Raw genomic sequence first — 288,358 nt, forward strand, 5'->3', positions numbered from 1 at the left:
GGAGGTGAATCACTACTTCATGTGGGAACACTCTTTGGCTCGCTTGGATGGTGGGGACCAACCTACTCCCCATAACGTCGTTGGCGTTTAGGGCAGCCATGAATGTCCTTCGTCTCTGGCAGTGTTCAGAGCTTCCCCCGCCATGCCAGTTGCTCAGTTTCACTGCTGTCAGTCATGCAAGTCCCAGGACGAGACTCAGGAATACCATCACACTCAGATCTGGAAGGATTCTTCATTGCTGTTTCTGTTAGAGCACATTCTAGACCTAGAGTGTGTAGCAAAGCAATAGCTCCAGCAACTAACTTCAGCCACTAATCCTTTGATTTGAATATGGACTGTAGATGACCCCATGAATGCATGTTCTGTTGGATTAGAAATTAAAACCATGGAGACAGGGAGAATGAAAATTTCAAGTGGTGATGAGATACTAATCTGGCAAATGGTGAGAAACTGTGGTGATTGGCTCAAAGTTCAAAGTAAACTTTATTATCAGGTTGCATGTCACCGCATACAACCCTGAGATTTGTTTTCCTGTGGGAATACTTGGCAAGTCTATAGAATAGTAACTATAACAGGATCGATGAAAGATCAACCAGAGAGCAGAAGACAACAAATTGTGCGACTGCAAATATAAATAAATAGCAATAAACGATGAAAGCATCAAATAGCGCGACAAAGAGTCCTTAAAGTGAGACCAGTGGTTATGGAAACATCTCAATGGACGGGAGTTGTTACTGAGGGGTAGTAACTGTTCTCAAACCCGGTGGTGAGAGTCTTGTACCTGCTACCGGATGGCAGCAGCAAGAAGAGAGGATGGCCCGGGTGGTGAGGATCACACCATGATGGATGCAGTTGCTCACCCGACCTCTGAAAGCCTTTCTATTCCTCTACTATCTTAGAAGTTTGCACAGATCATGCACGCAATATAAAACTCTGATAAACTTCTATAGATGCATGGTGTGGAAACACTAATGCCCTGGAAAGGAAAAGCCCAAAAGAAGTAGAGGATGCAGCCAGTCAGTCAATCATGGGAAACCCTCCCTCTCAAGATTGAGCACATTGACAAGGAGTACTGATACAAGAAAGCAGCATCTATTATCAAAGACTCCTGCCATCTGGAAAGGAAGTACAGGAGCTTTACAATCCACACCACCAGGTTCTGGAACAGTCATTATCCCTAAACCATCAGGCTCCTGAACCAGCATTATATTCAATTAAGAGCCTTGTATACAATTAACAGTATTTTTAAAATAATCCTAAAGGACACAGGCAGGTCAGTGTAAAGATGCCAAAATTGGTGAAATGTGCTCAGATTTTCTTTTTTTTTTGGTCAAGATTCTTGCCGATGTATTTTGAGCAATTCATATCCATATCCACGAGGGGTGACTGATAAGTTCGTGGCCTAAAGTAGAAGAAGTCAATTTTAGAAAACCTAGCACATTTATTTTTCAACATAGTCCCCCAGCGGTTGTGGAGAATATGAATCTTGGACCTCCAGAAACTGTCCAAGATGCGTGGTTGATAAGTTTGTGGCCAAAGGTAGAAGGAGATGAGTTATACAGCTCTCATTACATGCACATGCAGTTCAACTCTTTGAGTGATTATGCAGAAAGTTTGAAGTTAATAACTCATCTCCTTCTAGCTTAGGCCACAAACTTATCAATCACCCACTGAGTTATTAACTGATCAGTTATTAACTTCAAACTGTCCCGGCTGTGGACAGTCACCCCTCGTATCTTAGGCAGCAGATTCATATCTTCCTTAGTCCTGAAAAGAGTGCGTTACGGCAGTTGAATTGGTTAAAAACAAAAGTGTGTATCAATTCTTTTTCTTCATTTTGAGTTGTTATAAGAAATCAAACCCTTGAAATGTTCCTTAAGTGAAAATAACTTAGTCTTAGTAATATGGTTAGTATGTGATTTGGAACTCAACTCAGAGTCAGTAATAACTCATAAATTTCTTACCTCTGGCTTGATTTGTAAGGCCAGATGATCAAGTTCCGTTCTGAGATTCACACTTCTTTATTGCTATCAATAAGCAAAAATTCAGTTTGCTCCTTATTTAGTTTAGGGAAATTCAAGCCCATCTATTCTGTAATGCTAGTAAGACACCAGACCAGAGGGCTTTGAGCCTCAGAAACATCAGGGATAATAGACAAGTACAGATGTGTGTCGTCCGCGTAGCTGCGGCAATTCACCTTGTGATTTGCAACAAATTGACTTAATGGGAGCACACGCAGAGTGAGAACAACAACTGGCCAGGAATTGATCCTTGCGGCACTCCAAACACAAGGTCATAGATTTGGGACGCACAATCACCACAGCTAACGAAGAACTTTCCTCCTGTTATATAAGATTGAAACAAGCTTAAGATAGTACCAGAAGGATTCACCTATTGACTACGACAGTTTATGAGAATGCTGTAATCTAATGTTTCACTCAAATCTAAGAGAACGAGAACTGATATGTTACCTGTGACAGCATTAAGCCGCAAGTAATTAACTACTTTAAGCAATGCAGTTTCTGTACTACAAATTGATCTAAAACCTGATGGATAATTGTCAAGGATAGAATTTTTATTCAGATAATTACTTAGTTGTCAAAAAACTAATTTGGTTATTATATGCTGTGTCGTATGATGATGGTGATCACGGTTTTCCATCACCATGGCTGTTTTTGGCAAAGTTTTCTACAGAAGTGGTTTGCCATTGCCTTCTTCAGGGCAGTGTCTTTACAAGACGGGTAACCCCAGCCATTATCTCTTCAGAGATTGTCTGTGCTGCACCATCAATAACTCTCGGAGACGGGAGGCGAACAATAGGCTTTTATTAGCTGCAAGAGACCACCACACAACATCCTGGAGACTGAGGGAGGAGCAGTGCCTCCAATCGCCTTTATACCAGGGTCTGTGGGAGGAGCCACAGGAGCAGTCAGCAGGGGGGAGCGTGTCCAGACGGGTATATGTAGTTCACCACAGTCTGCCTGATGTTAGTGGTCGAAAAACTACTTTTTCTAAAATTTTACATAGAGGAGGCAATTTGAAAATAGGTCTAAGCTTGTCTAGAAAAGAGCAGTCTAAATTATTTTTCTAAAACAGGGGTTAACTACGGCAGTTTTTAAGTTTTCACAGATAAAAGTTCACAAATAAAAATTCTCAGTTAAATTGATCAAAATCACTTAGATAGATAGATAGATAGATAGATACTTTATTCATCCCCATGGGGAAATTCAACTTTTTTCCAATGTCCCATACACTTGTTGTAGCAAAACTAATTACATACAATACTTAACTCAGTAAAAAAAATATGATATGCATCTAAATCACTATCTCAAAAAGCATTAATAATAGCTTTTAAAAAGTTCTTAAGTCCTGGCGGTAGAATTGTAAAGCCTAATGGCATTGGGGAGTATTGACCTCTTCATTCTTCATTCTTGTTGTAATGCTCAACTATGTGAACAAAGGGTTGGGGACGAATACTTTTACAAGGCACTCTAAGTCTAAAATTGTCCAAAACAGAGCAGTCTCCATTATTTTTTCAAAAGCAGGGGTTTAACTACTGCACTTTTTAAGGAATCTGGAAAAATGCTAGAAACTAGTGAGCAATTAATTACGTTGAGCATACTGTCGATTAGTGCATTAGAAGTTTCTTTAAAAATGCTGGTGTGAATCGGATCAAAGATACAAATGGATGTTTTAGCTGAGTAACTACGGGGGGGTGATTGATAAATTCATGGCCTAAGGTAGAAGGAGTCAATATTTAGGAGATCTAGGCCTCATATGGAGCCAGTGATCATTAATGGAGAATGTGTGGAGCAGGTTAAGACCTACAAGTATCTGGGAGTACAGTTGGACGAGAAGCTAGACTGGACTGCCAACACAGATGCCTTGTGCAGGAAGGCACAGAGTCGACTGTACTTCCTTAGAAGGTTGGCGTCATTCAATGTCTGCAGTGAGATGCTGAAGATGTTCTATAGGTCAGTTGTTGAGAGCGCCCTCTTCTTTGTGGTGGCGTGTTGGGGAGGAAGCATTAAGAAGAAGGACGCCTCACGTCTTAATAAGCTGATAAGGAAGGCGGGCTCTGTCGTGGGCAAAGTACTGGAGAGTTTAACATCGGTAGCTGAGCGAAGGGCGCTGAGTAGGCTACGGTCAATTATGGAAAACCCTGAACATCCTCTACATAGCACCATCCAGAGACAGAGAAGCAGTTTCAGCGACAGGTTACTGTCGATACAATGCTCCTCAGACAGGATGAAGAGGTCAATACTCCCCAATGCCATTAGGCTTTACAATTCAACTGCCAGGACTTAAGAACTTTTTTTTTTAAAGCTATTATTAATGCTTTTTGAGTTAGTGATTTAGATGCATATCATATTATTACTGAGTTAAGTATTGTATGTAATGAGTTTTTGCTACAACAAGTGTATGGGACATTGGAAAAAATGTTGAATTTCCCCATGGGGATGAATAAAGTATCTATCTATCTATCTATCTATCGATTAGAAAACCTAGCACATTTATTTTTCAACATAATCCCCTCCTACATTTACACACTTAGTTCAGCTGTCATGGAGCATATGGATCTTGGACCTCCAGAAAGTGTCCACAGAAGGAGATGAGTTATTAACTTCAAACTTTCTGCATAATCACTCAAAGAGTTGACCTGCATGTGCATGTAATGAGAGCTGTATAACTCATCTCCTTCTACCTTAGGCCACGAACTTATCAATCACCCCGTGCTGTGGACACTTTCTGGAGGTCCAAGATCCATATGCCCCATGACCGCTGGATTAAGTGTGTAAATGTAGGAGGGGACTATGTTGAAAAATAAATGTGCTGGGTTTTCTAAAATTGACTCCTTCTACCTTAGGCCACAAACTTATCAATCACCCCTCGTATTTCTCAAAGTTCAGATAAACTTATTTTAGTAAAGGAGTTTATTTCAGTGTTGAACTCATTGAGGTTTATTCTTGAGGTCGGTTTTATATTACAACTTATAGTAACTCCACACATCTCAACTCTGACCAGATTCCACAAACTACAGACTCACTTTCAAGGACTCTACAACTCATGTTCTCATTATTTATTTAGTTATTTATTTTTAATTGCTCAGTTTGATTTCGTTTGCACATTGGTCATTTGTCAACCTTTGTGTGTGGCTTTCCATTAATTCTATTGTATTTCTTTGTTTAGAGTTTAGAAGAAAGAGGAGAGATCTGATTGAAACCTATCGAATATTGAAAGGACTGGATAAAGTGGATGTGGTGAGAATGTTTCCTATAGTGGGGAGTCTAGGTCCAGATGTTAGCCATGGTGGATTTAAAATATGGAAGAAAACATTGAACTCGAATGGGTCAAGGACAGTAGAAACAGACAGATCAATTGTCTTTGTTCCTGCCATGTGTTTGGGGAGGGAGGCTACCATTTCATGGATGGTTTTACATCCTTCATTTTGTGAGACGAAGCTGCTGGCTTTCAATGTTTTAAAGAAGACTCAATGATACTTCAGCTAATCTGCTGGGCTAGAGATCATTTTGAATTAAGAAGTTATTTGTAAGATGTTCTTTGGTTGGCCATAATGTGCAGGCTTGTCAATGTTGGAGTTGGTGCCTTCCTGGAGTGATTTGAGCTGATTACTGAAGAGAACAATGAGTCATAAATTACTGATTGTCACTTCCTGGGAAGGTGGCAATAAATGGATGCTGGCCTGGAGCAGAGCCAATAAAAAGGCATTAAGGGTCAGTCAGATGCCCTACAGCCAATGACGTTGGAATACATTTGAATTGGTAAGGAATAAAAGTGGACACTTTGAGTGTGCTATCAGTGATAACCCTCTCAAGAGATCCGCCATTGCAAGGAAGAACCCTCATGCCAGGGGCTGGGTGAAGGGAGGATTGACCATCTGGCCAATGGAGATCCCCTATTTTGGCATTATAAATTGGACAAGCTGTCTGAGTGAGTATTGGTTCAGAGGGAACAGTAGAATTCATGTTCTAGGTCAGTGGTTCCCAACCTTTTCTATGCCCCACACCCCTAGGAAATGTTTGATTAATGTTCGCACCCCCTACAAAAGAAATATCACATTTGAAGATGAAGAAGTCTAATTTCTAATTTTTGAACCACAGATTGAACCACATACAATACTGCGGGTGAACAAATTGAACTTAAAAAATAAGCTTTTAATTCAGTGCATAAAATGCAAATATAAACTGAGCAATTAGATTCTAATTTATTCAGAAAAAATTGTAAACAGTAAAATCAATCCCAATTGTGAACATAAAATTCAATGACTTCTTTGCTCCTGCTTCTCATTCATGATTTTGTCAAAACGTGTAACTTTCTTGCTGACTGCGATCCGCAGGTCTGCCTGTGGATTCAGGCGATTCCTAGATTTTGTCTTGATTGACAAAAGAGAACTGAATCCAGATTCACACAAGTATGTTGTTGAAAATGGAATGAGGACACGGAGTGCTTTTCCAACAAGTCTTGGGAACATATCCAGTGCTGCACACCAAAACTCCTTCAAAGTCTTGCTTTCAAATTGTATTTCAAGAGCTCGATTTGTCCACAAATCAATAAGATCTTCCTTCAGCTCTTCATCATCTGACATTTTCTCCAAATTGTAGGAATATGGATTCATGATCCATTCTTCTGAAATCTTCAGGTCTCCAGCAGCAAAATATCCATCAAACGATTCTGACAGCATTTCCAAATGAGCCACAATTTCTTCACGCACAGTCGGAGTTATGGATCCAGCATCATCAACCATCTCTTCTAGTGAAGGAAAATTTGAGAGACTGCCTCTTTCCATCCTTCGATGCCAAAGGGGTAACTTTTCTTTGAAGGCATTCAACTTTTCACAAGCCTTCAATATGTTTATCCCTTTTCCTTGAAAAGAAACACTCAGGTCATTCATACGAGTGAAAATGTCAGCTAAGTAAGCCAGCATTTGGGCGAATTCCTGTGATTCCATTGCCCCAACCAGATCACATTCACGCTCCTCCAGAAAAACTTTGGTTTCTTCCCGCAGTTCAAAGAAGCGGGTTAAAGCTTGTCCTCGTGACAACCAATGGACAAAGTGTGGAAAAGCAAAACTGAATACTCACTTCTCAGATCCTCACAAAATGATCTGAAGATGCGATGGTTCAAAGCACGCCCCCTGATCCAGTTGATGATCTTCACACAAGTATCAACGACTTTCTTCAAATTTGGAGGCAATGTTTTTGATGCCAAAGCATGCCGATGAAGAAAACAATGGGTAACTTGCAAGTCTGGAATCTCCTTTTTCATCAATGAAGAAAAGCCAGATTTATTTCCAAGCATTGCAGGTGCCCCATCAGTGCACACAGAACCAATGTTTTGGGCCGAAACGTCGTTATTACTTCCTCCCACAGATGCTGTCTGGCCTGCTGAGTTCTGCCAGCATTTTGTGTTTTTTATTTATTTCCAGCATCTGCAGATTCACTTGTGTTGACTTTGATCTCTAAATCATGTTTGGCAAAGACGTCTTTCACCAGCTGCATCACATCCTTTGTAGTTGTGTTTGTTTTCAGATTTTTACAAAACAGGAAATCTTCCTTCACAGCACCATCATTGACATATCTCACTAATGTGATGAGTTGACTACAACTGGAGACATCAGTTGACTCATCCAACTGAATAGAGATTTTAAGAGGACTAGCTCTGACATCTGAGATGACTTAGTCCAAAATACCTTCATTCAAATCACCGATTCGGTTGTGAATGACATTATTTGATAGGGGCAACTGTTCAAATTTTTTTCTTGCTTCTTTGCCCAGGATAATTGTTGCCATTTCCAGTGCACATGGCTTGATATCTTCCACAATTGTATGGGGCTTCTTGGATTTGGCCACTTTATATGCCACTTGGTATGAAGCAAGTAGTAGTGGTTTTCCAACAGAAACAAAACTTAATTTTGGAAGAGTTCCTTGTGAATCAAAATGAGCTCTTTTGATTTTCAGTGACCCAACATCATGTCCTTCAACATTAGCTTCGCCATGCTTGTTCTTGAAGTGCTCTTGAAGCTTGGATGACTTCAGATTTGAGTTGGAAAACACAATGCTACAAAGAATGCACTGGGTTTTTGCAAGCCATTATTTCCTGTTGTGCAAGTGAAACCAAAGCACACATAGTCATCATTCCATTTCCTTCTTTTTGACATGATGAAGGGTTAATGAAGGGAAAAGTATGAGCTAATATGAGGAAAACTATCTGACTAAGTCAGGGATGACCGCTTTACTCAACCAGACACGCCTATAGCAAAGTATCACGAGAAATATGCTTTTGAATATTATATTACGATATTATCTGCGGTTAAGCCAAGATAAATCGTCAGGTGGAAATGCTATGGGGATGCAACGTGAATTATTAGGCTACTCTCTATTGAATTTACACACCTATTTCCAATGATTACTGGAGATATGCACTCCCACCACATGATTCAAAATCCTCGGTGCTAACCATGATACCTCCTCAACTAACATAATTCAAAATTATCAATGATTCAAGAAAAAAACCTTTTAAGAGAAAAAAACCTTTGAAATTCAAAAACTTCTTTAATGCATTGAGACAAATACGAATGAATGACTTCAGCTGCTTTTTATTAAAATGTGGCTTTTAAAAATTTTATAATTGAATAATTTACCTCCTGTCTGCGGGTTTGGTTTTAATGCGAAGTCGTTACTTGATGGTTGATTCGGGATATATAAAGATTTTGGCATTATGAGATGATTTTTAACTCTGAGATGTAACGTTCTAGCTAACAATGATGAGACTCCTCGACTCTGAGGTGTAACTTCCCAGGTAACACTGATGAGAATCCTCAACACTGACTCGGGCAGCGGGAGACTGGAGTGAGTTTACATCTCTCTCGACTCGGGCAGTGGGAGATTGGAGCGTGCGTGGGACAAACGTTACTACCACTTCTCAAGGCACACTGGCAGCTGGCTGAGTGATGACTCGCGACTCGTCACTCAAGGACACAAGCCACTCTTTGTCGCACCCCCTGAAATTCCATCTCGCCAAGGTGGAAGGTTGTTGTTCATACCAAGGTTGTTGGCCCAGGGTCAACACAGTTACATTGTTGTTTGTACAGAGACAATAAAGTACGAGCTTCAATTAATTATGAGTTACATAGTGAATTCCCTAACCTTGTTCTGTTGACAAACGGTCAACACAGAGGTCACAGTTCAGACTAGAGGAATGCCCATTTATAACAGAGATGAGGATGAATTTCCATAGCCAGAGGGTAGTGAATCTGTGGAATTCATTGCCACAAACGGCTGTGGATGATAAGTCATTGAGTATATTTAAAGTGGAGGATGATAGCTTCTTGATCAGTCAGGGTGTCAAAGTTTTTGGGGAGAAGGCAGAAGAATGGGATTGTGATGGACAATGAGTCAGCCATGATGGCCTAATTCTTCTCCTAGGTCTTATGGTCTAATTTCACTTGCAAATATTTCCTTGTTCTTTCCTGGTCACCAGGACAATGGAAACGTTTCAGGTTGATATCCTTCTACAGGACTGGAAAGGAAGGGGGAAGATGCCAGAATAAAAAGGTGGGGTAGGGGAAGGAGGTTAGCTAGATAGCTATAATACTGGGCCTTTATAAAACACTAGTCAGGCCACACTTGGAGTATTGTCAACAGTTTTGGGCCCATATCTCAGAAAGGATGTTTCCATTGGGGAGAGTCGAGAGGATGATTCCAGGAATGAAGGGGTTAACATATGAGGAGCGTTTGGCAGCCTTGGGCCTGTACTCACTGGAATTTAGAAGAGTGCAGGGAGATTGCAATGAAACCTACCGAATGTTGAAAGTTCTAGATAGGGTGGATGTAGAGAGGATGTTTCCTGTGGTGGGGGTCTTCAGAACTAGAGGGAACAGCCTCAGAATTGAAGGGAGACCCTTTAGAACGGACGTAAGGTGGACATTTTTTAGCTAGAGGGTAGTAAATAGACTGCAGTGGAGGTCAAGTCTGTGGGTATGTTTAAGGTGGAAGTTGATAGTGTCCTGATCGGCGTCAAAGGATATGACAAGAAGGCAGGTGTATGGGGTTGAGTGGGATCTGGGATCAGCCATGATAGAATGGCAGAGCAGACTTGATGGACTGAATGGCCTAATTCTGCTCCTATGTCTTATGGTCTAGGGTGATTGGTGAAGCTAGGTGGGTGGGAATGGTAAGGGGCCAGAGAGGAAGGAATCTTTTAGGAGAAGAGAATGGACCATGGGAGAAAGGGAAAGAGGAGGGGACCCAGGGAGAAGCGATAAGCAGGTGAGAAGATGCAAGAGGTCAGAGTGGGGAATAGAGGAAGGGCGGGGGGGTATTTTTTTTTTGGAAAGGAGAGATGGGCATTCATGCCATCAGGTTGGAGATAATACTCCTGAGGGTGGCAAGAGTAGGCTGTAGTCTGGACAGAGACCATAGACTACAGACTGTAGAGCAGTTTACAGGGAATGAGAATTGGAATTAAAATACTTTGCCCACTGGGAAGCTCCACTTGTTGTGGATGGAGTGGAGGTATTCGATGAAGTGGTCCCTAGTTTGTGACGGGTCTCACCAATGTAGCAGAGGCTACCTTGGGTGCAGGGGACACAATAGACAACCCCGGCAGATTTGCAGGTGAAGTGTTGCCTGCAAGGACTGTTTGGGGGCCCTGTCGTAGGACCGAAATCTCTCTTCTTTAAGGAGGTGTGAAATTGGCACAACACAAGTACCTTGTTTAGGACCAGTAAGGAGAAACTGGTAGGAGACCTGAGAAGTAAATGGCCAAAGTTTCGGTGGTAACTAATTGATTTACCAAGAACGTTGTTAGCTGGGAAGAACTGCTTGAAAACACACAGACTCAGATTCAGTAAAAGATTTTAAAAAAGATTCGAAGTACACCTATCATCGAAGAGTGTATACAGAATACAACTCTGAGATTCATCCTCCCACAGGCAGCCACGGGACAAAGAAACACCATAGAACACTTTCAAAGAAAACATCAAACACCCAAAGTGCAAAAAACAGTGAACAAATTACGTAAATGCAAAAGGTGGGCAAACAACACGGAGGATATCAAGCGGGTAGTGTTCAGTTTAGTTCAGCTCGGTTTAGGGCTGTGTTGTCACCTGACTGCAGGTCGTGAGCCAGTCTTCACCAAAGCTTGTCCCGATCAAACCGAGTAACCAGAATTCAGAAACACATAGAACATAGAATAGTACAGCACAGTACAGGCCCTTCGGCCCACAATATTGTGCTGACCCTTAAACCCTGCCTCCCATATATACCCGACCTTAACTTCCTCCATATACCTGTCTAGTAGTCTCTTAAACTTCACTGGTGTATCTGCCTCCACCACTGACTCAGGCAGTGCATTCCACGTACCAACCACTCTCTGAGTGAAAAACCTTCCTCTAATATCCCCCTTGAACTTCCCACCCCTTACCTTAAAGCCATGTCCTCTTGTATTGAGCAGTGGTGCCCTGGGGAAGAGGCGCTGACTGTCCACTCTATCTATTCCTTTTAATATCTTGATAACCTCTATCATATCTCCTCTCATCCTCCTTCTCTCCAGAGAGTAAAGCCCTAGCTCCCTTTAATCTCTGATCATAATGTATACTCTCTAAACCAGGCAGCATCTTGGTAAATCTCCTCTGTACCCTTGCATGTGCAATACAAACTTCAAAGTCTGCTGAAGGAGTCGACTGCCACGTGCCACATTGATCAATCCTTGCAACGTGGAACCCAGGACTTCTGCACTTTCCTCCGAGAGCAAGCAGAGGAAGACCGTCGAAACGCAGGCTGATGGTGCGGAACCCCCTACCCGCCCTCCGCCCTGGCAACTTCGTCCTTGCTCAATGCCTCAATCGGAGGGAAGCAATCTCCCCGAACTCTCTCGGAGACGGCAAAGCACCAGGTCGCTCAGTCGGTCCAAAAACACACCGTCGAAAGGATAATCACGAGCTCCAGTTGCATGCTGCTTAGTAGTAGAATCATATTTGAAAGATTGAGAAGTACAAGTACCGGTAGTAGTTTTGTAGGTCGTCTGCAGGACGTCGCCATGTCATGTTGGTGGCTGGTGCCATCTTCTCATATTCAATAATCTACAGAATTTATAGAATATGCAAATAAATAGGGGTTCTGGGTTATGGAAATAAATGGGGTGGAATAAGATCTCTCAAAGCACTGGTACAGGGCTGAATGTCCACTTCCCGTTTTTTTATGACTATCCAAGCGATTGCACTTCAGCCTACTTGTACTATAAACTAGCTGTCACCCACTGATGTAGAGTTGTTCTTAGAAAGAAGACCATTCATAGTGTATTGTCAGCTTATCCCAGTTCTCAGAAGTGATTATGATCTTCAGGGAATCTAATCTCCACTCACATCAGTGGCTGAAACCAAGTGACACAGCAAAAATGCTTCACAAATTTTCCACACTTGATCATTCATCGAGAGAAGGTCAGCTGTACTTTTTTTAGGCAGAGTTCCAGCAGTCGTAGGTGCAGACGAGAAGTGTGTGTGTGTGTGTGTGTGTGTGTGTGTGTGTGTGTGTGTGTGTGTGTGTGTGTGTGTGTGTGTGTGTGTGTGTGTGTGTGTGTGTGTGTGTGTGTGTGTGTGTGTGCGTGTGCGTGTGCATGTGTGTGAGCTCACCATGGCTAAGAGAATACTTCTATAACTATCTAATGCACCTCCTCCCCTCCTCCTGTCCGAAGTAAAAGGTTAGCGAGTAGCTGGAACAAGCCACCAGAGGAAGTGGTGGAGGTGGGTATAATTGCCTTGCTTAAAGATATACATGGTACAAGCCCAGCATGTAAAAACAATTATGAAGAAAGCATGGCAGCACCTCTACTTCCTTAAGGACTTGCGAAGACTCGACATGACATCTAAAACTTTGACAAACTCCTATGGATGTGTGCTGGAGAGTGCATTGGCTGGCTGCATCTCCACCCGGTATGGAAACACCAACGTCCTTGAGCGAAAAACTCTACTGAAAGCAGTGGATATGGCCCAGTCCATTGTGGGTAAATCCCTCCCCACCATTGAACACATCTACATGAAATGCCATGTAGGAAAGCAGCATCCATCATCACTGACCCCACCCCCCCCACCACCACCCAGAACATGCTCTCTCTCCTCACTGCTGACATCAAGAATAAGATACAGGAATTTTAGGACCCACACTGCCAGTAGATTATTCATAGCCACTCAAAGGATTTGAGTATTGTACCTAAACTGGGGGTTTTTGACCTGGGGCCCTTGGGCCCTTCGGGAGGTCTCTGAATAGGTTCCAGGGTGTCCACGAACTTGGATGGGAAGAAATACACATCTTGATTTTCATTAATCTCGAACTGAAAGTTAGCATTTCCTTCAATTGTGAACATAGGCAACAATTCACAGTAGTATTAGCAGTAGCTGTGACTTTGTCACCGAAAGCAATCACAGATATTTTTGTATCACATTACAGTTGTTACAAATACCTCAAAATATTGTTTACAACACGTTCATCTGGACTTCGAAATTACAGTAATTATTAATGTTCTTGTTCAAGCTAAGCAATGACAGCCTGCACACAGATATGTTCTTACAAATAAAATTTAATTTTAACTTGCCCGTATTTTCAATGCATAATCTTGTTACTTAACGGTTTAATAAAGCACATACATCGCTAAATCACAATTATTTTAATAATTAGATAACTATATTTCAATATAATTGATTTCTTTTGTAAACCTGTGTATTTTAATTTATGTATTTAAATACGGTTATTCTGAGAAGGGCTTCACCGGACTGCTAAAGGGGTCTATGTCATTAAAAGAAAAGGTTCACAACCCTTTATCTGAACTGATACTGAGGACTTTAATGGGACATTGTAGAACAAAGCTTCAATCAAGTCCAAACTGTTGAGTGTGTAATTTTTCAGCTATATTGGAGTAATCTTGCATATGCATTGGTTGATTAAGTTTTCCTGTTTGTTTAAATAAGTAATTACCTGTATGTATATAAATACGTGATTGCATACGTCATCACGCTACCGTGTGATAGGGGCGCGCCTTGCTTAAAAGACGAGGATACACCTGCGTTCTCGGACTCCCGTGTCTCTCATTTGAATTAATCTCATGCTTTGGAGTTACAGAAGGTAACATTGACGACGACGTATTTTTAACACAAACCCGACGTGGCTTGCTGAAGCGGGACGGTTGAAATAAAATAAAACGCTGCGAAGAATGGCGGAACAGAGTAGCACATGCAGAGACATCGAGTAACAAGGCTGTAAACGGGAATTCAGGGTTCAGCCTTTCAACCAGCGCTAGAAAGGATATTGCAGCCTGTGAAAGCTTTTGTATGCAGACTGGCTGGAGGTCTACTCTGTTGTGTTATAGACTATATTTCAAATTAGACATGACGCAATTCAGGATGGAAGATACCTCGGTGGCCACTTTATTAGGTCGACCTGTACATCTGGTCATTAATGCAAATAGCTAATCACACGGCAGCAACTCGATGCATAAAAGCAGACAAGAGGTTCAGTTGTTGTTCAGACCAAATGTCAGGATGGAGAAGAAATGTGATTTAAATCTCTTTGAAGGTGAAATGATTGCCGGTGCCAGATGGGGTGGTTTGAGTATCTCAGAAACGGCTGATCTCCAGGGAATTTCACGCACAGCAGTCTCTAGAGTTTGCGGAGAACAGTGCAAGAACAAAAAAAAAACAAGTGAACATCCAGTTCTGTGGGCAAAAACACCTTGTTAAAGAGAGAGGTCAGAGGAGAATGGCCAGACTGATTCAAGCTGACAGGAAAAAATAAACACAAGTTACAACAGTGGGGTGTGGAGGAACATCTCTGAAGGCACAACACGTCAAATCTTGAGGTCGATAGGCAGAAGAGCACAAGCCTACACTGAGTGGCCACTTCATTAGGTACAGGAGGTTCCTAATATAGTGGACACTGAGTGTAGACAGTGGCTGTTTGCCCTGTGACGGCACTGCTGTGCTTTTAGGTAGGGCTTTACCCTCTGGTGATAGAAAATTATATCTACTTTGTATGCTTTGGTACAGATATTACAATTTGGGAGAACACATACCAGGCCTCATCACGGGGTAGGTAGTAAACAGGGGGAGCAGCTTTAAGTTCCGAGGAGTCAGCATCTCCAATCTCTCCTGGGCACATTTTGATGTAATTACCAAAACGGGACACCAGCAGCTGTGGCTCTTTAGGGGTTTCAGGAGATTTGGTATCACCTAAAGCTCTCGAATGTTTCTATAAAAATATACCAGAGAGGGCATTCTGACTCCTTGCATCACTGTCTGAGATGGGGGCACCAATGCACAGGGTGAGGAAAAACCTCCAGAGGACTGTGAACTCAGCCAGCTCCATCATGGGCACTAGCCACCCCACTCTATCGAGGACATCTTCAAAAGGCGATGCCTCAAGAAGGAGGCATCCATCATAAAGGATCCTCACCATCCAGGACATGCCCTCTTCAATTCAATTCAAGTTTAATTGCCAGTCAACCATACATGAATACAGCGAAACAACATCAAGGGACAAAACATGGCACCAACAGTCACAAGGCACAGGTTGCACATGGATGATAGAGAGATGCAGCCGCTCAATAAAGGAGCACAAACTTGAGCCATCCAGCGCTGCAGAGATCTGTAGATGACTGCGGCAGAGTTTGTCTTCTGCCGAGCAAACACTGGAGGGCAGCACCGACTTCAGCCTGGACACCGCACCACACTGCCCCCTATTGGAGCGCAGTGGCTCCAACACCTCTCCCTGGCAGCTGTAAACAGGTGACACTGCGGCTTGAGGCCTAATCCTCACACACACACAAGATAGCAAGCACCAATAGGATGTCAGTAAAATATTTATATATTTAGTCCAGACCCTGAGTTCATTATTCTGCTGTGAACTTTTCATTGCTACCATCAAGGAGGAAGTATAGGAGTCTGAAGACACACACTCAAAGTTTTAGGAATAACATCTTCCCCTCTGCCATTAGATTTCTGAATAGTCCATGAACCCATGAACACTACCTCACTATTTTGCTCACTTTTTGAACTAATTATTTATTTAGGACATAGAACATAGAAATCTACAGCACATCACAAGCCCTTCAGCCCATAATGTTGTGCCGACCATGTAATCTAGTCTAGAAACTGCCTAGAATTTCTAAGGTCCATGTACCTATTTAAGAGGCTCTTAAAAGACCCTATTGAATCCGCCTCCCACCACCACCACCAGCAGTGCATTTCACGCACCCATCACTTTCTGTGTGAAAAACTTACCCCTGACATCCCCTTGGTACCTATTTCCAAGCACCTTAAAACTATGCCCCCTCATGTTAGCCATTCTAGCCCTGGGAAAAAGCCTCTGGCTATCCACACGATCAATGCCCCTCATCATCTTATACACCTCTATCAGGCCACCTCTCATTCTCCGTCGCTCCAAGGAGAAAAGGCCAAGTTCACTCAACCTATTGTCATTAGGCACGCCCTCCAATCAAGGCAACATCCTTGTAAATCTCCTCTGCACTGTCTCTATTGTATCCATATCTTTCCTGTAGTGAGGTGACCAGAACTGAACACAGTACTCCAAGTGAGGTCTGACTAAGGTCTTACATAGCTGTAACATGACCGCACGGGTCTTGAACTCAATCCCACAGTTGATGAATAGCAACACACCAAATGCCTTCTTAACAACACTGTCAACCTGCACAGCAGCTTTGAGTGGCCTTTGGACATGGACCCCAAGATCTCTCAGATCCTCCATGCTGCCAAGAGTCTTACTATTAATGTTATATTCAGTCTTCATGAAGACAGAATACACGAGGGGGTATAATTTTAAGGTGCTTGGAAGTAGGTACATGGGGAATGTCAGAGGTAAGCATTTCACACAGAGAGTGGTGGGTGTGTGACAACGGACAATAGGTGCAGGAGTAGGCCATTCGGCCCTTTGAGCCAGCACCACCATTCAATGTGATCATGGCTGATCACCCACAATCAGTACCCCATTCCTGCCTTCTCCCCATATCCCTTGACTCCGCTATTTTTAAGAGCTCTATCTAATTCTTTCTTGAAAGCATCCAGAGAATTGGCCTCCACTGCCTTCTGAGGCAGAGCATACCATAGATCCACAACTCTGGTGTGGAATGCACTGCCAGTGACGGTGTTAGAGGCGAATACTTTAGGGTCTTTTAAGAGATGCTTAGATAGGTACATGGAGCTTAGAAACATAGAGGGTTAGGCAGTAGGGAAATTCTAGGCAGTTTCTGGAGTAGGTTACATGGTTGGCACAACATTGTGGGCCAAAGGGCTTGTGATGTGCTGTAGATTTCTATGTTCAACGTTCTATAATGGATATATTCTTGTAACTCTGCAATTTTAATGTCTCGTACTGTACTACTGCCACAAAACAACAGATGTTATAACACATATCAGTGATAATAAACCTGATTTTGATTCTGATTTAATCCCTCAGCAAACCTATCTGTCTATATCTGTACTCAACACTGTAAATCTCAACAAGAGGGTTTAGAGATGGAATTTCCTATTAAGATTCACGAGGTATTAAAACAGGCAATCAAGAGCTTGGCCGGACAAGTGATCTCACCACAAGCTTTAAAGGAGGCAGTGAACCAAAAGGGAGGGAATGCGAGATCTAAGGGTATTGACGGCTGGAAGAATCCCAGAGTAATTAAAACCAAGCCAGAGTTGAGGGAAGGCAGAGGTCATGTTGGTTTGGAGGGCTGGTGGGGAGCACACAGGCACGACTGCCAGATATTTCTGGACAGAGAGTGGATGTCTGATGTTTCCCCTGCCCCGTCATTTCACCAGCTGCCAATACTCTTAGATCTTAAATTCCCGTCCTAAATGTTTCTGCTTCACTGCCTCCTTGAAAACATCTCTTGAAATCGCTTATTCCTGTTTCTCCTCAGGAACTCAATTTCCATGTGCATTAAGTCTGATCGACAGCATCTGTTCCCACTTCGGTAAAATGCTTCAGAGCAGTTTACGATGTTAAAAGCTCAAGATAAATCCAGTTAAGAAGCATATGACAGAGGAACAGTTTCCGCTTGACTGTCACTGAAGTCAATGACATCCATCATTAAGGACCCATATCACCCAGGACATCCCTTCTTCTCTTTGAATCCATTAAAGAAGAGTCATGTTCCCCGCAGGCCTCTGCAGCCTGGGCTTCTGAGTTTCTCCGGAGCCTGTGCTAGAGCCGTTAAGCCCAGATGCTTTCGTATTTTTCTTGTTGGGTTGATTGTGACCTGCGCTTGTTTCCCGCGCTCTATGATTACTTAAAGCGGACTCCCGTTGTGCTCTGTAAGCCGAGTCCAGCAGTGCGTTGGAGAATGATTAGCCTTGCCGTGTCGCTCGGTAGGGCCTCCGGTGCTCTGTCGGTCTTCCTTCTGTCTCTTCACGGGAGTCTGTCGGCCGCCACTCCTGAATCGAGTTGCCAGTGCTTACCGTGACAGAGTCTGCCAAGTCAAGTCAAGTCACTTTTATTGTCATTTTGACCATAACTGCTATGTACAGTACATAGTAAAAATGAGACAACGTTTTTCAGGACCATGGTGTTGCATGACACAGTACAAAAACTAGACTGAACCACATAAAAAAACAACACAGAGGAAAAAACTAGACTAGACTACAGACCTACCCAGAGTCATCCTCAGATTTCGGAAGACACGGGGAGAGGGACACACACACACACACACACACACACACACACACACACACACACACGGGGAGAGAGAAATACACACACTGGGATATATATACACACACATACACGGGGAAAGGGACACACACACACACACACACACACACCTGGGGAGAGAGAAATACACACACTGGGATATATATACACACACATACACGGGGAGAGGGACACACACACACACACACACACCCGGGGAGAGAGAAATACACACACTGGGATATATATACACACACATACATGGGGAGAGGGACCCACACACACACACACACACACCCGGGGAGAGAGAAATACACACACTGGGATATATATACACACACATACACGGGGAGAGGGACACACACACACACACGCACACCCGGGGAGAGAGAAACAGACACACACACACACACACCCCCCGGGGAGAGAGAAATACACACACTGGGATATATACACACACACATACACGGGGAGAGGGACACACACACACACACACACACACACACACACACACACACACACACACACACACACACACACACACACACACACCCGGGGAGAGAGAAATACACACACTGGGATATATATACACACACATACACGGGGAGACAGACAGACAGACACAGGGGAGGACACATAAACACACGGGGCCGAGAAGAGAGACAAGAGAGAGATAAAGAGAGAGACACACACTCAGGGAGGGAGAGAGAGACAGAGAAAGAGGAAGACAGGGTAAGAGACACCCAGGGGGAGAGACATGAACAGACATTGTAGTTCATAGTTTTTTTTATGTACCGCTGTCATAACAACTTTCACAACCTATGCCAAAGATATACTTGATTCTGATACTAAGTTACAAACTACCAACCTGTACTAAAGGAGGCTTTTAAAATATATAAGTGCACATTTTATCAGCGCTGTAGCCCCATCGCAGTGGAAGGATAATCCGTAATTAAGTCTGGGGACAGGACGTGGGTCTGACCACGTAAATAACAGGGAGAGAGGCATACACTGAGGCGGAGAGAGAGAGACAGGTTCGTGGAGCCTATGGGTTAATAGCTTTGTACACTGACACTTCTAATGATGGAGGGACTCAGCAGGTCTTTCAGCATCTATGGAAAAGGGTGATCAATCGACGTTTTGGGCCGAGACCCGAAGTCAAAACTGCAGCGTTTCGCGTGCGTTGCTTTGGATTTCCAGCATCTGCAGATTTTCTTGTGTTTGGGTCTCTGTACACTTCAGTCCTTTATTGCTCCTGGGACCCATAAGGGCGTTATTGTTTTCTAAAAAAGAGAGAAAAAAAACTTGCCTCCCTCTTAAGGTTAAAAAAATATAAGCCGATTAAGCACGCACTTGGAATAGAATGATATATGCGGCAGTTCTTGTTCCTGTATACCTTGCTGATAGCTCCATCGGACACGTCGTGATTTACGTAATGTGCCTCTATTAGAAAAGTTGCTGGCTCTACTTAAAGCAAAAACTTGCTTAATCTTATCTTGCAATGAGGCAGCTTCAGCCTTGTGATGAATACTGCAATTCCTCCTTTTCCCCAGTTTGACAAAATTATTCTCTGTGTCAGCCCGATGTCCGCCGGTAGGTCGACGGCCTTCTTACCACCCCCGCGCCCCATTTGAGCTTTAACTTCCCAAGTTTCTCTGCAGCTACTTAGTGACTCTACGTCTTGTCACGACAAATTACCTGCTTCAGTGTGCACACTGCCTGAGTTTAGAAATGCCATATATCAAGAGCCGTGCTATGATTATTATTTTCCAGGCTGCGCTGTGAGGGCTGCAGGGGGCAGTGCAATTGTTTCATTGCCGTCTGTAATAATCCCCAGCAACTCAATTTGGGCAATTCTTCATGGTCTTTGCACTCACTGAGGTGGATTGTTTTAACAGGTTATTCAGCTGGGGGCCAGTTTTTAAACTTTGCATCTTGCATTTGCTCTGTGTGCTTTCCAACTTTTTAAACTTCTAGCGCAATTAACCGAGTGCTCGCTGCTGTGGCGGATCTCCTGCTGCCGCCCGCGGAAGGAGTCAGTGCGGCGGCCGAGCGCTCGCTGTTGCGGGAGGGAAGGCTTGCACGTTCGATCTCTCTCTGTCTCCCTGTCTGTCTGTCTCACTCCCCCTCTCTCTCTGTCTGTCTCTCCCTCCCTCTCTGTCTGTCTATTTGTCACTCTCTCTGTGTCTGTCTGTCTCTCCCTCTCTCTCTGTCTGTCTGTCTCACTCCCTCTCTGTCTATTTGTCACCCTCTCTCTGTTTCTGCCTGACTCCCTCCCTCTCTGTCTGTCTATTTGTCACCCTCTCTGTGTCTGTCTGTCTGTCTGTCTCTGTATCTCTGTCTGTCTATTTATTACCATCTCTGTCTGTCTCTCTCTCTCTCTGTCTATTTGTCACCCTCTCTGTGTCTGTCTGTCTCTCCCTCTCTCTCTGTCTGTCTGTCTCCTTCCCTCTCTGTCTGTCTGTCTCTCTCTGTATCTCTGTCTCGTTGTTGTTGGAAGATGCTACCAAACTACTACAATTTATGGATTAGGTTGTAGACTGCGGGCCCTTTTAGTATATTCTATTCTGTGTTTATGCCTGTTTTTTTCTGGTTGCTGTTAAGTTTGTTAGTTTTTATGTGTGAAGGAGGGAGTTGGAGGGGTTCTTGTTGCAGTTTGGTGCATTTTGTTCATTTTCTTGGTGCTGGGAGGGGAGAGTTTAGGGGTTGCTTTCTCTTTTGTGTGGGAGTGTGGGTTTAATGTTGTTCTTGAATGACTTCCATGTTTTTTTTCAGTTTCGTGGCTATCTGGAGAAGATGAATCTCAGAGTTGTATACTGTATATGTATTTTGATAAGAAATGAACCTTTAAATGCTCTAGGTGTGCAGTGCACAGTCTCCTGACGTGCTTCGGCTGTAGAATTTTAAGTTGCTGCACAGTTCAGATGTGCAAGATGGGTGTTGGGCTTTGCAGATAATTGAGTGTGTGGGGAAAACATTACTGTGTTTTATGTAAGGAATAAGTTTTTGATTTTGCTAATGGCCCTTCTCCTTTGGTCTCTCCCTTCTTTCGCTCTTTCCCTCCTGTTCCTTTCTCTCTTCTTCAAGATTCACTCTTCTATTAGTTTAAAGATCCAAGTACATTTATTGTCAAAGCATGCATACATTATACAACTTTGAGATTCGGCTCCAAACAGGGAGTCACAAAGCAACCTTTTTTTAAAAAAAAAAGGCCATCAAACACCCAGCGCACAGTGAGAAAATAAAAACCGTGGAAGCAATGCAAGTTAGCAAATAGTGCTCAGAACTGAAGTTTTACGAAAGATGTGAAGGTGGCCATCACAGCAGCCGGAGCAGGCCACAGCCTCAGTTCATCGCAAAACTGAGCAAACGTCGCAGGACCCTAAACACTAAGCCAGACATCACTGCAGGTGGAGCAGGCCACAGCCTCAGTTCATCACAGAGCTGAGTGAACGTCACAGAGCAGCGAGCAGAACCGACTTGTGCCTCGCCTCTGGTCCCGACACCCTGACCTTTTCAATCTGGCCTGGCACTTAAATCGACCAAACACAGCTTGTTCCTCGCTCTCAGGCTGTTCTGGGGCCTGAATCCCGTTACCACGATTTGGCCTGTACCCGACCTTTCCAACTTGGCCTGACACCGAAATCGATCAGACTTCGGGACTTTCCTCCTCCTGCCTCTGCCGTGCCTGGCCTGCACCACCCTCCCTCCACCTAGTCTCACCTTCACCACCCTCTCTCCGCCTAGTCTCACCTTCACCACCCTCCCTCCACCTAGTCTCACCTTCACCACCCTCTCTCCGCCGTGCCTCACCTTCACCACCCTCTCTCCGCCGTGCCTCACCTTCACCACCCTCCCTCCACTGTGCCTCAACTTCACCACCCTCTCTCCGCCGTGCCTCACCTTCACCACCCTCCCTCCACTGTGCCTCACCTTCGCCACCCTCTCTCTGCCTAGCCTCACCTTCACCACCCTTCCTCCGCCTAGCCTCACCTTCACCACCCTCCCTCCACTGTGCCTCACCTTCACCACCCTTCCTCCGCCTAGCCTCACCTTCACCACCCTCTCTCCGCCGTGCCTGGCCTGCACCACCCTCTCTCCGCCGTGCCTCACCTTCACCACCCTCCCTCCACTGTGCCTCAACTTCACCACCCTCTCTCCGCCGTGCCTCACCTTCACCACCCTCCCTCCACTGTGCCTCACCTTCGCCACCCTCTCTCTGCCTAGCCTCACCTTCACCACCCTTCCTCCGCCTAGCCTCACCTTCACCACCCTCCCTCCACTGTGCCTCACCTTCACCACCCTTCCTCCGCCTAGCCTCACCTTCACCACCCTCTCTCCGCCGTGCCTCGCCTTCACCACCCTCACTCTGCCTAGCCTCACCTTCACCACCCTCCCTCCACTGTGCCTCACCTTCACCACCCTCTCTCTGCCTAGACTCACCTTCACCACCCTCTCTCCGCCGTGCCTCACCTTCACCACCCTCCCTCCGCTGTGCCTCACCTTCACCACCCTCTCTCCGCCGTGCCTCACCTTCACCACCCTCCCTCCACTGTGCCTCACCTTCAGCACCCTCCCTCCGCTGTGCCTCACCTTCACCACCCTCCCTCCGCCTAGCCTCACCTTCAGCACCCTCCCTCTGCTGTGCCTCACCTTCACCACCCTCGCTCTGCCTAGCCTCGCCTTCACCACCCTCCCTCCGCCGTGCCTCACCTTCACCACCCTCGATCTGCCTAGCCTCGCCTCTCCTTTGCGAGCGGTGATTGTTTATGAACAAAGCGTTATTAATAAAGTGTTCAGTAGTTTTCTTCAGTTTGTATTTTGCCGTTGGGCAGTACCAGGTCAGAACTTTACGTTGAGAATAGGGCCCTTGTTTGATGCTGCTTGTCTCCTGTGCTGTTCAGGATTCAAGATTCGAGTTGTTTATCGTGGGTACATTGAAAGATCCTGTGAAATGTGTCATTTGCATTAACCATCAGAGGGGGTGCTGGGGGCAGTTGTCAAATGTTGCCACACATTCCTGCGCCAACATAGAACCCCCACACCACAGAACACAGCAAGCAACCGAACAACGGGAAAAGCAACCCTGTTCCTGCCTCCCGCCCACACACATGCACATTCCTCTAACCCCAGGGCAGGCCATCTTCTTCGGTCCCAAACCCCCAGCTGGACTTGGGGTCGCAGACTTAAGAACACAAGATATAGGAGCCCGAACTAGGCCATTTGGCCCATTGAGTCTGCTCTGCTATTTCATCATGGCTGATCCATTTTCCCTCAGCCCCAGTCTCTTGCCTTCTCCTTGTATCCCTTCATGCCCTGACTAATCAAATATCTATCAACCTCCACCTTAAGTACACTCAATGACTTGGCCTCCACAGGTGCCTGTGGCAACGAATTCCAAAGATTCACCACTCTCTGGTTAAAGAAATTCCTCCTCATCTCCATCCTAAAAGGATGCCCCTCTATTCTGAGGCTGTGTCCTCTGGTTTTAGACTCCACCACCGTAGGAAACATCCTCTCCACACCCACTCTATTAAGGCCTTTCCGCATTCGATAGGTTTCAATGAGATCTCCCCCTCATCCTTCTGAATTCCAGTGAGCAGAAGCCCATAGCTATCAAATGCACCTTATATTACAAACCTTTCAATCCTGGAATCATTTTTGTGAAATTCCTTTCAACCCTCTACAAGGTTAAGCATATCCTTTCTTAGCTAAGGGGACCAAAACTGCTCACGATACTCCAAGTGAGGCCTCACCAGTGCCTTACAAAGCCTCAACGTTACATCTTTCCCAGACTCAGAGATCCGCAGACATATGAGATTGACGGCAATCCCGGGAAGAAGGGGCAATGCCTGAAGGCCAAGAATGCAAATGAGGCGATCTCAGTTAGACGGCTTGGTCAGCATTGAGAAGTTGGGCTGAAGGGCCTAATTTTCATTTTGTATAGATCTCTGACACAAATTGAGCTGCTCTAGGTCAGGCCATGGCATTAAATGAAGTTCTACACCAGAGACTGAAGCCCAAAATCTAGGGTAAAAGTGAGTGAGGTAAAAGAGCTGTAAGCGCTGATTAGTGTGAGGTAAGCGGTAAGCCTTTCATCTCGAGATTTCTCTCATGGTAGATCCTGGCTAACTTCACCATGGACAGTCCCAAACTCGGCTGTGAAAGGAGGAGAGTTGGGCATGGGGCTAGCAACCCCCATCCCATAAAAACCAGAGCTTCAGAAATGCCAACAGAAGTTCCTCCCTGGATGAGGAAGGGTTCTTGCACGAGGATGGTCTATACGTGGGGACAACTTGAAAGACTGGCACGGGACCGAGGGCTCAGGAGAGTTGCTGTTGGCAGCCTATGCCCCAGTTTGGAAGCAGAATTTCCTGGCGGCCAACCATTTCAATTCCCATTCCAACATTTTGCTCCATGGCCTCCTCTTCTGCTATGATGAGGCCACTCTCAGGGTGGAGGAGCAACACCTCATATTCCATCTAGGTAGCTTCCAACCTGATGGTATGAACATTGATTTTACCTTCAGGCCATTTTCTTCATTTTTCCTCCCTCCCTCTTTTTCTATTCCCCACTCTGGCCTCTTACCTCTGCTCCTCACCTGCCTATCACTTCCCCCTGGTGCCCTTCCTCCTTCTCTTTCTCCTATGGTCCACTCTCCCCTCCTTTCAGATTCTTTCCTCTCTAGCCCTTTACCTTTTCCACCCAATCTGCTTTACCTACCACCTTTTAACCCATCCTCTTCCACTCCCCACCTCATCCTATTTATTTTGGCATCTTTCCTCTTCATTTCCAGTCCAGATGAAGGGTCTTGGTCCAGTTTATTAATTAAAGCTAGCAGTTTATTAATTTTCACAGATGCTGCCTGACCTACTAAGTTCCCCCAGCTTTTTATCTATGTTGCTTTGTATTTCCAGCATCTGCAGAAACTCTTGTGCTTATGATATCTTCTTTCTTATCCTCTTCTAGGTTGCTTGTTATAGCCATGGGTGGTAATAGGGAGGAGCTCTCACCAACTATTAAATGCTCCCAATGGTGGGCTTTTGAAATAGCCTCTGACGACTAAATCCAGCTGCTGGCCTTCATGTGTGGCCTAGCTACTAAGCCTGGAGGAACCATTTCTACTGACAAGAGAAGGGGCAAAGGAGGGTTACTGGTGCCTTAAAACCAGTCACTTTGGGCAGAAGGTGTTCATCAGCCGTGGTTGGCAGCTAATCTAGCAGAAGGAAAACTCTGACCTCAAACCTCCACTGCCTCATGAGGAAGGCTTTGGGAGTAAACCCTGAGGAAAAATCTGGAGCTGGAGTCCCTAAGGCAGTCCTATGTTGAGTTCAATACTGACTGGCAACTCCTGCAGTGCCGCTGGTGCCAAATTGCATCGGTCTTGGCCGTTCCTTTGGGTTCATCAGCTGCGTGGAGAGGGGGAGCTTGCTACACGGGCAATGGCTTGTTCTCCATATCGTACTGCCCTGGCTTGCATATCACGTAGGCAGCTAGGACACAAAATCCATGACCTACCCTGAGTGGCAGAGGGCCTCATTTCTTTCTGTCCTCCCCATTCACTCCCTCACCTGAAAGCAATATGGTGCCTGGGCAACCTTGGGCACCTGGCATCTCCTTTCTCTCTTCACCTTTCCCCTTCTCAGCAGTTAAAAATACATGTACATATTTCTTCAATCCTGATGAAGGGCCATTGAACTGAAACCAGTTCAGTGCCTCTCCCCACAGACTCTCCAGTATTTACTGTTTCTGGATCAGAAATTGAGTCGCTGTGTTATTTTATTTTATTTTTCACCCCGGTGCAGTCCTGTTTTATGTTTGAAGTATTTTATTGTCCTTTCTTTGTTTGCTGAGCACCCACGCACTGGAAAAATGCCGTTTCCATTCTGTCACCTGTTTATGCAGCTGGACTTCCAGCCCGGAGCCGACGGCCGACTCCTTTTTCTCGCCGACCCTGCCGAGGAACGTTGAAATCAGCGAGGAAAGGCCGGTAGGTTTTCAGCGCCGCCTTCCTGCGTGTGAACGGTCTCGCTCTCCGCTGACGGTGGAAGGTGCCTGCGTGTGACAGTCTGTCTCTCCCTCTTGGCCACTGCTTCTGGAGGAAAGTGCCAGCGTCCATGGGTCTTGGGCAAAGTTTAATCAACACGGTTGTGGTTTGGGCTCTGTAATTCACGTTATGATGTGCTTTTGATTTCTGGTTGTTCCTCTTTCTGTTGCTATTTTTGCGCACTTTTGATGAAGGCAGATTGGCCCCTGCAGCCTGCAGACTATGAAGACAAAGTATTGGGTTAGATGAAAACTGAGCTGGACTGAATATGCCCAGACTCTTTTGATAACTCTGTGGTTTGATGCTTTCTGTGTTTTTTTTGTCCATTTTATTTGCCATATATGCATTTTTTCCTTTGTTTTGCGTGTTGGGGTTTGATGTTTTACTTTGAACGGGTTTTCTTTGTTTCGTGGCTGTCTGCGGTGAAGACGAATCTCAGGGTTGTGTACTGCATACATATTCTGATAATAAATGTGCTTGAATCTCTGAATCACTGCTCCGTCTGTCATCTTTAACCACCCAGCTGCTCTTACGTTCCACCTCCCTCACATTAAGCCCACGGAGTGATATGAATGGGCATCCAGGACTAATGACTAACTATGCTTTGGGATATCGACCATCTTTGGGAAGGGTTCAATAAGAATAAGCGCAAGGGATTCTGCAGATGCTGGAAATCCAGAGAAACTGAATGCTGGAGGATCTCAGCAGGTCAGGCCGCGTCGATGGAGAGGAATAAACAGTCCATGTTATGGGCCGAGACCCTTCATCAGGACTGGAAAGAGAGAGGGAAGAATCCTAAATAAGAAGGTCTGGGAGGCTGGGAGGGATAAAGTAAGAAGTTGGGAGGTGATAGGTGGAAAAGGTAAAAGGCTGAAGAAGAAGGAATCTGATAGGAGATGAGAATTTTTATTTCTTTATCTCCTTTTAAGACACCCCCTGAATTCAATGAGGTGCGTTATGTAATGTGAAAAACTGTGTTGCTTACTCTGAGCAGAGCAGCTTCAATAAACATAGACCCAGAACATAGAACAGTACAGCACAGGAACAAGCCATTCAGCCCACAACGTTGTGGTAAACCAATTAAAAAGCAAATCAAAATTACCCAAACCTACACCACATCCATATCCCTCCATCTTCCTTACACCCGTGCGCCTATCCAAGCGTCGCTTAAGAGCCTCTAATGCATTTGCCTCTACCACCATACCAGGCAAACACATTCTAGACCTCCACCACTCTCTAAGTAAAAGACTTACTCCTTGTATCCCCTCTCACCTTCAATGTATGCCCTCTGGTATTAGACATTACAACCCTAGGTAAAAGATACTCCCTGTCCACTCTATCTCTGCCTCTCGTAATCTTATAAACCTCTATCAGATCTCCCCTCAACCTCTGATGCTCCAGAGGAAATAATCCAAGTTTATCCAGCCTCTTATGGTAGCACAAGCCCTCTAAACCAGGCAGCATCCTGGTAAACCTCTTTTGCACCCTCTCCATAGCCTTAACATCCTTCCTATAGTAGGGCAACCAGAACTGTATACAATAATGCAGATGTGCCCTAGCCAGAGTTTTATAAAGTTGCAACATGACCTCTTGACTTTTGAACTCAATGCCTTGCCTAATAAAAGCAAGCATTCCATAGGCCTTCCTAACCACCTTATCGACCTGTGTAGCCACTTTCATGGAACCACGAACTTGGATCCCCAAATCTTGGCTCAGCAACACTGTTAAGGATCTTGTACTGTCTTCTTGCCCAACTAAGATGCGAAGCCTCACCTTTATCTGGTTAACCTCCAACTGCCATTATCTGCCCATATCTGTAATGATCTATATTGCACTGTGTTCTTTGCCAGTCTTCTACACCATCCACAACTCCACTAATCTTGATATTATCTGCAAACTTAACAACCCACCCATCGACATTTTCATCTAGGTTATTTATATACATCACAAATGGCAGAGGACCCAGCGCCCATTATCTGTCAATCTGGAAGAGCTATTTCCCTTCAACAATTTGGTTCTTGAAACAACTAGCAAAAACTGCAGTTTAGCAACACTATGAGCACATTGATCAGTTCAAAATAAAACTTTTTTTTTACCCTAATTGTGTTCTTTCTAGTGAACATTGTGCATAATTTCAGCTTGTGATTTGCTTGCGAACGCTGCCCATCTGATGATCTGCACCTGTGATGCTCCTGTAAGTTTTTCATTGCACCTGTGCGGACATAGACTTGTGCAGATGACAATAAACTTGACCCTGACTTTGACTTTCATGGTATATTCTGGACAGAACACTGGGGATAACACCTCTGCTCTTCGGATTGGTGAGTAGGATCTTTCCCATCCACTTGAAGGGCCTTGTAGAGGGCGATGCCCTCTCAGTATTGTACTGAAAACGTTGCAGGGTGTGTTTCACAGGTTCATTACTGTGAAAATAACTGCCTCTTAATCTGCCACAGGATCTTGCAGTTTTGATAAATATAACCTCCCATCCTTCAGTAATTAATAAATACAGACACAATCTGCTCCACCTTTCCTCTGAGAATCTGTCCCAGAAATCTTCCCCATCTTGCTTTTACCTCCTTAATTGGGCCTTAATCCCCTCGTCTGATTTCCAATCATTCCCAGTTCCACTAATTACAGTACACCTGGTTCCCATTAGCGAACATAGGATAAAACTCGGGCGTCACAGCCATGCTTTGCTAGTTCTTTGGTTGATTCTAGTGTGAGTAAACTGTGTTTTTTGATTCCTTAGGACTGTCAGGTCTCTCTGCATCATTTCCTGGATATTCTATGTAAATCTTGTCTCCATGTAAAGACTCTCCTGAATACTGGTTCTCTGTTTGCAATGGTGCTAATGCCTCATGACTATGCCTCTGTACTTGGGTTTGTCCTCAGTGTTGTCTTTGCAACAAAAGATCCACAACCATGTTGTGGTTTGGAGGCCAAACAAGTCAGAGGGTAGAGGCCAGACTAAGAGTTGTCCACCAGGTTTGGGGGTTCTTTGATAACAAATGTACTTTGAGCTTTTGAATCTTTGAAAAAGGTACCAACTAGAGAAGGGGCAGTGTTGGATCTCCTGTTAGGGAATGAGATAGGTCAGGTGATGGAGGTATGTGATGGGGAGCACTTTGGGTCTAGTGATCACAATGCCATTAGTTTCAATATAATTATGGAGGAGGATAGGACTGGGCCTAGGGTTGAGATTTTTGATTGGAGAAAGGCTAACTTTGAGGAGATGTGAAAGGATTTAGAAGGAGTGGATTGGGACAATTTGTTTTATGGGAAGGATGTAATAGAGAAATGGAGGTCATTTAAAGGTGAAATTTTGAGGGTACAGAATCTTTATGTTCCTGTTAGGTTGAAAGGAAAGGTTAAGAGTTTGAGACAGCTGTGGTTTTCAAGGGCTTTGGAAACTTGGTTTGGAAAAAGAGAGATATCTATAATAAATCTAGGCAGCATGGAGTAAATGAGGTGCTTGAGGAATATAAAGAATGTAAAAAGAACCTTAAAGAAATTAGAAAAGCTAAAAGATGAGGTTGCTTTGGCAAGTAAGGTGAAAATAAATCCAAAGGGTTTCTACAGTTATATTAATAGCAAAAGGATAGTGAGGGATAAAATTGGTCCCTTGGAGAATCAGACTGGACAACTATGTGTGGAGCCAAAAGAGATGGGGGAGATTTTGAACAATTTCTTTTCTTCGGTATTCACTAAGGAGAAGGATATTGAATTATGTAAGGTAAGGGAAACAAGTAGGGAAGTTATGGAAACTATGATGATTAAAGAGGAGGAAGTACTGGTGTTTTTAAGGAATATAAAAGTGAATAAATCACTGGATCCTGACAGGATATTCCCTAGGACCTTGAGGGAAGTTAGTGTAGAAATAGCAGGGGCTCTGACAAATATTTCAAATCTCATTAGAAACGGGGATGGTGCCGGAGGATTGGTGTGTTGCTCATGTTGTTCCATTGTTTAAAAAGGGTTCTAAGAGTAAATCTAGCAACTATAGGCCTGTAATTTTCATGTCAGTGATGCATAAATTAATGGAAAGTATTCTTAGAGATTGTATATATAACTATCTGGATAGACAGGGTCTGATTAGAAACAGTCAATGTGGATTTGTGCGTGGAAGGTCATGTTTGACAAATCTTATTGAATTTTTTGAAGAGGTTACTAGGAAAGTTGAGAGTAAATCAATGGATGTCTATATGGACTTCAGTAAGCCTTTTGACAAGGTTCCATATGGAAGGTTAGTTAGGAAGGTTCAATCGTTGGGTATTAATATTGAAGTAGTAAAATGGATTCAACAGTGGCTGGATGGGAGATGCCAGAGAGTAGTGGTGGATAACTGTTTATCAAGTTGGAGGTCAGTAACTAGTGGTGTGCCTTGGGGATCTGTACTGGGTCCAGTGTTATTTGTCATATACATTAATGACCTGGATGATGGGGTGGTTAATTGGATTAGTAAGTATGCAGATGATACTAAGATAGGTGGCATTGTGGATAATGAAGTAGGTTTTCAAAGCTTGCAGAGAGATTTAGGCCAGTTAGAAGAGTGGGCTGAAAGATGGCAGATGGAGTTTAATGAGTGTGAGGTGCTACATTTTGGTAGGACTAATCAAAATAGGACATACATGGCAAATGGTAGGGCATTAAAGAATGCAGTAGAACAGAGTTATCTAGGAATAATGGTGTATAGTTCCCTGAAGGTGGAATCTCATGTGGATAGGGTGGTGAAGAAAGCTTTTGGTATGCTGGCCTTTATAAATCAGAGCATTGAGTATAGGAGTTGGGATGTAATGTTAAAATTGTACAAGGCATTGGAAAGGCCGAATTTGGAGTATTGTGTACAGTCCTGGTCATCGAATTACAGGAAAGATGTCAACAAAATAGAGAGTACAGAGGAGATTTACTAGAATGTTACCTGGGTTTCAGCATCTAAGTTACAGAGAAAGGTTGAACAAGTTAGATCTTTATTCTTTGGAGCATAGAAGGTTGAGGGGGGGACTTGATAGAGGTGTTTAAAATTGAGGGGGGTAGATAGAGATGATGTGGATAGGCTTTTTCCATTGAAAGCAGGGGAGATTCAAACAAGAGTATACGAATTGAGAGGGGCAAAAGTTTAGGGGTAACATGAGGGGGATCTTCTTTACTCAGAGTGGTAGCTGTGTGGAATGAGCTTCCAGTAGAAGTGGTAGAGGCATGTTCAATATTGTCATTTAAAGTAAAATTGGATAGTTATATGGACAGGAAAGGAATGGAGGGTTATGGACTGAGTGCAGGTCGGTGGGACTAGGTGAGAGTAAGTGTTCAGCATGGACTAGAAGGGCCGAGATGGCCTATTTCTGTGCTGTAATTGTTATATGGTTAAATATGAGAGCTACAATAGAATCAATGAAAGGCTGCACCCTACAGGATGGGCAATCAATGTTCAAAAGACAACAGATCACAAATAGAAAAAAGAAAAAAAAATTAATACAATAATAATAATCAAACTGATGGCCTACACAGGCACATTTAAGTGGCAAACATCATTCACCGAAATCTTGCTTTTAAACTAATAAAAGACACCATATGTTACTATAAATACAATCCTGAACCAGTTTTGGAGCTAGAGTCCCAAGTTTGAAGTTAATAACTCATCTCCTTCTACCTTAGGCCATAGACTTATCAATCACCCTTGCTGTGGACATGTTCTGGAGGTCCAAGATCTGTATACTCCATGACCGTTGGACTGAGTGTGTAAATGTAGGAGGGGACTATGTTGAAGAATAAATGTGCTAGGTTTTCTAAAATTGACTCCTTCTACCTTGGGCCTGAATTTATCAATCACCTCTTGTAAAAGTCTTTTTTTTTTTTGTCCTAATTGTGTTCTTTCTAGTGAACATTGTGTATAATTTTGGCTTGTGTTTCTCTTGCGAATGCAGCCCATTTGATGATCTGAGCCTCTGATGCTGCTGTAAGTTTTTCATTGCACCTGTGCAGACGACAATAAACTTGACCCTGGCTTTGACTTTCATGGTATATTCTGGACAGGTGCTGGGGATAATATCTCTGCTCTTCGGAATGGTGAATAGGATCTTTCCTATCCACTTGAAGGGCCTCGTCGTAGAGGGTGGTGCTCTCTAAGTATTGTACTGAAAATGTTGCAGGGTGTTATCACTGTGTGAAAACAGCTACCCCTTAATCTGCAACAGCATCTTGCGGTTTTGATAAATATTGCCTCTCATCCTTCGGTAAGGAATAAATGTAGACACAATCTGCTCAATCTTTCCTCCTGAGAATCTCTCTCAGAAATCTTGCCTGAATCCCTCCAAGAGAACCACAACTATGTCGTGGTTTGGAGACTTGCGTGCCTCAATGACCCAGAGAGCTATTCCTGCTGGAGTCAGGATCTTCTGCTTTGGGTCTTGGTAGCGTCACCCATGCCGAACAGGTCAAAGGGTAGAGGCCAGGCTAAGAGTGGTCCACCGGTCCTTCAGGTTTGTGGGTTCAGCTCAGGGCTAACAACCCCGATTGGTCAAACAAAACTGTTACGGAGACAGCAGTGAAGAATCCTTCTGCGTCCGAGTGTGACGGTATTCCTTCATTTTCAATCTTTTTTTATTAATTTTCCAACAGAGAACAAAAAATACAAATCAGAGGAGAAGTTTTAGCAAACACATTATACAAAAAAATGTCGAAACAAAAAAAATATATACTATCAAGGTCAATTAAATATAATGTTGAGCTGTTGTATATAGCATATAAACAAGAAACCACAACTCCTCTGACAACTCATCAAGAAAAAAAAAGATTGGAAATTTTATTAATAAAGAGAAAAAAATCCCGCTAAACTAACCTAAAACAAAAAAAAAAGGTTGGGCAGTCCATTTGAGGATAAAATTAGAAAAAAAAGAAAGAAAACATCCTTCCAGTCACCTCCGAACCTTCACGGACAAGGAAAATTTTTCCTTAGAAAAATAAAAAAAGAGAGAAAAAAAATTAAATCATGTGAAAATATTGAATAAAGGGTCGCCAGACTTGCTTAAAGTTAAAAGATGTGTCAAACGTCCAGCTTCTGATTTTCTCCAAACTTAAACAGGACATAATGGAGGAGATCCAGGTGACGGTATTCCTGAGCCTCCACCCGGGACTTGCATGACTGACAGTAGTGAAAACTGAGAGGAAGCTACTAACACGATGAAGGAAGCCCCGAACACCGTCAGAGATGGAGGACCGTCATTGCTGCCCTAAACACCAATATGGTAATGAGCAAAAGGAGAATTGCCTGAATTAGCTTCAATACCATTTTAATAAGAAGATAAAATGTAAGGAGTACTCCAGCTATGATCTCACAAACCCTCCTTACTTTTAAAATCCTCCTTGCAATAAAGGCAAACTTTCCATTTATCTCTTCATTGGCTGTACTTCCATGTGAAACTTTTGTGTCCCATGTTTGAGGTTATCGAGACTTCCACGACCTGCACTGTAACGTTGAACAGTACAGCACAGGAACAGGCCCTCATCTTATGATGTCAAATTAAACTAATCCATTGTCGAAGTTCAAAGTAAGTTTGTCATCAAAGTACCTGTGGTTAGTTGGCATCCATTTGTCTCGAAAGGCAATTGGTGATGATGACCATCATCACAAGCCTGGGCGGAAGGGATGGAGATCCTGAGATGCCCAGTTGTCAAGATCCCCCTCTCGGCCTCACCAGTGTAGTCCAAAGGAAAGCTTATGAAGCAATGCGTTTGGCACCAGCTTGGATGCAGGAGCTGCCAGCAGGATGTTCAATGATATCCAGCTGCCTTAGGGGCTCCATCCAGATTTGCTGTCTGGATTTACTCCCATAGCCTTTGTCTCTCCCGAGGCTGCCCACATTGCAATGGGGCTATTTACCCATAGCTGGGGATCTGGTTCCCGAGGACCAGGGCGTGTCCACACACTGATGGACGAGGCAGGGGCCAGACCTCCTCCCCGTCCTCAGTAGTTCATCCTGAGTCCGAAAGGAGTTCAGTTTCTGTGTGTCACCAGCGAGGAGGCACTACATGAGGCTTGCTGCTGGAGAGGCTGTGTACTGGCAGGGAGGGACTTACGCATTCAGCTCTCCTTCTTGCGAGACTGCTAGCCGGCGGTGGGAGCTGAAAGTGAGAGTGACAAGCGCTACCCACTACAATACCACACCGGACATATGTACTAAAAGTAATCAAATACAACCCTGAGATTCATACTCACAGTAAATACAAGGTACACAATAGGATCAATGAAAGGCCACACCCAACAGAATGAATAGTCAATGTGCAAAAGAAAACAGATTGGAAATGCAAAAAGAAGAAAATACAATAATAATAAACAGTTTGATGTCTTACACAGGCGTTATCAAGTGGGAAACGTCATTCAAAATCTTGTTTTAAAATTATAAGAGTCACCATACCTAATAATAAATGCAAGCCTGAACCAGCTTTGGAGTCAGAGTCTTACAAATTATATTACGACCAATCTGTTATAGGACAGTCTATAATAATCGTCCATATATAATATTACAGGATAAACACGCAAGAACAGTATATTAAGTACCTATTAAGAGACTTAATAGATTTAGGCATTCCAAACAGACATAACATACAGAAATCAGTAAGTGTAAAACACCAGAAATCTGCTGAAATAGGAGAGGAAATTGAAAGACTATGGAAGATGAACAGGGTATACATTGAATAAACTCTTCTCCGGCTTCCAACTGGGTACAGGAATCGGATCAGAGATGAAGGTGGCAGAGTTTGTCATCTAAATGTTGGTTGCAATCGATACCTGTACCCAGCTGGATGCCCGAAAAGAGTTTATTCATCTTACGTGCCGGGAAAGCACTAGATCCTTTTTTCAGAGTATACATCGCCTCAATATTAATATCTACAACTGGTATCATCCCAAAGTCACTACACAATAGCATTAAGCAATTCGGCCTACTGGCAATAGTTATGTAAATCTCCAGAAAGCCACAATATTAAACACCGTGAGAATAGTCTGAAAGTTGCAATTGAGAAATGAGTGTGCTTGGTTATGCCCGTACCTCAGGTTAAGATGAGAATAATTAACAATAATAAATAAATGAGATGAAGAGTCATTGAAACTGAGTCCATTGGTTCTGGGAACAGTTCAATGATGGGGTGAGGGAAGTTGAGTGGTTTATCTCTTCTGGTTCAAGAGCCTGGTGGCTGAGAGGTAATAAGTCAAGTCAACCTTAATTGTCATTTTGACCATAACTGCTGGTACAGTACATAGTAAAAATGAGACAACGTTTTTCAGGACCATGGTTTACATGACACAGTAAGAAAAACTAGACTGAACTACATAATAAAAAAAGACACAGAGAAAGCTATCCTAGACTACAGACCTACACTGGACTGCATAAAGTGCACAAAAACAGTACCGGCATTACAATAAATAATAAACAGGACAGGACAGTAGGGCAAGGTGTCAGTCCAGGTTTCGGATATTGAGGAGTCTGATAGCTTGGAGGAAGAAACTGTTATATAGTCTGGTCGTAAGAGCCCAAATGCTTCGGAGCCTTCTCCCAGACGGCAGGAGGGAGAAGAGTTTGTATGAGGGGTGCATGGGGTCCTTCATAATGCTGTTTGCTTTGCGGATGCAGCGTGTAGTGTAAATGTCCGTGATGGCAGGAAGAGAGACCCCGATAATGTTCTCAGCTGACCTCACTATCCGCTGCAGGGTCTTGCGATCCGAGATGGTGCAATTTCCGAACCCGTCAGTGATGCAGTTGCTCAGGACGCTCTCAATACAACCCCCGTAGAATGTGATGAGGATGGGGGGTGGGAGATGGACTTTCCTCAGCCTTCACAAAAAGTAGAGACGCTGCTGGGCTTTCTTTGCTATGGAGCTGGTGTTGAGGGACCAGGTGAGATTCTCCGTCAGGTGAACACCAAGAAATTTGGTGCTCTTAACGATCTCTACCGAGGAGCCGTCGATGTTCAGCGGGGAGTGGTTGCCACATGCCCTCCTGAAGTCAACACCATTTCTTTTGTTTTGTTCACATAAGAGACAGGTTGTTGGCTCTGCACCAGTCCGTTAGCCGCTGCACCTCCTCTCTGTATGTTGACTCGTTGTTCTTGCTGATGAGACCCACCATGGTGGTGTCATTGGTGAACTTGATGATATGGTTCGAGCTGTGTGTTGCAGCACAGTCGTGGGTCAGCAGAGTGAACAGCTGTGGACTGAGCACGCAACCCTGGGAAGCCCCTGTGCTCAGTGTGATGGTGTTGGAGATGCTGCTCCCAATCCAGACTGACTGAGGTCTCCCAGTCAGGAAGTCTAGGATCCAGTTGCAGAGGGAGGTGTTCAGGCCCAATAGGGTCAGCTTTCCAATCAGTTTCTGAGGGATGATTGTGTTGAATGCTGAACTAAAGTCTATGAACAGCATCCAAACATATGTGTCTTTTTTGTCCAGGTGGGTTAGGGCCAGGTGGAGGGTGGTGGCAATGGCGTCATCTGTTGAGCGGTTGGGATGGTATGCAAACTGCAGGGGGTCCATTGAGGGGGGGCAGCAGGGTCTTGATATGCCTCATGACAAGCCTCTCGAAACACTTCATGATGATGGATGTAAGTGCAACGGGACGGTAGTCATTTAGGCAGGACACTGAAGATGGCACGGGGACGATGGTGGCGGCCTTGAAGCACATTGGAATGGTGGCGCTGCTCAGGGAGATGTTGAAGATGTCAGTGAGAACATCTGCTAGCTGGTCTGCACATCCTCTGAGCACTCTACCAGGGATGTTGTCTGGTCCAACAGCCTTCCGTGGGTTGACCCTGCACAGGGTTCTTCTCACGTCGGCCATGGAGAGACACAGCACCTGGTCATTCGCAGGAGGGGTGGACTTCCTCGCCGTCACGTCATTTTCCGCCTCAAACCGGGCATAGAAGTTATTCAGCGCATTTGGGAGGGAAGCATCACCTGCACAGTCAGGTGATGTTGTCTTGTAATTGGTGATGTCCTGGATGCCCTTCCACATGCGCTGCGTATCACCGCTGTCCTGGAAGTAACTGTGGATTAGCTGGGCATGTGCATGCTTTGCCCCTCTGATGGCTTGGGACAGTTCTGAAGGCGGAGTCGCGGGACATCAGCAGCGCACGCACCTCTGTGGTCATCCACGGCTTCTGGTTGGCACGTATAGTGATGGTCTTGGACAGAGTAACATCATCAATGCACTTGCTGATGTAGCTGGTCACTGATGCCGTGTACTCCTCTAAGTTGGTAGAGTCGCCATCGGTTGCAGCCTCCCTGAACATGTGCCAGTCAGTGTTCTCAAAGCAGTCTTGAAGAGCAGAGATGGCTCCAACTGGCCAGGTTTTCACCTGCTTCTGAACTGGTCTGGAGCACCTGACGAGCGGTCTGTATGCTGGGATTAGCATAACAGAGATGTGGTCTGAGTATCCGAGGTGGGGGCAGGGGCTCTGCACAGTACGCGTAGGGGATGTTCGTGTAAACAAGGTCCAACGCGTTCTCCCCCCTCGATGCAAAGTCCACATACTGATGGAATTTGGGGAGCACTGACTTAAACTTTGCGCGGTTAAAATCACCGGCGACAATAAACAGACCAGTTCGCTAACAGCCCCGTACAGTTCACAGAGCGCCTCCTTAGCATTAGCGCTGGGGGGAATGTAGACACCGAGTATAAGGACCGAGGTGAATTCCCGTGGCAAATAAAATGGTCTGCATCTAACTGCCACAAACTCCACTTGCGATGAGCGGTGTCTGGAAACCAGCACAGAGTTCTTACACCATTCCGTGTCGAGGTAACCACAGACACCGCCACCGCGGACCTTACCGGAGACAGCTGCATCTCTGTCCGAACGAAACAAAGCTAGCCCGTCTAGCTGGATGGCAGCGTCCGAAATCCCATCAGTGAGCCAACGCGGAGCAAACTCTTGTACTCCCGCCGAGTATTACGTTGGAGTCGGATGTAGTCCATTTTATTGTCCAGGGAGCGGACATTGGAGAGCAGAATGGACGGGAGAGCCGGCCGGCTAGGGTTTGCTTTTAGCCTGGCACGGACCCCTGCCCGTTTGCCTCGCTTCTGCTTCCTCGCACATCGCTTTCGACGTCTCCATCTCCGGCTCCCAGCATCAGGCAAGTCCGAGGATTGTAGGCCCGTTCCCCCTCAGCAAGCCGACGTCGCGTAATTCAGCCAGCAGATCTTTGTGGAGGTTTGTTTTTGGGCGATCTCTGTATTGCAGTAGTATCTGGCGATGGTAGATAGCTGCTCTGTTATCCATGTGCCCTAATCGAAAATTGTGTATCTAACTTAAAATAGAAAATTAAATTAAAGTAACACCAGGTCTGAAAGGCTGCTGCTGCCGTGCCGCGCCGCCTCATGGAAAGATCCTAAACCTGGTTGTGTGGGTCCTGAAGCTCCTGTACCTTTGGCCTGATGACAGCAGTGAAAAGAGAGCATGCTTTCTTTCTGCAACAGTGTAGATGTGATTAATGGTGGAGAGAGCTTTACCCGCGATGGACTTGGCCCTACTTTTTGAGGCATTTCTGTTGAAAGGCGTTGGTATTTCCATACCAGGCTGTGATGCAACCATCTGTAGAAGTTTGTCAAAGTTTTAGGTGACACACCAAGTCTGTGTCTGTACTCACTTGAGTTTAGAAGAATGAAGAGGATCTCATTGAAACTTACTGAATACCTCGAGGCCGAGGTAGAGAGGAAAGGATGTGTCCAATAGTGGGAGAGTCTAGGAGCAGAGGGCACAGCCTCAGAATAGATGGACTTCCCTTTAAAACAAAGATGAGGAGGAATTTCTTTAGCCAGTGGGTGGTGAATCTGTGGAACTCATTGCTACAGATGGCTGTGGAGACCATGGTCTTTGGATATATTTGCAGTGGAGGTTGATCAGTTTGTGGTTGGTAAGGGCATGGAAGGTTATGGAAGGAGGCAGGAGAAAGGGTTGAGAGGGAAAATAAATCAGCTATTTATGGAGGATTTGTTGGGATAAATGGTGCTGACATGCTGGACCCTGGCCAGACGCTCTAAAGTGATAACAACAAGGAATTTAAATTTGCTGAACCTCGCAACCTCTGATGTCTCGATGAGGTCAGGCTCATGCCACCAGGTCCAGGAACAATTACTATCCCTCAACCATCAGCTCGTGAACCAGAGTGGATAACTTCACTTGCCCCGTGGATCGCCGGTATTCTGTATACGTACTTTGACAATGAATGTACTTTGAAACTTTGTATCATTCTGTAAGGGACCAACGTTTGGTTTATATAGAGTTAATGCTGACAAAACACTGAAGGAGCTCAGCAGGTCAGGCAACATCTATGGAGAGGAATAAAGAGTTAACATTACAGCCTGAGACCCTTCATTGGTTTATTTTCCCACTTCCTTTACCCTTACTCATAGAGGCTCTGATAGGGTTCTCTTAAAATATATCTCACTGCCTTACACTAATCTATTACCTCCTTTACTAGTCATCCTTTGTTTGCACAAGTTCCCCGATCTGATTTACTACCCCAGTCTTCTCCACATTATACACATCTTCCTTCATTTTGACAGTCAAACTGCCTTTTCTCTCTTCTGCCACACATCTGATACTTCTATTCTCACTAAATAAAACCATTTAATTTTTATTGAAATAATAAATGCTATGTTGAAGTTGTATACGATGTTGGCTGAAAGTACAAAGTTTAAGAATAAATTTTATTATCAGAGTACATTTATGTCACCTCATACAACCCTGAGATTCATTTTCCTGCGGGAATACTCGGCAAACCTATAGAATAGTCACTATAACAGAATCAATGAAAGATCAACCAGAGAGCAGAAGACAACAAACTGTGCAAATGCAAATTTAAGCAACCAGTATATTAGATAACAAGATGACGAGGCCTTAAAGTGCAATCATTGGTTGTGGAAACAATTCAACAGGTGGGCAAGTGAGTGTGGTTATCCCTTTTGTTCAAGACCCTACTGGTTGTGGGGTAGTAATTGTTCCTGACCCTGGTGGCGCTTGTCCTGAGGCTCTTGTACCTTCTTCTTGATGGCAGCAGTGAGGAAGGAACATGGTGATGATCTCTGATGATGGATGCTGCTTTCCTATGGCAGCATTTCATGTAGGTATGCTCAATGTCTGGGAGGGCTTTACCCGTGATAGACTGGGCTGAATCCACTACCTTCTGTAGGATTTTCTGTTCAAAGGCATTGGTGTTTCCATTCCAGGCCGGCCATTCGATACACCCTCCAATTAGAGAGTGCAGTTTTGCACACCTCCCTACAGGAAAGGTGTAAATAAGATTGAAAGAGTACGTAGAAAATTTACAAGGATGTTGCCAGGACTGGAGGACCTGAGTTATAAGGAAATATTGAATAGATTAAGCGTTTATTCCTTGCGATGTAGAAAGTTGAGGGAAGATTTGATAGAAGCTTGCAAAATTATGAGGGGTATAGTACTGTGTGTAGTGTAGGCCTCCGTTAGTCTCGATAGATCATGAATTTGTACCTTGGAAATTTTCCAGGGCACAAGCCTGGGCAGGGTTTTTTTTATGGAAGACCGGCAGTTGCCCAAGCTGCAAGTCTCCCCTCTCCACGCCACTAATGTTGTCCAAGGGAAGGACATTAGGACTCATACAGCTTGGCACCGGTGTTGTCGCAGAGCAATGTGTGGTTAAGTGCCTTGCTCGAGGACACACCCGCAGCCTCAGCCAAGGCTCGAACTAGCGACCTTCAGATAACTAGATGAATGCCTTAACCATTTGGCCACACGCCCACACATGAGGGGTATAGATAAGGTAAATGTAAGCAGGCATTTTCCACAGGTTGGGTGGGACTACAACCAGAGGTCATGGGTTAAGGGTGAAAGGAGAAAAGTTTAAGGGGAACGTGAGGGGAGATATCTTCACTCAGAGGGTTGTGAGAGTGTGGAATGTGCTGCCATTTCAAATTTGATTTGAATGTTTAAGAAAATTATGGATAGGTACATGGATGGTAGGGGTATGGAAGGCTATGGTCCCAGTGCAGATTGATGGGAGTAGGCAGTTTAAATAGTTCAGCATGGACTGGATGGGCAGAAGGGTTTGTTCCTGTGCTGTACTTTTCTATGAGTATGACTCTAAAGGCACTTGATGATTTTTTTTCCACAGATAAATCTGTCATATTGATTAAGTTGGAGTTGTTGGAGATGCCAGAGGAGGTTAGAACGTACACCCTGCCCACCTTTACCCCTCACACTCACAGTCCCACATTCATTCAGCCACGACTCCCATTCAAACCGTGTTCTGCAGTGGATCAAAAAAAAAAAGTAAGGACAGAGACATGTGGCAAAGTGTGTTAAGTCTTGGAGGTGACTGCATCTGTGAGCACCCGAGCCATTAAAGGAAGCAGTTTGGCTCTCTTTAATGTCCTGGGCTGGCCCAAATGCTCAGCATTAAGGCCTTAGTAACTTCTCTAGCAAATCTGTATTCACTGTAAACAAATCTTCATGATTGTTTATACTCCATGTAATCTGTACCACATCATCTCTAAGGATTTAATGTACACTTATTATTTTTACAATGAAGTATTGCCCGGGAGTAAATAACTTCTTCTTCAGCCTCTTGCCTCTTTTCACCTGTCACTTCCCCGCTTCTTACTTCATCACCTCTTTCCCCCACCTGCCCAAGTTCCCCCTCATCTAGTTACACCTACCATCGGCCAGGTTGTAATCCTTTCCCTACCTCCCCCCCCACCCACCTTTCTGTTCTGGCTTCTTCCCCCTTCTCTTCTAGCCCCAGTGAAGGGCAAATGTTCATTCCTCTTCATAGATGCTGCCTGACCTGCAGATTTCCTCCAATGGCAGATGGTGTTCAACCCAGATAAATGTGAAGTGGTTCATTTTGGTAGGTCAGATTTGAAGACAGAATATAATACTAATGGTAAGACTCTTGGCGGTGTGGAGGATCAGCGAGATCTTGGGGTCCATGTCCACAGGACACTCAGGTTGACAGTGCTGTTAAGAAGGCATATAGCGTGTTGGCATTCATCGACTGTAGGATTGAATTCAGGAGCCATGAGGTAATGTTACTGCTATAGTTAGACCTTAGTTAGACCCCACGTGGAGTACTGTGTTCAGTTCTGGTCACCTCACAGGAAGAATGTGGATACTATAGAGAGAGTGCAGAGGAGATTTACAAGGATATTGTCTGGATTGGAGAGCATGCCTTATGAGAATAGGTTGACTGAATTTGGTCTTTTCTCAATGCGTGGAATGCATTGCCAGTGACGGTGGTGGATGTGGATATAACAGGGTCTTTTTAGAGACTCTTAGATGGGTACGTGGAGTTTAGAAACATAGAGGGCTGTGTGGTAGGGAAACTAGGCAGTTTCTAGAGTAGGTTACATGTTTGGCACAACATTGTGGGCCGAAGGGCCTGTAATGTGCTGTAGATTTCTATGTTCTAATTTGTCTGTGTTACTCTGGATTTCCAGCATCTGCAGAATCTCTTGTGTTTATGATTTGCTGGGTATAAATCAGGAGCTCATTGAGTAGAAGCGTGTTATTGAGACTTAAATCATGCCAGCTTTAGATGAACGTGCTCAAGTTAAAGTTGGCGCCAGCAAACAACGTGACCAATGGCAATGCCCGGCTGACGGTTCTCAAAACTATTTCTTTTACTTCTTTCAAATGTGATTCTGCTCCGAAGCTGTGTGCGACTGGAACCTGTGATACATTTCGATGTTGTGTTCTGGGGCCGATTGAATGATCCGGCACTTTGCTGTTTCTGAGGGAGTTCGATTAGGTTTTGTGCGGAGTGCGTGGCCTAGGTGGCCTGGAAACCTGGAGACGTAGAGGACACGAGCCTATGACTGGCTCCATTGCTTCTCTCCAAGTGAGGCGTTGAGCAAGGTTGAAGTCGACGAGAAGGAGAGCAGAGGATGGGTGGTCTGCCTGCTTCTAATCTCTCCCTCTGCATCTTCCTCTCCCTCTCGCTAACTGCTGTTGGAGAAAAGTTCAAGATGCTGGGGACCACTTTAACAGGATCGATTGGTAATGTTGTGAACTCGTTCTTGGGGACTTTGAAGTTCATGGTGCATATGATCCTAGATTCTGGGATTTTTTTTTTGCTGGTTTTGAATGGTTTGACCAATGTGAACTCTGGTGCTTTTGCAAGGAGTGGCCCTGCATTGGCTAGTAGCTGAACTGAGCGGGTTGTATGTTTTGATATTTGATTTGCTGTTCGCTTGCTTTTTGCTGTTTGCACAATTTGTTCTTCTTTTCACGCATTGAGTGTTTGATGTTTTCTTGAACGGGTTCCATGATGTTTCTATTGTGCTGGGGTTGCCTGCAGGAGGGCGAATCTCAGAGTTGTATTCTGCATACATACTTCGAATCTTTGAATGAAGACCCCAGTTTTGGAACACTAATATTTATCTTAGCAACCATTTGTTTATAGGTAGAGTTATTTATTTAGTGATCTAGCACGGGATAGACCAAACCAACGAGGCACACCGCCCAGCAACCCACCGATTTAACCCTAGCCTAACCACGGGACAATTTACAATGACCAATTAACCTACCAACTGGCACACCTTTGGACTTTGGGACACCTGGAGGACCCATGCACTCATGGGAAGGACGAACAAACAGAGGAAGCTGGAATTGAACTCCGAACTCCGACGCCCTGAACTGTGGTAGTGCAGTGCCAACCTCTACACGACAGCGGCGCCCGAGGAAAAGCCCTTGAAACGGGTGACTAACTTGACCATCTTAGTGTTTAGCTAAGAGCAAGTTACATCGCTTGCAGCCAGAATCAGGCTTGACGAGGTGAGGTGATCAGAACCTAGATGGGCTTTAATGATATTTCATTGGTCTCAAGGCTAGCCTTAGTGACAACAGCCTTTCGTTTCGATTTTTAAAATTACCGCATTTGCACTCCCCAAATATCATCCAGTTATGTTATGACAGACAGACAGACATACTTTATTGATCCCGAGGGAAACTAGGTTTCATTACAGTCGCACCAACCAAGAATAGTGTAGAAATATTGCAATATAAAATCATAAATAATTAAATAATAAGTAAATTATGCCAAGTGGAAATAAGTCCAGGACCAGCCTGTTGGCTCAGGGTGTCTGACACTCCTAGGGAGGAGTTGTAAAGTTTGATGGCCACAGGCTGGAATGACTTCCTATGACGCTCAGTGTTACATCTCGGTGGAATGAGTCTCTGGCTGAACGTACCCCTGTGCCTAACCAGTACATTATGGACTGGATGGGAGTCATTGTCCAAGATGGCATGCAACTTGGACAGCATCCTCTTTTCAGACACCACCGTCAGAGAGTCCAGTTCCACCCCCACAACATCACTGGCCTTACGGATGAGTTTATTGGTGTCTGCCACCCTCAGCCTGCTGCCCCAGCACACAACAGCAAACATGATAGCACTGGCCACCACAGCCTCGGAGAACATCCTCAGCATCGTCCGGCAGATGTTCAGTTTAGCTTCTCCGAGGATGGTCACCTTGTTGTGGTGGGGGGGGGGGGGCTTCAGAGTTCCTGAGATTCTGAGAGTGACGCAGTTTGGAGTTTAGCCACTTGGGATTTAGATCTTGGTAGGGCCACCCATCACGGTAAGACAAAGACCAATCCAACCAAGACCTCAATAGTGGATCTGGCTGAAGATCTTGACTCGTCACAATGGTAGTGACGGCAGAGGAAGGCTGCAGCAGTATAGAGTCCCCAGACATCTTGCTCTCCATACCCTGGGCCCTGGCCCCAATTTGTCAAGGATCATACGGTGGCTGCTTGTGCATTAGCCTCCCCACACTAACCGAAGTCACGTACAGTCGTCCTCCCTGAAGGGAATTCAACCTAACATCCCAGTTTATGTGGATCCTGGATCAGCCTAAAAAAGCCACTTGCAGACCCACCGGTAGACAACCCCTCAGGAGACCATCATACTCAACTGGAGCAAACTCACTACTACTGCTGTGTTCAGTTTGGAGAGGTGAAAATGGGGGTAGCGCTGGGTGACTATAAGCTAGACCTCAACATCTTTGGCCAATAACACACGGGCAGCATGTAAGTGTGGAAAATGTTCCTGTCAACCTTCTCTGATGGGAGAAGCTTGTGAATAATGATTCAACTACCTCCAAAAAAAATCTAACTCTGCACACAGTGCACTCAGTGGCCACTTTATTCGGAGCCTCTTGCACCTAATATCCTTTGCCATGTCCATGGTCTGCCGCTGCTGTAGCTCATCCACTTCGTCCCTTCGGAGATGCTCTTCTGCACAGCACTGTTGTGACGTGTGGTTACTTGAGTTACTGTCACCTTCCTGTCAGCTTGAACCAGTCTGGCAATTCCCCTCGTGAACAAGGCATTTTCTCCCACAGAACTGCTGCTCGCTGGATGTTCTTTTTGGGTTCTTTGCGCAGCTCTCTGTGAACTCTAGAGACTGTCGTGCATGAAAATCCCAGGAGATCAGCGGCTTCTGAGATACTCAAACTACCCTGTCTGGCACCAACAATCATTCCACGATCAGAGTCACTTAGATCACATTTCTTCCCCATTCTGACGCTTGGTCTTTTTTCTTTCTCTTTTTTTTTGTTTCAGTTTAGTTAGTGGGGGTTTTTATTTCCCTTTATCAAATAAAATTTCCAATTTTTTTTAATGATTGCTATGTTGTTTTTTTTGACTATTGTATATATAACAGCATAACATTTTACCTATCTGATTTTGACATTATATACTTTCCGTTTGTTAAACTCCTCCTCTGATTTGTATATTCTTTATTTGAAAATCAATAAAAAGATTGAAAATGAAATGGATGAACAGCAACTGAACCTCTTGACCACGCCTGCATGCTTTTATATGTGTGGAGTTGCTGCCCCATAATTGGTCGAGTAGATATTTGCATTAACAATCAGTTAAAGTAGCAGAAAAGTCAGCCTGAACAAAATTCTGCTCCTATATCTTATAGTCTAAACTGCATCTCTCTTTCCTTGTCTAGCTAATAGAATGGCCCACTGAGTGTAAAGAGTAAAACTAACGGTCCTGCTCATAGTTTGAAATAACTGTGAGAAACATGATGAAACTGGTTGGGCCAAGTTGTTCTCTGACCCTGGAGATCCATTTGCAAACGTTTCGTCACTGTATAAGGAGACATGGTCAGTGCACTGTTCAGTTGTAGTGTGCCCTCCGAATTGGAGCGACTGGGCTTGTACACAGTGGAATTTAGAAGGATGAGAGGGGATCTGATTGAAACATATAAGATTATTAAGGGATTGGAAGGGGCAGGAAACATGTTCCCGATGTTGGGGGAGTCCAGTACCAGAGGCCACAGTTTAAGAATAAGGGGTAGACCATTTAGAACAGAGTTGAGGAAAAACTTTTTCACCCGGAGAGTTGTGGATCTATGGAATGCTCTGTCTCAGAAGGCAGTGTAGGCCAGTTCTCTGGATACTTTCAAGAAAGAGGTAGATAGAACTCTTAAAGATAGCAGAGTCAAGGGATATGGGGAGAAGGCAGGAATGGAGTACCGATTGTGGATGATCAGCCATGATCACATCAAATGGCGGTGCTGGCTCGAAGGGCCGAATGGTCCACTCTTGCACATATTGTCTATTGCTTGGCCTTTATATACTGATCAATCAGCTGATTGACCATCACGGAGACTCAATTGTGATGTAGGGGGGGCTTCTTGTTGTCGTGTGCTGTGGTCTGGAATTTTGCCCACATCGGCTTATAAATAGCATCAAAGTCTACGCGTCTGTTTACAGAATTGTTTATGGAAAACCATGCTTGCTTGCTCCATGAGTTTCACTGAAGCCCAGTTGAATTTGTGCCCCTCTCGATCTTCATGGTTAGAGAGTAGGGAGACTTGGTCGTGTGTACTGCTGATTGTCTCCTCGTACGGTGACGAAACATTTACAAACAGATTTCCAAGGTTCGGAGAACAACTCTACCCCAGCCATCAGCCACCTGAGCTGCACATTTTTCCGAGTTACTCCCACGTGACAAGTTATTGAAACCAGACCAAATCATGACTGTTCAGCGTGGGTTTGGAGTATAGCACTTTCAACTCGAGTCAGAAAAGAAACCTCTGTATTCAAAAATAAACACAGGAGAGCTGGCCCCCTCAGCCCGTCAGACACCATCTGTGGAAGGAGAGGCCAGATAATGACTCAGTGCACTTCCCTCAAAACTTGTGGGAAGAATGAACGACTTACAGTTTCAAAAGCAGAACTAGGATGGGGAAGTGAGGTGTGGGACGAGAAAGATAACAGAGGTACCTACAGAGTATACTGCATATGTGCCTAAGACCTTTGCACGGTACTGTAGTAATTTTATAGATTGTACTCTACTGCTGTCACAGAAGAAAACTAATTTCATGTCATAAGTGAGTGATGATAAATCTGATTCTGATATGGGTCTCCATTGTGGGCAAATTATTTTGATCAGTTTGGACAATAAAGTTTAATAAAGAATTGAGGGCTGAAAAATGGAGCAGGGAGTGGCAATAAATCTGGATCTAGGAGGTCGTGGTGAGATGGAAACAATGGTTGTTTCCACGTTGCTACCTGTTACAGGCGCCCAGGGGAGGAGGCACCTGTGGGAGAGAACAGAGGCACGTGGGGGGGGGGGGGAATGTGCTAGAATCTGTGCTGGCTTGGGGGAATCATGGCTGGGAAAAGGGGACGGGAGAGGGAAGGGAGCGGGAAGCACCAGAGAGACATTCTGTGATGATCAATAAACCAATTGTTTGGAATCCAATGGCCTTGCCTGGCATCTCAGGGCTGGGTGTGTTTGCACCCGCCGTACTACCCACTCCCCTCCTGGCCCTTGGCACCCCATCTCTGCCACCTGCCCAACACCCCTCCCTCACACCCCACCCTCGCCATTCCTAACATCCTTTACTTCCGCCAGATTTACAAACTCGCTCTCCGCTCCACCTTCACGAATGCAGTACAGTGCAAAATTCTCAGGTAATCTAGCTATATACAGCGGCATGCAAAAGTTTGTGCACCCGGGTCAAAATTTCTGTTACTGTGAATAGTTAAGTGCGTAGAAGATGAACTGATCTCCAAAAGTCATAAAGTTAAAGATGAAACATTCTTTTCAACCTTTTAAGCAAGATTAGTGTATTATTTTTGTTTTGTACACTTTTAGAGTGAAAAAAAGGAAAGGAGCACCATGCAAAAGTTTGGGCACCCCAAGTGATTTGAGCTCTCAGATAACTTTTACCAAGGTCTCAGACCTTAATTAGTTTGTTAGGGTTATGGCTTGTTCACAATCATCATTAGAAAAGGCCAGGAGATGCAAATTTCAAAGCTTTATAAATACCCTGACTCCTCAAACCTTGTCCCAACAATCAGCAGCCATGGGCTCCTCTAAGCAGCTGCCTAGCACTCTGAAATTAAAATAAATGATGCCCACAAGCAGGAGGAGGCTATAAGAAGATAGCAAAGCATTTTCAGGTAGCCGTTTCCTCAGTTCGTAATGTAATTAAGAAATGGCAGTTAACAGGAACAGAGGAGGTCAAGTTGCTGTCTGGAAGACCAAGAAAACTTTCTGAGAACAGAAAGGCAAACCAAAAGCCCCGGATGACTGTAAAAGACCTTCAGGAAGATTTAGCAGACTCAGGAGTGGTGGTGCACTGTTCTACTGTGCAGCGACACCTGCACAAATATGACCTTCATGGAAGAGTCATCAGAAGAAAACCTTTCCTGCATCCCCACCACAAAATTCAGCACCAGAAGTTTGCAAAGGAACACCTCAACAAGTCTGATGCATTTTGGAAATAAGTCCTGTGGACTGATGAAGTTATAATAGAACTTGTTGGCTGCAATGAGCAAAGGTATGTTTGGAGAAAAAAGGGTGCAGAATTTCATGAATAGAATACCCCACCAACCGTTAAGCACGGGGGTGGATCGATCATGCATTGGGTTTGTGTTGCAGCCAGTGGCACAGGGAATATTTCACTGGTAGAGGGAAAAATGAATTCAATTAAATACCAGCAAATTGTGGGAGCAAACATCACACCATCTGTAAAAAAGCTGAAGATGAAAAGACAACAGGATAATGATCCTAAGCACACCTCAAAATCCACAATGGACTACCTCAAGAGGCGCAACCTGAATGTTTTGTCGTGACCCTCACATTCCCCAGACCTAAACATCATTCTTTGCAAGGAAGAATGGGCGAAAATCCCCCAACCAAGAATTGAAAGACTCTTAGCTGGCTACAGAAAGAGTTTACAAGCTGTGATACTTGCCAAAGTGGGTGTTACTAAGTACTGACCATTCAGGATGCCCAAACTTTTGCTTTGGGCCCTTTTTCTTTTTTGTTATTTTGAAACTGTAAAAGATGGAAATAAAAAAAGTAATCTTGCTTAAAATGTTAAGGAAATGTGTCATCTTTAACTTTATGCCTTTTGGAAATCAGGTCATCTTTTACCCGCTTAGCTATTCACAGTAACAGAAATTTTGACCAGGTGCGCCCAAACTTTTGCATGCCAATGTATGTGTGCCTAAGACTTCTGCATGGTACTGTTGGTTTATAAGACAGCAGTTTGGGAGGGTGATCCATAACATTGCGTTACAGAAGCTGAAGAGATGGTATCAAATTGTAAAGCAATAAATTTCAGGTTTACTCAGGAATGTGGAATTGAAGGTTGAAGAGGATATGAACTTTAAAAACAAGGTGAAACTGTGAGCCAGTGAGGATTATTGAACAAGGCATACCATGCATTAAAGGATAATAAGTTTTTCATTAGCTTGAGGCCACAAAGAGTGGAAGACAGGAATATGCAGAAGTAGTCTGGAATGCAAGATTCAAGATTAAACGATTCAAGGATTTACTATCAAAGAATATATAAATGACACAACCTTGAGATTTGTTTGCTAACAGGTAGTCCCAAAGCAAGAAACCCATAGAACCCAATTTAAAAAAAATTAAAAGACCAACACCCGATGCGCAAGAGAAAGACAAAAAAAAATCACGCAAACAATTGAAGCGAACAACGACATTCCGAGCCAAAATTGCGTCCTCAGATCCGAACCGCAGAGTGACCCAGAGTAGGCCCAAAGCCTTGCTTATCAGTTTATCACAGCACGGAGCACAGCAGCCGGGGCAGTCTACGGAGCCTCAGCGCCATGGAGAGAGGAGTGACCGTCGTGGAGAGAGAGTGAGATCGGCTCTCGCCCTGGATCCCAACACCCTGGCTTTTTGGTCTGTCTGGGCCGGCATTTAAATTGACATTGACCAAACAACAGATCGTACCTCAGATTGTACCCAGGAACCACTGCAATGAAAGGCGCCCTGGAGCGAGGAGTGAACATTGCAGAGAGCGAGCGAAGTCGGCTATCACCTCCGATCTGGGCCGCTGTTTGAACTGTCTGAACAGTGGATCATTCCTCGCACTAGGACCTGGCCGCAGTGTAGGACTCAGGGCCTGGACCATGCCACCCAGCGATTCGCTCCGGGTCCAGATTTTTCCACCCAGCTGGAAGCCACTCTGAAGCTCTTCAAATCAGCTCTGCACCCAGAACGACCCAACCTTGCAACCGGGCCATTTGTATGGGTGTCAAATTTTCTTGGCCACATTATCCAAACTAAAAGTGTATTTAGTATTAAAGTATGTATGCAGTATACAGCCCTGAAATTCATCTTCTCACAGACAGCCACAAAACAAAGAAACACTATGGAACCTGTTCAAAGAAAACATCAAACACCCAATGTTCAAAAGAAGAAAAAGTTGCACAAATGGCAAAAAAAGAGCGAAAAACACAGAAAATAAAATATCAAACCACGGGGTCCTTGAAACGGCCTAGGAATGGTCAGCTTAGTTCAGTTCAGTTCAATTTAGGACTGAATGCAGGCTCTGAGCTAGTCCACCCTGATCAAAATCGCATAAAAATATCAATAAATCAATATTTATCAAAGTAGCAATAAAAAATGAGTAGCCGGAAACCAGAAATACACCGTAACGAACCGCAGAGTTCTCTAAAAACAAGTCCAATCCACAAACTGCACAGATCAGACTTTGCCCAAGTCCCGAGACTCCTGCAACTTCCCCCAGCAGCGGCGAGCGAGGGGGAGAGGGAGACTGGTCGAGCACAGGCAGATGGCACTGAACACCCGCTCGCCTTCCACTCTCGTCATCGCTGATTTCAATCTTGCTCGATGCTTTAATCGGCGAGTTGGTCACGAATTGGGAGAAAAATGAAGAGGTGAAAAAATATGTGTGGAGGGTGGACTATTTGAGAGTGCTTGTGCAGGATTCCCTAAAGGTTAACTTGCAGGCTGAGTTGGTGGTGAGGAAGGCAAATGCAATTTTAGCATTAATTTCGAGAGGATTCGAATATAAATGCAAGGACATAATGCTGAGGCTTTAAAAGGCATTGGTCAGACTGCATTTGGAATATTGTGAGCAGTTTTGGTCTACATATTTAAGAAAGGATGTATTACAATTGGAGAGGGTCTTGAGGAGGTTTACAAGAATGAAGAGTTAACGTATGAGAAGAGTTTGATGGCTCTGGGTCTGTCCTCACCAGAGTTTAGAAGCATTCCACTGAATATTGAAAGGCCTGGACAGAACGGATGAAGACAGGATGTTTCCCCTGGTCAGGCAATCTAGAACCAGAGGGCACTGCCTCAGAATAGAAGGAAGTCCATTTAGAACAGAGATGAGGAGGCATTTCTTAGCCAGAGGGTGGTGAAACTGTGGAATTCATTGCCACGGATGGCTGTGGGTACATTTGTAGTGGACGTTGATAGTCTCTTAATTAGTAAGGGTCTCAAAGGTTATGGGGAGAAGGCAGGAGAATGGTGTTGAGAGGGAAAATAAATCAGGCATCATCAAATGGTAGAGGAGACTCGATGGGCCAAATGGCCTAATTCTGCTCCTATGACTTTTGGCTTATGGGTGGGGTGAGGATTTCAATTTGGGAATTAAATAATCCAACTGGTAATTCTTCTTAGACCCATTGTAAATTGCAGGACCACTTCGTTGAGCACCTCTGCTCCATTCGCCACAAGCGGGACCTCCCGGTAGCCAAATTTTTTTATTCTGATTCCCATTCCCTTTCCGACATGTTGGTCCATGGCCTCCTCTTGTGCCATGATGAGGCCACTCTCAGGGTGGAGGAGCAACACCTGATATTCTGTCTGAGTAGCCTCTAACACGATGGCATGAATATCGATTTCTCCTTCCAGTAAACAAATCACGCCCCCCTGCCCTTTATTCCCCACTCTAACCTTTAACCTCTTCTCACATGCCTATTACTTCCCCTTGGGTCTGCATCTTTTCCTTTTCTCCTACGGTCCACTCTCCTCTCCTGTCAGATTCCTCCTTCTCCAGCCCTTGACCTTTCCCTCCCACAATGCTTCGCTGACCACCTTCCAACTCGCCTCCTTCCCTCACCCTTTCCTTCTGGTATCTTCCCTCCTTCCTTCTCAGTCCTGAAGAAGGATCTCAGCCCCAAACATTGAATGTTTATTAATTTCTGTAGATGCTGCCTGACCTGCAGAGTTCCTCCAGCATTTTGTGTGTGGTTTTTAGCATGGAGACTGTCACAGAAGACGATCTGTATCAGCAGGGAGAGCGATAGAGTCGGTATAACTTACAACACAGAAGCAGGTCTTTGAGCCCACTAGGAGGACTTCATAGAATGCATCTGTGATAGCTTTCTTGAACAGCATATTACTGAACCTACAAGGGACTGTGCTTTCTTAGATCTGGTCCTGTGCAATCGGACAGGTAAAATTAGTGATCTTATAGTTAGGGATCCTTTTGGAAAGAGAGATCTCTGTATGATTGAGTTTCTCATACAAATGGAGGGTGCAACAGTTTGATCAAAATCCAGTGTATTATGCCTAAACATTGGAGACTACAATGAAACTACGCATGACCAAGTGGTTAAGGCGTTCGTCTAGTTATCTGAAGGTCGCTAGTTCGAGCCATGGCTGAGGTTTGCGAGTGTGTCCTTGAGCAAGGCACTTAACCACACATTTATTCTGATTCCCATTCCCATTCTGCAACGACACCGGTGCCAAGCTGCCAAGTCCTAATGCCCTTCCCTTGGACAACATCAGTGGCGTGGAGAGGGGAGACTTGCAGCTTGGGCAACTGCCGGTTTTCCATTAAAAAAAAACCCTGCCCAGGCTTGCGCCCTGGAAACTTTCCAAGGTGCAAATCCATGGTCTATTGAGACTAACGGAGGCCTAATGAGGTGAGGGAGGATTTGGCTAGTGTAAACTGGGAACACAGGCTTATATGTTGGGATGGTTCAAGAACAGTGGATAACTTCCAAAGTGGTTTTTCACCATGCTCAACAAAGGTATATTCCAGTTAAAAGCAAGGGCAGTAAGGTAAGCAGAGCCATGCTTGGATAACTAAGGAAATAAAAGAGGGTATCAAACTAAAAGCTCGTGCATATGAAGTCGCCAAGAGTAGTGGGAAACTGGAAGTTTGGATAAACTTTAAAAAGCAATAAAGTACCACTAAGAGAGCAATAAAGAAAGGGAGGCTAGATTATGAAAATAAACTAGCACAAAATATAAAAATGAATAGTAGAAGTTTTTATAACGATATAAACCGGAAAACGGTGGCTGAAGTAAAGTTCCCTAGGAGGATGAGAAGGGGGAATTAATACTGGGTAATGAGAAAATTGCAGAGGCTTTGAATAACTGTTTTGTGTTGGACCTTATGGTGGAGGATACGTCTAACATGCTACGGGAGAGATGTTACGGATGCGATGGGAGGTGAAGACCTCGATTCAATAGCTATCACTAAAGAAATAGTGCTGAACAAACTTGTGGGGCTGAAGATAGATACGTCCCTTGGTTCTGATGGAATGTATCCCAGGGTACTGAAAGAATTGGCAGAAGTTATAGTAGATGCTTTGGTGATGATTTACCAAAATTCTCTGGACTCTGGGTAGGTCCTGGCGGATTGGAAGACGGTGAATTGTTCAAAAAAGGATGTAGGCAAAAGGCAGGTAACTATAGTCCAGTTAGTTTATCATCTGTAATTGGGAAAACGCTTGAAGCTATCAATAAAGAAGAAATAGCAAGGCATTTGGAAAGAAATGGATCCATCAGGCAGACGTAGCATAGATTCAGCAAAGGCAGGTCCTGTTTGACAAACTTACTGGAGTTCTTTGAGGATATAATGAGTGCAGTGGATGGAGGGGAACAGGTGGATGTCATATACTTGGATTTCCAGAAGGCGTTCGATAAGGTGTTGCATAAAAGATTTATCCATAAGATAAGGATGCATTGAGTTGGGGTTGGTGTATTAGCATGGGTTGAGGATTATAAAAAGCAGAGAGTGGGGATACATGGGTGTTACTCTGGTTGGCAATCTGTGGTGATTGTTCATGATATACATGAACAATCTGGAAGAGGGGACCGAGTGTAGTGTATCTAAGTTTGCTGAGGGTATTAAATTGAGTGGAAAAGCAAATTGTGCAGAAGATACGGAGAGTCTGCAGAGAGATATAGATAGGTTAAGTGAGTGGGCAAGGGTCTGGCAGCTGGAGTAGATGCTGGTAAATGCGAGGTCATCCACTTTGGAAGGAAAAATGAAAGAGCAAACTATTATTTAACTGGTAAAAAAATTTGCTACATGCTGCTGGGCAGAGGGACCTGGGAGTGCTTGTGCATGAATCACAAAAGGTTGGTTTGCAGGTGCAAGAGGCTATCAAGAAGGCAAATGGCCTTCATTGCTAGAGGGGTTGAATTTAAAAGTAGGGGTGTTATGCTGCATCTGTACAGGGTACTAATCAGGCCACACCTGGAGTACTGCGTACAGTTCTGGTCTCCTTACTTGAGGAAGGATATACTGGCTTCGGAGACAGTGGAGAGGAGATTCATGAGGTTGATTCCAGAGATGAGGGGTTTAGACTATGAAGAGAGATTGAGTCATCCAGGACTGAACTCACTGGAATTCAGAAGAATGAGAGGAGATCTTATAGAAACATAAAATAATGAAAGGAATAGATAAGATAGGGGCAGGAAAGTCATTTCCACTGGTAGGTGAGACTAGAACTAAGGGACATAACCTCAAGGTTCGGGGGAGTAGATTTATGACCGAGATGAGGAGGAACAGCTTTTCCCAGAGAGTGGTGAATCTGTGGATTTCTGTCTAATAAAGCAGTGGAGGCTACCTCAGTAAATATATTTAAGACAAGATTAAAAAGATTTTTGCATAGTAGGGGTATTAAGGCTTATGGGGGAAAGGAAGGTAGGTAGATAGATAGATAGATACTTTATTCATCCCCATGGGGAAATTCAACATTTTTTCCAATGTCCCATACACTTGTTGTAGCAAAAACTCATTACATACAATACTTAACTCAGTAATAATATGATATGCATCTAAATCACTAACTCAAAAAAAGCATTAATAATAGCTTTAAAAAAGTTCTTAAGTCCTGGCAGTTGAATTGTAAAGCCTAATGGCATTGGGGAGTATTGACCTCTTCATCCTGTCTGAGGAGCATTGCATCGACAGTAACCTGTCACTGAAACTGCTTCTCTGTCTCTGGATGGTGCTATGTAGAGGATGTTCAGGGTTTTCCATAATTGACCGTAGCCTACTCAGCGCCCTTCGCTCAGCTACCGATGTTAAACTCTCCAGTACTTTGCCCACGACAGAGCCCGCCCTCCTTACCAGCTTATTAAGACGTGAGGCGTCCTTCTTCTTAATGCTTCCTCCCCAACACGCCACCACAAAGAAGAGGGCGCTCTCAACAACTGACCTATAGAACATCTTCAGCACCTCACTGCAGACATTGAATGACGCAATGGTAGATGAGTCCATGGTAGATCAGCCATGATCTTATTGAATGGCACAGCGGGCTTGACGGGACAAATGGCCGACTCCTGCTCTTATTTCTTATGCTCTTATGATTCCTAGTGGTGTTTAAACTTCACACATTGCTTCTCCTCACCTTTCCTAGCCCCATTAACAAATCCCTCCACAATTCGCTCCCTTGTGTTTATCCTGCCTCACTTTATTTGAGCAGCCTGTTTATTACATGTCAGAGAGAGGAAGAAAGAGAGAATCATGGGCTTAGAGAAAGGAAGGAGAAAGATTTAGATGAGAAACAAGGAGAAGCAGAGACACAAAGGGCAACACAGTCCAACTGTACAGAGCAATTGCTTCGTACATTATGTACAAATCCTGTCTATATTAAGGAATTCCCATACACGGCTGAAAGATTCCTGTAAATGATAGAAACCTCCGGCATTTATTATGACAGGGCACAGACTGTCCTTCATGTGATATAAAGCACTCCTCCGTAAATTATACATTACTGAGGGTACTGGGAATTTCTACATCTATCATATGCAATACTTGTGCACTTATCATAGAACACTGCTTTACAGGGTAGAAACTCTCCTTTGTAATATATTCTGATGCAAGGTAATGAAGTATTGTTTAACAAGTCTCTGACAGCTGTATGAGTGGTGTTGGAATCTGGCCGCGCCAGAATATTTCCTTCTGGTGCATTTTCCGTTGTCAACAATTCGGCACAAAATACTCAGGCTTTTAAAGTTGTTTGAAGATGCTTGTTTGATGGCAGGATACTTGGCAGTGTGGAGGAGCAGAGGGATCTGGGGGTACGTGTCCACAGATCCCTGAAAGTTGCCTCACAGGTAGATAGGGTAGTTAAGAAAGCTTATGGGGTGTTAGCTTTCATAGGTTGAGGGATAGAGTTTAAGAGTCGTGATGTAATGACGCAGCTCTATAAAACTCTGGTTAGGCCACACTTGGAGTACTGTGTCCAGTTCTGGTTGCCTCACTATAGGAAGGATGTGGAAGCATTGGAAAGGGTACAGAGGAGATTTACCAGGATGCTGCCTGGTTTAGAGAGTATGGATTATAATCAGAGATTAAGGAAGCTAGGGCTTTACTCTTTGGAGAGAAGGAGGATGAGTGGAGACATGGTAGAGGTGTACAAGATATTAAGAGGAATAGACAGAGTGGACAGCCAGCGCCTCTTCCCCAGGGCACCGCTGCTCAGTACAAGAGGACATGGCTTTAAGGTAAGGGGAGGGAAGTTCAAGGGGGATATTAGAGGAAGATTTTTCACTCAGAGAGTGGTTGGTGCATGGAATGCACTGCCTGAGTCAGTGGTGGAGGCAGATACACTAGTGAAATTTAAGAGACTACTAGACAGGTAAATGGAGGAATTTAAGGTGGGGGGTATATGGGAGGCAGGGTTTGAGGGTCGGCATATCATTGTGGGCCGAAGGGCCTGTAATGTGCTGTACTATTCTATGTTATATGTTCTATATTCTGGACTTAGGGTGTATAGTAAAATGTTAACTTCAGCCACCAATCTTTAGAACTGAACATGGGCTGTAGATTAAACTTAAAATGCAGTTTGGGACAATAGGTTCCTGGAGTTTCAAAATGCAAATTAATGTTCATTTTGGTTGTCTGGAGTCTGGGTGTGAAGATGGAGGTGTGAAAATTATATGTAATTCAAAGGAAGCATTGTAGATTCATTGTAAATACAGAATTGTCCTTTGACTTTCAGCATATAAGATGTCATGTAATGTTGGGCCGTGCATGTCTCTTCCTCAGAAAAGGTCTCAATATGAGGCCTGCTGTGTCTCATTTTATTGAATAGAAGACTACTTTGTATCTACCATCTAATGTCTCTCCGTTGACGTTGTTCACATTGCAACAAAGTTAGCCTTGACAAGAATCCTCCAAGAGGATTGCAGCCTTGTCGTAGGGTTTGGAGGCTTGTGTGTGCCTCAGTGACCTGGAGAGATATGTTGGCTGGAGTCAGGGCCTTGTGCTTTGGCTCTTGGTAGGGTCACCCATGCCAAAGAGGTCAAAGGGTAGAGGGCAGACTAAGAGTGGTCCACTGGTTCTCGATGTTCGTGGGTTCAGCTCAGGGCTAACAGCCCTGACTGGTCAAAAAAGCAATTGTTACAGAAACAGCAAAGAAAAATCCTCCTATACAAGCAGAGATGGAGCACCTTCATTGCTGCTCTAAACGCTAGTAGCGTAATGGACAGTTGGAAAATAAGTCAACAAGAAAGGTTGTGCGTTTGGTGATGATTAACCAGAGGAGCAGCTAGAAGACGGCAGCATCCATCACAATGGGCCTTCAGCATCCAGACCAGGCTCTCTTCTCACTACTACCATTGGGTGGTGGGGTGGAGATGCATCCTTACCAAAGGAGGTGTAAGACACTCCTTCCCTCTGCTAGCCTGCAGGTCACCCTTGGGCAAGGTGTAGCAGCTGCTTAGCCCCTGATCAGGGTCACGTGAAGCCATGGGAACAGGTGGTGGATGGTCGTATGAGCAGCCGGTGCAGATCACAAGTCCTGGTTATGAGACCACTGACGCCAGGCGGACAATCTCTGAAGAGTATTGATAATGGCTGGGGTCACCTGTCTTGTAAAGACACTGCCCAGAAGAAGGTCTCCCCCTTCCCTTTCTCCTATTTGCATGCGACGACAGCTACGCCCCCGTACACACCGCCTCGACAGGCGGGCTCAACCAGCTGAGGGTACCTCCCTGAAACAGGGACATGCCTGTCCCAGCACGTGGAGTCAGCTCCGGCGGATTGGGCGGTTGAGATCTGCAGTGAGATCCAATGGCCAGGAGTGTGGTTCTGCAACGCTCTGTGTAGAGTGACAGACATGACAAGGCACAGAAGACGTCACGGTCATCCATCGCAACCAAGGGAGACCCCAGTCTGTGACGCTCGCACGAACCACTGGGCCCGGACTTCTGAAGAGTGGATCTGCCCTAGTTTTCCACTGCAGAAACTCTCCTGCATGCGTTTCCTGTTAATGTTGGACACGATGGACAATCACCAATGTATACTATATGAAACCTTGAGGTTCGTCTCCTTACAGGCAGCCAGAAAACAAAGGAAGCCAATGTAGCCCATTAGAAGAAGAAGAAGACCATCCAAGAAGAGCACCCAATGTACAGGAAAAAAATTGTACAAAAACTAAAAGTAGTCAGATGACACTCAGAACTGAAGTTGATGAAAGTGAGTCCACAGCCACAAAGCCAGTCGTCATTACAACTGATTTAGGAGACTATTAGTTGCAGGCCACAGCCTCGGTTCAACACAGAGATGAGTAAACCTCACGGAGCGGTGAAATGAACACCAGCCCACCCCTTGGCTCGGCATTATGTATTACTTTGACATGCCTTTTCTATCCCCCACTGTAATTTGTAGCCCACATCCTGGCTACTATTCGGAGGCCTGTACGTAACTCCCATCAGATTCTTTAAGTTTCACTTATAGTTTCTCAACTCTAACCTCAAGGATTCTACATCTTCTGATCCTACGTCAGCTCTTTCTAAGGATTTGATTTCATTTTTTTTAACCAACAGAGCTTATCCAGCCACTCTGCCTACCTGCCCATCCTTTCCATATAATGTTATGCTCCCCACTATGATTTTATTTCAGCTGCGACTCAGGGACGCCTACATCGCTGCACCTGTCAATCTCTAACTGCGCTACAAGATTATCTACCTTATTTCATACCCAGCGTGCATTCAAATATAACAGCTTCAGTCCTGGATTCCTCACCATTTTTGGCTACATTTGAAGTCATCCAACCACCTGCGATTTTGCCCCATTATCTGCCTGTGCTTCCTCACAGTCTCACGACAATCTTCACGTCTTAATAAGCTGATAAGGAAGGCGGGCTCTGTCGTGGGCAAAGTACTGGAGAGTTTAACATCGGTAGCTGAGCGAAGGGCGCTGAGTAGGCTACGGTCAATTATGGAAAACCCTGAACATCCTCTACATAGCACCATCCAGAGACAGAGAAGCAGTTTCAGCGACAGGTTACTGTCGATGCAATGCTCCTCAGACAGGATGAAGAGGTCAATACTCCCCAATGCCATTAGGCTTTACAATTCAACTGCCAGGACTTAAGAACTTTTTTTAAAGCTATTATTAATGCTTTTTGAGTTAGTGATTTAGATGCATATCATATTATTACTGAGTTAAGTATTGTATGTAATGAGTTTTTGCTACAACAAGTGTATGGGACATTGGAAAAAATGTTGAATTTCCCCATGGGGATGAATAAAGTATCTATCTATCTATCTATCTATCTATCTATCTACAGTATTGTGTGACAGTCTGAGATATATAGGGTTAGGGTATATAAAAGGTACATGTTTGCCACAGGCCTAAAGAGTGCAGGTGGAGCGGAGAGCGAGTTTGTAAATCAGGTGGGAGCAAACGATGTTGGGAATGGCGAGGATAGAAAACCGAGGGAGGACTGGTGGCAGAGAAGGGGTGGGGGTTGGCGTAGGTGTAGACACACCCAGCCCTGAGACACCAGGCAAGGTCATTTGATTCCAAACAATCGATTTATTGATCATTACAGAATGTCTCTCTGGTGCTTCCCCTCCCTCCCCTCTCCCTTCCCCTTTTCTCCACCGTGATTCCCCTCTCCCTGCCCCCTTCCCACTCTCAGTCCACAATAGAGACCCAGATCAGAATCAGGTTTATCATCTCTCACATGTCATGAAATTTGTTTTTTTTAACGGCTTCCGCACAGAGCAGTACGTAAAATTACTACAGTACTGTGCAAGAGTCTTAGGCACTCTGACTATATATATATATATATATATATATATGCCTAAAACTTCTGCACAGTACTGTTACTCAGACACAGCACAAAAAGTGATTTATCACAAATAAATTAACAAATAATAAAACATATTCCAGACGATTAACACTTAGCACAAAGTGCATTTACGACACAAGTTGAAAAGTAAACAGTGTAATGCTACTGGTGTTTCATACGTGGCGAGGCCTGGGGGTGGCAGGGAGTTCGGTCGTCTCATGGCCTGGGGGTGGGGGAATGAGAAGTGGTTTCTCATTCCAATGGCTCTTGTCCTAATGGTACGGTACTTCCTGCCAGGTGGAAGGGAGTCAAAGAGATTGTTGGACAGATGGTGGGGGGGGGGGTGGGGGTAGTGGTCTTTGACAATGCTAAGGATGGTGCTTACATAGCGCTCCTGATAAGTATCTCAGATGGGTACGGGAGATGCCCCAGTGATCCTCTCAGTAGCCCCCACAGTCCGTTGTAAGGTCTTTTGCGGTCAGAGGCCTTGCAATTTCCACACCACAGGTTGATCTGCTGACCAGGACGCTCCCAGTGGTGCTCATTTAAAAAATGTTCAGAGTAGGGTGGTGAGGAGAGGGGTGTGGGGAGCCATTACTGTCTCATTACAATCTGTGGAGAAATATATCACCGGCAACCCAAAGACCTGATGGCTGGGGTTCATCTCGTCGTCAAAGTGGAGAAGCAGACTTCCAGGGAGTCTGATGGCGGATGGCCTGTCAATCAGATCCTGAATTAGCTTGGCGTTAGTTGATACATCTATCTCACCGAAATATAAAGTAATTGTTGGGAGGGATCGACTGAGTAAATATTGGGGAGAATATTTCCCCTGTATGAGAAGTTGTGAATTTAGATACACAGATATACATAAATACACAGAAAACCTACAGCACAATACAGGCCCTTCGGTCCACAATGCTGTGCCGAACATGTACTTAGAAATTACCTAAGGTAATAGCCCTCTATTTCTCTAAGCTCTGTGTACCTATTTAGGAGTCTCTTAAAAGACCCAATCTTCTCTGCCTCCACCACCATCGCCAGCAGCCCATTCCATGCACTCACCACTCTCTGCGTAAAAAACTTACCCCTGACATCAAGTCAAGTCAAGTCAAGCCACTTTTATTGTCATTTTGACCATAACTGCTGGTACAGTACACTGTAAAAATGAGACAACGTTTTTCGGGACCATGGTGTTACATGACACAGTACAAAAACTAGACTGAACTACGTAAAAAAGCAACACAGACTACAGACCTACACAGGACTGCGTAAAGTGCACAAAAACAGTGCAGGCATTACAGTAAATAATAAACAGGACAATAGGGCAAGGTGTTCAGTCCAGGCTCTGGGTATTGAGGAGTCTGATAGCTTGGGACATCTCCTCTACTTCCAGGCACCTTATAACTGTGCCCTCTCGTGTTAGCCATTATAATCTCAAAACGAAGCACAGATCCTTTAGGACTGAAGTAGGGGAGAGTATAATTACTCAAAGAGATGTGAATCTTTCGAACAAGAGTTGTTGAACCTTAAACACTGAGGTGCATCCAATAGAATTCTGGATGTCAGTGGAAATCGAGAGAAATGCATTGTGCAGAAACAGGTTAAGATGGTGCAACAGCTTTGACGTGTTGAGTGATAGAAATGGCTTGAGATGTTGAGAGTACTTTGAAGGTTGGTCATGGATAGAATCTTTTCCTGCCTAAGCTGGAACCACTGCAATTTGCCCATCACTACAATGGGTCTATACTGAATGCAGTCTCACTGGCTGATACAGAAGAGCATACCAGAAGTTATATAAAGAGTAAAAGAGAGATGAGAGTGGATATTGGACCCGCTGAAAACTGATGTTGGTGCAGTAGTAACGGGGGACAAAGAAATGACAGATGAACTTAATAAGTAGTTTTATTCAGTTTTCACTGTAGAAGGTACCAGCAGCGTCAGAAATGTGAGAGTATCAGGGGGCAGAAGTGAGCGTCATTGCTATTATGAAGCAGAAGGTGCTTGGGAAGCTGGAAAGACTGAAGGTAGATAAGTGAATTTAGAATATATTTAAATCTTACATCCATCCCACAACGTGAGAGTAAAAATCTTTGTGTTTGACTCCGTTGCAATGTTACAGACATGTGAATTTAAAAGTCTAGTGGCTTGTAGAAGGAAGCTGTCCTGTAGCCTGTTGGTCCCGGCTTTAATGCTGCGGTACCGTTTGCCAGAGGGAAGCAGCTGTAACAGTTTCTGGTTGGGGTGATCTTCCAGGCCTTCTCTCTGCCCCTGCTGCTGTAAATGTCCTCAGCGGAGGGAAGTTCACATCCACAGGTGCGCTGGGCTGTCCGTACCTCTCTCCGCAGTGCCCAGCCAGTCACCTGGACCAGGTGGACTACACGCCAGTGTTCTGGAAGAGGTGGCGGAAGAGATTGTGGAGGCATTACTAAAGATCTTGCAAGAATCACTATATTCTGGAATTGTTCCAGAGGACTGGAAAATTGTAAATCCAATTCCACTCTTAAGGAGGGCGGGAGGCAGAAGAAAGGAAATTATAGGCCAGTTAGCCTGACTTCAGTGGTTGGAAAGATGCTGGAGTCCATTACAAAGGATGAGGTTTTGGTGTACTTGGAGGCATATGATACAATAGGCGAAAGTCAGCATGGTTTTCTAAAGGAAACATCTTGCCTGACAAATCTCTGGGAATTCTTTGAGGAAATAACAGGCAGGAGAGACAAAGGAGGGTCAGTGAATGTGACTTACTTGGATTTTCAGAAGGCCTTTAACAAGGTGCCACACATGAGGCTGCTTAACAAGATAAGAGGCCATGGTAAGACTGGAAAGGATTGGCTCACTGGCAGGAGGCAAAGAGAGGGATTAAAGGGGACCTTTTCTGGCTGGCTGACGGTGACTAGTGGTGTTCCACAGGGGTCGGTGTTGTGACCGCTTTTTCTCACGTTATACATATGTCAGCGATGTGGAGGAAGAAATTAATGGCTTTGTGGCCAAGACTGTGGATGATACGAAGATAGGTGGAGGGGCAGATAGTGCTGAGGAAGCAGGGTATCGGCAGAAGGAGTTAGAAGTTTTGGGGGAATGGGCGAAGAAGAGGCAGATGGAAAATAGTGTAGGGAAGTGTACTTTGGCGGAAGGAATAATGGTGTAGACTATTTTCTAAATCAGAGGTGCAAAGGGACTTGGGAGTCCTTGTGCAGGATTCCCTGAAGGTTAACCTGCAGATTGAGTCAGTGGTAAGGAAAGCAACAGCAACGTTAGCTTTCATTTCGCGAGGAGTAGAATATAAGAATAAAGATCTAATGGGGAGGCTTTATAAAGCTTTGGCCAGTCTGAACTTGGAGTACTGTGAGCAGTTTTGGGCCCCTCATCCAAGAAAAAACGTGCTAACATTCGAGACGATCCAGAGGAGGTGCATGGGAATGATCCCAGGAATGAAAGGGTTTTCACGTGAGGAGTGTTTGATGGCTCTGGGTCTGTACTCACTGCAGTTTAGAAGAATGAGAGGGGATCTCAATTGAAAGCAATCGAAATATTGTAAGGCCTAGGTAGAATGGACGTGGAGAAGAAATTTCCTATAGTGGGGGAGACTAGAGCCAGAGGCCACAGTGTCAGAATTGAGGGACGCCCATTTGGAACAGCGATGAGGAAAATTTCTTTACCCAGAGGGTGGTGAATCTGTGGTATTTGTTGCTACAGACTGCTGTGCAGGCCAAATCATTGGGTATATTGAAGGCGGAGGCTGCCATGTTCTTGAATAATCAGAGTGTCAAAAGTTACAGGGAGAAGGCAAGAGAATACGGTTGAGAGTGATAATAAATCTTTGCCGTAATTGATTTACTTATTCTGTAAGTTATTTATTTATTTACTTTTTCTTCTTCTATATTATGTATGGTATTGAACTGCTGTTGCTAAGTTAACACATTTCATGACACACGCCGTTGATAATAAACCTGATTCTGAAATCTGTCATGACGGAATGGCGGAACAGGCTCGATGGGCCGAATGGCCTAATTCTGTTCTTATGTGTTATGATCTAACAGAGAAGATCCTTCACTGAGCCTCATGCTCCAGACCTATCGGCGTACTATATCTTTAAATATTGATAGTAAGGCATTGATCGTGTGGATAGTCAGAGGCTTTTTCTCAGGGCTGAAATGGTTGCCACAAGAGGACACAGGTTTAAGGTGCCGGGGAGTAGATACAGAGGAAAATGTCCGGGGTAAGTTTTTTACTCAGAGAGTGGTGAGTGCGTGGAATGGGCTGCCGTCAACGGTGGTGGAGGCGGATACGATAGGGTCTTTTAAGAGACTTTTGGATAGGTACGTGGAGCTCAGAAAAATAGAGGGCTACAGGTAAGCCTAGTAAATGCTAAGGTATGGACATGTTTGGCACAAATTTGTGGGCTGAAGGGCCTGTATTGTGCTGTAGGTTTTCTATGTTTCTATATACGAGGGGTGATTGATAAGTTTGTGGCCTAAGGTAGAAGGAGTCAATTTTAGAAAACCTAGCACATTTATTTTTCAACATAGTTCCCTCCTACATTTACACACTTAGTCCAGCGGTCGTGGAGCATACGGATCTTGGACCTCCAGAAAGAGTCCACAGTAGGGGTGATTGATAAGTTCGTGGCCTAAGGTAGAAGGAGATGAGTTATACAGCTCTCGTTACATGCACATGTAGTTCAGCTCTTTGAGTGATTATGCAGAAAGTTTGAAGTTAATAACTCATCAGGATGATTGATAAGTTTGTGACCTAAGGTAGAAGGAGATGAGTTATTAACTTCAAACTTTGCCACAAAGCCATCAATACTATTATCCAAATCATTGACAAACAATGTGAAAAGTAGCCGTCCCAATACTGACCCCTGAGAAACACCACTGGTCACTGGCAGCCAACCAGAAAAGGTCCCTTTTATTCCCAGTCATTGCCTCCTGCCTGCCAGCTATTCCTCTATCCATGGCCGAATTTTTCCTGTAACTCCAGAGGATTTTATCTTGTTCAGCAGCCTCATGTGTGGCATCATATCAAACGGCTTCTGAAAATCCAAGTAAATGCCTCTCCTTTGACCACCCTGTGTGTTACTTCCTCAAAGAACAGGTTTGTCAGGCGAGCTTTCCCATTACAGAAACCATGCTGCCTTTGTCCTACTTTATCATCAGTCTCCAAGTACCTCGAAGGTAGAGAAAGTGGAAGGTGGAGAAGGTGAAGGAGTTCTTCCTCATCTCAGTTCTGAAAGGACGCCCTTCTATTCTGAGGCTCTGTCCTCTGGTCTTTAGACTCTTCCCACCACAGACTCCTGTAAGCTCCTCTGAAGCACCACACCAACATCATTTCTGATCTCTAGCTCAAAGTGTAACAATGATCAAACCTGACAAGCAAGATCCTATCTCATCCATCTAACAAGCTGCACCCAACAAAAACGGTTGGCCACGGTGCAATATTTCAGCTCCTAATTCTGTCTTTCTGATTGCACTGAACTGAACTGAAATAATGCAAAATCAATTTATTCTTACATGCTTAACATTGCACATATTTTCTCGATTATTTAAGAACTTAGATTTTTTTTTAAAGGCACTTGAAGGCAATGGAAAACAAATAGCTCTTGAACTTGAGTTGTGTTCCAGATTCGCTGGGTTTTATAATGAAAAATAATTACCGGTTTGGGATTTAATTTTCCAATGGAAAGAGACAGTGCAATAAAGAAACGTTTTTCAGTTGTTCCGTTGTAGGTTTGGCGTGGGAATGTTTTGAGTAGGTCTTTATTTAAAGGTGCATCAATTATTCCAATACAACAGAATTCTTTTACAAACATACTTTCTAAGATCTGACTCAGTAATTACAAAGGAGCTGTAGCCAAATATAGGATATTTTATTAGAAGCGCTTATATTCAAAGTCAAATTCAAGTTTATTATCATTCAACCGGTCTAACGAAATAGAGTTCCTCTGGAGCCAAGCTGCAAAACGCACACAGCACATTCAAAATAGGGAGCAAAAAAATATAGTCACGCAAAAAAAAACACACACACAGACACGCACAGACACACACACCCACACACACCCACACACACACACACGCTTACACAGGGAGGAAAATCTCACGCCTTGTGCAGGAAATTGATCTATTTCTGAAGGACTGGGTCTGAATCATCACAGACTGTCTTAGGTCAATCATCAGATTGTGTTTATTAACCTCCGGACAAATAGAAAGCTGTAGCAGTTAAGCAGAATGAAGATGGCAGGTCACAGGTCATTGAAATCTCTAGCACGTTCAAAGACAAATGCCTGAAGTCTCTCTCTCTTCGCCTCTCTCTCATTATCTCTTTTTCATTCTCTCTCTCTCCCATTTCCTCTCTTTCTCCCCCTCTCCCTCTCTTCCTCTCCCTCTCTCCCACTCTCTCTTCCCTCTCTCTTTCTCCCCCTCCCCTCTCTCTTTCTCCCCCTCCCCCTCACCTCTCCCTCTCCCTCACCCTTAACCCCTCCCTTTCTTCTCTCCCCCTCTCTCTCTCCTCTCTTTAAACCCTTCCCCACACCTCTTGTAAACCAGCCAGAAGAGATCCCAAGGCTCCAGAAATCTGAAACCCTGCCTCCTGCACCAATTCCTCAGCCATGTATTTACCTGCCAAATCATCCTATTCTTACCCCCAGTGCCACGGGTCACGGGCAGAAATCTAGAGAATATTACCCCGGAGCACCTGCTCTCAACTTTCTCCTGACTCCATATATTTCTTCTACCTTTTCCTACCTTTGTCGTTGGTACCAATATGTACCATGACTTCCGGCTGTTCGTCCCTTCTCCCTTTAGAATGTCATGATGCCTTGCATGAAACCACTTCCATTTTGAGCTGCTGTTGGGAGAATAAGCCAAACTGTGTTGCAGCAGAAAAAAATGGGGTATATGTAAAACTTTGTTAGGAACACCAGTTCTGTGAGCAAAAACATCTTGTTAATGAGAGACGTCAGAGGAGAATGGGCATAAGAACATAAGAAACAGAAGCAGGAGTCGGCCATCTGGCCTGTCGAGCCTGCTCCGCCATTCAATAAGATCATGGCCGATCTCCACCTACCTGCCTTTTCCCCATAACCCTTAAATCCCCTGGACAAACTGGTTTCTGACAGGAAGGTGGCAGTAACCCAAATAATCAATCATTAGAACAGTGGTTTGTAGAAGCGCATCTCTGAATGCACAACATGTCGAGCAGAATCAGAATCTGGTTTAAGATCACCGGTATATATCAATGGAGTTTGATTTTTTTTTTGCGACAGCAGTATACAACGTAATACATAATTTCTAATTCACAGCATTAATTTTGAGATGACTAGAATATAAAAACAAGGATAGTTAGAAACATAGAAAACCTACAGCACAATAGATGCCCTTTGGCCCTCAAAATTGTGCTGAACATGTCCATACCTTAGAAATTACTAGGCTTACCTATAGCCCTCTATTTTACTAAGCTCCATGTACCTATCTAAACACCTCTTAAAAGACCCTATCGTATCTGCCTCCACTACCGTTGCCGGCAGCACATTCCATGCACACACCACTCTCTGAGTAAAAAACTTACCCCTGACATCTTCTCTGTACATCTCACTTATGTTGAGGCTTTATAAAGCACTGGTGAGGCCTCACGCAGAATTGTGAGCAGTTTTGGTCTCCTTCTCTAAGAAAGGATGTGCTGACATTGGACAGGGTTCAAAAGAGGCTCACGAAAATGATTCCGGGTTTGCATTATGAAGAGCCATTTGATGACGCTGGACTTCTACTCTCTGGAATTCAGAAGAATGAGGAGTGACCTCATCGATAGTTATCGAATGTTGAAAGGCCTTGTTAGAGTGGATATGGAGAGGATGTTTCCTATGGTGGGAGAGTCTAAGACCAGAGGACACAGCCTCAGAATAGAGGGACACCCTTTATGAATGGAGATGAGGAGGAATTTCATTGGCCTGAGAGTGGTGAATTTGTGGAATTCATTGCCACAGGTGGCTGTGGGAGGAGAAGTCATTTGGGTATATTTAAGGCAGAGGTTGATAGATTCTTGATTGGTCAGGGCCTGAAGGAATACAGAGAGAAGGCAGGAGGTTGGGGCCGAGAGGGAAATTGATCAGCCATTTGATGAAATGGTGGAGTAGACTTGATGGGCCAAATGGCCTAATTATGTTCCTATATCCTATGGTCTTGTGGTCTTATAATAATTAAGAAAAAACTTTGAAGTGGATGGGCTACAGCAGTAAAAGGCCATGAACATACACTGAATGGCCAGTTTATTAGGTACAGGATGTACCTAATAAAGTGGCCAGTGAGTGCAGAGGAGGAAAAGGCACAGCTGGCAGAGGAGTTAACATCCAGATAAATGGAATGGGTAACATACCATTTCAGCATTATGCCCATGAGTCAATGGAAAGAAACAGGAAGGCTGAATGCCAATAAATGAATCATTGAAATAAAAAGAATTATAATGTTGTACACACCCTATGGAGTGTAGACAAAGCCAACTAAAGTCATGGGAGTACCAAAACTCAAGAAAGCTAAGAATCTTTTCTGGAAGTATACTCGAAACTTTGAGATATTTTATGTATTTAATCTCGCAATGTGACAAAATGGAACCTGTATAATCCCAGGGTGCTTTGCTATAAGCTAAGTGTGTCCGTGGCAGGAGGCCTGCAATGGCCTGATCATTATTCATTGCGTAACTAAGGAAAGCTTGATGCACTGTCTGGCCTTGAGCACTGCAGCTGCTAAGTGGAGGTCAACGAACAGCCGAAGAATAGGCTGAAAACTTCTGTAAAAAAAAAAATTACTTTATAAGCTGTAAATCAGGAGCCACCTGCTATCCACTGAGGAGTAGAGGTGCTTCTCCTTTCAAGCAATAAACATGTTTTTAAACAGATCCACCCTGTGCTTTTTTTTTTCTTTTTCTTTGTTGTAAGACCCAAGGAAAGGAACATGACACTTTATAGGGTCAATACATTAGTTTGCCGAGGATCATCACCTTTTTCATGGAGGAGAGGTTTTTGAGATATTTTATGATTTTTGAGTGCCTGAGATCCCAAGAGAGATGTCACCTAGAGTTTAGCCATCTGGTGCTTATCTCCTTGTGGTGTCACTCATGGTGGTAATGTCAAGGGGGAGATTGCAGGCAAAGAGTGATCCAACCAAAAGCTCAACCTCAATGGAGGAGCTGCTGGAAGATGATGACACATCACAACGGCTATGAAGGCATAGAATGACCCCAAGTCACCTTGCATTCCGTGCCACTGGACTCCGGTCCCAATTTGTCAAGGACGATGAGATGGCTGCCCATGTATCAGCTTCCCCACATTAAATAAAATCACACATGGGCATTCTCCATTGAGGTAATCCTCCCTACCAGAATATGTAGATCTCAGAATCGTCCCCTCAGCCACTTGAGGACCCACCAAGAGCCAACCTCTTAGGAGAACATCACACTTGACTCGAGTGAGCATACTACTACAACAGTTACTTCTTGGTTCATATGTTCAAACTTTGGTGAAACTTTGAAAGAAGCTGAATTGCAATAGCCACAAATCCAGAAAACAATCTTCAACGAATGGTGAACCGGCCACACTACATGAAGGTTGGGGCTGAAAAGCTGCCACTTTATAGTCCGGAGGAGGTTCGTGAGAATGATCCCGGGAGTGAAAAGATTAATGTACGAGGAGCTTTCAGTGGCTCTAGGGCTTTACTCACTGGAGTTTATAAGAAGGTGGGAGAGCTCTCTCTGAAACCTTTTGAACATTGAAAGGCCTGGATAGAGTGGAACTCCACCATGGATGGTCCCAAGCCCGGCCGCGAAAGGAGGGGTGCACGGGGCTAAGCAACCTCATCTCGTAAAGAACCTGTACTACAGAAACAGCAACAGAACCTCCAAATGCCTCACCCCTGGGAGAGGAAGGATCTTCAAAGATGGGGACAACCTGAAGAATCGACCCAGGACAGAGGACTCTGGCGAGCTGCTCTCGGAAGCCAATGCTCTAGTGGGGGTGATGGCTTAAGTAAAAAAAGTAGATCGAGAGAACATAGACAGGATGTTTCTTATAGTTGGGGAGTCTAGGACCAGAGGACATAGCATCAGAGTAGAAGGATGTCCTTTCAGACAAATTGTTCCAACCTACTTTATGCCATGGACCAATACTATTAAGTACGGTGTCCATGGACCCCAGGTTGGAAAACCCTGCCTTAGACAGAGATGAGGAGGAATTCCTTTAATGAGACGCTGGTGGATCTGTCAAATACATTGCCACAGAAGTCTGTGGAGACCAAGTCATTGGGTATATTTAATACAGAAGTTGATAGGTTCTTCATTCATAAATGAGTCTAAGCTTATGGAGAGAAGATAGGAGAATGCAGTTGAGAGGGATAATACATCTGCTATGATTGAATGGCAGAGGAGACTTGAAGGGCTGAATGGTCTAATTCTGCTCTTAAAATGTTACATGGTCTTATGGTCTTCTTTTAAAAGTTGATGCTTCAATAAGAGGCATGAGATAATGTTGCAGCCCTGGTTAGACTGAACTTGGGGAATTGTGTTCAATTCTGATTCCCTCATTAAAGGAAGGATGTGGAAGCTTCAGAGAGGGTGCAGAGGGTGTCTTACAAGTTGAGTGAGCCAGGGCTTTTCTCTTTGGATGAGAAAAGTGGTTAGATGTGTACAAGATGATAAGACCTCCAAGTGGACCACAACCTTGTCGTTGGGTTTGGAGGTTTGCATACCTTAATGACCTGGAGAGCTATGTTGGCCGGAGTCAGGGCTACATCCTTTGGCTCTTGGTAGGGTCACCCATGACAAACAGGTCAAAGGGTAAGAGTGGTCAACAGGTCCTCCAGGCTCAGGGGTTCAGCTCAGGGATAGCAACCCTGACTGGTCAAACAAAATTGTTATGGAAGCAGCAATGAAGAATCCTTCTACTGTACATCTGATTGCTACTGTATTCCAGATTCTCCATGTAGGAACTTGGATGACTGACAGCAGTGACAACTGAAATGCAGCTACTGACATGATGAAGGAAGCCCTGAGCACCACCAGAGATGGAAGACCTTCATTATTGCCCTGAACGCCAGTGGCGTAGTAGGCAGTAAGTAAGATGATGAGAGGTATTGATTGAGTGGATAGCCAGAGGCTTTCTCCCAGGGCGGAAATGGCTAATATGCGGGGGGGGGGGGGCATAATTTTAAGGTGATTGGAGGAAAGTACAGGGAGGATGTCAGAGGAAGTTTTTCACACAGGGAGTTGCATGTGCGGAACACCCTTTTGCGGTGATGGTAGAGGCAGATACATAAGGGGCATTTAAGAAACTCTTAGATAGGCACATGGGTGATCGGAAAATTGAGAGCTATGTAGGAGGGACAGGCTGGACTGATTTTAGATTAGATTAAAAATTAGTCACAACATCTTGGGCTGAAAGATCTGTGGTGAGCCGTGAAATGTCTGGTAGAGGTTCTGGTACAAGGTGACATGGCAATAACATTTACATCTAAAGTAGAAACAGAATCTGATGAGGTAGAGAACTACACCGGACAACAAATATTTTTTGAAAGTGTTGCTTCCTCAGCATTTTTTTTGTTTATGACAGGCTGCTTGAAACTGAGCACAAACATAATTTTAGACTGCTTGTAACACATAGGAATTTGGAGAAACAAGAAATAGACTTTTATTGAATATTAAGTGTTTAATTGCATAATGATGCTGATGCTTTGCAATAGTTCAACTAAGCTAAAAGTATTTTGTTGACGGTTTGCATTTGGACTCGGTGTCTGAGGCTTCTTGTTAAAGTGTTCAACAAGAATCAGCCAGCATTGATGGATTCCAGTTGCCCTGATACCATTTGTCCATGACCGCAATGTCCTGGTGAAACCTTTCACCATGCTCGTCACTGATAGCGCCAAGATTTGCAGGGGAGAAGTCTAAATGGAAATGCAGAAAATGAATCTTTAGTGACATGTTGCACTTCATGGTTTTGTATGCTTGAAGCATGTTGTCAACCAGTGGTTTGGTGCTCTGCAGTTGCCAAGGAAATTTTCAACAACACCCTTGAATGCCTTCCATGCGATTTTCTCCCGTCCCACTAGAAGTTCTTCGAATTGCCTGATATTGATGACCCAGTTGTTTTGTGGACCAACAAAAATGCCTACCTTAAACTTGACATCAGTTATTCTGACTTGAATTATGAATTGAATTAAAAAAATATAGGTAACTAAAACACAGTAAATTACCCCAACAGACTTACAGGTGAAGTGTCGCCTCACATGGAAGTCTACCTACCATCCCTCCAGCCTCCGCGTCCAGCACTGGAACAAGCGGAATCTCCTACTGGCTACCCATTTTCATTCCACTTCCCATTCCCATTCCAATATGTCCTTCCATGGCCTCCCCCACTGTTGTGATGAGGCCACACTTAGGTTGGAGGAACACTTTATGGTCTGTTTGTGTGGCCTCCAACCTGATGGCATGAACATTGATTTCTCAACCTTCAAGTAATGCCCCCCAACATCCCTCCTTCAACATTTCCCATCCCCTCTTCCCTCTCTCAACTTATCTCCTTGCCTTTTTATTGCCTCCCTCTGGTGCTCCCCTCCCATTTCCTTTGTTCCATGGCCTTCTGTCTCTTTCACTAATCAACTTCCCAGCTCTTTACTTCATCCCTCTCTCCAGGTTTCCCCTATAATTTTGTGTTTCTCTCCCACCCCCCCCCCCCTTAAACCTACTCCTCAGCACTTTTTCTCCAGTCCCGCCGAAGGACTTCGGCCCGAAATGCTGACTGCACTTCTTTTCCATAGATACTGCCAGGCCTGCTGAGTTCCTCCTGAATTTTGTGAGTGCTGGTCCTACAGTGGAGATGCATTGGGGATGTCAGTGCTTTGGAGAACAATGATGAAGGAACAGGGATACATTTGAAAATTCAAAATTGCTTATTGCCATACATCAGCCTCCAGTCAGCCAATCTTCTATCCATATTCCTGTAATGCCCTGCGCTCTTATCTTGTTTAGCAACCTCATCTTGTTTAGGAGGAGGAAGTGCTATGTTTGATAAAGAACATTAAGGTAGATAAGTCTTCAGGCCGTATGTTCTAAATTAAAGATTCCAGTAATTTAGACCCTAAAATAATTCCACATGATAGTGTTGGGAGGGAACGCTGGCTGTCTTGCCCAACATCTGCAGGTGGGACCAATTTGTTTGGTGATACAGTGAGTGAATTTAGCAGATTTCCACCACTCTAATTTCAGATTCCATTATTCCCTCACCAGGATCTTCTGGTGAGCTGGGGTGGGGAGCTCAGGGTGGGATGAGGGAAGGTGGTCATGGAGAAAAGAAGGGGAGATCATTCCCGTCAGTTGACGGGGACAAGTTATGAGTCTGTTGGCCAGCTTCATGAGCATTGAGAGCCAACTGAGGATTTGTCAATGACATCTTAATCACTGGTCTTTCATTCACAAATTCCTTAACTGGTAAAGAAACTAGATGGTGAGATGAAAGCATGGATCAAGGATAGATCTTGGCATGAAGTTAGAGATTTTACAAATGTTTATAATCCCAAGATTATATTTTCTTGACTTTTTGACAGAAGTTGAGAGTGTGTGCTTGAAGAGTCCTTTAACTGATTAGAGCACATAAAGCATCCTACTCTCTTTTATGCCAGAAATAAAGATTGTAGATTGGCTTGTCAAAGGCAGGCTTGGATTCCAATAATAATAGTATCAAGTTTCAAAAATTGATTAGTGGCCAGTATTAGGACAGTTCTTCTTTCTTCTTAATAACTAATGGACATTGGAACAAATTTTAAATGAAAACTATGTCACACAATAGGAGGTATCTCAGCTCTTAATGTCTTGGTGGGCTTAATACAGAATTGATAAGCACTTACCGATAGTGGCCATTTGGTTCTCTTCAACCTGATGGGATGAATATTGATTTCTCCTTCCTATAAACAAATTCCACCCCCTTCCTTTTGCTTCTTCTCCCCTACCCTTTACTTTCCCCTGTGTCCTCCTTCTTCCCTTTCTCCTATGGTCCATTTCCCTCTTTTCTCAGATTCCTTCTTCTCTAGCCCTGGACCTTTCCCACCCTCCTGTCTTCACCTCTCATCTTCCAGCTAGCCTCTTTCCCCTCCCACCACCTTTTTATTCTGGCATCTTCCCCCATCCTTTCCAGTCCTGAAGAAAGGTCTTGGCCCAAAATGTCGACTGTTTATTTCATTTCCATAGATGCTGCCTGACCTGCTGAGTGCCTCAATCATTTTGCTTTGTATTTCCAGCACCTGTAGACTTCCTTGTGTATATCATTTGATAAGGTGTTTGTGTTGTATATATCGTCTATTGTGTATATAGGTGAGATGCATTCCATATTGAGTTGGAATTTATAGCTAAGCAGCGAGGAGTGTTGCATATTTAATATTTCACTAATATTGGAGTAATATTCTAAATATATTGTTTGATTAAGCATCATTTGTTGATTGCATAATGCATGGTAGGTTATCTGTAAAAGTACGTAAATGGCATATGTCATCACACCACCACGTCATATGCGTACGTTTCACTTGAAGTACAAACTAAGACGCACTCTCCTGGACTCCCATATTTTTCTTGCAATTAGTTTTTAAGTTGTAGGGTTACCAAACATAACAGTCTGTGTTCAAATCCCTTACTTTCAGGATCAATCACCATTCACATTATAAGATTCAAGATTGTTTCATGTCATTTCCCATTTCCAGTACACAAGTGTAAAAGAGAATTAAATAATTGTTACTTTGGCTTCAATGCTGCACAAAAAAACTTAACAAGATAAAGAACACAATAAATATAAATACATAAGATAGCTTATATACATAGTTTGATTGTATGTCCATAAAGTGACACAAGGCACTGGAGCTTCCGTACATAAGGTGACCGACAGGAAATGATAAAGTAGTGGTGGTTGGGGGTGTGGAGAGGTGAGTTCATGGGTGGAAGTGTTGATCAGCCTTATTGCTTGATGAAAGTAACTGGTTTTGAGTCTGGTGGTGCTGGCTTGGATGCTACATAGCCTCCTCCCTGCAGAGAGTGGGACAAACAGACCATGACCAGAGTGGGTGGGATCCTTCATGATGTTGCAGTCTCTCAGAATTAGGTTTATTATCACCAGCACGTGACATGAAATCTGTTAAATTAGCAGCAGTTCAATGCAAAATTATAATTTAGCAGAGAGAGAGAGAAAAAAAAATAAAACAAAAATAAATAAACAAGTAAATCAGTTACGTATATTGAATACATTATAAAAATGTGCAAAAAGAGAAAAACTGTGTATTAGGAGGTCCTTTAATGGACGCTGCCTTTGTGAGACACCGTTCCCTAAAGATGTTCTGGGTACTTTGTAGGCTAGTGCCCAAGATGGAGCTGACTAGATTTACAATCTTCTGCAGCTTCATCCAGCACCTTTCTGTATATATGCCTTTGATGGTAGGAGGCTGGTGATGCAATGGGCAGTTTTGACTTCCTATCTGCCACAGTTCCATTTCCATACCACGCAGTAATGTAACTTCTTAGGAGGTCTGTAGAATGACATGAATATAGATGTGCGTAATCTTCAGTCTCTTCAAAAAATGTGTGGCGTGTGGCCAAGTGGTTAGGGTGTTTGACTAGCGACCTGAAGGTCGTGAGTTCGAGCCCAACCGAGGCAGTGTGTGTTCTTGAGCAAGGCACTTAACCACACAATGCTCCAGTCCATCCAGCTGAAAATGGGTACCGGCAAAATGCTGGGGGTTAACCTCGCGATAGACTGGCGTCCTATCCGGGGGGGGGGGGGGGGGGGGGAGTTTCGTACTCTCAGTCGCTTCACGCCACGGAAACCGGCATAAGCACCGGCCTGAGGAGCCACAAAGGCTCGGGACAGGACTTCGACTTTGACTCCTCAAAAAGTAGGGGCATTGCTGAGTTTTCCTTATTGTGCAGAATGTGTTCTAGGACCCTGAGAGGTTGGGCAAGATGTACACTTCCAGGAGTTTGAAACTGCTCACAGTTTCCCGAGGTAAAGATGTGAGTGGTGCGAGTTCTCCTGCAGTCGATAATCATCAGTAGTTAAAAGTCAATTGAAGTTAGTAAAGTAATCACCTCCTTGTTGTTGTGTGTCTTGCATCCTTTGGTTACATCTTTATTTTGTCTCTATATTCCAACTGGTTCCAGACCCAAGCTGTGCAAGGGGAAGATTTGTTCATTATGTGCCGCATCGTACGACATGGGTGATCATGGCCTTTCCATGACCATGATTGTTCTTGAAAAATTCCTCTACAGAAGTGCTTTGCCACTGCCTTCTTCTGGGCAGTGTCTTGACCAGACGGGTGACCCCAGCCATTATCAATACTCTTCAGAGATTGTCTGCCAGGCGTCAGTGGTCGCACAGGACTTGTGATCTGCACCAGTTGCTCATATGACCATCCACCACCGCTCCCGTGGCTTCATGTGACCCTGATCTGGGTCTAAACAGGTGATACACCTTGCCCAAGGGTGAGCTGCAGGCTAGCGGAGGGAAGGAGCACCTTACACCTCCTTTGGCAGGGTTGTATCTCCACCTCACCAACAAAAAGTGAAGGTATGCTCTTCAAAGACCTTTCTTCATTAGCCTTTCTTGCCAGGGTTGACTACACACTATCCTTGCTTGGACGTTACCCTAATCCTTGCCCTGCTGTCCCGTAACCCTTCTTCCAATGGACGCACCTCGGCAATGTCTACCCTGACACCGTTAGGATAGTTTCTTGCTTCCCCCAGAGTCTGCTGAGACGCCCACTCTGTGTCCTGTGATTGCGTTTCTCTTCCTGTGTCTCTCTACCTGGGAATCATTGAGACGAGCCGCAGCAGACAGGTGTTCATTGTTCGTGTTTCTTGATGTGATACCAGAAGGGGAATAACTCGGTCTCATGGTTTGCCTACAGGATGAAAAGATAGTAAGTCACAAGATAAGCCCATGAGACTATAAGACATTATGGTGGTCATTGGTGAGGCCTAATTTGGAGTATTGTGTGCTGTGCTGGTCACCTACCTGGGGGAAAGCTATCAATGAGATTGAAAGAGTGCACGGATTTAAACGGGTTTCAACATCACACTGTAACTAATATAGTTTATATAATGTAGATAGAGCCCCTGCATCATAGAGCACTACAGCATAGAAACAAGCCCTTCGGCCCATCCAGTCCCTGCCCCTGGACCTGAGTTCTCCATACCATTCCCATCCATGTACTTATCAAAACTTCTCATAGAATACTATTGTTACCTAATTTCATCAGTCATCTTGTAATAAATTCATTGTATCGAAACGTTTTTCGGCAAACTATTTGTGCTTGTTGAATATGCAAAGACTAAAACTAAAAGTGTTCACCAGACCTTACTTTTTCCCTTCATTCCTGACTCCCTAAAAGTCAAGCATTCCGGCTGTCCAGACCTGAGTATACTAAAGGTCTCCTTTCTCACCACTTTGTGGCGCGGAGGATTCCAACAATTCCGGACCTGTTTGGAGCGTAAGGTTTGCGTCTCCATCTGAAAGTCAATGTGAAAGTGAGATGAGTTACTTCTGAAGTGCAAAGTCATCTTATGAACAGTGGCACGGCTAGTAGAGCCACTGATTTCTCAGTGCCAAAGTGATGGGCTCATTCTAGACCTTGGGTGTTATTGACATGGAATTTGCATCTTCTCCCTTGTGACCACAGGGAGAACTGGAGAATTCTGGGCAATCTGGCTCCTCTCCACATCCTAAAAACATGTTCAAAGGTCGAAGTAAATTTTATTATCAAAATACATATATGTCACCCTATACAACCCTGACAATAATTTTTCTTTGGGCATACTCAGCAGATCTATAGAATAGTAACTGTAAACAGGATTAATGAAAGATCAACCAGAGTGCAGAAGACAACAAACTGTGCAAATGCAAACAGAAGGAAATAGCAATAAATGAGAGCATGAGATAATGAGATAAAGAGCCCTTAAAGTGAAATCATTAGTTAAGGGAACATCTCAATGGACAGACAAGTGAGTGCAGTTATGCCCTTTTGTTTGGGAGCCTGATTGTTGAGGGGTGGTAACTGTTCATGAACTTGGTGGTATGATTTATGAGGCTGTTGTACCTTCTACCTGATGGCAACAAGGAGAAGGTGGGGATCCCAAATGGTGGATGCTGCTTTCCTACGACAGTGTTTTGTGTGAGTTGGTAGTCTAATTGTGCACTGTAAATTGCCCATAGAGAGTAGCTGAGTTGCAGAATTGGGGAGAATTGATGAGAATGTCACCTACCTACAGGACAGATATCATTAAGACTGAAAACGTACAGAGGAAAATTTACAAGGATGTTGCCAGGACTTAAGGACCTGTGTTAAAGGAAAAGATTGAATAAGGTTGGACCTAACTCTCTGGAGTATAGGAAAATGAGGGGAGACTGATAGAGGTATATAAAATTGTGAGAGGTATAGACAGGCAGAGTTTTTCCACTGAGGCTGGGTGAAAGGTGAAGTGTTTAAGAGGAACTTCACTCAGAAGTTGGTGAGAGGCTGGAAAGAGCGACTTGGTGAACTGGTGAATGTAGGTTTGTTTTCATAGCTTAAGAAATGTTTGGAAATGTATATGGATCGGAGGGATATGGGTCAATGAAACTAGGCAAATAATAGTTCAGCACTGACTAGAATGGCTGCAAGGCCCATTCATGTGCTGTAACTGCTTATGATCTACGTTTAGAGAAAATACAGCACCAACGTGTGTTTGAAGATCAACGTGAGCTGAAGGGGATGTTTCAATGATCCATCTTTTCATGTCAGTAAAATCCCATAAATTACAATTTGTTAATCACGTTAGCCAAAGTCAAAGTAAACTTATTACCAAAGTACAAATGTATCACCATAATCACTCTGCTGAGATTTATTATCTTGTGGGTATTTACAGGAAAATAAAGGAATATAGCAGGGTTCATGAAGGTTAGTGAAGGTTGATGACAAAAAAAACTAATATGCAAAAGAAATAAAAATAAATAAGTAAACAGGAAGATAAATAAACAAACAAATAAATAAACTGTAGAACAGTGTCATACATACAGTGCTGTGCAAAAGTCTTAGGGACACATACGTATATCGTTATTTATTGGTATTTGCACAGTACTGTATTTGTCAATGTAGCGTGGAGAGTGAGTTTGTAAATCTGGTGGGAGCAAAGGATGTTGGAAATGGCGAGGGTGGAGCGCCGTGGGAAGGGTGTGGGATAGGTGGCAGAGGAGGAGTGCTGCGGGCAGGGATGGGGGGGGGGGAGAGGGAGATGCCGTGGGTGCCACACCCGGACACACTCAGCCCTGAGACACCAAGCAAAGTCATTTGCTTCCAAAACAATTGGTTTATCGATCATTACAGAACGTCCCTCCAGTGCTTTCCACTCCCTCCCCTCTCTCTTCCCCTTTTCCCAACCATGATTCCCCTCTCCCTGTCCCCTTCCACTCTCAGTTCACGATAGAAACTCATATCAGAAGTGTTGAGCTCAGTGTGCAGACCACAAGCCTTTCCATTGAGGAAATTCTTGATAAGGCAGGTAGGCAGAGACGGTCAGAAACTTTAAATTCCTCCGTGTTATTATATTGGAGGACCTGTCATGGGCCCAGCAATTATGATAAAAGCATTTTAGCACCTACACTTCCTTAGGAGTTTGCAGAGTTTCAGCATGACATCTAAAACTGCCAAACTTCTACAGATGTCTGGTGGAGGGCACAATGATTGGCTGCGTCATAGTCTACTATGGAAACACCAATACCCTTGAAAGGAAAATCCTACAAAAATAGTGGCTACAGCCCAGTCCATCACAGGTAAAGCCCTCCCCACCATTGAACACATCTACATGAAGCACCGTTGTAGGAAAGCAGCATCCATCATCAGAGATCCTCACCACCCAGGCCGTGCTTTCTTCTCACTGCTGCCATCAGGTAGAAGGTTCAGGAGCCTCAGGACTCGCACCACCAGGCTCAGGAAGAGTTGCTACCCCTCAACCATCAGACTCTTGAACCAAAGGGAATAACTTCACTCAATTTCACTTGCTCCATCATTGAACTGTTTCCATAACCAATGGGCTCACTTTCAAGTACTCTTCATCTCATGTTCTCAATATTTATTGCTTATTTATTTATGTTTATTTTTTATTTATTTATTGTATTTGCAGTTTGCTGCCTTTTGCACACTGATTGAACACCCAACTTTGTGTGGGTCTTTCATGAGTATGCCCACAAGTAAATCGTTCTCAGGGTCGTGTATGGTGACGTATACGTACTTTGAGCTTTTTGAACTTTGAGCATTTTGTTATACCGTGTGTTCCTCTGCTGTTTACACAGAGGTTTCTGTGTCTTGTTCATACATGGACTTGAGGCTCTCAACATAATCCCTAATGTTCCTTCTGCAGGGACTCTCAAGTAGAGTGGGTTCTGTATCTTTTCACGAAGGCTTTAGAGTAAGTCCTTGAATCTTTTCCTCCGTCTACCTGATAACCTGTTATGACAGTGTTTATTTCAAGAGCCTGTCCTCAAGTGTGTGAGCGAGGTGGTCTGTTCCCTGGAGCTCATCTGAGTGTGAGCACTTGGGGCTTTTGGCCAGGGACCTGTCAATTTACTTTTTCTTCCTGTACTTTGCAGGTTGGGCAGGAATCATTTTTGTGCCATCTCTAAAGTCCCTTGAGACACCGACTATAAGTAGCCCTGGTTTCAGCAGGACGGTGGAGGGTGGGAATCGCTGCTGTCCAGTAGACCACGAGTTCTGTGCCAGTGGTCATAATCTTTGAAATCTCTTTTCCTCAGTCAGCCAAAAGCAGGGCTGAGAAATTCTCTGGACTCTCTACACAGCCTCAGTACTGTCCAAAAGTCTGAGGCACACGTAAAAAAAATCTGTAATTATCTGTAATTATTCCAAAAATAATTGAAATGAAAGGTTTAAAATATTGTGGAAGATTGGTATCTATGCTTGGATATTTATAAGCTTGGTTGATCGCCAAGCTTGGGAAATTTTTTACGGCATTTCGGCTCCAACCGTGAAGCCATCATCAGTGCGCAGTTGAGGGTATTGTCTCCTCTGAGTGCCGGCTTATATTATCCTCCGGGGTCTGAATGGAAATAAAAGTTTCTAAATATCAAAAAAAATTATAAAAAGAAGTAAAGTAGATCTAATCAATATTTAACCCTTTGCCGTTAAAACTGCATCAATTCTCTTAGGTACGCTTCCTGTAGTTTTACAAGAAAATCTGCTGGTAGGTTGCTCCAAGCATCTTGGAGAGCCTGCCACAGTTTTTCTGCGGACTTTGGCTATCTTGCTTACTTCTGCCTCACCAGGTATTCCCATACAACCTCGAATGTGTTGAAGGCAGGGCTCTGTGGAGGACATTCCATCTGAAAACATATTAAAAAAAATCTAGGGTGTTGAAGTCTCCTGCACAGTGCTGTACAGAGTAACACACCCAAAATACTGGAGGAGCTCAGCAGGTCAGACAGCATCTACAGAGAGGAATAAAGAGCCAACCTTTTTGGCCAAGTTGCTTCATCAAGAGACCTGATGAAGGGCCTTGACCCGTTCCATTGACTCTTAATTCCCCTCCACAGATGCTGTGAGTCACTCTGGATTTCCGGCATCTGCAGAATCTCTCGTGTCTACGTCCCTCTGCAGTTTTTCCCCTTGAAATATTTATCTATATTCTTCTTGAAAGTTATTTTTGAATCTGTTTCCAACTTCCTTTTAGGTATCTGTTTAACAGCTCGTTGTGTGGAAGAATGATCTCTAACAGACCTTTGGCTTGCTCTGCTCCCCATTACCTTACGTCCCTGCTAGTTCTCTGAAACAGCTGTCATATTAGTTCCATTATCACTACTGCTTTCACATTTGAAAATATCTCTCTGCTTCCGTCTTGACAGCTGATCTATTCTTTGCTTTGCGTTGTTTCCAGTCAGGCTCTGTGTCTTCCAGTAACCCACTAGGTCAATACCAGAAGATATGCTGCAGATGTCGCAAATCCAGGCCATGCAAGAGTGGAACTCGGCAGATTAGGACTGATGAAGGGTCTCGGCCTGAAAGGGTGGCTGCTTATTCCCTCTCCACAGATGCTGCCTGACTTTCTGAGTTCCTCCAGCATTTTGTGTGTTGCTCAGGGTCAACGAGGTTGACATTGTACGCGTACAAACAAGCTGGAGGAACTCAGCAGGTCGGGCAGCATCCGTTGAAACGAGCAGTCAACGTTTTGGGCCGAGTCCCTTCGTCAGGACTGAAGAAGGAGGGGGCAGGGGCCCTATAAAGAAGGTGGGGGGGGGGGAGAGGGTGGAAAACCAATTAGAGGAAAGATCAAGGGGTGGGGGAGGGGAAGCAGGGAGGGGATAGGCCGGAGAAGTGAAGAAGGAATGTCAGGGGAAAGCACTATGGGTAGTAGAAGAAGGCAGAATCATGAGAGAGGTGATAGGCAGCTGGAAGAGGAGGCAGAGTGAAACTGGGATGGGGGAAGGGAGAGGGAGGGAATTACCGGAAGTTGGAGAATTTGATGTTTATACCAAGGGGCTGGAGACTACCCAGATGGTATATGAGGTGTTGCTCCTCCAACCTGAGTTTGGCCTCATCATGGCAATAGATTTCTTACATCCTTTATAGACATGAGGAGTAAAAATCTTTACATTACGTCTCTGTCTAAATGTTCAATATGCAATTTATAGTAATTTATAAATAGTATGTACAACAGGACATTCAATATAACATAGAAATACAATTATACAATTGTATCAGCATGAATTAATAATCAGTCTGATGGCCTGGTGGAAGAAGCTGTCCCGGAGCCTGTTGGTCCTGGCTTTTATGCTGCGGTACCGTTTCCCAGATGGTAGCAGCTGGAACAGTTTGTGGTTGGAGTGACTCAGGTCTCCAATGATCCTTTTTACACACTTGTCTTTGTAAGTGTCCTCTAGTGGGAAGTTCACATTTATAGATGTACTGGGCTGTCCGCACCACTCTCTGCAGAGTCCTGTGATTGAGGGAAGTACAGTTCCCATACCAGCCAATCAGGATGCTTTCAACTGCGTCCTTGTAGAATGTTCTTAGGATCTGGGGGCCCATACCAACTTCTTCAACTGTTTGAGGTGAAAGAGGCGCTGTTGTGCCTTTTTCACCACAGCCTTTATGTACAGACCACGCGAGATCCTCAGTGATATTTATGCCGAGGAACTTAAAGCCGTTCACCCTCCCAATCCCAGGTCCATTGATGTCAATAGGGGTTAGTCTGTCTCCATTTCTCCTGTAGTCCACAACCAGCTCCTTTGTTTTTGCCACATTGAGGGAGAAGTTGTTTTCTTGACACCACTGTGTCAGGGTGATGACTTCTTCCCTGTAGGCTGCCTCGGTGTACTCTGTGTGGTCTAGTTTCCTCCCACATTCCAAAGGCGATTAGTAGATTAAGTGGTGACATGATGGAAGCTGGATGGCGTGGTTCTGTTGGGCCAGCAGGGGCTGTTTCTGTGCTGTATCTCTAAATAAAATAAAAACAAAACAAGACGTGCTCCTAACTGCTCCCTTCCGCCATCGTCTAGAAAGTGGCCCCTTCAGATTCCCTTTTGAGTTTCAATAGAATGTTAATCATCGTTCACCCTTCACAACTTCCCTGGGATTAGTTGAGTCAAAGCCGGTGACGAATCAGCATATAGGAAGGAGATTAAAAATCTGGCTCAGTGGTGCCATAACAATGTCAGTAAGACCAAGGAGCTGATTGTCGACTTCAGGAAGAGGAAACCGGAGGACCATGAGCCAGTCCTCGTCAGAGGTGGTGAGCCACTTTAAATTTATTTCAAAAGACCTGCCCTGGGCCCAGCAGCTAAGTGCAATTCTGAAGAAAGCAGGGCAGCAGCTCTACTTTCTTAGGAGATTGTGGAGATTCACCATGACATTTAAAACTTTGACAAACTTCTATAGATGCGCATTGGAGAGTGTGTTAATTGGCCGCATCACAGCCTTGTATACAAACACCAATACCCTTGAACTGAAGATGCTACAAAAAGGTAGTGGATACAGCCCTCCCCGCCACTGAGCATATCTACATGAAACGTTGCCGCAGGAAAGCAGCATCCATCATCACGCCCCCCACCACCCAGGACACGCTGCTGCCATCAGGTACGGGAGCCTCAGGACTCACACCACCAGGTTCAGGAACAGGTTATTACCTCTCAGCCATCAAGTTCCTGAACCAGTGAGGATAACCTCAACTCTGAACTGATTCCATCGGGAAGGAGGTACAGGAGCCTCAGGACTCACACCACCAGGTTCAGGAACAGGTTATTACCTCTCAGCCGTCAAGTTCCTGAACCAGTGAGGATAACCTCAACTCTGAACTGATTCCATCGGGAAGGAGGTACAGGAGCCTCAGGACTCACACCACCAGGTTCAGGAACAGGATATTACCTTCAGCCGTCAAGTTCCTGAACCAAAGGGAACAACTTCACTCAACTTCACTTGATATATTTCCATAACCAATGGACCTGCTTTCAAGGACTCTTCATTTATTGCTTATTTATTTATTATTATTATTACTACTACTACTACGAGGGGCGATTGATAAGTTCGTGGCCTAAGGTAGAAGGAGTCAATTTTAGCAAACCTAGTACATTTATTTTGCAACATAGTCCCCTCCTACATTTACACACTTAGTCCAGCAGGCATGGAGCATACGGATCCTGGACCTCCAGAAAGTGTCCACAGCATTGGTGATTGAACTCAATTCCTTCCACCTTAGGCCACGACCTTATCAATCACCCCTGATGAGCTATTAACTTCAAACTTTCTGCATAATCACTCAAAGAGTTGAACTGCACATGCACGTAACGAGAACTGTATAACTCATCTCCTTCTACCTTAGGCCATGGGCTTATCAATCACCCCTCGTATTTATTCCTTTTTTTTGTGTTTGCAGCTTGTTGTCTTTTGCACTCCGATTGAACACCCAACTTTGTGCAGTCTTTCATTGATTCTGCTATAGTTATTAATGTATAAATTTATTGAGTACGCCCACAAGTAAATCAATCTCAACATTGTATATGGTGACATATATGTACTTTGATAACAACTTTACTTCGAACTTTGAGCTTTACAATGAGGAGCAGAGCCAAAATTCTCTGGAGACTGTGGCCTAATAGGTGTCCTCACCAATATTGTTTAAGCAAGAGATTTTCACTTCCGTAAGTCAGTAGTTCAATGGGTCAAATGGTTCAATTTATTGTCAGAGAATGTAAACAGTATACAATCCGAAATCCTGACAGACATCCATAAAACAGAGAGAAAAAAAGGAATGCCAGAAAAAATTGAGAACTACAAAGACCCTCTCCCCCTCCCACAGACAAGCAGCAACAAATCATCACTCCTCATCGTCTTTCCCCCTCTCCCCACTTGTTCCAACATAAAGCACCAGCCCCCCCCCGCCCCATCACCCACTGAGCAAGCAATTGCAAGCTTTCATCAAAAGCTGCTGTCCATCACCTCACCTCAACATCTCAGCAGGTCCCCTGTCTCACCATCGAGCTCCCGCCACAGCGGTGAGCTCCACTTGCATTGGTGTGGGCTTTTCGGAACAAAGTGCTCAGCCCAGAGATAGGACATCTTGCCCAACTGGCCCACGTCATTGTCGATGATTGGGACTTCTGCAGAAAGATCTGGGTGGTCTATCCCACCATCAGGAATAATTTAAACATAATAGATGCTCAAAATCTAGAGGAACACACACACACTAGATGCTGGAGAAACTCAGCAAGGCGGGCAGTATCTACTGAGGAGTCTCAGAGTGGAAGAACGGCTGTTTACTCGTCTCCATAGATGCTGCCTGACCTGCTGAGTTCCTCCAGCATTTTATCCGTGTTGCTCATCACTTACACTTTTATTTTGGGTCATTATCCTCCTGCTGTTTGTGACAGCAGACTCTGCATAAACGAGTTACCTCATCCCTTGCATTAATCATGAGAAACTTCTCGGATGCATTTTACTGTGTCTGTGAGAGCTCTCCGTGCACACATTGGCTGCCACATTTCCGACGTGACAACAGTGGACTTAAATAGCCTCAAAGTGCTCTGAGTACTTCCAGAATGGGTGTAGGATGTTTTTAACTCCATCCGCTGTGATTCCCCAATTTTCAAAGCTCGATGTCAATTCATGGTCAGTATGCACATACGGCACTGTACACTCACCACCCTGAGATTCAATTACTTGCAGGCATTCACAGTAGAACAAAGAAAGGCAACAGGATCTATGAAAAACTACGCACAAAGACTGACAAGCAGGCGATGTGCAAAAGAAGACAAACTGGGAAATACAAAAAGAAACAAATAATAGTAAATATATATATATACCTCTATTTTAAATACCTCAATCAAGTCCCCCCTCAGCCTTCTACACTCCAAAGGATAAAGACCTAACTTGTTCAACCTTTCTCTGTAACTTATATGTAACAATAAAAACTGTAAATTACGGCATATATATTATAGTTAACTAAATTAGTTGTACAAAAAAAGTAAGACAGTGTTCTTGCGTTCAATGTCCATCAGATTCCTGAATATGTATCTGACCATATATATGTGTGTGTGTGTGTGTGTGTGTGTGTGCACCTAAGACTTTTATATATATATATGCAGTTATGTATATACACAGTACTGTGCAAAAGTCTTAGGTGCGCGTGCGGGCACACACACACACACACACACACATGTTCAGAAACATATTCAGGAATCTGATGGAGATTGAACGCAAGAACACTATCTTACTTTTTTTGTATGACTAATTTAGTTAACTATAATTTACAGTTAACTGTAATTTACAGTTTTTATTATTACATATAAGTTACAGAGAAAGGATGAACAAGTTAGGTCTTTATTCTTTGGAGCATAGAAGGTTGGGGGGGACTTGATAGAGGTATTTAAAATTATGAGGGGGATAGATAGAGTTGACGTGGATGGGCTTTTTCCATTGAGAGTAGGGGAGATTCAAACAAGAGACAGGAGTTGAGAGGGGGCAAAAGTTTAGGGGTAACACGAGGGGGAACTTCTTTACTCAGAGAGTGGTAGCTGTGTGGAACGAGCTTCCAGTAGAAGTGGTAGAGGCAGGTTCGATTTTGTCATTTTTAAAAAATTGGATAGGTATATGGACAGGAAAGGAATGGAGGGTTATGGGCTGAGTGCAGGTCAGTGGCACTAGGTGAGAGTAAGTGTTCGGCATGGACTAGAAGGGCCGAGATGGCCTGTTTCCATGCTGTAATTGTTATATGGTTATATTGCGATGTACTGCTGCCGCAAAAACAACAAATTTTACAATAATTCCCAATGATATTAAGTCAGATTCTGTCAGGCTGCAAGGAGTAGTAGTCATGGTGAGGCTGGTGGGCTGAAGGGTATTTATTTTAATGCAAAGAGTATTACAGTTTGAACTTTTGGCCTAGAATAGTGCATACAGTGTTGTGCAAAATCTTTAGCCTCGCATATACATATATATTGCTGGGATGGCTAAGACTTTTGCACAGTGCTGTATTTGTCAATGTGGAGCACAAAGTAAGTTTGTAAGTCTGCCAGGAGCAAAGGATGTTGGTACTGGCGAGGAAGGAGCACCACGGGAGGGGTGTGGGACAGGTGGCAGATAAGGAGTGCCAGTGGTGGGGGGGGGGAGGGCGGGTGGTGAAGGTGAAGACCCAGTCAGCGCTAAGACACCAGGCAAGTTCATTTGATTCCAAACAATTGGTGTTTTGATGATTTCAGAATGTCTCTCGGGTGCTTCCCGCTCCCTCCCCTCTCCCTTCCCCTTTTCCCCACCCATGATTCCCCTCTCCCTGCCCCCTTCCCACTCTCAGTCCACAATAGAGACCCACATCAGAATCAGGTTTATCAACATTCACATACGTTGTGAAATTAGTTTTTTGTTGCAGTATGTCTACAGTATTGTGCAAAGTCTGAGGCACCCTAGCTATATATATGTGCTTAAGGCTTTTGCACAGTACTGTAGACGTATGGTATGGTAGCCTTTACAGAGCCTTGATTGAAAACAAAAGGGCAGGACTGACATCTCAGCCCAGGATTCAGATGATTCAGTGGTGATAAAAAGCAACAAAAAAGGGTCAGAGAAGTTGCATAAACACAAGAGATTCTGCAGATGCTGTAAATCCAGAGAAACACACACAAAATGCTGGAGGAACTCAACAAGTCAGGCAGCGTCTACGGAGAGGAACAAACTGTCCCTAGTCATTTTGGGCCAAGACCCCTCGATCAGGGAGAATGTCAACAGAGGCACTTAGAGCGTGCGTCCTGGTGGGCTCATCCACTCAGGAAGGTAAAGCTCCACCCTGAGCACTGGCCTCCCCAGCGTCCAGGACATCTTCAAGGAGCAAAGCTTCAAACAGGTAGCGTCATCATTTAGGACACACTCAATGATTCAGGAACAGCTTCTTCCCCTCTGCCATCCAATTCCTGAATGGATATTTAACCCACAAACACTACTTGTTTTAATCTTTTTGCAACTGCTTATTTAATTTAAGTTTGTATATATACTCACTATAATTTATAGTGTTTATTCTTATGTACTGCATTGTACTGCTGACACATACTGTACCAACAAATTTCATGACATAAGCTGCTGATATTAAGCCTGATACTGATGTCACCAAAGGCTTGAGAATTTCTGCTTGTGTATAAACTGTGGAGAGCATTTTAATCGGCTGCATCACTATCTGGTACAGAGACGGCCAAGTACAGGATTGGAAATAGCTGCAAAGGGAACATTTTGGGTGATGGAGGTCCTTCACGACAGACGCTGCCTTAATTGAGGCATCGCTCCTTGAAGATGTCCTGGATGCTGGGGAGGTTAGTGTCCATGATGGAGCTGAGGGGCAACTTTGTCAAGAGTTCAAAGTTCAAAGTAAACTTATTATCTCAGTACGTACGCTGTATATCACTTAACCCCGAGGTTTATTTTCTTGTGAGCACACTCAATAAATCTATAGAATAGTAACCAGAACAGGATCAATGAAAGACCGTCCAACTTTGTTCAACCAGAGTGCAAAAGACAGCAAACCGTGCATATGAAAATATAAATAAGCAATAAATAATGAGAACATGAGATGAAGAGTCCTTGAAAGTGAGTCCATAGGTTATGGGAACATTTCAAAGATGGAGCAAGTGAAGTTGAGTGTTATCCCCTATAGTTGAACAGTATGATGGTTGAGGGGTAATAACTGTCCCTGAATCTGGTGGTGTGAGTCCTGAGATTCTGATTCTAGAAAAAGATTAGCTTTATTTGTTACCCTGCATGTTGAAAGATTGAAGCAGAAAGTGAAATGCGTTGTTTGCATTAAATCAGTTCAGCGAGGGTTGTGCTGGGCAACGTTGAAGAGTTCCGACGGCCAGCATCGCATGCTCACAACTAGGTGCCTGAGTGGATGAGCCCAACAGGACACCCTCAGTGCCGCTGTGACATTATCCCTGAGAAAAGGCTCTCTGCCTGAAACGTGGTTGTCTATTCCTCTCTGCAGATGCTGCCTGACTCGCTGAGTTCTTCTAGTGTGTGTGTGTGTGTGTGTGTGAGAGAGAGAGAGTGTGTGATGGAAAGTGCTCAGTAAACACACACACACACACACACACACACACACACACACACACACACACACACACACACACACACACACACACACACACACACACACACACACACACACACACACACACACACACACACACACAGTCTTGTCATTCTGCTGCCATTGTGCTGAGTGTATGCCCTTCCATGTCCTCCCCATTATATTCTCATAATGGGTCCGAAACCAAGCTGAGGTGCTCGAGTTGGCTTTACAGTATCTTCTCCCTCCATACCTGGCAAAATATTCCAGTTCTTTAGTAATGGGGATGTGTAAATGAGTATATATTGTTCGTATTAAAGATAAATAATTCAGTTTATTTTGCAATATGAGTCTAGCTACGTTGTGGGGTGCATCAGATCTTAATTCATGTGTAGTTTTCAGTTAACTTTGTGGGTCATTAAAGATGTCAAAGAAAAGGTGTCTAAAATTGGACAGATCACTCTCAGTGGGAGAGGGAGATCGGGGCTGCCAGGAATTCACACTGGGTAAAGTATAATGTTGAAAGGCATGGACAGAGTGGACGTGGCAAAGTCGTTTCCCGTAGTGGGGGAGTCTAGTACGAGAGGACGTGACTTGAGGACTGCAGGGTGCCCATTCAGAACAGAGGTGCAAAAATATTTTTTTAGCCAGAGGGTGATGAATCGATGGAATTTGTTGCCACGGGGCGGCAGCGGAGGCCAAGTCATTGGGTGTATTTAAGGCAGAGATTGATGGGTATCTGAGTAGTCAGGGTATCAAAGGTTATGGTGAGAAGGTGGGGGAATGGGACTAAAGGGGAGATTGGATCAGCTCATGATGAAATAGCAGAGCAGACTCGATGGGCTAAATGGCCGACTTCTGCTCCTTTGTCTTATGGCCTTATGGTCTTGTAGAGTTCTTATTGTGCTTTCTGATCGTGCTTTATCTATGAGTAAATTTTGGCAGTTTTCTTTTTACTATATTCACTAATTTTTCCAAGTTTGATTTTTGCCAAATTAAATAAACACCCTTGCATGAAAGTGCTAAGTAACACCAGCTTCTTTTCTTTGATTGTATTCCATGGTGTAACAGTATTTCTCAGCATCTGCAGAGCCTTTTGTATTTATGCAGCTTTCGAAACTTGTTTACACCCTCCCCATCACATCTGAAAAATCTGAAACCTGAATCGCTGATGTGTCAGTCTTCCCCTTTTCTCAGCTAAGGCTCTGTAAGTTGTAAAATTAGTCAGCTCCATCATGGGCGCGAGCCCCCATGGTCTCCAGGATACCTTCAAGCAGCGGTGCCTCAAAAAGGCGGCGTCCATCATTAAGGACCCCAATCACTCAGGACCTGCCCGCTTCCCATTGCTACCATCAGGGAGGAGGTTCAGGAGCCTGAAGACACACACTCAGTGATTCAGAAACAGCTTCTTCCCCTCTGCCATCCGATTTCTGAATGGACATTGAACCCATGAACACTACCTCACTACTTTTTTTATTTCTATCCTTCACTATTTATTGAATTTAACTATATATATATATATATATATCGTAGTTCACAGATGTTTTTCTATTTAATCACATAATTCATTGTACTGCTGTTGCAAAGTTACCAGATTTCATGACCTGTGCTGGTGATATTCAACCTGATTCTGGGTACAACATCATAATTCAATGGTGCTATTTTAGGCTGTAAGTTCAACTGAATTACCAATAATATTCCTTGCATTGAAATAAATATACTTCAGCCCATTAGCCCTCAATGCCTGACCTTCTTACTTGACCTAACCTCTATCCACCCCTCAATCTTTCAGTTCAGGTTCCAATTTCACTAGCAATCCTTTAGAATGGAGATGAAAAGGAATTTCTTTAGCCAGAGGGTGGTGAACCTGTGGAACTCGTTGCCACGAGTGGCTATGGAGGCCAAGTCATTGTGTAGATTTAAAACGGAGGTTGAAAAGTTTAGGAACAGTTATTACCCCTCAACCATCAGGCTCCTTAACTCAACTTCTCTTGCCCCATCATTGAAATGTTCCCACAACCAAAGGACTCAACTTTTGAGGACCCTTCATCTCACGCTTTCAGTAGTTATTGCTTACTTATTTATTGTTTAGTTTCTTTTTACGTTTGTTCAGTTTGTTGTCTTCAGCACTCTGGTTGAAAGTCGAGATTGGCGGTCAATCATTGACCCTGCTATGGTTACTATTCGGTAGATTTGTTAAGTGTGCCCACGAGGAGAGGTCTTGCTCTAAGCAAGAAATGGAATGCGATTGCAAACAAGGTGGGACAGCGGAAACCTGATTGGTTGAGGAACAACTAATCAGATGTGATGGACGATGGGGGTATAAATACCACCGGACTAGATGTATCCGGGCGTCATCCCTGATGAAGATGGCAGAGTGTATCATTGAAACATCTGTTAAAATTGATACCTGGACTGGCCTGGAAGCCCAAGAAGATTTTATTCATCACATATGAATAAAGCACAAGATACCTTTTCCCACAACTGCATGCCTGTCAATCTCTCACTGCTCTGCGAGATCATCTGGATCATTCTGTATAATGTGTGCATTCAAATATAATACTGTATTCATTACCCTTTATGATTTTGTCCCCCTCCCCACTCCTGTTACACTTCAACTCATCCTGCTGGCTGCAATTTTGCCCCATCATCTGACTGTTCATTCTCACAGACCCACTATGCGCTTGTATATCAACTGCCCCATCCTCAGCCCTATCACTCCAGTTCCATTCCATTGCCCACTTCATTTAAACTCTCCCCAACAGCTCTAGCAAACCTGCCCACAAGGATATTGCCCCCACATCCCCGTGATCATGTGTAACCCATTCCTTTTTGTACAAGTTATGAACCCCACAGGGCTGGTACCAATGATCCAGAAATCTGAAACCCTGCCTCCTACACCACTTCCTCAGCCATTCATTCATCTGTACTATCTCCCTATCCCAGCCGTGACTAGCACATGGTACTGGGATTAATCCAGAGATTATTACGTTGGAGGTCAGCCTCTTCCCTAACTCCCTACTCTCACTGTGCAGGACCTTTTCCCCCTCTCTGGTATCAATGTGCACCGCAAACTTTGACTGCTCGCCCTCTCTCTTGAGGAGCTTTGACAGCTACTCTGAGCCATCCTGAAGCCTGTAGATGTAGGCCTCCATTAGTCTCAATAGACCATGGATTTGCACCTTGGAAAGTTTCCAGGGCGCAAGCCTGGGCAAGTTTTTTTTTGTGGAAGACTAGCAGTTGCCCAAGCTACAAGTCTCCCCTCTCCACGCCACCGATGTTGTCCAAGGGAAGGGCATCTTGGACCATAGCCCCTAGGAGACAGCACACCATCTTGGCTTTTCTTTCGCGGGCACAGAATTTGCTGCCCATCCGCCTAACCATCAAGTCTCCCCTCACTGTCGCTCTGCCTCACTGCACCCTTCCCCGTCGAGCCTCAGAAACAGCCACAGTGCCTCTGGTCTGGCTGCTGCTGATGGGCCCTGATAGGTCACTCCCCACCCCCAGCTGTGTCCAAAGGGGTATATTTGCTTCTGCTGAGGGACATAGCTACAGCAGAACCTTGCACCGACCACTTCTCCAGCTGGTCACACATCTTCTATCTGAAGCCTGCACTCTGGGTGTGACCACCTCTGTAAAAGTCTCATCTATGATGTCTTCAACCTCCTGGAGCATGCAGCTGCAGTATCTTGACCTTTGCAGACAGGAAAAGGTTTGGCATACTCCCTGCTGTTGTAGTCATCAGGGAGACTGTTCGGTACCCTAAAATTTCACCTTCTGCCTGAACTACCATCCTGCCTACACTTGTTGTGCCTATAACTTCTTAAGATTAAGTTCTAGCCTGCAGCTGTCCTCACTGAAGTCTGTTGGGCCAAAGTCTAACCACTCTAACACTGTCTGCTTCAATAATGGCCGCTCCTGCTCAAATCTCAAATCTCTTTATTTTCCCTTGCTAAGTTACCATTAACCCAAACAATCTCCCAATCTGCAGGCAAGTCCTGACAGACCCCATTGCTTTTTAGAACTGGAGATAAACCATTTTGGAGTCTAACTCATGGCCACAGAATCACTTAACTGTCCTTATTATAAGTTCAAAATTCAAAGTAAAATTTATTCTCAGCGTACATGCATGTCACCACATACAGTCCTGAGATTCTTTTTCCTGCAGGCATACTTAGAAAATTGATGGAAATATATGTAAACAGGATCAATGAACAACAAACTGTGCAAATACAAAATAAATAGTAACAAATAATGAGAGTATGAAATAACAAGGAGTCCTTAAAGTGTGACCATCAGTTCTGAGAAAACCAGAAATAGAATGAGTGTAGTTAATCAGTTACACCTTTTTGTTCAAGAGCCTGATGGTTGAGGGGTAGTAATTGTTCCTGAACCTGGTGGTGTGAGTCCCAAGGCACCTGTACCTTCTGCCTGATGGCAGCAGTGAGAAAAGAGCATGGCCTGGGTGGTGAGGATCATTAATGATGGATGCTGTTTTTTTACAGCAATGTTTCATGTAGGTGTGCTCAATGGTTGGGAGGGTGTTACCCACGATGTACTGGGCTGAATTCACTACCTTTTGTAGGATTTTCTGCCCAAAGGTGTTGGTGTTCCCATACCAGGCCATTATGCAGCCAGTCAGCACACTTCCCACCACACAAATCTATAGAAGTTTGCCAAGGTTTTTGATGACATGGTGAATCTTCGTAGACTCCTGAGGAAGTCGAGGTGCTGGCGTGCTTTTTTTGCAATTATATTTATATGATGGGTCCAGGACAGGTCCTCTGAGATAGGGACACCCAGGAATTTAAACTGACTGAGCCCTGTTGAGTACTGGCTCATGGACCTTCAGTTTCTTTCTCCTGAATTCTACAATCAGTTCCTTGGTCTTATTGACATTGAATGAGAGGTTGTTGCTATTACACCACTCAGACAAATTTTCAATCTCCCTCCTGTATTCTGATTCATCACCACCTTTAACATGATAAAAACCAGATGACCATAAAGCAAAGGAGCAGATTTAGGACATCGAGTCTACTCCACCATTCCATCATGGCTGATTTATTATCCCACTCATTTCCATTGCCCTGCTTTCTCTCCACGACCTTCTATACTCGTCAAGAACCTATCAATCTCTGCTTTAAAAATACCCAATGACTTGGCTTCCACAGCTGCCTGTGGCAATGGGTTCCACAGATTCACCACCTCTGACTAAAGAAATTCCTCCTCATCTCTATTCTAAAAGGACATCCTTATATTCCGAGGCTGTGCCATCTGGACCTCGACTCTCCTCATTACAGGAAACATCCTCTGCACGTCAAGTCTAGGCCTTTCGATATTTGGTGGTACACAGTTAGATTTCCTAATGCCAGGTCCAAGAACAGAACATTTGTTTAACATATGTTCACAGAAGTCTAAGAAACACTTTTCTGGCACTTTCCTTCCTCTTCCCGCTATTGATGAGACATACTAGAAATTATGGTTGAAGTGAAAGCATCCAATATTTGTTTTTGAGACTCGCTGTACTTGCTACATTAGCACGGAGCCAAGCTTTCAAAGGAAATATGCATATTTTGGCTCTTCTCCAGAAACAATCTCTGCATCCAATTGTTCCTTAAAAGGATTCCATGCTAAATTACATCAGGCAGCTCTGCCTTAATAAAGTGAGCAGTAAACAATGAGAAAATAATGCGTCCTGCTTCTTATCTTTCTTCCTGAGTCCTGGCTACTTGGTGGAGGAGAGTGTCACAGCAAAGTCACATCCCAGCTGTGGAGTGCACACCCAGTCTGGTGATTCTCTCCTCAAAAGCAGCCCCCATTCACCAGTGAATCAAGTTCAAATTCAATTTGAAGTATAGCATCATTAAACCATGCAGCTAAATGAAACATTGTTCCTCTGGGGCCATGGTGCACAACGCAGCAGGTATAGACACACATGGCACGTATTGCTACGGTACTGCACAGTACATATGGTTACAATAAAGCACAGTACAGTCACAAAATATTATTAGGTCAAGTCTCTGAGTGGCGTGTCCTGAAGATTGATGGCGCATGAGACGTTCTGGAACCATGTTTCCACAAGAACAAGGACGCAGCAGTTCCTAATCTCACTCTGGGTCTGCTGCAGGTGAAGGCAGTCCAGTTTGTTATCTGGAGAGTGAGCATTGGAGAGCAGTATTGATGGGAGATCCAGCCTGCAGGGGTCAGCCTTCGATCTAAATTGGATACCAGTGCACTCTCTCACACTGCCTGCTCCCCTGGCTATAACAGGCAATGCCACGGTACAAGGGCCCTGTCCAAGGCTACAAGCTCCTCTGCTACTGATCTGGAGGAACTGGACTTACAGCATTTTGTATTATCAATGTCCAACAGGGTCTTGTAATCATAAGAAAAATGCATGAAACAAGTATTTGCCAGACTTGGGCAGGCTACTGTGTCTAAGCACGACGCCATGTTGCCAGAATTAGATGACCCTACATAAACCACACAAAAGACTAATCATCATCCTTGTGTTCAGACACTAAAGAGACCATACAACCACAAGAGCGGTTGAGAAACATACATGAGTGCATGCTACAAAAGAACTACAAAACATAAAAATAATCAAAAAAGAACAAGGGAACTCGAGAGATGCATGTAAACCTTGTATTTTTACTTTGAGTGAGGTGCACACACGTGTTGTGGTGGCGTGATGACGTGCCATTCACGTTCTTTTACATACATCCTGTAATGAATTATTTAATCAAAAATATACATATTTACAAGAATACTTAAATATTACTGAAATATTTGCACAATAAATGCACAACACCTCTGCCTGCTTAGCCATAAACTCCAACTCAATATAGAATGCTTCTCAACTGTATGTAAGAGAGGGAAAACTCTGATTTCAAACCTCTGCTGCCTTGCGGCCATACCCACTCATGGGAAAGGCTTCGGGAGTAAACCCTGAGGACAAATCCGGAGCTGGAGTCCCTAAGGAAGTCTAACGTTGTCTTCACCCTCGTTCTGGCAACTCCTGCGACGTCACTGGTGCCAAGCTGTATCAGCCCTTGTCCTTCCCTTGGACAACATCGGTGGCCTGGAGAGGGGAGACTTGCTGCTTGGACAACTGTCGGTCTTCCATACAACCTTGCCCAGGCCTGCGTCCTGGAGAGACTGAAGCAAGACTTTCCAGGCACAGATTCATTGTCTTGCGACACTAACGGATGTATATATATATGCACACACATACAGTTCATTCGTTATGTACCATATCTTATGACATGGTGGGTGTTCTTGGTCTTTCCATGACTGTGATTCTTCTTGGCAAAATGTTTTGCGATTGTGCCTTCTTCTGGGCAGTGTCTTTACAAGAGGGGTGACCCTCAGCCATTATCAATACTCCTCAGAGATTGTCTGCCTGGTGTCAGTGGTCACATAAACAGGACTTGTGATCTGCACCGGCTGCTCATACGACCATCCACCACCTGCCCCCATGGCTTTACATGACCCTGATTGGGGAGGGTAATTAGGTGCTACACCTTGCCCAAGGGTGACCTGCAGGCTAGCAGAGGAACGGGGCTCCTTACATCTCCTTTGGTAGAGATGTATCTCCACCCAGCCACCCAGTGTATATCGTATACTATATAATAAAACTACAATATAGACATCCATGTGGATAATTTCTTACTCCTGTGGGATGACGTCTTTCCAGACAAGGGACGTCACACTGCTTGGGAGGTGAGACTGGTGGCTGTGAAACAATCTCAGCTTCCTCAGTGGTGGTTGTAGGAGCTGACCCTGGGCCTGCAGGAGATAGTTGTGACAGTTCTAGACGTGTTGTCATCCTGAACAGTGTACGGTAAGCTGCTCGGTCTGCTGATCTATCCCAGGCCGCCAGACAAAGCTTCGAGCCAACGCTTAAGTGACCAGCGTGTGGCTCCCCAGATGCTTCAGTTTTCAGCTTGGATGGTACAACAGTTCTCAATCCCCACATAAGGCAAACCCCGTCAAGGGGATGTTTACCCCAGCACTAGTAAAATGGAGGAACTGGAATTTTTGCTGCAGCCATTTTGGGTTGTCATGTAGACCTGCGATGGTGTGAGGTGCTCTCTGTTTTCCCTTTGGATCATCTTTGCCATAATAGGGGGTCTTACAAACTGCATTAGGGGGAATATGTCAAGAGGAGAGTCTTCTTTCGAACATTATTTTAGGGATTCGATCTTGTAATTGCGTCCTGGAAGAAACAGAGCCCGTTGCTGCATTCATGCTACTGCTGTTAAGGGAACACCCTTCCGTGGATTGAAAATGGACATTAGTGGTTGGTGATCAGTAACGAGGGCAAATATCTCCCAAGCAGGTACTGGCTGAAACATTTTATGTGCCAAACTAGACTCACGCCCTCTGATAACTGCACATAATTTTTCTCTGCAGCGGTAAGGGAGCATGATGCAAAGGGTAATGGGGCGTTCACTTCCATCACACGGAGCATGTGACATGACTGCACCTCTACCATAATGTGAGGTGTCACAGGCAAGCTTCCCCGGATGATGTGGATCATAACATGTGACTGTAGTGTCTGACGTCACCATTTCCTTCACGTTTGGGAAACCCGCCTCACACTACTCCATCCATTACCTTATTTCCTAATGGCTAGTAATGAGTTCAAGGGGTGGGGCACAGTTGTCAGGTTTGGCAGGAGCCTGTTATAGTAATCGACAAATTCTAAAATGGACCACTACTGTGACATGTCCTATGGCCTTTGGTCATCCACCGCACACTTGTGTAAAATCCTGTGCGTCACTGGTGTGATCACAGTAAGTGATGTTTCATTGAAATAATTCACTTGTTGGGTTGTGCTCTGAGCCCGTAATCTTGCAATCTTCTTAACATTGTCTTGAGGTTTATGGCATATCTCTTGTCATCCTCGCTGGTAACAAAGATGTCACCCAGGTAACACTGAGTGCCTGGACAGCCTTGGCAGCACCTGGTCCGTAGCTTTCAGCCAGAGTGCAGGTGCAGATACTACTCCACAAATAAACCTATTATAGCGAGTGAGTATCTATGGTGAGAAACTTCTTCCATTTTTATCTGCAGGTAGACCTCAGCTTAATCTACTTTGCTGAGAGGTTTGCAAAGATATCCTCTATCCTGGGCAGAGGACATTAATCGACATCCAGTACTGGGTTGATGGTGGTGACCTTAAAATCACTACAGATCCTGACAGATCCATTCTTCTTGGCTGCCGCGACCACTGGTGTTGCCCATGGGCACCATTCAACCCTGGAAAGAATTCTTTCAGCCTCCATGCGATCTAGCTCACTGGCGACTTTAACATGGATGGTACAAGGAACAGGAAGGGCTTGGTGTGATGTTTTCATTTAACACTGGTTTACCATTGATACGTTTGAGTTTTCCATTGCCATCCCTGAACAATGCGGCAGCATCTCTTACTTTTCTTAATTTTCCTTCAGTATTTTCTATGTAACGGTAATGTGGCTTGTAAATGGTGGATGGATCTCCAATCAAATTTCAGTTGTCTCAGCCAATCATGGCCCCACAAAGCTGGCCCTCCTGTTCTTACCATATACAAGCCCAATGTGGCTTTTTGATTGTCGCATTTCACAGTTACAAATGTCATCCTCACAAGAGTTAAATTTTCTCCGGTATAAATTCTTATTTGGATATCTGCAGGTATCTTTGAAATGCTGTTCAAACTCGTTTTGTGGAATGACTGAAGCACCCGGACCAGGTTTCAATTCCATTTTAATTAATTTGTCACTCACTTGTGGTGTAAGCCACATTTCTTGTTAGTTTTCATACTATAAATCTCAAGTGTACCCAGCCCTGCATCATTCTCATCATTATCAGATTTTTCAACAATATGCAGATTAGTGTTCTTTTTGAAACTGCAGCTTGACTTTATATCTTTTTCTCTTTTCTGTGCGATCCATTTATTTTTGTCTGCCTGGCCATGCCATTTGTGTGGTCCTACTTAGTGCATTTTATGCAAGTTTTACTTTTAAACCTGCATTGTCCTGGTGTGTGTGAACCCTTGGTACAACGGTAACGCAACTTGTTCAGGCAGGCTGGTTTCTGTTCAGACACTGCAATTTGTTCACCCCAACTTTCGCTCCTGACTGCAACGCAGTTGCATCTGTTTGCTGTTTCAACTGCTCTTTTAAATGTAAGCTGTGCTTCAGTTAGAAGCTGTTTTTAAGTGCTTCCTTCTGAGATTCCACAAACTAAATGATCTCTCCGGGTGCCATTAAGCCCATCACTGAACTGGCAATGCTCAAACAATCTCTTCAGTTCAGCCACGTAAGATGAAATGAATTCTGCTTCCTTTTCATTCTGCTTATGAAACCAAAAGCATTCTGCAATGAACAGTAGTCTTTTTTTCACTCCTTACTTGTACATAGTTTTTTTCCTTTTGCTTGTTTTTTCTCTCCATTCTTTTCTATAAGTGTATACCTCAGATAAATACTATGTGGAGATTTGTGACATATATGATTATATGATATATATGTATAATGTCTGAAATACATCTTATGGAAATGTTTGCTTGATGATGAACTTCAATAAAAAAAATTACAAAAAAAAACAATAGTTTTGGTTCTAAATGTCTTGTGTTACTTTCATGATATCAGCAAAGCTAATTTTGGCTGGTTTTATTGGAGCAGTCACAGTTCTAAGCTAACTGTATTCCTATCCAGCAATGCACTCAGCAAAACTGGCACTTGTTTCTCATCGGCTATTTCATTTCTTTAAAATACTATTCAATTTGTTTAGCATACACTATACAGTTATCTCTGGTGCGATCGAACACACTTATCTTTCTGACATAGCCATTTCTGCTTTTATTACATTCGTGATTATTATCACCCACTACTCACTGATAATGAATCCATTAATTCTTCCATTTTCTACACTTTTAAATTTGACTGACTTGCTCCCTTCTCGAAGAAGCTGGTGCTGTGATTTAAAAAAAAATATATAAATCAAGCGTCTCACTGCACTTTTTTTAACTTCACTATCTTACTGCGCTTCAACAGGTAAGTCAGATGATTGGAAAGCTTTAAAAATCCAACAAAAGGCAACTGAAAAAGTGATAAGCAGGGAAAAGATTAAATATGAGGACAAACTAGCTAATAATATAAAGCAGGATACTAAAAGTCTTTTCAGTTATATAAAGAGTAAAAGGAGGTGATAGGTAATATAGGACCACTGGAAAATGATGCTGGTGAGGTAGTAATGGGGGATGAACCTAATGGGGACTTTGCATCAGTCTTCACTGTGTGCCAGAGGCCAGGGAGCAGGAGTAAGTCCAATTGCCATTACAAAAGAAAAAGTGCTAGGCATACTCACAGATCTTAAGGTCGATAAGTCACTTGGACCAGATGGACTACATCCTATAGTCCTTATAGATGCATTGGTCATGATCTTTCAAGAATCACTTAATCTGGCATGGTCCCAGAGGGCTGGAAGATTGCAAATGACACTCCACTCTTTAAGAAGCGAGGAAGGCAAAAGAAAGGACGTTATAGGCCAATGAATGGAAAGATGTTGGAGTGCATTATTAAGGATGAGGTTTAAGTGTACTTGGAGGTACATGATACAATAGGCCAAAGATTGTCTATCTGGCGTCAGTGGTTATATAAACAGAATGTGTGATATGCACCATCCTTATATGACCATTGACCATTCGCTCTCATGGTTTCATGTGACCCTGATCAGGGGGCTAAGCAGGTGCTACACCTTACCCAAGGGTGACCTGCAGGCTAGCGGAGGAAAGGAGCACCTTACACCTCCTTTGTTGGAGACCTATACCCAGCCTGCCACCCGAACTCTATCGGAATCAGAAACAGGTTTAATATCACCAGCAAAGGTCATGAAATTTGTTGTCTCTGTGGCAGAAATACAATGCAATACATAATGTTAAATAAAACAATCTCTGAAGAGTATTGATAATGGCTGGGGTCACCCTTCTTGTAAAGACGCTGCCCGGAGGAAGGTAATGGCAAACCACTTCAGCAGAAGAATTTGCCAAAAACAATCATGGTCATGGAAGGACCATGATCGCCCATGTCATATGACACAGCACATAATGAGGTGAATGATAGAGTGGATTACAATAAAAAAAGTATATTTTTTATTGTAATCCACTCTATCGTTCACCTCATTATGTATATATATATATGTATGTGCATGTATATATATATGTTAAATTAAATAAGTAGTGCAAAAATAGAAATAAAGCTTTATTGGGGTAGAGTCCTGAAGCCTCATGTGCCACCCAGGTTCAGACGACGGGGTAGTGTCCATTCAGAAATCGGATGGCATCTATTCCTCTTCTAAACTTGTACACCTTGTGTGGAGGAATTGAAAGTATTGACTATGAATGTAAAGAATGAAAAGGCTTATTTTCTCACTTTTAAAATTTTGAATAAAGTTTATTTTCATTAAAAAAATACAGCTCCGTCAAGTCATCACTCTTTAATGGGTTGGTGTGGTGTTTGGTGGAAGACAGAGGTCTATGCACAGGAAATATAAGATTGACTTTGCATCCACGTCACACTTGTTCTGGATCAGTTTGTGTAACTCTACCATTCCAACATCTCCTCAGCGTCCAACCACCCTTAATGACACATCTTCTAAATATCTCGCCTCCCCACAGAGAGTTCCAAAACATCCACCAACGCAGTTATCTTCTCAGAAGCTTAACCTCCTAGCCACTGTAACAGTTTCCAACACTCTGCAATTTCAGCATGAATTTGGAACCAATTTGTGCAAGCATCTCGAATCTAACCACAGGGGAAGTATGAGTGAAAAAGGAAACTCTGTCAAGACCAGAAGGCTGCAATGGATCTGTATGTTCATGTGTTATTTGTGCTCCTTGCCAGTCTTTGCGTTCAAAGCTTCGTTCATTTGTGGTCAGATCTTTTAGTTTACTTGCAAAGAGAAAGACACCACTTTCGAATCTCAGGATGCCTCTGAAAGCTTTGCAGCTCTTTGAGGTTCAGATCTGGTTGCAAATTGAATCAACATTTTAATTCAAGTTTGATTGTCATTTCAACTATACATGAGTGCTCATGAATGCAGCCAAACAAACCAGCGCAACTCTGGAGTCAAGAAGCAAAACACAGTACCAACAGTCACACACAGCACAAAGCACACACGGTGTCGCTGTCAAGCAATAACAGTCTCAAAACTTGCGCCATCAATCCACAGTTAACTGCAATAGTGTCTGTCACCCAACAAGTGTACTCAAGTCAAGTCACTTTTTATTGTCACTTCGACCATAACTGCTGGTACAGTACACAGTGAAACCGAGACAACGTTTTTCAGGACCATGTTGCTACATGAAACAGTATGAAAACTACACTGAACTGCGTAAAAACAACACAGAAAAAAAAACTATGCTAAACTACAGACCTACCCAGGACTGCATAAAGTGCACAAAACAGTGCAGGCATTACAATAAATAATAAGCAAGACAATAGGCACAGTAGAGGGCAGTAAGTTGGTGTCAGTTCTGGCTCTGGGTATTGAGGAGTCTGATAGATTGGAGGAAGAAACTGTTACATAGTCTGGTCGTGAGAGCCCGAATGCTTCGGTGCCTTTTCCCAGACGGCAGGAGGGAGAAGAGTTTGTATGAGGGGTGCGTGGGGTCCTTCATAATGCTGTTTGCTTTGCAGATGCAGTTTGTTGTGTAAATGTCTGTAATGGTGGGAAGAGAGACCCGGATGATCTTCTCAGCTGACCTCACTATCCACTGCAGGGTCTTGTGATCCGAGATGGTGCAATTTCTGAACCAGGCAGTGATGCAGCTGCTCAGGATGACCTTGATGCATCCTCTGTAGAATGTGGTGAGGATGGGGGGGTGGGAAATGGACTTTCCTCGGCCTTCGCAGAAAGTAGAGATGCTGCTGGAGGTGGAGGGTGAAGGGTGGCAGGGCAGCACCGACCCCAGCCTGGATGCTGTGCCACACTACCCCAGTGGAGCGCACTGACCCCAATTCTGCCCCCCGCAGCAGGCAGTTCCGCGGCTTGAGGCCCAGTACTTGAATATACAAGATAAAAGAACATATAGAATATTAGTAAAAATACAACCAAGCAAAATATGTATATACGTATATACAGGAGTCCAGACCCTTCAGACCGTTGAAATCTTCAGTCGACCGCAACCGAATTTGTAAATCTGTAATGGACCAGAACCGAGCTTGTCATCCAGTTTATGTCCAATGATGAGAAAGCAGTTAGATCACTTGGTGTCCTGCTTTAACAATGATGGAATATAACTGAAATTAAACATGCCGATGAAAATTACCCTGATTCCTTTGGAACAGGGTTTTGCATTGTTCAACCTGAAAGTATGAAGACTTGTGGAGTCAAAGCCAGTGTCAAGTTTATTGGCACACGCACAAATACTTGATTGCACTGGCTTGCTTGCAGAAGCATTGCAGGTGCATAGCATCATTCACAAGAAACAAACACATACATTAAGCAGAAACATTGAAAGATTCTGCAGATGCTTGAAATCTGTCAGCAACACGCACAAAATGCTGGAGGAACTCAGCAAGTCAGGCTGCATCTATGGAAATGAATAAACAGTCGAAGTTTTGGGCTGTGACCCTTCTTCAGGACTGGAAAAGAAGGGGGAAGATGCCAGAGTAAAAAGTTGGGGGAAGGGAAGGGGTACAGGTGAAATCAGGTGGGTGGGAATGGTGAAACGCTGGAGAGGTCCTCTTACCTCGTCTCACCTGCGTCTCACCTCTCCTAAGTCCCCTCCTCCTTCCCGTTCTGCATGCTTCACTCTCCTCTCCTGTCGGATTCCTCCCTCTCCAGTCCTTTATTGGGAAGTAATTCAGAAAACAATTTGGTTGTTGGATCATTTCCACTCAGGACACATGGAAATACTGAAATAACTTCCATAAAAATAACATGGTGACTCACAACTCGTTCCAACTAGCCAATGTAAGCTGACAAAAGAAAAACAAATATTGTTTTTCTGTACTATATTGTAATAATTAAATCACATAGCATTGAAAATGTTAGAAGCAGAGTTTTTTTGTGCTGTTAGGGTGTATTCTAGGGTTATAGTATAGATACTATTTTCAGACCTGAACATGGATTGTAGATTGAATTTAAAATGCAGCTCTGAATGGATTCCTGGTGCTGCAGAGTGGATTTGATTGCAAACCAGACAATGCTGATCATTTTGGGTGTCTGGAGCGTGGGAATGAGGTGTGAAAACTAGATGTAATTCGCAGGAAGCATTATAGATACACTGTGACTAGACCTTGCATCTTGAGCATATAAAAATGTCACGTAAAATTGGGTCAGACAGGCCTCTTCTTCCTAGAGTGTGTTAAGGAGATGATGTTAAAGAACCACAATGGTCCATCTGACCGAGCAGTAGAGGCCCGCCGTTGGTCAGGGTTGACCAAGGACATTGCATCCCAGCTGTCTACGTGACAGGCAAGTCAATATGCAAGCCTGGGCAGTACAACATGGAGAGCCAGCTGCTGCCCATGTAGCCGTCTCCCCCTCTCCACACATCTGATGAATCCAAAGGAACGGCAGAGACACAATAGAGTTTGGCATCAGCTGCGTTTAGTTGCCATTCAGCATTGAACTCAATGTAGGACTGCTTTAGGGACTCCAGCTCTGGCATTTTTTCTTGGGGTTTACTCCAGGACCCTTCCCCATGAGTGGTCTTAGCTTCAGTGCAGTGGAGGTTGAGATCAGAGTTTTCCTTCTCCAAGATGGTAAGTTGATGCAGAAGATTCTGAGAAGCAGGATTTGTGAACATTTGGAGAGGCATAATATGATTAGGAATAGTCAGCATGGCTTTGTCAAAGGCAGGTCATACTTTACGAGCCTGTCTGAGTTTTTTGAGGATGTGACTAAACACGTTGATGAAGATAGAGCAGTAGATGTAGTGTATATGGATTTCAGCAAGGCATTTGATAAGGTACCCTGTGCAAGGCCTATTGAGAAAGTAAGGAGGCATGGGATCCAAGGGGACATTGCTTTGTGGATCCAGACGGGTCATATTCTGCTTGGAGGTCAGTGACCAGTGGTGTGCCTCAGGGATGTGTTCTGGGTCCCCTTCTCTTCGTGATGTTTATAAATGACCTGGATGAGGAAGTGGAGGGATGGGTTAGCAAATCTGCTGATGACACAAAGGTTGGGGGTGTTGTGGATAGTGTGGAGGGCTGTCAGAGGTTACAGTGGGACATCAATAGGATGCAAAACTGGGCTGAGAAGTGGCAGAAGGAATTCAACCCAAGTAAGTGTGAGGTGGTACATTTTGGTAAGTCAAATATGATGGCAGGATATAGTAATCACGGTAAGACCCTTGGGGTCAAGGAATCTTGGGGTCTGAGTCCATAGGACACTCAAAACTGCTACGCAGGTTGACTCTGTGGTTAAGGAGGCATACGGTGTATTGGCCTTCATCAAACATGGGATTGAGTTCAAGAGCTGAGAGGTAATGTTGCAGCTATATAGGGCTCTGGTCAGACCCCACTTGGAGTACTGAGCTCATTTCTGTTGTGGATGTGGAAACTGTTGTAAGGGTGCGGAGGAGATTTACAAAGATGTTGCCTGGATCAGGGAGCATGCCTTATGAGAATAGGTTGAGTGAACTCGGCCTTTTCTCCTTGAAGTGACGGAGGATAAGAGGTGACCCGATAGAGGTGTATAAGATGATGAGAGGCATTGTTTGTGTGGATAGTCAGAAGCTTTTTCCCCAGGGCTGAAATGGCTTACACGTGGAAGCACAGTTTGAAGGAGCATGGAAGTAGGTACAGGGGGCTATGTGTAACTCTAGGTAATTTTTAAAGTAAGTACATGTTCGGCACAGCACTGTGGCCCAAAGGGCCTGTATTGTGTTGTAGGTTTTCTACGTTTCTAAGATGAGCTGCCAACCATGGCTAGAGAGCCCCATTTGCCTGAAGTAACTGGTTTTAAGGCGCCAGTAACCCACCTTTGCCCCCTCTCCTGTCAGCAGAAATGGTTTCACCAGGCTTAGTAGCTAAGCCACACATGAAGGCCAAGAGCTGGACTTGGTTGTCAAAGGATTATTCAGATGCACGCTATTGGGAGCATTTAATAGGTCCTGGGAGCATATCCCCACTACCGCCCTCCCCACCAGAAAAGTGAAATTAAGGTAATATGTTTAACTGTGGAAATACATTCAGTGGCCACTTTATGAGATACCGGAGTGGGATCCAGTGTTCTGTATTCAGAGCTGCTGTTTGGCACACCACATTGGTAACGTGTGGTTATTTGAGTTCCTGTCACCTTCCTGTCAGCTCAAACCAGCCTGGCCATTCTCCTCTGACCTCTCTCATCAACAAGGTGTTTTTGTCCACAGAACTGCCACTCGCTGCATGTTTTTGTTTCTCGCACCATTCTCTGTAAATTCCAGAGCCTGCTGTGCGTGAACCCCACCCCCAGGAGATCAGCGGTTTCTGAGATACTCAAACCACCAAATGTCTGGCACCAACAATCATTCCACAGTCAGTCACTTAGATCACATTCCTTCTCCATCCTGAGGTTTGGCCTGAACAACAACTGAACCTCTTGACCATGTCAGCATGCTTTAATGCATTGAGTTGCTGCCACGTGATTGGCTGATTAGATATTTGCATGAACGAGGAGATGTACAGGTCTACCTAATACAGTGTAGAACTGTAATGGAAAGAAGTGACTCAAAATTATGGTATTAAAATATGTTAAATAATATGTACAACTGAGCAGGCAAAGGCAGAATTTTTAATAAGGCAACATAAGCCCTGAGAAAACCAGTATAAAAGTGACTATAATTGGTGGATAGGAGGTTGCTTGGAGGAAACAAATCTGCAACATGGGCCATGAAAGGAGATGAATCAGTTCAATTTGGCTGCATCAAAGCCTGTTTCATAATTTGTAACAGAATAATTCTCTCATAACCATTTTGCAACAACACTGTCTGTCTCTATTGGAATTCACACACATTGCTCAAGCCATGAATGTTTAAGCTTCTGGTGGGGTTGAGTTGTTCTCCAATCCTGACGATTTATTTGCAAACGTCTCATTGCTATGCATGGAGATATTGCCAGCGTGCTGTTGATTGTGGCGACTCCTGTGAATGCTCAGCATTCATATAGACTTCTCAGCGGTCTGATTGGACGTCACTTTGGAAGCTCAGCTGTGATGCGGGGAGGAAATCTCGTCGCGGGTTGGCAGTTCTCCTGAAACAGCTTTGCAAACAAGCACGCCGACCTCGACCTGTTTATGAGCTGGCACGGGCCAAATCCTTGGATCACAACACACAGAGCTGGCCACACAGCCAATCAGTGATGAGGTTTCCTCCCCATATCACAAATGAGTTTGTGAAATGATGAACAATCAGCAGATCGTTAAGTGTACAAAGGCCAGGCACTCGGAGGACACCCCACAATCAACAGCACACTGATGATGTCTCCGTAAATTGCCAAGATTGGAGAACTACCGAACCATCCATCAACCACTTGAGGTAAACACCTTCCGAATTGTTTGGAATACGTTTCTTTATGGAAAGGGAATACATTTACTGAAACTGTAGGTGGAATAACCAAGTGTGCTTTGCACCTAAATATAACTGTTTTCCATTTGTTTGTTTATTATACGCCATGTCATATGTCTTTCCATGACCATGATTGTTCTTGGCCAATTTTCCTACAGAAGTGGTTTGCCATTGCCTTCTTCTGGGCAGTGTCTTTACAAGATGGGTGACCCCCGCAATTATCAATACTCTTCAGAGATTGTCTGCCTGGCGTCAGTGGTCACATGACCAGGACTTGTGATATGCACCAGTTGCTCATACGACCATGTCCGGGTATGAAGTATTTCTGGGAATGAATGGTTAGCATATGTGGAACATTTGGCAGCTTTGGGCCTGTACTCACTGGAATTTAAAAGAATGCGTGGGGATCTCATTGAAATCTACCAAATGTTGGAAGGACTAGATAGGGTGGATGTGGAGAGGGTGTTTCCTATGGTGGGGGTATCCAGAACTAGAGCGCACAGCTTCAAAATTGAGGGGCGACCCTTTAGAACAGAGGTAAGAATATTTTTAGCCAGAAAGTAGTGAATGCTCTGCCACAGACAGCTGTGGAGGCCAAGTCCATGGGTATATTTAAGGTGGAAGTTGGTAGTTTCCTGATTGGTCAGGGCATCAAAAGATATGGCGAGAAGGCAGGTGTATGGGGTTGAGTGGGATCTGGGATCAGCCTTAAACAGACTTGATGGACTGGATGACTTAATTCTGCTACTATGTCTTGTGGTCTTACAGTCTTATGGACTATCCATCACCTGCTCCCATGGTTTCACGTGACCCTGATCAGAGGGATATGCAGGTGCTACACCTCGTCCAAGGGTGACCTGCGGGCTAGCGGAGGGAAGGAGAACCTTACACCTCCTTTGGTGGAGACATATCTGCACCCCACCACCCATTCCATGAATCATTACCCCATCTTATTCCTTCCCTTCCCTCACCTCAAGCACATATCTAGACTTGGTTACACGATTTGGAAATAATAGGCTCTGCTCTGATCTGTAGCCCCCACCATTTCATCGCCAGCTCTCTGTGTGCACATGCCACACCTCTTTCATATTTCTGAAATACTGCATGTAAGTGCCACAAAGGATTTGCATAATCTTTGGATCTTGGGGCCCAAGTCCAGACCTTCCTGAAAGTGGCTACATAGGATCACACATTGGTTAAGAAGACATATGGCATGCCTGCCTTTATTAGTCAAGACATTGAGTTCCAACGTCAGAAAGTTATGTTGCAGTTCTACAAAACTCTAAATAGGCCATCTGCATTATTGTATACAATTCTGGTGGCCCCATTATAGGAAGGATGTTGAGGTTTTGGTAACGGTGCAGAAGAGGTTTACCAGGATGCTGCCTGGATTTGAGGGCACGTGCTATGAGGTTTATAAGATTATGAGAGGCACAGATAGAGCAGACAGAGAGCATCTTTTTGCCAGGGTTGAAGTTTCTGCCAAAGAAGGTACGCATTTAAGGTGAGATGGGGTAAGTTTAAAGGAGATGTGATGGGCAAGTTTTATTTACACAAAGAGTGGCGGATGCCTGGAATGTGCTACCTGGGATGTGGTAGAGGCAAATACATTAGAGACTTTTAAGAGACGTTTGGATAGGCAAATGAACATGAGGAAAATGGAAGGATATAGGCATTATGTAGGCACAAGGGATTAGCTTCATTCAAAGTTCAAAGTTCAAAAGAAAATTATTATCAAAGTGCATATATATCATCATGTATAACCCTGAGATTCATTTTCTTGCAGGCAATCAGAGAAAATCCATAAATAGAATAGCCATGATAGAATCAGTGAAAAACTGCACCAACCTGGGCGTTCAATCAGTACATAAAAGGCAACAAACTGTACAAATCCCAAAAAGGATAATAAAATAAATTAGCAGTAAATATTGAGAACATGAGAGGAAGAGCCTTTGAATGAGATGAAAAGTCCATAGGTTGTGAGAACATTTCGGTGATGGGAGAAGTGAAGTTATCTCCTTTGGTTCAAGATCCTAGGAATGAAAGGATTATCTTATGAGGAGCTCTGTTCCTGTACTTATTAGAACTTGTTTTTTTTTTATTGCGATAACAGTGTGGAATAGGCCCCTCTGGCACTTTGAGCTGTTTGGCAATCCCGCAAATTAATCCTAGCCGAAGCATGAGATGATTTACAATGACCAATTAAACTACTAGCTGGCATGTCTTTGGACTGTGGGAGGAAACCAGAGCACCTGGAGGAAACCCAAGTGGTCACAGGGAATGCGTAGAAACTCCTTACAGGCAGTGGCGGAAATTGAACCCAGGTCACTGGAACTCTAAAGCGTTGTGCTAACTGCTATGCTGTCATGCCATCCCAAATAGATTTAAAAAATTAGGAGAAAACCCATCGATTATTGAAAGGCCTTGATAGAAAGGATGTGGAGAGGATGTGTCCTATGGTAGATACGTCTAGGACCTGAGACCACAAGCTCAGAACAGATGCCCCTTTAGAACAGAGATGAGGATGAATTTCATTTGCCAGAGGGTGGTGAATAGGTTGAATCATTGCCATGAAATGGCAGAGCAGATTCAATGGGCCAAATGGCCTACTTCTGTTCACATGTATTATGGCATTTTGTCGACTGCTCCGGGCCTTCTGTAAGGTTTTTGTTCACATTTTATGGCTTATCCGTTAGACATCTGTTGGCTTTGGATACAGACCACTTCAAGTTTGTTAATTGATTAAGGGAAAATTGGGGCAAAGATCCTGCTTATAATTGTTGCCTGCTGACTTCACTTAAATGATTTCATGTTTGGCTGCACATCAGAAACTTAAAGTCTTGAAGGAATAGCAATTGTTACCATTCTTGTGTTTAGCCAGTCTTTTCCAAATACGTTTGATAAATTATTCTTACAAATTTCAAACAGATCTAAATCTTGTGAAGGATTAGTGCATTGCAGAAATTGTTCTAATGATCTGGCACCACCTAAGGCCATTGACTAATAATTGATGATTGTATTGGCGTTCACTTGCTTTTTAATTTTTTTTAAGCGATACAGCGCAGTAGCAGGCTCTACCAGTGCAACAAGGCTGCACTGCCCAGTCACATCCATGCGACCAATTAACTAATCTGTGCATCTTTGGAATGTGGGAGGAAACCCACACAGTTACAGGGAGAACTTTCGGACTCTTCACAGACAGGGGTGGGAATTGATTCGAGGTCGCTGATGCGGTAATAAATAGGCATCCATTAGTCTCGTGAGACCATGGACTTGCGCCTTGGAAGGCTTTTCCAGGGCGCAGGCCTGGGCAGGGTTGTATGGGAGACCGGCAGTTGCCCAAGCTGCAAGCCTTCCCCTCTCCATGCCACCGATGTTGTCCAAGGGAAGGGCACTAGGACCCAAGTAGCTTGGCACCGGTGTCGTCGCAGAGCAATGTGTGGTTAAGTGCCTTGCTCAAGGACACAACATGTTGCCTCAGCTGAGGTTTGAACCAGTGACCTTCAGATTACTAGTCTGGTGCCTTATCCACTAGGCCACGCGCCAACACAATATCATAATAGCATTATGATAACCGCTGCGCTATCGTGCTTTTATTGTTGTCCATAATAAAAGTGTGCAGATCAGAGAACGAATTGGCAAGAGAGAGGTTTAGAATATCAGAGATGGATTACAACCCTTTCCATCTATTAGGACTGTCTGTAGTAGTTTAGAGATTGGGAATTGCTTAACCCCTTTTCTAGCAGACCACAGATCATGTCATAGGAGCAGAATTGGACAATGAGACCATCGAGTCTGCTCCACCATTCTATCATGGCTTATTTATTACCCCTCCTTTGATACCCTTACTAATCAGCAGCCTTTCAACCTCTGCCCCATTCTCTTGCCTTCTACCCATAAACATTGGTGCCCTGAACCTATCAACCTCTGCTTTAATTATACCCAATGAATGGCCTCCACAGCAATCCGTTGTGATGAATTCCACAGATTTACCACCTCCTCGTTGTTGTTCTAAGTGGTCGTCCCTCTATTCCTGGGGGTCCCAACGTTTTTATGCCACAGACTCAATATCACTAAGCAAGGGCTCCTTGGAACCTAGGTTGGGAAACCCTGCTATATTCTAAGATAGTATCCTCTGGTCCAAGACTCACCCGTTATAGGAAACAACCCTTCCCCATCCACTCTATCTAACCTTTCAATATTTGAGAGGTTTCAATGAGATGCCTCCTCATTATTCTCAACTCCAGTGAGAACAACTCCATTATTCCCAGAAATATTATCATGATCCTCTGAACCCTCTCTTATAACAGCACACCTTTTTTAAAATAAAGAGCCCAAATTGCTCAAAATACTCCAATTGTGGTCTGACCAATGCCTTGTAAAACCTCAACATTACATCCCTGGTTTTATTTCTTGTCCCTCAGCCCCCTCCTTGACTATCTGTATACTCATGACTGTGTTGCCACCCACAGCTCCGACCTGCTAATTAAATTTGCTGACGACACTACACTGATTGGCCTACTCTCAAATAATAATGAGGCAGCCTACAGTGGAAAAGTCATCACCCTGGCACAGTGTTTCAAGAACAAAGGAGCTGGTTGTGGACTACAGGAGGAATGCAGACAGGCTAACCCCTGTTGACGTCAATGGATCTGGGGTTGAGAGGGTGAACAGCTTTAAGTTCCTCGGCATAAACATCACCGAGGATCTCACGTAGTCCGTACATACCGGCTGTGTGGTGAACACATCAGCACCTGTTTCACCTCAGGCCATTGAGGAAGTTTGGTATGGGCCCCCAAATCCTAAGAACTATCTATAGGGGGCACAACTGAGAGCATCCTGACTGGCTGCATCACTGCCTGGTATGGGAACTGTTCTCCCCTCAATCGCAGGACTCTGCAGAGAGTGGTGCGGACAACCCACTACTCAGGACTCTTACAGGTGTGTAAAAAGGATCATTGGGGACCCGAATCACTCCAAACTCAAACTGTTCCAGCTGCTACCATCCGGAAAATGGTACCGCAGCATAAAAGCCAGGACCAACAGACTCCGGGACAACTTCTTCCACCAGGCCATCAGACTGGTGACACAACTGTATTTCTATGTAATATTGTTGTATATACTATTTATTTTAAACTACTATAGATTACACATTGCACATTTAGACGGAGATGTAATGTAAAGATTTTTATTCCTCACGTATGTGAAGGATGTAAGGAAGAAAGTCAATTCAATTAGTTCTCTCAAAATGGATGCTAACGTTGCATTGGCCTTCCTGGCCACGGACTCAGCCTTTGAGGTGCATGAGGAATATGAGGTGTTGTGGTGAATTCCAGAGCAAGTTCAATTTATTCCAATGAAGATGCGTGCTCAATGAGGAAGATCTGATGGTTGAATTTGGAAACCTAAAATATCATGATTTGGAATGTATGAAACTAGCATAGTTTGTCCTAGCAGTAATTACTGAAGCATCAAACATGGTCTTCCCAGTGCAGCCTCCTCTACTTTGGTGAGACCCAATGTAGAGTGAGGGGGCTCTTCATTGAGTGCCTTCACTCCATTTGCCACAAGAGGCCACCCACTTTCATTCTAATTCCCATTCCGACGCGGCCTCCTCTAAATGGCACAATGAGACCATGCTCAGGCTTGAAGATTAACACCTCATTTTCCGTCTTAAAAGCTTCCAACCTGACAGCACAAACATTGATTGCTGTAACTTCTGCGAACTTTAACGCCATTCCCCACTCTGGCTTCCCTACTCTTCACCTCCCTCTGGCGTTCCTCCTCTTTCCCATTCTCCCAGAGCCCACTCTCCTCGCCTAGAAGATTCCACCTTCTTCAGCCCTTTACCTCACCCACCCATCCCCTGCCAGCTTCTCACTTCATCCTCTCTCCCGCCACCTACCCTCCTTCCCCCTCACCTGGTCTCACCTATCACCTGCTAGCTTGTACTCTCCCTACTTTGGTATACTGACTTCTTCCTCCCTTTCCAGTCCTGATGGAGGGTCTGAGCTTGAAATATCGACTGCATAGTATCCAGGACAACTTCAAGGAGTGATGTCCCATCACCTAGGTCATGCCTTGTTCTCATTGCCACCATCCAGGAGGAGATACTGGAGCCTGAAGGCACACACTCAACGATTCAAGAACAGCTTCTTCCCCTCTGCCATCTGGTTTCTGAATGGACATTGAATCCATGAACAATACTAATTTTATTGTATTTTTTTGAACTAGTATTTAATTTAACTATTTAATATCTATGCTTATTGTAATTTACAGTTTTTCTCTCTTGTTATGCATTGCATTGTACTGCTGAAGCAACGACAGCAAGTTTCATGATATAGTAGGCAGCTGTCAATCCCAGGATATCATGGGTTTGTGTCCCTGGTGGACTGTGTCCTCTCCAGGACGCAAGCCTGGATGGGAAGATTTGAAGAACTGGCTGTTGCCCATGCAGCGGGTTCTCCATGTCACTGATGTAGTCCAAGGGAAGGGCAAGGGCCGATACAGTTTGGCACCGGTGTTGTTGCAGAGGTTGCCAGAGTGAAGTTGTAAACAACATCAAACTGCCTTAGGGACCCCGGCTCCGGATTTCTTCCTCCGGGTTTACTCCCGAAGCCTTTCCCAGGGGCGGGTATGGCCGCAAGGCAGTGGAGGTTTAAAATCAGTTTTCCCTCTCCTAGGCAGGCAGCCCTCCAAGGCTATCAAGCCCCAGCAGCCTGAAGCCACTGGTTTTGAGGCGCCAGTGGTCCGCCTTTGCCCCTCCTCTTGTCAGTAAAATCAGTTCCACCGGGCCTAGTAGCTAAGTTACACATGAAGACCAAGACTTGGACTTAGTTGTCAGAGGCAGTTAGAGACGCACGACATTTGGAGTACTTTATAGGTAGTGGGAGCTTATCCCCCACCTCACCTCCAGCTATGACAACCTTAGGAACATATGCTGATGATATTAAACTTGATTATGATTCTCCTTATTCCTCTCCACAGATGCTGCCTGACCTGCTCAGTTCCTCCACATTTGTAGCTAAACGTGAAACTTAAACCTCAGTGTAAGAAATGCATTTGAAAATGGAACCCATGCTTGCTTGATTGAGAGCAATACTTCTTTCCAAAATTCAAAAAACCCTGAATAAGCTGATGAATTTGGATCTCTGGTTTAACTTTCTCACTGAGATTTGACAAGTGATAATCACTTCCATTGAAAGAATATTTTGTTCCACTCGTGTGTGTTGGCTGCAAGGTACACTCAGAGGCCTCTTTATTAGGTACCCCTGTACACCAGCTTGTTGATTCAAATATCTAATCAGCCAATCATGTGGCAGAGCACGAGAGCATGCAGACGTGGCAAAGAGGTTCAATTGTTGTTCAGATCAGTATGGGGAATAAATGTGATCTGAGTGACTTTGACCGTGGAATATTGGTTGGTGCCAGATGGGCTGGTTTGATTATCTGGAAACTGCTGATCTTTTGGGATTTTCATGCACAGTAGTCTATAGAATTTATAGGAAATGGTGTGAGAAACAAAACAAATATCCAACTAATGTGAGTGAAACTCCGTATTAATGAGAGAATCTGGAAGCTGCTGCTAATGTATTTGGAAACTGCCGATCTTCTGGGATTTTCACGCACAGCAGTCTCTAGGTTTTACAGAGAACGGTAACAAACAAAAACAGAGAACGGTGAGAAACAAACAAAAAGATATCCAGTGAATGGCAATTCTGTGGGCAAAATTTCCTTGTTAGTGAGGGAGGTCGGAAGAGACTAGTTCGAGTTCAGATTCAGATTCAGATTCAGTTTATTGTCATTTGGAAACCACAAATGCAATGCAGCTAAAAAATGAGACAACGTTCCTCCAGAATGATATCACAAAAGCATATGACAAAACAGACTACACCAGAAGATCCACGTAACGTTTGGCAATCCCCAATCCAGAGTCCAGAGAGGCTGCTGCGTATTAATATCGCGCTACCGTCTTAGCGCGTTCCCACCAGACAAAACAAGACCAAAAACTAAAGCTACAAGACCTGCACAAAACCACATAGTTACAACATATAGTTACAAAAGTGCAAACAATAGCATAATTGATAAAAAAAAACAGACCATGGGCACAATAAAAATAGTCCAAAGATGTTAAAGGACTATAAGTTCAAAAGAAATCACCACACAGTTCAAAAGAAATCACCACACAGTTTCCACAAGTCCCCAGGAAGGTGACAGTAACTCCAATAACAACATTGTTGCGCAGTAGAGAGTCCCTGAACATACAACATGTGGAACCTTGAAGTGGATGGGTTACAGCAGCAGAAGGCTATGGACATACACGCAGTGGCCACTTTATTAGGTACAGTGACATCTATATCAGGGACACTATATTATGTCTTATGGTCTAACTTTGTCTTTCAACTGAAATGGAGGTAGTATTAATGACAGGCACTACCTCTTCTGCCTTGCATTCAGTTGTAATTGTATCTCCATCTCCTGGAAGAGGCTGCATGAACACATTCAAGACTGACCAAAGAATCAGTGTCAGTTTGCAAAATGATCCTGTCCAATTGGATATCATCAGCACATTGGGTCAAAGTGAAAGACAGCACAGTCTTCCTCAATGGAGAAAAAAAAACCTGATTATATTTACCCTTTGTTTTTAGGCATCTGTTAGTCTCAAGAGACCATGGATTTGCACCTTGGAAAGTTTCCAGGGGCACAGGCCTGGGCAGGGTTGTATGGGAGACCAGCAGTTGCCCATGCTGCAAGTCTCCCCTCTCCATGCCACCGATGTTGTCCAAGGGAAGGGCAAGGTGATACATCTTGGCATCAGTGTCGTCGCAGAGCCATGTGTGGGTAAATGCCTTGCTCAAGGACACAACATGCTGCCTTAGCTGAGGCTTGAACTAGCGACCGTCAGGTCACTAGACCAATGCCTTAACCACTTGGCCACGTGCCAACACATGTATACCCTATGTATACCCCTCATAATTTTGTATACCTCTTTCAAACCTCCTCTCAATCTTCTACGTTCGAAGGAATAAAATACTAACCTATTCAATCTTTTCTTTTCATTAAGATCCTCCAAACCTGGCAACATCCTTATAAATTTTCTCTGTACTCTTTCAACCTTATTTACGTCTTTGCTGTAGGTACTTTGATGGTAAATGTACTTTGAACTTTAGATTCTTGCTCAGAATGCAACCCACGCTGTTCTGTGCCTTGGGGAAAGTTGGAACGGACAATGCAGGGGGAGCTGACTCTGCAGCTAACCCGATTGTGCTTTTCTCGCTGTTTTATCAGTGCATCAACTCGAGGAAAAACAAATTAAAAACTGGGGATTGTAATAAATGCAAGACATGCCATTTTCTAAATGGAAATACCAAAAAACATTTGCACTTTACTGAACACAAAATTTAAACCAGATTTATAACGTGGGAATATGAAGATGTTTGGTGGGACAAGCTACTGAAGTAAGCTGATTTAAATTCATGTAGTAACTCATGGGAATAGCAGACATACACAGTCACACTACCAGGAACATGAGGCCAAGAAAGGAATAAGAGCATAACACCATAAAATATAGGAGCAGGATTAGGCCTTTTGACCTATTGAACTGCTCCGCCATTTCATCATAGCTGATCCATTTTCCTTCTTAACCTGAGTCTCTGACATTTGCCCCACATCCCTTCATGTTCTGACTAATCACGAGTCTATCAGATCAGAATCAGGTTTGATATTACTGGAATGTGTCATGACATTTGTTTTCTTAGCAGCAGCAGTACAATGATAATCTAGAAAGAAAAAATAAAAAAGTAAATCAATTACATTGTATATTAAATAGATTAAAAATGGCAGGATACTTGGTAGTGTGGAGGAGCAGAGGGATTTGGGGGTGCATGTCCACAGATCCCTGAAAGTTACCTCACAGGTAGATAGGGTAGTTAAGAAAGCTTATGGGGTGTTAGCTTACATAAGTTGAGGGATAGAATTTAAGAGACGCGATGTAATGATGCAGCTCTATAAAACTCTAGTTAGGACACACTTGGAGTACTGTGTCCAGTTCTGGTTGCCTCACTATAGGAAGGATGTGGAAGCATTGGAAAGGGTACAGAGGAGATTTACCAGGATGCTGCCTGGTTTAGAGAGTATGGATTATGATCAGAGATTAAGGGAGCTAGGGCTTTACTCTTTGCAGAGAAGGAGGATGAGAGGAGACATGATAGAGGTGTACAAGATATTAAGAGGAATAGACAGAGTGGACAGCCAGCGCCTCTTCCCCAGGGCACCACTGCTCAGTACAAGAGGACATGGCTTTAAGTTAAGGAGAGGGAAGTTCAAGGGGGATATTAGAGGAAGGTTTTTCACTCAGAGAGTGGTTGGTCCGTGCAATGCACTGCCTGAGTCAGTGGTGGAGGCAGACACACCAGTAAAGTTTAAGAGACTACTAGACAAGTATATGGAGGAATTTAAAGTGAGGGGTTATATGTGAGGCAGGGTTTGAGGGTCATTGTGGGCCGAAGGGCCTGTAATGTGCTGTACTATTCAATGTTCTAGGACTGTGGGAGTGAAGGTTTTAAACGCTAAGCTATAGTTGATGAACAGTATCCTGACATATGTGGTTGTAATGTCCAGGTGATCTAAGGCCATGTGAAGGGACATTGCGATTGTGCTTGCCGTGGAACTATAGTGCCAATAGGCAAATTGCAGTGGGTCCAGGTGCTTGCTGAGGCAGGAGTTCATTCTAGCCATGACCAACCTCTCAAAGCATTTCATCACTGTAGATGTGAGTACTGCTGGGCGACGGTCATTAAGGCAGCTCACTTTATTCTTCCTAGGCACTGGTATAATTATTGCCTATTTGAAGCAAGTGGGAACTTCCAACTGTAGCAGTCAGAGGTTGAAAATGTCCTTGAATACTCTCGTCAGTCGGTACGAGTTTTCAGAGCCTTCTGGCACTGCATCTGGGCCTACCACCTTGTGAGGGTTCACCCTCTTTCAGGACAGCCTAACATTGGCCTCTGAGACAGAGATCACAGGGTCATCAGGTGCAGCAGGGATCTTCACAGCTGAAGTTATAATCTCCCTTTCAAAGCTGGTATGGAAGGCATTGAGTTCATCTGGTAGTGAAGCATCACTGCCATTCATACTGTTGGGTTTTGCTATGTAGGATGTAATGTCTTGCAAACCCTGCCAGAGCTGGCGTGCATCCAATGTTGCCTCCAACCTCACTTGGAATTGTCTCTTTGCTCTTGAAATAGCTCTCCATACCTGGGTCACCAGACTTTAATGCCACAGTCCTAGCCCTCAGTTTGGGAATGTACTGCAAGTTTTCGCGGGCACACACTCAGCCACACGGGTTTTAATGAAGTCGGTAACAACTGCAGCATACTCATCCAAATTCGAAGATGAGTCCCTGAGTACAGTCCAGTCCGATTCAGAGCAGTCCTGTGCTTCCCTTGTCCAAACCTTCTCGGTCCTCACTACCGGTGCTGCAGTCTTCAGTCTCTGCCTATACTCAGGGAGTAGAAGTACAGCCAGGAGATAAGACTTCCCGAAGTGAGGGTATGGAATAGCACGGTAGGCATTCTTGATGGTGGTGTGACAGTGATCCAGTGTGTTGTTTCCTCTGGTACTACAAATGATTTGCAGATGGTAATTATTTAGTGACTTTTTCAAGGTGGCCTGTAAGGCATCAGGGTGTGCTGTTTCATTGCTCAGATCATCTAGAGCCTGTTTGACACTGGCTTGATGTGGAATGAACACCGCTACCAAGATGATCGCAGAAATCTCCTCCCACAGGTAAGATGGACGGCACTTAATTGAGAGATATTCCAGGTCTAGTGAGGAGAATTGGGACAACACTGATACATTTGCGCACCAAGAGAAGTTGATCATGAGGTCACCTTTTCCTTTGCTTTCGATCTATCCTGACGGTGTATAGTAAACCCATCAATCTGAATCTCTGCGTCTGGTACGGAAGGGGTTAACCAGGATTCTGTGAAACGTGGTCCTAACCTCTCTCTGATACAGCACCTCAGATCTGAGATCTCCAGTTCCATTTACTAGAGTCTGTACGTTTGCCACCAAGATAGTCGGTATCGGGAGCCTAAAATCCCATTTTCTTAAACACACCCGTATCCCTGTCCTGCAGCCACGTTTCCTACGAGGAATCCGGCGAGAAGAATGGCCACAATCGGCATTGTTTCTGTCCGTTTTAGTGATAGTTTATTCAATCGCATTAAGGCATCTTTATGAACTGCACAAACCTTTGAAGAAGTTGTGATTCTCAGCGTATCCGGTTGAAATGGGAATGTTTAATTGTATCCAGTGAGCTGTGCTGCATGAGACAGCCATTCCCAAGGCGCCCCAGAATCTATTAACCTCTGCCTTAGATATACCCAACGATTTGGCCTATCACCTGTGGCAACAAATTCCTCAAATTCACAACTCACTGGCTAGAGAAATTCCCCCTCATCTCTGTTCAAAATGCATGTCCTTCTATCCTCAGGCTGTGTCCTCTGGTCTTAGACTCTACCACCATAAGAAACATCCTCTCCACATTCACTCTATCGAGGCCTTTCAGCATTCGATAGGTTTCAAAGAGGGCGCCCCCTCATTCTTTTGAATTCCAGTGAAGACAGGCCCATAAAGCTCCTCATCTAATCACCCTTTCAATCCCAGAATCAATTTCGGGAACCTCCTTTGAAGCCTCTCCAATGTAAGCATGTCTTTTCTTCAACCAGGGGCCAAAAACTGCTCCAACTGAGGCCCCATCAGCACTTTATAAATTTGTAGCATGACATCATTCCTTTTATATTCTAGTCCTCTCGAAATGAATGCTAACATTGCATTTGCCTTCCTTACCACTGACTCAACCGGCAAATTAATCTATAGGGAATACTGTAAGAGGACTCCCAAGTCCCTTTGTACCTCAGATTTTTGAAACTTCTCCCTGTACAGAAAATAATCTACCCTTTAATTTCTTCAACTAAAGTGCATGGACATACACTCTGTGTTCCATCTGCCACTTCTTTGCTCATTCTAATCTGTCTAATTCCTTCCGTAGTCTCTCTGCATCTTCAACACTCTCTGCCCCTCCACCTCTCTTTGTACGTCTGCAAACTTGGTCATAAGTCACTTTGCAATAAGGTGCAAGTACCTCACAGGGAAAATAAAGAGAAATGCAAAAAAAAAGATGCGTTTGTTGGAAATCTCAAAGACGATGATTGTTATCGATTTCAGATGAACACCACACCTCACTTTATCAGGAGTATTTTATTGTCTTTTGCACTTGTGTACCAGAAATGATAATAAATAATCCTGCGCTTTGAATAAAAACAGGAAGTAGTCAGCAAGTTGGGCAATAGCTGTGAAGAGAAATGCAGAGTCTAGGTTGTAAATTCTAATCTGCTATCAGGACAGAGGCAGGTATCGCTAATAGTTTGTGGTGAGAAGTAGGACGTGCAGAGAGAATGAAGGGAACATTTGTGATATGGTGAGATGAAGGGAGACCGATTACAGCAGTGAAGGCATTTAATTCCAGATGTTCTGACTGGCGGTGTAACGCGGAGGCTTAAAAGGCACTGGCGAGGCCTCGCTTGGGGTATTGTGAGCAGTTTTGGGTCCCTGATCTACCTCAGAAAGGATGTGCTGATGTTCAGAGGAGAGCTATAAAAACGGTTCCAGGAAACCATATGAGAGACAAGAAAAAATCTGCAGATGCAGGGTATCTGAGCAACACACACTAAGTGCCAAAGGAACTTAGCAGGCCAGACAGCAGCCATGGGGGAAAAAGAGCACAGCTGATGTTTCGGGCCGAAGCCCTTCGGTAGGATTGGAGAAAAATTGCTGAGGAGTAGATTTGAAGAGTGGGGAAGAGGGGAGAGAGAAACAGCAGGCGATAGCCGAATCTTGGAAGGGGAAGGATGAAGCAAAGAGCTAGGAAGTTGATTGGTGAAAGGGATAGAAGGCCATGGAAGAAAGAAAGAGGGAGTGGGGTGGAGGAGCACAAGAAGAAGGTGATAGGTGGGCAAGGAGATACCATCAGAGAGGGATAAGGAAATGGGAAATGGTGAAGATGGAGTGGGGGAGGCATTACTGGAGGTTTGAGAAACCAGTGTTCATGCCATCAGGTTGGAGGCTACCCAAATGGAATATAAGGTGTTGTTCCTCCAACCTAGGTGTGGCCTTATCACGACAGTGGAGGAGTCCATGGATGGACATATCCGAATAGGAAAGGGAAGTGGAATTCAAAGTGGGTCGCCACTGGGAGATCCCAATTGTTCTGGCGGACGGAGCGTAGATGCTCAGTGAAGTAGTCTCCTAATCTATGTTGGGTCTCGGGGATACACAGGAGCACCAAACACAGTATGTGATCCCAACCGACTCACAGGTGAAGTGTCGCCTCATCTGGAAGGACTGTTTTGGGCCCTGAATGGTAGTGGGGGAGGAGGTGTAGCACTTGTTCTACTTGCAAAGGATAAATGCCAAGATTGAGGTCAGTGGGGAGGAACAAATGGACAAGGGAGTCGCGTAGGGAGTGATCCCTGAGGAAAGCAGAAAGGGGGAGGGGAGGGAAATAAGTGTTTGGTGGTGGAATCCAGTTGGACGTGGTGGAAGTTTTGGAGAATTATGTGCTGGACGTGGAGGCTGGTGGGGTAGTAGGTGAGGACAAGAGGAACCCTAACCCTGGTAGGTGGTGGGAGGATGGAGTAAGTGTACATTTGCGTGGAATGGAAGAGATGCGGTTGAGGGCAGCGTTGATGGAGGAGGAAGGGAAGCCGCTTACTTTGAAAAAGGAGAACATTTCCTTTGTTCCAGAATGAAAAGCCTCATCTGGAGAGCAGGTTCGGCCGAGACGAAGGGGGTGGTGTTTTTACAAGCAGCAGGGTGGGACGAGGTATAGTCCAGGCAGCTGTGAGAGTCCCTTGGTTTATAATAGACATCGGTGGATAAGATATCTCTGGAGATCAGGAAATGGAAGGGAAGTGCCAGAAATGGATCAGCTGAACTTGAGGGCAGAGTGGAAGTTGGAGGCAAAGTGGATGAAATTGATGAGTTCAGTACGGGTGCAGGAAGCAGCACCAATGCAGTCGTTGATGTAGCGTAGGAAAAGTGTGGGACAGTCACCAGTGTAGGCTTGGAACATAGACTATTCCATGTAGCTGACAAACAGGCAGGCATAGCTGGGACCCATGCGAGTGCCCATGGCTACCCCCTTTGTTTGAAGGAAGTGCATTTATATAGTGCTTTTATTGTGTATTTTAAGTGTATTGTGTTTTTAATGCTGTATGAGATCCAGAGTAACAATCATTTTGCTATCTCATTGGCTCTTCATACAACCCTGGAACATCTGGACAGAAAAGCTGCACACATCAGGATGCTCTTTATCGATTCCAGCTCGGCATTTAACACCATCATCCCCTCAAGACTAATCAGTAAACTCCAAGACCTGGGCTTCAATACCCCCTTGTGCAATTGGATCCTGGAATTCCTCACTTGTAGGACCCCAGTCTATTTGGATTGGCAAAAACATCTCCTCCACAATCTCCATCAGCACAGGAGCACTGCAGGAATGTGTACTTAGCCCCCTGCTCTGCTCACTTAACACCTGTGGCTCTGTGGAAAAATACAGCTCCAACATCATACACAAGTTTGCTGATGACACCACTATTGTAGGCTGTATCAAAGGTGGTGATGAATCAGCATACAGGAATAAGATCGAAGGCTTGCCTGAGTGGTTTAATAACAACGACCTTTCACTCAATGTCAATAAAACCAAGGAACTGATTGTAGACCTCTAGAGAGGGAATCCAGAGGTCCATGAGCCAGTTTTCATCAGAGGATCAGAGGTGGAGAGGGTCAATAAGTTTAAATTCCTGGCTGTCTCTATCTCAGAGGACCTGTCCTGCACCCATCATATAAATATTATTGTGAAGAAAGCACAACAACACCTCTACTTCCTCAGGAATCTGCGGAGGTTCGGCATGATATCGAAAAACTGGCTGCATTATGGCCTGGTATGGGAACACCAATGCCTTTTGAGCAGAAGATCCTACATAAAGTAGTGGATTCAGCCCAGTACACCATGGGTAAAGCCCTCCTAACTGTTGAGCACATCTACATGCAACATTGCCATAGAAAAGCAGCATTCATCATCAAAGATCCTCTCCACCCAGGCCAAGCTCTCTCGCTGCTGCCATCAGGTAGACAGTACAGGGGCCTCAGGACTCAGTCCGCCAGGTTCAAGAACAGTTACTACCCCTCAACCATCAGGATCTTGAATAAAAGGGGATAACTTCACTCAATGTTGCGCCCCATCATTGAAATATTCTCACAACCAATGGATTCACTTTCAAAGACTCTTCATCTTGTTCTTGATATTTATTGCTTATTTATTTATGATTATTATTCCTTCTTTTTGTATTTGATCAGTTTGTTGTCTTCTGCACTTTGGAGGTATGCCCAATTTGAGCAGTCGTTCATTGATTCCGTTATGGTTATTATTTATTGAGTATGCCCACAAAAAAAACAAATTTAAGTGTTGTATATGGTGACATATACGTACCTTGATGATTACATTTTCTTTGAACTAAACTTTGAACTTTGAATAAGAATAAACAATCTGTCACCAAGCCAGTTTTGCATTCTGCTTAAACAGCCGACATTTCAGGCCAAGACCCTTCATCAGGGCAAGAAAGAAAAAGATGAGGAGTCACAGCAAGAAGATGGGGAGGGGTGGAGAAGTACAAGGTGGTAGGTGAAGAAAGGAAAAGGGGAGGAGCAACAGAGGAGGTGAAGGGCAGGTAAGGAGATAAGGTGAGAGAGGGAAATGGGAATAGTGGAAAGGTGGAGGGTTAGTTCCTCAAAAAAGATCGAATTCAAATTGGTGAGGTTTCCCTCCCACAAGAGCATGCAGACTATCCTCAATCAATGTTTCTTTTTACAAATGTTATGAATCCATTCCTTTAGAATATTTCCCAGTAATTTTTCGACCTCTGACATAAAGCTCATCGGCCTGTGGTTACCTGGCTTATCTCTACTTCCTTCTTAAATAACGAAACAACGCCAGCTATCCTTCGCTTATTTCCACCACTACATTTAGTTAACCAAGATGTAAAGACCTTTGTCAGGACCACAGCTACCTCCTCCCTTGCTTCCCCAAAACATTATGGGATAGATCGAAAGATCAAAGGATAAAGATGTAAAAAATTAGTTTTATTGGTCACATAAACATTGAAATAGTGAAACACACTGTGAAATTTTACACCATTACATCATTACGTTATTTTACACCAATGACCGTGCTGGGGGCAGCCCACAAATGTCGTCATACATCTGCCACCAACATAGCATGCCCACAGATCCCCAACCCAAACCCGCACATCTTTGGAATGTGGGAGGAAACCAGAGCACCGGGAGGAAGCCCGTGGGGTTATGGAAAGAACATCAAATCATCTTACAGACAGCGGCGGGGTTTGAACCTCAATTAGTGATCACAGGTGCTGAAAAGTCTTTGTGCTAAACACCACACTATCTCATCCAGCCCTGGGAATCTATCAACCCTGCCATATTCCACGACATTTAACAATGTTTTCTGCACAATATAGATATCCTCCAGACTATCAACAAACCCCTCCTTACACTCGCTACTTTGCAGGGACTTCTTGATAAATACAGATAAAAAATATTCCTAGAGGCCCTTGCCCTCATCCCCTGCTCATTGATTACATTATAATCATATACTGTATATATTTCCTTGTTATAAATCTAGTTTAAGTTTTGTGTTCAGTACTATGTAATTCATTTGGTATTTCAATTCAGAACATCACATGTCTTACATTTGTTACTTTTTTAAGGAAAATTAACATGTTCCTTTATTACCACTTTCCCCTGGCAACCCTCTTGCTCCTCATATGGATATCAGAACATGCCTGATTTAATCCACTATGCACAATACTAGTCTATAGTGAATAGATTAGAATTGCGGCACTGGGAAAGAAGAGATTACAGGAAAATTTAACTGGTGGGAATTCTCTGAGCACCAGCCGAGAATTCATTGGTCAAATGGCTTCCTTTTACGATAAGACAAAGTATGAAAAACCATGAACAGTTAAAATCCATTACCTATTCTCTGCATCTATAACCTGTCCATCTCCACATCCATTAGCCATCATTCTCTGCATCCATTACCCATCATTCTCCACAACCAGAACGTATTTCCTATTACCCTCAGCCAGGGATACCCACCAGAGGGTCCATGGACTCCTCAGTTAATGGCAGGAGTTGCTGACTTAAGAATGATTGGGAACACCTGCTCTAAGCAAAGAGGTGAAATAAAGGGGGCCTAGTTTGACTGGTTGCCTGTGACTAATGTTGTTCCTCTTGCTTCTGAGTTGGGGCCGCTTCTTTTCACATTATATGTCAATGATTTTGGTGATAGAATTAATGGCTTTGTGGCCAAGTTTGCAGATGATACAAAGTTACATAGAGGGGCAGATAGTGTTGAGGAAGCAGGGACTTAGGCAGATTGAGAGAATGGGAAAGAAGTGAAGGGAAGTGTATGGTCATGCACTTTGGCAGAAGGAATAAAGGCATACACTTTTTTAAATGGGATGAAAATTCAGAAATCATAGGATCTTGGTGCAAGATTCCCTAAAGGTTAACTTGCAGGCTGAGTCAGTGGCAAGGAAAGAAACCAATGTTAGCATTCATTTTGAAAGGACTAGAATATAACAGCAAGGATGTGTTTCTGAGTCTTTATAAGATATGAGTCAGATCCCACTTGGAGCATAGTGACCAGGTTTGGGTCTCTTATCTGAGAAAAGATGTGCTTGCACTGGAGAGAGTTCAGAGGAGGTTCACCTGATGACTCAGGACCTGTACTTGCTGGAATTTAAAAGAATAAGGAGGGGTCTCATTGACACCTTTGCAAGTCTTAGATAGAGTGAACGTGGAGAGGATGTTTCCCTTAGAGGGTGAGTCTATAACCAGAGGGCACAGACTCATAATTGAAGGATTTCCATTTAGAACAAAGATGAAGAGGAATCTATTTTGCCGATGGTGGTAAAACTGTGGAATTCATTGCCATGGATGGCTGTGGGAGCCAAGTCATTGAGTATATTTAAGCCGGAAGCTAATAGGTTTTTGATTCAGCAGGGCATCAAAGGTTACGGGGAGAGGCCAGGAGAATGGGTTTGAGAGGGATAATAAATCAGCCTGGGTAGAATGGCAGAGCAGACTCGATGGGCTGAACGTCCTAATTTTCCTATGTCTTATGGTCTCTTGGTCTATCCTTGCCACAGCCATTGCAAATACTACTCCACATTCATAACCCATCCTATTGCACACATTACCTGCACCACTCCACCAATCTTCCACCCTGATCTCCAGTTACCAGTGGGGCAAGGTACTGATTCCATTGTTTTCTCCATTTTATCTCCAAATTCCAACTTTGCTTATGGTCCAATGATTTGGAGATCAGACAATGTCTTGTACTCTAGCAGTTAAATTAATCTAAGTCTGTGTGTAGCTTTGGTAATGAAGAGGAGGCATTGGCATTGGACGAGACTGGAGAGTTATGGACAAATGCTAGCCTCTTGAAATTCATCCATTCCCTCTTCAGAGCCAGGATTTCTGCACTGAATTCACAACGTAGAAACTATTCTACCTGACCACTTTATGCTAGTCTTTACACTTCACAATACCTGCTGTTCAACCTCTATCATCTCATCCCAGTGGTAACTCCCAACCTAGTAATTAAACAACCTCAATCAATGCCTCATCCCTGTAAATTTTCATTGAATTTTTTTTCCAATATCTTTGTTTGGTCATGATGCTATGGCATATTAGAAAGGTCTTCAATTTAATACGGCAAAGAGTTGGTGTGTGTTGTGCATGGCTGAGAGAGGGACCCCGATAATATGAAAGGGATGTCTCATGTTGTACTGAACCCAGTAACCTTAGAGAGACACTGAACAGCTGCATTGTATCGAAACCTCATGCTTGTCATCTGTTTCCTCAGGAAGATGAAACCTCCAGCTGCTGACTGGCTCCACTCACCCTGTCAGTCACGTTTGCACCAAACTGCCATCAGGGAGACGCTACAAGTCTATCACCACCAGGCCTACACGTCACCTCTGAAGCTTGTTTCCTGCAGTTATCCCGCTTCTCAACAAAACTCACTCAGGTGTAATTCCCGCACAACATCCGTTAAATGGTCTTTCTAGACTTCCTTGCTCTGTTGAGCATTATTCAGTCTGTTCATATGTTCACGTTTATTTAAGTTTGATTATTAATGTTCCAGCATGTGACTGTTCTGCTAAATGTTCATTGCCCATGACTGTTTGCACTATTGCCTGGTAAATTATCGGTTGCTATTGCGCTGTCTGTTATGGTACTTTTTTGTCCTGTGTTTTGTGCTTGTCACCGAACCAACCACAATCAATTATGGAATGTTTCACAGGCTGGCAATGAAGTCATTTTGATTCTGAAGATCAGTATCTCTGGGGTCAATTGCTTCTTGCCTCCTTCTTGTCAACCATTCCTTTTGATTTCCACATCTGTCCTTCGGTTAAACTGCTTTTAAAAAATTATTTTATTTTGAGCTGCAGGCCATTCTGACCTAACTGGACTGTGCTGGCCAATTATGCTTGTACATGGGAGGGGAGAGGGGAGCTTTGGATTCTGATCATTCATTCTTTGGGGTTTTTTATTTTGTGGATGTCTGTGATGAGTAAGAATTTCAGGATGTATACTGCATACATTCTCTGCTGTTAAATTGAACCATTTTTAACCCATGTGACCAATTGAACTGTATGTCTGTGGAATATGGGAGAAACCTACATGGTCAAAGGGTGAATGGACAGACTCTTTAGAGACTGGTGGAATAAGACCTTAAGACTATAAGATACAGGAGCAGAGTTAAGCTATTTGGCCTATCAAGTCTGCTCCACCATTTCATCATGGCCAATCCAATTTCCCTCTCAGCTCCAATCTCCTGCCTTCTCCCTGTATCCCTTCATGCCCTGACCAATCAAGAATCTACCAACCTCTGCCTTAAATATACCCAATGACTTGGCCTCCACCTGTGGCACCAGATTCCACAGATTCACCACTCTCTGGCTAAAGAAGTTCCTCCTATCTCCATTCTAAATGGACACCCCTCCATTCTGAGGCTGTGCCCTCTGGTCTTAGGCTCCCCCACCATAGGAAACATCCTTTCTACACCCACTTTATCATGGCCTTTCAACATTTCATAGGGTTCAATGGACCCAGGGTCACTGGTACCGTAATATTGTCATGCTAATCGCTACACAACTGTGTCACCATTCCGTCAGTATTGTAAATATTCTTCCTTTTGTTTAACAGACCAATCAATTTCTTACCCTCACTCCCTTGTCCCTTCTCCATGTTTCTTTTCCTTGTTCATATCACTGCCATTTCACTCTCTCTCTATTTCACCCTCTGCATTTCTCCTTCTCTTCTAACTCATTCCTGGGTTCCTGCTTTGCATCCTGAGCCCTGCGTGGCTCCGCACTGACCGTAGAGCGCTGGACTTACAGGTTTCTCAAGCACCTGTATTTACTAGTCGTTGTCTTAACGAGAGCCGCTAAGCCCTTGCACTTTCTGTTTAACCTTGTCAAGTTAATAGTGACTGGCACGGGTTTTCCGCATTCTTCGATTATTTAATGTGGACTCTTGTTTACTGCTGATCGTTGTGTCCTTGCATTTGGAATGATTTGTCATGCCGTGTCGATCAGTGGTGCTACCGATCTTCCTTTGGTATTCCTATGTATAAACCTCTTGCTTCCATCTCTCTGTGGGAGTCTGCTGTTCCCCCGTACCTGGGTTTAGTCATTGTCAGCCCTCACCATGACACTTTTGTGTTTTTTACATCACTTTTGTTTCCCTCACTATTTTAGCTCTCTTTTTGCTCTACTTATTTAATTTTAAATATATTTCTTATTATAAGCTATAGTGTATTTTACAGAACTTGCAAAAGCCTTAGGCACACACACTCTATGTGTAGGCCTCTGTTAGTCTCGATAGACCACGGACCCATACAGCTTGGCACCGGTGTTGTCGCAGAGCAATGTGTGGTTAAGTGCCTTGCTCAAGGACACACACAGCCTCAGCCAAGGCTCGAACTAGCGACCTTCAGATCACTAGACGAACGCCTTAACCACTTGGCCACGTGCCAACATATATATATATAGACACACACACACACACACACACACACACACACACACACACACACACACACACACACACACACACACACACACACACACACACACACACACACACACACACACACACACACACACACACACACACACCAAATTTCATGAGATATGATAAACCTGATTCTGATCTGGGTCTCTACTGTGGACTGAGAGTGGGAAGGGGGCAGGGAGAGGGGAATCATGGTTGCGGAAAGGGAAAGGGGGAGGGGAGGGAGTGGGGAGCACCAGAGAGACATTCTGTAGTGACCAATAAACCTATTGCTTGGAATCAAATGACCTTGCCTGGTGTCTTGGGGTTGGGTGTGTCTGAACTTGTGCAACCCCTGCTCCTGCCCCTGTCACCTATCTGACACCCCTCCACCTTCACCATTCCCAATACCCTTTGCTCCTGCCAATTTTTCAAACTCGCTCTCCGCTCCACGTTGATAAATACAGTACTGTTCAAAAGCCTCAGGCACCCTCGCTATGTATTTGGGTCCGGGAGTTTTGCCCAGTGCGGTAAGTATTGCACTGTACTGCTGGCGTACAACAACTAATTTCACGACGTCAGTGAAAGTAAACTTGATTCTGTCCTTGAGCCATGAATCATAGTGGTTGAAGTGTATAAAATTGGTGCTTTGAAGGGGAGGATGCAGCTCTTCTCATTTCTGCCATCAGGGAGGAGCTACAGGAGCCTATAAACACACACTCAATAATTCAGGAACAGTTCCTTCCCCTCTGCCATTTTGAATGGATATTGAACCCATGAACGAATGTTTTATATCTGTTAATTGTGCTACTTAATTAATTTAACTATTTTAATATACACATTATATATATTGCTCAACTCTTGTGGAGATGCTGGAAGTTCAACTGAGTCATAGACTGAAAGACTTAACCTTTTAATTATTCTTTAGCCCAAAATACAAGGGGTGATTGATAAGTTCATGGCCTAAGGTAGAAGGAGTCAACTTTAGAAAACCTAGCACATTTATTTTACAACATAGTCCCCTCCTACATTTACACACTTAGTCCAGCGGTCGTGGAGCATACGGATCTTGGACCTCCAGAAAGAGTCCACAGCAGGGGTGATTGACAGGTTCGTGGCCCTGGGTAGAAGGAGATGAGTTATACAGCTCTCGTTACACGCACATGCAGTTCAACTGTTTGAGTTACAATGCAGAAAGTTTGAAGTCCTTCTACCTTAGGCCACAAACTTATCAATCACCCCTGCTGCGGACACTTCCTCGAGGTTCAAGATCCGTATGCTCCACGACCGCTGGACTAAGTGTGTAAATGTAGGAGGGGACTATGTTGAAAAATAAATGTGCTAGGTTTTCTAAAATTGACTCCTTCTACCTTAGGCCACGAACTTATCAATCACTCCTCATATGTTCTAACTAATGAACAGTCCTGATGAAGGGTCTTGGCCCGAAACGTCAACTGTTCACTCTTTTCCACAGATGCTGCCTGGACTGCTGAGTTCCGGCAGCATTTTGTGTGTGCTGCTTGGATTTCCAGCATCGCCAGATTTTCCTTGAGTTTGAAGTACTTTATCCTTATTAAGAACAAACACGAGGAAATCTGCAGATGCTGGAAATTCAAACAACAACACACACAAAATGCTGGTGGAACACAGCAGGCCAGGCAGCATCTATAGGGAGAAGCGCTGTCCACGTTTCGGGCCGAGACCCTTTGTCAGGACTAACCGAAAGGAAAGACAGTAAGAGATTTGAAAGTAGTGGGGGGAGGGGGAAATGCGAAATGATAGGAGAAGACCGGAGGGGGTGGGATGAAGCTAAGAGCTGGAAAGGTGATTGGCAAAAGTGATACAGAGCTGGAGAAGGGAAAGGATCGTGGGACGGGAGGCCTCAGGAGAAAGAAAAGAGGGGGGGGGAAGCACCAGAGGGAGATGGAGAACAGGCAAACAACTAAATATTTCAGGGATGGGGTAAGAAGGGGAGGAGGGGCATTAACGGAAGTTAGAGAAGTCAATGTTCATGCCATCAGGTTGGAGGCTACCCAGCCGGTATATAAGGTGTTGTTCCTCCAACCTGAGTTTGGATTCATTTTGACAATAGAGGAGGCCATGGATAGACATATCAGAATGGGAATGGGAATCCTTAAGAAGAAAGTGGTTTTAGAGTAGTTATAATTGGAAATAACAAGTCCATTAGCTGAAATTGCTGTTTAATCTGCAAAGTTGCTCAGTGCTCTGTGGAAAAACGAGACACTATTAATAGACTTTCTGCTCTGCTCCAGTGGAATGGTGTGGGAGCCTGAAGGCAGAGAGGATGGAACGTCGATGGAGAATTAAAGTGACTAGGAGGCACAGTCAGGATTTGCTTGCTGGAAGATCAGTGGTTTTCTGCAAAGCAGTTGTCCAATCATTATGGTCAGGTGGCAGTGTGCTCGAATGCTGCTGCTTCTCTGGGTCCAAACATAGATGAAGCTGTTCGTCCTGTATATATATTTTTACAATGGTAAGACGCTGCTGGTTATCAAGGACATGAAGTCCCACTAGCAAGTTGCTAGATAGCAGTGGAGCTGGATTTGTTGCAAACTGGGTTGCAGCCTGCTTTGGCCACCCAGATGGTGTGCAATCCCACAAACAGTGCAAATATTTGGCTTTTTCATTTCCCTTGCGACTGCGGGATAGACCCTGTTGGACATTGGTAATGGATAATACCGAAGGGCCAATTCACTGGCTCATTGGCGGGGCCGACAGCATTGCTTCAGTTGCATTGCTATCGAGCCTTGAGGTCTCCCGTTGCCGTCACCGGCAAAGGAGGATACCGGACCTGGCTGTGTGGCACTGGATTCTATACTGGGTTGGGGATTGGCCTTTCCTGTTGGTGCTGCCCTCCAGTGTTCGCTCCCAAAAGACAAGCATCAATCTGCAGGCCAAGACACCCAGGGACTTGGACTAAAGCAATTATTTTTGTAACTGTATAGTGTGTTTTCCAGCTATCATATTTATATGTACTGTATGTGAAGTGTGTGGCTGTTGAGTTCCTGGGTGTCAATATCTCTGAGGACCTAACCTGGTCCCAACATATCAATGTAGTTATAAAGAAGGCAAGACAGCGACTATACTTCATTAGGAGTTTGAAAAGATTTGGCATGTAAACAAATATACTCACAAGCTTCTATAGACGTACCGTGGAGAGCATTCTGACAGGCTGCATCACTGTCTGATATGGGGGTGGGGGGTGGCTACCGCACAGGACCAAAAGAAGCTGCAGAAGGCCGTGAATTTAGTCGGCTCCGTCTTGGGTACTAGCCTACAAGTTACCCAAGACATCTTCAAGAAGCGGTGTCTCAAAAAGGCAGCGTCCATTATTAAGGACCTCCAGCACCCAGGTCATGCCCTTTTCTCACTGTTACCATCAGGGAGGAGGTACAGAAGCCTGAAGGCACACACTCAGCGATTCAGGAACAGCTTCTTCCCCTCTGCCATCTGATTCCTAAATGGACATTGAACCCGTGAACACTATCTCATTTTTTAAATATATATTATTTCTGTTTTTTGCATGATTTTTAATCTATTCAATATATACACCATAATTGATTTACTTATTATTATTGTTATTATTTTTTTTTTCTCTTCTTCTATATTCTGTACTGCATTGAACCGCTGCTGCTAAGTTAACAAGTTTCATGACACACGCCAGTGATAATAAACCTGGGTCTGTTCTGGTACTGCGCTTCGCACCTAGGTATGAGAGGAACGCTGTTTCATTTGGCTGTATTCCTGGGCACGTCAGAATGACAACCAAACTTGAACTTAGAAATGAATTGGAGTGTCACCTTTCTCACGAGCGCAGTCCTGAGCAGTATACCACAATGAAGGAGGTGCCAGTGAACAGCCCCTTGTGCTGTGGACCCCTGAATAGTGGAAAAGAAAGGGCACGAATTTGGATTGCATTTTATAAGTGACTTGGAGACTTTCAGAAAGGCGAGGCGACTCAGCCTGGCTGCACGGGGGTGTATTAGCTGTAAGGGGTTTTCCTGATGGCTGCACAATAGCAGAGCAGTTGGCACAATGCTTGGGTCCAATTTCTAGCGCTGCCTGTAAGGAGTTTGCATGTTCTCCCTGTGACCCTGTAGGTTTCCTCCAGAATCTCTGGTTTCCTTGCACGTTGCAAAGGCACACAGGTTTTGGACAGGCTATGTTGGCACCGGAAACATGTTCACACTTGCGCATCCTCTCTCGCGCATCCCCCGACCATGTGCTGGCAGTCGACGCAAACAATGCATTTCACTGTGTGTTTCCATGTTCGAATAAAAGGTTAAAAAGTATATTTATTATAGAAGTATGCATACCTTATACAATCTTAAGATTCATCTCCCGACGGGCAGCCATGAAACACAGATAGAAGGCGGTGCTTAGGAGGGATAATGACGCCTAACGGCGACTCCTTTGCTTGCATCTTCAAAAACAGCCCTATTTCCATCTTTAATATCTCTACTTTTCCCTTTCAGGGTTCTTTTGAAGACCCTGACCTGGAGTTGCACGCTGACTACGGTTCTTTGCGAAAATGGGACCTGCTCTCAGGGTTCCATAACTGGCCGTTGTCTGTGTGCCTGGAGTTCCGGGATCTTTGCGATCTTCCGGCACAGAGCTCGAGGAAAGCGACATAACGGACTTTTGACATCGTAAACCAGCGAGTTGTTTGCGATGTCTCCCCGTTCGCTGGGAAAATGGAGTCGCCTCCTTCTCCCTTATTTGGAAGAGAGAGAACCTGCAGTATGTCGAATACTGGGTGAACGCGTAGTCTCTGGGGCAACTGCAAGTCTGTGTCTTTGCTGTTGCTTTGAGCACGCTTGAGTGCTCGGTGATGGGTGCCAATGCTGTTTTTTTGCTGGTGGCGGGAGGGAATTGTTGCTCGTGCGGCTTACGCAGGGGAAGGAGGAGCTGGTGGTGGGAATCTGGGGTTCCAACATTCAACTGTCGTTCATTCTTTGGGGCATTCCTCTGTTTTTGTGGGCAAAGAAAAAGCATTTCAGGATGTATATTGTATTTTTCTGACATTAAATTGTACCTCTGAACTTTTGAAACCTCAAAAAATTCTATTAAAACAGAGGCTGTCAAACATCCAGCGTGCAGAGAGAGAAGAATAAAAATCAAATCATGCCAACACTAACCACAAGCAAGTTGCTTTTTGAACTAACCACTCCCAAAATGCTGGAGGAACTGAGCAGGCCAGGCAGCGTCTATGGAAAAGTGTAAACAGTCGACATTTTGGGCTGAAACCCTTGTCCTGCTGAAGGGTCTCAGCCTACAACATCGGCTGTATTCCTTTTCACAGATGCTGCCGGCCTGCTGAGTCCCTCCAGTATGTGTTGCCTCTCACTGGATTCACTTTGATTCATTCTCTGTAAGCTCTGGAGGCAATTCTGCTTGAAAATCGCAGGAGGCCAGCAGTTTCTGTGATACTCAAACCTCCCCATCTGACACCAATGACCATTCTATGGCCAGAATCACTTCGATCACATTTCTTCCCCATTCTGATATTTAGGCTGAACAACAACTGAACCTCTTGACCATGTCTGCGTGCTTCTACTGCGTGCATTGAGTATCTGCCATATGATTGGCTGGCAGATGTTTGCATTAATGAGATGTACAGGTATACCCAAAAAAAGTAGCCACTGAGTACATACCGAAGCAGTGGCTACTTACTGGCTCTCTGCTTTTCAGACAGCTGGGTCTGAGTGTGAGGCGTCAACCAGGCACATCAAACATAGGTGAAGGGTCTTTGCTTCGAACTGGGGGAAAGAAGCGGAGAGAAAAGAGAAGATTTGCATTTCTATAGCAGCTTTCACATCCTCTGGAAATCCAACTGTCATTAATTTCAGAGGCGGAATGGCCACAGCAATGCAGGAAAATGTACGTCAACTGTACTTTTTTCCATAGACGCTGCCTGGCCTGCTGAGCTCCTCCAGAATTTTGTGTGTGTTGCTCGGATTTCCAGCATCTGCATCTTTCTCCTGTTTGTTTTAGCTTTCTGAACTGAAGTCCACAACGAGTGTCCGAGACCCGTAGTTCAGTGCAGAGCCGATTAAACGTCGCGGAGCTTTCCAATTCGGCCCAATGTAGATGCGGCAGATAAAGATAATGTTTCTCGTTCATCTTTGGCAAACTTGGATTGCTTTCCCTCAAGTTTGAGATGCTGAAGGACAGCATGATAGAATGAGAGAATAGATAGAGTGGATAGTTGGAGTCTTTTCCCAGGGTGGATGGAAGTATTAGATGACATAGCTTTAAACCAGGGGTTCCCAAGCACCTTTTTTGTCCTGGGCCAATACCATTAAGCAAGAGGTCCATGGACCCCAGTTTGGGAACCCCCCTGCTTTAAGGTAAGAGGGGGAGAATTTAAAGGAAGCAAGTTTTTCTGTTACATAGAGAGTGTTGGGTACTTAGAATATGCTGCCAGGGGCAGTGATGGACTTCGATAAGGAGTGAATTCTATAGCTGTGTAGTGGGGAGTATATCGACTGGCTGCATCTGGTCTGAAAATACCGATGCCCTTGGACGGAAAAGTCCTACAAAGAGTAGTGGATTTGGCCCAGTTCATCGGGGGTAAAGCCCTCTCCACCAGAGAGCACATCTACAAGAAACACTGTTGCTGGAAAGCAGCACCCATCTTTCGGGACCCCCACCACCCGGGACATGCTCTCTTCTCGCTGCTGCCAGCGGGTAGGAGGCACTGGAGCCTCAGGGCCCGCAGCACGGCTACAACGCCTCAACCATCAGGCTCTCGGACAAAAGGGGATAACTTCACTCAACTTCATCTGCCCCAACATTGATATGGACTCACTTTCAAGGACTCTTCATCTCATGTTCTCAAAACTTATTTGCCATTTATTTATCTAACCCTTTCATTTGCACAGTTTGTTGTCTCCTGCCCTCTGGTTGAGCACTCTAGTTGGGCGGTCTTTCATTAGTTCTCTTATCGCTTCTATTCTGTATATTTGTTGAGTATGCCCACAAGAGAAGGGTTGTATATGGTGACACGTGTACTTTGGTAATAAAATTTACTTTGAACTTTGAAAGCAGATATGATAGTGGACAGCTGGAGCCATTTTTCCCCGGACAGAAGTCGCCAATATGAAGGGGCTTTACTTTAAAGGTGAATTGGATGAAAGTATGTTGGGATTTCAGAGGCAGGTTGTTTGGATGCATGGAATATGCTTCCAAGGGTGGTGGTAGAGGCAGATACATTAGGGACACTTAAGAGTCTCTTAGATAGGCATATAGATGATAAGAAAGTAGAGGACTATGTAGGGGAAGGGTTAGATGGAACAGAATAGGCCCAACATAATGGGCTGAAGGGCCTGTACTGTGCTGTACTGTTCTATGTTCTATAATTTTCTTAATGCTCGTGGGATCAAGGCATGTGAATAGACATCACAGCCAAGGTCTGGAAGTGGGTAATCAGCCAGCATCAGGCTGAATGCGGTAGCAGGCCTGCAGGGCAGAATGGCCTACATAAGGTCTATTTCTGTGCAATGGGTGCACTGAAGGAAAGGCCAACTTCTCGTAATGAGCCCTTCGTGTGCTGACCGCTGAATCGCCAGACACCGCACCAAGAAAGGAGTGCAAATTTCTTTTGGGAACCACATGCTAGTGGCTTAGGGGATCCAAGCCTGCAGTTTATTTCCACACAGAGCTTCCCTTCCCAGCTCACAAGCTCTCTCGCTGTCCTGCTGACAACTGCCAGCAAAACCGCAAACAAAAACAAGGTTTGCGAACAGAAGTCGTGTTGCCAGCTATCACAGGATCCAATCTTCAGAAAAACATTGACCAAGAGCTGGTTAGGTGAAGTTGCCACAGGGTGAATTTACGCAGCTTGTAAATCATTTTAACGTCAGTCAAAACTCACCAAGCCCCACAGTTCATTCACCTCTGTTGGGACACGTATGGAAAAACCCTCTTTCCCCATTTTTGCTTCTGAGTCCTACTCTATCCTCACACCTCTCTACGATTAATAGGTTTATTAAACTATTGTCACTTGTTGTCTACAGTTTCCTTAACTTCATCTTTGGTGGCTTCAACTGCCAGGGCTTTAGGCTTCAGTATTCCTTCTCTGAACATCCTTGTCTTTTTACCCCTCTCTCCTCCTCAAAAACTTGTTCTTGGTCATGGCATGACCTGAATACTATGGAGATGCCTCTGTAGCATCCAGGACATCTTCAAGGAGCGGTCCCTCAACGAGATGGTGTCCATCACTGAGGACACCCACCACCCAGGACATGCCCTCTTCTCGTTGCTACCATCAGGGAGGAGGTACACAAGCCTGAAGACGCACACTCAGTGATTTAGAAACAGCTTCTTTCCCTCTGCACACACAAAATGCTGGTGGAACACAGCAGGCCAGGCAGCATCTATAGGGAGAAGTGCTGTTGACGCTTTGGGCCGAGACCCTTTGTCAGGACTAACTGAAAGGAAAGATGGTAAGAGATTTGAAAGTAGGAGGGGCAGGGGGAAATGCGAAATGATAAGAGAAGACCGGAGGGGGTAGGGTAAAGCTGAGAGCCAGAAGGGTGATTGGCGAAAGTGATACAGAGCTAGAGAAGGGAAAGGATCATGGGATGGGAGGCCTGGAAGAAAGAAAGGAGGAGGGGAGCACCAGAGGGAGATGGAGAACAGGCAGAGTGATGGGCAGAGAGAGAGAGAAAAAAAGGAGGGGAAAAAAACTAGATATATCAGGGATGGGGTAAGAAGGGGAGGAGGGGCATTAATGGAAGTTAGAGAAGTCAATGTTCAAGCCATCAGGTTGGAGGCTACCCAGACGGAATATAAATTTCCAGCATCTGCGGATTTCCTCGTGTTTTTCTTTCCCTCTGCCATCAGATTTCTGAATGGACATTGAATCCATTAACACTACTTTTTATTCTGGTTTTGCACTATTTAATTAATTTAACTATTTTATATCTATATATCTATATCTATGCATATATATCTATATGTATATATTTACTGCAATTCTTTTTTTCTGTTATGAATTGCATTGTACTGCTGTCAGTTCTGGTCACCTCACTACAGGAAGGATGTGGAAACCATAGAAAGGGTGCAGAGGAGATTTACAAGGATGTTGCCTGGATTGGGGAGCATGCCTAATGAGAATAGGTTGAGTGAACTTGTCCTTTTCTCCTTGGAGTGATGGAGGATGAGAGGTGACCTGATAGAGGTGTATAAGATGATGAAGGGGCATTGATCGTGTGGATAGTCAGAGGCTTTTTTCTCAGGGCTGAAATGTCTGCCACAGGAGGGCACGGGTTTAAGGTGCTGGGGAGCAGGTACAGAGGAGATGTCAGGGGTAAGTTTTTTACGCAGAGAGTGGTGAGTGCGTGGAATGGGCTGCCAGCAATGGTGGTGGAGGTGGATACGATAGGGTCTTTTAAGAGACTTTTGGATAGGTAATGGAGCTTAGAAAATTAGAGGGCTACAGGTAACCGTAGTAATTTCTAAGGTCGTGACATGTTCAGCACAACTTTGTGGGTCGAAGGGCCTGTATTATGCTGTAGGTTTTCTATGTTTCTATAAGGTTAATAAATTTCATGACATATGCCAATGATATTAAACGTGATTCTGATTCTGATTCTAAAATTTATCTGTCAATTCTCCTTGGGACTTTTTATTACGGTAATTCTATGATAAAGTGTTTGTGGTTGAGGGCTTTGGAATATTTGCTTCGGATTTTTGGTGACTTCGTGCCACAGAGTGTTTGGACGACTTAAACGCTGGACCAGACGGGTTGAAAAGGCAACATGTTGGGACAAGAGGCGAGGTAGGGCGGGTTCTGCTTGCCGCTCTGCGATGTTGACTTGGCTCTGCACTGAACTGAGGTGGAGGCTCCGGCCTGCTTCGGGCTTCGTGTCTGTGGACTTAATTTTGTTCTGAATGCTACTTGCTTACTTTTCCTGTTTGCACAATTTGTTTTCTTTTCTCTCTCTGCACGTTGATGGTCTTCAATTTAATAGGTTCTCTTGTGTTTTCTTTTGTTTTGTGGCTGCCTGTAAGGAGACAAATCTCAAGGTTGTATACTCTATGCATACTTTGAATCTTGGGAATCGGATAGCTGCATTGTGATTTTTTAAAAAAATGCCGTCTTTCTTTCAGGTTAAAAAGACCAATGTGTGGCATTCATAACCATACCAGATTCTGCAGATGCTGGAAATCCAGAATCACACACACACACAGAAAATTCTGGAGGAGCTCAGCAGATCAGGCAATATCTATGGAAAAAAGTAGACTGATGTTTTGGGCTGCGACCCTTTATCAGGAATTGAACTGGAACACACCACATAGAACGGAATAGGTACAGATCACTCCCAGTACAACAGAAGGTGGGCAGAATCTGTAAGTTCCTTCTTTTTATTGACATACAACACGGCCCTTCCAGCCCCTTCGAGCACATCGCCCAACAAACCCTGAATTTAATCGTAGCCTAATCATGAGACAGTTTACACTGACCGGCTAATCAACCAACCAGCATGTCTTTGGACTGTGGGAGGAAACCAGAGTACCCAGAGGAAACCCACGCGGTCACAGGAAGAACGTAGAGACTCCTCACAGGAAACGGCAGGAATTGAACCCTGGTCGCATGCACTGTGAAACGTTGTGCTAACCACTACGCTACCGTGCCAACCCCAGGTCGGCTCTGCGCTGAACTGAGGTGAAGGCTGCGGCCTGCTCTAGATCTTTACGAAGACACCCGAACTTGTTGATTTGGCGGTTTGTGACGGTTACATCTGTGGATGTAATTTCTAGATGACAGCAAACGTCATAATTATCTTCCTGTCTATATGTTCCTGTTATTTCCTTTTCAGCATAACACATTTCCTCAATAACACAAAGACAGAAAGCAGCCAAAGACTTAATTATAATTAGTTGAAATTAAGTCTTAATTTTACACTGATACTAGTTCAAGAGAAAGGATTTGAAGTGTTGGCAGTAGTAAACACACGTGCATTTCCTGGCAATATTACTTTAATCCTCTGCAGAAACACAACACAGTTACTTACAGAGAACACGTGCTCCAATTATTCGTCGACAATGTACAATACAATCACTTACAGGCAAAGTGCAGAACTGTCCCATGTAGATCCGATACATGTGCACACACAAACACAACAAACGCTTTTATAGTGTGAGCTTGCGCACACTTTAACGATCTGAGACGTGCACATACACTCACTACACAGTCACTCAACACTGGATGCATAAAGCATTGTCATTTATAGACATTACAAAATTGCACAGTCACTTCTGGAGAAGAGAGATACCCATAAACCAACTACAGTATCGTGCACAAGTCTTGACACACACACACACACACATATATATATGGCTAGGGTGCCTAAAGACTTTTGCGCAGTACTGTGGTAATTTTATGTATCGCACTGTACTGCTGCCACAAAAAAAACAAATTTCATGACAGCTGTGAGTGATGATAAACCTGATTCTGATCTGGGTCTCCATTGTGGACTGAGCATGGGAAGGGGGCAGGGAGAGGGGAATCATGTTTGGGAAGAGGAGATAGAGCAGGAAGCACCGGACAGACACTTCGTAATGATAAATAAACCAATTGTTTGGAAACAAATGACCTTGCCTGGCGTCTCAGGGCTGGGCGTGGCCGCACCCGCGCCACCTGCTCCCCGCCCCTGGCCTCCTTCTCTGCCACCTGTCCCACACCCCTCCCGTGATGGTCCACTCTCACCATTCCCAACATCCTTTGCCCCCTCCAGAGTTACAAACTCACTCTCCGCTCCACGTTGACAAACGCAGGACCGTGCAAAAGCCTTCGGCACCCTAGCGATATATGTGCGGCAAAGGCTTTTGCACAGCACCGTACATGACACAAATAGCAACAAAAAATGTCCACAGTCACTTACAGGCTAGACTAGATCCAATATCATATCAGACACAGCCTCTTAATCGAGCAAAGTGCTGCAGTACTCCTTTACAACCATAGGGAGGAGCTCTGCTACCCTGACATAGGCCCTATGTACTAACTTTAGCTGAGAATATGCAACAATTGTTATAAATATTAATCGATCTCTTTGTACAGCATGCTGTTTGAAGCTAATGCTTTAAAACACCAAGTTCTCTGTTTTTTTAAAGACCATGACAGAGCAGTAACGAAGGGTTTGAGCATTGTAATGTAATGCCGAGACCTTCAAGTAGTCCCACTCACAATCCTATTAACAATATGATTTAGGCCTTTTATCACTCAGCCGAGCCTGGGATTGTACTGATCAATCTGGCTGCCTGGCTAATTTGTGAAGCTGAGGGATTGGGAACAACAGATAGCGGGGTGTTTTTTTTTCGTGTCAAAGTTTGCTCCTGCCGAGGCATCGAGTGTATTAAAAGCAATTGAAGCCAGTCTGGGCTGGCTTGAGTGAGAGTCTCTCCCCGTGCTGTGAGCTGCGTGCTCTCCATCTTCAGCTCGGTGACAATTCTGGTGGTGTCCCGAAGTGGACGCCCACTGTACCAGCTCTCTTCCACTCATCGAGCCCTCACTATCGCCTCCTGTCCCAGACCGGCCTCCTCCCTTCCTCCGACGTGAGTTAGCACAGGGAAATGCTCTGTTGCTTCAATGGGTCTTGAAGGTTGTTGCCGGCGACCGAGGACGAGAGGCAACAGCACAAAAGCTGCTGAACCGATCGGAACATGGACTTCCGGAAAAGGATGAACAGCCAGGGATCCAGGATGGGGTTCAGGGAGTAGAGGCGGAAAGCCACGAGCTCCTTCATGTCACTTCTTTCGGGACTGATGGCATTGGCAAACCCTCGGATCTAGATGGTGCAATTAGAGAGAAAGAGAAGAGTTAGTCGGAATCGGCATCACCGGGCCTGTGTTGCGAAATTTGTTAACTTTGCAGCAGCGGTTCGATGCAACACGTGATAACCTAGAGGGGAAAAAACCCTGAATTGCACTGGGTATATATTAAACAGTTAAAATAAGTAGTGCAAAAACATAAATTAAAAAAATAGTAGTGAGGTCATGTTCATGGGTTCATCGTCCACTCAGATATCCTGATGACAGACGGTTCAATGAGATCTCCCTGCATTTCTTCTAAATTCCAGTGAGTACAGGCCCAAAGCTGCCAAACGCTCCTCACATGTTAACTCATTCATACCCGGAATCATCCTCGTGAACCTCCTCTGGATTCTCTCCAATGACAACACATCCTTTCAGAGGTGTGGGGCCTAAAACTGTTGATAATACTCCAAGTACGGCCTGTTTTATCAAGGCTCAGCATTATCTCCTTGCTTTAATATTCTATTCCCTATGAAATAAATGCCAACATTGCATTTGCCTTCTTTACCACAGACTCAACCTGTAAATTAACCTTCTGGTAGTCTAGCACGAGGACCCCTAAGTCCCTCTGCACCTCTGATGTTTGAACCTTCTCCTCGTTTAGATAACAGTCTGCACTATTGTTCCTTTTACCAAAATGCATTATCATATATTTCCCGACTTTATATTCTGCCACTTTTTTTACCATTCTTCCAATTTGTCTAAGTCCTGCTGCAATCACATTGCGTCCTCAGCACTACCTACTACTCTGCCAATCTTGGTATCATCTGCAAACTTTGCCACAAAGCCATCAATTCCATTATCTAAATCATTGACAAACAATGTGAAAAGTAGTGGTCCCAATACTGACCCCTGAGGAACACCACTAGTCAGTGGCAGCCATCCAGAAAAGCCCCTTTTATTCCCACTCACTGCCTCCCACCTGTCAGCCATTCCTCTATCCATGCCAGTATCTTTTCTGTAACGCCATAAGATTTTATCTTGTTAAGCAGCCTCATATGTGGCACCTTATCAAATGCCTCTGTAAATCCAAGTGAATAACATCGACTGCCCCTCCTTTGTCCACCTTGCTTGTTACTTCCTTGAAGAACTCTAACAGATTTGTTAGACAAGATTTCACTTAACAGAAGCCATGCTGACTTTGACTTACTTTATCATTTGTCTCCAAGTACCCTGAAACCTCATCCTTAATAATAGACTCCAACACTTTCCCAGCTGCTAGGGCTAGGCTAACTGGCCTATAATTTCCTTTCTTTTGCCTTTCTTCTTAAAGAGTGGACTGACATTTGCAATCTTCCATTCCTCTGGGACAATGCCAGAATCAAGTGATGCTTAAAAGATCATGACCAATGCACCCATTATCTCTTCAAAAACCTCTCTCAGGACTCTGGGATGTAGTGAATCTGGTCCAGGTGACTTATCCACCCTAAGTTTACCTAGCACTTTTTCCTTTGTAATAGCAATGGCACTCACTCCTGCTCCAGAACACTCACAGACCTCTGGCACACTGCTAGTGTGTGGTTAGTGGGTGGGTGGTTAGGGGAGCAGAGAAGGTTATTGGGGTCTCCCTACCTTCTGTCCAAGACCTCTTTCAGAGTCGATGCCTCCAGAAGACATGATACATCATTAAAGACCCCTCACACCCTCTCCATGAACTGTTTGTTCTTCTGCCATCAGGTAAACGTTACAGGAGCATCAAAACTAAAACCACAAGGCTACTAAACAGCTTCCTCCCACAGGCAGTCAGACTGCTAAATAACTGCTCTACCTGACTCTGCTTTGGACACTTTTAACTTGCACTGGACACTTATAACTTGTTTTTAACTGACATGTGGCTGTTGTGTTTTACTATTTATTGTTATGTTTATTATTTAGTGTTGCATTTGTTATGTTATGATTGCACTGCCCCTGGGAAATGCTGTCTCATTCTGCCCTGCAGAGCTGATGTACGGTAGTTTTTGAATCTTGAATCTTTGAATCTTGAACCCATTAAGTTCACCTGTCATTTCTTTATCCCCCATTACTACCTCACCAGCATCATTTTCCAGTGATTCAATATCAACTCTGATCTCAGTTTTACTCTTTATACAACTGAAAAACTTTTGGTATCCTGTTTTATATTATTGGCTAGTTTGCGCTCATATTTCATCTCTTCCCTTCTTTTTTGCTTTTTTACCTGTCTTTTGTTGGTTTTTAAAAGCTGCTCAATCATCCAACTTCCCACTCACTTTTGCTATTATATGCCCTTTGTTTTTATGCAGTCCTTAACTTCCCTTATCATCCACAGTTGCCTATCCCTGCCAATTGAGAACTTCTTCTTCTGTGGGAGATATGTATCCTGTGCCTTGGAAACGATTCCCAGAAACTTCAGCCATCTCTGCTCTGCCGTCATCCCTGCCAGTGTCCTCCTCCAATCCACCTGGGCAAGTTCCTCTCTCATGCCTCTGTAATCTCTTTATTCCATTGTGATACTGATACATGTGACTTATGCTTCTCCTTCTCAAATTACAGCATGAATTCAGTCATATTATGATCACTACTTCCTAAGGGTTCCTTTACACTAAGTTCTTTAATAAGATCATTGTTAGTACACAACACCTAATCTGTGAGTAGGCTCAAGAACAAGCTGCTCTAAAAAGCCATCTAATAGCCATTCAACAAGTTCTCTCTCTTCCAATCTGGCAACAACAGGATTTTCCCAATCCCCCTGCATATTGAAGTCCCCCATTACAATTGTGTCATTACCCTTATTACGTGCTTTTTCCAGCACCCTTTGCAATCTCAACCCCACACCTTGGCTTCTATTTGGTGGCCTATATATGATTGCCATAATGATTTTTTTCACCTTCCAACATCTGCTCCCCATGCTAAACTGAAAGCACCAATCGTGAGTTACTTTGGAAAGAAGATAAGACATAGGAGCTGAATTAGGCCATTTGGCCCATCAATTCTGCTCCACCAATCCATCATGGTTGATTTATCATTCCTCTCAACCCCATACTCCTGCCTTTGACACCCTGATTAATCAAAAACCTATCAACCTCTTCCTTAAATATACCTAAATGACTTAGCCTACACAGGCCACCTGTGGCAATGAATTCCACAGATTCATCGCCATCTGGATAAAGTATTTTCTCCTCGTCTCTGTTCTAAATGGACATCCCTTAATTCTGAGGCTGTACCCTCTGGTCCTAGACTCACCCACTACAGGAAACGTGCTTTCCTCATCCACTTTATCCAGAACTTTCAATATCTGATTGAATTATTATCAATCAGGGTGCCAAAAGTTACAGGGAAAAGGCAATAGAATGGGGTTGCCAGGGATAATAAATCAACTGTGATTGAATAGCGGTGCAGGCACAATGGGGAGAGTAGCCCAATTCTGCTCCTATGCTGATTTTTATCATTTTATGGAGATGCATAAAATGACCCTACGGGCAGCACTGCCCAGCAAACCCCTGATTTAACGCTAGCCTAATCACGGAACAACTTACAATGATCAACTGACCTATCAACCGGTACGCCTTTAGACTGTGGGAGAAAACCGGAACAGCCGGGAAGAACGTACAAACTCCTTACAGACAGCGGCAGGAATTGAACCCGGACCGCCTGTACTCTAAACCGTTGTGCTGCCCTGTGCCTCACAGGCTTTCCAAGTTATTGCTGATAGGTGCTTTCATTTCAACATGGGGAGCAGTTGCAGGCAGGTTATGAGCTGAAGTTTCATCTTTATCGAGTTAAGTAAGCCTTTGTCTGCAAAGATCACATGACCACTATTTCAAAGAACAAAGGACTTCCTCTCAACATACTGACTGATTCCTATCTCCCCTGTGACAAAGACGATTCCACTACCGTATTTAAAAAGGATAGAGAGAAGAAAACAAAACGTAAACAATGGTGATAAGAGTGTGGAATGAGCAGTCTGTAGAAGTGACGGATCAGAGTTTGATTTCAATGTTTAAGAGAAATTTGGATAAGTACATGAATGGGAGGTGCTGCGGTCTGGGTGAAAATTGATGGGACGAGGCAGAATAATAATTTGACAGACTAGAGGGGCCGAGTGGCCTGATTCTGTGCTGTAGTGGTCTATGTCTCCATCACTCTTTCAATGTTTAAATGGTTCCATTTAATATCAGAGAATGTATACAGCATACAACCTGAAAATCTCATTCTTCACAGACCTCCGCAAAACAGAAGAAAAACCCCAGAGAAAGAATGATGGAGAAACATTGGAACCTCGAAGCTAGAGAGTGCTGAATCTGTGGAATTCGTTGCCACAGATGGCTGTGGAGGCCAAGTCATTGGGTATATTTAGGGCAAAGGTTGAAAGATTCATTATTAGTCAGGACATGAAGGGATACGGGAAGAAAGCAGAGAGGGAAAATGGATCAGCCATGATGAATTGGCAGAATAGACTCGCTGGGTCGAATAGCCTAATTTTGCTCCTACATCTTGTGGTCTTATGGTCCTATAAAAGGTACATATCAGTTTGGTTCGGCTATACTTGAGATATAGCGTGCATTTCTGGTTGTCCCATTCTGGCGTGAGTTTGGAGGCTTTATAGAGGGTGCAGAAGAGGTTCACCAGAACGCTGCCTGAAATAGAGATTATTAACTATAAGGAGTGGTTGGGCAAACTTGGATGGTTTTCTTGGGAGAGACAGAAGCTTAGAGGTCCTAAAAATTCAATGAATTATGAGAGACAAAGACAGTGTGCAGAGACAGGGTCAATACTAGAGGACATTGCTTGAAGGCAAGAATGAGAATCAGGTTTAATATGACCGACATATGTTGTGAAATTTGTTAACTTTACAGCAGCAGTACAATGAAATACATGATAAATATAGAGAAAAAACTCATATATATACTTAACCATCAAATGGTTAAAATAAGTGGTGCAGAAAATCTGAAATAAAAAAGTAGTGAGGTAGTGTTCATGGTTTTAATGTCCATTCAGAAATCAGATGGCAGAGGGGAAGGAGCTGTTCCTGAAATGTTGAGTGTGTGCCTTCAGGCTCCTGTACCTCCTTTTTCTGATTGTAGCAATGGGAAGAGGGCATGTCCTAGGTGACAGGATTCCTTAATGATGGATGCTGCCTTTTTAAGCTCCTTGAAAATGTCCTCGATACTGGGGAGGCTAGTGCCCATGATGGAGCATGATGGCAGCTCCTTCCCCTCTGCCATCTGATTTCTGAATGGACATTAAAACCATGAACACTACCTCACTACTTTTTTATTTCAGATTTTTTGCACTACTTATTTTAACCATTTGATGGTTAAGTATATATATGAGTTTTTTCTCTATATTTATCATGTATTTCATTGTACTGCTGCTGTAAAGTTAACAAATTTCACAACATATGTCGGTCATATTAAACCTGATTCTCATTCTTGCCTTCAAGCAATGTCCTCTAGTATTGACTAAGTTTACAACTCTCTGCACCTTATTCCGACCCTGTGCAGTGTCCCCTGCCCCATACCAGATGGCAGTGAAGCCATTTAGAATACCCTCTATGCTGCATGGGACAAGTGAGAGAGAATGGGAATAAGTCGGGTAACGAGATTGTTGAGATTGTATCGAGGGCCTGAAGAGCAGATAGATATCAGGGTTGCATAAACACTTCGATAATAAATGTACTTTGAATCTTTGAATCTATGAAAGCATGATTGCTGATAGGACAAAGAAAATTAAAGCAACATGTAAGACTACCAAGGGTAGAAGTCTTCAACTTTATGTTCAAAAATGTGTCTTGACGTAGCTAAAAAAATTTCAACATATCTACAATATGATCTTCAAAACAATCTCCAGTGAACACATGTTGTATTTTTTGGTCAATTTTACAACATACCAGTAACTTGAACACTTCATTAAAAGGCTTTCAAGCTCCATTTCACAATGTTTAGAAGCAATTGCACTGTTCATAAGTACAATGGAGTCTTTACTAGGGAGTAAACAAAAACCAGAATTTTATGGTTCACTTTACACTCTTAAAAAAGTGGTTAAGCCATTTCCGCTATCCATCTCTTGGAAATCAAAGATAACATTAAGATGTCGTAAAGTGCTTCACTTTGGACGAGATGAAATCTAATCTTGGCTTGGCTTTATTTTGTTTTTCCTCCAAGTCAGAGCAAATCACACGAGAAATGTTAGGCTTCATGAAATCAGACTCCTGATTGATCTCAAACACTGTCTGTAAACTATCCTGACACCAGACAATGCAGGTTAGATATGGAGCATTTAGTTATTGAGGCACAGTGTAGCCCTCCTGGTCCTTCGAGCCGCGCGGCCCAGCAATCTCCCAATTTAATCCAAACTTAATCACAGGACAGTTTACAATAACCTATTAACCTACCAACCAGTACGTCTTTGGACTGTGAAAGGAAACCGGAGCACCCGGAGGAAACCCACGTGGTCACGGGGGAGATTGTACAAACTCCTTACAGGCAATGGCGGGAATTGAACCTGGATCACCAGTATTGTAAAGTGTAATGCTCAACATTATGCTACCATGCCACCCAGCAAAATACCCTGCTACCCTCATGTGCCATGAATTACTCATAGGGCAGGAGTACCACAAGTTAGATAGAGCAGGGGATCTAAATATTTTTATCCCATGTTGCATTACCATTAACTGAGGGTCTCGGGTTGGCAACCCCTGGTATGGAGTAAAGCTCCTGTAGTGTAGTCAATATTTCAGTTTTATTTGAGTAGTATTGCAGATGTATTATTTGAGTAAGCATTCTTTATTGGTTTAAATAATTCATTACAAGTTATATCTAAGGAATACGTGAAGAACACATTATTACACCACCATGTCATATCTCTGTGCCTCACCAAATGAAAAATAAGTAGACCCACATCCTCAGCTCCAGTGTTTTTCTTTCGATCAGTCTTCGGAATTACAAAACAGTGGCAACAAGAAACTTTTAAACTGAAACCGAGATGACTACCTAGCTGTTGAAGTGCAGCATGCTTTTTCTCTTCGTAAGGAGGGAAAGAGAGAGGTTTGAGTTGCAAAAGAAAAAGTGCAACATGTGTTTCTTCAGAAAGGGAGAGAGATGGCTGAGTTTTAAAAAGGGTATAAAAAGGACAAAATTAACAAGCAATGAGAATAGCCACGGGTTCATAAACAATGAGTACTGACTGATAGTAACAATAATTTTTTTTTAAAAAGCAGAAATGGCCCGCTGCATTGGAAAAATAGATGCATTTGATTGCAAAAGAGATAACTGGATGATGTATACTGAACAAATTGAGCAATATTTTAAAGCAACTGGAATAGATGATAAGAAATGAGTGCCAGCACTTCTGCTTATAATAGGTGGACAAGCATACTGTTTGCTTGACTGCTCCAACCAAACCAACAAAAATGAGTTTTGCTGATATCATGAAAGCGAAGCAGGAACATTTGGAACCATAACCATTGTTGATTGCAGAACGCTTTAGGTTTCATAAGACATATCAAAAGGAAGGGAAGTCCATCTCAGCTTGCATGGTTGAACTGAAGAAATTGTCTGAGCATTACCAATTCAGTGATAAGATTAATGATGCACTGAGAGAATGTTTAGTTTGCAGAACCTTACAAGCATAAAAAATTGCTCCTAACTGAAGCACAACTTACATTTGAAAGAGCAGATGAAATTGCTGTATCAATGGAAACAGTATGCATAGATGCAACTGAGGAGCAGTCAGGAATGAAAGTGAGCATGAAAAAATTGAAAAGTCTAAACAGAAGCTATACTGCCTGAACCGATTGCGTTACCATTGTGGCAGGGGCTCACATACACCGAACCAAAGCAAATTTAAAGGTGAAAATAGCAGAAAATGCAACAAAGTAAGACATGTACAAATAACATGACAGGCAGTCAAAAATAAATGGACTGCACAGGAAAGAGAGAAGGATAAAAACTCGAGCTGCGATTACAAAAAACTGCTCACTGCTGATGAAAAATCTGATAATGAGAGTGATTCAGGACTGGGTACCCTTGAGATTTCTAATTTGAAAATTAACAAGAAACAAGCAATATGGCTTACACCAGAAGCGAATGGCAAATTAATTAAAATGGAACTGGATACTGGCTTGGCTGTTTCAGTCATTCCATAAACTGAGTTTGAACAGTATTTCAAAGATACTAAACTAAAGCCGGTAGATATTCAACTAAGAACTTACACTGGAGAAAATATTACTCCTGTGGGAATGACATTTATAGGAGTGAAATACAACAGGCAACAAGCCACATTGGGTAAAAACAGGGAGGGCCAGCACCGTGGGGATGTGATTGCCTGAGACGACTACAGCTTGATTGGAGATCCACCCCCCACTCCATGCCACATCCCTTTCAATAGAGTGAACTGAATGTGAATTAAGAAAGGTACTGGATGATGCCACAGCAGTGTTCAAGAATGGCATTGGCAAACTCAAACATAACAAAGGTAAAGCAGTGTCAAATGAAAATGTTATACCCAAGTTTTACAAAGACCCTCCAATTGCTTATAACATCTGTGATAAAGTAGCTATCCAAGCTCCTCCTTTCCAAGTTTGAGTGGAGCCCATGTGCAACGCCAGTAGTCCCACCAGTCAAAAAGGATAGATCTGTCAGGATCTGAGGTGATTTTATGGTCACTATCAACCCAGTACTGAAAGAAAATCAATACCTTCTGCCCGAGATAGAGGATATCTTTGAAAACTTTTCTGGAGAACAACACTTCTCCAGACCTACAGATGGAGATAGGAGAGGAGTCCAAAGTGTTTCTCACCATAAACTCTCACAAAGGGCTTTATTGCGATAATAAGCTTATTTTTGGTGTAGCATCTGTACCTGCCCTCTGGCAGAAAGCTATGGAGCAGGTGCTGCAAGGCTGCCCAGGCACTCAATGCTACCTGGATGACATCATTGCTACCAGCGAGGTTGACAAGAATCATCTCCAAAATCTCAAGACAGTGTTTTTACACATCAGACTTCCAATATAACTCGGAGTCCTGCCATGTGCAGAAGTTCGCTGATGACACGGCCATAGTGGGGTGTGTCAGGAATGGACAGGAGGAGGAGTATAGGAAACTGATACAGGACTTTGTGATATGGTGCAACTCAAACTACCTGCGTCTCAATATCACCAAAACCAAGGAGATGGTGGTGGACTTTAGGAGATCTAGGCCTCATATGGAGCCAGTGATCATTAATGGAGAATGTGTGGAGCAGGTTAAGACCTACAAGTATCTGGGAGTACAGTTAGACGAGAAGCTAGACTGGACTGCCAACACAGATGCCTTGTGCAGGAAGGCACAGAGTCGACTGTACTTCCTTAGAAGGTTGGCGTCATTCAATGTCTGTATGTTCTATAGGTCAGTTGTGGAGAGCGCCCTCTTCTTTGTGGTGGCGTGTTGGGGAGGAAGCATTAAGAAGAGGGACGCCTCACGTCTTAATAAGCTGGTAAGGAAGGCGGGCTCTGTCGTGGGCAAAGTACTGGAGAGTTTAACATCGGTAGCTGAGCGAAGGGCGCTGAGTAGGCTACGGTCAATTATGGAAAACTCTGAACATCCTCTACATAGCACCATCCAGAGACAGAGAAGCAGTTTCAGCGACAGGTTACTATCGATGCAATGCTCCTCAGACAGGTTGAAGAGGTCAATACTCCCCAATGCCATTAGGCTTTACAATTCAACCGCCAGGACTTAAGAACTTTTTAAAAGCTATTATTAATGCTTTTTGAGATAGTGATTTAGATGCATATCATATTTTTTTACTGAGTTAAGTATTGTATGTAATTAGTTTTGCTACAACAAGTGTATGGGACATTGGAAAAAAGTTGAATTTCCCCATGGGGATGAATAAAGTATCTATCTATCTATCTATCTATCTAGAAGATATTGGCTCAAGCACGATGCAGCAAGTGTGAATTCTTTAAACCAATCATCACTTACTGTGGTCACACCATTGATGCACAAGGATTATACAAGTGCGCGGAGGCCATTCAAGCAGCAGTGAATGCCCCAAGGTCAAAAGATGTGTTACAGTTGTGGTCCATTTTAGGATGTGTCAATTAATATTTCAGGCTCCTATCAAACCTGGCTACTGTGTTCTACCCCTTGAATTCATCGCTACAAATTGGGAAGAAATGGCAATGGACAAACCAGTGTGAGGTGGCTTATCAAAAGACAATGAAATTGTGACATCAGACACTGTAGTCACATGTTATAAGCAATATCATCCAGTGCAGCTTCCCTGTGACGCCTCGTCTTACGGTACAGGTGCAGTCATGTCACATGCTACGAGTGATGGAAGTGAACACCCCACAGCCCTTACCTCACGTTCCCTTACTGTTGCAGAGAAAAATTACATACAGAGTGTCAGAGGGGCCTTGAGTCTGGTTTAGGGTGTAAAATGTTTCGGTCCGCACCTGTTCGTGAAAGAGTTTACCCTTGCTACTCATCACCAGCCATTAGTGTCCATTTTCAATCCATAGAGGATGTTCCACTGACAGCAGCAGCATGAATGCAGAGATGAGCTCTGTTTCTTGGAGAACACAATTACAAGATCAAATTCAAGAGGACAGCTAATCATGGAGGTGCTGATGGATTGTCCTGTTAACCCCTGGGAAAGCAAATACCTGAAGAATTTACAAATGGGGACTCTCCTCTTGACATACTCTCCACAATGCACATCGAAAGACTCCATATTATAGCAAAGCTGATCTAAAGGGAAAGCAGAAAAGACCCCGGACTGTCTCCCACCCTAAATGGCTAGATAGTGCAGCACAGATTCCAGTTCCCCCATTTTAACCAGCACAAGGACAAACTTTTCCTTGATGGGGTAGCCTTACATGGGGATTGAGAGTTGTCGTGCCATCCAACTGTTGGAGGAGCTGCATGTCGTTCATCCGGGCGTGGTCAAAATGAAAGCATTGGTTTGAATACTCGTCTGGTGGCCTGGGATCGATCAGCAGATCGAGCTGCTTGCCATGCTTTGCTCAGGATGGCAACACGTCCAGAAGATGCCAAGAGAGCAACTCTCCATTCCAAGGAATGGCTTCTATGACAATCCACCCCCCACCCCTTGTCACAAAAGACTTAATCCCACAACAATAGGAAATCCTCCACAGTGATGAAATCTTCACCTGAATGGGACAATTTAAATTTTATTACGCTCTGAATGTCTATATAGTAGTTGTATAGTATAGTATATTGTATATATGTATATACAGATGGCTACAGAGGAATATGTTATAGCTGATACGCAAGGCTTTGGGTTGTTCTTGGGTTCAGATCTGAGGTTTGGAATACTGTTGTTCACTTCAATTGTTTCATGAGTTGTTTTTTTTTCTCTTGTGCATCGTGTGTTGGTCTTTCGTTTTTATTTTGAGTCTTTTTTTTAATTGGGTTCTTTTGGGTTTCTTGCTTTGTGAGTAAGCAAATCTCAGGGTTGTACATTCTTTGATAATAAACAAATGTTTGAGTTGAAGTGCATTGTATATTGACTTAGAGTTTATAGCTTAGCGGGCAGGGGTGTAGTGTATGGAATATTTCAGAAATATTTGAGTAATATTGTAAACATATTTGATGAAGCTTTCTTTGTTTGCTTATGTAATTCGTTATAGATTATGTGTAAGAAGTACGTGAATTTACACCGCCATGCGTGTAATGTGTGTGCCTCACAGAAAAAGGAGACCTATATCCCCGACTCCAGTGTTTTTCTTTCGATTTTTTTTTGAGTTACAAAACTTAACAGCTCTCTCCGCACTGGCCTATCAAGTGTTCCCAGAAGGTTCAGGGTGAACATGTGCTTTCATCATCAAGGACCACCACCATCCAGGCCCTGCTCTCTCTCCTCACAACATCAGGAAGGAGATATATGAGCCACACCACCAGGTTCAACCGTGAATGAGCACCAATGCGGAACTGATTCCACAAGCTATGAATTCACTTTCAAGGATTCTGCCAGTCAAGTTCTCAGTACTAATTATCTGGTTTTTTTTCTGTCTTCTTTTGCACACTGATTGTCGGTCTTTGTTAGCGTGTAGTTCTTCATTGATTCTGTTGTATTCTTTTGTTCTACTGTGAATGCCCACAAGACCTAGATGTACTCTGATAATAAATTTACTTTGAGCTTTGAACTTCAGTGCTCTAAACAGCACAGATAAGACTTTGGATCCGTCAAGTTGGATTAAGTTAGGAACGGAGTAGAAACGGAGTGAGAAAAGGCACAGTCAGTTACCATCATCAAACAGAAGTAAATTCTTGATAATGCTTCAGTTTTCTACATGAAGTTGATTTATTATTGGTAAAGAATGGATAGGATACAGAGAAAGGATCCCTCTGCCTAACCCATGTGGTCTCTGCCCTAGGAATTAAACATCCCCAGATTAGAGACAGCTTGTGTTAGGCATACAAATTAGTTAAACATTGTGTGTTAAAGTCCAATGAATAACAGCCCTGTGCAAAGCTCTAAGGCACATGCATATACATGGCTAAAGCTTTCATAACGTTCTGTATTTGTCAACGTGGAGCAGAGAGCAAGTTCGCCGACCTGACGGAAGCAAAGAATGTTGGGGATGGCAAGGGTGGAGCGCCATGGGAGGGATGCAGGACAGGTGGCAGAGAAAGTGCCAGGGGTGGGGTTGGCATAGTGCAGCCACACTCAGCCCTGAGACAACAGGCAAGGCCATTTGATTCCAAACAATTGGTTTATTGATCATTACAGAATGTCTCTCTGGTGCTTCCCTCTCCCTTCTCCTTTACCGAACCATGGTTCCCCTCTCTCTGCCCCCTTCCCATATCCGAAACTGGTTTATCATCACTCACATATGTGATGAAATTTGTTTTTTTTGTGGCAGCAGTATAGTGCAATACATAAAATTACTATACTTTATCCAAATGTCTTAGGCACCCTAGCTCTATGTATATATATATATATAGATGTACCTAAGACTTTTGCACAGCACTGTAAGTCAGCGATGACAAATTTTGTTCTGACACAGAATAAAGATCCAACAGTAGCTCATCTAACAGTACCAGGTGCAGCATGAATCATGTATAGGGACCTTTCTACATTGTCCCAGCTCATCCCTACAGACTAGAAGCATATAGTTTTCCTGCACCAACCTTCTTGTTGTGTCCCTCCAGAATGCAAAGCGTTAAGGCTGCCCAAGATCGATTCCACCTAACAATCACGCAGCTAACACGCAGACAAGATATCCATTTCCCGAGTCTGAGGTGGACTAGGAATCAGAGTTTCCAAAGAACCCTTGGAAGTGAATGCCTGATTCTATCTCCCAATCAAAGTCCTGGGGGCCTACCTCCAGAACTTTAATGTGGAACGGAGACACTACCTTGATCCCAGAGTGAAAAGCCTTGTATCCCATGGGCAATAGAATAACGAAAAGAATGTGTAACTTTTCCTTTGTAATGCAAACCTACATGCCACAGTGTCTGATAAATATTATTACAACCAAACAATTTGGAGCCATTTTCCTATATTAGAACCACATGCTGGACCATAGCTTTGCTAAATATATTTGTTGAGGTATTTACGTTATAAGAGAACCCTGGATGTTCATTTAGAGTCAGCTTGGGGTCAACGTACATTTTGTAAATTCACCAGGGCTTGTGTGTTAAAGGGCAGACATTCATCCAGGAAAGCGTGGGAGACTAATCCTGGATGGTAAACGTAGCAAAGCTATGTGGTTTTTAAATTAAGAAACAGACTTATTACATTTTTTGTTATTTATGGAGACACAGCATGGAATATGCTCTTGCAAACCTTCAAACCACACCACCAGGCAACCCCCCGATTTTAACCCCAGCCTAATCACGGGAGAATTTACAATGACCAATTCACCGAACAATCGGTACATCTTTGACGACTTGCCGAATCTCTGCAGACCCCTGAAAAAGTAGGAGGGCCGTCATGCTTTCTTTGCAATTATACTTAATGTGATGGGTCGGAGATTAAAAAAACTTGAAGAACTGTGACCACGAGGCCACATATATTTGCTGGAGAGGTATGGGTTTAGGTTGTGAGACTCGCAGACCCATGCCCTCACAGCTCCAGCAGCCTGACTTAGGAACCAGGTATCTATTTTCCGTCTGTATTGTATGTTATTATGGGTTACGGTAATTTGTCCCGTGTGTTTGGGTGCAGTAGAAGCAAATGAGTACAGTTATTCACATATTCACCCTTCATCCTCGTTAGTTTGGATAGAGTTAAACTATGCAGGAGATGGATATCTGTTGTTGATCGCTGATTCTGCTAGTTCTGTTGTTGCTAATATCACTAATTTCGCTAACTTTCTCTGATATTGCCAATTTCGAACAAACAAGAAAAAATCACCCAGCCAACACACTTTTTGTCCCTCTTCCCTCCGGGAGAAGGTTCAGGAGCTTGAAGTCTCGTACGGCCAGATTTGGGAACAGCTTCTTTCTAACTGTGATAAGACTGCTGAACTGATCCTGACCCGGATCTGGGCCGTACCTTCCAAATGTCCGGACCTAACTTGCACTACCTTACTTTCCCTTTTCTATTTTCTAATTATGATTTATAATTTAAATTTTTATTATATTTACTTTGATTTGTACTTCAGGGAGCGCGAAGCACAGAATCAAATATCGCTGTGATGATTGTACGCTCTAGTATCAATTGTTTGGTGACAATAAAAGTAAAGTAAAGTAAAATCTGCAGATGCTGGAAATCTAGTCCTGCCAAAGGGTTTTGGCCCGAAACATCGACTGTTTACTTTTTTCCATCGACGCTGCCTGGCCCACTCAGATGCCACTGTTGGAAACCACTATTTTTTTGAATGATCCTTTTTATAAGATTTGTACTTGTTTATTCCTCACACTCACTGGCAGAAAGCAGTATAGCAGCTAAACTAACTGTTTATCAGCTTTCTCATTTTTCCATGGCTAAGTACTAGCACGTCGCCCGCATGATGTAATTGTTTTTAATTATGTAGCCTATTATGTACCCCCTTCCCCCCTCCCCAGTCAGGGTCACATGAAGCCATGGGGGCAAGTGGTGGATGGTCGTACGAGCAGCTGGTGCAGATCACAAGTCCTGGTTATGCGACCACTGATGCCAGGCAGCCAATCTCCGAAGAGTATTGATAATGGCTGGGGTCACCCGTCTTGTAAAGACACTGCCCAGAAGAAAGTGATGGCAAACCACTTCTGTAGAAAAATTTGCCAAGAACAATCGTGGCTATAGATCGCATGGCTTACAACACAGCAGATAACAATGATGTCATATGACACAGCACATAACGATGATGTCATATGACACAGCACATAATGATGATGTCATATGATATGGCACATAATGATGATGACACGCACGAATAACAGACTTGGGCAAGAGAGAAGCAGTCTTCAACACGTAGGATGAAGGACAGGGAGGCAGAGGAATGAAATTAAATCCCTTCTTGAAAAGTGAAACCATAAACTTCATTCCACTTCACTGTTGCTTTCTGCATAGCAGCAGTAACTACAACTCAAAACAATCCAATTGCTGCACCCTAAAGGGACATATAAATAGTATGTGGATGTGAACTTCCCTTTTCTCAAATGTAAATTAATTTTGCTTAGCACCGAATCAAACTCAGTGAAGGAGTAGCAATGCTTCCTATCTCAAGGCTGGTCGCCCTTGATTATTCATCCTAAAAGCAACACGAATATAACTTGAAGGATCAAGATATCTGTTGAAAATTGCCACAGCGTGCCCCTGATCTTTCCACTTGTATCTGTTTCATTGATTTTTTTACTGCTAACCTTGGCTGGTAGAAATTAAGGGCAATTAATTTCTCTGCGCTGTCTGCACATGAAGAAACAGGCTTAGCCCTGGTCCCAGTGCAAGAAACATGTTTATTTAAGAGATTGTGGCATAATTCAGGATGGACCAAAGTTCGCCTGTAATTTCCTGTGTCATGTTGCTTGTAATCATTCCCTCATCAAGATAAGACTGGGCTTTTTGATAATCTCTCCATATCTTCCTGAACTCCACTCCCCTCTTAACAACGCACACAGCAAATGTACCAATGTGGCCCTGCAGGTGCATTACCGGACGGAATTAGGGTGCCATGGTAGTGTAGTGGTTCGTGTGACGCTGTTTCAGCTGGTGGCGTTCCGTAGTTCGAAGTTCAATTCCGGCGCTGCCTGTGAGGAGTTTGTACGTTCTCCCCGTCAGTGGGTGGGTTTCCTCCCACAGTCCAAAGATGTACTGGTTAGGAGGTTAATTTGTCGGTGTAAATAGCCCTGTGATTCGGGCAAGACATCTTCAAGGAGCGATGCCTCAAAAAGACGGCGTCTGTCATTAAGGACCCCTACCACCCAGGACGTGCCCTCTTCCCAATGTTATCTCCGGGAGGAGATACAGAAGGCACACAGACAATGATTCAAGAACAGCTTCTTCCCCTCAGCCATCTGATTTCTAAATGGACATTGAACCCATGAACGCTACCCCACTACTTTTCTTAATTTCTGTTTTTGCATTACTTATTTAATTTAACTATTTAATATCACACATATATACTTAAAGTAATTCATGGATGTTTTTCTATATTCATCATGTATTGCGTTGTACTGCTGCTGTGAAGTTAACAAATTTCATGAAATACGCCAGTGATATTAAACCTGATACTGATTCTGCTAGGTGAGTTGCTAGGCAGTGCAGCCTGTTGGGCTGGAAGGGCCTATTTGGCTCTGTATCTCTAAATTAATAATAAATATCTAAATAAATAAAAATAATTTAACATGGAGCCAGATAGGATGCTTAGGACGTCCTTACAGAGGATAAGGAAGTAAACTTAGGAACAAAACTCCAGAGCTTAAGAGCCTTTGTCAGCTGAAAGATCGGCTGCCAAAGGTAGAAAGATGGAAATCAGAGAAGATCAGGTGGCAGGAATTAATAAGGAATTCCGTTCTCTTAAATGGTTCAAGGTGGAGGGGGTGTTACAGAGAGAGAAATCATGGGTGACTTCAGAAACAATAAAAACTTTAAAAACTTTAAAAAGCTAGAAATGAGGGGTAATGGTGAATGGGATTTGCTGTTAGCTTGGGTAAAACAGCTGAATTTTAATCCCAGATGTTGGGACGGAGGTTAGGAAGTGACCTTCGGCATAACTGAGCCTACTGATAAAAGGGCCGATTAACAACAAGGAGCATGAACTTGAGCTAAACATAGAAACAGATCCTCAGGAACCCCATACAGGATAGTAGAAAATGTCGTTGAAGAAGCTACTCAGAGATACATCCAAGAGATTTCTTAAAGTAGCAGGGATTAGAGAAGGAGAGAGAGGTGAGGAGGCTTAGATCTCCAATAAATTCAGGTATGATGGTCAATTAGAGAAGGTGAGGAGGCTTAGATCTCCAATAAATTCAGGTATGATGGTCAATTAGAGAAGGAGAGAGAGGTGAGGAGGTTTAGATCTCCAATAAATTCAGGTATGATGGTCAATTAGAGAAGGAGAGAGAGGTGAGGAGGCTTAGATCTCCAATAAATGCATGTATGATGGTCAATTAGAGAAGGAGAGAGAGGTGAGGAGGTTTAGATCTCCAATAAATGCAGGTATGATGGTCAATGGAGGGACAAAATAGGGACAAGAGGCTAACGTTTGAGGAACAGGTTAGGGTTGAGTAAGGTGCAGGGAACATGTTTAGAAATGGTAAGAAATAACTTTTGGAAGTGTTTCTCATGCCCTTCACTCCATTTTGGATCATCCTTCTATTTCAAAGTCTATATGTAAGAATGAGGAAAGACATGTAATTCTGGGACGCCTCGTCGAGCACCTCCGCACCATCCGCCACAAGCGTGACTTCCCGATGGCCAAACGTTTAAATTCCTATTCCCATTCCCGTTCCGATGTGTTGGTCCGTGGCCTCCTCTCAAGATAAGGCCACCCTTCCAGTGGAGGAGCAAAACCTCATATTCCATCTGGGTAGCCCCCAGCCTGATGACGCGAATATAGATTTCTTCTTTCCCTGAACAAATTTCTCCACCCCTCTATTTCCGTCTCCAACATTTTACTTCTTCTCACCTGCTTATTACTTCCCCTGGGTGACCTCCTTCCCTTTCTCCTATTGTCCACTCTCCTCTCCTACCAGATTCTTTCTCCAGCCCTTGACCTTTCCTACCCAGCTGATTCACCTGTCACGTTCCAGCTAGACTCCTTCTCCTCGCCCCCACCTATTTTATTCCGGCATCTCCCCCCTTCCTTCTCAGTTCTGAAGTATGGTATCGGCCCAAAACATTGACCGTTTATTCCTTTCCATAGACGCTGCCTGATCTGCTGGGTTTCTCCAGCATTTTGTGTGTTGCTTCAGACGGGTGACTCATCTCCACTTCCCTGGATGAGGGCAGTTCCATCAACCCTCAATCTAGAACAAAAAGATGTGTTTGACCTGCACACCATACAAATGTTAGTTATCTTCATCATGGGTGCAAAAAGCATGCAACAAATTGGCAAGACCTCTCGGGCAGCATCTTCCATAAAAGTGATTGCCACAGCTGAGAAGGACAAAGGCAGCAGGAGAATGGAACCACTGCCAACCTCAAGGTTCCCCTCTCGGTCGCAAACCGCTCTGACTTGGAAATGCATCGCTATTCCTTCATTGCTTTTGGGTCCAGACTGAACCTTGACCACCTTCGCCAGAAGGACTGCACTGGTTCGAGCTGCTCATTGGACAATATATAATCAGAGGCCACCTATCAGGTACACCTGTGCACTTGCTTGTCAATGCAAATATCCAATCAGCCAATCATGTGGCAGCAACTCAATGCATAAAAGCATGCAGACATGGTCAAGAGTTTCAGCTGTTGCTCAGACCAAGCATCAGAATGGGGAAGAAATGTGATCTAAGTGACTTTGACTGTGAAATGATTGTTGGTGCCAGATGGGGTGGTTTGAGTATCTCAGAAACTGCTGATCTCCTGGGATTTTCACACACTACAGTCTCTAGAGTTTACAGAGAATGGAGCGAGAAATTTAAAAAAACTTTCAGTGAGCGGCAGTTCTGTAGATGTTAATGAGAGAGGTCAGATGAGAACAGAAATTGGTTTAAACTGACAGGAAGGCAACAGAGGCTCACATAAGCACATGTAACAACAGAAGAGCATCTCTGAACCACAACATGTCAGAACTTGAAGTGGATGCACTGCAAGTGCAGAAGACCACGAACGTACCGTACACTCAGTGGTTAGGTACAGACGCTGCGTAATAAAGTAGTCACTGCATGTCATTTCTATTCCTTCTCTGCCATTGGCTCCAAACTCAACTATGAGCAGTTCAATGGGCAATATTCTGTATATTGGCCTTGTCAACATTTTCCACATCTGTAAATATCATAAGACCATAAGAGATAGGGAGCAGAGTTAGGCCATTTGGCCCATCGAGTCTGCTCCTTCATTTCATCATGGCTGATTCATTTTCCCTCTCAGCCCCAATCTCCTGCCTTCTCCCCGGTTCCCTTCATGTCCTGACCAATCAAGAATCTATCAAACTCTGCCTTGAGTATACCCGGTGACTTTGCCTCCACAGTCACCTGTGGCAATGAATTCCACAGATTCCCCATTCTCTGGCTAAAGAAATACCTCCTCATCTAAAAGAATGTCCCTCTATTTTGAGCCTCTGGTCCTAAACTCCCCCTCCTTAGGAAATATCCTGCCCACATCTACTTTATCCAGGCTTTTCAACATTCAGTAGGTTTCATTAAGGTCACCCCTTATTCTTCCGAATGGCCCGAAGCCATCAAACGCTCCTCAAGTGACAAGCCCTTCAATCCGGGAATCATTTTTGTGAACGTCAGCCTGCTGGCTGTAATCTTCGTGAGCTAGTAGGGTTGGGAGAGGGTGGTGAAAGGGCAAGTGCAGGCTTTTCTTGCCACACTCATTGCCAAGCCCAGTCACATTAATGGGTTCATTGTCCAATGAGCAATGTTTATCAAGTGTGGAATTTGGACAGATTGAATCTATTCAGATGATATCATGGACCACAAGCCGAGTGAGAATCTCAACTGCTGCCAACTGCTAAGTTTGCCAGTACATTTGGACCTGGATATAACAGACAGAAACGTATGGCATTTAAACTGTTGAGCAAGAATCTTGTTCCAGAGTCTTGAGCTCAGCTAACATGGGAAAGCAGTTGAAGTTTACAAGCACAGGTACAATTACAGACACCGTCAGACATATGCCCTCATTAGAAACTCGGTCTTGAGAAGATTTGGAAGACTGAATTACACCCTTATTTGAACCTGCTGCTGAAATCCGAATCACGCAGAGAGCAAGGTTTCCGCTGCTGAGTAAACTATGGTTTCTGCACAGTCGCACACCAGTTAACCCTTATCCTGTCAAAATAGAGATCAACGGTGTACAGCTATGTGGTAACTCCTACCCAGCTTTTCAAGTGGCAACTTTGTACGTTGGCACTGCAGTGTAATCCAAACCCTGTAGAATAAATAATGCCTCTGCGGTCACACCACAATGAACCTTCACCAGACTGAACAAACAAAGGGTGGTTACACCTGGATTAACTCTTCGCCTGCCAAGGAGGAAGTATCAGTATGCGGTTACAGCGGGTGACTATTAAGTTGCAGAATAAACAGCGACTTGGAATCAGAATCAGAATCAGGTTTAATCACTCCTATTTCCCGTAAAGTTGGTTGTACAGTGTCATATAAAAAGACCCCAGATCGCAATTATATTTATAGGAAACAATTAAATTAAACAAGTAGTGCAAAAAATGGTGAGGTGGTGTTCATTCAGAAATCTAACAGAGTAGGGGAAGCAGATGGTCCTGAATCGTTGAGTGTGTGCCTCCTCCTTGATGCTAGCAATGAGAAGAGGGCTTGTCCTGGGTGATGGGGTCTTTAAGGATGGATGCAGCTTTACGGAGGCATCATCCTTTGAAGATATCCTCAATGCTGGGGAGGCTAGTGCCCATGATGGAGCTGGCTGAGTTTACAACCCTCAGCCAGGGGTGGCGGTAGAGGCAGATACATTAGGAACGTTAAAGAGACTTTTAGATAGGCGCATGGTTGACAGAAAAATGGAGAGTTATGCAGGAGGGAAGAGTTAGACTGATCTTAGATACGTTAAAAGCTCGGCACTACAGTGTGGGCCAGGGGGCCTGAGCTGTGACGTAATGTTCTATATTCCGACAGCTTTGTGGTTACCACAATGCTTTACAGTACCAGCAACCCGGGTTCAAATCCCGTCATTGCCTGTAAGGAGTTTGTACGTTCTCCCCTCATGACCGCGTGGGTTTCCTCCGGGTGCTCCGGTTTCCTCCCACAGTCCAAAGACGTACCGGTTGGTTGGTTAAATGATCGTTGTACACTGCCCCGTGATTAGGCTAGGGTTGATTGGCAGCTGCTGGTTGGCGTGGCTCACAGGGCCGGAGGGGAATGTTCTGCGCTCTGTCTCAATAAATCAATAACGTTTCACAGCAGAGGGGAAGAAGCTGCCCCTAAAATGTTCAGTGTGTGCCTTTAGACTCCTGTGGCTGGGTTTTCAGAAAGCAGTCGTTAAGCTGCTGCAGAGGAAGCTGCTGAACACATTAGGAGCCCTTCGTGTCACGGGGAAGATACTAGAATGGATAGGATGGGGGCCTTTCCAAGATGGCTGCAGGTGTCTAGTTGCGTTCCCCAGTGGTTGCCATTGATCTGGATGATGGAATTGATGGCTTTGTGGCCAAATTTGTGGACGATATGAAGATAAGTGGAGGGGGCAGGTAGTATTGAGGAAGCAGAAAGTACATTTATTATCAAAGTATGTACACTGTAGACAACCCCGGGATTTGCCTTCTCAATGCAGAAGGATTTGGGAGGTTGGGGGAATGTGCAAAGATGAAATACAGTGTAGTATACTGATGGAATACAGTACAGTATGATCAGGCCCTTCGGTAGAAGGAATAAAGGTATAGTCTATTTTCTAAATGAAGAGAGAATTCAGAAATCTGAGGTGCTAAGGAACTTGGGAGTCTTAGTGCAGGTTAACTTGCAGGTTGAATCAGTGGTAAGGAAGGCAAATGCAATGTTGGCATTCATTTGGAGAGGAATAATGTTGAGGTTTCAAAAGGCACTGGTCAGACTATACCTGGAATATTGTGGGCAGCTTTGGACCTCATACCTGAGGGAGGATGTGCCAGCACTGAAGAGGCTCCAGAGGGGCTTTAGGAGAATGATCCCAGGGGTGAAAGGGTTAACAGGTGAGGATCATTTGATGGGTCTGTGCTAGACCCATTGGAGTTTGGAAAAATGAAGGAGGGATCTCATTGAAACACTGAAAAGCCTGGATAGAGTGAGCAGGGAGGGGATATTTCCAGCGGAGGAGAATCTAGGACCAGAGGGCACAGCTTCAGAATAAAAAGGCACCGCTTTGGAAGAGAGATGAGGAGGAATTTAGTTCCAGGGCATTATACAAACTTCCCTTTGGAACAAAGGTGAGGAGGAACTTCTTTAGCCAGAGGGTGCTAAATCTGTGGAAACCATTTCCACAGATAGCTATGGAGACCAAGGATGTGATAGGTTTTGTCAAAGATTGCGGGGAGAATCTCTGACACCCTTAAAGATGTCAAAGGTCATCTTTGACATTTTGAGAATGGAATTGAGAGGGAATGATCGAATAGCAGAGCAGACATGATAGGCTGACGGGCCTAATTCTGCTCCTATAATTTATGACTCTATGCTTACATTGTGACTAATCCTTTCCTGCTGCCTTAATAGCCATTGTATATTTACACAGATTAACTCTTAACCTGTTGAATAAACAAACTACACAATCACACACTGATTACGTTGGACAATAAAGATTTCGCTTCGTGAACAATTTTGGGTGTATCTTACTGTTGATATGGAAAGCACCACAAAATTGCCCTATCATGCACCATTTTTTTTGGAATCACCTGTATCTGTTATTTCAATTCCTAATTCAAGTCAGAGAAACTGGAGCCAAGGTGAAGGAAGGCATTTTTGTTGGTTCACAACAGGCCATCGTATGGAAGACATTCAAGGGTACTGTTGGAAAATTTTCTTGGCAACTACAGAGCACCAAACTACGTGGAGCTGGTTGATAACCTTCGTCAAGCATACAAAACCGTGAAGTGCAACATGTCACTAAAGATTCACTTTCTGCATTCCTGTTTAGACTTCTTCACTGCAAACCTTGGCACTGTCAGTGATGAGATGGTGTAAAGTTTCTCCAGGACATTGCGGTCATGGAGAAACAGTATCAGGGAAACTGGAACCCATCAATGCTGGCTGATGAACAGGTACTTTGGATCTGTCTTCACTAGGGAAGACACAGACACTCTCCCAAATGTAATAGTGGCCAGAGTACCTAGAGTAATGGAGGAACTGAAGGAAATTCACATTAGGCAGAAAATGGTGTTGGGTAGACTGATGGGACTGAAGGTTGATAAATCCCCAGGGCCTGATGGTCTGCATCCCAGGGTACTTAAGGAGGTGGCTCTAGAAATCGTGGACACATGGGTAATCATTTTCCAATGTTCTATATATTCAGGATCAGTTCCTGAGGATTGGAGGGTAGCTAATGTTATCCCACTTTTTAAGTAAGGGGAGGAGAGAGAAAACAGGGAATTATAGACCAGTTAGCCTGACATCAGTAGTGGGGAAGATGCTGGAGTCAATTATAAAAGATGAAATAGCGGCACATTTGGATAGCAGTAACAGGATCGGTCCGAGTCAGCATGGATTTACGAAGTTGAAATCATGCTTGACTAATCTTCTGGAATTTTTTGAGGATGTAACTATGAAAATGGACAAGGGAGAGCTAGTGGATGTAGTGTACCTGGACTTTCAGAAGGCCTTTGATAAGGTCCCACATAGGAGATTAGTGGACAAAATAAGAGCACATGGTATTGGAGGTAGGGTACTAACATGGATAGAAAATTGTTTGGCAGACAGGAAACAAAGAATAGGGATTAATTGGTCCTTTTCAGAATGGCAGGCAGTGACTAGTGGGTATCGCAAGGCTTGGTGCTGGGACCGCAGCTAATTACAATATACATTAATGATTTAGATGAAGGGATTAAAAGTAACATTAGCAAATTTGCAGATGTCACAAACCTAGGTGGCAGTGTGAAATATGAGGAGGGTGTTAGGAGAATGCAGGGTGACTTGGACAGGTTGGGTGAGTGGGCAGATGCATGGCAGATGTAGTTTAATGTGGATAAATGTGAGGTTATCCACTTTGATGGCAAGAACAGGAAGGCAGATTACTATCTGAATAGTGTCAAGTTAGGAAAAGGGGAAGTACAACGAGATCTTGGTGTTCTTGTTCATCAATCACTGAAAGTAAGTGTGCAGATACAGCAGGCAGTGAAGAAAGCTAATGGCATGTTGGCCTTCATAACAAGGGGAGTTGAGTATAGGAGCAAAGAGATCCTTCTGCAGCTGTACAGGGCCCTGGTGAGACCACACCTGGAGTATTGTGTTCAGTTTTGGTCTCCAAATTTGAGGAAGGACATTCTTGCTATTGAGGAAGTGCAGCATAGCTTCACGAGGTTGATTCCTGGGATGGCGGGACTGTCATATGTTGAAAGATTGGAGTGACTGGGCTTGTATACACTGGAATTTAGAAGGATGAGAGGGGATCTGATTGAAACATATAAGATTATTAAGGGATTGGACACGCTAGAGGCAGGAAATATGTTCCCGATGTTGGGGGAGTCCAGAACCAGAGGCCACAGTTTAAGAATAAGGGGTAGGCCATTTAGAACAGAGTTGAGGTAAAACTTTTTCACCCAGAGAGTTGTGGATCTGTGGAATGCTCTGCCTCAGAAGGCAGTGGAGGCCAATTCTCTGGATGCTTTCAAGAAAGAGTTAGATAAAGCTCTTAAAGATAACAGAGTCAAGGGATATGGGGAGAAGGCAGGAACGGGGTACTGATTGTGTATGATCAGCCATGATCACATTGAATGGCGGTGCTGGCTCGAAGGGCCGAATGGCCAACTCCTGCACCTATTGTCTATTGTCTATTGTCTATTATAGTTGGACACGTAAGTGAGAAGCCTCAGACACTGAGTACAAACGAAAGTCACCAACAAAACATTTTTAGCTTTGTTGAACTATTGCAAAGCGTCAGCAACGTTATGCAATTAACTGCATTATATTCAATAAAAGTTAATTTCTTGTTTCTCCAAATTCCTACGTGATACAAGTAGTCTGAAATTACATTTTTAGTTCAGCTTCAAAGGCAAAAAAAAAATTCTGAGGAAGTAACACTTTCGAGAAAATATTGTTGTCCAATTTTATTAACCCTGTCTCTGCCAAATGAGCAGTGACTGTGTCATAGTTCCAGTGTAACAAAAAGTAAACCTGACAGACAATTATCTCTGTATAGTTTTGTGGTAAAGCTAAGCTTCCTTACTGAGTAGGCAATGAATTTTAAAATTTTCAAATATAACTTTGCTCAGTTTACACTCAATTCACACATCATTATGATCCTGTATTGAGTTGAATTGACTTTATTTCTTACATACTTCACATAGGTGAGAAGTAAAAATCTTTACGTTACATTTCTGTCTAATCATAGTAATTTATAATAAATAGAACCTAATAAAATAGCCGCTGAATGCATGTTTTGGTCTTTTGCTGCTATATCCCATCCAGTTCAAGGTTCAGTGCATTCAGAGATGCTCTGCTGTACACCACTGTTGTAACGTGTGACTATTTGAGTTACCGTTTCCTTCCAGTCAGCTGGAATCTAGTCAGGCCATTCTCCTCTGACCTCTCTCATTAATGAGGAGTTTCACTCACAGAACTGCCGTTAACGGGATGTTTGTTTTGTTTCTTACACCATTTCCTGTAAACGCTAGAGACTACTGTGCGTGAAAATCCCAGGAGATCAGCAGTTTCTGAGATACTCAAACCACCCCATCTGGTACGAACAATTGTTTACGATTAATATCACTTTGATCAGGTTTCTTCCCCATTCTGATGTTTGGTCTAGACAACAACGGGACCTCTGATGTTGAGGCGTTCACTAAGCTTTTTCAATTAGCTTGTAGACGTTTCATCACTAGTTGAGGTAACATTCTCAGAGTCGGCTGGTGTGGTATACTGTGTCCGGTGCTCCCCGTGCGGCCTTTTATATATTGGTGAGACCCAAAGCAGACTGGGAGACTGTTTCGCTGAACACCTACGCTCTGTCCACCAGAGAATGCAGGATCTCCCAGTGGCCACACATTTTAATTCCACGTCCCATTCGCATTCTGATATGTCTATCCATGGCCTCCTCTACTGTCAAGATGAAGCCACACTCAGGTTGGAGGAACAACACCTTATATACCGGCTGGGTAGCCTCCAACCTGATGGCATGAACGTTGACTTCTCTAACTTCCATTAATGCCCCTCCTCCCCTTCTTACCCCATCCCTGACATATTTATTTGTTTGTTTTTTTCTCTCTCTCTGCCCATCACTCTGCCTGTTCTCCATCTCCCTCTGGTGCTCCCCTCCCCCTTTCTTTCTCCCGAGGCCTCCCGTCCCATGGTCCTTTCCCTCCTCCAGCTCTGTATCACTTTTGCCAATCACCTTTCCAGCTCTCAGCTTCATCCCACCCCTCCGGTCTTCTCCTATCATTTCGCATTTCCCCCTGCCCCTCCTACTTTCAAATCTCTTACTATCTTTCCTTTCAGTTAGTCCTGACAAAGGGTCTCGGCCCGAAACGTCGACAGTGCTTCTCGCTATAGGTGCTGCCTGGCCTGCTGTGTTCCACCAGCATTTTGTGTGTGTTGCTTGAATTTCCAGCATCTGCAGATTTCCTCGTGTTTGATTATCAGAGCGCAGTTGTTGCGTGGCAAACATCAACCACAGCTATGAATATTCACCACCAACCTAAACAACTGAACCTCTTGATCGTGTCTGCATGCTTTTATGCGCTGAGTTACTGCCACGTGATTGGCTGATTAGATATTTGCATTACCGAGCAGGTGTACAGGTGTACCTAATAAAGTGGCCACTGAGCGTATTTTCAGTAATTACAACCAGGATCTGTGTTTCTCTTCTTTCGTTGTACCAGCAGTTCAACACATTTTCTTGCAAAGTGACAATGTGACAATGCCTCTCATGTTTCCTTCTTAAACAATGAAGTCAAGGGCTGTTAGCACAGTGTCTCAGCTGCTCAAGCACAAAGTAAATTTATTATCATAGTGACCATATATAACCCTGAGATTCATTTTCTTGTGGGCATACTCAGAAAAATCCATGAACAATAACCAACTTGGGCGTTCAACCAGAGCGCAGAAGACAACGAACTGTGCAAACACACTCAGAAAGAAATGATAATAATCAATAAATATCAAGAACATGAGATGAAGAGTCCTTAAAAGAGAGGCCATAGGTTGTGGGACCTGTGACGGAGCAGGTGATGTTGGCGTTGTAAAGTGTGCGATGCTCCTGTGAAACCCCATGATTTTCCTCCTGCTGATCAGGGCAGCCGTCACGAGAGAGATCAAAAAACCCAGCAGCCAATCGCATTGCAGCAAGGGAGAGGCAATGTTTCACTTGCATTAAAAACCTCATTCCATGCTAATTAAAGATTGAAACAAGAATGATTCAAGTAAACCATAAAATACAAAAACAACAGAAATTGAATCTTCGAAAATTTGAGAAGCATTGCGTTAAAGAATCACACACCCGTAAGTATTTTGGACAAGGCTTTTCTGCCCCAGCAGGAATGTAATTATTTAATACTAGTAAAAGCCCTCATGCATCTAAGTGTAAGGATTTCAAAATATTTTAAAATTAAATTAAATTGTGCAGACCTGTAATTTACGTCATTTCAAATGAGCTTACTTGAACCAGGTGGAGAAGGGTGCAGGCATGCTGGATCACGGACAGAAACTTTGGGATTTTCGTGCCAAAGTACACATTGTTGCTACCACCATAGCCAGAAACTGTGTTTAAAAGTTTTGGATGTCATAGACATTTTAGAATGCTATAGCATAGAAACAGGCCCTTTGGCCCGTCTACTCTGTGCTGAACTATTATGTCGCCTCGTTCCATCAGCCTGCACCCAAACCATAGGCCTCCATACGCCATAGAGTCATACAGCACTATATCACTGACACAGACCCTTCAGCCCATCTAGTCCATTCTGTACTATTATGCTACCTAGTTCCATCAACCTGCACCCGGACCATAGCCCTCATTACTCCTCCCAACCACGCACCGATTCAAACTACTCTTAAATGTTAAAATCAAACCCACATCCACCATTTCTGCTGGCAGCTCATCCCACACTCTCACCACTCTCCGAGTGAAGATGTTCTCCCTCATGTTCCCTTTAAGCATTTCACCTTTCACCCCTAACCCATGACATCAAGTTATGGTCTCACCCAACCTCAATGGAAAAAAGCCTGCTGCATTTACCCTAACTATACCCCTTATAATTTTGTATACCTCTATCAAATCTCCCCTCATTCCCCCACACTCCAGGGATTTCCTATAATTCAGGTCAAGTCCTGACTAGATCCCTGTAAATTTTCTCTGTGATCTTTCAATCCTATTGATATCTTTCCTGTAGGTATGTGACCAGACCTGCACACAATACTCTGAACTAGGCTTCACGGCCTTCCTACCCAATTTCAACATAACATCCCAACTCCTGTACTCAATACTCCTATTTGTGAATTCATTAGGATTGATTTTGTAGTTAAAATAATTTTATCCCCTCCTCTTTTGGCATTCAGGAGGGATCACTGTCTGTGAGATTTACTGCTTCACTCTATCTCCTTCTCTAAGACATGTTGCTTAGCATCTTCCCCTATGATAGCAGAAGATCCAATGTTGACTTTGTACCTCTTCACTTCCCACCATCTAGGGATACCAACTCTCCTTCTAGATGAGTGGTTCTCAACACGGGGTCCATGGCCACTGGAATTGAACTCTGAACTCTGGATTGCCCTGAGCAGTATAGCATCGCGCCAACCGCGATGCCACCATGACGGCCAAATTTCCCTATACATCTGCTCCTCAACATTGGGTGGTAGGGCCAATAATAAGGAGGTCTATAATACAGTCCCTCTAAACCAGGGGCTTCCAACCTTTTTTATACCACTAACTGAGTGGTTTGTCAGCCCCAGGTTTAGTGTATGTGCATGAGCTTGAGACCCAGCCAGGGTTGCTAGACAACGCTTTCCCGCTACACCCAAAAAGTGGATACATTGTAATAATCTGCGGGCCGCTAGCCTAGGAAAATGCACAGAGACACAGATGTAGCAGAGAAGTCAGTTATAACATTGGTGATTCTTTTTTATGCAAAGAGATCATTAAAAACAAAGAGAAAGACAGTTATAATGTTGACAATTTTTTTAACGTAAGGAACATAAGTCACATGGTATGGGTAAAGTGAATTGAATCGCTCAATTTCAGTGACTATAATTTCGATGTAGTTCTATAGACAAGAAGTACATACCTAGTTATTTATTTTCAGGAAGGATAGGTGTACGGGCAGTTAATACTGTTATTTCTCTGCCACTCTGTTAGCCACTCCCACGTGGGAGGAGTTATCAATAAAGTTCATTTAAATATCTTGTATGATGGCCTCCTGGTGTGAGCTCTGCACTCTCTCTCAATAACAACACAACAATGTGGTTCCTACCTCATTCACATGAACGTGGCCTGAACTTCAGCCGGCCTGTAATTATTGTTCCTCATCTCAAACCCCATTTTGACCTCTCTGCCGCTGGTCCCATCTACTGCTGCACTGAAGCCCAGCGTAAGCACGAGGAACAGCCTCTCACCATCTGAGTTGGGGCATGTTACAGATTCCAACAATTCTGGACAACCAGTCTTCCCATTAACACAAAAATACACTGCAGATGCTGGGGTCAAGTTGGACGAGAAGCTAGACTGGACTGCCAACACAGATGCCTTGTGCAGGAAGGCACAGAGTCGACTGTACTTCCTTAGAAGGTTGGCGTCATTCAATGTCTGCAGTGAGATGCTGAAGATGTTCTATAGGTCAGTTGTTGAGAGCGCCCTCTTCTTTGTGGTGGCATGTTGGGGAGGAAGCATTAAGAAGAAGGACGCCTCACGTCTTAATAAGCTGATAAGGAAGGCGGGCTCTGTCGTGGGCAAAGTACTGGAGAGTTTAACATCGGTAGCTGAGCGAAGGGCGCTGAGTAGGCTACGGTCAATTATGGAAAACCCTGAACATCCTCTACATAGCACCATCCAGAGACAGAGAAGCAGTTTCAGCGACAGGTTACTGTCGATGCAATGCTCCTCAGACAGGATGAAGAGGTCAATACTCCCCAATGCCATTAGGCTTTACAATTCAACTGCCAGGACTTAAGAACTTTTTTTAAAGCTATTATTAATGCTTTTTGAGTTAGTGATTTAGATGCATATCATATTATTACTGAGTTAAGTATTGTATGTAATGAGTTTTTGCTACAACAAGTGTATGGGACATTGGAAAAAATGTTGAATTTCCCCATGGGGATGAATAAAGTATCTATCTATCTATCTATCTATCACAACACCCTGGAGGAACTCAGCAGGTCGGGCAGCGTCTGTGGAAACGTTGACTGCCCGTTTCCACGGATGCTGCCCGACCTGCTGAGTCCCTCCAGCGTGTTGTGTATGTTGCAGTCTTCCCATTCTGTGCCATTATGCGCCAATGTGTTTTTCTTTCAACCCAGATGCTGGCTGACCTGGTGGGGATTTTTATCATTCTCACATATTTCATGTTTTCAATAGCAGTTGCTTTTTACAATTTGCAGTTCTACTATTCTGTCATCGAGGGCCCAGAGGTGGAAAGAGTGAGCAATTCCAATTTCCTGGGTGTCAATATCTCTGAGGACCCAACATATCGATGCAGCTCCAAAGAAGTTCTGTCAGTGGCTATATTTCATTAGGAGTTTGAGGAGATTTGGTATGTCACCAGAAACACCCACAAATTTCTACAGATGGACTGTGCAGAGCACTCTAACTGGCTGCATCACCGCCTGGCATGGGGAGAGGCGTGAATACGGCACAGGTTTGAAATAAACTGCAGAGAGTTGGAAACTCAGTCAGTTTCCTCCATAGTATCCAGGACATCTTCAAGGAGCAATGCCTCAAAAAGGTGCCGTCCATCATTAAGGACACCTGTCACTCAGGTCATGCCTTGTTCTCATGGCTACCATCAGGGAGGAGGCACAGAAGCCTGAAGGCACACGCTCTACGATTCAGGACAGAGAACTCTGGTGAGTAGTTGTCGGCACCCTATGACCCCAGTAGGCAGTCTGGGCTTGAGTAAGTAAGGCTTCTCTTGCCTCCCCTCTTTCATGGACTTTCCATTCAGTCTCTGCACTTTTCTCCTTCCTTAGCAACATAACAAGCGAGGGTGGAGAAGAAACAACTCATTTTCCATCTGGGTAGCCTCCAACCTGATGTCATGAATATCGATTTCTCCTTAGTGTAAAGAGAAAATCCCTCCTTCCCCTCTCATTTTCTATTTCCCATTCTGGCCTCTTACCTCTTCTCAGCTGCCTATCACCTCCACCCCCCGGGTCCCCTCCTCCTTCCCTTTCTCCAATGGTACATTCTCCTCTCATTGTAGATTCCTTCATCTCCAGACCTTTACCTCTCCCAGCCACTTGGCTTCACCTATCACCTTCCAGCTATCCTCTTTCCCCTCTCCCCACCTTTTTTTTTATTCTGGGATCTTCCCCCTTCCTTCTCAGTTCTGAAGAAGGGTCTCGGCCCAAAACAACAACTCTTTACTCATTTCCATAGATGCTGCCTGACCTGCTGAGTTCCTCCAGAATTTTGTGTGTGTCACTTTGATTTTAAGCTTCCATACTTCTGATATAAGTTCACCAACTTGTCAATTTGATTGTTTATATTTCAGATTCCCAACCGCTACAGGTTTTTTTTCTGGTTTTTCTGGTGAAAATCTCACTTTGGAGTGGGCATGGAGGTCATAATCCACTGACTCAGAGCCACAGATGTATTTAAGTTATAACATTGCCAACAGTGAGATATGAAGTTACTGGAATAATAGCCTAGATTAGCGGATAACTAGTTCAGTATGGTAGCCACCACACCACAGCACATAAAGTTTTCCACACTGGAAAGATGCCATTTTAAATTTTCATGCATGCTCTCTTTCTCTGTATTGTGTACTTATAAGTGAGTTTTGCTTGCTTTCTGCAAGGACTTCAATATAATACATTGCAAGCACAAGAAGTTACTCCTCTATTAAAATATTTTAGCTACACACTCAAACTATTGAGTTCACCAAAGGATCAATAAGCACAGATTCATCTATGGTCTTCCTAGAGACTGTCTTGCTTTGAAAAAAAAGAGAACAATAGTTCAAGAGTTCAATTTAATATCGGAGACTGTATACTATACAAACCTGAAATTCTTACTCTTCACAGACATCCTTGAAACAAAAGAAAACTCTGAAAGAATGAATGACAGAAAAAAGATGCAAGAACCTCAGCTCAACTCCCAACTCCCACACACAAGCAGTAACAAGCAGCATCAAACCCTCCCCTACTTATTCTAACAGTAAGGATCAGCACTCCCACCACCCACCATGCCAGAAACAGCAAAGCCCTCAAAGAGAGACCATGGTCTACAGTCCATCAAAAACTAACTGGTAACTCCAGCATTTTTGACATCACCCGGGCACCCTCTCTCACTAACAATGACATGGATGGGAACAACTGTGCTGCATGCCATTTCCAAAAGAAGAATGTCAAAATACTGTATGTACAAAAGAAAATCTTTCATTACTAAGCAACAGTCCAAACTTAGAATGTCCCCAAACATTGATGTCACGTGGAAAACATTACAGTCAACAAAATATAAGAAAGAGGAATGAAATGAGGCAGTTGGGAGATGCTGTTGGCTGGACATCAAACTAATGAGTATGGCTCCACTCATCGCCTTCCTTTACTCAAGAGAGCAGACAGGCTAAAGTTTAACGTGTCATCCAGCTATCCCACAGATGGCATGCACCACAGAGTAGTGTCACTGGCTGAGAACTTCTAAACTAACAATTCCATAATCTTTCTCATTGCCTGGCCATCCACAGATTTATTTTTCTCACTGAAAACACAATCTTGAAGAGGAACGTAGTACCGCCAGGCTCGGGGACAGCTTCTATCCCACTGTAATCAGACTCTTGCACAATAAGGTGAACTCCAGGCCTCAGAATATACAGTATATGGCTTTGATTGTGTACTTTATTGTTTACCTGCACTGCACTTTTTTCAATGCCTTCTACATTTTATCCTGCTTTGTTATTGCTTTACCTTGTTCTACCTAAATGCCCAGTGTAATGAACTGATCTGTACAAAGACAAGCTTTTCACTGTATTTTGGGTACATGTGAATGTATCCTACCATTACTGATACCAAATGTTATACCGATAACAATACCAATACCTGTATCAATACCAATACCATTATAGATGCCAATACTGATAACAATACTAATACCAATATTGATACGAATACTGATAACATTGCTAAATCAATACCTATACCGATATTAACACCAGTACCAATACCAATATCAACAGTGATACTAATATCAATATAAATGCTGATACCATTACAAATTCCAGTATCAATACCAATACAAATACCAATACCTATAACAATATCAATACCAATACCAATTCCAATACTAGTACCAATATCAATACCAAGAATTTGAATTTAATTGAATTGACTTTATTACTTACATCCTTCATATACTCGAGGAGTAAAAATCTTTACGTTACATCTCCGTCTAAATGTGCAATGTGCAATTTGTAGTAATTTATAATATATAGTATGTACAACAATATAACATAGAAATACAGTTGTGTCAGTATGAATTAAGCATTCTGATGGCCTGGTGGAAGAAGCTGTCCCGGAGCCTGTTGGTCCTGGCTTTTATGCTGCGGTACCGTTTCCCGGATGGTAGCAGCTGGCACAGTTTGTGGTTGGGGTGACTCGGGTCCCCAATGACCCTTCGAGCCCTTTTTACACACCTGTCTTTGTAAATGTCCTGGATAGTGGGAAGTTCACATCTACAGATGCGCTGGGCTGTCCGCACCACTCTCTGCAGAGTCTTGCGATTGAGGGAGGTATAGTTCCCATACCAGGCAGTGGTGCAGCCAGTCAGGATGCTCTCAATTGTGCCCCTATAGAAAGTCCTTAGGATTTGGGGTCCCATACCAAGCTTCCTCAACCATCTGAGGTGAAAGAGGTGCTGTAGTGACCAATATCAATGCCAATACCAATACTGACAGTGCTACCCATAGCCATACAATAGCACTATCAATACCATGGCCAATATCAATACCAATGCCAATACTGATGCCCATACCCATACCAATACTGAGATCAATACCAATACCAATATCAATACTGATACCAATACCTATGTCAATAACAAAAGCGATATCAATACCAGAACCAATACCAATACCAATACCAATGCACTTCTGCAGCACTGTCCAATCAACTGTACAGTCAAATCATCAAATATCTCTTCAGCACATCAGACTAGCATGCCAGCCAGAGTCTGTGTGCCCATTTTTTTCTTGAGAATGTTGCTTATCTGATGCTACGTGCCTGGGGATGCTGCTGCAAGCCAGTTTCTCACTGCAGCTGTGCCAACATGGACTTGAGCAGATGACAACTTTAAGACTTCGTCAGATTAAAGAAAGGGTTCAACTGATCCGATAGGGGAGATTAACCCTTGGGAGTAATCAGAATCAGAATAAGGTTTAGTATCTGTCGTGATTACTTAAAGAACAAACCAAAACCGCTTGGAGGCTGTGAGTGAGGGACTCGACACTCTGTGTAACACACTTCCAAATAAAAACCAAGTAGGAAATAGTACTTATTATGGAACCAGCAAAGATGAGCAACCAACATAGAGATTGTGAAATGAACAACGTAAGCATAATACGCAAAGTTAGCGATACCAACATTAGCGGTCAACAAAAAATATTGATTCCCTGGCTGACCCCCATTCTAACTAAACGAACAGCACAACTGTGGATGCGTGTCTCCTACAAGATCACTGGTGTATGAAATTTGTTGTTTCATGGCAGAATTACATGGCAAAACACAACAATAAAAAACTACAAATTACAATAAGGAATAAATATTAAAAATTAAAATAAATAGGTAGTGGGAAAAGAAAGCAAAAAGGAAAACAGAAGTAGAGAGGTAGTGGGTTCATTGTTCATTGTCCATTGAGAAATCTGTTGGCAGAGTGGAAGAAGCACCTCTTTCACTTCAGACGGTTGAAAAAGTTTGGTGTGGGCCCCAAAATCCTAAGAACTTTCTACAGGGGCACAATTGAGAGCATCCTGCCTGGCTGCATCACTGCCTGGTATGGGAACTGTACCTCCCTTAATCGCAGGACTCTGCAGAGAGTGGTGCGGACAGCCCAGCACATCTGCAGATGTGAACTTCCGACTATTCAGGACACTTACAAAGACAGGTGTGTAAAAAGGGCCTGTAGGATCATTGGGGCCCCAAGTCACCCCAATCACAATCTATTCCAGCTGCAACCATCTGGGAAACGGTACCGCAGCAAAAAAGCGAGGACCGACAGGCTCTGGGACAGCTTCTTCCACCAGGCCATCAGACTGATTAACTCACGCTGATTTGAGCATATTCTATGTTACATTGACTGTTCTATTTATTATAAATTACTATGATTGCACATTGAACATTTAGACGGAAATGTAACGTAAAGATTTTTACTCATGTACGTGAAGGATGTAAGAAATAAAGTCAATTCAATTCAATTCAATTCAATTCAAGTATTTGATGACTCAGGGCCTGTACTGGCTGGAGTTTAGAAGAATGAGGGGGAATTCTCATTAAAACTGACTGAATATTGGATTACCTAGATTGTGTACATGTGGAGAGGATAATTCAAATGGTGGGAGAGCCTACAACTAGTATAGAATGATGTCCCATTAGAACAGAGATGAGGAGGAAGTTCTTTAGCCAAAGGGTGGAGAAATAGATTAAATTGGCAAATATCTATTTGGCTTTGTGAAGTTTCACCTGTGCTCCGACACACGTATTTGGAAAGCCAGAACTCACTCAGTAAATTCTCCTCCCTTTTGCATTTTGATGCTACAGCCATCAATTCCAAACCCGCCAAGTCGCTTATTTGAGTTCCTTCTATAAAATCATCAACTCTGTTTATGAAAGGAACTTAATCTCTGGAACGACATCACCTGCTGCCGGCAAATTGGACAATGTACCCTGCTGTGCAAAAGTCAAATGCATGTAACTAGGGTGCCTGAGACTTTTGCACAGTATTTGTTAACGTGGAGCAGAGAAAAGTTTGCAGGCCTGACGGGAGCAAACAATGTTAGGAATGGTGACGGTGGGGCGCCATGGGAGGGGTGCGAGACAGGTGGCAGAGAAGGAGTGCCAGGGACAAGTGGTGGCACAGGTGCAGACACACCCAGCCCTGAGATGCCAAGCAAGGTCACTCGATTCCAAACAATTGGTTTATTGATCATTACAGAATGTCTCTCTGGTGCTTCCCGCTCCCTCCCCTCTCCCTTCTCCTTTTCCCAACCGTGATTCCCCTCTCCCTGCCCCCTTCCCACTCTCAGTCCACAATAGAGACCCAGATCAGAATCGGGTTTATCATCACTCACATATGTCATGAAATTTGCTTTTTTTTTTGTGGCAGCTGTACATGAAATTACTACAGCACTATGTAAAAGTCTTATGCACCCTAGCTGTATATATGTGTGGCTTTAGACTTTTGCGCAGTACCGTATACATCACAGCATCAACCCTTTCCACGCAGCCCAATTAAACCCATGTGCCCAGTTAATTGGTCACACAGATGTACCTGGGTGGTGAGGGGGAAGGGCCTGTTACTGAGTTGTAAATCACTTTTTAATAAACTGTTCCCTTTAGCCTGTCAATCTTTGGAACGTGGGAGGATACTGGATCAAGCTCACACGGCGCTGGGGAGAAAGTACAAGTTCCTTACAGTCGGCAGCAGGCGTTGTAACCCGGTCAGAATCAGAATCAGAATCAGGTTTGTTATCACCGGCATGTGACGTGAAATTTGTTAACTTAGCACAGTTCAATGCAATACATAATCCAGCAGAGAAAAAATTAATAATAATAAATAAAGTAATAATAATTAAAATAAATAAGTAAATAAATTACAGTATATGTATATTAAACAGATTAAAAACATGCAAAAACAGAGACTCTGTATATTAAAAAAAAGTGAGGTAGTGTTCAAAGATTCAATGTCCATTTAGGAATCGGATGGCAGAGGGGAAGAAGCTGTTCCTGAATTGCTGAGTGTGTACCTTCAGGCTTCTGTACCTCCTCCCTGATGGTAACAGTGAGAAAAGGGCATGCCCTGGGTGCTGGAGGTCCTTTATAATGGATGCTGCCTTTCTGAGACACCGCTTCCTGAAGATGTCCTGGGTACTTTGTAGGTTAGTACCCGAGATGGATCTGATTGGATTTACAACCTCCTGCAGCTTCTTTCGGTCCTGTGCAGTAGCCCCTCCATACCAGACAGTGATGCAGCCTGTCAGAATGCTCCCCACGGTACAACTATAGAAGTCTTTTGAGTGTATTTGTTGATGTACCAAATCTCTTCAAACTCCTAATGAAGTATAGCCGCTGTCTTGCCTTTTCTATAAATGCATCGATATGTTGGGACCAGGTTAGATCCTCAGAGATCTTGACACCCAGGAACCTGAAGCTGTAAAGCAAACCTCCTGTGACTGAGGATAGAGTTTTGTGCAGACCTTAGAGAATGCCAACACTGGAATACAGAGCTAGAAATGAACCAGTGGGGAAACTCCAGCCGGTCAGCCAGCATTTATATCAGCAGAGGGATGCCACAGTTTCTGGCCGAGGCAGGATTTGCTTTAGCACGTCACCCTTTGTCTCTGCAGTCAGCTTACATTTAAAGGATTTAAAGAATTCAAAGGATTCAAAGTACGTTTATTATCAAAGAATGTATAAACTATATAATCTTGAGATTCGTCTGCTTACAGGCAGCCACAAAGCAAGAAGCCCGAAAGAACCCATTTAGAAAGAGACCAGCACCCAATGTGCAGAGAACGGGGGGAGAAAACACAAATCATGAAAACAATGAAAGCAAGCAACAGTTTTCTGAACCAAATTGTGTCCATAGGCCCAAATCCCGAAGCAGCCGGAGTAGGCCCACAGCCTTGGTCTCAGTCCATCATGTAGCAGAGGAAATGTTCGCAGACACAAAGTGGATAGCACCTGGTGCAGTCTAACAGCTTCAACGCTGCGGAGAGGGGAGTGAACGTCAAGGGAGAGCGAGCGGACGGGCACTGAAACTGAAACTCCTCCACCTTGACTCCTCTCCGAATCGCTCGCTCCATCTCCATCTGGAACACGTCATGCTGCAAGTTTGCATCACACCAGCACACCTCAACCTTTGCTTGTCTCCTAATTGTTTGCGCTGATAGCTTACCACAATTTACCTCATTAAAAGGTGTGATTACTGTGGTTTTTAGTCACATTTCCTGACTTTTCAACTACCTGTAAGCTGTTGCCCGACTTTACAAGCATCATCTTAAAATGGAAAAAGGTTTACTCATTTTAGTCATAGAAAATCGAATGTTTCCAGTTATTCACTCATAACAGACTGAATGTTTCCAGTCAGCCCCTAAAATGGACGGGGCTTGAGCCAAGTCACAATCTTCTGATTTTGTTCAGTGACCTGGAGGAACTTGCACCTTGGGCTGTGGACAATTCCTGCCAAAAAATTTATGACTAGACGGCAAGGAGCAAAAGAAACAAGGAGAGAATTCATTGCCAGCACTGTGCAAAACCCAGGGGGAGTAAGAATTGGTCTTAAAAACAATCGGAATGATGATTCAATGGGAATCTCAGCAGTGTTGCAATTTTACAAGAAATTATAAAAAGGAAGAATGAGCGATTTGGCGAGGCGTTGAATTGGAAGATTTCAATGTCCATCCACCTGGCCTGGGTACGAGGTTGGATTGCTTCAAGCACTGAGCTGATTTGGTGAGATTGAAAACAGCTTTGGGCTGGGCACCCTGGGTGTGTCGCTGCACCAGGGTCTGGGTCTCAGAGCAAGGTACTACCCAGTACTTGGCCAAGTTAGAAGCTGGCCCAGGTAGACTGGAAGGCCCGAGTGTTGGGACTGGAGGCAGGGTGGTGGTCGGGCTGCTTTTGCTCACTCTCCCGTGGTGTTTGTTCGTCTCTCCGCTGCGCTAAGGCTGTGGACTGCTCTGGCAGCTGTCCTCTCTGCAGGGTTTTGTGCTGTTTTGCCCTGCTAGTGTGATGAACTGAGATCAAGGCTTGGGCCTACTCCAGTGAGCGTATCTAAGGACTCCTACTGGCTCGGAATGTGGTTTTCCTCTTTCTCCGTGCAGTGGTTATGGTCTTCTTTCTTTTAAAATTGGGTTATTCCAGTTTCTTGCTTTGTGGCTGCCTATAAGCGGACAACTCTCAAGGTGTATAATTGTACATTCTTTGATAATAACTGTACCTTGAATCTTTACCCTGTACTTGACCCCCGGAGTTTGCCTGGTCAGAAGAAGACCAATAGGGAGGTCTCCTATCTGATGTGCACACCTCCTCTCTACTCAAAGATGAGGGGTCTGGTGATGAAGTGCACCCAGAACTTGAGGAGTGTTTCCCTTCAAGAACAGTATCTGCGAACAGAGTTTTGCTACCTGACTACGGACAGACACCAACTGCTGACCAGCATCCTTGGATCAGAGACTCAGATCCCTCACCCTGGAGCAAATCCATGATCTTGATGGTAAAAGTGTGACTGGGACCAGAGGGACCACTCCATACCGAGGCAAGAAGGCCACCAGTTTTCCTAATCCTGTATAAACTTTACTCAGAATAAAAACATTATAATAAACTTTACAAAGCCTTTTCACTCTTACACTCACAGACAATGTGTTAATTAGCATTCAATTACTTTTCATAACAGGACTGTGCCCCCCCCCCCCAAGGTAGTTCTCTACTACAACAGTTGAGGGCTTCCCCACCCAAGCTGGCCCCTCCCTCTCCATTAGCAGAAGACCCCTACACTGTGGTGCTTCCCCGCCGAGCCTTTGCTGCCCCGAGCTTCAGTGCATCAGAGAAACTAGAACACAGCATAGGAGCAGGCCACTCAGCCCACAATGTTGAACCAGCTAAAAATAACTCCAACACTAATTCCTCCAATCAACACCTTGTCCATATCCCTCCATCTTCCTCACATCTCTGTGCCTATCTAAACATCACTTAAAAGTATTTGTCTCTACCACCACACCAGGCATCCCACCACTCTCTGAGTAAAAAATTACCCCTTGAACCTCACCCCTCTTGACTTCAATGCATGCCCTCTGGTATTAGTCATTTCAACCCTGGGAAATAGATACTCCCTGTCTACTCTGTCTAATGCCTCTCATAATCTTATAAAACTCTATCAGATCTCCCCTCACACTCCACGGCTCCAGTGAAAGCAACCCAAGTTTATCCAGCCTCTCGTGATAACTCCTGCCCTCCAAGCCAGGCAGCATCCTGGTAAACCTCTTCTGCTCCCTTTCCAAAGCCTCGACATCCTTCCTATAGTGGGGTGACTAGAACTGCAAACATCCCTCAGCACGTTCTCTCTCAGCCTGGAACGTGCCCATCGGCAGCTTTCCTGTCTGACTCAAACTTGAAATCAGCAAGACGGCACAAGCGGAACCCCCAGGTGCAATCACAAACAGTAGTGGCGGTGGCAGTGGCGGCAGCATCCGTTAGTCTCGCGAGACCACGGATCTGCGCCTGGAACAGTCGTACCAGAGATGGATCTCTTATGGTTGAGCACAGAGCGCTCAGCCCCAGGTCTCCAAGTCCAAGAAGGAACGTGGCAAGCAGTAGTTGGCAGTCCGTGTCTCAACTGGATAGAGACAGCTAATCTTACTCTGGGGAATCTTAGTGCCAAAACTTGGATGTCTGCCACTGTTCAGTCGGAACCATGATGATACTCTTGCCTCAGGGTTGAGTTCTCAGACTGCAAATCAAGCAAATCCTTCCCAAGACATTTGATCTTGCGCTCCCTCCTCTTGACTGAAAATGCAAATCCTTGGGGCAGGGATGGGATCTCACTTCCTTCCCTATAACTAGAAATAGATTCCGGTTTAGCATAACTGACATATGTCATGAGATACGTTTTTTTTTTGGCAGCGTCAGAGCAGTCAATAAAAATTGCTAGAAGTTACAAAATAAATAGACAGCATAAAAGACAAATAATCAGTGCTCATGGATTCAGCCTAGAAGGAATCCCAAAGTTACCCATTCCTCCAGCAGGAGGATGTGATTGGGCCAGCCATTGGTAATGGCTGTATGGAGGCTGTGATTGGGCCAGCCATGGTAACAGCTGTACGGAGGCTGTGATTGGGCCAGCCAAGGTAATGGTTGAGGTTACTAACGTCTCTGGATGGTGTACAGAGTGCCAGTTTAAGAGGTCCTTCCCCAGACATCCAAGTGAAGATGATGGGATGAGAAATGAGATTAGGTCATTGAACCAGCGCTGGCCGATGGGAGCCATACCTAAGCCCCTCACATCTTTTTGAGGGTGGAACGGACTGGCCCCATAAGAAGCACCAATAGCTGATGGATAACTGCACTCTGTTATGGCGTGCCCCTGCTTTTATCCACAAAATCCTATTTCTCAGCGGGGATGAAAGGAGACTTAAAGGGTGTATAACGTCTTCCACCATCTCATTGGCATTGGACTCTGAGTCATCTCTAGTCCCCTCGACATATACAGCACCTGTCTCTAGCCTGGAATATGGGACAGTCCTTGTCCATTTTATTTCTTTGCACTTTAATACTGGAATTCTGATCTGTTACTGAACACAATCCCTCACGGATTTCTGTCTTTATTTTAATTTTGTTTTTTGACATGAAGCAAGCTATCAGTCCTTCTGGCCCTTTAGGCTATTCCCTGATTTAACCCCAGCCTAATCACGGGACAATTTACAACGACCAATTAACCTACCTACTGGTACGCCTTCAGACTGTGGGAGGAAACCCGAGCACCTGGAGGAAACCCATACCGTCACGAGGAGAACGTACAAACTCCTGACAGGCAAGAATTGAACCTGGGTCAGCATGAATTAATCAGTCTGATGGCCTGGTGGAAGAAGCTGTCCTGGAGCTTTTATGCCGCGGTACCGTTTCCCAGATGGTAGCAGCTGGAACAGTTTGTGGTTGGGGTGACTCGGATCCCCAATGATCCTCCGGGCCCTTTTTAAACACCTGTCTTTGTAAATGTCCTGAATAGTGGGAAGTTCACATCTACAGATGCGCTGGGCTGTCCGCACCACTCTCTGCGATTGAGGGAAGTAGAGTTCCCATGCCAGGCAGTAATGCAGCCAGTCAGGATGCTCTCAATCGTGCCCCCATAGAAAGTTGTAATTCCTGAAGCACGAGAGCATCGCCCCCTTTGAAGCTGCGGCTGTTTAAAGCCTTCAGATCTTGTTCTGTTGAACAGACTGCAGAAATATTTATTATCTTCTGAATTTACGTAGATTCTTGCTCTCTGATCTGCCGCCTGATTGGATTACGCCTGCAAGCTCTGGATCATGTCATCTCCAGTCGCACTGTTAACAAGATCTGTGAGGGATGCCAGTAAGTGGACAGAGCGCAGGAACCGGACAATATTGAATTACCAATAATGCAAATATAACTAATTCTGGGAGCTGTCAGTACTGATTTATGCAGACCTTGTAGCCTTGAGCTTGCTGTTTATGCTTCTGAGGAGGCGGTTGAATGCAAGAGAGCCATATATAGCAGGAGCTGGTACAGCAGTGCCAGAGACAGGGGTGGAGGGGTTTTGCTGGCAGCTCGCTCTGCTCTCTCCTTGGCATTACAGAGGCTGCAAAAGAAAGAGCCACCAGGGCCATCACAGAGGCTGCTAAGCGAGCCTCCAGGTAGCTCTGCATCAAGAGGTGTGACCCATGGACCAATACAGCTGGGACACAAGCCGGGGCCTGATCAACCCTGGCTGGGTCACCTGGGCGAGGATGTCTGATGCTGAAAGACCCGAAAAGCTCAATGATCCCAGGTTAAATCACTGATGAGGCGTCCCAGTGCACCCTAGGCTGGACCTCATTGTTACCATCAGGAAGGAAGTACAGGATGTCTGAAGGCACACACTCAACGATTCAGGAACAGATTCTTCCCCTCTGCCATCTGATTTCTGAATGGACACTGAAACCATGAACACTACCACACTACTTCTTTATTTATCATTTATTTTAACTATTACTTACTGTATACTTACTGTAATTCAGTTTTTTAAAAGTTATTCTGTATTGCAATGTACTATTACCACAAAGACAACAAATTTCATGACATATGCCAGTGATATTAAACCTGATTCTGATTCTAATCTCAGCGTCAAGGAAAATGGGAGTTCAGGAACACTTTGAACTCCATTGGGCCGTGGAAGTAACAATGCATTTAATGTTTAATCAGCAGAACAACCTGTACAGGGTGAGAAGGAGCAAGGCAGGGATGGATTGACGAAGAAGTTAATGAACTTTGGCCTCTTGTTTCCATGGTTTTGTTTCCACAGACTTGGTTGCCTCCTGTCCAGAACCAAGGGCCCTCTATTCTCACTGTCTGACTGCAATAAGCAGACCACATTTGCTTCCACGCACGTTCAGGGGCCGAGCTTGGTGGCTTGTTCACTGCAAGAGGGAACGGGCTTTACAGGGACCAATATCCTCTATCAATGTTGCTCTATTTTCAACTAAGTACTTCATTAATAAAAAGATATACAGAAATAAAAAACTATACATGGATTTTGAGCAGCAAAAATCCAAACAATTGCCACTACCCTGCGACTGCCACGGGATTGTTGTACGTCCTTGTGTGACGCACCCTCAGTTCCAATGAAATATTTGTTCCAAAGAGTCGAATTCCTCAAGTCAATCCTTCACAATTAGCAAAGGTACAGCCTTGAAGCAAGATTAAGTGGCCAGCAGAGATATGACCTCCGCTGGTCCCAAGCCACAAACCGCCATGAAATAAGCAAGAATACGGAACTTATTCCCTTTGCTTTTATCCTGCCCCCATTCATGTGACCAGTTACCATAGTAAACATGCAACACAGCATACAAAGCAGACAGAGAACAGATATATGACTCCTACAGCTTTCTTTACATTTATAGTGCCTTAAAATCTAGACCTTCATAGTATCAAGTCGTCCTCGGGGCGAGCCTTCTTCTGATTGTCAAAAGTCGCTTCTGTTGTGATTGGTTAGTTTAGAAACTACAGCTGCTTTTCCCATTGAATAGCTGCCTAGTGTCCAGTTTCAAATATCCTGGGTATATAAAATAGTATGTGGAATGGGCTTTCCCTCTTCTTCCTTTGTTTAAGGCAAGGGTGCACATGACGATTGAGAAGGTATGCTCTTTGTGAACTTTTAATTAAGTAAATTTGTTGAATGTACATATGTTTGTTTCGTATTAATCTTTTTGTTTGGTTGAATTTTTACTGTTTGTAAATAAATGATTAATATACTTATTTGAAGTCAATCCATTTCCTGTCTCACTTGCCCGACCCGCGAACTTGATTCAGCATTACACAAGCCCACATTTTATATGCAAAAAGAGGCTCTTTGAACAGTTTAGGTTTTTGAGTGGGATAACAGTAGGATGATTGCCTTATTCATATTACAGAGGTCTTCAATAGGTTCAACAGGTCTTGAGGACAGCATGCATTGGGGGTGAGACTCCAACTGCGTGGGAGGGATCCCTCTGGCAGCCGGGCAAGGTTTTGGTACCCGTTGGTAAGTTCTGCCAAATGATTTTGAAATTGAGGAAACTATCTAATGGATCCATCATGTCCTCTTTCCACAGGCTTGATAGACAATTTGTGCTGAGCACTGCCTGGTGTGACTTGGCGTGAAAGTGACAAAGTGACCAGTATTGCATCAAGGTCCAACCGAGTCGAACACTGAGTGGCAACGGGGGCAGCCCTTCCATCACAACACAGCGGAACAGGTCGAACGCGATGCTTGTGTTCTTTTCTGTCTCGCGCACAGCTTGATGGAGCCATCAATTTGCTCAGCAGTGCTGACCAAACAGGGGCTGATCATGGACCTCAGCACAAGATGCTGATGTCATCCATAAAGAGGACAGAGCAATGCGGAGACCACTTTGCACTGGATTCTGCAGGCATCTCAGATCTCACAGAAACGAAGTGAAGGAAGTTATACGTGACCCTGGAAGACTGCCTAAGAAGAATATCTACAGTTAACCTAAATCAGTCAGCCTAAAGCAGGGGTTCCCAATGTGGGGTCCACGGACCCTTTGGTTAATGGTAAAGCTCCATGGCTTAAAAAAGGTTGGGAACCCCTGCTTTACCCGATTTATTTTTGCGTTCATTAGTTAATAGGTTATAAAAGCAGTTGGCACAAGAAAACATGGCCATGGGTGTGGTGCCATTAGTCATACGATGGATTAAGCAAGAATATATCCAAACAGAAACACAACGAAGTCTGCAGATGCTGGAAATCAAGAGAAACACACACAAAATGCTGGAGGAACCCAGCAGATCAGGCAGATCTATAGAAAAAGTAAACAGCTGATGTCTTGGGCCGAGACCCTTCATCAGGACTTCTCCCCTCCCTTTCTAGTCCCGATAAAGGGTCTCGGCCCGAAATGTTGACCGTTTACTTTCTTCTGTAGATGTCCAACCAGTGTTGGCAATGCCGGCTTTATCTGTTCTGTGTTTATTTCTTCTTGCTGCGTGAAGTTCTACCTTGGACAAGTTTGGAATCTATTTAGTGGAAGGGAGGGACGAAGGTCTGGGTGGAGTTTCAGAAGAAGGTCAACAAGACTTGGACACAAAATGCGACCTCCATTAGATTGACCTACCAAACTAGAACTACGTAAAGCCATTAGAACTATTTTATTTTGCAAAGTCAGAGCAATTTATGAGAACTGCCTTTCCTAGTATCTGCATCCCAATTAACAATTTGTTTATTTAAACTGCAGTTTCGTCTCAAATATCTAAAGATTGTGCAACACTAGATATGAATTAAACTGAACAATTCACATGGATGCTGCCAGGATTTGAGGGCCTGAGTTCTAGGGACAGGTTGAATAGGTTAGAACAAGGGTTCCCAAACTGGAGTCCACCGACCCCTTGCTTAATGGCATTGGACCATGGCTTAAAAAAGGTAGCAAACCCAGCGGTTAGAACTTTATTCCTTGGAGTGTTGGAGATTAAGGGGAGATTTGATAGAGGTATACAGAATTATGAATGGTATAAATAGGGTGAATGCAAGGAGGAGCAATTTTCCGTCTGGGTAGCCTCCAACCGGATGGCATGAGTATTGATTTCTCCTTCTGGTAATATAATCCCACCTCCCCCACCCCCCACAATTTTCCTCTATTCCCCACTCTGAATATTCACCTCCTCATCCCCCTGTGTCCCCTCCTCCTTCCCTTTCTCCTGTGGTCCACTCTCCTCTCCTATCAGATTCCTTCTTCTTCAGTCCTTGATCTTTCCCTGGGTTCAACTGTCACCTTCCAGCTAGCCTCCATTCCCCCCAACCCAGGCCAACCTTTTTATTCTGGAACATTCTTCCTTCCATTTCAGTCCCGAAGAACAGTCTTGGCCTGAAACATCGACTGTTTTTCTCTCATTTCCATGGATGCTGCCTGACCTACTGAGTCCCTCCAGCATTTTTTGTGTGTTGCGTTTTGCGCTGAGGCTGGGTGAGACGAGAGCTAGAGGTCATGGGTTAAGGGTGAAAGGTGAAGTGTTTAACATGAGGAGGAACATCTTCACTCAGAGTGGTGAAAGTGGAATGAGCTGCCAGAACATGTGACGGATGTGGGTTTGATTTCAACACGTAAGAGAAGTTTGGATAAGTAAATGGATGAGAGATGGATGGATGGCTAGCGCAGGTTGAAGGGGGTAGGCAGTATTACAGTTTATCATAGACTAAATGGACTGAACGGCCTATTTCAGTGCATAGAAAAGAAAAAGAAAAACTTGAAAATATGGGAACAGCAGAAGAAGACTCCCTCCGTCATTCGGTCACAAATTTGGAGTAAGAGAAACATTGGCTGGAGACAGAGTAAATCACCCTCCATATTGTCCCTGGGTGGCAGGGTGGAGATACGTCTCTACCAAAGGAGGTGTGAGGTACTCCTTCCCTCCGCTAGCCTGCAGGTCACCCTTGGGCAAGGTGTAGCACCTGCTTATCCGCCGATCAGGGTCAAGTGAAGCCATGGGAGAAGGTGGTGGATGTTCGTATGAGCAGCTGGTGCAGATCACAAGTCCTGGTTATGTGACCACGGACACCAGGCAGACAATCTCTGAAGAGTATTGATAATGGCTGGGGGATCACCCGTCTTGTAAAGACACTGCCCAGAAGGCAATGGCAAACCACTTCTGTAGTGGTTGCATTCATCCTTGCTGGAGGAATTGGACTGTCGAGTCAAATGAAACTGGAGACTAGCGGTACTCTTATTATATTTAGTTATTCCTTTCAGTATCTTTTCCAGTTTGAGAGTTTTAGTTAACGACCCTATTTGGCCCTAGCGTTTATTGTTTTCCTTCCCTCTAAACCCTGTTTGCATTAAAGTCTGTGAACTATTGACCTGCTTCAGTCTATCTCTCTCTATCCATACTTGAACTGACACAATCAGGATTACTCACAGTACATGCTGATGATGATTCATGGGTTCATGGGTCGCTCATAAATCTGATGGCAGAAGGGAGGAAGCTGTTCCTGAATTGTTGAGTGTGTATCTTCGGGCACCTGTACCTCCTCTCTGGTAGTAATAAGAAGCAAGCACGCCCTGGGATAGGGTCCTTAAATATGGATCCCACTTTTATGAAGGATCGCCTTTAGAAGAAATCTTCAAAGCTGGAAAGGCGAGTGCAGGGATTCATAACCTTTTTAAAGCCAAGGACCATTAAGCAAGGGGTCCAAGGGGACCCCTGGGTTAGTGTATGATTGAGATGACCAAGTTTGCAATCCTCTATCTCCTCCCCGATGGTAGCAATGAAAAGTGGGCATGTTCTGAATGCTGCAGAACGGGTGGAAGACCATTCTTCTTAAAATGTGGTGTAGAACTCCTGCAGGCATTCTGAACCGATGAAGGTGCTGTGGAATGCAGAGCTCCCACAGAGTAAACTGAGCAGAAACTATGATCCAGCAAGTAGTTTCTCCGTAACCCTCTGGGTGAAATGTGCGAGGCTCATCATGGGAGCTGCTTTGTATTTGTCTAATGTAGTGCTTGGCTTTTCACTGGGTAGCAACAGGTCACTTGGCAGTGTTCATCTGCTAAAATACCAATCAGGACCACGGTCTCTCTTTAGCTCTGGATGTAGGCGTGGAAAATGCAGAAGGACAAGGATTAAAATGTAGACTGGTGGGTTGTGAAGATTGGCGATGCTTTGGATATCATGAAGACTTAGAATGGAGTGGATACAGATTATTTGCAAATACAGTACTGTACAAAAGTTTTAAGCACGTATACATGTAGCTAGGGTGCCTAAGACTTTTGCACAGTATTGTACTTGTCAATGAGGAGTGGAAAGTGAGTTTTTAAACCTGGTGGGAGCAAAGGATGTTTGGAATGGCAAGGGTAGATCATCATAGGGGGGGTGTGGGACAGGTGGCAGAGAAGAAGTGCTGGGGCAGGGGTGATTGTAGGTGCAGGCAGGCAAGGTCATTGGATTCCTAACAATTGGTTTACTGATCATTACAGAATGTCTCTCTGGTGCTTCCTCCTTTTCCCAACCGTGATTCCCCTCTCCCTGCCCCTTCCCACTCTCAGTCCACAGTAGAGACCCAGATCAGAATCAGGTTTATCATCACTCACATATGTCATGAAATTTGGTTTTTTTTGTGACAGCAGTACAGTGCAATACATAAAATTAGCACAATACTGTGCAAAAGTCTTAGGCACCCTAGCTATATATTGTATATGTGGCTAAGACTTTTGCACTATACTGTATTGGTGAATAAATAGCAAATGGAGTTTAACCTGGCTAAAAGTGATGTGTTGTACCTGGTAGATCAACTATATAAAAAAAAAGCACACTGTTAAGAGTCTTGCCCTTAATGAAGAGCAGCGGGATCTTGTGGTCTAAGTTCATAGCTCGCTGAAAGACTACACAGGTTGATAGGCTGGTTAAGAAGTTAGGAAGTTAAGTTGTAGCTCCATAGTATCTAAGACATCTTCAAGGAGCGGTGCCTCAAAAAGTCAGCGTCCATCATTAAGGATCCCCATAAGAGGCCATGCCCTCTTCACACTGTTCCCATTGGGGAGGAGGTGCAGAAGCCTGAAGGCACAAACCTAGCAATGCAGGAAAGTCTTCTTCCCCTCTGCCATCCGATTTCTAAATGGGAATTGGACCCATGAACACTACCTCACTACTTTTTTATTTCTGTTTTTTTTTTTAGCTTCTTATTTTAACTTAACTATTTGTTTTGGCATCCGTCTGTCTGGAAGGACAATGGGTGATGATGATCATTATCACAAGCCTTAGCGTAAGGCATGGAGACCCTGAGATGCCCATTTAATAGACATATATATACTTCATGTAACTCAGTTTTTTAATATATATTTATATGTCATGTATATAATTTTGAACTGCTGCCATAGAGATAATAAATTTCACGACCTATACTGATGATATTAAATCTGATTCTGTGCTTTATAAAACTCGTTAGGCCACATCTGGAGTATTGCATACAGTTCTAGTTGCCCCATTACAGAAAGCATTTCAAGGTTTTGGAGAGGGTGCAGGACTAATATAGGCAAGCATGCCATATGCGTTTTTAACCACCCTATGAACCTGTGCAGCCACTTTCATGGAGCTCTGAACTTGGGCCCCAAGTTTGCTCTCGTCATCAACACTTTCAGGGTCTGTCTGTTTTCATTTGAGCTGTGACACTTTTTGAGGTGAAACACATCACAGAGCTGCAACGCTTCACATTTCTCTGAGTTAAACTGCATTTGGCATTTCTCTACCCATATCTGCAACTGATCTATATCCTGCTGTGTTCTTTGCCAGTCATTTATGCTATCTACAACACTACCAATCTTCATATCATCTGCAAACTTCCTAACCCACCCATCTACATTCTCATCCAGGTTATTTATATTCATCACAAACAGCAGAGGCCCCACTACAGATCCCTGCAGAACACTACTAATCACAGACCTCCAGCTCGAATAAGTCGACCATTTTCCTCTGTCTTCTATAGGCAAGTCAAACTGAATCCAAAAGGCCAATTCACCATTGATCCCATGCATCTTAATCTTCTGGATGAGCCTCCCATGAGGAACCTCATCAAATGCCTTATGAAAATCCATGTAGACGACATCCACAGCTCAACCTTCATCATCACCTCATTAAAAAACTCAATTAAGTTAGCAAGACACGACTTGCAAGACACGAAGCAATGCTGGCTCTCCCTAATTAGGCCATGCTTTTCCAAATGCTCATCAATCGTAAGCTCAAGAATTCTCTCCAGTAACTTCTCTCCCATCAACGTGAGACTCACCGGTCTATAGATTATCCCTGGTTTCTTTCTTGAATACTGGAACAACATTAGCTGCCTGCCTAGGTTCTAAATATGTGAAAGAAATTGGAGTGAAGATCATCATCTGCAGCCTATTAAGGGTCAAACGTTTCCACAATGAGGGGGAGAGCAACAAACAAACAAACAAATAAATAAAGTTTCAAACACGAGGAAATCAACACACACAAAATGCTGGTGGAACACAGCAGGCCAGGCAGCATCTATAAGGAGAAGCACGACACGTCAGGAGAAGTCCTGACGAAGGGTCTCGGCCCGAAACGTCGACAGTGCTTCTCCTTATAGATGCTGCCTGGGTTGCTGTGTTCCACCAGCATTTTGTGTGTGTTGGTTGAATAAATAAAGTTTCCCCTCTTTCAGGAATATCCAGAAGATCCAAGATAACTGTTACATAGATATCCTAGCCAACAGTAATTCACAACTAACACTTTGACTGTCTTAGTATTTTTTTTTGTGTGTGTGGGAGCACTTGACATGTATCAGAAATGCTTTATAAGGCTGATAAGATCTCCAGATGCCTAATGTGAAAAGAGCTATAAGCAGCTCTAACATTTCTCCACTTTTAGTAGTATCATGTCTGACTCAGATATAGAGACAGACATGATTTGTGACCTTCAACTTGACATGATATTCTCAACTGGTGTTCAATTGTCCCGAGCTAGCTTCATATTCTTGCCAACTTTCTCTCAAAACCTTGCAGCCATCCCTGAAGCTCCTGACTGAAACATCGTTCAGAACTCTTATTAATAGGGCAGCCAACACTTAAGTGAAACATTTTCAAGTGTTGTTTGGAAGATCACTCCTGTGGTAATTATGGTCTGCATGTTAAATGTGAATGACACAGAACTATGCCGGAGGCAGCAGGAAACTTCTCCATTTGCTTTGTACTTGAGGTGAAGGATGAATAATTCCACTCCACTGTGTGGGCTTTCAGCTCCCTGAAGTGCAAAGCAGTCTATTTGGTCTTTCATATTGACTTTGGTAGATGCATAGGTTTGTTGAACTGGTCTTCCTCAGGTCTAGGCATAACCCACTTGGACCAAGGTTCTGAAAGAGGTAGCTGAAGAGATCGCGGGGGCATTAGCAAAGATTTTCCAAGAACCACTTGATTCTGAAATGGTTCCAGAGGAGTGGAAAATTGCAAATGTCAGTCAACTCTTCAAAAAGGGAGGAGGGCAGTAGAAAGGAAATTATAGATCAGTTAGTCTGACGCTCAGTGGTTGGGAAGATGTTGGAGTCAATTATTAAGGATGTGGTTTCAGGGTATTTAGAGGCCTTTGGTAAAATAGGCCAAAGTCAGCCTGGTTTCCTTAAGGGAAAATCTTGCCTGGCAAATTTGTTGGAATTCTTAGAATTTAGAATTTATTTGGATTTTACATCAGTCCCACAATGTGAGGGGAGTAAAAATTTTTGCATTATGACTCCATGCAATGCACAGAATTTAGGTCTAATGGCTTGTAGAAAGAAGCTGTCCCGTAGCCAGTTGGTCCTGGCTTTAATGCTGTGGTTGTGTTTACCAGGCAGAAGCAGCTGAAACAGTTTACAGTTGGGGTGACTGGTGTCCCCGATGATCTTCCAGGCCTTCTCTCTGCACCTGCTGCCATAAATGTCCTCAACTGAGGAAATGACAAGCAGAATAAACAAAGGAGAAATGGTGGATGTTGTGTATTTGGATTTTCATAAGGCCTTGGACAACATGCCACACATGAAGCTGCTTAACAAGATAAGAGCCCATAGTATTATAGAAAATAGAACATTGACTGATTGTCAGGAGGAAAAAGTTGGAATAAAGGGTCTTTTTTGATTGACTGCCTGGGATTAGTTGTGTTCTGCAGAGGTTGGTGTTTTGACCCCTTCTTCTTACATTGTATGTCAATGATTTGGATGATGGAACTTGGTGGCTTTATGTTCAAGTTTGTGGATGATGCAAAGATAGGTGGAGGGGCAGGTAATGTTGATAAAGCAGGAAGGCTACAGAAGGACTTGGACAAATTAGGAAAATGGGCAAAGAAGTGGAAATGGAGTACAGTGTCAGGAAGTGCATGATCATGCACTTTGGTAGAAGGAATAAAAACATAGACTATTTCTTTTACGGGGAAGACATTCAAAAACCTTTGATGCACAGGGACTTGGGAGCGCTTGTGTAGGATTCCCTAAAGGTCATTTTCAAGCTGAGTCGCTGTTGAGGAAAGCAAGTGCAATTTTAGCATTCATTTTGAAAGGACTAGAATATAAGAGCAAGGATGTAATGCTGAGGCTGTATAAGGCACTGGTAAAGCGTCATTTGGAGCAGTTTTGAACCCTTTATTTAAGAAAGGATGTTCTGACATTGGAGACGGTTCAGAGGAGGTTCATGAGAACGATTCTGGGATATTGTATGAGAAGCGATTGATGACTCTGGGCCTTTATTCACTGGAATTTAGAAGAATGAGGAGGATCTTATTGAAACCTAGGAAATGTTGAAGGGCCTCGATAGAGTGTATGTAGAGAGAACAGTGGAAGAGTTGAAGACCAGAGGACACAGCCTCAGAAAAGAGGGACATCCGTTAAGAATGGAGATCAGGAGGAATTTCTTTATCCAGAGTGTGGTGAATCTATGGAATTCGTTGGAGGCCAAGTCACTGGGTGTTCTTAAGGTAGAGGCTGAAATATTCTTGTTTAGTCGGGGGCATGAAGGGATATGGAGAGAAGGCAGGAGATTGGGGCTGAGAGGGAAAATGGATCAGCATGATGAAATGGTGGAGCAGACTCGATGGGCCAAATGGCCTAGTGCTGCTCCTATATCTTAAGGTCTATGGTCTAAACTTTGTTGCAATTGCCTATGTTTGGTCAATAACTTTTCCTATCCATGTATCTGCGCAAATGTTTTTATTTCACCTGCCTCAAAAATGTCATCCAACAGCTCATTCCATCGAAAGACAAACCTGTGTGCCGAGAATTTACTCCTTTATAAATCTTTCCCTTCTCACCCCTTCAACCTACATGTGTTTTAGTTGGTTTTCTCTGGTAAAAGACCTCTTTTTCATGGAAAAAACAGACTGTGTACATTTGCCCAATCTTTGCCCCTCAGGATTTTATACAATCTGTGGACAGTAATCACTGAGAGGCTATGGGGTGCTTCAGAATGATATTTTCATCTCTTGTTCCTGCAGGATGCAGATGTGTCTCCACCAAAGGAGGTGTAAGGTGCTCCTTCCCTCCGCTAGCCTGCAGGTCACCTTTGGACAAGGTGTAGCACCTGCTTAGTCCCCCCGATCAGGGTCGTGTGAACCCATGGGGGCAGGTGCTGGATGGTCGTATGAGCAGCCAGTGCAGATCACAAGTCCTGGTTATGCGACCACTGGCGCCAGGCGGACAATCTCTGAACAGTATTGATAATGGCTGGGGGAATCACCCATCTTGTGAAGACACTGCCCCAGAAGAAGCAAATGGCAAACCACTTCCGTAGAAAAGTTTGCCAAGAACAATCACGGTCACGGAAAGAGAAAAGAATGAGGACAACAGTGTGAAGTGGAGTCTTCCCCACAGGCAACAGTTAGATTAAAGAGAGATGGAAGAGAATGGTGGCCCATGTCGTACGACACGGCCACTTCATGATGATGATGTTGCTGGTTCCAGGAGGTGTGGATTTTTCTGGTGGTACCAGCATTTATCATAGATCTGTCCCTGAACTGCGGGTAAGCAGTCATTAATAATTTTCACATTGGTGAAAGTTAACTGGAGCTGCAGAGGGACCGGACTGGGCAAAGATGGAGAGCTTCTCTCCCCCTGGAGGACGTTAGCAACTCAGATGTTTATTCTTCAACTACAATCATGGGCTGAGACACACAGTTCTGACTTCAGGTTCACTGGTGGGACTCAAACTTGTGTCTCTGGAGTGGTTCGAGGTACATCTATTAGCAAAGATGATAGTTGTCTAGTATACAACTCTGAGATCCGTCTTCTCCAGACAGCCACAAAACAAAGAAAACAGTGGATGACATTCAAGGAGAAACATCCAACGCGTAAAAAGCAACCAATCACGCAAGCAGAGGCAAGCACATCAAACACAACCCACGCGCAAAAAAAACCGCACAGATGACGGCAAGGACATCAACCCACCCACACACAGAAAAAATCGTGCAAATGGCAAAAAAAAGACATCAAAGGCCCCCTCCATGTGCAACCCTGAACCCTGGCTGTTCACGCAGTAATCTAACTGTGCTGCTACCATTCTCTTATTAACTAAATAAATATGCAGCATTTCTGATCTCTTGAGGACCTAACCTGGTCCCAACATATCAAAGCAGTAATAAAGAAGGTAAGACAGTGACGATACTTCATTAGGAGTTTGAAGAGATTTGGCATGTTATCAAGTACAATCAAAAACTTCTATAGTTGTACCATGGAGAGCATTCTGACAGGCTGCAACACTGTCTGGTATGGAGGGGCTACTGCACAGGACCAAAAGAAGCTGCAGATGGTTGTAAATTTAGTTGGATCCATCTTGGGTTCTAGCCGATAAGGTACTCAGGACATTTTCAAGGAGAGGTGTCTAAGAAAGGCAGTGTCCATTATTAATGATCTCCAGCACCCAGGGCATGCCCTTTTCTCACTGTTCCCATCAGGTAGGAAGTACAGAAGCCTGAAGGCACACACTCAGCGATTCAGGAACAGCTTCTTCTTCTTCCCCTCTGCCATCCGATTTCTAAATGGACATTGAACCCTTGAAAACTATCTCACTTTTGTAATATATATTATTCTGTTTTTTGCATGATTTTTAATCTATTCAATATATGAATACTGTAACTGATTTACTTATTTATTTTTCTTCTATATGATGTATTGCTTTGAACTGCTGCTGCTAAGTTAACAAAGTTCACGACAAATACCAGTGATAATAAACCCGATTCTGATTCTGATTTAAAAGAAAATGCAAAACTTCAACAGTGCTGAGGTTGAGGGGGTGTTGAAAGCTAGTCAATACTACTGGTACCCTGTCCTGGTCTAAATGTACAGTCATAATGGCCAATAATGTGCCTCTATTACCCAGGAGGCTAAAGAAATTTGATATAAGCTCTTTGACCCTCACTACCATTTTATTGATGAATTATAGCAAGGATCTTCTCTGGATGCATCCCAGTTTGGTATGGCAACTGCTCAGCCCATAATCGTAAGAGATCGCGGAGTGTTGTGGACACGGCTCAGCACATATCAGGAACCAGCCTCCGCTCCATGGACTCTGTCCACCTGCTTCACTAAAACTGGCAATATAACCCAAGTCCCCCCCCCCACCCTGCCCCACCCCAAATATTCACACTTCACCCTTCTCCCACTGGGCAGAAGATACAAAATCCTGAAAACAGCACGACTAGGTTCAAGGACATCTAAATCGGGCTGCTATAGGACTGTTAAACGTTCACCTAGTACTTCAAAGATTCAGAGATTAGAAACACATCTATTATCAAAGTATTTATGCAGTATACAACCCTGAGATTTGTCTTCCCACAGATAGCCACCAAACAACGAAACACCATGGAACCTCCTCAAAGAAAATGTCAAACACCTGACTAGCGAAAAAGAACAAATCGCATAAACGGCAAAAAATGAGCGCAAAATACAGGATACAGAACGACGAACTAAAGAGTCATTGAAGCAGTTGAGGAATGTTCAGCTCAGTTCAGTTCAGCGCTGTGTCGTTCGTTGACTGCAGGCCGCAGAGCTAGATCAAAATCGCGCAAAAACTGCAATGTAAAAAGGAATAACCAGAAACCAGAAACACGTCATAGCCTGAACTATGGTCCAATATGCAAACTGCAGCAATTAAACCTTGCCCAAGACTCCAGCAGCATCGAGCAAGAATGAGAGAGAGGCCAGTCAAACAGACAGACAACAATGAACACCCACTCTTGACCTCGCTGACTTCAATTTTGCTCAATGCTTTAATCGATGAGAAATGGAGTTGACCCCGACTCTGGGCTTCATGGTCTCCGGGCCTCACCCTCCACGCAAAACTCCACCAAACTCCCTCAGAGACAGCAAAGCACCAGATCGTTCAGTCGGCCCGAAAACACATCACCAAAGGTAAATCACAGGTTCCAAGCTTAGTAACAGGATCATATTTGAAAGAAGAAGAAGAAAAAGTAAAAGAAGTGGCTTCGTGAACTGCCTGCAGGGCATCGCTGTTGGTCGCGTTTTTTAAAATGGCTCTTCAACTTGAGGGTGGATCTGAATTGTCAGATGTTAGGCCTCAATTGGGAGCTATAAACCCTGACTGATTTGTTGGGAGAGAGCTGCAGACAGCCACTCACAGAGTGGGGGCAACGACGAGCCTCTCCCTCCTCACAATAGGCCTGAAAGCTCCTGCCACCAGACTTAAGGCAGCTTCTATCCCATTGTTACAAGACAACTGAATGGATGGGCCTGTTGCATAATAAGAAGGATCCTGCACCTCACTGTCTACTTGTTATGGCCTTGCATTTTATCATCTGCCTGATACTGCACAATCTCTGTATCTGCAATCTGTTAATGATTTTCTTCACCCCAGTGCAAGTAATCTATATGGATGTCATGCCAAACAACAGTTTTTCACTATAACTTAGCGCATGCGACAATAGTAAAACATAACCTTTCACATTTCTTTCGGGACATCTCGAAGGACTTGGCAGTCCGATGCGGCCTCCTCTACATTGGTGAGACCGGTCATAAGTTGGGGCTCTGCTTTGTCGAGCACCTCTGCTCCGTCCACCAAAAGCAGAGCTTCCTGGTGGCCAAACATTTTAATTCCAATTCCCGTTTCCGTTCCAACATGTTGGTCCATGGTCTCCTTCTTGTGCCAGGATGAGGCCACCCTCATGGTGGAGGAACAACACCTAACATTCCTTCTGGGCAGCCTCCAACCTGCTGGCATGAATATCGATTTCTCCTTTCAGTAAAAAAAACTCTTCTTCTATTCCTCTGGTCCTTTACCTCTTTTCAATTACCTAACACCTCCCCCTCGTGCCCCTCTGTGGTGAACTACATATACCTGTCTGGACACGACCCCCCTGCTGACTGCTCCTGTGGCTCCTCCCACAGACCCCTGTATAAAGGCAATTGGAGGCACTGCACCTCCCTCAGTCTCCAGGATGTTATGTGATGGTCTCTTGCTGCTGATAGTGCTCTCTCTTCCAGCTAATAAAAGCCTATCTCTCACCTTACGTCTCCGAGAGTTATTGATGGTGCATCACCCTCTTTCTTCCCTTTCTCCTATGGTCCACTCTCCTCACCTATCAGGTATTTTGCTCTCCAACCCTTGACCTTTCCCACCCACCTGGCTTCATCTATCACCTTCCAGTTATCCTCCTTCCCCTCCACTCAGCTTTTTATTCTGGCATCTTCCCCCTTCCTCTTCAGTCTTGAAGAACGGTCTCTGTCCGAAGAATCGACCGCTTGTCCATTTCCATAGATGCTGCCTGGCTTGCTGAGCTCCTCCAGCATTTTGTGTGTGTTACAGCCGTTGAAGTATTTTCTGAAGGGCAATTCCAGTTGTAATGAAGAGGCAGGGTGTTGGCAAACAAAGGCACAGAGATTCTGCAAGGTTATCTAGTTACAGCTCCTCTAGGAGAGTGAATTTACATCAAGGTGCAATACCGCGTAATTATAAACTAGACTGTGAAGTTGTGCAATTTCACCCCCATTGCTTGGGTTCAGAGGGTTAAATTATGAGTCAGGATGGTGCAGATTAGCCTTGCATTCCAGTGAAAGGTAAGAGCTAAGAAGTTAATCTAGTAAAGCAATCTAGTTAAATTTGTGACGAGAGGCCTGGGGAAGATGGTAAGTGCTGCAGTATCTGAAACTCATTACAGAGATGAGAACAGGGTTCTTGACTAGATGCTAGTTGAGACTAGATGAGAATCCAAACAAGACATAAATGCTAAATGCAATCACAGTCTGAACCAAAGTTGAGTTGGCGATTAAGCCCTGAACCTGAGTTCAGGTCCTCTTTTACCAAATCTTGGCGCCAAAACATGGTGGCTAATTAGCAGAGTGGACCAGAATAGTTAAAGCGACTGCACCACTATCCATACGCTGGAGAGACGGAGCATCTAAACCCCGGAAACTGGCTCGCACGGTAACAAGATTAGCATCAGCATTGATTCACAGTTTCGAGTTTTCATGCATTCAATCAAATTGTTGCATTTAAGTTAAGTTAAATCCAGATGTTGTATGATCCAGATATTGTATTGCTATTTGCTCTAAAGCAAAAATACCTGGTTTCACAGTTTGGTCTATATGTTGTTCTAGACCGGGTCTTCCCAACCTGGTGTGCACAGACTTCTCAATTAATTGTAGAGGTCCATGGCATAAAAAAAAAGGTGGGGATCTCCCTGTTCTGGACCCACCACTGAGGTTGACTCTGACCTTTTCTCTGTTGTCGTTTCGCTAACTACTTAGTTCTGGGAGTGTGAGGAGCTTTTAATGGATGGAGATTAAATGTCAGACCTCTCAGCGATGCCCACATACTGTGAGTGGGTGGGTGAATTGAAAGGATTTGACAGTTTAGAGAAACCGTTTCCTCTGGTGCAGGCAGTCATGACCAACAGGAATAATGTCAGAGTTGTGGTATTCAGGTCTGACATCAGGAGCACTACATCAGGAAATTGTAATTGTGCAAGTTGCAGCAAGACAGGGATTAGCCTAATGTAGGTAGAATTACGAAGAAAGCACAGCAGCACCTCTACTTCCTCAGGATTTTTGCAAGAATTTGGCAAGCTTCTATAGATGTGTAGTGGAGAGTACATTAACTGGCTGTGTCACAGCCTGGTATGGAAAACTCTACAAAAAGCAATGGATTTGACCCAGTCCATCACAGGTAAAGCCCTCTCCACCGCTGAGCACATCTACATGAAACCCTGGCTCACAGGAAAGAAGCGCCCATCACCAGGGAGCCCCTACCACCCAGGACATGCTCTTTTCTCGCTGCTGCCACCAGGAAGAAGGTCCAAGACCCTCACGACTCACACCACCAGGTTCAGGAACAGTCACTACCCCTCAACCATCTTGAACAAGAAGTGGGTGGTAACCTCACTCAGCTTCACTCGCCCCATCACTGAAGTGCTCCCATGGCCAGTGGGCTCACTTTATCTCATCATCTCATGTCCTATTGCTACTTATTTATATTTGACTTTGCACAGTTTGTTGTCTTCTGCACTCTGGATGATCGTTCATTGAACCTGTAAAAGTTACTACTCTATAGATTTGCTGAGCATGTCCACAAGAAAATGAATCACGGGGTTTTTTTAATATGGTGACACTTTGGTAATAGCATTTCCTTTGAATTTTGAATTTTAATTTGCAGGCAAGAATAGATTACAGATAAAGTCCAGACAGCCCAAGCAAGAAAGGTCTGAGAGGAGCATAGCTTCCCTTTGCAGAGAATGGGCGCCATTTTGGCGTACAGAGATGAGATAAGAATGGAACGTTCAGCTGCAAGGTACACACTAACACAGGGACAATTACTAACTTCAAAGTATCATCAGTCATTAGTTTATAGTTTCTATTGACCTTTAACAACAGTATCGTGAATGGCGATTGATCTTGCAAGTACAGAATTTGAACATTTATAATGGTCAATATCTGTAACTGCTAGGCAATTCTGTGTAACAATGACATTTTAATTATTTATTACTCTATTGAGATACAGCGCGGAATAGGTCCTTCCAGCCCTTTGAGCCTCACTGCCCAACAATCCCCCAATTTAATCCCAGCCAAATCACTGGAGAATTTACAATAACCAACTAACCACTGACCGGTGTGTCATTGGGCTGTGGGAGGAAACCGGAGCACCCGGAAGAAACCCACGCGGTCACGGGGAGAATGTACAAACTTCTTACAGGCAGTGACGGGAATTGAACCCGGGTCACTGGAACTGTAAAGCGTTGTGCTAACCACTACACTACCGTGCCGCCCCTATTTTGCAGGCCAAACCTCTGAAGAGTGTGGTGACAGGGGTGATGCTGTCCTGCTTGTGCATCAAGTAAATAAAGTATAGTTCAGGAGTGATTGTGGCTTTTAGAGTCCAGTTAATCAGCGATGACTCAGTGAGTAGAAAATTTCAACGATTCAGTTGACTTTTGTTAGCTAAGCATACTGACAGTGGAACCAAGCAGTACAGGTACACAGATATCTAAAAGTGATGTCACAGATAGACAGGGTGGTGAAGAAGACTTTTGGCATACTGACCTCATCAGTCAGGGCATTGAGTATTGAGCTGGGACCTTCAATGCTGCTGTAAAATTCATTGGTGAAGTGGCTCCTAGAGTATTGTGTAGTTTGGTGGCCTTGTCACATTAGGCTGGTAAGAATTCAAAGAAGGCTTATGAAAATGTTAAGCAGAATTGATTCTTCAGATGCTGGAAATCTTGAGCAACACACACAAAATGCCGGAAGAACACAGCAAGTCAGGCAGCATCTACGAAGGGGAATAAGCAGTCGACATTCCGGGCTGAGACCCGATGAAAGGTCTCGGCCAAAAACTGTTTGTTCCCTCTATAGATGCTGCCTGTCTTGCTAAGTTCCTCCGGTATTTTGTGTGTTACAAGAATGTTGCTAGGACTCAAGGACCTGAGCTACAGAGGGAGGTTGGGCAGGCTCCTTGGAGCATAGGAGGCTGGTCTGGTATTATAGAGGGGTTTCAAATTATGATGGGTGATGAGTTGGAGATACGTCTCTACCAAACGAAATGTAAGGTGCTCCTTCCCTCCGCAAGCCTGCAGGTCACCCTTGGGCAAGGTGTAGCATCTGCATAGTCCCCTGATCAACGTCACATGAAGCCATAGTGGTGGATGTTCATATGAGCAGCTGGTGCATGCCACAAGTCCTGGTTATGTGACCACTGACGCCAGGTAGACAATCTCTAAAGAGTATTGATAATGGCTTGTGGTCACTTGTCTTGTAAGGATACTACCCAGAAGAAGACAATGGTATAGCACTTCTCTAGAAAAACTTGCCAAGAACAATCTTGCTCATGAAAAGACCATGATCACCTACATCATAAGACATGGCACATGCTGATACTGATGATGACAGGTTTATGGATAGGAAAGGTCTAATTCACTGAATCATAGAGTTATGGAATCATAGGGTACAACAGCACAGAAACAGGCCCTTTGGTCCATCTAGTCCATACCAACTTATTATTCTGCCTAGACCCATTAACCTGCACCAGGACCATTGTCCTCCCATACACCTCCCATCCAAGTACTTATCCAACCTTCTCTTAAATGTTGAAATCAAACCCACATCCACCACCTTGTTCCACATGCTCACCACCCTCTGAGTGAAGAAGTTTCCCCCCTCAACTTCCCCTTATGTTTGGATCATGATGAGTGATTGGAAAGTTCTGTACAATAAGGTTGAACAGGAATGGAATTATCTTCATGGAATGAGGTGTGAATGTATTGAAGTTTCTTAGAGTCATAGGAAAGTACAGCACAGAAACAGGCCCTTTGGCCCATCTAATCCATGCTAAAAAACCATTTAATCTGCCTACTCCCATCGACGTGCACAAGAACAATAGCCCTCCATACACCTACCATTCATGATCGATCTAAACTTATCTTAAACGTTGAAATCAAGGTTGCATGCACCAACTTGTACTAGCAGTTCATTCCACCTTCTTAAGACCCTCTGAGTGAAGAAGTTTCCTCTCATGTTTCCTTTAAGCATTTCACCTTTCACCCTTAACCCATGACCTCTGGTTGTAGTTCCACCCAACCTCAGTGGAAAAAGCCAGCTTGCATTAAACCTGTCTATACCTCTCATAATTTTGCATAATTCTATCAAATCTTCTCTCAACCTTCCAAGGAATAAAGGCCTAACCTATTCAGTCTTTCCTTATAACAGATTAGAAAGGTTGGCTTTGTTATAAGAGTCCAGCTGGACTCACTGGAGGCTGTGGCAAAACAAAGGACCCTCTAGAAAATCCTAGCAAGTGTGGACAATGTTTCTCACCCTCTGCATGCCACCTTGGCTGAACAGCGGAACAACTGTACTGCTCCAAAGAGCACGAAATGAAGTCATTCTTACCCTCGGCCATTAGGCTCGATAATGAGTCAACCTATAGCCGGGGAAGTGATGACCCACTCCCGCTAGACCGTTATCAACCTCTGCTTAAAGGAACTCTGCCCAAGCTCTATTTAGCTCTGCTATCGCTGACACCCTGTGCAATAGTACCATCACTTTTTATCTGGATGGTGTGAATGTGCACCCATTGCATTAATTCTTGCACTACCACCTTATCAATGTGAACTTAGAAATCTTGTGAATCTTGTCATCTTTGACGATGTCTTATTTTTAAGGTCGCTTTTTTTAAATTCTTTCTTACTTCTCTTCTAATACTTGTATATCTGTGCACTTGTCATGCCACTGTGTCACTCTAATTTCCTTTGGGATCAATAAAGTGTCCATCTATCTAACACAGGTCCTCCAGACCCAGCAACATCTGGGTTCTCCATACTCTTCCTTGTGTTAGAATCCAATGGGTTTGTGTACAAGAAGAGTGAATGGAAAATGGACCAGACTTTGTGCTCGTGGTCTAAAAGGTAAGAATGGAACTGAGTTTACTCCATTGGCTTTCTATTTATACTAATCACTGTCAGATGTAGATACCGTTCAAAGTTATTGGCAAAAGTTTAGGCAATTTCTGTCTTTGACATTAAAGCTACTGTGCAACTGATTATTCACAACGACTTTATAAGTATCAAAATATTTTTACAGATGAGAATTCTAACCCTTGGTAATATAACACAAATGGAGAAAAATAGAATAGTGGAATCGCTGAGAAATAAATGGAGTCGCTTCAAAGCTTGACTCCTTGTCCATGTGATGATGTTGACATCTGCTAGGACTTCTTCCATTGGGACTAGCTTTCTTCTGTGCCCTCATCTGACCGACAATTCTGCATGGCCGATTCAGTAGGTAGTAGGCTCATTCTTTGGTGTCCTGTTGATAATTACTCCAGATTCTCAATTCAGGATCAGAGTCAGGTTCAATATCACTGGCATTTGTCGTGAAATCTGTTGACTTTGCGGCAGCAGTACAAATCAATACATAACAATAGGGAAAAAGCTGGGGATTACAGTAAGTATACATATTAAATAAATAGTACAAAAATAGAAATAAAAGGTATTGAGGTAGTATCCATGGGCTAAGTATCCATTCAGAAATCTGATGGCAGAGGGGAAGAAGTTATTCCTGAATCACTAAGTGTGTGCCTTCAAGCTCCTGTACCTCCTCCCTGATGGTAACAATGAGAAGAGGGCATGTCTTGGGTGATGGGGGTCCTTAATGATGGATGCTGCCTGTGGTGAACTACATATACCTGTCTGGACACGCCCCTGCTGACTGCTCCTGTGGCTCCTCCCACAGACCCCGGTATAAAGGCGATTGAGGCCTGAGCCCTGTCCTCAGTCTCCAGGATGTAGTATGGTGGTCAACTACTGCTTGTTCTTTCTTCCAGTCAATAAAAGCCGATATCTTGCCTTTATGTCTCAGAGAGAGTTATTGATGGTGCATCACTGCCTTCTTGAGGCATTGCTTTTTGAAGATGTCCTGGATACTACGGAGGCTAGTGAATGGAGCTAAGTTTGCATCTCTCTGCATCTTGCTTTGATCCTGTGCAGTAGTCCCCACCAGCTCCCCCATGCCAGACAGTGACGCAGCCAGTCAGAACTGCTCTCCCCGGTACAGTGCATCTGCAGAAACTTTTGAGTATTTTTCAAGATATACCAAAACTCAAACTCCTGACGGTAATGTTATAAAAAAGCATGGCATGGAGTTAGAACACATTTCTCCAGGCACCCACCGCTTTCTGAGTAAAAAACTACCCCTCCCCAACGTCTCCTTTGAATTTATGCCCTCCGGTATTAAGTATTTCAATCCTGGAGGAAAATACTGTCTGCCCACTCTACCTATGCCTCTCATAATCTTACAACCCTTTAAGGCCCCTCAGCCTCTGCCACTCCAAAGCGAGCAACTCAACTTCGTCCATCCTCTCCTTATCACCCAAGCCCTCTAATCCAGACAACATCCTGGTGACCCTCTCGAGAACGTCAACGTCCTCCCTGAAATGGAACACGGGGGGCGCGCGGGGGGGTATAAACTGATGCTGCAGTGGGATGGGAACCAGAGCAGATAGTGGAGTGGTTGTGGGGAAGGACGCTGTTAAGCCTACATACAAAGCCAGGGGTCGAAAGGTTGAGCATGGTCAGATTAATGTTCTGTGTTGTGTATATTTCAATGGAAGGGGCATTGCAGGAAAGGCGGATGAGATTAGGGCATGCATTTAGCATGTGGCCATTAATGAGAAATAGTTGCAGGACTGGCAGCTCAGTGTTCAGGAGTTCCATTGTGATAGAATGAGAGGGGGGTCATTACTAGGCAGGGAAAATGCCATGGCAGTCCTCAGACAGGACAGGCTGGAGAGCCATCGCTCTTTAAAGATATCCTTGATACTAAGGAGGCTAGTGGAAGGAGCTGACTAAGTTTACAACTCTTTGCATCTCGATCCTGTGCAGTAGTTCCCCTCCCCCACCCCTATACCAGATGGTGATGCTATCTGGATGGTACTGAGGAATCAGAAAGGGGCAGCTACGTTAACGGGATTATATTACAGATCACTCAGTAGGAAGCAGGGACTTAGAGGAGCAAATTTGTAGAGAGATCGCAGATTGTTGCAGAAACATACAGTTGTGACAGTAGGTGATTTAAAACTTTTCACATATTGACTGGAAGTCCCAAACTGTAGAAGAGCTGGATGAGAGTTTGTCAAAAGTATTCAAGTAAGTTTCCTTAATCAGTACATAGAAGTCCCAACTAGAGAGAGTGCAATACGAGATCTTCTGTTTGGGAATGAGACAGGGCAGGTGATTAGGGACACTTAAAATTTTGAATTGGAGAAAGGCCAATTTTGATGGTATCAGAGAGGATCTGGCAAGTGTGGTTTTCTGGCAGAGGTGTACTTGAGATGTGGGGAGGTCTTCAAATGTGAAGTTTTGAGAGTGCAGAACTTGTATGTTCCTGTCAGAAGGATAACAGGTTTAGGAAGCATTGATTTTTGAGAGATACACAGCTCCTGGTTAGGAGGAAGGGGGTGCATAGCAGGTACAGACAGGAAGGAACCAATGAGACACCTGAAGAGTTTAAGAAATTCAAGCGAGTCCTTCAGAAGGAGATCAGGAGGAGGTGAGGGAGGGGGGAGAGGGGGGGAGAGTGGGAGGGGAGGGGGAAAGGGTTAGGGGAGAGGGTGAGAGTGAGAGTGAGGGAGAGGAAGAGAAATTGGAGAGAGAGAGGGGAGGGGGAGGGGAGAGGGGGGACAGAAAGTGAAAGAGAGGGGGAACAGAAAGGGAGAGAGGGGAGGGGGAGGGGGACAGAAAGAGAAAGAGAGGGGAAATAGAAAGGGAGAGGGGGAGGGGGAGAGGAGGAGAGGGGGAGGGGAGAGGGTGAGGGGAGAGGGGAAGGGGGGTGAGGGGAGGGGGAGAGGGGGGAGAAGAGGAGAGGGAGAGGGAGAGATAATTAATTAATAGTCATGTGGTTCCCAGATTATAAGAAGGCTTTAGAATTCCTTGTTCACCAGAGGTCATTTCTCCTGTCATACACTCGGCCCTTAAGGGCACCTTCAGCATTTTGAGAATCTTTATGGACATTTAATATATATTTAGTTCTCACACCTTTTGGTCCCCACCGGACACTCAGCTGCGAGTCTGTGACAGAGAGCACTTGGTAAAAACACTTACACGTGCGCGTTTACGCACACACACGTTGCCTTGTCATTCTGCTGGCGATGTGTTGAGGGTGCACACGTTTTCGTGTTTGTCACCCGGTATATGCTCATAATGGGCCCTAAAGGGGACTTTCCCGTCAGAGACTTTGGAATATTACACCTCTTCAATAATGAGGATGTGTAAATGTGTATATATATTGTTTGCACACAGTATTTGATGTAGATACATCTGTTTGTTTTGTAATGATTGTAACCCCGTTGTGGGAGATTCTGACTCATGTCTTAAATTAACTTTGTGGGTTATGCCCTTGTGCCTAATAAACGGGGCTCGTCGCTCTCAGCGGGAGTGAGAAAGAGATACGGGCTGCCAGAAGTTCACACTGGGAAAAGTACGGAACGGTTACCGTGTAATATTGGCAGTTTTCAACATTTTCGCTGATTTTTGTAATTTTTCCCCCCTTCGGTCAAAACAGGCTCCAGGCGGCTTGTCTGCACGTGTCAGTGGCCACAGTCCCGTCCACCGCTTCGACCGGCGGGCCTCATACCCCGGTGAGATAGGGAACTGCCTGTCCTAGCATCGGAAGTCAGCTCCAGGGGAATGGGTGGATGAGATCCGGGAAGGAGGCACTTCATTGGTCCGTGAAGAGGGAAGGCGTCACGGTCATTTGTGACGCTGGTCCTGGATTTCTGAGGTGGAGAGAGTGAGACTGCCCCGGTTCCATGGTCTTTCCGCTTTAAGAACTCCTCCGCACAGGTTTCCTGTCATTTTGTTTTCAATCTTTTATCTGATTGTTAACTCTGTCCTTTTGGTTTGCGATCATTGCCTGCTGTGTGTGTGTTGTCTGCCAGGCTGCACCACCTTCTGGTGTGGGGGAGGGGAGCACAGGACCGAAAGAAGCTGGAGGAAGTTGTAAAGTTAGTCAGCTCCATCACGGGTACAAGCCACTGTTGTATTCAAGGCATTTTCAAGGAGCAGAGCCTCAGAAAGACAGCGTCCATTATTAAGGACCCCCGTCACCCAGGACACGGCAGGTTCTCATTGTTACTAGGAAGGAAGCACAGGAGCCTGAAGGCACACACACTCAACGATTCAGGAACAGCTTCTGCCCCTCTGCCATCTGATTTCTGAATGGATTTTCACCCCATGAGCACGACCTTACTTTGATTATTTCTGGTTTTGCAATATTTTTTATTTAACTATTTAATACACACACTTCTATTGACTTACATATTTATTGTTCTATATTATTACGTATTGCATTGTACACGTGCATGATATTAATCCTGATTCTGACTCTTGTGGGTGGGGTGAGTCAAGAATAGAAACCCGGGGTAGCTTCCTCTTACTCAAATTTAGCTCTTTAACGGTGATGACATCAACTAATGTGATCTTCACGAGACCCAAGCTTGTGATTTTCCCATCCAGTATAATTCCTGGCCATTTGAACACTAACCTTTTGATAATACTTCAGTACTGAAAAAAGTAGATTTTTCACTTCAAGAAATGTGAAGCTTAAAGCTGTTCCAAAAACTCTACAGCCAAACACCTACTTTTCAAAGATCAATAACTGTTGTGCTGGAGAAAAATATACACTCAGTGGCCACCTCTTACACGTGAGATACACCTGCTGGTTGGTGCAAATAACTAATCAGCCAATCATGTGGCAGCAACTCAAAGCATAAAAGCATGCAGTCCACGGTCAAGAAGTTCAGCTGTTGTTCAGACCAAACATCAGAATGGGGGAAGAAAATGTGACCTAAGTGGCTTTGACTGAGGAATGATTGTTGGTGCCAGACGGGGTGGTTTGAGTATCTCAGAAACTGCTGATTTCCTGGGATTTTCATGTATGACCGTCTCTAAAGTTTGTTGTAACTGTGACAAAGTCACCGGAGGGGCACTGAAGCTAATAGAAATAAGAATCCTTTATTCTAGCAAAATGAGTATCCAAGCATCATATTCAAGACACTCCTGGAAGAAGAGGCCTGCCTAACCCAATATTACATGACATTCTTAAATGCTAAAGATCAAAGGTAACAGCAGGACAATTCTGTACTTACAATGTACCTACAATGCTTCTTTTGAGTTACATATAGTTTTCAATCACCTCTTGTTCACACCCACATCTCCATTCACTCAAAATTAACATTAATCAGCATTTTCTCTCCTCTCTCCTCCTCTCCTCTCTCTCCTCTCTCCTCTCCTCTCTCTCTCCTCTCTCCTCTCTCCTCTCTCCCTTTCTCTCTCTCCCCCCCCTCTCTCCCCCCTCTCTCTCTCCCCCCTCTCTCTCCCCCCCCTCTCTCTCCCCCCTCTCTCTCTCCCCCCCTCTCTCTCTCCCCCCCTCTCTCTCCCCCCTCTCTCTCCCCCTCTCTCCTCTCTCTCCTCTCTCTCTCCTCTCTCCTCTCCCCTCTTCTCTCCTCTCTCCTCTCTCCTCTCTCCCCTTCTCTCTCTCCCCCCCTCTCTCCCCCCCTCTCTCCCCCTCTCTCTCCCCCCCCTCTCTCTCCCCCCCCCCTCTCTCTCCCACTCTCTCTCTCCCCTCTCTCTCTCTGGATCATGCATATGCAGACATCGTGGATGGGTGTTCCTGATTTGTAATCAACCCCCAATCTGCAGCTCCAGGGAGACTTACTCAGGGCTGCATTTTAAATCCCACCTGCAATCCACATTCAAGGTTGGTTGCTGCTGAAATTAATATTTTCTGTATTTCCAACTCCAGAATTAACCCCGACAGAGTGTACAGAGGATGGTGCGAGAAACAAAAGAAAATAGAATCACCCAGTGAGAAGCCATGTGACGTGGGCGAAAACAACTTATTAATTGGAGATGTCGGAGGAGAAAGGCCAGACTGGTTCAAGCTGACGGAAGGTGACAGTAACTCAAATAACTAAGCATACAACAAAGGTGTACAGAAGAGCATCTCTGAACACACAACACGTCGAACCTTGAAGTGAATGGGCTACAGCAGCAGAAGATCTCATTGGGTTCCACACTCATTGGTGGACACAAGAATGATTCCAGGAATGGAAGGGTTTCCACATGGGGAACGTCTGGCAGCTCTTGGGCTGTATTCCCTGGAGTTCAGGAGAATTGGGAGGGGGGATCTCATAGAAACATTCTGAATGTTAAAAGGCCTGAACAGATTAGATATGGCAAAGTTACTTCCCATGCTAGAGGAGTCTAGGACAAGAGGGCATGACTTCAGGATTGAAGGAAGTTCATTTGGAACAGAGATGCAGAGAAATTAGTCAGAGGGTGGTAAATCTATGGAATCTGTGGAGGCCAAGTCATTGGATGTATTTAAGGCAGAGTTAGATAGGTGTGTTGGCATGTGGCCAAGTGGTTAAGGCATTGGTCTAGTGATCTGAAGGTCACTAGTTTGAGCCTCATCTAAGGCGGCGTGTTGTGTCCTTGAGCCAAAGCACTTAACCACACATTGCTCTGCGATGACACCAGTGCCAAGCTGTATTGGCCCTTGCCCTTCCCATGGACAACATCGGTGGAGAGGGGCGACTTGCAGCATGGGCAACTGCCGGTCTCCCATACAACCTTGCCCAGACCTGCAGCTTGGAAACTTTCCAAAAGGTGCAAATTCATGGTTTTTCGAGACTAATGGATGCTATAGATAGGTTCTTGATTAGCCAGGGCATCAAAGCGCACGGAGAGAAGGCAGGGGAGTGGGGATGACTGAAAGATTGGATCGGCCCATGATTGAATAGTGGAGCAGACTCGATGGGCTGAATGGCCTACTTCTGCTATATCTTATGGACACTTCAGGTAATAACATTGTACCTAATAAAGTGGACACAGAGTGTAATTTCTGCCAAAGCAATACCTCACAATCGGCAATGAGGCAGTGAATCAATAATTTGTCTTAGCGGTATCAGTATGAGCAAAAGACGAGGGAGAAATCTTCTATGCTTCAAAATGTTGGGCTAAGACCACAATTTTCTTAAAACTCAGCAAAGCAGCAGGTCGGACTTGAATGACAGCTGTCACATACGTTACTGGTCCAACACCTACAGCATACAGCAATACAGTAATTCGAGCAGTTCGGTTCAGGAAACTACCCGCCAGCAGATAACTACACAGGAAGTAAAGTGAGTCATGAGAATGCGTCACTGTGGAAGATGGAAATGTTGGTATGGTTAAGAAATTGCCTGAACAGTAACTTCAGAAGTGGTTAGAAGGTAGAAGCTTTTGATGTTTTTCATAAAAGTGACAAACCAGAAGATGGCATCCATTCCTTATTGTGATTTGTGCTCGCGTCTCCAGAATCAGCATCAAGCTTATTGTCACTGATATTGTGAAATTTGTTGTTTTGTAGCGTGACAGTATGTTACCACAACGCCTTATAGTACAGGTGACCCCGGTTCAATTCCCACCACTGCCTGAGAGGAGTTTGTACCATCTCACCGTGACCGCATGGGTTTCCTCCGGGTGCTCCAGTTTCCTCCCACAGTCCAAAGACGTACCGGTTGGTAGGTTAATTGGTCATTGTGAATCGTCCCGTGATTAGGGTAGGCTAACTCAAGGGTCTGCTGGGTGGCACGGCTTGTAGGGCCGGAAGGGGCCTGTTCATTAAATAAATAAATTACACTAATAATAAGTAAATGGGACAAAAGAGGAATACCGGGATGGTGTTCAGGGACTCGCGAGTTTCCACAAGTACCGAGAATTGCATTCCAACTGGCTGCATCACTGTGGTTTGGAGGGGGTGTCTACAGTACAGGATCGAAATAAACTGCAGCATTGTAAACTTAGATACATCATGGGTACGAGACTCCATAGTAACCAGGACATCTTCGGGGAGCAAAACCTCAAAAAAGAGGCGGCGTCCATCATTGAGGACCCCCATCACCCAGGTCATGCTTTGTTACCGTTAGGAAGGAGGTGCAGAAGCCTGAAGCCACACATTCAATAATTCAGGAACAGTTTGTTCCCCTCTGCCATGAGATTCCTGAATGGACACTGAACCCACGTGATTGTGTTAGTTCCTGTTGTTGCGCTGCTTATTTAATTTAAATATTTTATAGAAATGAAGTGGCGAAGTCCGAGGTACAGGCCAGGTGGCGTTGCCACTGCACGGAGCAAGGGCCTGACGCTTTGACCTTCAGGTGCGCAAGGGTTCGCGGCCGACGAACGCCGACCCTCCAGTGGACAATGCAAAGGGCGGACGGCCAGATAGAGACTGAGAAGCTGGCAGTCAAAACGTGCCATACTCTGTGGGGGAGGGGGGCGCGGAGCTGCCGGATGAAGAAGGTGAGCGCTGTCACCAACCACAGCAGAGTCTGAAGTGGCAGTTATAGGTGTGTTGGGGTGCGGTCCTGTTTGAAAGAGCTCTTTCGCGTGTCAGCGAATGCTCTGGCCATGTCCGCTGCCCACTCAAACAGGCGATTAGGGGCACTCTCTTTAAGGGCCCAACGCAGGGGGAGAAGTAGTTCAGTGGCTCGCGGAATGAAGCAGTGACAGAAATCCACCACATCCAAAAAAAACCCCTTGCGGTGCTTTGATAGTGCGGGCTGTGGAAAGTGGTAAAAGAGTTGACTCTGTAGAGTCTGGTGAAGGCCTGGCACCTTCTACAGAGATGCGGTGGCTGAGAAAGTCAATAGTAGACAACCAACCGGCATTCAATGGATTAATAATCGGCCCATGTTGACACACAGGCACATGATAGTAGTCCACTTTAGAAAAAAATATCTCTCGGGCTAAATGTGCCGAAAAGTCTTGATTATGTAGGACCAGGTAGCAATTGGGGTTGGTGGCCTGGTTAAGGTGGTGGTAATTTCCGCATGGATAGCGATCACCATTGGGCTTAACATAAAAATCATAGAAAACCTACAGCACAATACAGGCTCTTCGGCCCACAATGCTATGCTGAACATGTACGTACTTTAGAAAATACCTAAGGTTACCCATAGTCCTCTTTTTCTAAGAATGTACCTCTCCAAGAGTCTCTTAATAGACTGCCATATCTACCTCCATCACCGTTGCCGGCAGCCCATTCCACGCACTCACCACTCTCTGCGTAAAAAAAATTACTCCTGACATCTCCTCTGTACCTGCTTCCCAGCACCTTAAAACTGTGCCCACTCGTGTTCGCCATCTCAGCCCTGGGGAAACAGCCTCTGACTAGGCTTAGTGGCCATGTAGAGGGGTGGAGCTCAAGGGCTATTCCACCTGCTTACAAAGACAACCATTTCCATGTTGGCAAACTCGGCCTCTGCGCTGGCCAGATTTTCGGAGTCCAGTCTGGGAGCACGGTGAAAAGGTGGATGGACTTGGTGAGGTTTGGGAGTTTGCTTAGCAGGTGAGGGAATTCACATGTGGTGGTGCGTTTGCGAGGTGTTCGTTGTGGGGAAGTTACTGGGGGTACAGGGTAATGACCCAAAGTCCTTTGCATTCACAAGGGAGCAGATTCTTAAGATTTACTAACAGTCCTTTGGCTGCAGCAAGCAGAGGTCTAGCAGCTTTAGCCAAAACAAAGTCCCATGTGTAGCACCCTCCACTGAAGCAGAGTATTACATATCCTCTCCCATAAGACTGGATCTTGCAAACATTGGTAGCCTCCATCGCACTCTCCCTTATAGTTCACGGGTGATGCTGCACACTCATTCGGGTGGCCATTTCATGAAGGAAGCGTTGCCCTGGTGGGGTGTCTGTAATGAACAATGAACACAGCTCTGATGTTCACAGGCCTCTGATGAACCAATGTGTTGGCACTGTCGAAGCCGCGTGGAGGTTGGAACTTCTTGGCGCTCGTGCCAAAGCGAGCGTGATCCTGCTTGGCACCCGCGGGTGTAAGTCTGTTGGAGACTCATGGGTTCAGTTGCTCTGGAATCAGCCGAGAGCATTGGGATCACCAAAGATTCAAAGTATGTTTATTATCAAAGTACAGTGGCATGCAAAAATTTGGGCACCCCAGTCAAAACTCTGTTACTGTGAATAGCTAAGCGAGTAAAAGATGACCTGATTTCCAAAAGGCATAAAGTTAAAGATGACACATAACTTTAATATTTTAAGCAAGATTACTTTGATATTTTAAGCATTGAATTTTGTGCTGAGGACTCAGGAAAGGTTTTCTTCTGATGACTCTTCCATGAAGGTCATATTTGTGCAGGTGTCGTTGCACAGTAGAACAGTGCACCACCACTCCAGAGACTGCTAAATCATCCTGAAGGTCTTTTGCAGTCAAACGGGGGTTTTGATTTGCCTTTCTAGCAATCCTACGAGCAGTTCTCTCAGGAAGTTTTCTTGGTCTTCCAGACCGCAACTTGACCTTCACCATTCCTGTTAACTGCCATTTCTTATTTACATTCCAAACTGAGGAAACAGCTACCTGAAAATGCTTTGCTATCTTCTTATAGCCTTCTCCTGCTTTGTGGGCATCATTTATTTTAATTTCAGAGTGCTAGGCAGCTGCTTAGAGGAGCCCATGGCTGCTGATTGTTGGGACAAGGTTTGAGGATTCAGGGTATTTATAAAGCTTTGAAATTTGCATCACCTGGCCTTTCTTAACAATGACTGTGAACAAGCCATAGCCCTAACAAGCTAATTAAGGCTTGAGACCTTGGTAAAAGTTATCTGAGAGCTCAGATCTCTTGGGGTGTCCAAACTTTTGCATGGTGCTCCTTTCCTTTTTTTCACTCTAAAATTGTACAAAACAAAAATAATACACTAATCTTGCTTAAAATGTTGAAAAGAATGTTTCATCTTTAACTTTATGACTTCTGGAGATCAGTTCATCTTCTACGCACTTAACTATTCACAGTAACAGAAATTTTGACAAGGGGTGCCCAAACCTTTGCATGCCACTGCGTGTATGCAGTACACAACCCTGAGATTTGTTTTCCCACAGACAGCCACAAAGAAAAGAAACACCATGGAACAACCCATTCAAAGAGAAAAACCAGGTGCCCAACATGCAAAAAAAAAGAGAACAAATCACACAAACAGCGAATAATACTCAAAATATCAAACATCAAACCGCAGAGTCCTTGAAACAGTCTAGGAATATTCAGTTTAGTTCAGCTCAGTTTTGTGCTCTGTCATTTGATGACTGTGGGCCACAGATCGAACCCACCCTGATCAAAATTGCACAATAGCAATAAAGACAGGAGTGATCTGAAACCAGAAACACATCGTAGCATAAACTGCAGAGTCTCTAAATGAGTCCAATCCACAAACCCCGTCCGTCAAACGTTGCCCAAGACTCTGGCAGCAAGTGAGAGGGAGGAGACCAGTCAACACTGGCCAACGGGTGCTGAACAACCGCTCACCTTCCACTCTCGTCCTCGCTGATCCAACAAATGTAAAAACTTGTGAATAAAACATGGAGGGTTATTTAATGTGCTTAACAAAAGCCGCAAACCTTTGGTTCCATTACAAACAAACTGAAAGCAGTCGCCTTACACTGATGTCATTATGTCAGATACGATTTCTTAAAGAGAACACAACTCAATGACAGTGTTGGTGAATTACGTACAACAGTTTCTATTGTAGACCATAAGATTTAGGAGCAGATTTGGCTCATCAAGTCTTCTTTGCCATTTCATCATGGCTGATCCATTTTCCCTCTCAAGCCCAATCTCTTGCCTTCTCAAGAATCTATCAATGTTGATAAGTTGATGGAGAAGATCCTGAGAGGCAGGATTTATGAAGATTTGGAGAGGAATAATATGATTAGGAATAGTCAGCATGGCCTTGTCAAAGGCAGGTTGTACCTTACAAGTCTGATTGAAATTTTTGAGGATGTGACTAAACACATTGATGAAGGTAGAGCTGTAGATGTACTGTATATGGATTTCAGCAAGGCATTTGATAAGGTACCCCATGCAAGGCTTATTGAGAAAGTAAGAAGGCATGGGATCCAAAGGGACATTGATTTGTGGATCCAGAACTGGCTTGCATACAGAAGGCAAAGAGTGGTTGTAGACAGGTCATATTCTTCATGGAGGCCAGTTCTGGGACCCTTACTCTTTGTGATTTTTATAAATGGTCTGGATGAAGAAGTGGATGGATGGGTTAGTAAATTTGCTGATGACACAATGGTTGGGGTGTTATGGATAGTGTGGATGGCTGTCAGAGGTTACAGCGGGAGACTGATAGGATGCAAAACTGGGCTGAGAAGTGGCAGATGGAGTTCAACCCAGATAAGCGTGAAGTAGTTCATTTTGGTAGGTCAAATATGATGGCAGAATATAGTAATAATGGTAAAACTCTTGGTGGTGTGGAGGATCAGAGGGATCTTGGGGTCCGAGTCCATAGGACACTCAAAGCTGCTGTGCAGGTTGACTCTGTGGTTAAGAAGGCATGCGGTGTATTGGCCTTCATCAATTGTGAGATTGAGGTTAAGAGTCAAGAGGTAATGTTGCAGCTATATAGGACCCTGGTCAGACCCCACTTGGAGAACTGTGCTCAATTCCAGTCGCCTTTCTACAGGAAGGACGTGGAAACCATTGAAAGGGTGCAGAAGAGATTTACCAAGATGTTGCCTGGATTGGGAAGCATGCCTTATGAGAATAGGCTGAGTGAACTCGGCCTTTTCTCCTTGGAGCGGCAGAGGATGAGAGGTGACCTGATAGAGGTGTATAAGATAATGAGAGGCATTGATCGTATGGATAGTCAGATGCTTTTTCCCAGGGATGAAATAGCTAGCACGAGGGGGCATAGTTTTAAGATGCTTGGAAGTAGGTACAGAGGAGGTGTCAGGGTAAGTTTTTTTTACGCAGAAAGTGGTGACTGCGTGGAATGGGCTGCCGGTGACGGTGGTGGAGGCGAAACGATAGGGTCTTTTAAGAAACTCCTGGATGGATACATGGAGCTTAGAAAAACAGAGGGCTATGGGTAAGCCTAGGTAGTTCTAAGGTAAGGACATGTTCGCCACAGCTTTGTGGGCTGAAGGGCCTGTATTGTGCTGTAGGTTTTCTATGTTTCTAATCTCTGCCTTAAACATATCTGAAGACTTGGCCTCTGCAGCTGCCTGTGGCAATGAATTCCACAGATTCACCACTCCCTGGCTAAAGAAAGTCTTCCTCCTCTCCATTCTGAATGGATGAACCTCTATTCTGAGGCCATGTTCTACACTCTCTCACCTCAGGAAACATCCTCTTCACGCCCACTCTATTGTGGCCTTTCAACATTCGCTGTTTCCCTCAGATCTCTCTCCCCATCATTCTCAGAATTCCATTAAACATTCCTCACACGCACAATATGTGTCGTCTCTAACTCATTCCATCCCCCCTCCCCCCACATGTCAACATTCACTTCTGAAGACCTTAACTAGCCCTGTGTGTTACTCTTGGCCCAGATCAGCAAAATTACTGACTCTCGTAAAGAAGATTAAATCTCATATCTTGCTCAAAGTAACAAAATCAGGTTTCAATGCCATAACATCACTAGCGCTCATCATAAAGGATTTTTTTTAACGATAACCCATTCCCACTGCAATTAACCTGCAGTCCAGCGCAGTAAAATGGGACACCAGATGGGATTGCTTTATGGGGGTCACTGAATAAACTGACAATCTGAAAGGATTTTCCATAATATCATCACTAAATGCCAAAATGTTTAATGGGAATCAGGTTTAATATCACTGGCATATGTTATGAGATTTGTTAACAGCACGGTACAGTGCAATATATGAAAATAGAGAGAAAAAGCTGAAAATTACAGTAAGTACATCCATATATGTTAAATACTTCAACTGAATAAGTAGTAAAAAACAAAGTAAGTAAAAAAGTAGAAAGGTAGTGTTCATGGGTTCATTATCTACTCAGAAATCAGATGGCGGAAGGGAAGAATCTATTCCTGGATCACTGAGTGTGTGCCTTCAGGCTTCTGTACCTCCTCCCTGATGGTAGCAATGAGAACAAAGCATGACTTGGGAAATGATGGGAGGCGTCACTGCTTGACGATGTTCTGAGTACGGAGGCTAGTGCCTGTGGTGGTGCTGACTAATTTTACAACTCTCCGCAGCTTACTTTGATCCTTTGCAGTAGCCCCTTCCCTCACCACCCCCATACCAGACAGTGATGCACCCAGCTGTGGAAAACACAGCACGTAGAACAGTACAGATATTTAGTGATCATTACAGGATACCTTTCTGGTGCTTCCCGCTCCCTCCCCTCTCCCTGACCCCTTCCCACTCTCAGTCCACAATAGAGTCCCAGATCAGAATCAGGTTTATCATCACTCACACATGTCACGAAATTTGTTTTTGTTTTTGCAGCAGCTTTACAGTACAATACATAAAATTCCTACAGTACTGTGCAAAAGACTTGGGCAGCCTAGCTGTATATATGTGCCTAGGATCTAAGGCATTTGCACAGCACTATACAAACACACACACACAAATATATATATAAAATAGAGTATTTTAATGTCTAGAACTGTACAAAACAACAGGTTTCACGACATATGTCAGTGATAATAAACCTAATTCTAATTCTGTTTCTGAGATACTGTACTGAAGACCCTTTTCCCAAACCTTTAAAGGTTCAAAGGTTCATCTTATTGTCAAAATATGCGTGCACAGTAGAACTCTGACATTTGTCTTCTCCAGATCGCCATGAAAGTCCACGGGCATTGATGGTAGAAAAGACATCAACTTTCCCCGTCCCCCGGCGCAAAACAGAAAAGAAACAAAAAAAAATCAAAGATCCCCTCCCCTGCAGCAAAAAAAAAGTGACAATAACCATCCCCGACCTCCTTGCTTGCGGAAAAGAACAGTGACAATAACCATCCCCAACCTCCTCGCTCGCGGAAAAGAACAGTGACAATAACCATCCCCGACCTCCTTGCTTGTGGAAAAGAACAGTGACAATAACCATCCCCAACCTCCTCCCTCGCGGAAGAGAACAGCGACAATAGCACCAAACCCCTAAATTCACAGTGTTTGTGCTCTGAAGAACAAAGGTAACAGCAGATGTTTCGATACAATATCATTAGTTACAACAAGATGGGTTATTCCAGTGCTTTGTGTTGAATGATATGTTTACAATGGGAATACGCCATCAGTAACAAGACCTTTGTATGATCAAACATCTTTGCTGGAATAAAATCATTCAGATGGATTGTCTAAAATTTTCTGAGGACACAGATCCCAGTCACCCAAAGTTAATGAGGCCTGGCTCTCTGTGTACACAAATGTTGCAGTTATCAGTTGCCAAACCAAATGTGCCCATAACCATATTTGGTGTGCTAAATTGTAAAACAACGTGGCTGGTGTGGAGCTTTCCTTGAACCCGGACACAATCAAATCAGAATTAGGTTTAATATCACCGGCATGTTGTTTTGCAGCAGTAGTAAACAATGATAAAACCTGTGAATTACAGAAAATATATATACTTACTGTAATTCACAGTTTTTATCTCCATGTATGACTATATATATTAAATAGTTAAATTAAATAAGTAATGCAAAAATAAGTAGTGAGGCCCTGACGAAGGGTTTTGGCCCGAAACGTCGACTGTACTTTTTTCCACAGATGCTGCCTGGCCTGCTGAGTTCTTTCAGTATTTTGTGTGTGTTGCTCGGATTTTCCACCGTCTGCAGACTTTCTCTTGCTGGTGAGGTAGCGTTCGTGTGGTCATTGTCCATCTAGAAATCTGATGGCAGTGGGGGAGAAGCTGTTCCTGAATCATTGACTGTGTGCCTTCAGCTCCTCCCCTGGTGGTAGCACTGAGAAGAGGGCACGCCCTGGGGTGATGGTGGTCTTCGATGATGGACGCCGCCTTTTTTGAGGCACCGCTCCTTGAAGATGTCCTGGATGCTACGGAGGTTAGTGCCCCTGATGGAGCTGGCCGAGTTTACAATTTTCTACAGGTTACCTTGATCCTGTGCAGTAGCCTTCCTACCCCCATCCCAGACGGTGATGCAGCCAGTTAGAACGCTCTCCACGGTACGTCTGTAGAAATCTGCAAGTGTCTTTGATGCAAAAGAACTTACGATGTGTGTGGTTTGGTTTTGATAACGGACCAATGAACAGGCTGCTAGGTTTTGTACATTTGGTTGATGTACGTGTAGGAAAATTCCTTGTGGTCGTGTCAGTTTGCAACCCCTATCTCTGAGCAGCACATAGACAGCACTATGTACTTACAAATGTTTGGTCTCGCGGTATTACTTGGTCGAGGCATTGACGTTATATCAGAATTCCCATGTATAAACTCTTGTTTTTCTCTCTGTACAGGAGTCTGTCTTTCCTCCACCAGCGTACACAGTGACAATAACCGTTAACTCTGCAATCTAGCTACTAATCTATCAACCTCACAGTCCCTTTTTTAAAAATTTAAAATACATTGCTATGAAGATCTTTTCTTGTGACTTTGTCAAATAAATTTAATATCAAGCCCAGGTTCAAAGACTGCTTCTGTCCTGTTGTTGTAAAACTCCCTAATGGACCCCAAAGTTCTAAGTAAATTTTGTTATCAAGGTATAAACATGTCACCATGTACAACCCTGAGAAATCTATAGAATAGTAACTGTAAACAGGATCAACGAAAGAACGAAAGATCAACCAGAGTGCAGAAGACAACGAACTGTGCAAATGCAAATATAAATACATAACAATAAGTAATGAGAACATGAGATAATGAGATAAAAAGACCTTAAAGTGAGGTCCTGACGAAGGGTCTCGGCCTGAAATGTCAGCAGTGCTTCTCCTTATAGATGCTACCTGGCCTGCTGTGTTCCACCAGCATTTTGTGTGTGTTGCTTAAGGTGAGGTCATTGGCTGTGGGAACATCTTAACGGCTGGGTAAGTGAGTGTAATTATCCCCTTTTGTTCAAGAGCTTGATGGTTGAGGGGTAGTTCTTGAACCTGAAGCTCTTGTACCTTCTACCTGATGGCAGCAGTGAAAAAAGTGCATGAGCTGGGTGGTGAGGATCTCTGATGATGGACGCTGCTCTCCTACGACAGCGTTTGTGCTCGGTGCTGGAGAGGGCTTTACCCACGTTGGACTGGGCCGAATCCACTACTCTCTGGAGGATTTTCCATTCCATACCAGGTTGTCATACTCCCCAGAGAAGTTTGCCAACCTTGCCTACCTCTGACAGAGTCATGGAGCCATAGTAAACCACAGCACAGAGAAAAGCCCTTGGGCCCATCTAAGGATGAATATTTAGTCTCTCAATCTACCGCTTCACGGCCCTCTCACTTTACTTGTGTGTCCGCAATTCACTTCCTCTGTAATTGCAACAATATATTCTGCACTCTTTTAAGACCATAAGATGTAGGAGCAGATTTAGGCCATTTGGCCCATCGAGTTGGCTTCGCCATTTCTTCATAGCTGATCCATTTTCCCTTTCAGCCCGAATCTCCTGCTTTTCCCCCGTATCCCTTCATGGCCTGACCAATCAAGACTCTATTAACCTCTGCCTTAAGTATACTCACTGACGTTGCCTGTGACAATGAATTCCACAGACTCGCCACTCTCCGGCTAGAGAAATCCCTTCTCATCTCCACTTTTATTGCCTTGCTTTCATCCTCCCTTGAGGTATTGTGTACAAAATCATTGTCTGGATGGCATGCAATCAAGAACTTTTCACTCTACCTTGGTGCACGTGACAACAATAGCCAATTACTGTATGAAGCTGCAGATCTACAGAGCTGGATCTCTGTGCTAAAGAAAAATAGTTTAATTTACCTGTGGCATTGATAACTTTCTCCAAATATGGTTGGCTATTTTTTCCTGATCTATCTTATGTCAAAATTGCAGTTGTTTTCTCCAAGGGATTATTAAACTCTGGAGAAAAGCATGATACCTCACTCAACATTAGTGTTTGTAGTCCATTAGTATACAGTACTCTGCAAAAGTCTCAGGCACATATAGAGCTAGGGTGTCCAGACTTTTGCACAGTACTGTATTTGTCAACGTTGAACAGAAAGCGAGTTTGTAAATATGGTGGGAGCATAGGATGTTGGGAATGGCGAGGGTGGAGCACTGCAGGAGGGAGGCAGAGAAGGAGTGCCAGGGGTGGGGTGGCACACGTGTAAACACATGCCCAGCCCTGAGCCACCAGGCAAGGTCACTAGATGCCAAACAATCGGTTTATTGATCATTACAGAATGTCTCTCTGGTGCTTCCCTCTCCCTTCCCCTTTTCCCAACCATGATTTCCCCTCTCCCTGCCCCCTTCCCACTCTCAGTCCACAATAAAGACCCAGGTCAGAATCAGGTTCATCATCACTCACATATGTCTTGAAATCCATGGTTTTTTTGCAGCAGTTCAATACATAAAACTACTACGGTACTGTGCAAAAGTCTTAGACACTAACTGCACATATACGCACCGAAGACTTTTGCACAGTGCTATAACTCACACACAACACATCATGTAATATTATCACAAATACTGTACACGCTGAAGATTAATTTTAACGTTATTGAGTATCATCATGCTCTTGCTCTTCAAGTGGAGAGAATGATTAACAAGAACTAGAAGTGCGACAGATTTATGCAAACCCCCCCGCTGTGTTGGTAATGTATTTCAGTAAAGAGGACTTCCTGTTCATACCCATCATAGTCATTAGGAGACACTACCACACACCGTTTGGCATACCCTGAAAGTACTTAAATTAAGTTCGAGTTCAAGTTCAAGATTTGTTGTCATTTCGACCGTATACCACCAGAGAAAACAACGCTTCTCCAGAACAAGGCGCACAGCACAGTACGTGTAACTCACACACAACCCAGTCAGTACTATCGCCACAGATAAAATAACAAATAATAAGGTGCACTTACGTCACAAGCAAACAGTGTAATTAAACCATTCGACTTATTTCAAGGGCTCCTACGGAGAAATGGCGCCGCGGCATCGTAGAGGTTAGCGTGGAGGGTATTACAGCTTGGGACACTCTGGAGTTCAGAGTTCAGTTCTGGTGTCGGTCTTTAAGGAGTCTTTTTGCATGTCCTCCCTGTGGTTTGCGTGAGTTTTTACCAGGTCCTCTGGTTTCTCCCCACAGTCCGCAGGCACAGCAGGTGGGGTAATTGGTCATTGTAAATTGTCCCATGATTAGGTTAGGGTTAGTTGGGGTTTGGTTCCTAAGGTTGTCATAGCCGGGGGAGGGGTGGTAGTGGGGATAAGCTCCCACTACCTGTAAAGTGCTCCAAATGTCATGCGTCTCTAATAGCCTCTGACAACCAAGTCCAACTCTCGGCCTTCACGTGTGGTTTAGCCACTAGGCCCGGCGGAATTGTTTTTACTGACAAGAGGAGGGGCAAAGGCGGACCACTGGCGCCTCAAAACCAGTGGCTTCGGGCAGGTGGGGCTCATCAGCCTTGGTCAGCAGCCCGCCTAGGAGAATGAAAACTCTGATTTTAAACCTCTGCTGCCTTGCGGCCGTACCCACCCACGGGAAAGGCCGGAAATCCTGAGGCAGTTTGATGTTGTTTACAACTTCTCTCTGGCAACCTCTGCGACGACACTGGTGCCAAGCTGTATTGGCGCTTGCCCTTCCTTTTGACTGCATCAGTGTTGTGGAGAGCAGGAACCCGCTTCACGGGCATCAGCCAGTTCTTCAAATCTTCCCGCCCAGGCTTGCACCCTGGAGAGGGCACAGCCCACCAGAGGAGCAAACCCAAGATCCCCCGGGATCAACAGCCACCAATGACAATCAAGTTCATTGCCAGTTGCTAGGGCAGTGTGGCTTGAAGGGCTAGAAGGGCTTATGTCACACTGTATTGCTAAATCAATAGGATAGCAAGTGTCAATATTGGTCCTCTTGAAGATTAGAATGGTCATCTATGCATGGAGCTGGAAGAGATGGAGGAGATCTTAAATGGATCTTTTGCATCTGTAGTCACTCAGGCTCTATAGAAGTGAGGCAAAGCGGCACTGGCCTCATGGGACCTATACAGATTACGAGCTCTCTGTATTGAGACAGATTAGGGTGGATACGTCTCCAGGGTCTGACAAGATATTCTCTTGGACCTTATCGGAGGTTAGCGCAGAAATTGCAGGGGCCCTAACATCCTTATCCGCAGGTAAGGATTTTTTTTGTCCGGCTGTTTAATAAAGACTCTCAGAATAAGATGGGAAATTATAGGCTGGTGAGCCGAACATCAGTAGCGGCTAAGTTATTGGAAGGCATTCTAAGCAACTGGATATATAAATATTTGGATAGACAAGGGCCAATCATGTATAGCTCACATGGCTTTGTGTGTGGTAGGGGTTGTCTAATCATTGAGAGAGTTTTCTGAGAAAGCTACCAGGAATTCTGACAAAGGCAAGACTGTGGATTTCATCAACATGGAATTTAGCAAGGCTTTGGGTGATAATGTGATTAACTGCATCAGCAAGCTTGGAGATGGCACAAAGGTTGCTGGTGGAGTGAACAGTGAGGAAGACTATTATGGCTTGCAGTGCGATTTGGACCAGCTGGAAAAAGGACAGATGGCATTTAACGCAGACATTTGTGGGGTGTTGCACTTCAGGAGGTGAAACCAGGATAGTTCTTACACAGTGAGTGGTGGAATACTGAGGAGTGCAGTAAAACAGAGGGATCTGGGAACACAGATCCGTAATTCCCTGAAAGTGGTGGCACTGGTAGAGAGGGTCTTAACGAGAGCTTTTGGCAAATTGGCCTTCATAGATCAAAGTATTGAGTAGAGGAGTTGGGATTTTATGTCGAATTTGTTTAAGACGTTGGTGAGGCCAGATCTGGAGTATTGACTGTAGCTCAGGTCACCTTCCTACAGGAATGATTAGAAGAGTACGGAGAAAATTCACAAGTACGTTGCCAGGTCTTGAGGAGCCGAGTTACAGAGAAAGGTTGAATACGTTAGGACTTTAATCCCTAGACCATAGGAGAACGAGAGGAGATTTGCCAGAGGTATCTGTGGGGTATAACTGGAGTAAATGCAAGCAGGCTTTTTCCAATGAGTCTACAACTAGACTTCATAAGTTAAGGGCGGCAGGTGAAATGTTTAAGGGGAACATGAGGGGAGAATTTCTTCACTTTGAGGTTGGTAAGAGTGTAGAATGAGCTGCCAGTGGAAGTGGTGGGTTTGGGTTTGGGTTTAAGAGAACTTTCAATAGGTACACAGATGTTCTATGACTAGTGTAGAGCAATTTCTTCTTTCTGGGCAACTAAGAGCCCCTACTCTACTCTCTCTGTAGCTATGGCTGTGTGGTTAAGTTTAGCTCCAACCCCATCCACAAATTCACCTATGACACCACTGTTTTGATCTCATATTTCCTTATGGGAAAGCACTGTGATGTCAGTGGATATATAACAGGGGTAGATATATATATATAACAGTGGATATATAACAGAAGGATTAGTACAAAGCTGATCAGGACAGTGGATTTGGTCTTAATTTTAACATAAATGGTTGCCCCACTATAGGAAGGAAGTTGGGGCTTTGGAGAGGGTGCAGAGGAGGTTTACCAGGACGCTGCCTGGTTTGGAGGGCACGTGCTGTCATGAGAGGCTGGACAAACTTGGGTTGTTTTCTCTGGAGCGGCGGAGGCTGAGGGGAGATCTGATTGAGGTTTGCAAGATTATGAGAGGCATAGATAGAGTGGACTGAGTGTATCAGTTTCCCAGGGTCGAAATGTCTAGTACCAGGCGGCATGTATTGAAGGTGAGAGGGGCTGGGTTCAAGGGGGGTGTGAGGGTAAGTTTTTCACTCAGAGAGGGGTGGATGCCTGGAACGTGCTGCCTGATACGGTGGTAGAGGCAAATACACGAGAGGATGTGAAGAGACTTTGGATGGGCACATGAATGTAAGGAAGATGGAGGGATATGGACATAGTGTGTTAGTGTTTGGGGGCTTTTTGGTTTACTTTCTAGTTGGTTCAGCACAATATTGTGAGCCGAAGGGCCTGTTCCTGTGCAGGGTTAGGGTTAGGGTTCCATGTTCTATATCGGCGTACCAGCCCTGGGCCCAGCACATAGATGCAATCATGCAGAAAGGACCCCTAAATCTCCACTTTCTTGGGAGTTTAAGGAGATTCGGAATGTAATCAAAGGCCCCGGTAAACCACAACTGATGAATCCTAACTGGATGCATCACGGCCTGCTTGGGAATTCTAACTTCCCTGAAGTCTTTAATGACCAAAACCTGAACAGTGGGTGTTAGGAACGTACTGAGCAGTGGAATCCCCACAGGCTTTTGATGTGGTGAATTCCAAACATAGACATGAAAACATAATGATTAAACGGCTGACCAACCACTGCCACAGCTGTTCCCTTGACATAGGATTTCCATGAAAAAACTCTCTTGGTGAATATTAGTGTCAGGCGGCTCCAGGACAGGCCTGTGGAACCTGGTTAGCAGTGATTTGGGTGAGAGGACAGAGAGAAAATGATTGAGAGAGTGAGAGAAAGAAGAGAGAGGGAGGGAGAGGGAGGAAGGGGAAGGGGGAGGAAGAGGGGAGGGGAGAGGGAGAGGGAGGGGGGAGGGTGGGAGGAAGAGGAGGGAGGGAGAGGGGAGGGAGAGGGGAGGGGAGGAGAGAGGGAGGGGGAGGGGTGAGGGGAAGGGGGAGGAAGAGGGGGAGGGGAGAGGGAGAGGGAGGAGGGGAGGGGAGGAAGAGGGGGAGGGTGGGAGGAAGAGGAGGGAGGGAGAGGGGAGGGGAGGGGGAGGAGAGAGGGAGGGGGAGGGGTGAGGGTGAATGAAGGACAGAAAAAAGTGTGAGAAAGGTAAAGAAAGATCTCGCTGGCTCCTTGGATGACCTGGACAATAGCAAAACCTATGTCAAATGGTTGTTTACTGTTTACAATTTAGCGTTCAACATCATCCTAACCTCAGTACAAATCAACAAGGTCTAAAAGCCAGGCCTCTGTATCTCTCTCTGAAGCTGAACCTTTGTCAGCAGGACACCAGAGTCTGTGCAGATCAGAAATAACATTTCCTCGTTGACCATTAATACAGCCACACCTCGCTGACAATCAACACTGCGTGCTTAACCCACTGCTCTACTCTCTCTACACCCATGGCTCTAGCTAGGCACAGCTCAAACGCCATCTATAGACTTGCCAATGACACAACTATTGTTGGCCAAATTTCAGATGGTGTCGAGGAGGGGTACATGAGTGAGATAGTTCAGCTGGTTGAGTGGTGTCGCAGCAACAACCTTGCACTCAATGCCAGCAAGACCAAGGATCTGATTGTGGACTTCAGGGAGGGGAAGTTGAGGGAACACACACCAGTCCTCATCGAGGGATCAGCAGTGGAAAAGGTCCTGGGTATCAACATCTCTGAAGATCTATCCTGGGCCCAACATATTGATGCAATTACCAAGAAGACACAAAAGAAGCTATATTTCATTAGGAGTTTCAAGAGATTTGGTACATCAATAAAGACTCTAGCAAACTTCTACAGATGTACCGTGGAGAGCATTCTAACGTTGCAGCACCATCTGGTATGGAGGAGCTATTGCAGAAAGTTGTAAACAGCTACCTCCAACATGGGCACTACCCTCCTCAGCACCAAGGACATTTTCAAAAGGTAATGCCTCAAAACAGTGCCACCCATCGTTGAAGACCTCCAGTACCCAGTGCGTTCCCTCTTCTGATTGCATCCTCCAGGGAGGAGATACAGGAGCCGGAAGGCACACACTTAATGTTTTAAGAACAGCTTCTTCTCCTCTGCCAACAGATTTCTGAATGGACAATAAACTCATGAACACAACCTCGCTATATTTTTGTACCTTTTTTCCACTACTTATTTAATTTAAATTACATAATCTATGTATTTTTCACTGGAACTTATAGATTTTTATTATGCAATGCACTACTGCTGCTGCAAATCACAAATATTATGACACATACGAGCAATATTAAGCCTGATTCTGTTTCTGTTTCTGAGAGAGAGCGAGTGAAAATGCGTCTGTGTGTGTGAGAGAGAGAGAGAGTGTGAGTGAGACAGAGTGTGAGAGACTGAGAGTGTGAGAGAAAGTGTGAGAGAGAGAGACAGAGTGTGAGAGAGAGACTGAGAGTGTGAGAGAAAGTGTGAGAGAGAGAGAGACTGAGAGTGTGTGAGAGAGAGTGACAGTGTGAGTGAGAGAGACTGAGAGTGTGAGAGAGGGAGAGACAGTGTGAGTGAAAGAGACTGAGAGTGTGTGAGAGAGAGAGACAGTGTGAGTGAGAGAGACTGAGAGTGTGTGAGAGAGAGAGACAGTGTGAGTGAGAGAGACTGAGAGTGTGTGTGAGAGAGAGACAGTGTGAGTGAGAGAGACTGAGAGTGTGTGTGTGAGAGAGAGAGAAAGAGACAGTGTGAGAGAGAGAGAGTGAGTGTGAGAGTGTGTGTGTGAGACAGAGTGAGTGTGTGGTATGTGTGAGAGAGAGAGTGTGTGAGAGAGAGTGTGTGAGAGAGAGTGAGTGAGTGTGAGAGAGTGAGTGTGTGAGAGTGTGTGTGTGAGACAGAGTGAGTGTGTGGTATGTGTGAGAGAGAGGGAAGAGAGAGGGCAAGAGTGAGAGTGGGAGAGAAAGAGAAGTGAGGAGAAGAGGGGGAAGAGAGAGGTATTAGAGCAATGGAATTATATTTGGTTTGATAGAGAACTCGGTTGAAAGATCTTGAGATGGTATGTATTTAGCATTGATACAGATCTGTGTAAAGAGAGCAAGGAAACCCCGATGAAAGATCTTCAGCCTGAAATATTCACCATCTGATGAAAGCACCGGCAGGGAATTTCTCTTGTAAACCACTGTAAAAGATGCGTGGGGGTAAATAACTCCCTTCCCTCCACACACGCCCAACTCAACCTCCGTGCACTGAGCTCTAGCATGGCTTTATTTCCAGTAATCTCGCTGTCATCATCATCATTTCGTGACCGCCTAATGGCGAGGCGATGTGAAACATCAGCTCGGTGCTGAGTGACATGCGCAGCTGGACGGCGGAGAAGAATGAAACCAGCATCTCCACATCATCCAACAGCAAACAGCAGTAAAAATAAAACTAATCATAACCGCAAGAGATTCTGCAGATGCTGGAAATCTGGAGCAACCCACAGGCGAGAAAGGGCCTTGAGAGAGTGCACCTAGAAGGCAGGTCTCCAGAATTTCAGGGCTAGGATTTAATTGGAAACTTGAAGGAGAGGGGTGAATAAGTGGAGGTTTTCAGGGAGGGAGTTCCAGGTTTTGGGATTAGACACCTCTTGAGGACTGATGAAAATTGGGATGCACATGAAGCCACAGGAGGAGGAGTCCAGGGGCAGGGCTCCCCAACTTGGGGTCCACGGGCCCCTTGGTTAATTGTAAGGCTCCATGGCATAAAAAAAGTTGGGAACATCTGGGTCGCAGAGTTTTCTTTGTACCCATCACATTCCAGATAGAATCATAGAGTCACTGAATCTGTTGGATTCTCCACATATCTCCACCCTGTCACCAATGTAGGTTTGGGCTAGATGGGCCCTAGGCTCAAACCTACATGGGTGACAGGGTGGAGATATGTCTCTACCAAAGGACCTTCTTCCCTCCGCAAGCCCACGGGTCACTCTTTCACAAGATGTACGACCTACTTAGACCCCTCCCCCCACCAATTAAGGTCATGGGAGCAGGTGGCGGATGGTCGTATGAGTAGCCGGTGCTTATCACAAGTTCTAGTTATGCGACCACGGACGTCAGGCAGACAATCTCTGAAGGGTATTGATAGTGGTTGGGGGTCACTCATCTTCTGAAGTCATTGCCCAGAAGAAGGCAATGGAAAGCCACTTCTGTGGAAAAATTTGCCAAAAAAAAACCAGTCATCTTCATGGAAAGTCCATGATCGCCCACACGGCACACAATGATGGTAATGGTGACTGTTATTCTGCCTACTCCCATCCACCTACATCTGGACCATAGCTCCCTATACCTGTCCATGGACCTACCCGAATTTCTCTTATGAAATTGCTCTTACAAAATATCTCTTAAGATTCTAACAACTACTGAGTAAATATAAATACGATGCTGACTCGGAACTCTGGTACATATATTTTTTTAAAAGTTTAAGAACATCTTTCCTGCCTACCCGGCAGACAGAAATAGAGACTTAAAGTACTGTGCAACAGACTAGGGCACAAATATATCGCTAGGGTGCCTAACACTTTTTCACAGTAATGTAATAATTTTATGTATTGCACTGTACAGCTGCTGCATAAAGAAACACACTTCCTAACATATGTGAGTTTCAAAGATTTCAAAGGTACATTTAATGGCAGAAAAATGTATGCATTTTAAAATTACATATACATTCTGATATACATTCTAAAATTCTTTTTTCTTCGCAACCATCCACAAAAGCACAGGAGTGCCCCAAAGAATGAATGACAGTTAAATGTTAAAACTCCAAACCCACCCCCCCTCAGCTCCCCCCTCCCACGGGTGAGCAGCAGCAAAGCAGTGATTCCCCCCCACCACCACCGGCAATAAAGCATCAGCACCCCCGCCCCCCCATTGAGCACTCAAGCATGTATCAATGCAACAATAAAGATAGAGACTTGCAGAACCCCAAAGGCTGCTCGTTCACCTGGTAATTTGACCTACCACAGGCTCTCTCTCTCCCTAATAAGGGAAAAAGAGGTGTCCCCGTTTCATCTGATGATAAACCCGATTCTGATCTGGGCCTCTTGTGTGGACTGAGAGTGGGAAGTGGGCAGGGAGCGGAGAATCGTGGTTGGGAAAGGGGAAGCAGCGGAAAGCACCAGAGAGACGTTGTGTAATGATCAATAAACCAATTGTTCAGAATCATATGATCTTGCCTGGTGTCTCAGGGCTGGGTGTGTCTGCAGCCACACCACCCCAGGCCCTGGACTCCTTCTCTGCCACATGACCCTCCCATGGCAATCCACCCTCACCATTCCCAACATCCTATGCTCCTGCCCGATGTCCAAACTCGCTCTCCGCTCCACGTTGACAAGTACGGTACTGTGCAAAAGTCTTTGGCACACTAGCTATATGTGCCTGAGACTTTTGCACAGTCCTGTAGTTTAATATGTCATTGAAGGACACTATGGCCCTCCTCACATGCACAGTAGAGAGGTAACATGGACTGGACACTGGACTCTCAGCAGCAGTCCTTCAGTGATGATACACCGTGTTGGAAGGCACCACTGATAAATTAACATTGTTATTGTCAAGACTCTAACTGTAGAAAAGGTTTAAAGTAGAATCTTAGACTTTGTTATAAAGTTTTTTGAAAGCTTATGAAGAATCTTATCTCCACTGCTTACAGGCAAATCTTGAAGAACATCTAGAAACTGTTGTGCAGTACCAGAGAAGTGGCTGACAAAAAGGTTCCAAGTTTACTCTGAAATGGTAAGTCAGCCTCACAATGCAGTTTTTCAGGGCTGTGACCACACTCTTTGACATTAAGAGATTCTGTTGAGGATATTTTCACACAACGGAAACTTATTAAAGACATTGAGACATCAAACTCTACTTGCTGGAGTTTAGAAGAATAAGGAGAACCTCATTGAAACAAACTGGATATTAACAGGCCAAGTTGGAGTAGACATAGAGAGTATGTGTCCAATAGTGGGAGAGTCGAGGACCAGAGGCCACAGCCTCAAATAGTAGAATATCCTTTTAGAACAGGGGTTCCCAATCTTTTTTGTGTCATGGAATCTTACCATTAACCAGGCGGGCTGTGAACCTCAGACTGGGAACCTCTGCTTTGAAACGCAATGATGAGAGATTTCTTTAACCAAAGGGTGGTGGATCTGTGGAATTTATTGCCACAGATGGCTGAGCAGGCCAAGTTAGTGGGTGTATTTAAAGAGGAAGTTGATAGGTTTGTGATTAGTCATGGTGTCAAAGGTTACAGGGCAAAAGCAGGAGAATGGAGTTGGGTGGGGTGGGAGTAAATCAGCCATGTTGGAATGTCAGAACAGACTCAATAGGCCAAATGGCCTAATTCAGCTCCGATCTCTTATGGACTTATCACAGTATCTAGTTATAAATATAGCACCTGTCTCCTTAACTAAAGACACACTTGGATTTAACTTTAGGGAAAATAGCTGCATCTCTTGTTATGAGGAGGCTACAATCTTAACCTGAGCCACCGAGACAGCCCACTGTGTTTGTGCTGGCTGTCAATTTCAAGTTCAAGTTCACTTGACTGTACCTATAGTCAACCAAATGAAACAGAATTCCAATGGACCATGATGCACCCAACAAACATATATCACACACAGCACTATAGTACTGTGAAAGAGTCTTAGACACACACACACACTACTGTAGTAATTTTATGTATTGCATTGTTGCCACAAAAAAAGCAACAAATATCCTGATATATGTGAGTGATGATAAATCTGATTCTGATCTGGGTCTCTATTGTGGAACGAGAGTGGGAAGGGAACAGGGAGAGGGGAATCATGGTTGGGGAAAGGGGAAGGGAGAGGAGATGGAGTGGGAATGACCGGAGAGACATTCTGTAATGATCAATAAACCAATTGTTTGGAATCAAGTGACCCTGCCTGGTGTCTCGGGGCTGGGGTGTCCGCATCCGCCCCTGACTCTCCTTCTCTGCCACCAGTCCCACACCCCTCCCGCAGCACTCCACCCTGGCCACTCCCAACACCCTTTGCTCCCGCCAGAGTTACAAACTCTCTCTTCGCTCCATGTTGACAAGTACAGTACTGTGCAAAACAAAACATTAGCTCAGATAAAATAGAGTCTATTTCAGAATGCATGTAGTGCACAGCACTAAACAGAAAACAGTACAGTAAATAGCTCGCTACCCTAGTGATGAGACCGTAATGGAGGCAATTCATTCATACTGCTCCTGTCACAATCACAGCTTCGGCAGAGCAGTAGATACGGCAATTGCGCTTGTGAATATGCAGGTGTCAGCTAATTATTATCTCATTGTGATAGCATTTAACTCCATTCTTCGCGTCATAGTATTTGCCGCGACTTGGACACGGAGCACAGCAATGTTTCGCTGCCTGCTTGCATTCGGCCTTGCCTGGGAAATTGGACTGTCCGGTCAACTGACTCTGAAGACTAGCGATATTTGTTTTATATTTACCGATAGTTCTTTTCAGCCACAGTGTAGGCTTCGCTTTCCGTTTGAGAGTTTTATTTAACGGCCCTGTTTGGCCGGACGTTTAATGTTTTCTTTTCCCTTTAACACTATCCACATTAAAGTCTGTGAACCATCGACCCGCGTCCCTCCGCACGTTGAACTATCCCTCCCCCTCTGGAGGATATTGTGGCCCGATGTCTTGCAGCTTCGTGCTGCAGAATAATGTAACCATCAAGATCGCTATCTTCAAGTTCCAAATTTCCCACGAACTCTCTGCAAACGTGACCACTCACCTACACGCTAGCAAATTAGTGGCCAGTTCATTCGTTGCGTCCTGTCGTGTGACTTGAGCGATTATGGTCTTTCCATGATCATGATTGCTCTTGGCAATTTTTTCCTACCAAAGTGGTTCGCCAATACCTTCTTCTGGGCGGTGTCTTTGCAAGACGGGTGACCCCTGGCCATTATCAATACTTCAATATCATAGGGCATGATGCATTGCAGGTGAGAGGGGTGAAGTTCACAGGGGATGCGAGGGGTAAGAATTTTACTCAGAGAATGTCGGTAGAGGCCAGAACATTGGACACGAGAGAAGTTTGGATAGGCAGATGTATGTAAGGAAGATGGAAGGCTATGTAAATCGTATAGATAAGGGGGATTAATGTTTGGCTGTTTTTGATTTGCCTTTTATGCGGGTTTTTCGGCGCGACATTGTGAGCCGAATGGCCTGTTCCTGTGCTGTATTCTTCTACGGTTTATGTTCTTCAGAGCTTGTCTGCCTGGCGTCAGTGGTCGCATAACCAGGACTTGCGATCTGCACCGGCAGCTCGTACGACCGTCCACCACCTGCTCCCGTGGGTTCACGTGATTCTGAATGGCTGGGGGGGGGGGGGGGAGCTAACCAGGTGCTACACCTTGCCCAAGGGAGACCCGCAGGCTAGTAGAGGGGTAAAAGCGCCTTACGCCTACTTTGGTTGAGACGTATCTCGACCCGCCACCCTAGCAGTCTACCTACCAGGCAGTGTGTGTTTGGCACGTAGGAAGGTATTGGCGCACCCACTTGGACCCTGAGTACCTGCAGCCTCCAAACAGACTGTGCCAGAGGTGTGGGTGGAACTTGGGTGTCTGGACCGACCAGGCGGCAGCTCACGAAGTGCGCGAGGCTGACATTTAATAAGCCCTTCCGCCCCAGTCGCCCTGCCTGAGTGATTTATTGCCAGCTTCCACGCACAGTTCCTGCAAGAGAACCGCAAAAGCTTGTGGTCGGGTCTGGAGGCTGGCGTGCCTCAGCGGCTCGGAGACCCATGTCCGCTGGAGTCGGGGCATTTCGCTTTGACTCTTGGTAAGGGTCACCTGTGCCAAACAGGTCAAAGGGTCGAGGCCAGGCTCGGCGGGGTCCACCGGTCCTCCAGGTTCGGGGGTTCGGCTCAGGGCTCACCACCCCGACTGGTCAAACAAAATTGTTGTGGGAACAGCAATGAAGAGTCCTTCTACTGCACCTCCGCGAGCGACGGCATTCCCGAGCCTCCACCCGGGACTCGCTGCCAGCAGTGAAAACCGAGACGAAGCTACTGACACGGTGAAGGAAGCCTGGGGCACCGCCAGAATAAACAGCGTCATAGAAAAATATAGCGGAGAATTGCCTACTCCCACTGACCTGCATGCAGCCCATGGCCCTCCATACCCCTACCAAACACCTACCTGTGCAAACTTATCTTGAACATTGAAATCGAGTTCAGATGCACCACTTGCACTGGCAGCTCATTCCACACTCTCACAACCCTCTGAGTGAAGAACTTTCCCCTCATATTCCCCTTTTCACTTTTCACCCTTAACCCATGACCTCTGGTTGTAGTCCCACCCAACCTCAGTGGAAAAAGCCTGCCGGCATTTACCCTATCTAAACCTCTCATAGTTTTGTACGCCTCGATCAAATCTCCTATCAAAGAGGTGGAAAAGGTGACTAATTTCAAGTTCCTGGGTGTCAGCATCTCTAGCGATCGATCCTGGACCCAGCATATCGATGCAGCTACGAAGAAGGTGCGGCAGTCTCCTTCCATGAGGAGTTCGAGGAGAATTGGTATGTTACCAAAGATACGCGCAATTTTCCACAGGTGAGCATTCTAACCGGCTGCATCACCGTCTGGTATGGGGATAGGAAGGGGGGGGGGGCACTTCACAGGATCAAAAAATAAAAGCTGCAGAAAGTTGTAAACTCAGTCATCATGGGCTTTAGCCTCCCCAGTATCCAGAACGTCCTCTAGGAGCGGTGCCTCAAAAAGGCGGCATCCATCATTAAGGACCCCCATCACCCAAGACACACCCTCTTCTCATTGCTACCATCAGGGAGGAGGTACAGGAGCCTGAAGTCACACAGTCAACGATTCAGGAACAGCTTCTTCCCCTCTGCCATCTGATTCCTGAATGGACATCGAACCCATGAACACTACCCCGCTACTTTTTCTCTCTCTCTTTTTGCTCTACCTATTTTCACTTTTTAAAAACGTATACTTGCTGTATTTTACAGTTTTTGTTCTTATGTACTGCTACAACAACCTCCACGACATATGCCAGTGATATTAAACGCGATTCTGATTCCGAGTTTAGCACTGTCATTACCTGGAGGGATGGCGTGCCGGTAACTAGGAAACCAGCCGACTGCAGCACGTTACACCAACACTGGGTTTAAAGTGCAGCTTCCTTTCACTGAATATAACTTTGCAAACCGTCCCGCCAGTGGATCTGAACTCGCCACCCTAGTCCCAACAACACGCCCAGGACACTTTCCCCCGAGTGCGTTCTGGCGCACCGTGCAAAGAGAGCGGGCGATGCCGCCGACGCGAGCGAGTTTGGTTCACGAATGCGGGGACGCGGGCTTACCGTCAGGGGAAGGGAGCAGATGCCGAATATGGTGGTCATCAAAGCCAGCAGAATGAGGTGGTCCACCTCCTCCTCCCGCTGCCCGAAGACACTTCTCCTCCTCTTCTGCGAGGTCAGCACCGAGCCCCTCCGCGACCGCTGGCCTTTGTGCATCTTGCAGAGGCTGACGATGACCGAGGCGTTGCACAGCAGGATGGCCACGATCAGGAAGGCGATGAGGCTGGCGTAGAGCAGAGAGAAAGCCACCACGGAGGCGTCCGTCGACTTCATGTTCACGAAGCACCAGGTGCCCGGGCAGTACTGCTTGTGCTCCCCGAAGTCGAGCATGGGCAGGACGCAGAAGAGGAAGCTGAAAATGTAGATCGCCGGCAGGACAGTCTTGGCGTAAGTTCGGTTGACGTGCTGTGAGTAATAATAGGGGTAACTGATGGCCAGGCAGCGCTCCACCGCCATAGCACAGAGGATGAGGGTGGGCGCCAGCCCAAAGAAGATCATGGCAGTGGAGAAGAGATTACAGAGAGTCGGGCCCCCAGCCAGACCAATCATGGACTTCTTCTTGGCGTACGCCACGAACACGATGGGACTAAGGAAGCACGTCCCCAGCAGGTCGGTGACGACCAGCCCGGTCACCAAGATGGGGAAGACGGACGACTTGGCTCTCAGCTCCTTCCTGTGCATCCCGAGGATGACCAAGGCCAGAAGGTTCCCCAGCAGACCCATCAGGAACATCACGATGCTCACCAGAGGCATGCCGACTGTCGGGATCCCGGTCAGCTCGCCGCATGTGCTGTTATTCATCGCGGCCGGGATTCGCGCCGACAAAGAAAGTTGCTCAGAAGTTGGCGAGTCTGGGGAGTCGGTGCCCTGCCGCGAATCCTCCGCTCTCCTCCCCTCTCATGCTCACACCTTTCCTGTCCAGCCAGACGCCGAACGCTGACTGAGAGGAGAAAGAGCGAGAGAGGGCTGGTGTCTTGATCTGAAACTAGAGCATTTGTATCTGAGAATTGGGGGCGGGACCTCTGGCGCTGACAGTTCCGAGAGAGAAGACAAACTCTTAAAGCCGTATCGCCTTCGGAAGGCGAAGCCCGATCTAACGTCAGGAAGAGTGGAATTTGTACACCATGTTGTACCAGCTCCAAAATCCCAGATCCCCGCTAGAAACCTCTCCCCTTTCTTCAACTACTCAATTTAAATCAACTCAAGGCAAGTTTATTGCCATTTAACTATATGCATGTATTTAACATATATAAGCATTGACTGCATATAGAAGCTAGATAACATTTCTCCGAACCGGGGTGTAAAGCACACATAACACACGCCAACTTATGAAGGTAAGATTAAAATCTACAGATGAATCACGCATAGTTAACAAGCTAAAGTCCACTAATATTAGATACTGTAAGGCACAGGACAGATTAATAGGTGACACTATGCGGCAGGGAGTTCAGAAGCCTAGCGGCCAGAGGGAAGAAACTATCCGGCATCCCCAAACAAGAGGAAGTCTGCAGATGCTGGAAATCCAAGCAACACACACACACACACACACACACACACACACACACACACACACACACACACACACACACACACACTCACACACACACACACACACACACACACACACTCACACACACACACACTCTCTCTCTCTCTCTCTCTCTCTCTCTCTCTCTCTCTCTCTCTCTCTCTCTCTCTCTCTCTCTCTCTCTCTCTCTCTCGACTTTTTGGGCCGAGACCCTTCAGCAGGATGCTGCTTGGCCTGCGGAGCTCCTCCAGAATTCTGTGTGTGTTCTTTCCTCTCCTGACCGTTCTTGTCTGCTGCCCGATGGTAGAAAGTCAAAGAGGATGCTGGATGGACGGGTGGGATCGTTGATAATACTAAGGGCCCTGCGTACGCAGCGCTCTTGATAAATATCCCCAATGGAAGGTAGGGAGACTCCTCTGGTGCTCTCAGCTGTTCTCACAGCCCTCTGTAGGGACTTCCGCTTGGCTCCTCCATACCAGATGGAGATGCAGCTTGTCAGAAAGGCAGGAGCTTGTTTACAAGCCAATGGTGCTCCTGTAAAATTCATTTAGATGTGGAAGGAGGAGACCCTTGCTTGCCCCACTCTCCTTCGGAAGTGGAGGCAACTACTGCTGCACGAATGTTGGGAGTCAGTGAGGTCGGTAAATGATAGTTATTGACTAATCAATAAATTCGGGGGGGAGGGGGAATCGCCTCCTCACATCCCCCCCCCCCAAAAAAAAAAATTCAAAATAATAATGTGAGATCTTTCATGTGCGGATGTGCGGAAACCAGAGAGGGCTCAAAGGAGATTCACGAAGATAATTCCAGGATTGAAGGGCTTGTCCTATGAAGAGCGTTTGATGGCTCATTCAGAAGAACCAGAAGGGATTTCATTGAAAGCTATTGAATGTTGAAAGGCCTCGATAGATTGGATGTGGAGAGGGTTCCTCCTATGGTGAGGGAGTCTAAGACCAGATGACACAGCCTCAGAATAGAGGAAAAGAGGAGGAATTTATTTAACCAGAGAGTGGTGAATCTGTGGAATTCATTGCCACAGGTGGCTGTGGAGGCCAAGTCTCTGGGTATACTTAAGGCAGAGGTTGATAGATTCTTGATTGGTCAGGACATGAAGGGATAAGGGGAGGTGACAGGAAATGGGGGCTGAGAGGAAAAATGGATCAGCCATGATAAAATGGTAGAGCAGACTTGACGGGCCAAATGGCCTAACCCTAACCCTAACTTATGGTCTTCTGGTCATTAGAAAGGCAGAGATCTCAAAGAATATAAAATCTCAAGAATATTTACCACTGACTACCACTACAGTACAGCTCTGTGTATTGAGGAATTGTTTAGATAGAGTTGGAGCAATGTAAGAACATTGAATATAATATATTCAATATTTTATAGAATAAAGCTGTAAACAAGGTTGAAAGAGTACAGAGAAAATTTACCAGGATGTTGCTAGGTCTGGAGGACCTGAGTTATAAAGAAAGATTGAATAGGTTAGGCCTTTATTCTATGGAAGATAGAAGATTGAGAGGAGATTTGATAGAGTTATACAAAATTATGAGGGGTATAGACTGGGTAAAGGCACGCAGGCTTTTTCCACTGAAGTTGGGTGTGACATGGGTTAAGGGTGAAAGGTGAAATATTTAAGGGGAAGATGAGGTGAAACTCAGAAGGTGGTGGTGAGAGTGTGATGCATTTAAGAGAAGTTTGGATAGGTACATGGGTGGTAGGGGTATTGAGGGCTATGGTCCCAGTGCAGGTTGATGGGAATAGGCAGCTTAAATGGTTTTGGCATGGGCTAGATACGCCAAGTGGCCTGTTTCTGTGCTGTACTTTTGTAAGACTCTATGAACCTACTGCCTCAATCTACTTATGTATCATAAATTGCAGGACAGCTTTGTTGTCCACCTCCGCACCATCCGCCACAAGCAGGACTTCCCGGTGGACAAACATTTTATTTCCCATTCCCATTCCTGGTCCATCATGTCGATCCATGGCCTCCTCTTGTGCCAAGATGAGGCCACCCTCAGGGTGGAGGAGCAACACCTTATATTCCATCCAATGGCACAGTGGCATGAATATTAATTTCTTCTTCTGCACCTTCCTCTGTTCCCCACTCTGACCTTTCACTTCTTCCCTGCCTATTACTTCCCCTGGGTCTCCACCCTCCTTTCCTTTCTCCTATAGTCCACTCTCCTCTTCTATCAGATTCCTTTCTCTCCAGCTCTTTCCCTTTCCCACCCACCTGGCTTTAATTATCACCTTCTACCTATCCTCCTTCCCCAACCCCCAGCTTTTTACTCTGGCATCTTCCCCCTTCTTTCTCAGTCCTGATGAAGGGTCTCGGCCCAAAACGTCGACAGTCTGCTTTTTTCCATACATGCTGCCTGACCTGCTGAGTTCCTCCAGCATCTTGTGTGTGTTGTTACATGGGGCATGATCTGTCTGGATGGTATGCAAAACAAAAGTTTGTTTCACTCTATCTCGGTGCATGTGACAATAATAAAACAACTAGCCAGTCATCGGATAACCCCGCCCAGCATACGTTCAGTCGTTATCTATCCAGAGCAGACCTCTGCCCTGACACAATAGCTATTGCAAAATCAAAAGTAAAATTGCCAATGCTTGAAATTTAAAATGACAAACAGAATCTGCAGGCCCACGGAGAGAGAAACGGAGTCAACACTTCAGGTCGAAGCAGTGCACACAAACTGCTGGGAGAAACTCAGCAAGACAGGCAGCATCTGTGGAAAAGTCAACAGTTCTGGGCCAAGACCCTTCACCAATACTGGGAAAAAAAAATTCAGAACAAGAAAGTGGGGACAGGCGGTGTTTGACCCCTCTCTTTCACCATTCCCCATTCCTGTTTCCCTCTCTTACTTTATCTCTTTACCTACCCATCACCTCTCTCTGGTAACACACACAAAATAATGGTGGAACACAGCAGGCCAGGCAGCATCTATAGGGAGAAGCACTGTCGACGTTTCGGGCCGAGACCCTTCGTCAGGACTAACTGAAAGGAAAGATAGTAAGAGATTTGGAAGTAGGAGGGGGAGGGGGAAATGCGAAATGGTAGGAGAAGACCAGAGGAGGTGGGGTGAAGCTGAGAGCTGGAAAGGTGATTGGCAAAAGGGATACAGAGCTGGAGGAGGGAAAGGATCAAGGGACGGGAGGCTTAGGGAGAAAGAAAGGGGGAGGGGAGCATCAGAGGGAGATGGAGAACAGCCAAAGAGTGATGGGCAGAGAGAGAAGAAAAAAGGGGAGGGGGAAAATAAATCAGGGATGGAGTAAAAAGGCAAGGAGGGGCATTAACGGAAGTTAAAGAAATCAATGTTCATGCCATCAGGTTGGAGGCTACCCAGCCGGTATATAAGGTGTTGTTCCTCCAATCTGAGTTTGGATTCATTTTGACAATAGAGGAGGCCATGGTTAGACATATCAGAATGGGAATGGGACGTGGAATTAAAATGTGTGGCCACTGGGAGATCCTGCTTTCTCTGGCGGACAGAGCGTAGGTGTTCAGCGAAATGGTCTCCCAGTCTGCGTCGGGTCTCACCAATATATAAAAGGCCACACTGGAAGCACCAGACGCAGTATACCACACCAGCCGACTCACAGGTGAAGTGTCGCCTCACCTGGAAGGACAGTCTGGGGCCCTGAATGGTGGTGAGGGAGGAAGTGTAAGGGCAGGTGTAGCACTTGTTCCGCTTACAAGGATAAATGCCAGGAGGGAGATCGATGGGAAGGGATGGGAGGGACGTGCACTGGTGTTTCTGCCCCTTCCCTTTCTTCCACGGCCTTCCTCTCCTATCAGATTCCCCCTTCTCCAGCCCTTAATCTCTTTCACCAATCGACTTCTCAGCTCTTTGTGACAACCATGTCACTATATTTCTACACAGATGTTTCTTTTCTTGCAGACACACAGTAGAACAGAGAAACACAATAGAATCAATGAAGAACAAGACCCAAAGACTGACGAGCAACCAGTGTGCACAGGAAGACAAACTGTGCCAAGACAAAAAAAAAACAAATTTATAATAATAATAATAAAGAAATAATACCAAGAACATGTGTTGTACAGCCCTTGAAAGTGGGCCCAGGGGTTGTGCTTGATGATCAGTTCAGTGCTGAGGTGAGGTGAGTAAGTTACAGAGAAAGGTTGAACAGGTTAGGCCTTTATTCTTTGGAGCATAGAAGGTTGAGGGGGAACTTGACAGAGGTATTTAAAATTATGAGGGGGATAGATAGAGTTGACATGGATAGGCTTTTTCCATTGAGAGCAGGGGAGATTCAAACAAGAGGACATGAGTTGAGAGTTAGGGGGCAAACATTTAAGGGTAACACGAGGGGGAATTTCTTTACTCAGAGAGTGGTAGCTGTGTGGAATGAGCTTCCAGTAGAAGAGGTAGAGGCAGGTTTGGTATTGTCATTTAAAGTAAAATTGGATAGGTATATGGACAGGAAAGGAATGGAGGGTTGTGGGCTGAGTGCAAGTTGGTGGGACTAGGTGAGAGTAAGCGTTTGGCACAGACTAGAAGGGCCGGGATGGCCTGTTTCCCTGCTGTAGTTGTTAAATGGTTATCTACGCTGGTTCAGGAGCCCGATGGTTCAAGGGTAATACTGCTCCTGAACCTGGTGGTGTGAGCTTGAGGCTCCTGTCCCTCCTTCCTGATGGTGGCAGCCTGGATGGTGGGGGTCTTCGATGATGCTTTGTTGTGGGGGTGCTCCACGTAGATGTGCTCAGTGGTGGGGAGGCCTTTTTCTGCGATGAGCCACTTTTCTGTTCTTGGGCATTGGTGTTTCATTTTCATTTTTAGAATCTTTTTATTGGTACATAATCTTATACAGCTATAAAATGATACAAATCTTCAACAAATTGATATATATATACAATTAGTAAAGCTGAAGAGGAAAAAAAGCTGATCGTAATATATGAAAATGAAAAAAAAAATTTAATAAGGAAAAGGAGGAAAAAAGAGAACCCCAACTAACTAAAAAAAAAACACTACCTACAAAAAAAAGAAAAAAGGGGGAAAAAACCCCATTAGGATCAATCCCCGGAGCAATACATCTTACCATCATCTATATATATTAAGAGAAAGAAACATCAACTGCTAATTCATGTTTCTCTAGAATAAAATTGGAAGGAAACCATGTAAAATAATTCAAATTAAATGATAACTTTTGGCAAAAGAGCCTCATCTTCTCTCAAAATCGAATCGAGGATCAAAAGTTCTACTTCTAATTTTTTCCAAACTGAGACATAATATTACATTGAATTAATGTAAGGGCTGACATTGGTGCTTCCATACCAGGCCATGATGCAACCAGTCAGGATCTTTGCCACTGTGCACCCATAGAAGATAATCAAAGTTTTAGAAGACATTTAAATGGCATTCTATTTGCATCACAGTCATAAGTTAGTTCCTTAAGGTTGTTAATAGCTGGGGTTGATAGTGAGGATAAGCTCCCACTAACTATCAAATCCTTGCAATGCCGTGCGTCTCAAACAGCCTCTGGCAACCAAGCCCAGCTCCTGGCCTTCACGTGTGGCTTAGTAACTAAGCCCGGCAGAACCGTTTTACTGACAGGAGAAGGGGCAAAGGTGGGTTAGAGGCACCTTAGAACCAGTCGCTGCGGGCATATAGGGCTCGTTAGCCATGGCCGGCAGCTCACCTAGGAGAAGTAACACTCTGATCTCAAAACCCCTGCTCATGGGGAAGGTTCTGGAATAAACCCCGAGGGAAAAGTCCAGAGCTGGAGTCCCTGAGGCAGTCCTACGTTGAGTTCAACACTGACTGGCAACTCGATGGCACCAAACTGTACCGGTCTCCGCCGTTCCTTTGGGTTCATCAGGTCCGTGGAGAGGGGGAGCTTGCCCCGTGGGCAACAGCTTGCTCTCCATATCGTCCTGCCCTGGCTTGCATATCGAGACAGCTAGGACGCGACATCCATGGTCGACCCTGACCAAAGGAGGCCTCATACAGTCATAAGTACGAGGGGTGATTGATAAGTTCGTGGCCTAAGGTAGAAGGAGTCAATTTTAGAAAACCCAGCACATTTATTTTTCAACATAGTCACCTCCTACATTTACACACTTAGTCCAGCGGTCGTGGAGCATACGGATCTTGGACCTCCAAGAAGTGTCCACAGCAGGGGTGATTGATAAGTTCGTGGCCTAATGAGATGAGTTATACAGCTCTCGTTACATACACGCGCAGTTCAACTCTTCGAGTGATTATGCAGAAAGTTTGAAGTTAATAACTCATCTCCGTTTACCTTAGGCCACGAACTTATCAATCACCCCCGATGTTATTTTCACTCCACCCACCTGGCTTGACCTATCACCTTCCAGCTACCCTCCTTCCCCCACTTCCCCCTTCCCTTTCCGGTCCTGAAGAAGGGTCTCGGCCCGAAACGTCGGCTGATCGTTCATTTCCGCAGATGCTGCCTGGACTGCTGAGCTCCACGAGCATTTTGTGCGTGATACTTTTCCCCTGGGGAGCATTCTAGGGCTATTAAAACAAAAACTTCATGGCGTTTGCAAAGTGTCTTCCCTCAGGCAGTTAGTCTGAACAACAATTCTCACTAGTCCACCCTCGGTCTATCTATTACCTCAGTCACTGCACTGTAAAAGACTTTTCACCTCGTTTGATAATGCTGCTGACATGGTAAATACAAGGTGGCATTTATATATTTGCGCTCATTGTGTGCCATATCTGTACTGTAACCTCTAACTTTATTCTTCATGTAATTCTTTATAACTGTTGAATGTTGTTTTTTTTATCTTGCAAGTTACACCCTGACCAACACAGCACAGCAAATTCCCAGTACATGTAAAAGTATTCGATGAATAAAGTTGATGCTTGATCCTTTGCAACTACACACAAAATGCTGGAGGAACTCAGCAGGCCAGGCAGCATCGATGGAAACGAGTGCAGTTGATGCTTCAGGCCGAAACCCTTCTGCAGGACTGGAGATAAAAAAGCTGAGGAGTAGGTTTAAAAGGTAGGGGGGAGGGGAGAGAGAAACACCAGGTGACAGTTGAAACCTGGAGGGGGAGGGATGAATTAAGGAGCTGGGAAGCTGATTAGTGAGATGAGGCGAGAGAGAGAAAAGGGGGTTGAAATGGAGAAGGGGCAAGGGGGGGCGGCATTACTGGAGGTTTGAGAAATCGATGTTCATGCCATCAGGTTGGAGGCTACCCAGATGGAATAGAAGATGGTGTTCCTCCAACTTAAGTGTGGCCTCATCACGGCAGTGGAGGAGGCCATGGATGGACGTATGGGATTGGGAAGTGGAATTAAAATGGGTGGCCACTGGGAGATCTCGCTTCTTCCGTTGAATGGATCATACGTGCTCGGCGAAGCGGTTACCCCAAGCTACATCGGGTCTTACCGCTGTATGGGAGTAAACACCAGGAGTTTGTGTGGCCTCCTGTAGATCCAGCATCTCCAGATTTTCTCTTGGTTGTTCATTGTCCTTTGTTTGGACAGGACAGTGTTCATATCATGGGAGAGCAAGACACTGCAGAAGGTGTTAAAAGGAGTACGAGTATGGTCCAAGTTGCACGCCATCTTGGACAATGTCTCCCATCCACTCCATAATGTACTGGTTAGGCACAGGAGTACATTCAGCCAGAGACTCATTCCACTGAGATGTAACACTGAACGTCATAGGAAGTCATTCCTGCCTGTGGCCATTAAACTTTACAACTCCTCCCTCGGAGTGTCAGACACCCTGAGCCAATAGGCTGGTCCTGGACTAATTTCCACTTGGCATTATTTACTTAATACTATTTAATTATTTATGGTATTATATTGCTATATTTCTACACTGTTCTTGGTTGGTGTGACTGTAACGAAACCCAATTTCCCTCGGGATCAATAAAGTATGTCTGTCTGTCTGTATCAAAGTTCAAAGTGAATTTATTATCAAAGAATACACTATATACACTGTATCTCACCACAGACAATCCTGAGATTCATTTTCTTGTGGGCATATTCAATAAATCCATAGAATAGCGACTACAACAGAATCAATGAAAGATCGCCCAACTAGGGCGTTCAACTAGAGTGCAGAATAAAACACACTGTGTAAATGCAAAAAGAAGAAATGGTAATATTAAGCACGAGGAAATCTGCAGATGCTGGAAATTCAAGCAACACGCACAAAATGCTGGTGGAACGTAGCAGGCCAGACAGCAACTCTGGGGAGAAGTACAGTTGACATTTCGGGCTGAGACCCTTCGTCAGGACGAAGATGATATAGATGCTGCGTGGCCTGCTGCATTCCACCAGCATTTCGAATGATAGTATAAATAATTAACGTTCAAAGTAAAATTTATTATCAGAGTACAATCCTGAGATCCTGTTTCTGCGGGCATACTTAGCAAATCTATGGAACAGTGTCTGTAAACTGTGATGGAAAGCCAGAGGCTTTTTCCCAGGGCTGAAATGGCTAACACGAGGGGGCAGAGTTTTAAGGTGCTTAGAAATAGGTACTGAGGGGGTGTCAGGGGTAAGTTGTTCACACAGAGAGTGGTGGGTGCGTGGAATGGTGGTGGAGGCGGATACAATAGAGTCTTTTAAGAGCTTAGGAAAATAGAGGGTAGGGAAATTCTAGGCAGTTTCTAGAGTAGGTTACATGGTTGGCACAACATTGTGGGCCGAAGGGCCTGTAAAGTGCTGTAGATTTCTATGTTTCTATGTTCTAAACATTAGGAACTGTTAACTGTAAACAAACTGCAAATGCAGATATAAATACATAGCAATAAATAATGAGCATGAAATATAAAAACATAACAGAGTTCTAAAATGAGTGACACACACAAAATGCTGGTGGAACGCAGCAGGCCAGGCAGCATCTATAGGCAGAAGCACTGTCGACGTTTTGGGCCGAGACCCTTCGCCAGTACTAACTGAAATAAAAGATAGTGAGAGATTTGAAAGTCGGAGGGGGAGGGGGAAATCCGAAATGATACTTATCCCCTTTTGTTCAAGAGCCTGATGGTTGAGGGGTAGTAGCTGTACTTGAACCCGGTGGTGAGAGTCCTGAGGCTCCTGTACCTTCTACCTGATGGCAGCAGTGAGAAGAGAGGATGGCCTGGGTGGTGAGGATCTTTGGCGATGGATGCTGCTTTTCCAGGCAACATTTCATGTCGGTGTGCTCAATGGTTGGGAGGGCTTTACCCACGATGTACTGGGCCGAATCCTCTAACTTCTGTAAGGTTTTCCGCTCAAAGGGATTGGTGTTCCTATACCAGGCTGTTATGTACCCTGTCAGCACACTTTCCACCCACACAGTTATGGGAGTTTGCCAAGTCTTTCAATGATAGGCTAGACATCTGCCGTCTCCTGAGGAAGTAGGGACGCTGTCGTGCTTTCTATGCAATTATATTTATATGATTGTTTCAGGACAGGTCTTCTGAGATAAAGAGACACAGGAATTTAAAGTTACTCACCCTCTCCACCTCTGATCCTCCAATGATTACTGGCTTACTCTCTCAAGAGGTCTACAGTCAGTTCCTTGGACTTACTAACTTTGAGTGAGAGGTTGTTGTTATGACACTACTCAGCCAAGTTTTCGGTCTTTCTCCTGTATGCTGATTCATTACCCCATATGATGACAACCCACAGCAGTGGTGTCATCAGCAAACTTGTGTATGGTGTTGGGGCTGTACTTAGCCACCCAGTCATAGATGACATCAAGGTGGCGCCAGTGTACATCGGTAACTCTCTGCTGGCTGCAGGAATTAGTAAATAATAAGCAATAAATATCGAGAACTTGAGATGAAGAGCCCTTAAAACTGAGTCTGTGGTTTGCAGGAATATTTCAATGATGGGGCAAGTGAATTTGAGTGAAATTATCCCCTTTGGTTCAAGAAACTGATGGCTGAGGGGTGATAATTGTTCCTGAACCTGGTGGTGTGAATCCTGAGGCTCCTGCACCTCCTTCCTGATGGCATCAGGGGGAAGAGAGCACGACCTGAGTGGGGCAGGGGTTCCTGCTGGTGGATGCTGCTTTCCTGCGACGACGTTTCGTGTAGATCAGTGGTAGGGAGGGCTTTACCCGTGATGGACCTTTGATCAGGACTGAGAGTGCATAATGATCCCAGGAGAACTGGCCCAGCTCCGATTTTTCTTCTCAAAGAGTCGAACTCTTAGAGATTAACCAGCCAAAGACGTTCACGTTATTGGCAGGTAGATATCACACAATTGTGGAGAGATGCAGCAGCGGGGAGACCACTCTGCTTATAATGTCTGTCTTAATTATTTTAATTTTAGTTTTACTTAGAGCTAAAGAGTGGAACAGGCTCTTCTGTCCCAGCAAACCTCAGGTCCCAGCAGCCCTCCTATTTGACACCAGCCTAATCACAGGACAATTTGCAATGACCTCGTAACCCCCCAGTACGTCTTTGGACTGTGGGAGGAAACCAGAGCACCCGGAGGAAACCCTCATGGTTCACTGGGAGAACATACACATTCCTTACTGACGGCGCTGGTATTGAACCCTGAACTCTGGTACAGCTCAAGCTGCAAAAATGGCACATGGACTGTTGCAATACGACAATCCACAGGACGCTCAAAGCTGCTGCGTGGGTTGACTCTGTGGTTAAGAAGGCGTACGGTGTATTGGCCTTCATCAGTCGTGGGATTGAGTTTAAGAGCCGAGAGGTAATGTTGCAGTTATATAGGACCCTGGTCAGACCCCACTTGGAGTACTGTGCTCAGTTCTGGTTGCCTCACTACAGGAAGGATGTGGAAGCCATAGAAAGGGTGCAGAGGAGATTCACAAGGATGTTGCCTGGATTGGGAAGCATGCCTTATGAGAATAGGTTGAGTGAACTCGACCTTTTCTCCTTGGAGCGACAGAGGATGAGAGGTGACCTGATAGAGGTGTACAAGATGATGAGAGGCATTGATCGGGTGGATAGTCAGAGGCTTTTCCCCAGGGCTGAAATGGCTACCACAAGAGGACACGTTTACAGTGCTGGGGAGTAGGTACAGAGGAGATGTCAGGGGTAAGTTTTTTACTCAGAGAGTGGTGAGTGCATGGAATGGGCTGCCGGCAATGGTGATGGAGGTGGAAACGACAGGGTCTTTTAAGAGGCTTCTGGATAGGTACATGAAGCTTAGTAAAATAGAGGGCTATAGGTAAGCCTAGTAATTTCTAAGGTAGGGACATGTTCAGCACAACTTTGTGGGCCAAAGGGCCTGTATTGTGTTGAAGGTTTTCTAATACTGTGGCGCCCTGTTATTTAATACAATGTTATTAATTGATCATCCGGTCTGTGTGGGGTGTCCGGGGAGGGATTAGCAACTCTGGGTAAGGGGCTTGCCGTGTCCATACTGGGACAGCTCACTCAGCTTTGGTCCCCACCGGACACTCAGCTCTCACCCGCGGCTCCGAGTAGCTGTTTGGATGTGACAGCGGCCACACCCCCCCCCCCCCACCCACCGCCACCCCGGTACACCACTTCGACAGGCGGGATAAACCAGGTGAAGGTAGCCAGCGGTCTCACATCCCCGTAAGTTAGGGACGTGCCTGACCCAGCGCGCAAAGTCAGCTCCGGCGGACTGGATGGACGAGATGGACAGTGAGATCCAATGGCCGGGAAAGGTGGTTCTGCGATGCTCTGCGGAGAATCCCCCCGCACAGGTTTCCTGTCATCGTCAGACATGACGGACAACCACATCATTGATAAATCCAACATGGAGCCCTGAAATAGCAAAATCGAGGTGTTTCAGACCAGTGGCAGCTGTGCATTTAAAAGGAAGATGAACACCTGAGAAGTGAGGGAATGGAAGATACACCCAGTGGCCACCTGTTCTCCCGCTCGGTAATGTAAATATATAATCAGTGTTATGGACCGGCAACAACAGATGTAGAATGGAGTTGGGGAATTATTGCAAAACAACTAAATTTATTAACATTTATGCAGAAGTATAGAAAATTAAACAAATGTCTAACTTAAACAGAAGTCAACGGCGTTACGCGTCTATAGCTCCCAAACAGTCAAACTTAGAAACAATTCTTAATAAAGTCTTACCCAAGCACAGTCTTAGAGTGGCAGGTGATTCATGAAATAAGTGAGAGAGAGACTTGTATATTCACGATGCAGTGAAGAGACGATCTTGGAGATTCACAATGCAGCGGAGAAGCCATCTCGCAGAGACGAAGAAACAGTTTGCAGCCGCGGAGTACCTTTTCCGAAGAGTCAAAGAAGAGAGGGATTTCACAGAGTAACTGACAGGGAAGGTCCCTTTCTCCGTAATGGTCACCACACGACGCCCGGGACCATGCAGGGGTTGACCAAAAGTGTGTGCCACAATCCACGTGTGGGTTATACGAAACGTCAGTCACATTCGAAATGGACAGAGTGCTGTCAGCTAACCCAGTCCTTTGGGTTCATTCAAAGCCTGCAATCTTCACTCTCACTCTCTCTTCCCGTCGATTCCTTAACGACTCCTTACCGAGCGACTCCCTAACGAGTGACTGTGTCTCCTTTCATACCGCCGGGGATATACGTCATCATGTGACTCTCACAGAAACAAAGTCCTGGATTCCCAGTAAACCACGTGACGTCCCCAGGAATCGAAACTACGCGGTTCCAGCAAAACAAGACCATAGATACATCACACTTAGTACCACGTGACATCCACAGGATTTGAAACTGTGGACCCAGAACATCAGCCAATCATGCGGCAGCAACTTAAGAGGTTCGGCTGTTGTTCAGACCAAACATCAGAATGGGGAAGAAATGTGACCTAATGGTCGTTGCTGCCAGAGAGTGGTTTTGAGCATCTCAGAAACTGTTGATCTCTTGGGAGAATGGTGTGAAAAACAAAAAGAAAAAAGCATCCAGTGAGCAGAAGTTCTGTGGGTGAGAACGCTTTGTTAATGAGAGAGGTCTGAAGAGAATGACCAGACAGGAAAGGCGACATAAGCTGAAGTAACAGCAGTCGTGTGCGGAAGACGGGCGACCCCAGCCATCATCAATATTTTTCAGAGATTCTCTGCCTGGTGTATAACAGCATCTCTGCAGAGCTTGACAAACCTTGAAGTGGATTGGCTGCAGCGGCCTAGAGAACTCTGAGATTGCACTCAGTGGCCACTTTATTAGGTACAGAAGGAAGCTCATGCAGAAGGTTGGAACAATTTCTATGTAATTGCTTTTAAGTACTGCTTGTAATTCTTTACTGTCCTTATCCAATTATTGGAGATCACCAGACATTACAAGTAATAAATCCAATTAAGAATTTCAAAGCTTTTGTACACAGACTATTGAGTGTATAGAACTTGATCCCACAAGGAGTACTTGAAGAGAATTAAAGTGATGTAGGATACGCTGAAAAAAACTGTAAATACCAAGCAGATATAACCATATAACAATTACAGCACAGAAACAGGCCATCTCGGCCCTTCTAGTCCGTGCCGAATGCTTACTCTCACCTAGTCCCACTGACCTGCACTCAGCCCATAACCCTCCATTCCTTTCCTGTCCATATACCTATCCAATTTTACTTTAAATGACAATACCGAACCTGCCTCTACCACTTCTACTGGAAGCTCGTTCCACACAGCTACCACTCTCTGAGTAAAGAAATTCCCCCTCGCATCACCCTTAAACTTTTGCCCCCTAACTCTCAACTCATGTCCTCTTGTTTGAATCTCCCCTACTCTCAATGGAAAAAGCCTATCCACGTCAACTCTATCTATCCCCCTCATAATTTTAAATACCTCTATCAAGTCCCCCCTCAACCTTCTATGCTCCAAAGAATAAAGACCTAACTTGTTCAACCTTTCTCTGTAACTTAGGTGCTAAAACCCAGGTAACATTCTAGCAAATCTTCTCCGTACTCTCTCTATAGCAATGAACTCTTGGGAAAACCTGAAATATTTTCTCTAGAATATCAAAGGTTGAGGGGCGAGCTTATAGAGGTTTACAAAGTTTTGAGAGACATTGATTATTTAGATAGACTTTTTTTTAACCAGGATTGAAATGTCCTAGAGGAACAAGCACAAAATGCTGGAGAAATGCAGCAAGTCAGGTGGCATCTACAGAGGGTAATGAACAGTTGACATTCCATGCCAAGGCCCTTCTTCAGGTCTCAGGCCATTAGGAGTCTTAATATAGGATCTCGGTCCGAAAAGACGACTGTTTATCCCTCCATAGATTCGGCCTAGCCTGCTGAGTTCCTTCAGCATTTTGTGCTTGTTCTTCCGGATTTCCAGCATCTGCAGAATCTTCTGTGTTTATTAAATCTGGGGCTGAGAGGGTAAACAAATGTAAGTTCATTGGCATACGCATCACTGAGGATCTCACGTGGTCTGTACATACTGTCTGTGTGGTGAAAAAGGCACAACAGCGCCTCTTTCACCTCAGATGATTGAAGAAGTTTGGTGTGGGACCCCAAATCCTAAGAACTTTCCACAGGGGCACGATTGAGAGCATCCTGACTGGCTGCATCACTGCCTGGTACGGGAACTGTTCCTCCCTCAATCGCAGGACTCTGCAGAGAGTGGTGCGGACAGCCCAGTGCATCTGCAGATGCGAACTTCCCACTATTCAGGACACTTACAAAGACAGGTGTGTAAACGGGGCCCGAAGGTTCATTGGGGACCCGAGTCACCCCAACCACAAACTGTTCCAGCTGCTACCATCCGGGAAACGGTACCGCAGCAAAAAAGACAGGACCAACAGGCTCCGGGACAGCTTCTTCCACCAGGCCGTCAGACTGATTGATTCGCGCTGATACAACTGTATTTCTATGTTATATTGACTGTCCTGTTGTACGTACTATTTGTTACAAATTACTATAAATTGTATGTTGCACATTTAGACGGAGACGTAACGTAGAGATTTTTACTCCTCGTGGATATGAAGGATGTAAGTCATAAAGTCAATTCAATTCATTTCAAATGCTAGAAGGATGAAAGGGTGGAAACCTTCCCTTTGCTAGCCTGCTGGTCAACTTTGGACAATATGTAGCACCTGCGTCCCCCCCACCCCCCACCACTCCATCTGGGCACGTGACCTGCGATCCCCCTCGTGTCTCTGTTAAACTTCAGTCCTCTCAGTTTTGATAAATTTTCCACAGGAACAAGGCTGTGTGCGTTTGCACTATCCCTTCCATCACAATTTCCACATCACCGTAAAGCCAGTTGAATTGTATTGACTTTATTTTTCACTCCTCATGTCTGTGAAGGATGTCAGGAATAAAGTCAAGTCAACTTAATTCAGTTCAATTCAAGTCACACTTCAGTTTTGTAAGATCTATGGAATAAAATCCTAGCCTGCCCAACCTTATCCTAGAACTCAAGTCCTCGAGTTCTGGCAAAACTTTTGTTAACCTTCCTTGTGTTTGTTCAGTCAGATGGATAGATAGATAGATAGATAGATAGATAGATACTTTATTCATCCCCATGGGGAAATTCAACATTTTTTCCAATGTCCCATACACTTGTTGTAGCAAAAACTCATTACATACGATACTTAACTCAGTAATAATATGATATGCATCTAAATCACTAACTCAAAAAGCATTAATACTAGCTTTAAAAAAGTTCTTAAGTCCTGGCAGTTGAATTGTAAAGCCTAATGGCATTGGGGAGTATTGACCTCTTCATCCTGTCTGAGGAGCATTGCATCGACAGTAACCTGTCGCTGAAACTGCTTCTCTGTCTCTGGATGGTGCTATGTAGAGGATGTTCAGGGTTTTCCATAATTGACCGTAGCCTACTCAGCGCCCTTCGCTCAGCTACCGATGTTAAACTCTCCAGTACTTTGCCCACGACAGAGCCCGCCTTCCTTATCAGCTTATTAAGACGTGAGGCGTCCTTCTTCTTAATGCTTCCTCCCCAACACGCCACCACAAAGAAGAGGGCGCTCTCAACAACTGACCTATAGAACATCTTCAGCATCTCACTGCAGACATTGAATGACGCCAACCTTCTAAGGAAATACAGTCGACTCTGTGCCTTCCTGCACAAGGCATCTGTGTTGGCAGTCCAGTCTAGCTTCTCGTCCAACTGTACTCCCAGATACTTGTATGTCTTAACCTGCTCCACACATTCTCCATTAATGATCACTGGCTCCATATGAGGCCTAGATCTCCTAAAGTCCACCACCATCTCCTTGGTCTTGGTGACATTGAGACGCAGGTAGTTTGAGTTGCACCATATCACAAAGTCCTGTATCAGTTTCCTATACTCCTCCTCCTGTCCATTCCTGACACACCCCACTATGGCCGTGTCATCAGCGAACTTCTGCACATGGCAGGACTCCGAGTTATATTGGAAGTCAGATGTGTACAGGGTGAACAGGACCGGAGAGAGTACGGTTCCCTGTGGCGCTCCTGTGCTGCTGACCACTGTGTCAGACCTACAGTCTCCCAACCGCACATACTGAGGTCTATCTGTCAAGTAGTCCACTATCCAATCCACCATGTGAGAGTCTACTCCCATCTCCGTTAACAAACCGTTAGTTTGTGCTTTAAGATCTTGGGCTGGATGGTGTTAAAGGCACTAGAGAAGTCAAGGAATGTAATCCTCACAGCACAACTGACCCCATCTAGGTGAGAGAGTGATTTGTGCAGCAAATACGTGATAGCATCCTCCACTCCCACCTTCTCCTTATATGCAAACTGAAGCGGATCCCGGGCGTGCCTGGTTTGTGGCCAGGTAATACCCTCAGGTAATACTTCCTAGAAGAACGTTGGTGTTTTCGAGTTCTTGCCAATTTAGGTCCTGAGGGCACAGGCTCAGAATAGAAGAAGATTCCTTTAGACAGAGTGGCTGAACAGGGCTCAGTTCTGGGTTAGTGTCGGAACAGCAGTGTTCAGACAGGAAATCAAGGAAGAGCGTTGTATGGGTAAATCTCCGTGTGCAAGGGCAGGTGTGAGAGCTTCGACAGCAGACTAACAAAACAATATGGGATCAAACAATGGTACGGGGCTGCAGAGGGATATTCAGCTGTGAGGGAAATGGGAGGGATTCCACTCCTTGTCATTGTGACTCAGAGAGATGATCACTGGATAATCCCCAGAGATTCTGTGTTTTCACAATCTGCAAAATTCACTTCAATAACCCATCCAGGCATTCCAGATTCCACCGGGCAGGAGGTACACCGCCAGGTTCAAAAACAGCTGCTTCCCTTCGACCACAAACAGGAGAAGATCTGCAGATGCTGGAAATCCGAGCAACACACTCAAAACGCGGAGTAACTCTGCAGGTCAACTGTTTGCTCTTTTCCATAAAAGGTGTGTGTGTGTGTGTGTGTGTGGACTCATCACCACCCACCTGCCTTTTCCCCATAACCCTTAATTCCCCTAATAGACTAAAATGGACCTTATTGTTCCTTTGTATTAATGTGTTCTTTCTTATTAAAAAAAATATAGAACCATAGAACATTACAGCACAGAAACAGGCCTTTTGGCCCTTCTTGGCTGTGCCACTGACCTGCACCCGGCCCATAAGCCTCCATACACCTCTCATCCATGTACCTGTCCATGTTCTCATCCATGTTTTTCTTAAATGTCAAAAGTGAGCCCGCATTCACCACTTCATCTGGCAGCTCATTCCACACTCCTATCACTCTCTGCTTGAAGAAACCCCCCACCCCAATGTTCCCTTTAAACTTTTCCCCCTTCACCCTTAACCTATGACCTCTGGTTTTTTTCTCCCCTAGCCTCAGTGGAAAAAGCCTGCTTGCAACATCCTCAACATGGGGTGGGAGGAACTATTGTGCATCCTGACTATCTTGAACTTAACAAGCATCTATTTACATGAACTGTCCCCACCCCCCGGGCTGTGTCCTGAGCCGATTGCTGCACACCCTGCTCACGTACCACTGTGCAACCAGACACCCGAGCGACCACATGGTGAAGTTTGCGGGTGACACGACAGTGGCGGGGCTCGTCAGCAACAATGATGAAACAGCCTACTGAGACCAGGTGGAGGAGCTCGAGGCCTGGTGCGAGGCAAATAACCTCTCCCTCAATGTCAGCGAGACAAAGGAGATGGTTATCAACTTCAAGAGAACTGGCACCACCCACACCACTCGTCACATCGGGGGCACAGCAGTGGAAACTGTCAGCAGTTTCAAACCCCTGGGAGGGCACATCTAACACGGCCTCTCACGGTCCCAGAGCACGTTATACGCGATGAGGAAAGCTCCCCGACGCCTCTGCTTCCTGAGGAGGCTGGAGGGAGCTGGGCTTTTGCACCTCCCTACTCACGTCACTCTACACATGGACAGTGGGGAGCGTCCTAACCCGCTGCGTCACTGCTCGGTACGGAAACTGCACCGCGGCAGAGAGGAAGGGTCTGCAACGGGTAGTTGAAACTTCCCAACACATCACCGGCACCGGCCTACCCACCATCACGGACACATATACCGAAAGAGGCTGGATAAGGGCCAGTAACATCAAGAAGGATTCCATCCTCTCTGCTCATTGACTCTTGGTCCTGCATCCCTCCCGAATCCACGCCAGAACCACCAGACTCAACATCAGTTACTTCCCCCAAGCAGTGAGGCTGATCAACGACACCTCCACCCACTAACCCACCCCTCCACACCCCCAACCACCACTACTTTATCATTTCCTGTCAGTCACCTTATTTCCACTCTTGAGCCTAGCATCACTTTATGGAGATACAATCAATGTACATAAACTATCGTATGTGTTTATATTTATTGTGTTTTTAAAAATTATTATTACATAGAAACATAGAAAACCTACAGCACAATACAGGCCCTTTGGCCCACAAAGTTGGGCCGAACATGTCCCCACTCTAGAAATCACTAAGCCTACCCGTAGCCCTGTATTTTTCTAATTTGCTCTTTTGTGCTCTTTATCTGTGTGTGTGTGTGTGTGTGTGTGTGTGTGTGTGTGTGTGTGTGTGTGTGTGTGTGTGTGTGTGTGTGTGTGTGTGTGTGTGTGTGTGTGTGTGTGTGTGTGTGTGTGTGTGTGTTTATTTTGTGCTGCTTCAGATCTGAAGTAACAATTACTCTGTTCTCTTGTGTACTGGAAATAACATTAAGCAATCTTGAATCTTTGATCTTGAATCTTCTTCCTGTGAAGATTGTAGCTGTTATGCTCTGTGCCTGTGATACTGAGGCAAGTCAGCTTTTCATTGCACCCATGCATACGTGAATATAATAACAAACTTGACTTGGACTTCGATGGCCTCTAGTCCCAACTGCCTCATCTTCAGCAGAGAGGTTCAGCACCTCTGCACCTCCAGCCCACGCTGGAAGATTTGAGAATCTCCACCTTTTCCTTGTTGGAGGCCCAGCCAGTTCCTGCCACATCTGGAGAAGAGGGATACTTATGTGAGAATGCTGTTCTTGGACTACAGTTCATCATTCAACACCTTAATTCCCTCCAGGCTTGACAGGAAGCTCAGAGACCTCGGCCTTCACCCTGCCTTGGATACCAGATCCTGCACTTCCTGTCAGATCACCGGCAGGTGGTAAGAGTGGGCTCCCTCACCTCTGCCCCTCTGACCCTCAACACATGTCCCCTCAGGGCTGTGTGTGAAGCCCCCTCCTTTACTCTGTATACCCATGACTGTGTCGTCACACACAGCTCCAAACTGCTAATGAAATTTGCTGATGGCACTACACTAATTGGCCTAATTTCAAATAATAATGAGGCCACCTACAGAGAAGAAGACATCACCCTGACACAGCGGTGTCAAGAAAACAACCTCTCCCTCAATGTTGCAAAAACAAAGGAGCTGGTTGTGGACTACAGGAGGAATGGAGACAGGCTAACCCCTATCGACATCAATGGATCTGGGGTTGAGAAGGTGAACAGCTTTAAGTTCCTCGGCATAAACATCACCAAGGATCTGTACATACTGTCTGTGTGGTGAAAAAGGCACAACAGAGCCTCTTTCACCTCAGATGGTTGAAGAAGTTTGGTATGGACCCCCAAATTCTAAAAACTTTCTACAGGGGCACGATTGAGAGCATCCTGCCTGGCTGCATCACTGCCTGGTATGGGAACTGTACCCTCCCTCAATCGCAGGACTCTGCAGAGAGTGGTGCGGACAGCCCAGCGCATCTGTAGTTGTGAACTTCCCACTATTCAGGACATTTACAAAGACAGGTGTGTAAAAAGGGCCTGAAGGATCATTGGAGACCCGAGTCACCCCAACCACAAACTGTGCCAGCTGCTACCATCTGGGAAACGGTACCGCGGCATTAAAGCCAGGACCAACAGGCTCCGGGACAGCTTCTTCCACCAGGCCGTCAGACTGATTAATTCATACTGACACAACTGTATTTCAATATTGACTACCCTGTTGCATATAATATTTATTATAAATTACTCTAAATTGTGCATTGCTCTAGGTTTATCTTGCCGTGGACTGACATTTTTAAGAGAGAGTGCCTGAGTGACATCAGCCGCCAGCTTTCTCGTCTCCTGTTTGAATCTTACTAAAGTGGGGGGGGGGGGGGGGTGGAACTATTTGACTCTGCAGCTTGTTTTGACTTAAGCAAGGACACTCACTCACACACAGTCAGTCGCAGTTGGAGTCGGACAATGGAAGGAAGCCAGTGAGTAAGGGGTCACTGGTTGGAACTCTCGAGTGCCCACAAGGGTGGGTTGAGCACTGACCCAGCACATCAATAAGTGGCTATCACGTTGTGTGATTGGGAGCAACCTTGTGGAATCTACCTAAATGTTAACCCTTGCTGGGTGGTAGTTCCCTTTGAAGATGGTACCCCTGTGATAAGCTACATAGAACATAGAACATAGAATAGTACAGCACATTACAGGCCCTTCGGCCCACAATGTTGTGCCGACACTCAAACCCTGCCTCCCATATAACCCCCCCCCCCACCTTAAATTCTTCCATATACCTGTCTAGTAGTCTCTTAAATTTCACTAGTGTATCTGCCTCCACCACTGACTCAGGCAGTGCATTCCACGTACCAACCACTCTCTGAGTGAAAAACCTTCCTTTAATATCCCCCTTGAACTTCCCTCCCCTTACCTTAAAGCCATGCCCTCTTGTATTGAGCAGTGGTGCCCTGGGGAAGAGACGCTGGCTGTCCACTCTATCTATTTTTGTACAGCTCTATCATGTCTCCTCTCATCCTCCTTCTCTCCAGAGAGTAAAGCCCCACTATTGGTGATAATTTGTAAGCGGATTTGGAACGACGACGGATAAAACCTACGGCGATTGTTATCCTGTTTTACCACCATGGAACCTGTGGAATACGACATAAATGCCTTCTCTCACCACTCACCTTGGATGACAAATATCTCTCTCACATCATTTAATCCGTGGATGAACTGAACATTCATACCTTACCATCTCAAGATTTTAAGCCTGGTGCCCCCCCAACCCCTGAGCTCAATAGTTTGTATACTCATATGTATATCCATAACACTGTTAAATTCTGATTATTCTTGTTTAAGCTGCTATATTAAATAGATACTAATAAAGATAGTGCTTTTAACATCAAAACCAGACTCCAGGCGTAGTCTGTTGCTGATGGTTCTTTTAAACTGTTACGGGTACATAAAGCTCATTTAGACGGAGATGTAATGTAAAGATTTTTACTCATGTATATGAAAAATGTACGTACTAAAATCAATTTAATTCCACTGCCACTTTTCTTACCCTTCCCTCTTCAAAGTTCAAAGTAAATTTATGATCAAAGTATGTAAAGTATTTGTACGTAAGAACACTGAGGCTGTCTACAGGAAGGGTCAGAGCCGTCTCTACTTCCTGAAGAGACTGAGGTCCTTTAACATCTGCTGGACGATGCTGAGGATGTTCTACGAGTCTGTGGTGGCCAGTGCTATCATGTTTGCTGTTGTGTGCTGGGGCAGCAGGCTGAGGGTAGCAGACACCAACAGAATCAACAAACTCATTCGTAAGGCCAGTGATGTTGTGGGGGTGGAACTGGACTCTCTGACGGTGGTGTCTAAAAAGAGGATGCTGTCCAAGTTGCATGCCATCTTGGACAATGTCTCCCATCTGCTCCATAATGTACTGGTTAGGCACAGGAGTACGTTCAGCCAGAGACTCATTCCACCGAGATGCAACGCTGAACGTCATAGGAAGTCATTCCTACTTGTGGCCATCAAACTTTACAACTCCTCCCTCAGAGTGTCAGACACCCTGAGCCAATAGGCTGGTCCTGGACTTATTTCCATGTGGTATGATTAACTTATTATTTAATTAGTTATGGTTTTATATTGCTATATTTCTACACTATTCTTGGTTGGTGCGGCTGTAACGAAACCCAATTTCCCTCGGGATCAATAAAGTATGTCTGTCTGTCTGTCACCATATGCAACCTTTAGATTTATTTTCTTGGGGGCATTCACAATAGAAGAGAAAGATACAACAGAATTAATGAAAAAAACTACACACGAGAACTGACGGTAGCTGAGCCTACTGGGCCTGAACACCTCCCTCTGCAACTGGATCCTAGACTTCCTGACAGGGAAACTTCAGTCAGTCCGGATTGGGAGCAGCATCTCCAACACCATCACACTGAGCACAGGGGCTCCCCAGGGCTGTGTGCTCAGTCCACTGCTGTTCACTCTGCTGGCCCACGACTGTGCTGCAACACACAGCTCGAACCACATCATCAAGTTCGCTGATGACACGACCGTGGTGGGTCTCATCAGCAAGAACGACGAGTCAGCATACAGAGAGGAGGTGCAGTGGCTAATGGACTGGTGCAGAGCCAACAACCTGTCTCTGAATGTGAACAAAACAAAAGAGATGGTTGTTGGCTTCAGGAGGGCACGAAGTGACCACTCCCCGCTGAACATCGACGGCTCCTTGGTAGAGATAATTAAGAGCACCAAATTTCTTGGTGTTCACCTGGCGGAGAATCTCACCTGGTCCCTCAACAGCAAATCCATAGCAAAGAAAGCCCAGCAGCGTCTCTACTTTCTGCGAAGGCTGAGGAAAGTCCATCTCCCACCCCCCATCCTCATCACATTCTACAGGGGTTGTATTGAGAGCATCCTGAGCAACTGCATCACTGCCTGATTCAGAAATTGCACCATCTCGGATCGCAAGACCCTGCAGCGGATAGTGAGGTCAGCTGAGAAGATCATCGGGGTCTCTCTTCCCGCCATCACGGACATTTACATTACACGCTGCATTCGCAAAGCAAACAGCTATGAAGGACCCCATGCACCCCTCATACAATCTCTTCTCCCTCCTGCCGTCTGGGAAAAGGCACCGAAGCATTCAGGCTCTCACGATCAGACTATATAACAATTTCTTCCCCCAAGCTATCAGACTCCTCAATACCCAGAGCCTGGACTGACACCTTACAGCCCTATTGTCCTGTTTATTATTTATTGTAATGCCTGCACTGTTTCTGTGCACTTTATGCAGTCCTGTGTAGGTCTGTAGTCTAGTGTAGCTTTCTTTGTGTTTTTTTTTACGCAGTTCAGTCTAGTTTTTGTACTGTGTCATGTAACACCATGGTTCTGAAAAACGTTGTCTCATTTTTACTCTGTACTGTACCAGCAGTTATGGTCGAAATGACAATAAAAGTGACTTCACTTGACAAACAACCAATGCGGAAAAGAAGACAAATTGTACAAATACATACGAAAATAGTAAATAAATAATACTGAGACCATGAGTTGTAGAGTCCCTGAAAGTGAGACTGTAGGTTGTGGAATCCGTTCAGAGTTGAGATGAATGAAATTATCCATGCTGGTTCAGGAGCCTGATGGTTGAATGGTAATAACTGTTCCTGAATCTGGTGCTGTGGGATCTAATGCTCCTGTACCTCCTTCCCTGTGACCTTTGACGCCACCCAAATCTCTCCAGAATAAAGGAGTAGCCATGGAAACTCTGTAACTCTGGGAATTCTCACCTTTGACTTCTATACTATGAAGAGTAACTTTTCATGGTGACGCAACGTTGTTTTCATGAATCGTAGCATTTTTAATAATTATTGGATTTAAGATGCACTTTTTATGTATCGCTGGTTTAATCATAGTCGTGCAGGTAGAGTTTATAGGTGTATTTCATTGATGTTAACAGGCCCTTTTGGCCAGTGAGCACACTCTGCCCAGTTATACCCACGAGACCAATTAACCTACCAACCAGTTCACCTTTGGACTTTGGGAGGAAACCAGAGCACCTGGAGGAAACCCACATGGTCATAGGAAGAACATACAAACTCCGTACAGACCGTGGTGGTAATTCAACCCGGGTTGCTAGTGCTGTATCTCCAAGAGGACCACAACTTTGTCGTTGGGTTTGGAGGCTCGCGTGCCTCAGTGACCCAGAGAGCTATGTTGGCTGGAGTCAGGGCTTTATGCTCTGGCTCTTGGTAGGGTCGCCCATGCCAAACAGGTCCAAAAGTAGAGACCAGACTAAGAGTTGTCCACCAGTCCTCCAGGTTGGAGGGTTCAGCTCAGGGCTAACAACTCTGACTAGTCAACCTGTAATGGAAACAGCAATGAAGAACCCTTCTACATCTGAGTGCAGAGGTATTCCCGAGTCTCCATCCAGGATGACGGTAGTGAAAACCAAGCGGAAGCTACTGACATGACGAAGGAAGCCCTGACCACTACCAAGACCAAGGCCAAAATTGGTTTTGATGGAGGACCTTCATTGCTGCCCTAAATGCCAGGGGCATATCGCCAGTCAGGTAACAGGCTAGTGTGGTAATAGTTATTATAAATGCCATGTTAGCAAGCCATTTTATTAAAGGAGAGAGAGAGAGAGAAAGGAGAGAGAGAGAGAGAGAGAGAGAGAGAGAGAGAGAGAGAGAGAGAGAGAGAGAGAGAGAGAGAGAGAAAGGGAGGGAGAGGGGGAGAGAGAGAGAGAGAGAGAGAGAGAGAGAGAGAGAGAGAGAGAGAGAGAGAGAGAGAGAGAGAGAGAAAGAGAAGGAGGAAGGGAGGGAGGGAGAGAGAGAGATCAGTGACACATGAAGGATAGAAAATCGGCGGGCCAGGTACTGTAGGAGGGAATGGTTAGATTGATCTTGGAGTAGGTTAAAATGTCAGTACAACGTTGTGGGTTAAACGGCCTCTAATGTGTTGTAATGCTCACATAGCTTATGATGGAGAAGTGGGCCAAATTGGAAGAATGCAAAGATCTTGGAAAGTTGAGAAGCGAAGCATTCATTTCATGCACCTGCAGCTGTTTGCTTTCCTAAGTATGGAATCTGTGTTTAGTTGGGACGGAAAATGCACAGACATAATTGCCGCTGTGTGTTGAATTCCACCTCTGAAATCTGAGTCCATCAAAGTCAATTTAATAATTGCAGAACAAGATGAAACATATGCTCAGTACCAAAATGTATCACTCAAATGCAAAGACCAATATCTCAATGTCTTCCAAGGCATCACAGCTACATTTAATGATCTGCCATTAAATCTGTTCAGCTCACCCATTCAAGGAAGGCCTGTTGTGAGACTAAAGGATTTTTCACGGCACTAGATTATTAGCATTGACAGAAGAACTTCTTCAATAGTTCATTGGTTCAATTGAATATCAGAGAATGTATACAGTGTACAAAATGAAATTCTTACTCTCCACAGACACCCACAAAACATGAAAAACCCCAAAGAATAAACGACAGAAACATCAGAACTCCGAAGTCCCCCCTCCCGTGCACAAACAGCAGCAAACGCATCGACCGCCCCTCCCCAACTTGCACCAGCAAAGGCACCAACCATCTCCCCCCAACACCATGCAAGCAAAAGCCCCCTAATCGACCCTGATTTAGAGTCCACTTTCATTTTCATTTCTAGAATCTTTTTATTGGTACATAATCTTCTACAGCTATAAAATGATACAATTCTTCAACAAACAAATTGATATATATACAATTATTAAAGCAGAAGAGAAAAAAAGCTGATCGTAGTATATGAAAATGAAAAAAAAATTATATCAGGAAAAGAAGGAAAAGAAAATAACCCCAACTAACTGAAAAAAACCCACTGACCACAAAAAAGGTGAAAAAAAAATGATCAGGAATCAACCTTCAGAGCAATACGTCTTAGCATCATCTATATATACATATATATATATATATATATATATAAAGAAAAAGAATCATCAACTGCCAATTCATGTTTATATAGAATAAGATTGGAAGGAAACCATATAAAATGAATCAAATTAAATGATAATATTTGGCAAAGGAGCCCCATTGTCTCTCAAAATCGAATCGAGGATCAAAAGTTCTACTTCCAATTTTTTCCAAACTGAGACATAACGTTACTTGAGAAAACCATTCAATTAATGTAGGGACAGAGGTATCTTTCCATTTTAATAAAATAGCCCTTCTTGCCAATAATGCAAAGAGTCCGTAAAAACTACGGTCTATACCTCAACACTTCAGTATCTTAGTCAGGCTCTCTCACACTAGCGAGGGAGAGAAAGGTCACTTCAAAACAGATGCTAAAAGTCCAGAGTAACACACACACAAAATGCTGGAAGAACCCATCGAGCAGTCATGGAGAGGAATAAACAGTCGACCTTTCAGGCCGAGACCCTTTAGCATTGAAATAATATTTTTAGCTATTGCACAAACACCACCCTTGCCCTCAAAATCTACCACATTATGATCCTGCACATTATTGTTTAGCTGCACTACACTTTTTAACGAGGTTTTTTTTCTCTTTTCTATTTGCACAATTTTTTTAAAAAACCTTTTGCACACTATTTGTTTGCCTGGCCTGTTGGGTGCGTTTTTCAATTTCTATTACGGTTCTTGGATTTACTGAAAAATTAATCTCAGGATTGTACAGTACTGCGTAAAATGCTTATGCACATGTATATAGCCAGGGTGCCTAAGGCTTTTGCACAGTACTGCAGTAATTTTATGTATTGCACTGTACTGCTGCAGGAAAAAAAGTCGAGACAGACGTGAGTGATGATAAACCTGACTCTGATGTAGGACTCTATATGGGACTGAGAGTGGGAAGGAGACAGGGGGAGGGTAATCATGGTTAGGAAAAGGGGAAGGGAACGGGGAGGGAGTGGGAAGCATCAGAGAGACATTTTGTAATTATCAATGAAACCAATTGTTTGGAATCAAATGGCTTTGGCTGGTATCTCAGGGATGGGTGCGTCTGCACCTACGCCACCACCCGCCCCTGGCACTCCTTCTCTGCCACCTGTCCCACACCCCTCCCGCAGCCATTCCCAACATCCTTTGCTCCTCCTCGCTCTCCGTTGCATGTTGACAAATGCGTTTGGTACTCTAGCTATATATATGTGCCTAAGACTTTTGCACGACACTGTATTTGTCAACGAGGAGCAGAGGCTAAGATCCTTCAGGCTTCTATACCTCCCCCCAGTGGAGGCAATGAGAAGAGGGCAGGTCCGAGATGGGGAAGGTCCTTAACGATGGATGCCTCCTTTCTGAAGCATCGCCTTTTGAAGGTGTCCTCAATGCTGGGGAGGCTAGTGCCCATAACATCTGCCTGAGTTTGAGATTCTCGGCAGCTTTTTATGATTCGGTGCCGTGGGTCCATGGACTATACAGAAGCCTGATGCCAGGAGGAAGAAGCTGTTCTTAAAAACTAAAAAAAACAAATTCTCTCTCCAGATATCTGAGCAACCTGCGGAGTAGTTCCTGTATCTTCTGTTTTAACTTAACTAGACAGATTTGGGCGGGATGGTAGCCGAGTGGTTAGCACAACTAATTGAACACTAGCTCAATTCCTGCTGCTGCCTGCAAGGCAGTGGTCCCCAACCTCCGGGCCGCGAAGCACACAGGGGTGCAGCCATAGCCGGCACGCACCCAGCACATCTTTAAGAAAAAAGCTGAAATAAACAAACGGAAATCACCTCTGATCTGGGCCGACATTTACGTGCCGGGCGGCACCTAATGAATTAGCCTGTTTATTTTGAATTTTTTCGTAAAGGTGCGCTGGGTGCACAACGGCTACCGCTGCAGCCCTGCGTGCTTTGTGGCCCGGTGGTTGGGGACCACTGCTGTGAGGAGTTTGGACGTTCTCCACGTTTGTATGTAAGTATCCTCCTTGCCTCTTGATTAGGCTGGGATTCAATCGGGGGATTGCCGGGCAGCGCGGCTCAAAGGGCCAGAAGAACCACTCCATCCTGTATCTCAATAAATATAAATTTAAAAAAAAACAGAACGCAAACGGATGACCCAGGTTCCTGTGCAAGTCCAAGCGGGCTCTTTGCCGCTGTTCTCTCTAAGTGGCGGGGGTGCACGGCCGCACGGTGACTGAAACGCCCCCACGCACGTAACCTTCGTTGTCACGCAGCTGGAATCTTCTTTCGCATAAAGAGCCACGTAGCTCTCTGGCCGGGTAAAACCTCCCTGCTCGGGGAAAGTCTGTGCGGCTGTGAAAAAAAACAGAGGAAACGTTGCCGTTCACTGTTGCGAAACCAAAGCCTTATCAGCCCATTCAAGATAACAAGAAAGATCTCACTGAATGTTTAATAAAGGAGTTTTCCCAGTGGCTCGGCCAGCATTAGTTTCTCAATTTGCAGCATTAAAGTGAGAGTCTAACCATTCAGTGACTGTTGGAACTTGTTGTGAACATTCAGGCAATTTGTTTACAGAAACGCTTTGATAATGCCTTTAAATTAATCCATTGGCAAAATAACACTCAGTAATAGAATTATAGAGCAATACAAAATGGAAACAGGCCCGTCAGACCAAATTGCCCATGCCAGACAAACTAGTCCCATTTGACTGCATTTGGCCCGTGTGCGCCTCTACTTCCTTTGGAGTTTGTGGAGATTTGGCATGACACCCAAAACTTTGACAAACTTCTATAGATGTGTAAAGAACATATTAACTGCCTGATTCACGGCCTGGTATGGAAGCACCAATGCTCTGGAGTGGAAAATCCTACAAAATGTAGTGGATTCAGCCCAGTCCGTCATGGGTAAAGCCCTCCTCACCATTGAACACATCTACATGAAACACTGTCGTAGGAAAGCAGCATCCATCATCAGAGATCCTCACTACCCAGGTCATGCTCTTTTCTCACTGCTGCCATCAGGTAGAGGGTACAAGAGCCTCAGGACTCACACCACCACGTTCAGGAACAGTTACTACCCCTCAACCATCAGGCTCTTGAACAAAAGGGAATAACTACACTCACTTGCTCATCCATTGAGATGTTCCCACAACCAATGATCTCAATTTAGGGACTTTTTATCTCACATTCTCGTATTTATTACTATTTACTTATATTTCATTTGCGCAGTTTGTTGTCTTCTGCACTCTGGTTGATCTTTCATTGATTGTATATATTCTATAGATTTGCTGAGTATGCCCACACAAAAATGAATTTCAGGGTTATATATGGTGACATATATGTAGTTTGATAATACGTTCACTTTGAATGTTGGAGATTGCCTCTCCATGACCTGTCCAAATTTGTATTGTACCTGCCTCAATCACTTCTTCTGGCAGCTCGTTGCATGCACGAATCACCCTCTGTGTGGAGAAGGTTGCCTCTCAGGTCCCTTTTAATTTTTTCCCCTCTCACCTTAAAGCTATGCTCTCCACCCTTCGATACCCTTTCTAGAGGATATATAGGAGCAGATATGGCTCATCGAGTCTGCCCCGCCATTTGATCATGGGCGGTCCATTTCCCTCCCAACTCCATTCCCCTGCCTTCTCCCTGTAACCTTTCATGCCCTGACTAATCTAGAACCTATTAACCTCTGCCTTAAATGCACCCAATGACCGGGCCTCCACAGCTTCACCACCCTCTGGCTAAAGAAATTTCTCCCCATCTCTGTTCTAAAAGGACGCCCCTCGACTCTGAGGCTGTATCCTCTGGTCCTAGACTCCCCCACCATGGGAAACCTCCTCTCCATATCCACTCTGTCGAGGCCTTGATGCACCCCACAATGTAGTTACAGGCATACTACAAAATAAACAGAAGTATCGACCTGAAATACAGTATACAAACAACAGATACACATTTACACATCCCCATTACTAAAGAAATGGAATATTCAGTCGTGTATGGAGGGAAAGATATGGTAAAGCCAATCTGAGTGTATCAACTTGGTTTAGGACCCACTATCAGAATATACAGGGAAAGACACAGCGAAGTGTGTACACTTGGGTAATGACAGCAGAGTAACAAGGGTGTGTGTGTGTGTGTGTGTGTGTGTGTGTGTGTGTGTGTGTGTGTGTGTGTGTGTGTGTGTGTGTGTGTGTGTGTGTGTGTGTGTGTGTGTGTGTGTGTGTGTGTGTGTGTGTGTGTGTGTGTATAAATGTCTGCGTTCAATGTATACAGTATAGCTAGGGTGCCTAAGATTTCTGCACGGGACTGTATTTGTCAACGTGGAGCGGAGAGCGAGTTTGCAAATCTGGCGGGAGCCAAGTATGTTGGGAATGGTGAGGGTGGAGCACCGCGGGAGGGGTGTGGGACAGGGGGCAGAGAAGGAGTGCCAGGGGCGGGTGCAAACACACCCAGCCCTGAGACACCAGGCAAGGTCATTTGATTCCAAATATTTTGTTTACAGCTGGGTACAGGTATCAATTTCGACCACTGTTTCGATGACAAACTCTGCTTTCTTCATCAGGAAGACCTGGGCACGTAAAGACCAGTGGTATATTTACCCCCGTGGTCTGTCCCTTCTGATTGGTTAGTCTTCATCCAATCGGGTTTTGGCTCTCCCAACTTGTTTACTTCCAGTTCTTACTTACAGTGAGATCTTCATCTTCATTAAAATTCTTTTCCTTTAGTTCTATTTCAATAGCTTCCTTCACCAGGTGGTCCCAAAAAACAGTAGCTTTGTGCTCTGAAAGTCGATCCTATGGCCATTGTGAATGCAGTTTTCTGTTACTGCCAATATTTCCGGGTAACCCAAACGGATACAACTTCTACGATGCAGATTGATGCGGGTTTCCACCATGACTCCCATCTGTCTCTTATACGCTGCTCCTCATTCACAGGGAATCTTATGCACACCAGCTGACCTGAGTCCGTGGCCATCTTTGACCTGCATAAGCTGCGATCTGAGCTTCCTTACGGGTTTATGGGTGGTATTAATCTGTTTCTTCTTCCAGGTCCTGGTGATCCTTCCAGAAACCATAGAAATATAGGGAAGACAGGCGGTAGCAATGGGCTCCTCCTCGTTGTTAGGTCTCCAGGTTTTTCTGTCAGTCCTTTGTAGCCGTTCTGTAGGAATGTCGTGCATAATCATCTTATTTCCTCAGGGAGACTCTTCGAGTCCGAAATAGTTTTCACACGGTTAATCGAAGTAGAAGGAACTCCTCTACATGGGGAAGAACTAGATCCTTTTTCAATTGGTTTATTGATCATTACAGAATGTCCCTCTGGTGCTTCCCTCTCTCTTCCCCCTTTTCCCAACCATGATTCCCCTCTCCCTGTCCCCTTCCCTCTCTCAGTCCACAACAGAGACCCAGATCAGAATCAGATTTATCATCACTCACATATGACATGAAATTTGTTTTTTTTTGCAATAACAGCGGTACAGTGCAATACATAAAATTACTACAATACCATGAAGAAGTCCTAGGCACCCTGGCTATATTCGTATATGCTGAAGACTTTACTCGGTACTCTCTTACAATGTCACTGAAATATCAACAGAGGTAACTCATTTAAGAGATATATCCGAATTTTTGTGGAAGGTGGCATGATAGTGTAGTGGTTAGCACAACGGTTTACAGTATCAGCGACCCGGGTTCAATTCCCGTTGCTGCCTGTAAGGAGTTGGTACTTTCTCCTCGTGACCCCATGGATTTCCTCCGGGTGATTTCCTCCGGGTGCTCTGGTTTCCTCCCACAGTCCAAAGACCTACCGGTTGGTAGGTCAATTGGTCATTGTAAATTGTCCCGTGATTAGGCTACGATTAACCCAGACAACCTGTTCATATTCTATATCTTCACAGTATGGCCCGCGTCAATCTTAACCCAGCTGAAGAATCTCATAACAAGTGTAACAAATTTTGAACCACAGATCTGTTTAGAATGTATAAATAGCCTATCTGACATTAATAAATGGGTGATTAATCCTTAATTAATGTGTCAGAGATCTAAAATCCATTTCACACCTGCTGTATGTGTCTTGCTTTGGATTTCCAGCATCTGCAGACATTTTTGAGTCAAATTTGACCCAGAACAGCCTCAATGTATGTTAACCCTTAATTAATGTGTCAGAGATCTAAAATCCATTTCAATAGATACTGGTCAAATTTGACCCCGAACAGCCTCAGTGGTACAAAAATTTGTAGGACCTGTACAAAAGTATAACATTTTTAATTATTTTCATTTTTGCTCATTTTGGGTCACTTTAGGAAAAGTTATCAAATATCCGCCTAAAAAAAATGGCATTTAGGGTGTTTTTACTGCTGTCAAATGTCAAAACGGGTCAAATTTGACCGGAACAGTAAGTAAGGGTTAAATCGGGGGATTGCGGAAGGCTTGATTGAAGGACCAGAAGGGCCTCTTCAGCTCTCCATCTCAATAAATTTGGAATTCAGACTAACATTTGTCCAATATCAATACCAAGGAGCTGAACCGGCTTCTTTGCCACAACTTTCTTTGATTCTACGACAGTGAGCCGATGCGGCAGTCAGATTATGGCTGTCCGTGGTTAAGCAGCTGCTTAGTTCTTGACTGAAGGAAAGCATATCAACTATAATTACCACTTTCAGGCGAAGACAGGGGCAATAACTAGGATATTAAAGAAAGTTATCAAGAAGAATGTCATACGTTTAACCTGAGGCCAGTGTTTCAATTTGGAGTGTCAGCCTGATGAATGAGGTCTTGGACATTAATGGCGCCTGCAGCTCAAATCCGATTTTAAGGTTCAAACTCTCACTAAGTTTGGAAAGTAAATGGAGAAAACTGAAATGGTATTTCTGGACAACACACTCAAAATGCTGGTGAAACTCAGCAGGTCAGGCAGCGTCTATGGAAATGGACGTTCCGGGCTGAGACCTTTCTTCAGGAGTGAGAAGGAAGGGAGAAGATGCCTGAATTAAAAAGGTGGGGGTAGGGGAAAGAGCCAGACCTGCTGTGTGTGTCCTGCTTTGGATTTCCAGCATCTGCAGACATTTTTGAGTTTAAGATTTGTATTCCCCAGAAAGTGTTTTGCTTGGACGGCACGGCAGCATGGCGGTTAGCGTAACGCTATTACAGTACCGGCGACCTGCGTTCAATTCCTGTGAGGAGTTTGCACGTTCTCCCCGTAGCCACATGGGTTCCACTAGGCGCTCCCGCAGTCCAAAGAAATACAGGACCTCAAACTCCATGTCCTGGTCAAGATTTGCAAACTGAGTTATCCATCGAAGTCTGGAATGACACTGGGGGAAGCACAGAGAAGCCCACTTGGACGGTAGCCCACATCCACTCCATTCATCAGCGTTCAAAGATTCAAAGCGCATTTATCGGCAAAGGAGGTATGCGACTCTGAAATTCGTCTTCTTCACAGACAACCACGAAACAAAGAACCAAAGTGTTCAAAAGAAAGCACCAAACATCAAACCCCCCCTCCCCGCACGTGCAAAACAAAAATCATGCAAATGGCAGCAAAAAAAAATGAGTGAAAACGTAGAATATAAAACACAAAATCACAAGGCATATTTCAGTTCAGCTCAGCTCAGTGCTCATTACCTGCAGGCCCACCTGATTCAAAAATCGCCCAAAAGTAGCAATGAAAAATGGAGTGATCATCATAAACTGGAATTAGAGTCCAAATCGACAATCCACGGTGATGAAATCTTGCTCTGACACCATCCTCTGACAGCAACAAGGGAGAGAGATGATTTGAACATGAGAGAGAGAGAGAGAGAGAGAGAGGGAGAGCAGCAATACGTACAACACGCTGGAGGAACTCAGCAGGTCCGGCAGCATCTGTGGAAACGAGCAGTCAGCGTTTTGGGCCAAGACCCTTTGTCAGGATTGAAGAGGGAGGGGGGCAGGGGCCCTATAAAGAAGGTGGGAGGAGGGTGGGAAGGAGAAGGCTGGTAGGTGCCAGGTGAAAAACCAGGCAGAGAGATGACTTGAACACAAGGGCCTTCCTTTGAGTGCAGCAAGCGTGAGGGAGGGAGGGAGAGAGAGAGAGAGAGACACCACTGCACACAGACACCCTTTTCTAGCAACAGCATGCAAGAGGATGGTGTACAGCCTCTGGACAAAGAGGGGGAGAGAGAGAGAGAGACAATAGACAATAGACAATAGGTGCAGGAGTAGGTCATTCAGCCCTTCGAGTCAGCACCGCCATTCACTGTGATCATGGCTGATCATCCACAATCTGGACCCTGTTCCTGCCTTCTCCCCATATCTCTTGACTCTGCTATCTTTAAGAGCTCTATCTAACTCTTTCTTGAAAGCATCCAGCGAATTGGCCTCCACTGCCTTCTGGGGCAGAGCATTCCACATATCCACAACTCTCTGGGTGAAAAAGTTTTTCCTCAACTCCGTTCTAAATGGCCTCCCCCTTATTCTTAAACTGTGGCCACTGTTTCTGGACTCCCCCAACACCAGGAACACGTTTCCTGCCTCTAGCGTGTCCAATCCCTTAGTAATTTTATATGTTTCAATCAGATCCCCTCTCATCCTTCTAAATTCCAGTGTATACAAGCCCAGTCGCTCCAATCTTTCAACATATGACAGTCCCGCCATCCCGGGAATTAACCTCGTGAACCTACGCTGCACTCCCTCAATAGCAGGAATGTCCTTCCTCAGATTTGGAGACCAAAACTGAACACAATACTCCAGGTGTGGTCTCACCAGGGCCCTGTACAACTACAGAAGGACCACTTTGCTCCTATACTCAACTCCCCTTGTTATGAAGGCCAACATGCCATTAGCTTTCTTCACTGCCTGCTGTACCTGCATGCTTACTTTCAGTGACTGATGTACAAGGACACCTAGACCTCGTGGTACTTCCCTTTTCCTAACTTGACACCATTCAGAAAGAGAGCATCACACACAGACACCTTGCTCCGGCAGCAGTGAGCAAGAGGCTGACAGAAATCACTGAACTTTGAAGTGAAGTCACTGGTGGACAGATGGGAAATGAAACCAATTTGCAGACAGCCATGGAAGGCAGGATACAAATCTAGAGTTTTGTGTACAGTTCTGGTTGCACCTCTATAGGAAGAATGTTGAAACTTTGGGGAGGTTTACCAGGATGTCTGGATTAAAGGACATGCGCTTTCATTAGAGATAAACCTGGGTTGTTTTCCCTGGAGTAGCAGAGAGAGATCTGATGGGGGCTTATAAGATTAGACAGGGAGTATCCTTTTCCCAGGGTAAAAATGTCTAATACCAGAGGTCATGCATGGAAGGTGAGAGGGGTAAGGTTCAAGGGGTAAGGTTTTCACTCAGAGAGTGGTGGATGCCTGGCATGGTGGTAGAGGCATTTGGATAGGCACATGGATGTGAGGAGAATGAAGGGACGTGGACATTGTGCAGGTGGGAGGGATTCTTTTTTTGGGGGGTGTTTTGATTTACTTTGTAACTATTTCAACACAACATAGTGGGCTGAAGGGCCTGTTCCTGTGCTGTACTAATGTATATACATTTGATGAGTCCTTCCAAACCTGAAGAGCGACAGAAGTGCAGGGTGTGAGTTGGAGAAATTGGCGATGGTGCCATATCAGAATCGGAAATCAGAATCAGAATCAGAATCAGAATCAGAATCAGAAATCAGAATCAGAATCAGAAATCAAAATCAGAAATCAGAAATCAAAATCAGAAATCAGAATCAGACTTAATTTTGTGGGATTTGTTAACTTTGCAGCAGCAGTGCAATGCAATCATGATAAAACTGTGAATTATAGTAAGTATGTTTATATTAAATAGTTCAATCAAATCATTGGTGCAAAATTAGAAATGAAAAATAGTGAGGTAGTGTTCATGGGTTCAATGTCCATTTAGGAATCGGATGGCAGAGGGGAAGAAGCTGTTCCTGACTCGTTGAGTGTGTGACTTTGGGCTTCTGTACCTTCTCCGTGACGGTAGCAATGAGAAGAGGGCATGTCCTGGGTGACGGGGATCTTTAATGATGGACACCGCCTTTTCGAAGTGCCGTTCCTGAGAGGAGGAAGCTGTACCAGGTGGTAGGCGAGAGGTGATACAGAGTGAGGGGGAGGGGGTGAGGCAAAGAGCTGAGAAGTTGACTGGTGAAAGGGATAAAGGGCTGGAGGCTAGTGCCTGTGATGGAGCTGACTTTACAAATCTCTTCGGTTCATTTTGATCCTGTGCAGTAGGTCCCTGCCCCCACATACCAGAATGCTCTCCACGGTACATCTGTAGAAATCTCCCAGTGGTTTTTCCCAGATTTTTCCCAAATTTCCCAGATGACAAACCAAATCTTCTCAAACTCCTAAAGGATCACTGAACTTTATCATCCCTCTCAGTACTGAATAAAGGCAGATGAAGGAGGATAAATTCCCCTCAGAATGGGCTCATGTCTGAATTGCAGAGACTTGTTTGGAAATCCGTTGGTAAAGTGCCCTGAAGTCCCTTGCAGCTGAGAGCATGTATTGCGACTATAATCCCAGCATCAGGAGCAGAGGTGTGCCAGAGATTCTACAGCTAATGCGTCTAGTTCCGTTTGTGAGCTCATCTCGAGCCTACTGACGGGAAGGCTTCCGCCCATTTGATGTTACGCGGTACAGAATGTTCCGCTGATGTTCAGAGCAGCCGGGGTGCAAACCGAACCAAAGTGGATTGACAGAGGCAGACCAAGCCAACAATTATCTACACCACGCCATTAGCATAGACACAACTTCCCGCTTGTGACAGAGAAGGGAAATCAGTCTCCAAGCTGTCCGAGGAGAAATGCGAAGGAGTGAAATAGAGTACGGTTTGAGGTTTAAATTGGAAAGAGAGTCTTTTTTTTATTTAACTCCTCTGCAGCCGAGTAAGTGATATTTATTAGAAGGCATGACTGCAAAGCATAAGAAGGGTGCCCTGTATAGTTCCTATAAAGGGAGTAATTGAGTAGAACATAGAACAGTACAACATAGTGCCTTTTGCCCGCAATATTGTGCTGCTGTTCGAACTTACTGCACGAGGAGCTGTTTTTAAATGATAAAGTAACTTTAACAGTAAAAATAAAGTTAATTTAAGCAACACACCAAAAGCTGGAGAAACTCAGCGGGCCAGGCAGCTTCTATGGAAAAGAGCAAACGGTTGCCGTTTCGGGCTGAGACCATTCATCGGGACTGGATAGGAAGGGGTGAAGTCAGAGTAAGAAGGTGGGGGGAGGGGAGGAAGGTGGCGGGTGATAGGTGAGACCGGGAGAGGGAGGGGGTGAGGTAAAGAACTGGGAAATCGATTGGTGAAAGGGATAAAGGGCTGGAGAAGGGGGAATCTGTCAGGAGAGGACAGAAGGCCATGGAAGAAATGGAAGGGAGAGAAGCACCAGAGGGAGGTGATGGGCAGATAAGAAGATAAGGTGAGAGAGGGAGACAGGAATGGGGAATGGTGAAGGAGAGGAGTGGTAGGGCATAACCGCAAGTTAGAGAAATCGATGTTCACGCCATCAGGTTGGAGGGTACCCAGATGAAATATAAGGGGTTGCTTCTCCGTTGGGCTGTTCTCCTCACAGTCCAGGATGCCCTGCATGCTGTTGCTGCCCAGTACTCCCAGAAGGCCTCTAGCTAATACTGTGTGCTCCTTCCCGGGAATATCTGAGCGGGAATTTTAACGTCAGAGGAGGAGCGGACAGTTGGCTCCGCTGGCTTGAGGCAGTGCAGAGGTGGGTTTCAGCTTCCCGCAAGTCAAACAGTCCCTTGTCAGAGCAGAAGCCCCTTGGTGAGTCTGTGGAAATGATTGCCACAGGCCAAGCGATACGAGGAATTTAAAGCTGATGTGGATAGGTTGTTGATCAGTGAGGGCTAGTGGTTACGGGGGTGGAGAGGGGTCAGCGCAGTAGCATAGGGGTTAGCACAACGCTTTGTACGGTAGTACCAACAAGCTGGGTTTATTTCATGTCGCTGTCTGTGAGGAGTTTGCACGTTCTCCCCGTGACCGTGTGGGTTTCCTCTGGGTGCTCCAGTTTCCTCCCACAGTCCAAAGTCACACCGGTTGGTATGTTAATTGGCCATTGTAAATTGTCCTGGGATTAGGCTGGGGTTAAATTGGACTGCTCGACAGGCTGGAAAGGCCGAATCTGCTCTATATCTCAATAATTAAAAATAAAAGGCAGGAGAATGTGGTCGAGAGGGGAAGTAAATCAGCCATGATGGAATGGCAGAGACTCGATGGGCTGAATAGCCTAATTCTGCTCTGATGTCTTACGGTCTAATGGATTTCCATGCTGTCTGCTGAGGCAGCGCAGAGGAATGTTACTCCTCTTCTGATCCATAAAGCCATAAGGCATAATTAGGGTGTGGTGAATCTGTGGAATGCACTGCCGCAGACGGCTGTGGAGGCCAAGTCATTGAACGTATTTAAAGTGGAGGCTGACAGGTTCTTGATTAGTCAGGGTGTCAAACTGTACAGGGAGAAGGCAGACGACTGAGGTTGAGAGAGTAATAAATCAGGCCTGACGGAGTGGTGGAGCAATTTAATTCTGTTTCTTTCTGCTCATGGCCTTATGCAGCTGGAGCCCATCCACTTGAAGGTTCAATGCGTTGTGTGTTCAGACACACCGTCGCTGTAACATAGAACCATAGGACCACAGAACACTACAGCACAGTACAGGCCCTTCAGCCCTCCATGTTGTGCCGACCCATATAATCCTAAACCCACACTACCCGATAACCCTCCATTTTTCTTTCATCCATGTGCCTGTCCAAGAGGCTCTTAAATACCCCTAATGTTTTAGCCTCCACCACCATCCCTGGCAAGTCATTCCAGGCACTCACAACCCTCTGTGTGAAAAACTTACCCCGATGTCTCCCCTAAACTTCCCTCCCTTAACATTGTACATATGCCCTCTGGTGTTTGCTATTGGTGCCCTGGGAAACAGGTACTGACTATCCACCCTATCTATGCCTCTCATAATCTTGTAGACCTCTATCAAGTCCCCTCTCATTCTTCTACGCTCCAAAGAGAAAAGTCCCAGCTCTGCTAACCTTGCTTCTTATGACTTGTTCTCCAATCCAGGCAACATCCTGGTAAATCTCCTCTGCACCCTCTCCATAGCTTCCATATCCTTCCTATAATGAGGTGACCAGAACTGAACACAATACTCTAAGTGCGGTCTCACTAGAGATTTGTAGAGTTGCAACATGACCTCTCCACTCTTGAACTCAATCCCCCTGTTAATGAAGCTTAACATCCCATAGGCCTTCTTAACTACCCTATCAACCTGTGCAGCGACCTTGAGGGATGTATGGATTTGAACCCCAAGGTCCCTTTGTTCATCCACACTCTTAAGTAACTGACCATTAACCCTGTACTCAGTCTAATGGTTTGTCTTTTCAAATTGCATCACCTCACACTTGTCTGGATTGAACTCCATGTGTTGTCACTATCAGTTTGAATTGCGCCATCTTGGATCGTAAGACCCTGCAGCGGATAGTGAGGTCAGCTGAGAAGATCATCGGGGTCTCTCTTCCCGCCATTACGGACATTTACACAACACGCTGCATCCGCAAAGCAAACAGCATTATGAGAGACCCCATGCACCCCTCATACAAACTCTTCTCCCTCCTGCCGTCTGGGAAAAGGCACCGAAGCATTCGGGCTCTCACGACCAGACTGTGCAACAGTTTCTTCCTCCAAGCCATCAGACTCCTCAATACCCAGAGCCTGGACTGACACCTTACTGCCCTATTGTCCTGTTTATTATTTATTGTAATGCCTGCACTGTTTTGTGCACTTTATGCAGTCCTGGGTAGGTCTGTAGTCTAGTGTAGTTGTTTTTTTTTTCTGTGTTGTTTTTTTACGTAGTTCAGTCTAGTTTTTGTACTGTGTCATGTAACACCATGGTCCTGAAAAACGTTGTCTCATTTTTACTATGTACTGCACATCGCAGTTGTGGTCGAAATGATGATAAAAGTGACTTGACTTGAAATGCTGAGCTGTCACCAATAAAGATTATCCTGACTTCACTCTCAGTTCTTGCGTCAATACGCTGCTGGGTTTCGGAAGCTTCTCTTACCTTTAAACCCTTCACTGTAACATCTTCGGCTTCGCGCCCTGAATTGCGCAACGAAGAGCAGACTCCTCATTTCCCCGAACGATAAAGTAGCAGATTGCATTTCGAGCTTCAGAGAACACTGGAGTCTGGCCACCGTTTCAGCAGCTCTGCTAGTTCTGTCACCACATAAGCACTTACAGATGTTCAGAGGTAATTTCCTCTCCGTCCATTATCAGGGCAGCATCTCCGTGGCCTCGCACTGTACTTCTCGAACGAGCAATGTGAGGGAGCTTACTCTGTACTGAACCCAAATTTGCATCTTACTTTTCCCTTTTTTTCCACTTCAAGTGTCAATGCAGTATAATCTAGACAAAACATTGTTCTGGGCCAAAATCATACATCTTGTTCAGATAAGAACATCCAAAGCAGTCCATATGTTGAAATATTGCCCTTCTTGTCTGAGGCAAAAGCAAAGATGTATTGTTGAGGCTTTATAAAGCACTGGTGAGGCCTCAACTGGAGAACTGAGCAGTTTTGGGTCCCTTTTCTAAGAATGTTCTGATACTAGAGAGAAAATAGCCTGTTTTTATTTCTTCTATCAAAGTGCCTGATAGCCTGCCCAGAACTCATTAGCCCTGTATCTTGGGATGAAACCCACACACCCAGCGGAAACCCGTGCAATCATGGGGAAGACGTGAAATTTCTTTACGGACAGTGGCAAGAATCGAACCCCAAACTTATTGCTGCCGCCTATAACTACAGTTACATCAGTGAGGCCTAGGGAGGCCGCCAGTGAGAACATTCTCTTCTGTGAGACCACTTGAATGGTCAGCTTCAGTGTGTTCAGACAGCAGGTGTGGCCAAGGAAATCTTGAGGCCAAAGGTGGAGCTTAGGAGGACGATGGCGTCTAACGGCGACTCCTTTGCTTGCATCTTCGGAAACAGCTCTATTTCCATCTTTAATATCTCTATTTTTCCCTTTCAGGGTTCCTTTGAAGACCCTGACCTGGAGTTACACACCGACTATGGTTTTTTGTGGGAATGGGACCCGCTCTCGGGGTCTCACGACTGACCGCCATTCCAAATATCAAGGACACGCCGAAGAAGACTAGTGTGCCTTCAGGATGGCGGGATTTCGTGGTTCTGGAGGCGGGCAGACTCACGGTCGGTGCCTCCACAGGAAATTCGTGCGTCGTGGGAGAAAAAGCAGTGAGCTGGCTGTGTGCCCAGAGGCCCGAGTTCTTTGGGCACAGAGCTCGGGAAAAGGCGACACAACAGACTTTGAACATCGTAAATCAATGAGTTGTTTGTTGTGTCTCCCCTCTTGCTGTGAAATGGGGGACACTTTTTTTTCCCTTATCAGGGAGAGAGAGAGCCTGTGGTGTGTCGAATACTGGGTGAATGAGTAGTCTTTGGGGTACTGCAAGTCAGTGTCTTTATTGATGCTTTGTTGCACGCTTGAGTGCTTGGAGGGAGGCATCGATGTTTTTTTTCGCTGTTGGGGGGTCAGCACTTTGCTGCTGCTTGTGCGTGGGAGGGGGAGTTGGGCGGACTTTAGGGTTCTAACATTCATTCATTCATTCTTTGGGGCACTTCTCTGTTTTTGTGGATGGTTGTGAAGAAAAAGAATTTCAGGATGTATTTTGTATACATTACTCTGACAGTAAATGTACCTACTGAAACCTTTGTAATCTGTCTGTGAGGTATGGAGCTGTGCGGAGGATATGTCAGTTCGTTCTTGGGCCAAGTGCGAAGAGAGAGACACTGAAGTGAGTCAATAGTGCAGACTTTAATGCAAACCAGATTAAGGAAAACAAATGCCAGGCCATTAACCAGAACTCTGAAATGGAAAACTAGATGCTTACACTGTGGCTGAAAGGACTAACTAAATAGATACTGAATATTGCTAATCTTCAGCGTCAGTTGACTAGACGGTCCACTTTCTCAGGTAAAGCCCAGTGCAATCAGGCAATATGACGTTTCTGTGCTTTGCTCAAGTCTCGACAGGCGCTACAACAAAACGAAAGGAGTTAAATACCAGCATAATTGAATAGTAATTAGCTGACCCGTGCTCAACCACGAACGCAATTGCTGAATCCGCTGTGCTGCCGAGTCCGTGGTTGTGACAGGGTCCTCTCCCTGGGTGTAGCTCCCATGGCGTCACAGGCCTGTACCAGCTGGAAGTCCTGGATAAGCGACTTATCCGAGATGTCTTTCGCCGGGATCTTCAGGACCAATACCCTTACGGTTCCACAAGATACTGGGCCTTACCACGTACCCGGCGAGATGCCAGGAGGTGCTGCACCGTACAGACCAGGGAAACATCTACCAAGCAGGGAGGAGGGTGAGTTGGGTTGACCTGAGTCAGGGAAGAGCCACGGGAAACATGGAATACTGGGTGGATCTTCTGTGATGATGGCAGACCCAAGCCATACAAGGCCTTGATGATAGCCTTTTCCATTACGAGCGTAGCGCGATGCCAACCTGCAGCTCTCAGCTTTCAGGGGAAGATCCCTTGATGCCAACCAGTCCTCCTCTCCTGGCCTTGTTAAACGGCCTTACCTGTTGGCAGAGCCGATCGGCCTGATGGCCTTGTTGTTTCTGGGCGCACAGCAGGGACGCCCTGGCTCGTCTCCGGGTGCGCTCGTAGCGCTGGATCAGCGGTTCAGCAGCAAGAACTCCTACGTTGATCTCCTGATCAAGGAAGAGTGGGGGGCTGGAATCCCCAGATATTTTCTCCTATTTTCCAGAATTTTTCTCTTATTTTCCAGATTTTTTCTCCTCAATTGGCAACTCGTTTTTTCTTCCCCGGGTGATCACATGGGTTTGGGCGGGATGAATAATAAAATAAAATGGGCGGCATGGTGCCCTGTTGGTTGGCACTGTTGCCTTGTGGGATTCGGTGAAAACTAGAGTTAAGATTGGATCAGCCATGATCTTGTTGAATGGCGGAGTAGGCTTGAGGGGCCGATTGGCCTACTCCTGCTCCTATCTCTTATGTTCTTATGTTCTTATGTTATCCCTTCTGCCATTGAAAGGGAGCCTTGCCCATGGAGGACGACTGGAGTTTATTGTGGGCGATCTCTGCCCAAACCAGTTGGGAGCTCCAGGACGTGGGGTTGGAAGAGGCAAGGCAGTGCAGGGTTGTCTCCAGCTCCTGGCTCACTCTGTCTGGCCATTGGATTGGAGTTGGGAACTAGCTGAGAAGCTAGCCATAGCTTCTAATAGCTCTGAGAGTGGGGAATAAACTGTGGTTCACAATCTGACATGGGCCATGGAGCCTGAACACACGTTGAACCATGAGTGTGGCATTCTCAAGAGCAGATGGGAGCTGAGAGAGGGCAATGAAGTGGGCAGCCTTGGGAAATCGATCCACAATGAACAAAATGGTGGTGCTTCCATTAGATGGGAACAGCCCGGTGATGAAATCTACTGAAAGGTGGGACCACAGGCAGTGGACGTAGCAGATCCACAAGACGCTGGCGTGACGTTTTGTTCTGAGCGCAGGTGCGATGGGCAAATGCAAAGATGGCCACCCAAGATTGTCTCTTGGGTTCATTAATTCCCGGATGTCCAGCCAGACGGGAGGAGTGACCCCATTCCAACACTTTGGAATGCACCGCAGCAAGGACAAACAGCTGGTTGGGACGACCCCCACCCGGGACTGGGTCCAACTGTTGGGCAGCCCTCACCTCTGTCTCTATTCCCCAGATCACCGGAGCGGCGATATACGAGCGAGGAAGAATGGGCTGTGGATCAGCATTGTCCTCAGATCCATCGAACTGCCGGGAGAGAGCGTCTGCTTGGTATTCTTGCTGCCGGGACGATAGGTGAGGATGAAATTAAACTGTGTGGAGAAGAGAGCCCACCGGGCTCGACGAGAGTCGAGTCTCTTTGCATCCGGAATGTAGAAGAGGTTCCTGGGATCTGTCCAGACCAAGTAAAGAAGCTCTGCCCCCTCCAGCCAGTGTCGCCATTCCTCCAGGGCTGCTTGACAGCCAGACGTTCCCGGTTCCCAACGTCGTAGTTCGTCTCGGCCAGAATCAAACAACCGGAAGGAAAGGCACAAGGGTGCAGCTGGCTATCGGCAGAGGAGCTCTGAGAGAACAGTTCCAATGCCGACATTGGATTCTTTCATCTTGACTATGAATGGCTGCGATCGGTCTGCATGTTGCAGCAGTGGGCAATGGTGAAAGGTCAGTTTAACTCCGAGAATGTTTGATCATAGGACCATAAGACCATAAGACGTGGGAGCAGAACTAGGCCATCTGACTCATCGAGTCTGCTCCGCCATTCAATCATGGCTGATCCTTTTTTTCCTCTCCTCAATCCCATTTTCCCCGCCTTCTCCCCGTAACCTCTGATGCCATGTCCAATCAAGAACCTATCAATCTCTGCCTTAAATGCACCCAACGACCCGGCCTCCACAGCTGCCTGTGGCAACAAATTCCACAAATTCACCACCCTCTGGCTAAAGAGATAATTGGCACTGTTTATCCAATGGAATCCTGCCGAGGACTTCCTGGTGAGTGAATTTATGGGAGCCGTGATTAAGCCGAAATTCCGGATGAAAGCAGCGATAAAAGTTTGCGGTTCCCATGAAGCAGCGTAGCTGTTTGACTGTAGGTGGTCTGGGGCACTCAGAAACTGTTTGAACTTTACAAGAGTCCATTTCAACACTGGATGGAGTAAGTATACAGCCCAAAAATGCCTTTACAGAACGCACATTATTCGGACTTGGCGTACAAGCCATTTGCGAGGAGCCGTCTGAGAACTCTCCGGACATGCTGGACGTGTTCCTGATGAGAGTGGGAATAGATCAGGATGTCATCTAAGTACACAAAGACAAATTGGTTCAACATGTCCCTGAGCACAACATTAACTAAGGCCTGGAAAACAGTGGGGGTCAGACCAAAAGGCATCACCAGGTACTCCTAGTGGCCATTAGAGGTATTGAAAGCCATTTTCCACTCATCCCCTTCTCTTATGCGAATCAGATTGCAAGCAATGTGCAGGTCAGTTTTGGAAAATATGGTTGCTCCCCGGAGATGTTCAAACGCAGATGATAGCAAGGGAAGAGGGTAGTGGTTCTTCACAGTGATGTTGTTCAAGGACCGATAATCGACACAGGGGACGGAGCTTGCCATCTTTCTTGTTCGCAAGAAAGCAGCCTTCTCCTGCCGGCGAGATTGACGGATGGATAAACCCCATGGCCAACGCCTCCTTGATGTATTCTTCTATGGCCACCATTTCAGGACGAGAGAGAGGAAAGAGCCAGCCTGAGAAAGACTTATGCCAGGTCTGTGGCACAGTCATGTGGTCAGGGAGGTGGTCTTCCCTTTTACTGAGGACCTCGAGGAGATCTGCATATTCAGCCGGAATTCCAGACAGGTCAAGTCCTTAGCTGACACTGGAGGGGATTCCTGGAACAGAGCTTGAGCTGGACCCGGACAGGTAGACTGGCATGCCGGTCCCCACCCCTGGAGTGCTTTCAGTATCAATCGATCTGTGGGTTATGTTGGGATAACCAGGGGAGACGGAGGACCAGTGGCAGTTCAGGCAAATTAATCAGATAGGAGAGCTCTCACTATGGTTGCCTTCGAGCACAAGTTGGAGAGGTTCGGTGGAAAGGTGGATCTGGCCAGAGCCCAGAGCTCGACTGTCCAGGGCCTGGACCTCCTAATTCCTTAGTCAGAACTCCCCACTTTTGAGCTAGAGACCTGGCCATGAGATTCCCAGCAGCACTAGAGTTAATAAACGCCTCAGGTTCATGGTTCCGACACTTCCATGACAAGGAAGCTGCGTGCATTACAGAATTAGGGGAAGATGACTGCAGAGAGAGCCGATCCGTCAGGACTCCCCTCCCTGCTGACGGGTATCCTGGACGCTTGGAACATGTCACCCAGAAACGTCCTGGCCCGCTGCAATAGAAGCAGCAACCTGTTCTCCCACGCCACTCTCATTCCTCCTGAGACAGGTGCATGCACCTTACTTGCACAGGCTCCTCCCTAGACTGGGTGCTGGGTGGTGAGGGAGGAGGAGAGGAAAGACGACGTTCTTTCCCTGCGCCACCTAGTCACCCGGTCGTCAACTCGAACAGCCAGATTAATCAGGTCATCCAGACTATCTTGCTCGAGCTAGACAGTGATCTCGTGCCAGACCCCTGCGCTCGGTCCACGCTGGAGGGCAGTCCTGAGGGATCTCTCACTCCATCCCGTCTCTACTGCGAGGGTACAGAATTTGACAGCATTAATTCATATCGTCCCTTTGCCTGGGCGCAGGTCCAGCAGACGATGGGCAGCCTCCTGACTCCGTGCTGGACGGTCAAAAACCCTCCTTAACTCTGCGGTGAAATGTCGGAACGACTGGGCCGCGGGATATCCTTGCTCCCTTAAAGCTTTGAGCAGGCTGAGTGGAATTCCACATTGGAAATTAGCCATGAATGCCAGTTTTCGTGCATCATCACCAAAACGACCAGGCTGGTCTCGGAATGTCAGCTCACATTGGGTAATAAAGTTCCTGCAGCCAGGGGGGATCACCAGAATTTCTGCCCGGTGGTGGAATACGACAGTCTGGTCTGGGGGCGGGAGTCGGAGTGGGAGCATCTCTGGCTGAAATTATCGGGGTAGCGGAAAAGCAGGACACGTGAAATGCAGGGAGTGGGGCGGGTGCGGCCAGAGGCTGCTGAATTGCGTTGGCAAGAATGCTAATGGCTGTCAGCTGATGCTGGCTGTCCACAGTGAGCTCGGGGACGGTGGCCGTGACAGCGGAAACCGCAGGCACCCCGGTCTGATTGTCCGCGGTGATCTGTTAAACAGTTGTGGTGAAGGGTAATACTTGTTCTTCCAGATGAGACTGGGCTTGTCAGCACGCGGTTATCTGTCTCATTGCTTCCGTAACTTCACTCAGAAAAGATTCCATTGCCTGTAGCTTGTCCCCTACCTGATCAATGAATCTGAGTGTCAAGGTCAGCTGGTCTCTCTGCTAGGTCCATCTTTGTGTGGTTGAGACCGGCTGTCAGTACGTTCGGATACGGCCCAAGTGCAGAGAGAGAGAGACACTGAAGCTGGTCGATAGTTCACAGACTTTAATGCAAACAG

General features: G+C 44.8%; 1 protein-coding gene across 3 annotated transcripts; it reads right to left on the reverse strand.

Annotated features, from left to right (window-relative positions):
* Positions 1-73,054: 73,054 nt before the first annotated feature.
* On the reverse strand, positions 73,055-240,698 carry ptgir (prostaglandin I2 receptor). 3 transcript variants are annotated; one of them, XM_073029326.1, is made up of 3 exons: positions 239,703-240,698; positions 105,697-105,793; positions 73,055-73,285 (listed from the first exon to the last, which is right to left on the reverse strand). In XM_073029326.1, exons 1-3 carry the CDS (start codon positions 240,498-240,500, stop codon positions 73,158-73,160), a joined length of 1,023 nt encoding a protein of 340 aa, XP_072885427.1. In that variant the 5' UTR covers positions 240,501-240,698; the 3' UTR covers positions 73,055-73,157. The 3 variants fall into 3 exon arrangements, with proteins under 3 accessions (XP_072885427.1, XP_072885429.1, XP_072885426.1); XM_073029328.1 differs by lacking the exon at positions 73,055-73,285 and adding an exon at positions 78,152-78,277; XM_073029325.1 differs by lacking the exons at positions 73,055-73,285; positions 105,697-105,793 and adding an exon at positions 142,696-144,521.
* Between the last annotated feature and the right edge of the window lie 47,660 nt (positions 240,699-288,358).

Source organism: Hemitrygon akajei, chromosome 25 (genome assembly GCF_048418815.1).
Source record: "Hemitrygon akajei chromosome 25, sHemAka1.3, whole genome shotgun sequence".
NCBI classification, from domain to species: Eukaryota; Metazoa; Chordata; class Chondrichthyes; order Myliobatiformes; family Dasyatidae; genus Hemitrygon; species Hemitrygon akajei.

Bases quoted from the DNA above. Each gene is read 5' to 3' on its own strand.
- ptgir (XM_073029325.1), bottom strand. From the start codon at position 240,500: ATGAATAACAGCACATGCGGCGAGCTGACCGGGATCCCGACAGTCGGC. The intron at 144,522-239,702 runs GTAAGCCCGCGT...TGCACCATCTAG, and splicing joins TCTGCTCCCTTCCCCTGACG to ATCCGAGGGTTTGCCAATGC.